A 239,019-nucleotide genomic window follows, 5' to 3' on the forward strand; every position below is an offset into this window, starting at 1 on the left:
GTGGCTATAAATCAGAAAAATATGGCCGTAGCTGCCAGTCTATCACAAACTGATGCGCTGTATGCTGCAGGAGGTGAGAAAACAAATCTGCTCCTTGCACTCTAGTTTGATAAATGTGGCACTTTAATGCCTTCATTTCTATGGGCTTCTCAAATATTAAACCTTTTCTTTAGTGATTTATCTCACATAATGTTACTTTTGGCTACTCCTGTACATACCATGCTAAAAGTGCATAGAATTAAAGAGAGCAAAATAAGAGTATTTTAATCAGCAGGCGCAGAGTCCAGCAATGTCCTCAGTAGCTGAGATCCATGCTGATCAGCTGTTAATGTCTACTATCAACAGTTAATGTAATCAATTAGAAATATGTTTAAAAAAAAATAAAAGGTGGACTTTGCCAGTTGTAAATGAAGAGCAGTTTCCTTTATGTGAAAAATTGTTAAAGGACAATTCCGGCGCAAAACGAACCTAGGGTTTAATAACAGATGTGTACCCACCCGATCGCTCTCTGGGACATGTTTTCATGCTAATCGAATGTATTTGTAGCTTGAAAGAAGTTAGCGCAGACCGCTGATTAGCTTACAACAGTAGTATTCGGGGCACAGGGAAAGTAAAAACAAACTGCCATTTTGTACCACTAAAAAGGCTCAAAATATCACCAAACTTCAATGGTAGCATAATTAGGGTCCCTAAATGTTAACCGAAGCATTGAGAACTTTGTAAGTGTACAGACAGTTTATTGAACGAAGAGCTGCGGGAGCTCCATGAAAGGGCTACGAGAGAGAGAGAGAGCTACCGGTAGTCAATGCCGCAACACAGCCTCATACTTCGGGAAACTGGTGGTGTATGTGCGGACATTGTGAAGTTATGGCCACCGAACAGGAGTGTCTGTGTTGCACGGAGTGGGACCTGTTGCGTCGCGACATCCAAGAGACGCAGTGTTTTGTACAGTCTGAAGATTTCCCCTCTCTGATAATCAGGGTTGTAGGCTACTTGAAACTTTTTTCCATGTCCCGAAAATAGATTGGAGACGGCGACCCAGACCGGAGGGACCTGATGGACAATTACCCACCGAGTAAGTACACTAGACAAGTTATGTTTTACATCGGTACGATTATTTCAGATATATTGAGCACATTGCTTTTGATTTTAGTTTGCATCACCAGCTGTAAGTCATGACTGGTTTTCAAGACAGCGGCCGCATGTAAACATGAACGCGAGTGTCTTCATAATCTATCTTTTCAATAAACTGTCTGTACACTTACAAAGTTCTCAATGCTTAGGTAATGGTTAGGGTTAAGGTTAGGGTTAAGTGCCTTGAAGTCGACAGTCGCAGCACTGCCTTGAAGTCAAGTTGGGGGCTTAAAACACCATTGAGTGCAAGAATGCAAATTCCAAATGTCTAAACCCGTTTTCTAATATGAACTCTGGACACTGTCCGATATTTGTGTTCTCACGTACAGCTCCTCTGGGTAATAGCTACATAAGTTCAGGGTTGCAATGCATGTGTAAAAGGGACTTAACTATCACATAAATGTCCACTCCTTGAGAAAAATGTTGCTAATATAAAGTGTATTGTTTTGATACCATATGGATGATGTGACAAACTGGGATGTAGATAATATACTGTAAGTCTTTCACATGATGAGGAAATGAGCCATATATTTTGACGGTGATGGTCATGGATAGGAATAGCTTAAGGAATAACTTTGCTATAATTGGTCAAGGTCAAACACCAGAAAAATGTCACACAACAAAAACAAAATCACAAAATATCTAGGGACCACACTGTTTGTTCATAGTCTTTATTTAAAATACTGAGCTAAGATTTGAACCAAGCCAACATTAATCCAATGAATGAATGATTTACTATGAATACTTTTACCCTGAGCCTTTTGATTATTAAAAACAAGAGGAAATCCTTCACAGACAGGAAGGTTTCCCTTTTGTGTAATAAATATCCAAAATATTGTGGCAAAAACAATCTGATGTGGTAAACAATGTAGGGGAACAAACGGCTGCATGATAGATGTGCAATTACCAGGATCTGGCATGGCTGGACAGTTGATCATAGCAGCGTCATGTAAACCCAAGGGAGCTATGGCCTTAGTTTAGCACTTACAGGGTGTGATACAAGCATGATGGTATCCAGGTTGCGTTGTGATAAATGCCTCTTTGGGAAAACACAAGCGGTCAGACATACTTAAGAGTATTACACATTTGTTCTAAAAAGCTGCATACACCTTCCTATATATTGTTAATGACTAATGAGTCAGAGAAAAGCAGCCAAAATCTTTATAAACACAGGAAATTGTATTGAATATAAAAGCAAAATCACTCGGGCAGGAAAGGAGTCGAGGTCAATGCAATATTGTTGATCATAGGAAGCTCGTCTTGGTTATTAACAATGACAAAAACAAACAGAGGTGGGTCTGTAGTTGGCCGTTTTGGAGCAGGACAGCAACAAGTAGAAGTGGGGTTTTCCTACAGTGGAGCAGGGCTCTCCAGGGCCCTTCAAGACATAAAAGAAGCCCTCTGGGCAGCCAGAATCTCTTTCAATACACAGAGGTTTTTGCAGAGGGAAAAAACTCCAATCTAGGACCTTTGTTCCTTTGTTCATGTTCTCAAGTGTTCTTTTGGGAGCACATAGGTGAACTGAGGGTGTTCTATATCTAGGGTGTGACTGCAACCACACAATAAGATCCAGATCAATCCCTATCTGCTTGACGTTTCAGGCTGAGTAGATGTATAGATTACCAGAACAGAGTAATACAAACAGCGAGTCATAGGAAGACAAACCATTCAAAATATGACATGTTAGTAAACCATACAGTTCCCATGCATTGTCAGTTGGTGCCAGAGCAGGATGTGTGTTTATTGCATCCGTGCGAATGTCGTGATATAACTTAAAGTGGTAATAAATGATGAGGGTTAACAGTTATAGATGGAAGTGGTTGCTGCAGATATTGTTACTCCACATAATATTCATATATCAGGCAAAGGGAGCAAAACAGCTACTGGCTGGATAATAATCACCAGTGCAACTTATAAAATGAGCGAATAGCCCACTGCTCCATCTGCATTGATGCTACTGACACTCTGCCCAGCTGCAAAATAAAATTGTATGAGCATTACATGGAGTCTAGTGACATCTGGCGGTCAAACCAATAGACTACAGTCCAGAGTGTGGTGATGAGTGGGGGAAAAATTTAGCTCCAGGCAGATCAGTAGTTTTTGTTTTTCTTAAACCAATGAAAGAATAAACGGAAATGCCATTTCTGTCTTGAACTGAAGAATAAAGAAACACATGAATGAAGACACATGACCCGTGCTCTGCTTCATTTCTTACCTTGAAATATATTTTAGTAAAAGGAATGCCACTGTACTTCTGTCATTCATTGTTTTAAGAGGCAACACGACTATTTCTGCTTGGAAAACAATAGGACAACCTCATTTGTACCGAGAAGACTGTGATTTTATTGAACTTTTTTCTGCTTCACACATTACGACACTAGTTACCAGACAGACGTAATCTGAGTACTCATAACATATTACTGCCAACAATGGTCACTTAGCACGTTTTCTACTCTGAAGGCCAGAGTCCTGTAAAGGGCCGGCTAATATACATCCCTACTTTTCAATCCCAAGCTTCACTAAACAAATAATTAGCTCGTTATTCACGGTGGACACATCAGCCCGATAACAGCAAACATATTTTAGTCACAGATTATATCAGAGACAGTCTTCCATTGTAAGGCCTAATCTTATTTTTCACAGAGAACTAAATCTTCTCATGATAACAAGTTATATTTTGAACATAAGAATTAGAAGAATTCACAATGCCGGTCCCCAATACATATACATTTTGAACAAACAAAACTACTATATTTATGTTCCAAACACCTTCTCAAAACCCTGTTTGTCCACCACGCGTCCAAAATTAATGGAGAAATACAATGTCTCTGGAGAGCTGTATCTCTTTAGTTTCAATATCGTCTCGTTTACAGAGTCTCCTGTATCCCCAATGGTCATAACATCTGACACAGGCAGGTAGATGTCATGGCGCCTGCCCCAGAAAGTGAGGTGGGACACTTTGAGCGTGGTCTGGTACGGGTCCAGGTACATCATCCCCACAACCCTCCTGAAGAAGTGACTGGCAGTGTACAGCATGACACCAGCGAACAGCGCTATCCCTGTTGTGTAGCTGACAAGAAAGAAGGGGATGTCTCCTTGGAAGTAGAGGAAGTACACTGGGGGCAAGATGACCACGGTGATTGCAGTTTGGAGCAGTTTGAGCCTGGACAACGCTCTGAGGAGCTTAATGTGTGGCAGGTTGTAAATCATGGTGTACTTCTGTGTGGACAAGTCAGAGTACCTGACCAGGGCTGTGGTTTTAGGTATAAGGGGTCCATGGAAGCTCTGCTGGATGGGTGTGTGACCTAGTGAATGAGGGTGCACACCATCGGGTATCCGACCTGTAAGTAGACACGATCCTCTAGTACAGGACAGGATGTGGGAGGTTAACCTGCGCAGCAGCACTGACCTGATCTGTAATAAAACAACAGATACGTGTGACACTTCACTAGAGCCAAAACAATGTGCATTAATGAATTGGTCGATCGAAATGTATCTGGAAAAACTTCATTGTTAATTGTTGTCATTTTTTAAGCAAAAATGCATTACATCCCAGGTTTCAGTATGTCAAATATGAACATTTGCTGTTTTTCTTAATCTTCTATGACAGTAAACTAGGGATGAAAATCCAATATCACAATATTTTTGACCAAATACCTCGATATTGATATTGCGACGATATTGTAGGGTTGACAATGAGATTTGTGATAAATAATCATCACTAATGTTAACTAAGTGGGTAAAGGCAAATAAAGAAGAGTTAGAACAGTCTGGTAAGGTCAGAAAATTACATAACTTAACTGTAATGTAGCTTGTAAAACCAGGAAAAGACTAAACTTTTGTCATATTACTCTTTTTTAAAAAAAAAAAAAAAAAAAAAAATATTTTCTGACTTTTTTTGAAGAACAGCTGATTAAGCAAAAAAAATATCAGCAGATGAATTAATAGTGAAAGTAAGTTAAAACTTCACACTTAGTTATACAAAGTAATGCAATATAGCAACAAAATGTACATAAATAGCAGGACTATTGGATTGGGTTGCATTACATGTATACAGATGTTCCTGTTATTTTGTTATTGTTGTTATTTTATACACCCTATGTATAATAAGCATCATCATGGCTGCAGTTGCACTTTGTGTGATGCTGTTGTGTAACAGTTTTTCAATTCAGGTTCAGTACCCTCCTTGCAGCCAGTTGAATAAAAAAGTATGAGCAATTTAAATGAGCAATAAAGCATATGCACACAGCAGACAGAACTAACAAAGAACAACTAGTGTGGGAGCATAACCAGAGTTGAACAAATTAGATAAACACTCTGAGCTGTCAAAGTCAAAGCAGCAGTTAGCTTCTAGGCGAAAATTGAACATCCACATTATTTTCTCGTGTCTTGCAAAACATTGAAAGCAACATAAAGAGTTTGAGAGAGAAAGAGACTCACCATGATTGACGACCGGCTAAATAGAAAACAAAGAAACACGAATCTCTTTTTTTAGAAATAAGAGACATGCCAAAGGCAACACTTTAAGAAATGACGTACCCACTCTGACCCGGATATACTCACCAACCGTGTTTTGTGTTTATGTTTTGTTTGCTCGTGTGTGCCCCCTTGCGGGAAAGTCATAAATTGTCACTTTAGAAACATTTAAAATCTCACCTGAACCTAAACCTACATTTTTTTTATTCAAATCACACAAATAAGAGTACAGTGTGATATAATATATATTCTACAAAATAACTCAAGACATTAGTGTTATCTATCTTTGATTTATTGTACAGGTAAAATATTCTGATTCTGATCCACACACTCCATACCAGTTGGTGGCGGTTATGCACCAAATCGTTGTTTGCCAACCGCCAATACATCTCATGGAAGAAGAAAAATGAAGAACTGAAAATAGACAGCTTGTTGTTTCTCGTCAACTGTAAAACCAGTTACAGGTTTTTATCTTTTAAGTGTTTTATTGAGCGGTTTAAGTAGCTAATGTTGCGACTTAGCTAGCTTGAGGGAGAATGACCTTATCTCAGATAAGGCGTCTGAAGAAAGTAAACTTAGAACGGGTAGCTAACGTTAGCTAACGTTAAACTAACAGGCGGCGGCGCTTTTGCTGACGTTAGCAGGTTAACGTTACCAGGACAACAATGCTGCAGATGGGAGATGAAGTCACCCTGTACTCGGTCGTCTTCGTGGTCGTCCTGCTGGGGACCCGGAGCCCGATTTGGACAACCGTCCTCACCGCCTCCCTATACCTCTTTCTGGCCATGTTCCGGTTCCCCCAGGTACCGACCAGCCGAGCCCGGCAGGTGCTGCACCCAGCCAAGGGCGTGTCGGTGGTCGCTCACCGGGGCGGTGGGCACGACGCACCGGAGAACACGATAGTCGCCATTCGGGAGGTGAGAGGAGAGGGAGGGGGTTTGAGGGCTAGAGTTAAAATCCCAGGCTGGGATGGGACAGCGTGTGTTACCAATGGTAAAAACGAGCACACCTCGTACCATATCTTCATCCCTGACTGAATTTTAAAATATTGCCAATTTGCCATTATAGCTCTGTAAGATGGCAGGCAGTAACATTTGTACTATGAATGGGGAAGAAAATATCAGGGGGATCAGGATTTACCCCACCATCAGGACATAATGTCCCATTTAACAACTGGTGACCAACATTGTTTCATCAGAATTCAGCAGCCCTACAGATGCATTATAGCTGCATACATTATCCACACTGCTTTTCATTCAACTGTTGTATCCATAGCAGGCAAGTAGTGTATGTGACGTGTTTCACATAGCCTCTATGGTCTGACCTTATTTTTAAGGCCTCTGAAATTACTTTCAAATAATGTGTACTGAACACGTGTCTATGCTCTCCAGTGAAAAACTACATAATGGATGTTATTTTTTAATTGTTCCTTGTTCCTTATAGGACCGCATACACCAGTATAAACCCAGTATATCTATATATGTTTAATATAAAGTCAAAGTCTGTGAGGTTAAAGCTAGGGTTTAGTCTGAGTTTTAACTTTTTAAATTAAGATTTTGACAGATTTCTGGCCATGACCAGAAGAAGAAGAAGAACCCTTCTGAAATATTTGGCTTTAAACCCATCTGTCCTGCTTTAGGCCAGTAAGAATGGGGCGACAGGCGTGGAGTTGGACCTGGAATTCTCAGCAGACGGCGTTCCAATATTGATGCACGATGAGACTGTGGACCGGACCACTAACGGTTCGGGACCACTCAGTCAGATGACACTGTCCGATTTGGGGAGACTGGATGCAGCTGCTAAACATCGACTCAAGTAAGAAATGGGTGCATAGGTAGGTCACCTGGTAGAGTGTGCACCTCTTGTACATAGGCGTAGCCCATCGACGCAGCGGCCCCAGGTTCAATTCCAACCTGTGGCCCTTTGCTGCATGTCATTCCCCATCTCTCTCCCCCTCATGTCTAAGCTGTCCTATCAAATAAAGGCCTAAAATCTCAAGAAATAATGAAGGACATAGCTAGGAATGCATATACAGTACAATCATGCAGACAGATGGGCAGACATTGAACATTTTCTTTTTAGGGATTTGTTTTGCAGCTGATGCTTTCGATTTAGGATGACACAGGTTTTTAGAGTGTGCATGTACAGTTGAAACGCCGCTCAAATAAGAGGCTCTATGCAATATCAGAGGTGTGCTGTCTGTAAATACATGTAAGACAAATAACCCACAGGTTTCTAAACGCAAATGCAAAACAGTCTCTTTAACTTACACTTTCAGAATGGCAATTAGTTTTACAGCAAAGCATAAAATACATGAAAAAACATAGACATACAGTACAGTAAGGGGGAGCCGTCCTGAATACAAGTGGGCTAGAAGTCCAACAACAGTAGACCTTATCACCTGACAAATGATAATATGGATATCACAGGACATTTTACATGGGATGAGAAATCTTTGTAATTTGTCTTAAAAATTACAGGAGGGAGGATATTTTGTTACCTCAAGAAAGTGAGGTTCCATGAGTCATGCGTAGCACCGAAGCATGATGTAATATTATGACAATAACGATACCAGAGTAATAAACTACACATAACTATAAGCTTTATAGATGTTGGCTACTGTAGACAATTTACTTAATGCTCCTAAGTTATGTAAATACTTTTACTATTTAATGACACAGGAGCATGAAGTCTGTACAAATGTTTTACATGTATGATTTGTAATATTATTACATAGGGGCCCTTGTAGTTATTATATTACCCAGCCTTAAAGATGAAACATGTGTCCTATCTAGATATAGTGTCAGACAGATGCTAGGAGCCTTTACATAGAGATTCATGAACATTATCACATGCATTTTATCATAATCCAGGCATGGAAAAGTTAGGTGTATCTCTGATCAAAGTTGAGTGTAATGTGTCCTCTGTAAACAGTAAATTAGTTTTAAAAAAAGCATGATATGCACGTGAGCCTGAGATCGCACTTAAACATTTGTGTCCTTCATCACCAGGGACAAGTTTGCTGGAGAGAAGATCCCAACTCTTGACGAGGCGGTGGAGGAATGTATCAAGCTGCAGCTCACCATCTATTTTGATGTCAAAGGTCATCCAGATGAGGTGCAACCAACAAAACTAACAAACAAAACAAGAGTTAATGATGTGCAATCTGTCTGTCATACTTGTTGATTTAATTGATTTGTACCTAGTCAATCAGCATTGCATGATGAAGAGAACATGTTATTGTGAATATGATGGTCCAAAGCTAGCTTTTACTGTGCCCCTAGTCCATCGGAGTACTTTCCAATACTCAGCACATTTTTCGATGAGTAAGAAATGCAGAGCTGCAGTTGTCGTCGTTGTCTTAGGCCGTAAAATTCTTGAGTTTCACAGCAGTGCATCTACACATACACAGCTGCTAGTTACCACCAAATGGTTGGACAGGAACACACACAATGATTTTAAGCCTCACATACACACACACACAACTCTTAACAGTTGACTGTCCTACAATAACCACGTGTTTCTCCTCTCCTCCCAGGCAGCTGCAGCCCTCAAAGAATTGTATAAAAAACATCCAGTCCTCTACAACAGCAGCATTGTCTGCTCTTTCGAGCCCAGAGTTATCTACAAGGTAAGAGGGCTCTTTGAAGTTTGTTGGAAGTGAGTGTTTGGTAGTATACTGTACCTGAACAAAGTCAGATTTGCGGTGTTTGACTGTCAAACTGCTGTGGAACAAAAGGGGACAGTTATTAAATGAGACTGTGGACATTTTAATTGGGGAACCAGCCTGCACACATTGCTGCAAACAAGTCCAAATGAAATGGTTTGTTCTGGTCCAATCCCTCCCATGTTGCCTGCATAAACACTATATTATAGCAGGGCTCAAACACTTTGATCAAAAGCAAAATTTCCATGTTTTCAGTGATTGAGCAAAAAAACGTAAATTACATATATATTTTATACAGTTGGTATAAACATGTTTATCGTGTTATAACCATATTTAAAAAAAGAGAGAGAAAAAGTATTTGGAACAGAACAGGCTGGCGTTTTGTGTCACTTTTCTCTCCCAACTGTCTCATAGTTAACATACTGGTACTGATTAAATAAGCAAAAATATTGGCTTACATCCCTGTCTTGTATTGCATTGTCGTTGTATCTATCACATTGCTAACATTCACCATTATTTAATCTATGTCTCGGATCCACTCTGGCCCAGATGAGGCAGAGCGACCCAGAAGTGGTCACAGCGTTGACCCACCGGCCATGGAGCCTGAGTCGGTTAGGAGATGGCACCCCGCGTTTCTCATCGCTATGGAAACACAATTGGATGACACTAATGGACATGGTGTTTGACTGGGCGCACCATCACATGCTGTGGAAGCTGTGTGGCATCTCAGCCTTCCTTATCCAGAAGAACTTTGTCTCAGTGTGAGTTGAGACCATACAGTCATATTCTCTCATCATAAGAAGACACTAATTTTTTTGGATCACAGGGTGTTTGCTTAACAAACTGAAATTCCTGTTTGGAACCGCTCAGGAAGAACATTACTAATTACTTAAATAAGAGTAACTGAATAACTGTGTTTGCGTGTGCTGTCTGCAGGGACTATGTGCAGTACTGGGCCCAGAGGGGGGTGGAAGTGGTAGCCTGGACAGTCAACACAAAAGTGGAGAAAGAGTACTACCAGGAGCTGCTGCAAGTCAACTACATCACAGACAGCCTTGTGGAAGACTGTGAACCCCATTACTGAGACACACGTGAACCCAGCACAGGATGTGTTCCCACATATAGTCATTAAAAAGATCAAATCCATATGAAAGGCCTTTTCACTGTCTACTTGTCACCCACAATGTGGCCTCAGGTAAGAGAACACATGCCACTCTTATTCCCATGCACTATGCATTATTGTGAATGTGTGTACGATTATTTGAGGCAGTCAAACTGATCAGACTGGTTGCCATATTTAATAACAAGAGGCATGACATGCCATTTCTAGACATTTTGGCAATAAGTGTTTATAATAGACCTTAATCAAATGTACTGTATTCACCAACTCAGGACTGCAGTTATGTTTGTTTTCTTTATAATTGTGTCTGTCTTACTGTCTTACAAGACCTACAATATATGTATATTGTATCATACTGTCTGCTTTTTACTCAGTAAAGGTGATTAGGTCTGGCATAAACCACCTAGAAAGGATTTTGGTCACTCATAAAAAAACTAATATGAATACGGTAAACATTTTATATATTTGACAAACGTGCATATGGAACTGAAATGTAGAGTAGAATAAGATAAGATGGATACAGATACAGTGCATCAGGTGCTAATGTATTGTTCTTTAGGTTCTGAAAAGAAGCTATGGCTGCTCGAAGTACAGTCCACCGAATCAACTAATAACATGAAATAAACTAATAACACTAACAATGTCTCTGTTGCATTTAGGTGTGGAAGCCAGTGAGCCAGCATCTGCAATATCAGATGAACTGGACTGGAAAACCTAAATAAAATGCAGCCATTGTTGTTAATTACTGGTATCTGTGTTTGACCAAAGGTAAATTCAACATCAGAAAGGTTTTCAGACTCGACAGTGCTCTGAAATATATAGATAAGACCGCTAGATTCATTCAATTTATAAACTCTTTGACTCAGATATTAACCTCATCTGCATTTGGTCTTTGTTTAATTTAATCTAAGCAGAGTTAACAATTTAAGAATCATTGAAAATGATTTTGAAAGGAAAAAGTAGAAGGCTTATTTCACTGTTAGTCTTAAAAGCGGAAAGAATCAAATCATGAAGATTTGATTTTATATAATTGAATATGTTTTGTGGTGATGCAGAGTAGGCGGTAGAGTGGACATACTGTATGTGTAAAATGCTGTGGGTTGGGCGTCCGGGTAGCTCAGTTGGTTGAACTCGCGCCCATAACTAGAGGTTTACTCCTCAACGCAGCGGCCGCAGGTTCGACTCCGACCTGCGGCCCTTTGCTGCATGTCGTTCCCTCTCTCCCCTTTCTGTCTTCAGCTGTCCTGTCAAAATAAAGGCCTAAAATGCCAAAAAATAAATAAATGCTGGGGGTCACCAAATGGGTCCTTAAAGACCAGTTGTTTCAGCTGACATTCTGCAGCTATGCAGGACTGAAATTCAGGCCTGTTGCCAGGGGGTTCAAAGTGTACAGTTGACCAAGGTCCAGGGGCAGTCCATGCAAAGGTCTATGGTGTTGGAGAGCGTGGAGGAGGGGCCCAATTTGGAAAATTGTGTCCCACTGTCTATAATTTCTGACGGTGGGACACTAAAACTAATTCTGTTAGGAGCATTCATAACGTGTCAGAAATCCAGACACTTCTGTGACACTTCTGACCTGTGCTGTTAATTCAGTTTTGTTCATCTTAATTGTCAGAGTGTCAAGTGCTAAGCCTATGTAGTGTGGGCTGTTGATGATTAGCCTCGTGGCCTGGAGTCTCAGGTGATTGACCCAGATAGTACAGATGAATGGGGGGTGAGTGGGAGATGTAGTGTTGAATATCACCCTGGATAAGCCTGTCTGAGCTGCTTCTTGTCCCGGCTGATCTTCAGTTACTAAACACGGACTGTCAGCTCACATCGTGGACTCACTCAGGTGATTTTCACTTGAAAGACAAAGGTTGCCTGTGAAAAAAAGAATACTTTTATTATAAGTTGTTGTGTCACACCATGCATGCTGTCAGTCTTTAGAAATATATGTTAAATGGTACATTCTCATCAGCCTCTCTTGGTTATTATTGATTCATTATGCAATTTACAATCTGCAAAAAGGTGCAGTTTTATTTAACTTTTTGTCATTACTGTCAACACTTTTATCTATCTGCGCGTTCGGATTAATAGGTGAAAGGTGATCGCTCCCGCACGAGGGGCGTGCAGTGACGTCACAGAGGGGGGTTGCCCCGCTCCGTAAAGCAGTCCCACCACAGATTAACAGAAACGACAAGAGCGGAAATAAAGAGACTCTAACTTCAAAGTAAAAGCCACAAAAAGTAGGCTATTCTAAATAACTTTAACTTTAAGATCCTAGTAAAATACTGTCGTTTTGCATGGTTACATTGTAACTGTGCCTTATAAATAAGTACATTTGATGTCACACTTCACATTTACCCAAAACACACACACAAGAATATACTGTATGTCCTATCTCATTAATAAGCCATACAGAAAGCGTTGGTTTCATTTGCACAGGTCTTGGAACATCTAACCCTAATATAATGATAAATAAAATGTTGTCAATCATTGAAAAAAATCACTCTAGATACTTCATGTTTTGATTGTACCTACTGCCTGCTGAACAAATAAAAAAAACTAATTTATTAAAATATAACATCAACCAAAACATCCATAGTGAAAGCTGAAACAATGTAAAATATTCATAATCACAATGAATAGTAAACAATAAAATATAGCACTAACTCACTTCCTTTCCTACTCCCTATTGATTTTTAAAGAAAATCCCAACTTTTCCAGTTCATGTGCACTGTATACAGGATGTCAAATAGCACATACATGAATCCCAGTGTTCTCAATGATAATAGCACAATGTGCGTTATAATATTGAACATTACGAGTCCTCTAAAGACTGGACGCACTCGATGTTTTAAGTGGTGCTTGGTGATTCATTTGTAATCTCAACGATCATCAAAATAGAAGTTGTCAACAACATTTTATCTTGAAAACTTTGACCGGAAATATTGCTCCTTATTGTCGCTTGCTTGACGGTGGGCCAAGCATTGTAGCTTTCCAGCTTTCCGTACTAATGAAAATAGCAAAGTGTGCACTGTGCAGTGTCCTTGTGTTCTGTGAGAGAGCAGAGGTGTCGCAGTCAGTAGCCTACCGGAGAGAGGGTAAAGTGCCCGGCTTTGAGTGTCACTGTCATCGGACGTCAGGAACCAGAAAGTCCCGTACCTCTGACTGACTGAACCCCGGCTTGTGGAGCCGCTTTCTCCTTGGATGACCTACACGCAACCTCTCACAGGAGCAGCGGCCGTCGGTTCGTACAGCTGAACACCTGCTGGTTAGGAGGTGCAGCGGGTTGCGTGTTAATATACAACTCACAACAAGGCAAAGCGAGTCTCTTGCAAGCGTCAGGCCGACTCTGGAGCAGCTGATCTGGGGAACAAAATAAGACACGTCGCGAATTTCTTTTCCACATCGTGGCTGCGTCAGGAGGAGCGGACAGCGGACTAAAAGTTGGAGTTGACAGTCAATGTGCGCACCTGATACATAAGAAGACAAGACAGGTCGTTAAACACAGACACTACAGAATACCTTGGCGTTCACATGATGTACACAATCACCAGAGGTCCCAGCAAACTTGTTACACAACGGAGGACAGGTCAGTGAATGGATCTCGTTATCTAAAGCATGATGTAATATCACATCAGATCGCTTTTGGTCCGTGAGGGAGGTTTTGGGGCACTGCAACAGTTAACATGGTTCAGAGTTCACACGCAGCGTTTAAAGGTAACCTGTGCAGAGCATGGAAACAATTAAACTTGACTTTTGTCTCAAAAGGTCCCACGCAACAAATCGAGAGCAAATTCAGCGACTTGAAGCTCAAGCCGACGTCTTGGCTCTCATCAAAGTAAGTATAGCTACTCGAAGTCTTGTTTTAGAGTATTTGTCTTGCAAGAATGTTTATGCCGGCTGTTTGAGCTACTTGGCCCGAAGTATTCAACACGTGCCCCGTGAGTGCGGTCATGTAACACTTGGGTGACTTGGGTAACGTCTCTGCATCCATTATCGGACACTTAACCAGCCTTCATGTGCTGCTGGGAAAAACCAGGCAGCAACACCCCCGAAAGAAGCGCTCGCTTGCCATTTAATAAGTGCACCTATCTAAAACCGATTAAGTCTATTACAGCAGCTCTACTTCACTATGGAATGAGTTGGACAAATGATTAGAAACACCTCTCAGTGTAGCCTAATGCAGTACAATTCAACAGCACCACAAACGGCATCCTCCAAAATAAACATAACGTTGAATCAACGCCTCTTAAACAGTTTCTAACAGGTTTGCTTAGTGTACCTAAAACACTGGCAACTAAGTGCATTTCCAGTACAGTAGCTACTTCAGGTGAATTTGACAGCAGGAAAAGTATCAACTGCTTTTTCTAACTTAAGCAGTAAACTTAACTGTCAGGCGTTTTTTTTTTCAGACTTTATATCCGCATCAACATTGAATATGTGGCTTTGCAGGATGAAATCCATTCTAGAAGAAGAAAAGGCATATTGCATTGTAACGACAAGGTGTAGGCTATTGCATTCTGAGTAAAGGTTGCAAGTCTTGCTTTTTCTCCACTGTTACAAACTCTTGTGGTCCTACTATTGCATATTGCAAATTGGAGTTCTAGATTGACATTCTGGGATAAAGAAAGTAGCATCTGGTCACTTAAGCACAAATGAAACAAAGTGAAAACTTAGCAATGTCTTTCTGTAATCAAATCAGTGTTTTTGAACTCCCAGCTGATGATAAAGACTGTGAGATACGAAAAAGCTTTAAGTAATGTTTGTTAATACCAAGAATGTAGGCCTATCTTTAATGGACGTCTAGACGCTAAATCTGAGGTTTAAAACATCACTTATTGGTGTCAACACAAAGCATCCTGTAGGTCAACCATGACGTTTTAAATGAACTGGCAACCAGCATAATATTTTCCATCACTATGAGATTTAACTTGTGTTTTGTTATGATGCAGGCTGCCCTAGTCCCCAAGCTGACATATTTCTTTATTTATCTCGGTCTGATCTCTGCAGCTCTCCGCCCCCGAAGATCGTGTTCAATCGTCTGAACGGGAAGCGCTACCACGGTGCAGCCACACAGAAGACCGCCAGCCCGGCAGAGGGATTCACTCCTGCACATGAAGAGAACGTCCGATTTGTGTATGAAGGTGAGGGCCGCAGGATCAGTAGACGAGTGGATGTGGGTCACAGTGCGAGGGCTGACCTCCAGGGCCCAGGGGCGATTCCAGGATTTTTATTAAGTGGGCTGGCACAGTGGGGACCAATCAGTCAGGGGGGGATTTTATCAGAATACAGCCTAGAAAATCTGCTTAGAAATATATGAAATATTGGATCGGATAGAACAACACATTGTAATTTTGCTAAATAAAACACATTGCATTCATTATTAATTTTACTTGTTTTTATTTGCAACAAATTGTGTATCTAAATACAATACACATTTTCTATTGGCTCTTAAGGCAAGAATTTGGACAGTCATCATGGAAATGTTAATTGGTCATGTGACAAGGGCTGGGATCAATACACAATAGATTATATAAAAAGAAACCCTTGCTGTACACAGTTTTCAGATAAAAGGAAACAACAGAAATAAAGTGCAATACACAATTTATTTCTTACAGCAACAAGTGCTCTACAGTGAGTTCAATATGTTTCTATTATCTATTCTATTTTGCACGGCTACATGTAACCCGTGAATATTAGTGGAATTTTCACTTTCTTTAGCCATGTAAACAGCTTAGTCGGAATATTGTCTTTTTCAGAATAAGGGCAAAAACCGGAATATTATGTGCATGTAAACGTATTCATTGTAGATGGCAGATAATCTCCTGCATCTCCTCTCTAAATTTTTTTTTTATTATTTTTTTTTTACTCCTTTACAACAACGTCCTGACTGAGAAGCTGCATTGTAACAAGGGTGGTTGGTAACTTTGGGAAATTGTGCAGCTGAAATAGACCAACAAATTGAGGGGGTGTGTTTGGTAAAGATACGGGGAGTGAGACACGTCACGTGTGTGTGTACAGCAGTGCAGCTCGAGTTGGCTGCCTGAACTAGCTCGCAGGCGTCGCACCATTTAGCATATAAGACTATTTTTGAGTTTTTGACTGTTGGTCGAACAAAATAAACAATTATAGAAAAAATATGAATCGATTAACAAATGCATTGATTATTATTTATTGATAATAAAAAGAATTGTTAGTTGCAGCCCTATTTTTCAATTTTCAGCGGCCGTAGTTCAGTTTCTCAGTAATTTTACAGGATATGTCAGTATAAAATAAAACAGAAGCAGTGCATTACGATACAGCCAGTCAGTCAGATGTGTTGTGAAAAATAGAAGATGGCTAGTAACACTTTACACTGAGGTACCCACAATTTTGAGTAGTTACTAGTAGCTAGCACTGTGTTCTTATCTTCACATTATCTACTGTATATTATTTGATATCTTTTGAACCACTTGTTAATTGTTAATGTACATTCATTAGTTTCTTACTAAGTCCTTGGTATCTTCCTAAGAAGTCAGAAGTTTTGCAGTAACTCCAAAACCACGTTTTGTTTACAGCCACACATGAACTCACAGTTTACATCGTCACAGCTCCTCAGCAGTTACAAATGAGGCTGAATATATACCGGCACACTTTGAACAACGGCCTCACAAAAGAAATGAAATGTGGCACGATTGCAAGAATTCCACAAACTGTCAACAGACAGTACTTCATTAAAACCCAACAATGATTAAAAATCCCGGCTGTGCACCACTCAGCCCGTCTTTAAATTTATCCCAGCATGCCTCAGTGCTGGCCAATACTTCATGCCCTGGTGGAAATGAATGACTTTCAGAGCTGAATCAGCATGAACTAGTTATCTGTGTTACTATTGGACCGCTGCCAGTACAGACTGCTTTGTGGCGTCCTTTTGTGACCTTTTTGTGCCGTTCGCACCTAACGAAAAAACCCTCGGGCACATTCTGTCGAGTTGTTTTAAGATGGAAAACCTGATGGGTCTCACTCCAGCTGAACATGACGACCCCTTAAACCCCTTACACAGAGCCGAAACCTTGAGGCTTATCGCAGGGTGAAGCTGGAAAACCTTCACCTGCAGCAAATAAAACACACGCCACAGACCAGTTTAACCTTCTCACAACTATTTACATTATCTTAAAAATGGGCAGAGTCAAAATCAGCTGCTATGCAGTGGAAGCTTTCTTTAGTGATGTCCTGGAAATGTTTGAGTGTCAGGGCTAAGTTCAGAAATGTTGTAGAAAATAAGAACATTTAATTAGTTTTTATACCCGTTTAAAATCATATTCCTGTTGAAGTATGCATTGCAGTTAATTCAGCGTATATATATATATTTTGTGTGTGTGTGTTTGTTTGCATGCAGCGTGGCAGGAGGTGGAGCAGAAGATGGAAGATGGGGAAGGTGGGGAGTCAACTGCCAGCCAGGGGCCCGTTCAGTACACTGAGAAGACTCCCAGTGCTGCGATGAAGAGTAAGTACCTGTTATCTCCACTTCTACACAGGGATCGCTTTGTTTAGAGTGCAATTCCCATCCATTCACCTGCTGAAAGTAAGTCTTCAAAGAACACGACAATGAAGTAAATCCGCCTAGGGCTGGGCGATATGGAGAAAATCAGATATCACGATATTCTTGACCAAATACCTCGATATCGATATTGTTGCGATATTCTAGGGTTGACAATTGGTGCTTCAGCAAAATATCTTCACACTTAGATTTCAGATAAATTATCATCAGTAATGTGGACATAATGTCTAAGTGGGGAAAAGGCAAATAATAGAACAGCTAGAACAGTCTGGTAAGTTCAGAAAATGACATCACTTTACTGTAATGCAGCCTTTAAAACCAGGAAAAGACAACACTTATGCCATATTACGATATCCAAAATCTAAGACGATATCTAGTCTCATATCACGATATCGATATAATTTAAAAATCCTCAAATTTCATCTCACTACTCCGTTTTATGGCATCCAAACAGATTACCTCCTTCCTGCTTTCTATAACCCCCTGAACTTTTAACCAGTAATCCTGCCAAGTTTTCATCCTTTCTGGTTATTGAAAGACCAGAGGAAAAAATGAATGGCTGCTTTCATCTCTCCGCACAAATCACATGCAGTGTTTTTTTGGCTCAACTTTATCCGTAGCCACAGCCAGAGGTTGACTGTTGTAATAGTCCACTTTAATTTTTAACTCTTATTATGGTTATTGAGAACCTGGCTGTTCCAGATAAACCAGGCCTGACTGCTGATGGTAGCGTGTCTCGTCTTTCCTCACACACACCTGTCTGCTCCGGTTCCTTCTGTGGCTCGCTTGCCCTCAAAGGTTATGACAGATTTGATGTGAGGATTTGAGGCACTTCAATTTTCATAAAAGGTAGTTACAATATGAGTAATGAAACATCTAAAATATATGTGTATCTTGATTTTTCATAAACGGTACTTTGGATCATCCTTTTTTAGCCACGCTCGCGTTGTGGTTCTATGGATGGCTCTGTCAGTTGGATCAAGACTGAAATATTGCAATAACATTTGCATGGATGAAATGGCCTCAACATTTTGTACAGACATTCATGATCCCCAGGGAATGATGTCTACCTCCAGTGCCACCATGAGGTTGAAAATTGTGGCCGTGGTTTTGAGTGAAATGTCTCCACAACTAGTTGATGGTTTGCCATTAAATTTGGTACAGACATGCATGTTCTCCTCCCAAAGAATTCTAATAACTTTGATGATCCTTTTGATCAATGTAGCGTCATCTGGTTATAATTTCAGTTTGTACAATACTTTGGTCAATGACTAAATACCTGCAAAATGAATGCTTCTCCCATCAGCTGTCCTTTTTTTTAGTGCTAATTAGCAAATGTTGGCATGCTAACACGCTAAACTCAATTTGTAAACATTGTACCTGCTAAACATCAGCATGTTAGCATCATAATTGCGAGCATGTTAGCATGCTGACTTTAGCATTTAGCTCAAACCCCTGCCTAACAGAGCCGCTAGCATAGCTGTAGACCAGGGGTGTCAACTTCACTAAGGGCCACACTGGAAAAGGAGAATCGCATCAAGGGCCAGACATTTAGAGTTTATTTTCATGCTTTCATTTTGAAAAAGTCAAATATTTTTGACTGTATTATTCCATGTCTCATATAGTCTTCTCACTTACAGTTTGGTCCACATAAAGCCCTAAAAAAGGCAGCAAATAGTTCCTTAGAAATCTTTAGAATTTAGCAAATCACGCAAAACAAAGATTACATTTTAAAAGTCGACTCACAGCAACCTGTCTCCCAGCTTTAATTTAGAAAACTCTGCTTCTGTGGGAATTTCTGGGAGTGCCAAAGTCGGCAAATCTACCAAATTCTGCTCCAAGTGTTTCCTGTCTTTTTGTTTTGGTGGGCCAACATTTATTGTGAACATAAATTGATATGCGGGCCGGATCAAAACCTGCCAGGGGCCGGGTTCGGTCCACGGGCCTTGAGTTTGACACATGTTCTGTAGACTGTCTTGGTTAAATTAATATAAATGTCCAGGTTTTTTTTTTTTGGATGAGATGAAACACAGAATAAAAACAATAGTAACAGTTGTAATAAGTAACTCAGTATAGGAATTCACTTCCATACTTGGTTGCACAGATCATCCCTTGTTTCTTTTTAAAACTAATTTGACTTTGGTATCCATGTGACAAAATTAATAATTAATGAACAAAATGAATCAATCATAGAACATGGATTATGCTTTAATTTCGTGTCCCCTCTATCTTTGTTTCTGTACAGACTTTGTGCCCATTGACCTGGAGGAGTGGTGGGCTCAGCGCTTCCTTGCCAACATTGCCAACCTGTCCTGACTGGCTGAGGCTTTGAGGCGGGACAGGAAGCTCGGCGTTGATGCTCCGTCGTGAGGGCATCACGAGGGCGGAGAGGAGGCGAGGCGAGCAAATCTCCGGTATCTGCGGTGCAAAAGGGTCGTGCGTAATTAGGAATCTGATTTGATGCCCTGTGCGTCATGCTGCTGTAGATGCAACAGCGACCTAACTGAACTGTGACAGCGCTGACTAGAGGTTGTGCTGTTGTGAAGGACCCGTCTCCCTCTACGTGAATGACATGTCGGATAGAAGTTGGGAGAACCCTGCGTTCTTTCTCAAGTGTTCTCGGCTGATCTTTGGATATAAATCTATTGAAGAGCAAAAAAAGTAAAATGTTTTTCAAAAAAAAAATTTTGTGATGGAATTTGTTATTAATTAGGCCATATTTTTACTGAAAGTTGTTCCATGAAACCTGACTTGATTGAAGCGTATTTAGTATTATTCTGTTCATTCAATAGGATTATTTTTATACACAAGGTGACAGAGCGTGTGTAAAATCTATTTTACACATCAAGACAAGACTGAAATTATTTTTTAATCAAAAAGAACTAATTGTAAACATGGACCACAGCAACATTTACCTTTTTTAATTTTCACAGAAGGTTCATAATGCAACATTTAAAACAACACTTAAATTACAAAACCTGTCCTGAAGAAACATTTGTATTGTACATAGTTTAAAACATGTTCAAACCTAAAGTCTACTCGAGTGCCAGCTGTCCAAGAACAACCACAAATGTTCTACTGGCCTCTTCAGACAAATGTTCAAAGCACATTAAAACCTGCCACCTGTCATCACAGTTTCTACATTAACCTTTTTGTTTTAAATCATGGCTGTAACAGCTCTTTTCCTGCCCACTCCTCTGTCCCGTGCTGCTTTTGTCCCCTTGGCTGTCCTCTTGCCCCGCCTGCGGCTGGATGCCGATTGGCCCGGTTTGGCCGTGGTGAAGGTGATGCACTGAGAGTCCAGGTAGTCCACCAGTTTGGCGGCACCCAGGCGGATCCCTGCTGCTTTGAGTCGCTCCTGGAGCTGGGACAAGACCAGAGGCTGGTACTGGAGGATCTGACTGTACAGTCGGGAGTCAGACAGGATCAAGGAGCGCACCGCCCGGAGGCGGTCCTGGAGGCGGTTCACTGCCTGGGAGGCAGAGATGCCGCCATCGCTGTCTGAGTCGGAGGAGAGGCACAGCTCTGGGTTGGACCTACAAGGAGAGGGAAGTGCTTAGATGCACATACCGTATTTATGGAAGTCTTTTTCAAAATACCATATTTATGCGACAACACATCGTCACATTACCCCAATTAGTAATGAAGCTAGAAGGAGTGTTTCTCTCATTAAATGTCATAAATGTGCCCTACAAAATAGACTAGAAACACACAAGAGACAAATTGAGACTTGATTCCAAATACAAACTATTTCATAATCATAAATGAGTGCTGCAAACTACAGCTTTATCCAACAATTGTTTTCTTATAACCATTATTATTTTGTTTGACCAACAGACCAAAACCCAATTTTTAAATTTACAATTATATACAACCGAGAAAATCAGAAAATACTCAAATTTAGAGGTAAGATTTAGAGACTATTATGGTATTATCAAAATATTTGTCAAAGTTTCCATTATGTATATTTCTATATATCTTAACCTATGTATTTTAAAGCATCACAGACCACCCTGGTAGCTTGAGCACACCCTGGGCAGTTATGTGACAGGATTTCTAGTGATGGTGTCATTTTGAGTGTGTACAAAATATTGATTGAGCCCTCTGAAAATGCGTAACGCAACAAAACGCATGCGCGATGCCTGAAGAAGTGTGCAGTTACGAAACACCTGAGATGATCCACACACTGGAGTAGACATAATACCTTTCAGATTCTTCACTGGCAGCAGTGGAAGAGGTGTTGGAGCCCTGCGAGGCAGACAGCAGCTCTGCCTCCTCCTCTCGGTGGGGTTTCAGAGGGGAGACGGCAGCGGGCGCTCTGGGCTCTTTAAAAGTCACTCTCTGGGCGCAGGAGGCCGGCCTGTTGCCAGGAACCTCCGAACTGGTGTGCGGGTGCTTCGTCCGAGCTGTGCAGCCCGCCGAGGGTGCCTCTCCCTCAGAGTCGGAGCTGACCAGCTGGTGGGTGTACTGGTGAATCTCCTTCAGTTTGAGGATCATCTGGCGCTTCGGTAAAGGCCGAACACCAAACCTGCACAGAGATGAAAGTAAGGAAGGAAGGACAGACGTACAAACAGATGGACGGGAGACAAACAGCCTGAGATAGAGAGCCGAGCCCAGACAGACTAAGTTGACAGCGACGCCATGGGAGGTAATCGGATAGCCTCCTCAGTTAATAGCCTTGGTTAGAAAAAAAACGTGGGGCCCTTCTTCAACCTCTCTTTAACCTCAGGAGTAGGAGTTAACCGACTGACCTGGTGAGCTTGTTCTTGAGCTCTGGTGTGTCCATGTCGGAGTAGTGGGGCAGGGGGGTGATGGCCACCAAGGTGCGACGCCTTTTATTGTGCGATGATGCTGATGAGACAAACAGGAAGACATTGTTCAAGACCACAGAAATGTGCATATTAATGGAGGAAATGTGACTCCATTAAAGCAGCTACAATTTTACTCTAATGCTTTAGGATATGGAAATCATTACAGTCTTTTGTGAAGGCATGTTGACATTCATTAGCGTATGTCTGCATGTTTTGGGCTGAAAAATAAATAAATAATATAACTTAGTAGGATGTCGTTTTACAAAACTTCAGATTCTGCATTCTAGTAAATTACAGAAAAGTACTGCGGCGACAGACTCCTTACTAGGGCTGTGTATTGGCAAGAATCTGGCGATACGACACGTATCACGATTCAATATATTGCAATTAGGGCTGTCAGCATTTTTACAAGTATAATTTTAGAAAAACTAATATTTAAAAAAAGACATGATGTTCATAAAAGTCAAAGAAGTTTACTTTAGGTAAACAATTCAGTACACAGAAAATCAAACTGCCAGTTTGGGAATGTGGTTCACAGGTTCTTAGTGAGCTAATTTTTATATGCTAAAATAAGGCCAAAGTTTAGCCATAGCTACATTGTTAGCTTCTAGCAAAAAGTCAGGCAATGCTAGGCACTGTTAGGCAAGGACACTAGTGGTGTGTCTCAGCATAGCCTTCTAGCGGTAGGGGGTTTAAACACAACATAAACGTCAACCACTGTCTTACATGAATATTTTTGAATGTTTAAAACCTTTTTTAAACAATAATTAAAAAAAAAAAAAAAAAAATCGATATTGCCTTTTTGAAAATCGATACAGTATTGCAAAATAAAATATCGCGATACTCATGTGTATTGATTTTTTCTTACACCCCTACTCCTTACCTGGTGTTTTGAGCTGGGCGGCAGGGTTCACCCTCTGAGAGAGAGGAAGAGCCTCCTCTTCCTCCTCCTCCTCCTCCTCCCAGCTGTCCCATATTTTGGAGTCCAGGAGGCTGTGGATCCTCTCTGGCGTGGTGTGGGTGGGGGGGTCAGGTGGTGGAGGAGGGAAGGAAAGGCCTGTATGAGCCTGTACACTGGCGGGGGGTGGTGTACTGTGGCCTTTGGGTGGAGAGGAGGCCTCCACACCGCCGTGGCTGTTCAATGGACGGACACCGGGACGGGATGGGGAAGGTTGGCGGCCGGTAGAGGAGGATGACCTGGCCGGATCTCCTTGTCCCAGGCTGCGCTCGCCTTGCTGGCTGGACGCGCCGCTGTCCTCCAGCCTCAGGCTGAAGCAGCCTGGGTTGGCCTCCACGTCTACACAGCCGTCGAAACCCCACGAGTCGTTGAAAGCTATGGGAGGCTCGTCCGTGGCCGTGAAGCTCTGCTGGAAACTGGATTCAGCAACGTCTGCCTCTCCAGCTTCCGCTTTATCCCTCCCTCCTTCATCACCCGTGGCTTTATTTTCGCACTCAATCTCTCCTACCTTCTCATTTCTTATCCCCCTTCTCTTGAGCTCAGGCCCTGTGTTGTTGTGACTGCTGGACTCAACCGAGCGGGGGCTCTGTGAACTTTGAAGAACTTCATGAGAGGAAGACAAGGGTGGATCTGAAGGTTCAGACATGGGGGAAAGATAAAAGCTCCCTAGCTCTGTCTTCTCCGGGCTTTCAGATGGCGCCCCATCCCTTCCTGGATGTGTCCAGCTCTTATCGAGGTTGCTGTGGAGCAGGGAGCTGGCAGGAAGAAGGGGGGCCTTGTGGAGCTCTGTGTGCAGAGGAGTGCTGCTGTAAGGATGGGGCTGCATGTGGACAGGTGTATCCTGCTTTGAGACGTTAGGTTGGCACGGGGCAAAAGCAGAAACTCCTCTTTCTTTACTCACATCACAACTACTTGTTCTTTTAGAACAAAAGTTGAGATCCAAGCTGGAGCTATGGGTCTCGTCCAGGTTTAACTTGGGAACGCTGTCCTCCGCTGGGCCAACGCGGGCAGAAACTCTGGTTGGACTGTTGGAGGTTTGCAGTCTGTTGTTCAACGGTAAAGCAGGAGAAGAGAAAACAGAGGGTGACGGCGAGGAAGTACGCCCTTTAGGGAACAGCTGTGTCCTGCACATGCTGCTTTTAGTCTGAGTGGAGCTGGTCGTCGTGGTGCTTCTTCCGGGCTGGAGCGGTGTGGATGGGATCAACCAGGACACTTCTGGAGAACAGTCTGCTGGATCCTGCTCACACCAGGGACCCTGAGGACTGTCAACCGGCGCTGCAGATGGATCATCAGGACTCAACTCTAAGCTACTGGACTGTTTATTCTCCAGCGTGGGTTCATTAGGTCTCAGGGTTGGCCGAGGTTTGACCTGGGTGTAGCTCTGCAGTTTCTGGACGGCGCGAGAACGGGAATGTGGCTCCTCCTCCTCCTCCTCGCTCGAGTCGGACAAAACTATGAGCTCGGGTTCCTTCTTTTCCCGAGGCGATTCGGGAGAAAGAGGGACACAAACACGTTGAGGTCCTTGGCTGTCTCGCTTCAAAGCCAGACCATCTGTTCCCTTGTCTCCACCGCCGCTCCAGTCACCCAGCTGACCAGGGGACTGACCCGGGAGAGGGAGGTTGGACGCACTGGGTGGAGGGCTGAGAGAAAGCTCGTCAACTGCGCTCGCTGAAGACTGAAGCAAAGTTCTGCCAGACAGTTTAGAGGCGGGTTTATCAGGGGACTGGTGTTGTTGGGATTGAGGGGTGTGTGTCTTAGCCGGGCGGGAAGTTGAAGGTAAGGAGGAAGGACCTTCTTCCTCGTAGACCCCCCAGGAGTCGGAGAAGAGGCGACTGTAGCTGCGGTCCAGGCTGGGGTCCGGCTGCAGGTTTTTTCCGCTGAAGCCGGTTGAGCTTCTTTTGGGTTTTGTCAACTTTTCTTCTCCATCTTCATCCCTGTCTACCTTCTCCTCCTCCTCCTCCTTGCTGTCTTCCTCCTCCTCTCTCTTTCTCTGCGTGGCGGCAAACTCGTAGATCTCCTCCAGCTCTTCCTCGTTCACTTTCTCCTCAAGGATCTCCCCGTCACCTGACGCGAGGCCATCGGCTTGATGATCTTCTTCCAGTTCTCCCTCTTCGTCCCTTCCTCCATCCGTATCCACGCCCTCGCCGTCTTCGTCCTCTTCGTCCCACATGGAGCGGAGCAGTTCCGTGAGGGCCTGCTGCGTTTGGTTGTTCACGTTCTCCTCCTGGTTCGCGTAATCTTCCTCGTCTTCCCGAGTCGCTGCATCGTCCCGGCGGAGCTCGCAAAGCCGCTGTAGCTCCTGCAAGTCAAACCTTAAACACAAAAAAAGGAGCGTATATGTTCAATCTTTCTTACCGACAAACAATGTAGACTTGAGAATGTTTGAACAATTTTTATATACATATCTGGAACTTGAGCTATTGTGAACTATTAAGTAGGGCTGGGGAAATTTTCATACCAGTACCGATACAAATACCGGTTCCCGACCAATCGATGCCAATTTTATAAAATCTTATTTATTTTCAGAAACTATGTGAGCCCCGTCTCTGTGCGTAACGTAGAGTTTTCTCTGCCTGCGTCCACGACGTGTAACGTTAGACAGCCAATCGCCAGCATTGTAAGATCTTGGTAGACGCATGCTGCATGCTAAATGGCGCACTGATGCTAATGAGATTTACTTCTTAGGTATTAAAATTTGGTATTGAATGACGAGGCATTTTTCGATTTTGATACTATAGAGCAGAGATCTTCAACAAGGGGTCCGGGACCCCTAGGGGATCCTCAGAGTTACTGCAGGGGGGCCACCAAATTATTGTTCTTTTATCTTTTTTTTCCCCCAAGAAAATTAAAATATCTTAATATGAATCCAACATATTATTTGCAATCTTATTAGCAAATACAAATCAGCTTCACAATTCACAAAAAAAAACACCACTGATAAGAGGCTTACTGGCCCATAAGTAAGTCACTAAGTTCCACGGGTACAGTTAATCCTAAGGAGTTACTGTGCCACATGTATGTTTTACATTAAAACATGATTTATAAAATCATGCCAACAATTATTATTTGAATAGCTTAGTATTCTATGCACTAAAAAGGTATGTAGAAAGGGCCATACGTTATTGTAGGCCCAGTTTAATATGCAACTTCATTTTATACAATATATGTAGTAGGGGGTCCCTGCTCCATGTCTTTCAGTGAAGGGGTCCTTGGCTTAAAACACCTTGAAGACCCCTGCTATAGAGGCAATGTACTGTATGTGGTGGAATATGCTGCTCTTTGTGTTATTTAATTGCCCCCTGGGGATGAATAAAGTCATTTGAATTGAATTGAATTCGGTCAGTGCCTAAAAAGTACCGAATTCAGTGCCCAGCCCTACTGTTAAGTAATAGCTGAGTGGACTTTCTTTACTGTGAAAGTCAGACAGCAGAAACAAGTACACAGAATCACAGCAAAGCAGCTCTGATTTCTCTACAATATCAATACATTCTGCTGCTCAACATACGATACAACACATCAGTACAGAAAACTGAAGGTCAGCAAATTAGCTTGACCCAGAGGTGGACCAAATTTGTTTTTAATTCTAAAAGACTAAAATGTATAAATGTCCTGGCTCGTATACTGCGTACGAACCTGGACGCGAGCTCCAGTACGTGAGGCCGAAGTGATGCGGGGATGGAGCAGCGGGCGGTGTAGAGGTACTGCAGTAAAGCAAACACCGCCTGTCCCGGGACGTCATTCATCAGCACCCTCTGGGCTGCAGGCACGCCTGCCTCCTGCACCCCAAACCCACTTTCATGAACCTGTGAGAGGAGCAGGGGAAGAAGGGAAAAAAGATGTTGATGATGTAGACCTTGTAAAAATGTTGTTAAGATTGACTGAGTATTTAAAACTATGATTTAGAAAAAAGATTCTTGTCCATTACAAAGTGTTCTGAGTAAGTAAAAAAAAAAAAAACACACACATTACACATTCCTTCTCAAAAAAACAATGACACCCTTGTATGAAGACTAACAATCACTGCTAAGATCCTTTCGACTAAACTGGAAAGCCACAAATCCACTGGAAAGCCTCTGCTCGGCTTAATTAGAGAAGCTGAAACTACTGGCTGTCCAGTATTGTGAAAGATTTTAGATTCTTTATATCCCTTTAAAACGTTCCAGTTATACTACATCTATTATTTAAAAGTCAACTATGAAAATAGATGTCTACATACAGTAAAGTATGCAGTCCTGGTTCTTATATTATCAGGGCTGTGCTTAGCAAGACGCACAGTAATACATTTTACCATTTCTGCCAGCAGGGGGCATCGAGCATACACCATGAAGGAATGAGCAAAGTAGATCTCTCCACTGTCCACCTGGAGCTGCAGGTCACTGAGCTGAGCGTTGTTCACCATGCTGCTCAGCTCTGATGCCAGTCTGGATAGTGCCACCTACAGAGGAAACACTGGGCTCAGTGCACTGCAGAATGAATACGTAAAAGGCACAAGACAAGACATACTATACTGCATATGTCATCTCAGTTTGGAAAATCTCTTTGTTGCAGTCCTGAGAAAAAAATTGAAAAAAAAAATTCCACACACAGAACACAAAAGGACTAAAGCCCCTGACACACTAACCCGACGGCTGACTGTTGGCAGAAAAGGCAGTCGGACTGATCAGTCGGCTCCCCGAGGTCCAAAAAGTGCCTCAGCACACACCGAAGCGACGCCAACTTGAGCGTGTAATACGTCTCCATAACAGCAGGCGGCGCTAATCTGTATTGTCACCCAAAAAATGAAAACCAGCAGCTGGTTGGAAGAACGTGTCACGTGGGTTCTCTTAATACATCCATTGTCTGGCTGCTCCCGGATTTTTCAACCGGGCATAATGACGGCTCGTTCAGAATACGATCTCATATTTTACGAAGATAGTTCACCGAAACGTGTTTCTGAAAACATTTTAAGCGAGAAATAGGCCATGCAGTTGCTGAATCTGTCTTCATTTCAGATTGACAAAGGTCAGTTTAAAAGATTTTCGTCAGATTTTGAGAGCTGTTAGTCACGCTCATCCCGCTCGTCATTTCCGGGTTAGCACTCTACCAATCAGATTGTTCATTGAGTCCGACTGCCCGCCCTCCGACGCAACAAGGTCTGCCAAAATGAAGGCCGACAGCTCCTCGGACGGACGACAGTACGGAACTCACCGAACAGACTCGAGTCACTGACCTCGCCAGACTGTCCGACAGCCGATTATCGGGTTGGTGTGTCACTGCCTTAAGAAAGACAAGAGTTACTCTACAGAAATGCAACTGATAAGATAAAAAAAAGAAATAAAAGATGAGACATCGGGATCCAGGTTGAAAGAATAAGTGTGGTAACGAGTGCTCTTACTGATCGGAGGCTGCTTCGCTCTTTGTCTGCCCCTGGCTGATCCACCGTCCTCGTCGCTCGGCTGCGAGCGGCCTCTGAATGTGTCGTTTCTGGCAGGAAGCCGCTCGCACAGAGGTCAGCCTGCTCCTCCGACTCCTCCACCACGAAGCCGCTCAGACGAACGTTTGTGATCTGACTGGCACGCTTGTCTGTGGGAACAAAGACGATCAGGACCCGAACTGATGACAAATTCAGTCACTACTTAACTACTTGGATTGGTGAGTTTCTCCCATGGGTTGCAGTGTGGCAGTATATCTGAATTCAAAAGTTGAAATTTAACAAATACATTATTTTAGAAGGGATATATAATCAAGGTTTGCTGTTTTACACAGACTTCTTAACCAGAACAGTTGATTTTCTCCCCACACTTCCAAAGGTTTTTTGTGTTTTCAGCCAGTAGAAGACTGAGAAATGTAATCCTCTTGTGTCAAGTACAGCTCAGAAAATGCTTCTGGTAATACAAAGTGAAAAGAAAAAAAAGGTTTTCACATATTCAAAATAAACACTGAATCACAATATTCAGAGGGTACAACTATAAACAAACAAAAATGAACACTAGATGTATTGTATATAAAAGAATACATCACTTTTAGGAACAAAAATATTTCGGTGGACTTTGCACAAGATTATCTGAAACCTAACTGACTGTGCTCGTGAGAGGCTACGGCACGAAAACAAGCCCATAGTAAACATTTCTTAATGCATAGTTAAGGGTTTACAACCACAGCAAAAGGACATAAAAACATTGCAGATTAAATCAGTTCGCAAATGTAGGTCTGTGCATTTAAATATATTGTATATATTATAGATATATTTGTACAGATTTTTTTGTGTAACCTTTGTCAGGGCCCGAAGCAGTGTGACCATACTGGGTGAGGGTCACACCGTCTTCAGCCAGCTCCATCAGGTCCATCAGGAGCTGCCCAGTCCCCGGGGTGGAGGGAGCCGTCTGAGAGGAGGAGGAGGGCAGCGTGGAGGCCCTGGTCCCTGGGACAGGAGTTCCTTCACCCACAGGTTGGACAGAAGACGCAGGCTTGTTGATGGTGCTGGAGGTGGCTGCATCAGTCTAGAAGTGGAGGAGAACAGTATCGATGTAACACGACTTATGGGATTTGATCCACCGGCAGCTGTTACTGATACATTATCTCCCTTTCAGAGTTTCACACATGTTAACCCCAGGGATGCAAACTCATCCGGGGTAAAAAAAAAAAAAGGTGACAAAGATGCCCCCCACCCCCACCTAGGATAGGACAGAACTACCAGACAGCGTGTGGTTCTCTATCTTGAGTGGCGTAAGTAAAACAAAGTATGCAAACATGTCTTTGGTCCCTCTTACCGTTGCTGATTCCCAAGGCGTGATGAACTCTCTGAGCGCTGGAGTGTAGAAATCAGACAGACAGGTGGAGGCTCGGCCCTGTAGTGTGCTCTTTTGCCAGAGGGGGGCAGCACCGCTCCAGCCAGGCAGACTGCTGGGGCAGCGGGTCGGGGTGGGGGGAGAGGGGGGCCGACTGCGTAGGAGGAGAGCAGAAACGCGTTCCTGCAGCCTCGCCAGAGCCACCTCGGCATCCTGAACGAGGAGGAGCGGAGGAGGACGAGGGATGGCGCCCTTTTTCCTCTTTCCGCGCCCCTTACCTGCACCAAGATGAGCAGAGGAGAGAGAGGGGGTCAGATGATGTACCTGCAGACCTGCACAGAGAAGTATAATCCTAAAATTCTTTGTCTAATAAATATATATGGATTTAGGTAAAAAAGCAATACTTTCAATAGTTTGCGCCTTTCATTTTGTGTTGTGGTGTATACACTGCTTCAGGCCTTGCCACAGGTAACACACATGCAGACACACAGATAATATAGGGATGTTAGTGTACCTGTGTCTGGCCTCCACTTCAACGCTGGATTCATGGAGATGTGAGAGGCAGCCATCTTTGTTTGCGAGTGCCTCTCCGACTCCCTCTCGCTCTGCTGCTCCTGTTCCAGCAGGGAGGAGGATAGAGCCAAGGCCACCATGGTGTCTTCGTCCAGGGGTGCAGTCTTCTTCCTGGGCTTCTTCCTCACTGGTAGGCCTGGCTTGGATGGGCATTTTCTTTTAGTGCCACCAGTCTGTGTGCTGAAGAGGAAAAAAATAGACAAAGGCTAGAAAGAGGTGTGATTAAGCCCTGTAAGTACACATACTGACGTTAGGTAATAGGCAAGCTATTCTTTTTATGGGAAAAGATTGGCAAGAAATGAAACATGATCAGGTTAAGCTCAACATTCTCTCTTTGTTAATCATAGGCAACCTTTAGACCCGGGCTATCGGAGAAACTCGGAGCCTGTGTGGATCATCATCATCATCAACAGCCGAATTTTGATCCTAAAAATGTTCATAGAGCAGGTGCATCAACTGTTGCCACTGACAGTAAACTCAGAGCTATATTAAGGTACTTTGCTGCGGCCGGACTGAAGCACCGAGGCTGACTCACAGTGTGTTAGCAGTGGGGACATTGTGGGTCTCCTCAGTCTGTCTCTGCAGAGCCTGCAGCAGCACAACCGGAGCGACACCCATGTCTGCGGAACAGCGCTTCAGGTGGGCCGAGCGACTCTTCTGGGACTTGAACTTCTTGCCACAGATGGGACAGTCAGGCACACCAGGAGGCGGAGGAGGGGGGGCTGGGGCACTCTCTTCACTCTCATCCAAACACCTGCAAAGAGGCATCATTCTCACTTTCAGTGTGTCCACTTGTTTGCCACTTGTCAATTACTTGCAGTCAAGAAGTGTAAGTTAATTTGTCTGTTGGAAATCACTCTGGGTAAAAGCATCATTCAAAGGCCTACAATGTAAATTGTCCAAACCTGTTGAGATGCTGTGTTCGCCCCTCAGGTGTCATATGTGACAGATCTCTGTGGCAGATCTGACAGAAGAAGAGGCCTCCGTCCTCCAGGTCCACCGTCTGGGCCTCTGCTGCCTCCCTGTCCAGCTCCTGCTGCAGCCGCAGGGCCAGAGCTTCATCGCTGTCCAGGGATTCAGGGTGGAGATCTGGGCTGAAAGACTCTGGAGTATGTAGGTACAGACGAGAGTTGTCACATACGGATACAAGGATGTGCTAAGCTTACGTTTGAACTGGATATTAGAACTAGGCTTGATGATATATTAATCAAATATTGTGACTTTAATGTACTAATATCATGATCCAATTATGTCTTTTCTTAGTCTTAAGAGCTACAATACAGTCTGAAATGATTACACTTTTCTATTTGAATGAATTAAACATTGGATGTTTTTATCTGCTTGGCATATTATCCATATTCTTTTCTCACATTCTCGGTGTTAGTAAATGTCTTCTAAAAAGCACTGATAGATAGCCATCATCAGAAAAATGTAGCAGTATTGGATTACAATGTTGAGATTCACTCAATATCAGCTACCTCTACTGTATGCATCAAAGAGATGTGAAAAGACAAAGCAGCTTGTATTAACTCAACCATGGATGATAATGACATATTTTAAAAGGCTTGAAAAAGCAGAGAAAGAAAACCACATCTGTATTCCCTCTGTTCACATGGCAACAGTGCTGCATACTAACAACCTGTGCTAAGAGCATCATCACCTTGTCTATGAGTCACAGGTGGAGGAGGGACACAGCCGTTCTCATGTTTTGCTGGCCTGCTCTTGTCATTGTGTACCATCCTCTGTGGACTGGCTCTCTTGAACTGTTGCATTCTGTGCAGTACTTTGTCTTTCGCCGCCAAACCTCTCTCAGTACTCGGTTCTGCTGCTGCTGCTGCTGGCACAGCCGACGACTCGGCATCTCCTGAATCATGTCCAGTCCCTCCACAGACCACATGATCATCTGCATCTGCACCAGTACAAACAGGCTGGGTCCCAGCACACGCAGACCCAGAGTCTGCAGCTCTCTTGTTTTTTCTTCTGTCTCCACCGCTTGCCTGACTGGAGGGCTGATGCTCTGCTTTCCGTGCCTGTCTGGACTCACTTGGTTTCTTGCGGACTCGTTTTAGCAGCTTTGAGCAGAGATCTACAAAATCCTGGTCCGAGTCATCCATGATGGTGCACGTCGTCTCACATTAAAAGGCCAAGCATGTCCCAGCATGTCCCCAGCTGTAACGACCAGCCTGCAAAGAGAGCTGGTTCAAGTTGGAGCAATTGGTGTCCAAAGTTGGTTCTTAGGGACCAGTAAGAGTCCCTGTGACAGATGAACAGTTGAATGACAAATTATGTTGTATTCGGGATAATTTCCTGACAAATAATGTTTGAAAGCGTAGCTATGTTTGTAGTGGAAATAACTGTTAAGAGAGACAGCAGTTAACGTTAGCTAGCTAACGTTAGCTGGTCATGCTAACACTTTATCCTCACCCAGGTTTGATGAATTCAGCTTTTAGCTTTCCGCCTCATCGTTGCTCATTCACGACTCTGTCACAATGGCGAGTCTCGTTGATTTTAAAATACACGCAGCATTATACATCAATTATATGGTTAATAAAACAGCCAGAAGGCCAGCGGGGTTTGTTATCATTTCAAAAGCATTCTTCTTCTTCTTCTTCTTCTCTTGGTTTTATGGCGGGTTGAAACCGTTACTTCTAAGGTGCATACCGCCACCTACAGCCCGGAGTATATAATATAACATGCACGATATAATATCCCTGCATTTCTTTACATCATTGATGTCATAGCGTGATAAAAAACGGTAAATGAAGTAATATTTAAATGATATACGGAAATACCCTGATATTGTTCAAAGAATCATTTCTAAATGCCTTTAGAGACGATAGGACCATGTTAATTCATGACACTACTTCCACTACTTATTTGCAGCTGTATCATACAAATAAATAGTTAAAAAATCATACATTGTGATTTCTGGATTTTTTTTTTTTTAGATTATGTCTCTCACAGTGGACATGCACCTACGATGACAATTTCAGACCCCTCCATGATTTCTAAGTGGGAGAACTTGCAAAATAGCAGGGTGTTCAAATACGTATTTTCCTCACTGTATATTTTAGCTTCTGTGAGAAATGTTTGTGACTCAGACACCTGCCACATAGTGTGTATTTAACCCACAATAATCCATATTTTTTCTGATGGACAGCTCTGGTGTCTTTACCCTGTACATGTTTATAAAAAGTACTAAATTATAGTCCCTTTATGACCTGAGAGGTTGTAAATATTAGGTCCTCTGAGAACAGACAAGCCATTAGAGTGGCTCACACCATCTCAAGATATGTAGGAACAGAGTGCCTGCTAACTTTACTCAGACTCTTTAAACATATTTCGTATATTTCCCAATTTTAGGGTATTGGCAATGTCTGACTAAACCGAGATTAATACAGCTAGGAGTATATAGATACACACACCCACAAACTTCAATCCTTCTTCCATCCTTACTTTAACTATTGTCTAAATGTTTTTATAAGCCTGAAATCCAGACAGGACTTGAGTAATACATATTTCTCATAAAAACAGTGCTTTTATCCCACTTACAAGTCCCTTGAACTTATTTCCATTACACTTTGATAACCGGAAAATGTAGACATTTTTAGAATTTAGCGTATTATAAGTGAATGTTTTCCAATCAATTATAATTACTTTCGAAGGCTCAAGATAGTGTGTTTAAAATCAGTTTTTCCATTGCTACCAGTCATTTGGTCTACCTTGACTGGGTTATAGGCCTTTACTTGAGACTGAAGCACCAACAGAAGTGGGTGACTATCAAATAAAAGTGAGGTAACAGTTAAGATGTTTACCCTCCACCACATCATTGCTAATAAAATGGTTACCAGTAACCTTTTTCAGTTTCTGAATTGTGAGCTCTTTATGAAAATTGCTACATCACTAGTCCTACACTATACTAAAAACTCCTGTAACTGTGATCATGCACTCTGATCTGAAACTATGACACTTCACTGAAACCTGACAACACTTCAAACTCACCCACTTTTTCAATCTGTAGAAATTTAGATGCAGAATAAAGGAATATAGTTTCATTAAAAATAAATGTCATTTTACGGCAAAAAAAGAGAGAAAAAGACAGGGCTTCAACCAGTCATACGGTCACTTTTCTGACCACTATCGCTTATTTTTTAAATACAAAATTAATAGTGACTGGAAAATGAAACCCTGCTGAGCTTAAATATAATTAACACAAAGTAGTACACAGGAGTGATGCCTCATTATTTAGTCAACAGAGTACTGGAGTTCTTCTGCTGCACAGTTTATTTAACAATATGGTATATAAGTAAGAAATGAGTCTTTTAACCAGTTTATACAGTGATGTCATTCTCTCTTCCTTATATTTATAGTATTTTGCTTAATAACTTGATTTACAATAGGATAAAAAGTAAATCCCTCCCAAATTCAAGTTTTTGTGACAGAGGAATGAGGGTTGATAACATTTAGTTTTCCTCAGGGTGAATCTCAAATGTGGCCTTCATCCCTAGATAGCACACAGCTTAGTGTAAAATTTAGAGGATGGGGCGTCATCAGAGATGCGGCTTACAAACAACCGGTGATCATTCCACCTCAGCTTAGGGGGCTGGTCTCTTTCTCACACTCTCTTTACACTTTACAACATTTGTATGACAAAAAAGTATGACAAATTATTTTTAATGTCAAAGCAACAATGTTCTACACCTGCAAGATGAATTTTCCAAATTCCAGGCCACAGAGATGTAGGTCGCAGTCCTTGGTGTCTGTGTTGTGAAACCAGTCGGAGCTGTAATTACTTAAGTGACTGTGAGGGTTTGTGTCAGTGTCTTCATGTGTGCCTGTATACATGCCTGTGTATACACAACTGCCGCAGTTCATTTCCTATTTTCAATACAACTGAGTGCTCTTCATACACACAAAGAGGAGGGGAACAGTCCCTGAACGCATCGTCTTGGGAGTAATAGTACAACCAGTACAACACTAGATTACAATGACAGCCAGGAATGACAGCTTCAGAAGAGAACGAAAACCTGGCCCAATTCCCACACAAATTATTTTACAGTTTCAACACAAAATGCTTTAAGTTTCTTTTCCAAAGGTACAAAATAAAAAGATATGAATAATATAATGCAATTGTACATTTTCTTTGAGAAAAAAAAAAAGAACGAAAAAGGCATGAACCCATTCCAAAAACAAACCAAAAATAAATTGAGTATTGAACACATTTGGTCTCAACCAAAAAATATATTCTTTGTGATTTAAATTTCATTTACGAAGCAACTTTTAGGAAACAATTACAATCCCTATAAGTGTTGACTTTTTTGTTTTAGTTTTTTTCAACCAGTTTCTTTTTTCTTTTTACAACAGTTGAAACTTTTTACATGTCGGTACAAAAAACAAAAGAACAAACAGAGCCCTCTAACGGGATAAAGACTCCGAGGGGAAACTGGGAGGAAGAGAGGTGGGAGGATGGGTCCCTGGGAGAGAGATTGTGTTCTTTAGTTCCAAGCAGAAATGCTACAATCTTTCCACAAACTTCTCCAGAGTGTCCCCTGTAGCATCTCCCACCATCCCCAAGTCACTGTTCAGCCCCCCTCTGTTGGGCGTGTTAAGCTGCGGTAGCATGGCGCTTTGTTCTGGTGTCCCCAAATGTCCCTGCTCCATGGACCCTGACAGCGGGCCCCCGAGTCCCAGGTGGGGGGAACCCGAGTGGGGTGGGTGTGGGTGCTGCGGCGAGGGCTGGGGCTGGTTTTGGACCTGCGGCGAGGGACTGGAATGTGGTCGCTGCTGCTGGGGCTGCTGTTGCGAGGGCAGACAGGGGGACTGGACTGGCGCAGGGGAACGGACCTGGTTGCTGAGGGCATTTGCTAGTGTGGGCTGGCCGGGGAGGTGGGCTCCACCCTGGGGCTGGCCGGCCAGCAGGTGGGCCTGGGGGCTCATGGGGCTGGGCTGGGCAGGAGAGCCCATCTGCTGCTTGAGGACGGCCTGCTGCTGCTGGGGAAGCTGCTGCTGCTGCTGGAGCATTCGTTGATGCAGTAAGTTCTTGGTGGAGTCCATCCCCATGCCGGGCTGGGCCATCTGAGCCATGGGTGGGAGCTGGCCCATGGGTCCCCCAGCGGCTCCTGAACCTGCCTGCATGGCTATCTGCTGCTGCTGTTGCTGCATGCGAAGCTGGGAGTACGTTGCTGCTGTACCCTGTGCCTGAGCAGGGAACTGGGCAGGATGGCCCTGAGGCATCACCCCCTGCTGCTGCTGCTGCTGCTGTTGTTGTTGTTGTTGTTGTTGTTGTTGTTGTTGTTGTTGTTGTTGCTGCTGCTGCTGCTGCTGCTGCTGTTGCTGCTGCTGTTGTTGTTGCTGTCTTAAGAGCTGCCGACGGTAGAGCTCCTGGATCTGGGGGTTGGTGTTGTGTGCTGCGTTTATCAGCTGCCCTTGAGCCCCTAATGCAGCCATGCCCTGCACAGGCGGCTGCTGAGGCTGCTGTGGGGGCATCCCCGGCCTCTGCACCGCACCTCCTGGCATGGACATGGCCTGCATCGTTGGCATGCCGGGTTGCGGTTGCTGACCTGCTTGCTGCGGCTGGTTGGCATGGTACTTGGCTGTTCGCTGTTTGATGAAAGCAGCCATTAGCTGAGGGTTTGATTTGAGGATGTTGAGGACTTGCTGCTGCTGCTGGGGCGAGCTGGGAGATTTGAGGGTGCGGAGGAGGTCCTGCAGAGCGTTGGGTGCAATAGCCCCAGGTCTCTGGGGTGTTTGTGGCCGGGCACCAGGCTGTTGTGGAATCAGCAGCCTCTGGCCCTGCTGAGGTTGCTGCCCTGGGGCCATCATGGCTCGCTGCATGGTCATGGCTTGCTGGGGGGTCTGGCCTGGGACAATGCCTGGTTGTTGAGTCTGAGCTGCCAGCATCGGCCCTGCAGCTCCAGACCACTGACCTGGGGGCATGCCCGGTTGCATGACCTGTGGTCCCCGGGGCCCTGGCACCATCTGCATGGGTGGCTGCATTGGTCCGGTCATACGCTGCTGTGGCTGCTGGGGGTTCATGGGTAAGCCGTTCATGTTCACCCGGTAGTTCTGCTGGTTCTGCTGGGCCTGTGCCATCATCTCGATGTGCCGTGCCATCTTGACTGCAGCAAGGGGAGGCTGCTGCTGTAGCTGCTGAGGTGGCTGGGGCGGCTGGGGGAGAGGGGACTGCTGCTGGTGTAGAGGGGAAGCCTGGGGCCCGGGCTTGCCCTGGGACACTGGTGTTTGAGGCTGGCCATTGCGAGGTGCGTTGGGAAAAGAGGGGGACATGACGCCTGCTGAGTTGGGGGTCTGCGGCTGGTTGGAGAGCGGCAGCTGGGGCGTCTGAGGAGTGTTAGGCTGGGCATGAGAAGTGGGAGTGCTGGGAGCAGCTGAGGGCGGTGGGGACGGTAGCGGCATGGTTCTGCCTTGCATGGTGGCCATTCTTCTCCTCATCAGCTGGGCCTGCTGGAGCCTGTGCTGCAGCTGCTGCTGGCGAAGCTTGTGCTTGATGTTCAGGCAGAATGGGACAGGACACTTGTTCTCCTGACAGTGCTTTGCGTGGTAACAGCATAAAGCGATAAGTTGCTTGCATACAGGGCAGCCACCGTTGGTTTTGCGCTTGCAGCCCTTGGTGTGCTGCACCACTCGCTTCATCTTCTGGCAGGACGGCAGAGAGCAGTTGGCATTGCGACACTGACAAGCGTGGACCAGGGACTGGATGCAGCGTTGGATACTTAAGCGCCGGCTCTCCTGTGGGCTCTTGGAGGCCTCTCCACTCTGGCCGTTGCTGTCATCGTCCAGGCCAAGGCCCCATTTCACCATCTGGTGCTCGTGGCCCTTCACGTTATAACAATTAATGCACAGATCAAAGTCCTGCAGAAAAGGGCAGATGGGGACACATAATTACCAAGTCTGGAAAATTGTTCTGTCAAAAGTTTCAAAAATGTACTCTTGCTGTTAAGAATATTAGTATTTGATGTAGTACATATATATTGTTATGATTTATCATCGTCTGTAATATAACACAGACAGACTTTCATTTTTATTTTCTTACACTGTGTGACTCTTACAGTTTCAGACACAGGAGTGATTCCAGTGTAAAAACCCAATAGCCTGGGTAACAGTAGTAACTTACCTCGCACACAGTGCAGTGCCAGCGTGTCTCCACATGGTGTTTGCACTCGTTGCAAGTGTAGACAAAGCGGTCCTGTCCCTGGTTGTGCAGCTCAACCAGCATGCACATGGTGCTCCACTTGCACCTCCTGAGGGAGCTGAACTCCCAGTGTTTGTCCCTGGCCAGAGTCAGGAAGGCATCGCGGCCATCCATCAGGTCACAGGAGAGCATGGGGTCAGGGTCAACGATAGGCGGCAGGGTGTTGGCCATGGGACCGGAGTGGAGGTGGATCACAAAGAACACCTTCAGCAGACAGAGACAAACACACAGAAATGAGAATTAGAGAAGCAAAAGCAAAACGGAAACTGGTATTAAAACATATTTACGTTCTAAATTACTACATTTAGAGGGGAAGTATCATTAAGTCAAATAGTAAGAACATACATTTTAGTCACTATCCAATACACAAATGTTCATTAAATGCCTGCTTATCATTAAAACTGCTTAATATCGAATAGAAAAATAAAAACGGGGTTCATACGCATTTTAACCAATACTTTTCGGCAAATTTCCATGACTATGTGTTCCTGAAAATGTCAGTCGGCATTATTCAATAAGAATAAAAAGCTGTGTTAAAGTTTACCCTCAGAGGTTTAACAATAAAATGAATGACAATTGATGTGGTTCATAGTGGGATTTGTAATATCGCGCCCTGAATAGAACGGTGAGGTTAGGACGACATGAAATACATTTATTAATCACATATTATTATGCTGTGTTAAAGAAAAATTCCATGACTTTTCCAAAACTTTCTGGGTCTTTTTATGTTTCCAAAACCTTTCCAGGCCTGGAATTTGCATTTTTCAAATTCCATACATTTTTACAGTTTTTTTCAAAACGTATGAACCCTGTAAAAAGAACTCAACAAGTCTGACCTCTTTATGCTTCTCCATGGTGGCGTATAGCTTCTGGGACAGATCATTGGCTACATTCGGCATCCCAGGCTTCTTCTTATTGGCTCGGCTCACGCTGCTCTTGTTTTTACTGGTCTTCTTGTTGTTCTTCTTCTTAGCGTTTTTGCTGTCACCTGGTGTACCCTGTGGGAGATATGCAATGACAGAAAACTAAGCTTATTACATTTTTATATATTTTCACCATATTGACTTTTTGACAGAATCTCTCCCACCGTCCAGTTAGTACTCATAACAGTGAGGAATTTGGTATCATCAAAATGCCATGAGTACTTTAGTTACACTGTGTTACTCCTTGTTGTCACCTTAATTCAACTTCTAATTAAAAGATCATTAAAATTCATCAAATTCTATTTCAAATGTGTTAATAATGATATTCCAACGCTTAGAAAGTAGTGATATATGAAAGAACGTTAATCTATAGAAGCTTGAAATGCAAAATGGCTGTCAAAGGCAATTAAACATGACTACAAAGTGGAGTTGTATATCCATTAACTTTGCCAGTACCACACCACCAAACCATGAGACAATGTTCGCACCTCCGGAGTTTCAGAGGCAGCTGTGTTCTCCTCCTTCTTCCTCTCCTCCTCCTCCTGCTCCAGCTCCTTGATGCTCTCCTCCAGCACGTTGGGCCAGAAGTCGCCTTCAAAGTACGGCAGCTCATTAGCGCTGGTCAGACGGTCCTCTGTCGCCTGTTTGCAGATGTCCTGAGGAGGAGGACGAAAAACACAATTGATTCAAGCTAGATGTTTCTGACACATTTTCAGTAATCCAACATGATGAGCATTTACATGTTTAATGTGTTTGCCTGTTTATACCGACAAAGTAGCAGACGTGTTCAGACTACCAGCTATTTACATAGAATTCTACCAGGAAATGGGATCAGGATCACAGCCAATCAAAACCTAACTAGACAACTAGGGCTGCAGCTATCGATTATTTCAGTAATCGAGTATTATTCCATCGATTAATCGAGTAATCGGATAAGAAACACTTTTGTTTTATTGAAGAGCAATAATAAACAATAGTTTGGTTTAATTTTCGGAAAAAGCTACATTTTTATTGCCTACATTGCTTACAATATCATCTCTCAAAAACCTAAACTATTACTACTACTATATTAAGTGTATTTAAGTGCCATATTACATTGTTTTTAAAGAAAACTTTCTGAAATGCAATAACAACCTCAAACTAAGGCACACATTAAACATACATAAACATTACCTTAAGCTGTGCAACTTAACTTTCAGAACTACAACTTTCAACCTGAGACTGATTTGTATATAGGCCTATATGTGAATATTAGTTATACTCAACCTATTTTCATTTATATATTTGATTACAATGTCACACAGCTCTGTTACACTTATGCTAGTAGATCGTTGATCAGCTGTTTCTCCGTGAAGAGAGAGAGTGAGAGAAAATGGTGCGCAACAATCAGCTGTTTTTCCGAAGGGATAGTCAACACGTCGGCTCTTTAGATCAAATTGTGGTCACCACTACGTATTTTCTTGTCTTTGATTTTGGTAGTTGTTGTGTTTGGTGTAGTTTCGTCGTCCATACGACTCTGTGATTCACTTTTGTTGGGTCCGCTTCGTGGAATGGATGATTAAGTTAGACTCAATGTTTTCTGTTGAGATGCTGAAGCATTGACGTCGTGCTATTATTGTGTTAAGCTAGTTCGATTTTGCAGTAGAGACACTGTACAGAGTTTTCGTTTTAATTATGTTTGAACGGATTCCAAACTTTGGACACTTTCTCTCCTTTTCTCCAGCCTGTCTCTTCTCTTAGACCCTCACACAATATTCACTTTCTTCATTTTGTAAACTGCGCCGTCAGTTTCATGGCATGTGTCGGGTCGCCAGCAGCGTCAGACCGGTGTGTGACAGTAATAATCATCCGTGCGGAAACACCGTGAGCGATACGTTTGTAACACTGTTTAAACGAAGTTTCGAGGCAAATCATTTTTCATCGAGGATTTTTAGTAATCAAATTATTCAAGTTACTTGAGGAATCGTTTCAGCCCTATAGACAACACTAATCTCCCTTTACAAATCAATCAACTTTTTGCTTGCACATGTAAATGTGTCCTTTGTTAACCCTAAATATTACAGACTGCATATTGAGTTGTAAGCCTTGTGTCAGAAAATGTCTCCTTACCTTGTAGTCATGCAGAATCCTCTCGGCAAAGGCCTTGTCCAGCATCTTCCTGTACCACTCCTGCAGCCTCTTAGGCTTGGGGATCTTCTGGTCAGGAGGATGGCAGTGGAAGATGTAGTCGTCTCCTTCACTCGGCGGACACGCCCAGATGTGGCCCTGGGAATACCTGTGGGTATACACAGACCAGAAATAAGACCAAAGAGACAATATGTAAGTTAGGACATCTGCTTCCTTAGAATTAAATCCCACCACTAAGTTCACTCCAGAGACTCTCCCCTCTATCTTTCAAGAGGGGAGGCGGAGAACAAGTATTAGAGCAAGGCTTACCCAAGTTTCTTGACATATTCTAGATAGCCGATAAGGATCTCGTGGTACACTGCTGTTCGTAGAATCCGAGGTCTGAAGAAGTGAATACTGTCAAGGTATGATATGTAGACCCGTCTGCAGAGGTAGCGAGAGGGGAAATGGTCAATTTCACGCATACAAAGCACCTGAAGTGCCAGTCCTTTATTGCAATGTAGTACATACCTAGTGTTGGGGAATGCGCACTCAGAGCCGTACTCCTGCACGTGCATGCCAAAGAAGCACACGTCCACGCCATCAATCTCCTCAAAGGCAAAAAGTGCTTTGGTTCTGTAGGGAAAGGTCTCGGGCATTTCACCCGTGTCCACAAACCTGTGGTAAACAAGGAAAATCAGATATTAAAATGCGTAAACAACATAACGTGATCTCTAGTCTAGTAGTCTCTAGTCTAGTCTTGGGTTATTGCTGGCTGAAACATGTCATAATGTTGGGAGGGTCTGCTCCGAACACAACACTCTCAACACAAAGGTGCAGACTGTGTCGAGCTGTAAATTATATATGACCGTTTCTCTTATTTGCGCAGGGTGTAAAGGTATGTTGCCACTAAAACATCTTAAAACCTTAAAAGTATTCTATAGTTCCATAAGAATATAATACAGTGCATAAATGTTTCATATCAACAGTTTAAAAAGCCTTTTATTTTTTATTTTATTGTGACTATAAAGGCTTCTTGGAAAGAAGAGTCACGAGCTGCCCGAGAAATTGCCTTGTGTGCCGCTGCTTTTAGCGACACTCAAGATCATAATGGGACAATTCAAGTCAAGTGGCCTTGAGTCAATAAAACGCAAACAGCCTTAAATCAGTGAAATTGAAGATAACAGGTTGTTGGACAAGGGCCTCCTCCCTGCGTGGATGGGACAAGCAGACTTTGATCGTGTGTGATCAAACAGTGAACAAACTTCTGAGGTAGTCAGAGAGGGTGTGCACTCCATCTTGTCAAACATGCCGGTTCCACAATTCCTCTTGAGTGGGTATAAACGCTTTATAGAGGGCATTCAGCTTTGTGTTGCAGGGACAACATAACATATGCTCCAGACAAATATGAGCTGTGCCAGTGCATCTACAGGTTATTTGGTTGTCTACAACATTATGGCTTACCCTCATCTTGACTGTTGGCTCTTTGGTTGTTTATATATTTGATCAATTTTAGTTGATTTATGGAAAGTACCCCATGCCAATCTCTAGGTATGGTGAAGGCTATGTGATGATGTGAGGCTATTTTAATTCCAAAGGCCAAGGGAACTTTATCAGGGTGCATAGTATCCTGGATCCATTAAATAACTGGCCTTTAAAAATAAGAATCTGCCTGCCTCTATGGGAATTTAACATAGGGGTGTACTTACTTATGCTCCCTGTATTTTAAGGAAGAACATTTATTTATTTATGATACATTATTCATTCACAAAGAAAATTGGTGTCCTTAAAGGTTGGATCTTTCCTCATTTTTTTAATTAAGGCATTAAGATCAATTTCCAAAAGATGATTTTTTTTATTCCTCTTTTTAGTCAACTTTAGCATGGGTTCATAAACTTATGAGCACCACTGTATGGCTTTCCTAGGTATATTGATCATAAGGGAGTTTCAGAGCAGTTTCCAGAACATAAGTGCTCCCCATCCAATCGCCAAAAAAATGCAATTCTTGCAGTAATCTCCAACTGTCAAACGTTCTGATACCAAATCACAACATAGATTTTTCTATGGTGTTCTTCTCGATTTTTTATAGGTAAAAAAAAAAAAAAAAAAAAAAAAAAAAAAGGTTAACTTCCAAATCCAATCCAATTCCAAAACTTGCCAAATCTGTGTAACAAATGGTATCAACCCAAAAACTACTGCAACAACTTCTGCGACATAAGCGAGCACGAGAATGGCCTTCACATACTCGTATCATAATGCACAATTTAATTAATTAATATTTATTTCTGATTTATGACTAGAAAAACTTGACGTGGAAAATTAATCCTCCGGCTCCCCGCTTTCAAATTCTGTATACCCCTTCTATTTGGAATCTACTGTTGTCCTGCTACAACCCTCTAAACATCCCCCGTCCCCCACCCCTAGCCCTCTTGACAAAGGGGGCGAATGCTAAGGGGTTAACATACCAAAGCATACATTACATACACCCAGTTCTCCTGTCTTCCTGTCAGCGATGCTCTCACCTGGCTTTCATGCCTGGTTTTACTTCCACTGTTTTGTCGGAGCTCGCCACCACTCGCACAAACACCTCTCCGGCCTCTGGGTGGTTCTGTCTCTTCAAGTATTTATTCACACGGTCCTCTATGTACATTCCCAATCGTGTCGACTGCAGCCCTTCAGTGTACAAACACACAAGAGACATTTTTGAAAAATGGCAATTCTATTAACTTTCCAGGATAAAAGAAAAACAGGGGTTACACCTCGGGTACTTAAAGAACCTGCAAAATCTGTTAGCAACACATTCCATAAAAGGTCAGTATTGTTCTCCAGGGCTACAAACACCAAAGAAAACTATCGTGAGAAGAAAAAAAAAAAAAAAAAAAAAAAGGCTGCCACTGCAGGAAAGCTACAGAAACAGACATATGCAGCCCATGTGCATGGGGAGGTGGTTTGTATTATCTTTAGGGGTGTCAAATGATTGATTTTTTGTTTTATCACATGATTAAAATTCTATTATTTTGCATTTCAGAACTGTTTTTAAGTACATATTAACAATGGAAAGCAATTCTTACCATTGTATCTTGATTGGGAATCAAATGAATGCAAAGAGTGACTTTATGAACTTGACTTTAAGATTTGTATTTGTTTATTATTTATTTACTGTAAACAAAAGAAAAATGTGTGAATCTAGTCACACATTTGAATCTAGAGTCAATATAGTGTGCAGTAACTCCTAAATAATGTTGATTACTCACTGACGTCCAGTGATCACCGGTTAATGAGACAGCATTTCCACTTTGCAGCAGTTCCAGTTTGGCTACTTTCTCCATGTCCTACAGGCTGTGTATGCGTGAAACTACTGTCCCCCTCGACGGCAATGTATGAGACGGGTCAGAGCATGCCAACCGTAGTCTTTAAGACCCGAGTCTTCTACGATGCTGACAGGTCTGCAGTTAAGTTGCCACCAATTTCGCAAGAGCTGTAGTATTTTTTTGGGGATTTGGTTTCATCCATAAGTCGGCAAGTAGCACTCTCCAAAATAGTGCTTTGCCTGAGCCTGCTAGCATCAACCTGAGTCACGTTAACTGTACTACTATGCTTAGCTCGTAGGTGGTAGTTCAAGCTTGACGTGCTTCAGTGATATTTTAATTTGGCTTTACACAATGTGCATATGGCTTTCAACTTGTCTACTGAGCCGTCCGGGAGTTTTGGAAAATAAAAAGCGCCCTTCAGAATTGTGTTGCTGCTGTCTTTCTCCATCATGCCTGCAGCAGTAGGATGTGTTAGGAGGAAGTATGTCAGCTTGATGACAATTAAAGGTGTGGCAAAGGGTCAAAATAGTAGCTTGTTAGGCACGACACGAAGCCGAGTGAAGTGTAAAATAAATTAATAAATGGCGGCATGCGATTAAAAATATTAACGCGTTATGCTAGGCCCTTAATCGCATCGCGATTAACGCGTTAATGCTGACAGCCCTAATTATCTTCTGTCTTCAGTGCTTGTGAGACAAAACTGCAATAATCTGTTGACATTTTGAACACTCCACGAGACATGACATGGAAAGCTGATTCAAGGACCTGATATTTAAAACTCAAATGTAGAGAATTGAACTAACGTTTTGCAGAGAACTTGTTTTCCTTCCGTGTTTTTGCACTCTTCTTTAAACAATTGTCACAGATGAATCTGGAAAGAGAGAGATGTTATACTTTGTTACAATTAACAGACAAAATATGCAAAAACAATTATGTAAATCTACTAAAAGTACAATTTGACATCTCACCCAGATGGCCAAATGACCTCGTAGTGTAAGACGCATATCTGGTGCATCTTCCGTCCACAATCTTTACATTCAACAAACCTAAAGAAAAGTAAGCATACAGTCAGACATTTATGCATTTGAAATCAGCTAAAAAGATCACAGATCTCCACAGAAGTCTTTGTGTCACATGTCTCCTTTCAAGCTAAATAAGACATTTAACGCTACCTAGTCTCGCTTCGCCAGACCTTCCTCCACCGCGGCGCTGTGGAGGAGGGTCTGGCTAGTCCACACAGCCTTCCAGAATGGGAGAAAAACGTGCTTTGCTTTATTGGCATTTCTTTAAACCAATCACAATCGTCATGGGCGGTACTAGGCACCGGGAAAAGCCGCGGTGCCACTGCAAAATAGCCTCGGGAAGGAAGTTGTTTTGGTGGAGAATGTGTACATTTAAAAGTTGTTTTAGTCGTGCAACAGAAATCTCAGATTGGACAGATAGTCTAGCTATCTGTCTGGATTTACCCTGCAGAGATCTGAGAAAAGGTTAACCATAGTCCTCATAAATCGACCGGAGTTTAAAATGCACAAAGGAAGCCCAAGGCAACGGATATCTGGCCTAAATGAGCGAAATTCAGTGGAATTTCCGTCGGCAACGGAGCAATCCCAGAAGTGGAACATCAATAGCCTCTTTCTGACCAAGTAGTTACAGGAATGTAGTTATAGGAACAGTCCACTTCTAAACAGTTCTACTAACTACTCTCCCCCAAAACCAGTTTTGCCATTTGCATTCACACTGGCCAAGTGGCCATAGGGACTGACCTTTTGTTATTATAACACAGCCATCTAACCACCACTATGCGGAAAAGGGAAAAGACCCTGCCCTGAAGTAGAAGCTTAAAGAGTTACAGGAACTGTGGCCAGAGGAACTTAATAATCCCCAAATTGGTCCAGTCGGAACCGGAGAAAAAAAAAGGGTTCTAGGAACTGCAAAAATCCCTCTGGTCGGAAAGCGGCTATAGATATAGACTAAACGCTACCTGACTCACTCTGCTACATTAAGAGTGTTGGCCAAATGGTAAAAATGCTAAAACTAGCACTACTACGTCAACAGCACCTGCCAGTTACTGTTAATGTAGCACTTCTACATGTGCTCTGACATGGATGACTGATGCATTGGTTATTTAATGCAACTGAAAATGATCAAACACTGCCAATTCTCAAAACTGTCTGTTCCTGATAGCCATCATTTGTATACATGTTGATATCTTAACTGCTCAGACAGCAAGCAATTAATGCAACTGTGCCTTTGTGGGATGACATCCTATTATACACTAAGTCACAATGTGAAAGGCAATCGCTGCATATCAGAGAACTAGGAGCCTGCGTTCTCCGATGGAAAAACTGTCAATGAACAGGGAGTTTTGACAGTTCCACTCAGCAGGTGGCGCTGCTGAGTTGCCCTCAGGCCTCACTGAAGCTTAAGTAATTGATCAGAGAGCACAAAAACAAAGCCAGAATTGAGTGGCAGAAAATAACTTTTTTAAATCAGGAACACCTAAGTTGGAACAAGCAGTAAAATGATTGTTCAACACATATGAGACTAACTTCTGAAAAAGAAGTACAGTAAAAACATGCTTCTCTGTCAGTATTAGTCCTTCCCTCTGAGACGGTGTGGGGTTTGTGTCTACTTACGGTTCAGGGTCAAGTACATCGTTCTTCTTCCGTTCGAACTGGTCTTTTGATATCATCCTGAAGTGTCAAAGAAAAGAAAGGGAAAAGAGAAGAGGTAGTGAGAAAAACAAGACGCACACAAAAACACTGTTGTATTTCTCTGTTTCTGCGTTTCTTATTGCTGGCCGAGTCTATGGGGGGCCACGATAACAATTCTTTCATCCATACATAATAAGCATCTAAAAAACACTAAGGCTGGTAAAAAAAAAACAGGGGAAGTCTCCCCTCACTACAGGCGCAGAAAAGTTCTTATTTTGCACACAAAAATTGACAGGCCCACTATTTGCAATCGGCATACTGCTACACCGCCATTTCTCTATATAAGGAAATACATTTGCCGCATAGTGTATCATGAAGAAAGTGGTGAAGTTGTTGTTGTTGCTAGTAGTTGTAAGAGAAAAGTATGGCCCCCAAAGCAAGAAAGCAAAATAATAAAATAATAAAACAGTGAATGAGGCCTAATATTTTGTAAACATTTTTTTTTAATAGTGGGTTTATCAACAGGCATTTTACTTACGTCTGGGGCTGTGCAGGATCATCTCCTAACGTCACACTCTCCCCCTGGATCTCGTTGAAGCACTTCTCACAGAAATGATACCTGCAAAAATACACATTTAACATTCAGCACATTCAACATTCATTTAGTATTCAGCTATTGTGTGTCCAATACAATAGTGCACAAAATAACACTTGTCTTCTATGTTTTATAACAGAGTGAGGAATCCCTGAGCTCCCATTGAGAGTGTAAATGGCCTGCGCTGCAGGAGCCTCATGTTGTCTGTCAGGCTGTGCTGTATCACTACTGCTTCTGTGCCGCTCCGCTCTCAACGTGCCCGGTTTAAGTTGTAAAAAGGGCTGCAGTTAGCCGCTTATACAGCAGGGGCCGCAAATAATTTCATAATTTATACTTTTAAGGAACGTGCAGTCATCTGCTTGCTTTTAACTGAGAGGAAAGGGCACTGATCAGCAAACATTTTTGTGGCAAAACGCGATATATTTTCATCTGTCATACAGGAGCGAGGGCCCGCAACACTGAATTCACTCAGTCCCTCGATAGATGCTGAGCAAAACACAATCAACACACTGCTTTGTTGCTCTGTGTCTGACGCTCTTTTGGGTTTAGTCCTCAGCGTGTTTCCCTGTATGTGCAACACTGGAACTTGGCTGATAAGAAATGTTGTGGGCAAAACCATTATGTAGTCTCATGCCGTGCCAGGACCTGGAGGCAGAGCCATTAAAGCCGAAGCTGTCAGGATGACAGGACTGCCTGAATTACAGTGGTCCCTCTAGAGCTACAGAGGAACAGATCCCAGGCTGCAGGGGGTGGGTAATACAGTTCAAATGGCTGCATTTATTGCCCATCAAAACACTTAATGAACAACTGCGCATGCAAATGTGTAACACGCATAGAGACGATTCAGAGAGATTCAAATTCCAATTAGTGCAATATCATTTTTTATCCGATACATAGTGGAGTTTACAGACATCCATAACTGCAAATATATACACGGACAAACACTCAATAATGCATATACACACACACGTACCTGTTCTGGTAACTGTAGTATGTGCCTCCAGTAGGTATGGTGCAGAGCTGCTTGCCATAGCAACAGAGGGTTTGAGGGGAAAACTCGTACTGCAGACACAAGCAAGATGACAAAGGTGGTGAAAAAACTTTAAACAAATCCTTCGCCTCAGGAGCAGAAAAAGCATCAGCCAGAGTTATTATTTGAATTTTACTCTTTAGTATCTAAATTTGCCTCATCTTAGTGCTGGGCAATGAGGACCAAGCACTAAAATATTCACAATCGCATGGTGAAAAGTAAAATGCACGCTCATCCTACTGAGTCAACAGTTTTTGTGTGTTTTACCAAACAACGCTCATGAGTGAAAGGGGAAGTAAACATTGGATTTTTAGTAATTTGGCAGTCTTCAGCCTTCATCTCACCTTCCTCCCGCAGCAGTATCCCAGGCCCTGCATGACAGGGTCAATCTCTGACTCAAACACCTCGGCCAGCTTGGAGCAGTATTTGTAGACACGGGATGTCTTGCGGTTGTAGAGCCAGGCGTTGTTGAACATCAGCCAGACATCGTCAACGTATTGCCAGGGCTCTTGGTATTGGCCCGTGTCAAGCTTGCGCTTTATTGTGGACAGGTCTATTGGGTTCTTAACAATGTCAAAGTAGTCCTGGAGAGAGAAGGACAGATAAAAAGTTGTATTGTTACCTACAAAAGAGCTAAAATAGTGCAGCTAAAATCACAGTATGTGCAACCACCAAAATCAAACTATTAACGACATCGCAGGAGCAACACTTTTCATCATTTCCAAAAGGTTATGTGCATGTGTGCTACGTACAGGGATACCCAGAAGCATAGGGTCTACTGGTTGTCTGAAGGGCAGCGACTCGGGGTCCTGCCTGTAGAGCGACTCCAAAGTCGGCATCAGAGCCTGGCGCAACTCCTCGGGCTTAAAGACTGAAAAAAAATAACAACGGAAAAGGAAAGGTATTTGTAATTAATAAAGAAAAAGTAAATAAGAAAAGATGGGGCAAAGCAGGGTTTACTGTAGAGGAAAAAAAACCCTGAAACGTTACATTATATGACCTTCAAGTGGGTATCATGATTTGTCAGGTATATTCTAACAGCAGGTGCACAACCCATTCATTATTTGTGTAAAATGCTGCCAAGATCAAAGAAGGCTTTCAAGAGTCTGGGCATTGTTCAGAGTTGTCATAATAAGTTTAAATGAAACTCATAATAAGTCATGACTGTCTCACAGTTGGCAAAGATTGGGTGTATTAACATTAGTGGCAATGACAAAAACCCTCTTTGCTTACTGAGCGGATCAGTCACAGACTCTACAAAGATTTTATTCATCCCTTGGAATTAGACTTACTTTTCCTCCGTGACTGAGAGGGGGATGAGGAGGTTGTGCCGTTGGTTCCACCCTCTTCCTCTTCTTTGGGTTCCGCCTTCATTTCCGGCTTTTTCTCCTCCACCTCCATTGGCTCCGGCTTTTCCTCTGGCTCCTCCTTCTTCACCACCACCGCTGAAGCAAAGTCTTTCTCAGTCTACAGACAAAAAGTAAAATGACTCATTATACCACAGTCATGTTTTAAAACTTGACACTACAAAGAGTTGGATGACTGATGACTGAATTTATCTCTCATATGTAAAACCTTGATTTTCTGCAGGAAAACACGTTTCCCTTGTGGTTACTTTAGGTGCGAGTTTGTGGGTCACTGAGAAGTTTAAGTGTGCATTCCATGAAATTCTCATTTTGACAATCTAAAGTTCTCAAATAAGGGATAAAGGAGTGTAAAAGGTACAAAGCAGCATTAATGCCACAAAATGTATTAAATTAGGCAGTGTTTCAATCAAAGTTAAATCTTCACCTTTTGATAAACATGCATTCATATCGTTATTTGCCGATGTTTTTTTTTTTAATATATACATGATGAGCAAAACTGGACCGGTGATTATTTCCATCTAGCCGCGTTTTGTGTGTCAGGGCGGTGCTGGTGTATGGTCTGGATGTTTTTCACAGTGAAAAAAAGCATTATGCAATACTTGCAAGGCCGAAGTAATGCAAGAAGGATGCTGTGTCAAATCCTTCAACATCACCAATTCGATCACTCATATAAAGAATCGCAATGAAGTTCACAAACAATAGCAGGAGAAAACTACCAGCAAACAGCAAGAGGAGCAACTTTATAAGGACATTGACAATTAAAATGTATTTAATGTAGCCATAGCTTATACCCGATCCGCTTAAAAAGGTCTGTGTCAGGGACAAAGCAGATCTGATGTATCATAGCATCCCTACTCAAAATCACAAAATTCATTTCAACTCAACTTTCTTTTTCGACCGTAACAAAAACCGGCTGAGGGTGATACTCCTGTTATAATCTCCACAGATGAAAAGATAATTTCCTTTTGGCCTTGTTTAGGTTCAAGTCTACTTATTGTTTAGATCTATTTAACACTTTGGTAATGGAGTAAGAATTTTGTTAACAATGACAAAACCGAGGACTTCATATATCACACTTTTTTTTCAACTTCAATGTTTTATTTATTTAGGGTCTAATGGCAAATGATAAAATATATGAATTGATGAACAAATATATAGATGGATCATGCAAAATTAAGACTCAGCTAGTCAGGCTACATAAAACTTTATTTAAACTTTATTTTTGCCAACAAATGTAGGGAAGGGTGAATCATTGGAGAGAGAGAATGCACAAATTAGTTAAAAGCTGCATAAATTAACAAATGGATAGATGAATCAGTTGACGTGTATTTGTACATATCGCTTCAACCCACCTCCATCTTGGGCTCAGTTTTGCCACCAGCAGCCTCAAACTCTTGTTGGTCATGGTGTGCCTCTGCTTTGACCTCCTGAACAGGCAGGTCTGCTCCGACATGCTGCGAGTGCAGGTCAGCGCTGGCAGCTGAGGCCGGCGTGGGCACCCGGTTATCCAGACTCGCCCCTGGTTGAGACAGCTGAAACACGGGTCGGGGTGTAATAGAGGCAGAGACAGAGAAAACGAATATGAGGTATTGTCAACAGCTCAACTGCTTTTATACATGCAGGGCTGAAACCACGACACAGATGAACACCCCCCATGTTTATTTCATTGCTCCCTTAAGTTGAAAGATGTAACATTCCCATTGTGATGGATGCTTCAAACAGTGTTGAAGATGCAGTTATCAGACAGAAAGGTGGACGTGGATGAGACTGGTTGGTACATGGCAGTCAGAGGGATGGGAATTTGCAGGGAGGGGGGTCAGAATGGAGGGCATGCTGAGGGTGTCAGTCTCACCGGCGTGGTAGGGGGCTGAGGCAGGGGCTGAGTCTGTGCTGCTGCAGGGAGCTCCGCCTGGGATTGGGGCTGGGTGGGGCGGGGTGGGGTGGCACCCCGGGCAGGGACAGGGCCAGGGAGGGTGGGGGTGGAGCTGCGGCTGGAGGGCTGGGGATGCGGCAGGTTAGTGGCCCCCCCAGCCGTGGAAGCGGAGGAGGCAGCAGGCGGAGGCGTGGTGTGCAAGGGGGTTTGGGAGGAGGCTAGCTGAGGGCCCAGCGAGGGGCCAAGTGCATTCATGGGGAGGTTAGCGCTCTGCTGCTGCTGCTGCTGGAGAGAAGGACACACACAAAAGGGCAGGCGAACATACGCATACACACACAAGATTAGCAGACATACGTACAGTCATAAGGTCAACCAGACAAACAACACACAATTTGAGTTTAGAGAGCATCTTGTGATTGGTACGAGAACAATTTAAGAAAAATTAGTGTGTAGTATGATTGGTGGAAGTAAGAGTTTTAGTTCCGCAGCAGCTGGGTGGAATTAGCACACATATGTAGCAACTCTAAGGAGAGCATCACTGAAAACAGCCAAACCAATCAGTTATCCGACTTGATTTGCTACAGCTCCACACCCCTCGTCTCTCTTCATGTCTCACCTGGGTGACGGCAGCCTGGGCAGGGGGCTGGCCAATGCCAGGCCCCACGGTGACATTCATGGCACCTGTTGCAGCGCCTGCAGTTGATCCTGGAGGAAACTGGGTCTGAGCCAGAAACTGTCCCTGGCTGGCCGTCTGGCCTACCATGTTACCACCACCATGTCCGGCCATCATGCCCTGGGCCTGGGGCATCCTGGAGGGAGACATGCCCATCTACAAGGCAGGAAAAGCTGATGTTACTATGAGAAGAGTAACAGGAGTCTCCACTGACCAAACCAGAAGCACGAGCCATGGCAAAGATCAATCACATTAGTGGCATTCCAACTCTATAATAATGCAGTAATGGTTTACAATGAATTTCTTCCATCTACAATAAGACTGTATGAATGTGCTCGTAGCAGAGATTTTTTTTTTAGTGTGTCACTCGTCTAGATTTCGGTCTCTTTCACAGTCTTCCAGCTTCTAGTGTCTATAAGCCGCTTCCCGACCGGAGGGATTTTTGCAGTTCCTAGAACATAACGCTCCTAGAACCCTTTTTTTCTCGTGTTCCGACTGGACCAATTTGGGTATTTTTAAGTTCCTCTGGCTGCAGTTCCTGTAACTCTTTCAGCTCCTACTTCAGGGCAGGGTCTTTTCCTTTTTCCACATAAGGTGCTTTCCGACCGGATAGTACTTGTACTTTTTAGAGGAAAAGTACACTTCTAAGCAGTTCTAAGAACTACTCTCCCCCAAAATCTTTTTTTCTGTTTGCATTCCCACTGGCCAAGTGGCCATAGGGACTGGTAGGAGGGGTAAGGGAGTGACGCAAGCACGGCAACAGTCTTTATAGCATCGTCACTAGACCTTAGCGCCACATACAACAACAACAAAGCAGCATGGAGGAGGCCGTACACCTCCGCATCAGTCCACTTTTCCGAGTTCCGTCCATTCTCGTAGTAATTCACGTATATGTTTTGCTCAACTTTAGGAGCGCTACACAGTCTGACGAGAAAGCGGCAAACTCCATACCCAGTGAAACTCACCGTTTCTGGGTTATTGGACGACCGGGGCTCGGGGCTCGGCGGAGCTCCGGAGCCGGCTGGCTGCCAGCTGCCGGCATAACTTTCGTATATTTACAGTTTGAATTTCGTCACGTCACTTATAAAAACAGCTACCCCAAGGTCTTATAAAGCTAACTATGGTGTCCAATTTAAATTTAATGCATTTTTGTGAACATTAGGGGTCTCCTTAGGAGGAGCTGCTAGCTAGGCTATGTGTCCCATTTAATCCTATGGGAAAGATCGTTGCTACACTTTCGGCATAATTTTCGTATATTTACAGTTTGAATTTCGTCATGCCACTTATAGAACATTTACCCCCAAGGTCTATAAAGCTAACTATGGTGTCCGATTTCAATTTTATGCTTTTTTGTGAACATTAGGGGTTTTGTTTCAGAGGTCTAAGAGGAGGCTAGCTAGCTCTCATTGATAGAGCTCCATCCAGCCGCAGGCTCTGTCAATGAGACTCGCGGACAAGAGGCGTTTATTTCCCCGATCGTTTGTTTAAATAAATCAACACACATATCCATTATGAGATTAACTACGTAAGATTAACGGGCGTAACAAGCTCGCTGACCGCGCTCTCACTCACACACAGCGGCCATTTAGCAGGAAGAGGGGAACTGCAGGCCCTGGAGCTCTGTCAGGGCAGCGGCGTTTGGTAGTCCATTAACCCAAAAAACGGTAACTTTGCGCAGGTATGGAGTGCCGTGGGCTGCCAGCTGTGATGGAGCTCCATCTACCTCCCAGCAGGGGCTGTGAAGGAAGGCGGGCCGGGCGGCGAGGCAGCAACACAGGCAGCACCGGCCGCTGAACTCCCGACACACAGTCGGACAAAATTTGCAATTAGCCATCAATTTTCGTAAAATGGCCCATACTTGACCTCTACATAGTTGATTTCTCACCTAAAATGTTGTCAGAAGTGAATTTAATGATGAATAAAAATGTCCCGTTGTTGGTTGTTGTTCCGTCTGCAAGTTCCGAGATGGCAGTGGGCGTGACTTATAAGTTCGACCAATCAAGTACACCTAGGAAAAGGGAAAAGACCCTGCTCTGAAGTAGGAGCTAAAAAAGTACACTACTGAGGCCAGAGGAACTTAAAAATCCACAAATTTTCCCTGTCGGAACACGACAAAAAAAGTGTTCTAGGAACGTTTAGTTCTAAGAACTGCAAAAATCCCTCCAGTCAGAAAGCCCCTATAGTGGTGGTTAGATGGCTGTGTTATAAAAACAAAAGGTCAGTTCCTATGGCCACTTGGCCAGTGTGAATGCAAATGGAAAAACCGGTTTTGGGGGAGAGTAGTTAGTAGAAGTGTTTAGAAGTGGACTGTTCCTATAACTATGTTCCTGTAACTACTTGGTCAGAAAGAGGCTTATATTGTCTATAGTGCTGAAATAATAACGAGAGTAATCGATTCTTGTTTTTGTTATAAAAGAACACGTTAGTGCTTTCTTTAAAGTGCTCTGCATATTTCACCACATCTAATTTAGGTCGTCCAGGAAAGCCGGTAAAATCCTAACTGAAACTATGTTTTTTCATATAGGATTTAAAATATTAAATATATATAAATATAATGCTAATTTAATTATTACATATTTTCAATTATTAGTAATTAGTATTAGCTTTTAATGATTAAAACATTATCGTATGTATTAGAGCCTGACCAATATACATCAGCAAAGCTTATTCTTGGCTGATTTCAGCTCATCACAGATGAGCTTTAGATAGTATTCAGACCCCTTCACTCTTCGCACACTTTGAGTTGTAGCCACTTCTACACAGGATCAAAAATTCGCAATAATTGCCATGATAACCATGACATCTTATGTTCACTGCGCAAGAGGGCGTATTATGCTGTACTAAAAGGTCCATGTCTCTATCCCACACCTGGGTTCCCCAAAGCTCTGCTTGGCACAATCTGACTCAATGCTACACTGTGTAGAGCAATACACTCTTTTCTTTACAAGTTACCTGCTTCTAACAGCAGGTATTTTGCTTTTTTTGTTACATGTCCACCTGGTACAGTCACTCTTAAAATTCACCAGCTCATGACCTGATCAATCGACTACATTTTTAATAAGCCTGAGTTAGCTTGTGTGAATTTACCAGCGACTGGGTGTTAGCTCATGTTACTTATATGCCTGTGTGTGTGTGTGTGTGTGTGTGTGTGTGTGTGTGTGTGTGTGTGTGTGTGTGTGTGTGTGTGTGTGGCGCACTCTGTGATTTGCGTGCCCTCCCCCCTGCCCTCCTTACTGCTGGGACGGAGCTCATGTTAATTTGCTGTGGGTGGTTCATAGGTGAGGCAGCTCGGGCTCCCATTGGTGTCTGGGATATCTGGGCATTGGGCAGAGCCATGTGGTTAAACTGGTTGATTCCTGTAAAGAAGAGTGGACCAATGTTCAGCAATGGACAAACACATTGTGAAGAACTACGCAATACCAAGATAGTGTTAAAAGTTAACTTTTTTTTTTTTTTCTTCAGGTCTTTAATTAAACTATTGTCTCCTCCTGATGCTTTCTTGCCTTTTTAATGGCCTCAGTAAGCGTTCAGTGAATGTGTTCTGCTTCACTGTTTATTTATTCAGACGTCCAGATAATGTAGCTTAGTTTCTATCCTTTTATCTCAAAATCAAATAATCTTTTCTGTTCCTCTTTATTTGCACATCTTCCACATCTTTGTTTTCTTTGTATCTGAATCTGAAAATACCTAGACTGGGTAAACCCAGCCCGATCTGCCGGCGATTTGATTTCGCCCTGCAGCTCAGGCTGGAAACCTGTACGTTTATCTATCCTGCTACCGTTACTAATTTGCGGGAACCAATCACATACTGGCTTATCCACCTGGCGCGCTATTGGCGGGTTTAACACGATGACGATAGAGAAGCAACCAAGCAGCTTTTTGTTTACATTCAACAAGCCGGCCACCGAAGCGCAGCAACCTGTTGATGCCGCTGTTGATGCTACGTCACCCGGATCGTTGGTCTGATTGGTTGAAGGACTATCCAATTGCGTGAGTCATTTGAACTATGCCCGCTGATCACGCCTCTTGTGCAGTAGAAAACACAGAGCAGACTCCCCAGACTAATGTTCAATCTTAAAAGATTGAGCTTGGTCTGGTGATACCCAGACTAGAAAATATCATGAGCAACATGCAAAATCCAAGGCGTACCTTGAGAAACCTGCATGCGGTTCATGATCTGATTTGGCATGTTGGGCAGAGGAACAGGTCCATCTATAAAGAAAAAAAAAAAAAACACTGAACCAAAAGACAGCTTAAAGAACATAATCAGCTGTAATGAAAATAGCCAAATAACCACTTAACATAAACACCGCATGGTTTTCCATTTATGGGCAAAATATTCTCAACTTTATACAAGAATACAAAGAAATCTAACATGATAAATGGCTGGATATAGGGCAATTGTCTTTAATTAATTAAATTAAGAAACATAAGCATCATCTATAGATAAAATAACGGAATGGGAATGTTTTTTGTAAGTGAAAAAAGTAGCTGACAAATCAAGAAACCTTATCACAATGATATGCCTCATACAACCACAGACATTAAAAGGTATATCTACCGGAGTATAAAGGGTATAGCAAACTCTTCAGGTACACAAATCGTCTCACAGTATTTAACGGTATCAGTATGACCCAACCCGGCTGGGTAATATGTCAACTTGACCATACAGCTTTGCAGCCGAGGATAATTCTTTTTAGTATTCAAGATGGAAATATGTGAAACTGCATTCAATATCAGGTATATTAAGGACACACATAGTTTTCAAGTTCCAGGACAATTGCCCTGTTCCAACAATGTTTTCGAAGAAACTTTAAAAATATTTGAGCTTTTGCCTGAAATTCTGTAAGCCTTGTAAACACTGTACTCACTCTGTGGCCTTGGGCCAAAGGCACTGGGCTGGGGAAGGCCTGGCTGCTGGGTCGCCTGGGCAACCATAGGTGCCTGGTTGATGATCTGCTTCTGTAGCCTTGAGCGCCTCTTCTCCTCCAATTCCTTTTGGATTTTATAGATTTTCTCAGCCAGGAAGTGATAGTACTCATCCTGGGGAGGGGGTGGGTGGGTGGGTGGTGGGGGGGGGAGAGAAAAGAGGTAAGTGGAAGGCGACAGTAAAGTTGACAAAAACAATAAGCATACTGGGGTCCAAAAACCGGGGAATACAGTATACTTGTGGGGCCCAAAATGCTGGACCCCACAAGGTTAAGGGGCTGTTTCAGGGTTAAGACTTGGTTTTAGAATTAGGGTTAGAATTAGGTTATGGTGAGGGTTAAGGTTAGGCATTTAGTTGTGATGGTTAAGGTTAGGGTAAGGGGCTAGGGAATGCATTATGTTAACGCGACGGGTCCCCACAAAGATAGTGAAACAAATGTGTGTGTGTGTGTGTGTGTGTGTGTGTGTGTGTGTGTGTGTGTGTTTAACCCATCAAGGCCTCAACTATGTGTTAGCAATAAATTAATTGCAAAATGACATTTTCCAAAAAAATGGAAATTAATTATGAGTTAATTATAAACAGTAAAAAGCACTATGGTATAAAAGAAAAAAAATTGTAATATAGAAATGCCTCATTGTGAGGTGAATGTGCTTACTTTGCAATATGTGTAAAGTTTCAAGTGACATTGGAGTGTAATAACTCTGAAATCGGTATTTCCTGTGATATTGATGTGGTACTGGGTTCACATGCCTCAATATTTAACCTGAACTCTACTTTACCCCGTATGCTAGCGTACCCAGCATTCCCTATTCTGTTTTCCTTTTTTTGCAGCGAACGAGACCAGAGTCAGACCAACTGCAACTTCCGGGGCAGAAAAGTGAGGCCAATGTGAAAGTGTCTTAAACCTGCTTTCTATCTGCTTTCCAGCAGGTTACACGTGGCCTTGAAAAGGTGAGTTATTCCTAATTGAGGCCCGTTTCAGGAAACCTACCCGGCTGTTAGCTGACTCGTACATGTCCCCCTCCACCTTTCTGGCGTAGGCCACCAGGTTCTCCATTCGTCTGTCCTTCAAAGCTGCCGGGTCGGGGGTAGGGAATATGGCTTGTACTCTGCCACAGAAGAACAGAATTTGCAGCAATGAATCGCTCCAATTTCTACTACTGGACTTCAAAACTTTGCTTTTAAAATCAGGGTTTGAAACTGAAAGAGGGTGACTTAACAAGTAAGAAGACTAACGATCATTCTCAAACAGTTACAGTTCTCCAGCAGGGGTATGCACTTACAGTTTGTGTACGAGGTGATTGCGCAGGTCTTGAGTGACATGCTCATGCCACGCTTTCCTGGTGCCTGTGGCAGAGATGGGTGCTGCTGTGGGTAGGTTGCCCATTGAGCCCACAGCAGACCCGTCTGACAGCAGCTGACTGGAGGTGGAACAGAAGGACGGACAGAAGTTACAGCTTTTATTTCTGTGTTTTTAAATATAGTGTAATTTTTTTTCTCCAGGCAACTGCACTCAGCATCATATCAATTAAACCTGTATATTTTAAGTAGCTTCTTTTAAGTAGCTTCTTTCCTGCAATTAAAAAAAAAAGTGTAGGGTCAAGGAATGCAATGTAGTTATTGGCTGGGACTGACTTGTTAGTGTTGAGTGCGTTGGGTAGGGAGTCCGTGTGCAGGTTTGTCTGTTCTGAAGTAATCACGCCCAGTGTCGCACCTCCAAGAGCCATCTGGCGTTCTGTAAATAAAGAGCGCTGTGAGCAAAGCTCAGACTATACAATATGGCCACCATGTCTACAACTCAAGATTACTTTATACAATAACAAAAAAACATACTTAAAATAGCAGCTTGACAACAAACACTTGAATTAAAGTTTTTTTGAGTTTTTCTTTAAAAAAAAAAAAAAAAAAAAACTCTTTAGACACATTTCGCAAAGCCTTGCAGTTGAGTGTGCATTTACAAGTCAATCAATACATACATGCATACATACATTTGAGAGGGGACCCAATATCGTAAGGTTTCGAAAAGTGCACATAGAAAATATAGGAATAAAATCATACTGTTTGGCTTTACCAAGTGCATTGATGGGTCTCATCTGCTGTGGAAGCTGTTGCTGGGCCTGTGCGTTCTGTGCACCTGCAGTCTGTCCTGGGGCCCCCCGGGCCTGCCTAGTGGTCTGGCTGCTGTAGGGCAGCCCAAGTGCCTCGTAGGCTCGCTGCATGGAGCTGGGGTCTATGGGGGCTGAGGTATTGATGGTGGGAGCACTGGGCTGACCCACACCAACTGAGGACATAGGGTTCTGGAGGCCCGTATTGGGGGAGCTCAGCATGGCTGGGGTGAGAGACGGAGCAGTCAGTCCAAAACACTTAAAAACAATCATACTGAAAATGCTGTCAGCAGTTTGAACTGTTGACCATCTTGCTTACTCCAGCGAGAGTACGCAAACACAATGCAAGTGTTGATACTGTGCCAAGCCCAATAAATATTAAAAATAATCTGCTTTGGTGAAAACATGGCAAAGACGTAGAAAACTTAAGACAGGTAGTACCAAATGCACATGCGTTCACATTTAAACTTCTGGCAAACAAAGTCACATGGCAACATGATACAGTGAGAACATAATGTAAGGCTAAATGCTTTAAACAGCAGTGAACTGAATGCATGCATAAATCCCTTCAGGGGACAGAGCATTAGCATATTTTTCGGGGTTCAGGCTTTGGTCTGGTTAAAAAAGCTCCTAGTTTGTGCAAAGACAAAAATGGGAGGAGGCAGAACAAAGAAATACTGCGCTCTGCTTGTGTTGGCAGGAGAGACAAGCCTTGGCGTCACATTCTTTAACACGCAAGCTAAACAGGGACAGACCAACGCTGGAATGACTTAAGTGATGAAAGATGCTGAGCAGAGTGGTAAAGTAAAGAAAAAAAATGGGAACAAAAGTGTAAAGTAACTAATGTAAGTAATCTAGAGAACTAACAGAAACTATTCTAAGTAATGCAGAAAACAAATGGCGAACAGACTGTGAATCTGTGACAACAGCTACATGGGGAGAGTGAAAAACAAAACAGAAAAAAAAAACTGTTTTAGAATGAGGCAGAAAGAGTGTCAAACTCAGCTCTGTTCTAGTGGGGAGCAGCAGCAAACAGCTCAACAGCCAATGGCTCAGCGGGACAACTCTGTTTCCTCCCTCTTTCCCTCCATCACACTCCTATCCCTTGTGTGTGTCAGATTACAAGCCCAGTAGGTACACTCTTACTCATCGAGTGCTTTTTGTCATTGTGGAAAAGCACAAACCTAGAAATAAATTGACTGAATGGTAAAATACACAAACAGTCTACAAACAAACATCTTTGGCTGGTTTCAGGAAAGCCACAATTCACACAGCCACAGTTCTTCTAATTCTTTCTAAGGCTTCTTTTCTAAGACTACTAGAACTCAATTCTCTAACATAATCTCCCGTAATGCCTGAGATAAAGTCTGGGGCCTTTGTAAAACGAGCACAGAGCTTGCCATGTCTAGATGTCCTGCTTATTCAACATACTTAATGGAAGTAATTTAGCCTTGCGTTGTGGTGACGTTGAGCGACTCGACAATGGTCAAGCGACAGCGGGCCTGCTTCTTGTACTTACGCTGCTGGGTGCGCTTGTCGCTGGCGTTCTTCAGCGGCAGGCAGACAGGACAGTCGTGTCGTGTGCAATTTTTCCAGTGGGAGATGATCTGCCTGGACGACGCACAGTGAGCCACTGCAGAAAAAAAAGAGACAGAAAGAGAGCAACAGGGCTTAGTCTTGACACTGACAATTTTCCTTATTTGGTCACCACCGAGAAATAAACACTGGGAATTACGACTGCCACATTTACCCCGGAAATGATAAATGAAACAACTGCTGTTTTTTCGACTTTTCTCGTCTTATGTTTAGCTTTGTTTTGTTTTACATTAAAGTGTGTACACATGACCAACATGGTTGTTGTTTTTCTGCATCAGCTTTTCACCCATTCTTGCAACCCCAAGCAGCAGGTATATGTTTTCCCAGCCCGACTTAACACTGTATTTAAAAAACAAAAAAATGTATTAGTCATGAGTTTCCAAGGTAAGGGTTGTTTTTTTCTTAACCTGGCTGAAAATGGGTTATATGAAAACAGCATTGTACACAAAATGTGGATTTGCATTATGCTCAAATCTAGGAGAAAATATAACTTGCTATATAAAAATGATTTAAGGATGGGCCTAGTGGTCAGCTCACTAAACACATTTCCACTCTTGGAAGGCTGTTGGTTTGGCCCAGTGGAAAGGGAACTATACTGTATTTCCTGATGCGTGACTGAACAAACTGAGGTGCTCATTTCAATTGTGGCCAGGCTAATGTGCTAGCAATTATCTAACAAGAAATCACTAGCTGGCGAAAATCAGCCTTGCACTTTTTAATATTACCACATATACATGTACAATTACTACCTGGCTTTAAGCTCCAAAGCCTATGCACAAATAATCACAATTAAACTTCATTATCTTTGTAAGGACCCCAATACTACTGGCAAAGACTCAAACATAGCAGGACTATCATGTTGGTGGTTTTTGTACATTCAATGTGCAGTGATCAACAAAAGGAAAGAGCTCAGATTGAGGCCCACAGATTGTTATTCTGCAGACTCCAAAGTCCCTCAGGGGAAAATGAACTTAGCTAAGAGATCTAAAACCTTAGAGGTGATAACTATGTGTTAGGGAACAAAATCTCTCTCCACGGTTATTTCAGTGGCACAGAGAAGCCCAGATTCTGAGCTAGAGAAAATGAGCTGGCATGCAGGAAGCAGAGCCGTAGACTCCTTCACACATAACACACCTTGGCCTCTGAATATGTTTGGCTTGAAATTTAACTTTGCATTTGTGTCCAAAGCCAGGGCAAAGACATAGAGCCAAATTTAAATCAAGAGTAGCTTGTGGGGAATGTTTCATTGAAGCGTTGCTGATGCTGATATTAAAAGGAAAGCAGCAGGGGCCAGTGGTTTAACAGCAGACAGAAACACACCATACTGCCAATTGGTGGAAATTGGTGGAGGAAGGACAATGGACCTAGCCTAGTTGAGAACAGGTTCTCATTTGCAACGGCGACCTAGCCAAGAAAAGCATAAGCGTGCAGGACAACATACAGTTTCACATTCAATACAATAATACAGAATACAAAAGGCTACATAAAGTGCAGTTTAAGTAGGCATTGCAAAGTGAGGTGTAAGTAAGACGCAGGATATGCGAAAGTGAAATGTTAATTAGGCCGGTCACGATAGTCAATTAATCAATTAATCGCACGATAAAAAAAAAAATGAGCTTGATAATTTTTCCGGCCGCGATAATTTCCATTTGCATGCTTGTTTGTTTTCCTTGTCTCTCTCTCTACCAAAGAGACTGGAGGACCACTCTCGGCTCCTTAGCGTAACGAGGAGTGAACCCTCTTGTCAGTCGCATGGTCTTTGTGTGGGGGTGGGACTCCTGGCGGAGAGAGAGAGAGACAGAAAACGCTAGTTGAGAGTTGGAGCAGGGTTTCCCGCAGCACTTTGCAGTTAAGGCACCGTCAAAAAAAACCCCCCAAAAAAAACAGTATATGAGCGATATCTGCTGTGTTACTCAGCGTCCCGTTTTCTCCCTTTCATTCCAAACCACAGTTGACAACCTGCAGGTGGAGGCGGTGGAGACAGGCTTGGACATACACGCCGCTGTGGACTTGTCAGTCTCGCAAGCGGTTTCAGGAAAGTGGCTGCATGTGTCCGACAATGCACAGAACATTAACGGTACATGCCTACAGCTGTCCGCGGACACGGAGTGCGGAAAGTGTGTCAGAGTTGCGCCAGTGTGTGTGTGTGTGTGTGTGTGTGTGGGCCCGCCCCCACGAAGCTCCGACCTGCAGAGGAGCAGAAGCTGCACCTTCGCCAAAATGAACGACAATATTATCGTTTATCGCAATAATTTCTGGGACAATTTATCGTCCAGCTAAATTTGTTATTGTGACAGGCCTAATGGTAATAACACAATATACATGAATAGACAGTCTATAACACTGCTGAGATGTAGTGTAGAGCCAAACAAAACAAGAACAGTTATTGCAAATTATGATCTAGTTGGTGGTGTTGAATCAGTTGTAACGCAATATATATGAACAGGCAGTCTATGTAAATGCTGAAATGTAGTGAAGAGTCGATATACAGTTAGTGCAAATTGTGGTCCGGTTAGTGATATAGGTCAGTAATAACACAGTTAACCGGAATAGACAGTCTATGTAGATGTTGAATGTTATTAAATGTATTAGGCAGAAAGATATGACATAGTCATGGCTGGAATACTGACCTCTCTATGGAGACCAGGAGCGGATGTGAAAAAGTGCTGGCTACACAGATACAGTAATGAGGTAAAACTGAATAGGACTAAACAAAATCTTGCATCCAGCGATGGCAACAGCTTAGGTGCAGTGCCTAAGCGTTCTTGCACCGCGCTGTGAGGGGGAGCTTAATTTAACAATACTGCAAAAACAGTACATAATATCACAGATGAGAGTGAATCATCTACCAGTCATTCCGTTATACCAGGTCGGAACTGGTTGTTAATTAATGAGCGATGATGAGCACTGATAAAACGATGTTCATCACACTAATTGAGTGCCAAATAGCTCGGTAGTTCGTGAAAAGGTACAAGAAGACTGTCACTTAAAAGGTCCAGTGTGTAATGTGTTTAGTTGTTCATTATCAAAATCTGTGTTGCCCATTCACAAACTTCTCCTTTTTTTATGAATATTTACCACCACCATCAATTCCAAGTATTCCTTTTGGGATGAAATTTTACAATTGCATTCGCATGAACTGGGGTAGATGCTCCATATTCATGCTCCATCTTGAAATACGTTAGCCGGTAAGGGACATACAGGATATACTGCTCCGCCTTTCGCATTTTCGCTGACACATGATAAACTGACAGGTGCTGCTAATGGGTATCGTAGCTTCCCGGCCCCGGCAAGTTTGAAGAAGGAAATATGGAGGACCACACGTATTCAAAATCCAAATTTCAGGAACAGGAGTATTTTTCTTCGCCCAGAAAAAGAAAAAGGATATTGAAAAGAGCAAGAGACCGGCTTTTTGAAGCGTGAAGGCTACCATAGCTGTAATATGTACTTTGAACTGCGTGGTGTGAAAGAGTTGATTGTGATACATGATCTCAACGCTAGATGGGAGAAATTCCTACACATTGGACCTTTAAGTACTATGCCTGTGTTAAAATTGTCATTTTTTATACACTGTGAATCCACAACACGTGTTTTCCTGGTAGCCATTTGTTTATCAACATTTAATCTTAACTGCCCACTCCCAACTAGGAATGCAACAATTATACATTTTGTTGGTATGATTATAGTCTGAAAAATAATCACGGTTTCACGATTATCACGATTATTATGCATTAATTAATTTCACTGCTAATGTATGAAATTACATGAACCCTTTAGATGTTAATGTGTTATTTATTGCTGCCTTTTGAAACTGAAATAACACAGTAACAGTTTTGAAAATGAAATCAATCATCAACCTTCTTATTTAAATCCATCTTAAAAGATTAGAGAGTAGAAGTGAATCACCACAAACAAAGACAGTGCTGTCCTTCTTAAGAAGAATTTGGCCCTTTTTGGGCTACAAACGGCCCTGCTAGCTGGTGTCTAAAGTTGAAGGAGCTGCTAAGACAAGATGCATCTGTCACAGGGAGATGTGCAGCATGTTGCCAAGAAATAAATGCGATGGAGAGATGTCTTTGCAGCCCTATGTCCCACAGGGGATGTAGAAGAGTTACGTTAAGTAACGTTAAATAAGTACCGTTAAGTGGTAACGTCAGTGACATGATTGAGCTGTTGCATGTGGCGTTTTGAACTTGAACGTAACGCTACCGTCAGCTCACTCACTGTAAATGCAAACGCTGGCTACGAAAGGTAGTTGTGTGATCTATGAGACATCCCAAAATGTTGTCATTCCAATGTCTCTACTACTACTTGGTAATAGGGCTGGGCGATAAATCGATTTTATCGGTTAACTCGAATGTGTAGTTAACGTCGATTTGTTTAAATGAAAATCGATTTGCTTCTTAACATCCGCCGACGCTCCCCTCTGGGCTCCCGTAGCTCCGAACGGGCTCAGCCCTCCCCCCGCGCGTTTGCCATAGAGATACACAAACAACATGGCAGCGACAGGGACTAACATTAATTCTTTTCTTAACTAGTCGTTTCATTACTTACTTAACTGTAATCTCCGCCGCTGATACGACCGAGCTGTGACGGAGGTCTGTAGCGGCTTAAACAACTAGCAATCGCCGCTCTGTAGCACGGAGCTCCTCTTCGATGTTTGTTTTTACAGGTATGCTACATTCAAGAGACCATGGGATGTTAATGTACGTTACTCAGCAACAGGTGAAAATAGGGGCAAGGTTGCGCAATAACGTTAAAATGATTTGAACTTTTAGCGAGGAACGAGAAGTGAATTACCTGTATGTGTGAAAACAGCTTTATTCCCCCCCCCCAAAAAAAAAAAAAAAAAAAAAAAAAAAAACAATGGTAGGGAAAACACTCAAACCAATTTATATTTCCACAAAATTGGCATGAATAATCATAATGGTATACATGCCCCATGTGTGTGCGTGTGTGTATGACACACGTGTACACGTGTATGTCAAAATAAAATAAAGTTAAAACTTGTTTTGAACAATTTCTTTGTCATCTGCAGATTGATTTTAAGTAGGGGGAGAAAAAAATCGATTTAAATCTTAAATCGGATTTTTTTTTTTTTTTTAAATCGGGGATTTTATTTTTAGGCCATATCGCCCAGCCCTACTTGGTAACAAACAAAGCAGAATTTACACAAGATCCATTCTTCAAATGGTTTAGGACCAGAATGTATTTGTTTACTTTGTCAAGATTGCCATGAACATTGATTAACGTTCAGAAAGAACTGAGTCTTAAGCCATTTAATAATCTAACCCCACAGCAGCAAAGTCTCAATCAGTTAAAAGGAGGGTTGATTTATACAAACTTTTCAACCCCAGGAAATTATCAATTTGATTTCATTATAGGATACTATCAAATGCTCCAACTCACCCTGGCAGGACTTGCCGGCCTGGCAGTGGGTCATGTGGTTGAGGACGTTCTTCATGGTGCGGCAGTGAGGAAGGGCGCAGGCCCTCACCTCCCCGTTGGCCTGCTCCCGTCGCTGGCACTTGTGTGCGTGAAGCAGCAAGACCAGCTGCTGCTGGATCAGCTTGCGCTTCTCTGGGTCGGCTGTGGGGCCTGCTGAAGGCACAGCCACACCTCCGCCGCCGGCCAGTTGGAGCATTGCCGCCTGCTGCTGAGGCTGCTGCATGGTTGACAAAGAAAAACAAAGACAAATGTTGTAATGGGTTAAAACATTTTTTTGATTGCAGGCCTGTCAATACCACAGTTGTAGACAGGCAAATGACTTCTGTGTACTGTTACACCCTTTGCAGACAGCGCGTTGTTAGTGGTGGAATGTAACCAAGTACATTTACTCAAGTACTACACTTCCGGTCAAAAGTTTGGGGTCACTTAAAAATTTCCAGAATACCAGCTGATCTGAGTGGGTGGCTGATCTTTAATGCAATATCTACATTTTCCATTATCAGCAACCATTCATCCAATGTTCCAAAGGCACATTCTGTTTACTAATCTGATATCATTTTAAAAGGCTAACTGAGAAAACATTAGAGAACCCTTTTGCAATTATGTAAGCACATAATGTAATCTGAAAACTGCTGCCCTGGTTAAAAAAAGCAATGCAACTGATCTCAGCTGGTATTCTGTCTATAATGGAGTGGAATGGAAATTTCTAAGTGACCCCAAACTTTTGACCGGTAGTGTATATTTGTATTTTTTTTTTTTTTTTTTTTTAAGTATTTCCATTTTCTGCTACTTTATACTTCTACTTCTTCTATAGATTATCAGTGTGTTTCCTTGCCAGATTCAATCATGGAGAAAATAGACCAGAAACTAGATTGTGAGCCAAACGTGGAGCTCCGCACGGCTCTGAACAGTCCAACTGATTAACATTATAATTACATACAGTCTAGGGTTAACCTAGACACCAAAGGGAAGCTGCCTCCTGTCTCAACCCGGCAGCTGCCAAATTGGTCCCCGTAGCAAAACCAAAAAACACCGGTATTGTCACAAGTTTATTAATTGGTGGGAATCCCATGGCATCCCTATACTCAAATAGTACAGTTTACTGTTCATACCTCCACCCGATGTCAAAAACAAAACAAAATGTAACAGCGTAATATATAAGCATGTGACAAATGCCTGTGCTATATGTTTAAATAAATACGGCATTCTAATTAATATATGGTACAATAAAATTCAGGCATGCTATTGGCAAAAGACAAAAAAAAGCAAGAAATACACAGAGCGCAGAGCAATATTTTTAAATGGATTTAAAATATATATATATATATATATATATATATATATATATATATATATATATAATGCATGTGTATGGGATATGACTTAAGCAACTATTAAAAAATGATGCAGTAAAAAAAACTTAATCTCAATCATCACAGAAGTACTTGGGGACCTGTTATACAAGAAGATTGTGGAGTTTGCTGATAAGTTTTTTTTAAATAGAATTTTATGAATCTGTCTATGTAGATATTGTGGGATATTTATGCTATGATTTTAGCATATAATCATTAAAAATCGATCGAAAGAACAAGAAAATGATGACAGATGTATGTATTTCAACAAAGAAAAAGAAAATTAAACTTTGTAATTGTAAACAACCTTCAAAAACATCAAAAGTATAGATTTCAGAGTTTACGAGGTGGACCTGAATGAAACATTAGGTCCCTGTTGGCTCCCACGTTAGTGTGGGCGAGGTCTACCGATTTGACATATGATGCTGCCCACAGTAAAACATCCCAAAACCAGCTACAGTACTGTATATATCCACCACCGTAGCAGAAAAATGTGCATCATGATGTCTGACCTGACATCGCGATGACATCATCCATCAGACCAACTCTATCCCACACAATCAATTTTTAAGTAGAGATAGTGCATCCGCGGCTGTCCTAAGTGTAGTTGGTGTGACCGCAGTTCTAAAACGGTGGACAGAAATAAATTTGCCCATGAAGTAAGGAAGTTAAGTACTGTGAAGTAAGGACAGCACGGCAAATAAACACTAACGTGCATGCTCGCTTCGTTCACTTTACGGCAGTTGGCATCCGGCTTATAGGTGCATTACCGTCACCTTCTCTCAAAATGAGCGATACAGTGTTAGCATTCGCTGAGAGGTTTGTCAAGAAGCAAGTGGTTTGCTTCACTGGGAATTGCCGTATTGACTGAAATTCATGTGTTTAAATATTTGTCTAATAACATTTGTGTTATTATTTGTTTGGTAATGTCTCAATATGCATAACAAGCACTAACCATGTTTGGCACGCTAGTGACAGTGGCCCCTTTGAGCTCATTGGGGAAGGGTGACAGGCTGTTGGCAAGAGAAGCCTTGTTCTGGAGCTGCTGCTGAGGGTTTAGCTGCTGGCTGGGCCCCATGGCACCCTGACCGTAGGGCTGGGCCCCAAAAGGAGCCCCATTACTGCCCAGGCCCATCTGGAAAGACAGACATATGATAATAAAGTTAATATAATAATTTAGAAGCATTAGCTTCACAGACTGACAGCACACACTACTTAGGCCTATAGTGCCAAAAAAAGGATCCGCCTTCATTTCAATGCTAATATGTCACTACAAGACCCCCTCTGCAGATGCAGGCCCGATCATAGTTGTGCCAGGATCACTGTGCTTGGTTGGCCCTGCTTTGGCACCATAACCGCTCAGCATGGTACTAGCTATTGGCAGGAGGGACTTTTACAGCCCTCAACTACAGAAACAGTTCCAACCATTTCTCTTCCATCACCTCCGTCGCCTCCTTTTTCTTCTCAAGCTAGTCGGTAGTAGAGTTTAAAACCAATGGAACCATTAGAAACAACACAGTTAAAAACATTGCTAACATTGCAGTAGGTAGGTTACGGATAGAGGACGACCGATTAATCGGCCGATTTTTGGCAATTTTTTACATAATCGGCATCGGCCAATATCAAGCCGATTAATAAGCAGGCGCATATGCGGGCAGCCTAGTGTTAAAAACATGAATAGGCGACATTTTTTACAGCGCGCCCAGAAGAGCTGCCTCCAGCCCCTCCCCTCGTGAATTCTTGCGCAGTGTGTCTCACGCAGCCACTTCAGGTGCTACCGTTAGCAGTAGCATGTTGCTGGTGTTCTTGCCTTGGGATTAACTGTACTAATAAAACCGTACAAAACACCGCGGCCACACCGCTGTGGAAGCTCCCCGAATATCATTTATCAGAGTCTGGTTGTTACCCCTGTCCATGGCAGTCTCATCCACTCCTATAACGGAGCTAACTGGAGCTAACCGCTAACGGAGCTAATCGTTGCTAATCGTTGCTAACAGAGCCTTCAGTTCTCCGTGCCTGTATCCATTAACTGCATCTATGGACTCGAGCACGAATAAAACCCTTAATTTTATTAAATTGGCTGGATGAGTTTTAAATTACAACTAAGAGTTGTTTGAATGACAGAAATCTTCTCAGATAAGATCCTAATGAGTGCAACAGGACATGTAGGCTAACAGTAGGGTCCCCAAAACACAGAGAAAACACTTAAAATGAACAATGATCTAACAAACAAGGTGAACAGGAATTGACTTTAGATAGCCCTAGTCTTATGTGATTCAACAGGAGTTAGGAGGAAATAGTGTTGAGATTAATAATAACGTCACTTTCTGTGAAGCAGATTTGTATTCTCAGAAGTTTAATAAATGCTGATAAGTGCACTAAACTTTATTTTTTCATTGAAAGGTTTATTTGACAATGTTTATTTTGTTCTTACCTGTTTAGTTTATTTTATATATTTTTCACACATTATTTATACAATATAGGCTACAGTATGTTTTTACATTATACATTTTTAGATTGGTGAAGTGTTCAATAAATGTTTTTGTGAGAAATTCTGTACATATTAGTGTTACATTTTATCTTTCAAATAGAGGTTTAAAAACAAGCACATATCGGCCACATATCGGCCAAAATAAATCGGCAGCATTAATCGGCTGACCCTGATTTCTAAAGATCGGCATCGGCCAGAGAAAACCCATATTGGTCGACCTCTAGTTACGGAGCCACCAGATAAAAGACAGTGTTTTCCCTATAATTGTACAGGCCAAAAACATTTTTATTGCCAAAAGTAACGACAAATACCCATTGTGTTTCCCCTATATTTATTCAGTGTCGCACTGCCATGAACGGTAGCAACGCGCTGCCGCAAGTACATAATCGAGGCAACTGTCTCTGGTTAGTTCAGGTCTGTAAGAGCAGAACAGTCGAGTGCGTTATCCGAACTGTTAAAGTCAGTTGAACAGGTAAAGGGAAAATAAAGTTGTGGGTAACCTAACGGCTACAAACAGGCACGGTAATGAATAGTGGTGTCAACAATAATCGATTCGGCAATGCATCGCAATGCGGGGCATGCACGATTCAGCATTGATGCGGCAAAGTGCCATAATCGATTATGTCACTAAAACCTGCCACACTAAAATCAAGCACGTTGGCAATACAACTAACTTCATGAACCATGTTGATCGTTGGCATCCTGAATTGGCTTCAACAACAACAAATCATCACTCATTCTAAGCACTGAAAGCAGTGATTTATGTTTTCTTTTTCAGGTTTGAAAATGCCATATCCAATACCCTGTACCATTCAATTTTATTTTATTTAATGGCATTTATGTCAAAGATACAGGAGAGTGAAAATACACACATAGCAGCAAATAAAATCTGTTGTTCAATATCTGACTGCTTGTATTGCCTCATGACTGATGAAAAATTTGCCTTGTTGCGTGCAGTAGAATTTTGATGCATCGCAATGCATCGTAGAATCGAATTGAATCGAATCGTTACCTGGTGAATCGTAATCGAATCAAATTGTGAGGGCAGTGCCAATGCACACCCCTAGTAATGAACAACACCCTAAAGCTGCTTACACACCAACCGCCGGCAGAAAAGGCAGTTGGACTGATCAGTCTCCCCGAGTTTTGTCAGAACACACCAAAGAGATGAGACGCTAATACGTCTCCTTAACAGCAGGCGGTGCTAATCTGTATTGTCGCCCAAAAATGAAAACCGGCAGCTGATTGGACAAACCCGTCACGTGGGTCTTGTTTCTCCGGAAATTCAAAGCCAGACTGTCATGGCGGCTTGTTCAGCCTAGTTCACCGAAACGTGTTTCTGAAAACATTTTAAGTGAGAAATAGGCCATGCAGTTGCTGAATCTGTCTTCATTTCAGATCAACAAAGGTCAGTTTAAAAGATTTTCGTCAGATTTTGAGAGACTCTAGTCACGCTCATTTCGCTTCCCGTTTCCGGGTTAGCACTCCACCAATCAGATGGGTCATTTGAGTCCGACTGCCGGCAGTGCCCGCCCCGCCGATTATACATGTCAAATCCGTGAAAATGAAGGGACGACAGCCCCTCGGACGGACGACGGCACGGAACACACCGAACAGACTCGAGTCACTGACCTCGCCAGACTGTCCAATGGCCGATTATCATCTCTGTGTGTCCGGGCCTTAACATGTTGACGCATTCAGTGTTGTGTTTTTAGCTGAGCTGGACCAGAGAATATTTGGTTAAAACTTGAAGTGTTGTAATTAGGGGTGGTACGGTTCACAAAACCCACGGTTCGGTTCGTATCACGGTTTTAGGGTCACGGTTTTCGGTTCTTGTTATTTTTTCCTTTAATCTTTAACACTCCAGAAATATACTTCAGCATATGATGTATAGCTAAAATCAGCATATTGAATGCATGCTGCACAATACATGCACACAGTGGCAGTTCTATCTATTGTTTTATTTCCGCTGTCATCATAGGTAACATGAAATCCAAAATGTTCCCACACACCAGACTATATACGACGCTGGCGCATCCTCCAACTCCGGGCAGCCTTCCTCATCTCTCCCACTTGACATTTCTGCATGTGACGTGACCTGCAGCATGCCACACTTGAGGAGCGGTCGGCTCGGCGCCTCTCAAAATCTGACGAAAACCTTTTAAACTGACCTTTGTCGATAAAAAAAAACAGATTCAGCAACTGTATGGCCTATTTCTCGCTTAAAATGTTTTCAGAAACACTTTTCGGTGAACTATTTTCGTAAAATACGAGATCGTATTCAGAACGAGACGCCATTAGAGTCTGTTTTGAAATTCGGGAGCAGCAAGAACCACGTGACGCGTTCGTCCAATCAGCTGCCATGTGTTGCGTTGTCACGCTCATCCCCCTCGTTGTTTCCAGTAAGTGTTTTAACATAGGTGTTGAAAGTGGGCACTACGGCAGTAAGAGGTTAGTGCACATTAACAGTGAACTGACGAACCGTGCGACGCACACACGCTCTGAACCGAGACAAGCGAACCGAGCAATTCGGATGTTTTTTCATGAACCGTACCACCCCTAATGTTCAGACCATAGCGATGCAGAGCTTCGCGGTCGGCTAGCGATCTAGTTTCAAGCCAAGTTTGTTTGTCAGAAGAATTACAGAAAAACTACTGGCCCAATTTAAATGAAACTGGAAGGGTGTAGCATGGGACAGGGAAGAACCCATTACATTTTGAAGCAAATACACAAATTAATTCTCACTTTACTGATTCAAATTGAGATAGGGTATGGCTTTGGTGGAGGTCTGTGCTCTCAGAGTGCCCTTCTAGTTTTATCTACATATAGTTTCACAGTTGAATTTCTAGAAAATGTACTATAAAAATATATTAGGGGTATGAATCTTTGGTATCTCAAGATTTAATTCAATTCCGATTCTTGGGGTCATGATTCCCAAATCCAAATTGACTCTCGATTCAGTACATAGGGGTGCTAATTTCAGGATCTACTACTCTATAGAGGGTGTGTGGCAAACTATGGCATGAAAGCAGAGTCAAGTGTGTATATGATTATGTAGTTTTTATAATTTAACATTTTTTATCAACTGATTGCAATAATGTAAGAGAGCGGTTTTGCTAACTTTGATGTAGTCTTGCATTGCCAGACCTATCTCCACAGCGCTGCGGAGGAAGGTCTGGCTAGTCCCCACAACATTCCAGATAGGAGAAAAACTTGCTCTGGTTTATTGGCATTTCTTTAAACCAATCGCAATCGTCTTGGGCAGCTAAGCGCCGGATGCAAAATAGCCTCTGGAAGGACCTTGTTTTGGTGGAACATGTGCACATTATCCATGCCTATCTAGTCTCTGGGGGACAAAATGGATGAACTGACGTGGATCACCACTCGTAATTGGATTATGGACTGAAACATCACGATTTTCACGGAAACAACATTGTAAAAACGGCGGAGTTCCCGATAGCACCATTAAGCTAAATGGGCGCTACCGCCTTCGCTCTCATTCAGATCGAGTCTTCTTTTTCTTCTTCACAGGAGTTTTACAGCAGCCGACATCCACAATGTGGCATTGCTGTCACCTTCTGGAACAAGCCCATTACCTGTACAATGACAATTCAGTCTGATACAAGGCCAATATCTACGTTACTTTGTACGGGAAAAAAACATTTAAAAAAAATCTAATTTTGGAAGTTGTGAATCGATTCAGAATCTTAGAAGATAATAATCGCTAATTCTTACATGAAACTATTTTTTTCCAAACACCCCTAGAATTTATACATATCGATTTAGGGCTGCAACTAACGATTATTTTCATAGTCGATTAATCTGTTTGATTATTTTCTTGATTAGTTGTTTGGTCTATAAAATGTCAGAAAATGGTGAAAAATGTGGATCAGTGTTTCCCAAAAGCCCAAGATGACGTCCTCAAACGTCTCGTTTTGTCCACAACTCAAAGATCTTCAGTTTACTGTCAGAGGAGAGAAGAAACTAGAAATTATTCACATTTAAGAAGCTGGAATCAAAGAATTTTTACTTTTGTCTTAAAACAATACTCAAACCGACTAATCGATTATCAAAATAGTTGGCAATTAATTTAAGAGTTGACAACTAAATCGATTAATATTTGCAGCTCTATATCGATTTATGCGAGTGTACCCAAATCCACCACCCTGAACGATGACAGCATACATTAAGATGTGAGGCACCAGGGGGAATAAAATCCTCGTTAGTGCCATGCTTTACACACTGAACATGCTGCTGCTCTCTCATCCACAGAGCTGCTGGGAGACCAGACCAGACTCAGCCATGCCAAGCAAGGCTGTATCCCCTCAGGCTGTTGACACCGCTCCAACAGACCAGATAAAAAAGATCCAGCTGAGTCGACCAGACACTGGCAGCCTTTCAACACAGCTGAGCAGGCGGACACACACAGTTGCACATACATAAACGCACACCCCCTCTGCTTTGCTCTTCCTATTCAGTCCCCCGCTCTGACACACTCCACACATCGGCAGGCAGGAAAGCTGCCAAGTATCATCTCAATGCTCTGCTGCCAGGCCAGGCTATTCAGCTGAGCTGCCCTCCCTCCTTCTTCCTCATTGCACTCGCCCTCTGTCATTCTAACTGATTAAGTGGTTTACAATACCCATTTTTCACTACATGACTGACAGGGCACGCAGCCATACAATAAGCCATAGAAGCAAGAGGAGTGTTCAGGCATATAGAATAACAAAGGAGCATGGGGCGGGAAGGAGTGACAGCGGTCTCTAAACAACACAAATGCCCAGAAAGAGATTTACAACCTACGATTAAAGCACAATAGAGGAAGCCCCACACAAAGACTTGGTGTAGTGGTTTTCATCTCTAGAGCTGTTGACGGCTTGATAATCACAGGAGACCGGTTATGCTTACAACCCACATGCCTTTTCCTGCAAATGCTGACAGTCATGCTTCTATATTAGCTTTTAATCTTTCTTGAGGTTAAAGCATGTGTATATACTCTTATTTGAGATTGAATCTCAAAACACACACATTAACCATCTTTCCAAGTCTCTTCTCAGAAGCTTTCAGCATCTGTGTGTGTGTGTGTGTGTGTGTGTTGTGGTTACGTACCGCTTCAGTGTCTTGGCTCTAGGACAAAATAGATGGCTTCCTACTGATATCCTGTGAAACCACAATTGTGGCAAGCTAACAGATAAGCAGCCAATGATACCATGCATGCACGTGCACGAGCACACACCCACCCCCTCCCCTCCAATGGGGTTTATCAATTCAAGTTAAGTGTTTATCTAAAAAACCTACTGATGTATTTGCTATTAAATGTAGTTAAGAATCAAAACCTAAAAGTAAATGTAAAGGTGTTTTAAAACGTTTGGATGCTTAATCATTTTAATCAACTTAAACCTCATCGGACTCACTCATTCACTCTTTTTTGCCATCACCCACTTCTTTGCACGGTCCAAGTGTGGCTCTGTCCTGTTGCCACAGCAGTGTTTCCCATGCATTACACACTGACCGCCACATATTGATTTTCTTTTGTTTAGTATTTAAAATAGGTAAAATCTTAATTTATTGTAGAGGGCATTTCTTTGCTCAGCCCCTCCTTGCCCCACCCTTCTCTCTCCCACAAACACATAAACAATGGACCCATCTGTGAGTTAGTCTGTGTTGTAAGTTATTAGCAAGCATGGAGGAGCCTAGCAGGATAGATGTAAGTTAACGTGGTGCCAAGGCTACACAGTTATCCGCAGGCACCGGGCCCCCAGGAAGTGTGCCAGGCGTTAAAGGAAATTGAACATGCTAGAGCATGGAGTCTTACAAAAATCATCTTAGTCTCTTCTCTATAAATTGCACTCACACCACAATTTTTACTTGTCATACAGGATTTATATGTTACAACTAGAGATGCACCGATTACAACTTTCTAGGCCGATTCCGATTTTCATTGAGTTAGGCCAGCCGATACTGATTTTAGCCGATTCCGATTTCATTTTTTTCTAACCACTTTACAGCACACAAAATATTTATTTTCTATCTTTTCTTTAATAGAACATTTTGCATAGAACATTTTTTGAACAGATAATGGATCACTATAAAATAGAACTATATAAATTACTCCTGGTGTGGGAAATTCACACACATCTAAAGTGCAACGCAAATCTCTCGGGAGCGGGCGGCTAAAAAAAAAAACACTGCGGGATCGGGATGTAGCCTGGAACCCCCCCACGCCAGCAGAAACCATAGATATACATATATACTGACTGAGTATATACTGTATAGCCCATCTATGAGCAGACACCAGCGTGTTTGAGCCTCCCAGGACGGGGCAGCTCCGAGCCAAGGCTCCGTCCACCGTCCACCCGCTCCCTCATCCTCGGCTCCTTCCTCCCCCTCTCTCCCTCTCCCTCTGCTCCTTCCTCCCCGTCTAACAGCAGCAAGCACCTGCCTTCTTTGCCTGCATCTTCTCCCTATTAACCTATAAAATGACGTGTTTTCTCATGCGGGACGGGAGAAGACACAACATCAATGCATCTCTATTATTGTGCGGGCATAAATTCTCAGAGTTTTGCGGGTGCGGGCGGGAGTGGACATATACATTGTGGGAGCGGGCGGGAGTGTAACACACATGTTGCGGGTGCGGGCGGTAATGGTCAGAAATTCGCCGGGAGCGGGATGAAGAAGTGTGTGGCACCAAGATAAATGATGCTGGAACAACAACGTCGAACTTCATCAGGCATCTCAAAACACACCCAGATAGGTCAGTCACTTGCTAATGTGAAAGAGACGTTAATTAGGATATATCATTACAGGTAACAAGCTAACCATCGCAAAGTGTTGTGCTAATGCTGGGAACAGGCATATAGTAGTATCTTTATAGTTGTATCCATATGATGTGACAGACTTAGGTTAATATTTCACCAGGTCCGAGGGCTAGAGGGATGTGTTAATGTCCTAAATTGGAGACCCAATGTAAGTTCTGGATGTAAATAAATTAAGCTAGCTCCATTAAAGCATACGTGATATTTTTCCCGTCACAAGTTCACATCCACTCTTGGCTGCAATGCCCACATTTTATTTCAGAAAAAAAACATGATAGAAAAGTTAGTATTACTTTAGCTATTTCCCCCACAGAACACTACACATATGTGTATATGTCAGTTTTATGCAGATTTTATTAGTGGCAAGCAAAATAATTTCCCATACCAAAATGTTGAAAAATACAGTTATGAGTTCTTATTGCATTGCAGTAGACCCCATAAAGTTATCCTACAACTGATTTTGATACTGTACTGTATGGATGGTAGCTACAGGACATGCTTTGAATTCATAAGATTTAACAATAGTGTTAGGGACAGATCAGATGGCCAAAGACTTGACTTGGACTCGTGGCAAAAGACTTGAGACTCAACTTGGACTTCCAAAAAATGACTTGTGAACACACACACACACACACACACACACACACACACACACACACAGAGAGAGAGGGAGCGAGAGCGAGGAGAAGGATCACTTTGTGACCGGCGCAGAGAACTGAGCGTCTGGTATGAACAGCTAGGCGTACAGCCTACACATCGTATGAGTAAACAATTTTAATTTCAAAATGATTTTGTTGTTCAACTAGGTCTATACATTTGTTTTTCTAGCCCTAGCGCCCTTTAATAACAAGCCGTCACTGGCGCTAAGAAATTCTGTGTATGGAATGGGTTGAGAAATGGAAACGTTAGTGATATTCAAGAAAAAATACTGCTCCCTGTTTACTTGTTGCCATTAAAACAGACTTACGGCAGCTATGATTGGCCAGGCGTCCATGCTCACTCGAGATAACAGAACCGGATTTGTTCAGGTCCCCTGTTGTATCCCCTGACCAATCGGCTATCCTAACCTTAACTACTTGAGGTCAATTAACTCTAACTAACTAACTTCAACCAATCGGGCTGCTTCGTAGGGCGGGACTTGCCTAGAACTGCTCTGGGATCCATAATAACGCAAACCATGCACACTTATCTTGTGGGTTTTCCGAGGAAATCAAATTTCTGCTTAGTTGACGACGAATTGAGGCAGGGTCTCTCAACTGCCGACAAATTGCCACTGTGGTGCCGCAATGTGTTCGAAAATAAGAGCATGCAATATACAAACTAAATTCATCTAGGATTGACAAATAAGGCTCCACTTGAATTCAAAGTTGATGTGAGACAAAACAAGACCATTTGACTGACTAACATGTTCATCTTGATTTAGTCAAGCACTGAAGGAAGAGAGAGGACTCACAGCACCAGCACACTAAAACATTAAGAATAATTATCGAGCTTATTAAGTTTTTATGTCAAGAGTCTGCACCCTTCCAAAAGGCTCACATTCATTTGTGTCCAATGTTAAAATGGTTTCCGCCCACCATGCAGACATTCTATGAATGACAAGTTAATAATTCTGTGAGAACAATTAATCAGCCAGCAACATGTTCTATGCATGCCTTGATACATTATCGCCTCAAAATGCACATGCACAAAGGCCATACGTTAAAAATGGTGAAGAAAAAGTTTCTGACCTTGTTCATGTTTCCTGCCTGCTGGGCTGCACCAAGGGTGGTGTGAGTCCCCATCTGCTGCCCTCCCTGGGTGAATGTTTCCGCCAACGCACTCCCTGCTCCTCCTGGTCCTGGAGCAGCACCCTGCATTGTCGGTCCCTGGTACTGCATGCCCACCACCCCTGTTCCTCGTCCTCTCCCAGCTTCAGGTACAAGACCACCATTCATCACATGCCCAGGTTGGGACTGCCCTCCCTGGGCCAGGAGCCCAGCATGGCCCTGGCTATTGTTAATCATAGCCTGGTTGAAGCCTGTTGTTGCAGTATTATTGTTGTTGTTCTGTCCTGCTACTCCAGTTGGTGTTCCTGCTTTTTGGGCCTGGGGGGACGGGTGGTTGTTGGGGGAACCCTGGCCAAGGGGGCTCTTTCTGAGTGGTGTGCCCAGCTGAGGCCCCATCCCGCCTGGCTGAGGGCTAGCTGAGTTCAGCCCTGAGCCTGTGACACTGGAGGTGCTACCTGCTCGAAGGAGCTCTGAGAGCTGCTTGTGCTTAGCGGCTGCATCCGGTACAACAGGGGTGCCACCTGGCCCACCAGCTCCAGGTGCTGCACCAACGTTTGAAGGCATCCCACCCATCAGACTCAGATCTCCATTAGGGATCAACTCATCTGGAAGGTCATTCTCCAGATCATCCCAGGATAGTGACCCCAGATCTAGGAGAGAAGAAAGATGAAAGGAAAATAAGATTAATTTGATTAGATCAGATTTTAGAGATGCTTAAGAGTTTCAATTGTGCAACGTTGGATCACTTTGAAAATGTTGCCACGTATCTATACTTCAGTGTTTCTCTGTTATTTACATATCTGTAGCTGTGGCCTGCAGCACTGGGTCGAACCTGTGTAAAGGCAGCAACAGGAAGTTGCTGATCCGGTGGAAAATCAGGGCAGTCTGGGATCAGCAACCTTTCTGTTATCCATAACCCTTTCCCCCAGCTGCTGAAACTGCTGCTGTACTTGCATGTACCAACGTCAATTCAACACACAACTGTATGTGTCAAATCTAACAAGCAGTACTGCAGTTGCAGTATCCTCCGAAACATTACGAGGCTTACAACAAAACATTTTGTGAAGAAGCAAGATGTCAACGAGTGTTAAATAACGCCATACACCAAACATAGACCTAGAGCTGGGTGATATGGAGAAAATCAAATATCACGATATTTTTGACAAAATACATTGATATTGATACTGTAGGGTTGACTATTGGTGCTTTCACAAAGTATTTACACAATGCGATTTTTTATAAATAATCAATAATGTGGCTATAATGACTAAGTGGGTAACAGCTAATAATACAACAGCTACAGTCTAAAAAATATTTTTTTTTTAAAAAGTCTAAAATCCTAAGACATTAAAAGTAAAAAATGAATTCATTACTTCACACACTTCTTAATTTAGGTATATTTATTTTTAGTAATTTTAGCAGTATTTGTGGCAGTCATGTCTGAAAAGCCTGCGGGCCCGCAGTTGGACACCTAATTACAAAAGAGGGGCACGGCCAAACACTGGGGCAACTTGCGGATGACCATTTTTGGCGCACACGCCCTAGCACCGGGGACATGGCGAGCATAAACCTAGCTTTACTGGTCTGCTCAGTCCAAATGTTCACAAACAATTATGTGAATATTAATAATGAAAATGAAATTAACATGCTAACTAGTGCTGCACTGTGGCATTGTCCCTGCAGCACAAAACAAAGAAACAAGATGCAGCGCAATAATAAGAGCATGGCTACTGGCTGACAGTGTGACAAGAGAGAGAATCCAGCAGCACTCGGGGTTCCTGCTGGGCGGAGGAGGAATATTTATGTCACACCATCCAAAGGTGTGAGCATTATGCCGAGAGCCTGGGGAGCCATGATTTGTTTGAGATGAAATGATTAAGAAAAGGAAAAAGAAAAGGTGGGAAGTGTGTGCATTAGGGCGGTCCTCGACCCAAAAAGCATCTCTTTGACTTAAATGGGCTCGTCCAGTCTGGGGAAGTCACTGTTTGCATTTGGTTTGCAAGAGTATACTGGTTTAATGCCCCCCGTACGGTCTCAACCTTTAGTTCCCTTCAAGACTTGTATTCTGTGTGCAGTATGTTAGAGCTTTTGAGCATAAGCTTGTGAGTTTGTAGTGCTGGTGTTATTTTCAAAACTGAACTGCACTGTTGGCACAGCTGAAGGTAGTGAGAGCTGATGAATGTCTCTTTATCTTAAAGACATATCCAAATCAAAGCAAGCTCATCAGTTATTAATAGGAATGCACCGACTGCAAACTTCTCAGCCGATACCGATGTGTAGAATTTTCATTTGGCTGATGATTTGAACGATGCTTCGTTGTTTGTTTACATAAAATGTTGCCACACTGGTGACTTCAGGGAAGCAGGAGGATTTTCTGTTGTTTCTCTGCACACAGTCTATTGGCCTTTCCCAATTCCCAAATCTGTACCTCCTTGACTATTCATTCTCAGCGCGCCATGTTGAAGGATGTCCTAATTCCTAAAAGGCACATCCAGGAACGAGGATCAAGGAGGCTGCCCGGAAGAGCTACAATCAAGGATACACCGATGTATCCTCTGCGTAAGTCTTTTCACCTGTGGCATGTAAACAAAGAGGCGTGAGAGCGAGACAAGGAGAGACAGAGGAAAAAGGGGAGGGAGAGCGATAATAGAGTCATATCAGCAGCCCCGTGGTTAATCAAACGTTACGGATTGGGCCGGTGGGATAATACACATTAACATTCATATCTGGAACAAACTTACAGATAATTGTAGATCCAACTCTCAGCTCTTTCAAATCAAGGCTGAAGACTTATCTTTATGACGTTGCCTAATTCATTGTACTGCATTGCGAATTATGTTCCTGTATTCTGTTTTTAATTTTGTATTCATTTCTAACTGCTTTTAATGTTTTATGTAAAGCACTTTGAATTGCACGGTTGCTGAGATGCGCTATATAAATAAAATTGCCTTGCCTTACATGACAGCGTCAACAACGTTGCACTTTAGGCTCAGACGCTATCGTTAGTAGTAGCATGTTGCTGGTGGTCTTGCTGTCGGATTAACTGTACTAATAAAACCGTAGAAACACCGTGGACACACCGCTGTGAAAGCTCCCCGAACGTCATTTATGAGAGTTCGGTTGTTACCCCTATCTGTGGCAGTCTCCTCCACTCCATATCTTTATAACGGAGCTAACCAGAGCTGACTGGAGCTAAGTGCTAACTGGAGCTAATCGTTGCTAACAGAGCCTTCAGTTCTCTGTGCCTGTATCCATTGACTGCATCTATGGACTCAAGCGCGAATAAAACCTTTTATAAACCTTTTTTAAATTTTATTAAATTGGCTGGACGAGTTTTAAATTACAACTTGAATGACAAAAATCTGCTCAGATGAGATCTTAATGAGTGCAACAGGACATGTAGTAACAGTAGGCTATGTTTAGGATCCCCAAAACAGATAAAACACTTCAACAAATGAACAATGATCTAACAAACAAAGTGAACAACAATTGACTTTAGATAGCCCTAGTCTTATGTGATTCAACAGGAGTTAGGAGGAAACAGTGTTGAGATTAATAATAACATGTCACTTTCTGTATGGATTATACTATTGTTAGAATTGTTAATTTATTTTATTTATGAAAGTTTGCAGATTTGTTCTCAGAAGTTTGATAAATGCTGCTAAGTGCACTTAACTTTATTTTTTCATTGAAAAGTTTATTTGACAAAGTTTATTTTCTTCTTACCGGTTTAATATACATTAATTATACAATATATGTTTTTACATTATACATTTTTAATTTAAGTATACAAGTGCAGATTGGTGAAGTGTTCAATACATGTTTTTGTTGAGAAATGTTGTGTATCTTAAGTAATTATTAGTGTTACATTTTATCTTTCAAATAGAGGTTTAAAAACAAGCACATAATCGGCCAAAATAAATCGGCAGCATTTATCAGCCATCGGCTGACCCTGATTTCTAAAGATCGGCATCGGCCGGAGAAAAACCCATATCGGTCGACCTCTAATAGGAAACACTCATAGGTTACATTAATAGGCCTACAAAACATCATTTAAAAAAGCAACACACCTAGTCCACCTACGGGGACTGTAGCGGGGCAGTGAAGTGTCCATGTGGGTCCGTGAATCGGAGAAAATAATCCATTCAGGTAGGTGAAGGGTGGATGATTTTAAGCCTACAGGCAGATTCGGATGAAGAGCTGCTCCACACATTAATAATAGATTAAACAAGCATGAAAAGAAATACATAAACAAAAAATGTGCAATAGTTTTTTAAATAACTTAATATTTTACAAACCTAAAGCTATAGTCCGTAGTTTCTGTTGCCCCCATGAGAGTTCTAAGTAATGACAACAAAACTGTTCACGTATCCACATGACACAAGCCTTACGTGATCGCACACACGCCCCCACCCCTCCTCCACGCAGTTGCTAGTAGCCAAGGAGGACACGGAGGATAAAAAAAAAAACATGAACTCTTCAAAAGAGGTAATTATCTTCACTCGAGCTTCTGCGTGCGAAAGTGGCCGGACGACACAATCTTCTAACGTAGCGATAATGAGAAATACAGAGAGAGTTGAGTGGAGCTGATAGTCTTAATTAGCTTTGTAGCAACTCATTTGGCAATGGCTTGAATGTAACGGACGTTCATTAATATCAAAAAGTCACGCATTAAAGCTTTAAATAACAAAAGGCAATCTTTTAAAAATAGACATTTTGCTTTGCTCAACACTACAAATGAAATAAATAGAATAGACAAAAATACAAATTCTTATTAAAATAATACATTTTGTATGCCCTTTTAAACAATGAGATTTAAAAATGGTGTAATATAATAACTAGTGATTAAGTTTCAAAATATACTTTGTACAGCCTCTTCTTAAAGTTTGCATGCTCTGAACCACTCTACACCCGATACTCACATGACCATATGCTACACACGCGCTACTGCCTAAACAGACTGACTGGTCATATAGGGCAGATTCAACGTAGATTCAACACAAAAGAAGCATAAATCGAGAACAGCAGGTACTGATGAGTGATGTCAGTGCCTGAGTGGTGAAGCAAGAGAGGTGAGGGCCCGCTAGTGAGCGGTGTCAGACTTTAGCGTAGAGAGGAAAAAGAGATAGCAAAGATGATGTAAAGTGTGTTAACAGTAACTATAAAAACACCAAGCTTCTTATGACACGGTGGCTTCATCTGTTGTTACTACTGTCGGTGAAGTGAAGGGTGTTACAACGTGGAGTGCACACAACGCTACAGGATGGGTTGAGGACAGAACAGAGCAGATAGAGTAGGGCTGTGTATTGGCAAGAATCTGGCGATACGATACGTATCACGATACATGGTTCACGATTCAATATATTTCAATAAGGCGATATATTGGGATTTTGTTAAAGTATAATTTTAGAAATACTAATATTTAAAAAAAAAAGACATGATGTTCACAAAAATCAAAGACGTTTACTTTAGGTAAACAATTCAGTACACAGAAAATCAAACTGTCAATTTGGGATTGTGGTTCACAGGTTCTTAGTGAGTCTCAGAATAGCCTTCTAGCGGTAGGGGGTTTAAACACAACATAAACGTGAACCACTGTCTTACGTGAATATTTTTGAACTAAAAAAAAAAAAAAAAAAAAAAATGTAAAAATTTTTTAAATTCAAAAAATATATTGCCTTTTTGAAAATCGATACAGTATTGCAAAATAAAATATCGCTTTGCTCAAGTGTATTGATTTTTTTCTTACACCCCTAAGATAGAGTGAGGCATTCACCCTCCCATCTGCCGTCTGCTGCTGCTGAATATCTTCATTGGGATTCAGTAAGAATCCAGCCTTTAATGAGGGCACTTGGCCTACGTACTTGCTACTTAAGATCTGCCGTGCTGCCCGCTGTCTGTCCCTGGCATCAGGCAAGCAGGTGCTCCATGTGGAGGAAGCTTGTTTAAGGCTGAAGGGACCATCCGTCTTTCCCTCCCTAGCTCCTCTCAGCCCCTCCTCTCTAACCAGCAGCCACATGGATGTTCTCAGAGCAGCAGCATTTAACCACATGCGCTCAGACCTGGCCCTGCATTCATTTCTGAATGGGGACAGACACACACACTGTGTAACTTTGCCCCGGGGCTCCTTGGCTGGAGACCAAAAATGCAAAGCAATGTTTTGGTTAGGTAGCTCCACATGCAGTCAGGGGAGCCCCAACAATGAGAGGAGGGGAGACAGAAATGGAGTACTACTCTTCTCTTCTTACAGCCTTCTTTTTTTCACTTTCCTCGCTTCCATTTGTTTCCCATTACTCCCTCCTTCCAATGCCCTTTCACCGAATTATCCCCCCTTATTAACTGACTGTTCACAACGTTCTCTACTTTTTTTTATTATATCCCCTGTGGCTCCTGGGACCTACCCGGAGTTGGTGGCTATAAATACCTGCTAAAGCAGCCCCAGCAGTGGTCCAGACTGGGGATGTCTGTCATCTTGCCCTAGGGTCGAGTGTCTGGCCGAGTGTCTGGCCTATAGGTGTTGACACACCAACTGTGGCGTTGCCTCACATCTTTTCACGTTGTCTGCGTCTTAGCCAAAAAGTTGCACTTGAACACAACGCAAAGACTACATTTGACGGCCAACCAGCACATATGTTTTGCATTTGGGGTGGAGAGGAAACAACTCTCCATTCCAGCAGGCGGCGGTAATCTATTCGTCGGTCTGGCCGCTTCAGCCTGCTGGCTAGTTAGCTAGTTAGCTTATTCCACCCAACATACCTTCGTGCTACACTGGTTACAGAAAAAGAGCTGAACAAAGTTGGTACTCATCTGCCGATAGCAATGTGATTCCTACAACGTGACAAGAGTATGTGAATAAAAATATTTTAAATGTAACTAATTTAGTGGCCGGATTGAGTCTGTGTGCCCTCTCGACAGTCGTTTGCTTGCTTACCTCACTACCGTTTTTCTTCTTGTGCTCTAATTCGCTTAAGCTGAATAGTCAATCTCACCGATATCTCTGATTCAACATGTTGAATCGGCCGTAAAGAAAAACGACGAGGGTCGACCGTGGGCACACCATGCAAAAACTAAGGCGACGGAAGGCCCAACTTGGACCGGCTGCCGACGATCTTCTTGGCGTGTCAACACCTTTAGAGGGACAGGTGCAGGATGGCAGCCCGGCCTTTTTACTTGCTGTTTAGCATCACACTAGGAAGAGCAAGACAGCCACTTAGAGCTGGAAGGGTAATGTATTCTAAACTTTCTCAACAATACTTTAAGGATCCTTGGAGTGGGTCATAACATTTATCGTTGGAAGGAGGTGAAGGGAAAATATCAAATGAAATACTATTAAGTTATGGTTATATGGACTCAATTTGTCAGAGAATCATGAAGGATATCACTCAATAAAAACAGAATTGTCGTATTACCGTGGACTTTGTCAATTCTGCTTGCATCAGCTTCAGTGAGTGATGCAGGACTCACGTTGCTGGATTACTGCATCCATACGTAGATGTGTCAGCACTATCATGAGCCTCAGGAGAGGACAGAAATGAATACTGCTCATCAAAAACAATCACAAGTACAATGACTGAAATTTGTAAGTCAACCAATGCGTATGACTTATTAGTCAATTATTCGTTTTATGGGCTAAGCAACTTGTTTTTAAAGATACATTATAGATCTTAATATCATTTATGTACTTGTGTTGCTAACTATAAAGAAACGTATGTGTAGAAAGTGGAATTCGGAAATTTTGTTAAAAATGTGTCAGTGGGTGTTGCTGTTAAAGAGTAATTTTGCACAGTGCAAGTTTCTCACCTCCTGAAAAATTCAAGACACTGGTTTATGACGGGCAGAAAAGAGAGAAAAGTTAGGTCCAGCAAGTGAGGGGACAGGGTGTAGCATCTTTCTTCATCCTGAAGGTACCTGAAGGCTTCGCTTTTTAAAAATAAAAAACATCACTATGCGGATATATTTTTCAACTGGAAACCTCTGCTTACTGCAACAACTGGAGGGCAATTCAGCCAGGTTTGTCCATTTGTTTGAGTTTCTTATGTGATGCTTATCATGAGCTGATCACCACTTTCGTCACTCAAATATTTAAACAATTTGATTGCCAACCTTTTGTTTTTGTTGAATTTTGGGCATTTCTGCCTCCAATGGATAGGACAGCTGAGACATGAAAGGGGAGAGACATGCAGGAGACCGTCACAGGTCGGACCCGGTCTGGACCTTCTGCGTCGAGGAACAAACCTCTACATATGTGCTCGTGCTCTACCAACTGAGCCAACCCGGCCACAGCACTCGATTGCCAACTTTGAAACAGACATTAACGGTAGAGATGCACCGATTACAATTTTTAGGCCGATTCCGATTTTTCATCGAGTTTGACCAGCCGATACCGATTTTAGCCAATTCCGATTTCATTTTTTTCTAACCACTTTACAGCGCACACACAAATATTTATTTTCTATATTTTCTTTAATAGAACATTTACCATTTTTCATAGAACATAAAACATTTTTTGAATAGATAATCGATCACTATAAAATAGAACTATATAAGTGACTACTGGTGGGGGAAATTCACACACATCTAAAGCGCAATGTTATGGAAGAACCATTTCCTTCTTTTCACATCCAATATCCAACTAAAAAATTTTTTTATATATTTAGCAAACTAAACTTCTGTATGTATGAAAACAGGGAAAACAGGTAAGGGCAAGAAAATATATAAATAACAAATAAAAATAAAAATAGCCTTGCAGTATAAAGATATTTCTCAAAACACACACAGAGGCCTGTTTGAACGTCAACAGTAACGTTACCTGAAAACAGCGTGTAGTTCCTTTTTTAGCAAGTTTGCTTTATTTGTCATTTTGCATAAATATGAACACTACCGTTGCTGTCAACAGGCTTATCTGCTGCTAACATTAGCTAGCGGCGGTAGGTTTTTAATGTTGGTTTTGAGCGCTATACATCCCCACTAACCTGGAAAGCGTTTTAAACAGTAACGTTAATACAGCATGTCGGAGGAATACAGCGTCTTTTTTTTTTTTACACAGCGGTCAGCGGGGCGTTGTCAACGTTAGCTTCTTGTCTCAACTGGGGTCTGATAAACAGTAAATTCATCAAAGTCAGTGTGCCCAACGCTATTTTCCGATAAACTGTAGCTGTCATATTTCACGGGACCCGCATGAGTGCGGTTTTCATGTTCCAGTTGTTCAGCCTCAGAGGGGAGAGAGAGAGAGCGGCTGACTGTTCGCCTGAGATCAGTAGAGCAGACGGCTCTGCAGAGCCGTGTATAATTACGACTTTATGACATTTCATAAACAGATGATTGAGCGGCAGTGTGCTGCTGCTACATGCATACAGCGGAAACCCTGCATGTGCACGTGTGGTGCTGATGTTGCGCGATGTAAATCATGCGCCTTCCGGGTGAATTTGACCGGCATAAAATCGGCATATGTCAGACTGACCGGCAGGTTGCCGTTCATGGCCGATGACGTGAAAATCGGCCAATTCCGGTCACCAGCCGGTCAATCAGTGCATCTCTAATTAACGGTCCCCATTGATGATGCGCTGACTTTTCATTTTGTGCCACCACCATGTCCAACTTTGACCAAAGCGTTTCAGAATAAATTAATGATCAAAGACAGAAGGCACATACAGCTAAAAAATGCGAGTCACTCTGCCCCACAAAAGCAGCAAAAAAACAATTACAAAAAGCTGCCCCAGGCTGCTAAAATGCGCTAATGTATGTATGTCTGATCGGAGTATTAATCTTCTTTTCAACTTAATTTTTTGACTCCATTCTTGGTTAGTGCAAGCTAAATCCTAGTACCCACAGTTTAATTTTCGACTGGAGCAAAGTTAAAACTGCTCATTCCCGCCGGATCCTAATCCTAATGCAGTCCTCTAAAGCCGAGCGCTGCGCGCACACACACACACTGCCCCGCTGTCGCACATCAACGCAACCCATGGCTTTTAATAAAACACTGTCATTCTTAAAATATCAGTACTAATAAAAAAATCAAAACTAATAAAATGGTGGTATTGACCCTTTGCACGTGACGTCACGCCCCACTCGCGTGAATTATGAACGCCATGACGGACGGTGGAAGAGCTATGCTGTAGATGGACGGCAAGCTAAACTCGTACGTTTTCGTTCGTGTTTGTGTTCTCACATTCACAATGTGCAGAGTAATCCTCACCAACACAAGCATGTGTATGTATTGCCTTTCTGTTTCAAATGGAAATGAGTGATAAATAAAATGATCCTCAACCAGCTAGCTGCCGTGCTAACCAGCTAACAGGTCCAACCCGATGATGACCCACATAACTAGCTAACATCGGTTATTCACTGACCTAGCTACATATCCAAAAAAGAAAGCCGTTCCATTGATCATTTAACTTAACACACATACAAAAAATATCGGTTAAATTAAAGATGACATGGCACGGAAACTAGCTTCAAAAACGAGTTAAATGCGGGTCTGCGGAGCTCCTACCCCGGCTAGCTGACGAGCTAGCTGCAGCTAGCTTTGGACGGCTCGCTAGCTGCTGCCCATCGCGTTGTAATATCCACCGGTCAAATCTAAACATAGGCTACGCAGCGAATATAATCACAGATAAGAAGATGGCTAGATGTTACAATTATGTGTGGTTACTACTGATCATAGACACTCCGTGATTTACTGCATGGATTAACGTGTGATAGACAATTAATGACTGCATTCCAAGAGCTGGGATGTGTTCAGGCATCCATTAGCTAGGAAGTTGCATTGGCACACTCAGTGAACAACGGTATGGGTAGCCACGACCGACCATGTCCTCTAAAAACATGGGCTACGTGTTATATAAATCTTTACTTAAAGGAGAATTCCGGTCAATTTTTACGTTAGTCTTGATCGCTATGCTACGCGAGTACTTTCGATAGAAAAAACCCCGACCCGAATCAGTGCAGGTAACACGGAGAAGCTGCAGCTACGTACTACAAGCGTCCACTGAGCTAAAACGGCAGTGGTCGGGGCCTTTGTGCCTCTTAACAGACACAAAATGCAATTGATATGTCTGTGCCACATGAACAGGGCCCTTACGTGTCAACAAGATGCGTTTTCAACTCAGACATTGTTTAAATTCACTTACCCTGGTCCCTGTCTCGATCCTGCTGGTAGCTAGCTTGCCCTACTAGCTGATAGCCGTTAGCTGCCGTCCGGTGAGTGCCGTCCAGCTACTACCACACTACCGTTTTTTTTTTTAGGGGGGAATAAACTTCAAGACGTGACCTGTCCTCTGGAGGACATAGCCACACCACCGCCGCTCCGCGGATTATTATTGGGATGATTATCACAGAAGCCTGTCTGAATACACTCACCGGACGGCAGCTAGCAGCTAACGGCTATCAGCTAGCAGGGCAAGCTAGCTACCAGCAGGATCGAGACAGGGACCAGGGTAAGTGAATTTAAACATGTCTGAGTTGAAAACGCATCTTGTTGACACGTAAGGGCCCTGTTCATGTGGCACAGACATATTAATTGCATTTTGTGTCTGTTAAGAGGCACAAAGGCACTCTAAAACTTGCCCCGACCACTGCCGTTTTAGCTCAGTGGACGCTTGTAGTACGTAGCTGTAGCTTCTCCGTGTTACCTGCACTGATTCGGGTCGGGGTTTTTTCTATCGAAAGTACTCGTGTAGCTATAGCGATCAAGATTAACGTAAAAATTGCCCGGAATTCTCCTTTACGTAAAGATTAGATGTTAATACAAAATAAACCCTAGATTGATGTCTTATCTTTGCCATTATGAGGTACCTCCCCCCGCCGTTAGCGTAGCATCACGTACCTCTAACCCAGCCAGCTACAAAGAACTGGTTAGCATCCACACTTTTAAAAGCTTTGAGATCAGCACCAGTATATGGGGATACCCCGTTTACCACATAGTGGTACAGATCGTGTGGACTGAAGTCGGGCAGACTCTGTGATTTAATGAGGTCCGTGAAAACGGAGGGAGAACGAATTAAGGGTCGGTATCCAACCCTGCTATCTCCAACTTCTCCAAATACTGCTCTTTGTGAGCACCTACCAGATGCCTTACCTCGACCGATAACAGCACGACAACTTGTTGTTCAATAGAAGAAGCCATATAAAGCCACAAATACAGTTTATTTAGTGTTATGTATTTCAAACTCATTGAAACTATGAAACTTTCCGCTCGTCCACTACTGTTTAGCCTGTGCTTCCGCCGTCCATCATGGCGCCGTCACGTGGTCGTGTGACGTGTTTGCAAAGGGTCAATTGCAATTAGAGCCCTGCACGGGCCAAAAACTCCAGCCCTAACCCGGCCCTGGCCCGTGGTGTTCAAGCCCTACCCGACCCCAGCCCGACAACGCCTGCAATTTTTTCAGCCCGAACCCGACCCGAGACCAACATCAATCACTTTTAAGCTCTCTCTGACGCGCTCGCTCCTTGATGTGCTCTCTCTCTGACGTGCGCTCTTTGATGCGCGCTCTCTCTGACGCGCGCTCTCTGCTGCACGTATATTATGGGCACAATGAGGAGAGAAGCTAAAATAAGCCCAAGTCCGACCCGAGCCCGATCTGTAAAAAAAAAAAAAAAAAAAAAACGGCCCGGCCCGAATGGGCTTGCAGGGCTCTAATTGCAATACTATTATTGGTATACCGTGCAACACTACTGTCATTACAACCAAAAACTACACCAAATGATCAGTCTCGCCTCTCTGCTAGAAAGTCTGCTATTGAGTGAAATTAAGGTGGGCGCACAGACCTTTGTTTTTATCCAGCTCTTCTCACATTGCTCCGTGAAACATGCTGACATATCACTAAAACAGCAGGCTGCTGTGCACTTACTCGCGCCCAACTCTGTATTGGGAGACTTTCCAGTGTTTTGACAAAGCTCAGTTTTTGACAGATGACAGATTCAATTATTAGCATATTAAAGATATTTATCAATATTAATAAAGTTATGAATATGGTTATTAATAACTTTATCAAATCAACAAACAATCAAAACGGGGCACCACCCTGAAACTTCAGGGGCCAATATTGAACTGTGGAATAGTCTCATTAATGGTGTTCACTCTAAAATACAGATCTTAACTTGGTTAATCTATCTGATTCTTTAACGGAACAAAGGGGAAGGGTGAAGTTCGAGCACTGACCTGTGTCTAACCAGCAATTATTACAATAACTACACCAATGATCACAAACAACTGCTATTTAAAGTATAGTGGAGTTTATTAGCTTCAAAATCATCAATACTCTTTCACTTGTCACAGCTCTAGTTACTGGTTACAGTACCAGCAAACAAAACAGCACTCCAGCTTGTGTGTGTGTGTGTGTGTGTGTGTGTGTGTGTGTGTGTGTATGTGTTAGGAGAAACGGGGGGGGGGGGGGGAATCAGGAGTAGCCGGGCCACGTGGTCGACTACACACGCGAGATTCAAGATGGCGGTCGGAGGCGCCGTCTGCTTGTAGGCTCTTTGTAGTTTGTTACAAAGACCCGAAATGGCTACTCCCAACGCGGAAGTAGCGGGGAACCCCGCGATACTTCAGTCACGTTTTACAGACAAAGGGGACACACCGCGAAGTGTTATTCTAGCGCCAAAATGGCGACTGAAACTCCGTTATATCTCGCGCGTCTCTGGTATCGGCCGAGACCAGCTGTTAATACGGGCGCATGTGTGCGCTTGTGTGTATATAGGTGTGTATGTAGGAAGAGAGAGAAAAGGGTGGAAAACACGATTGATCGAAAGGAAAAATAAAACCTTGATCTCTGTGGTGGTGAGAATAACCGCTCTCTTTGTTTTACTCGAGATTCTAACTTAACGTGGCGTTACAGCAGAATCTGAGGTTTGTTTAACAATAGAGAGCGTTTATTATCCTACTTCTCTGCGAGCAAACAGCTGACTCCGCGATGCGATAGCCCCGCGTTCTGTCCCTCCACAGATAGCTATATGATACAATGTCTTTATATCATATCGCCGTGGTGGGTGATGAAAGCAGGGTTATGGCTTTGCTAGTACAGTAATTATTCCTCCTCGGCGGGAATTCAGTCAGTTACAGTTCAACACAACTTTTCAACAATATCTTGATCAGGGATATTCTTCACAGCAATACATAGGACACAGCGGTCCGATCACACATTAATGGTAAACAAATAGTAGCAATAACTTTTACTCATTAATAAAACACACTAGTTCTAAAGTCTGCCCAGAACTATGAAAGCCTCTGACTTTTTGGTGTGCAGTCCGTTAGTTTATCCGGCGGATTTTCCCTGGTGAACAGAACAGAGTTAACCTCTTGCCAGAGATTAACGACCCGTACCGTCCAGGGCAGTGGAGAGGGCACGCGGTCCAGTCGACTTGCAGGAAAAGAAACGCGTTGTCCTTTTTCCTTTAAACAGGGCAGATTTACCCTTTCTGCAGATTTGGTGAAATACTTGGCTTAGTATTTCCCTCGGATCCTTTTGTATCACGAAAGATACTGACGCCTCACTCGACCAGCGAATGATACGATGTTGATGCTCGAACAGCGCTGAACGATGTGTCTTCTACGGCAAGTTGATTACCACGAAGAACGCTGAGCGATGACTGATGGTGGCTTTTATCTTGCGTTCAGGGAGCCACGGCCAATCAGAGATCCTGATTATGGCCCAGGTGTGACAACTCATTTTTGCAGTTCTTAAACCCTCCACCAGTCTGCCGTTTCTTCCTCGTGTTTAAAAAGGTACTTTCGCCATTTTAGGAGAATCCCTTTGTTTAAGAGTTAATGGTTCAGGCTGCAGCTTCCCTTACAGGCCGCTTTTTGCCTATTGAGGTTTCTCTGTTCCCCAGGCTAGTGTCACCACAGCTGTTAGGTCCCAACACAAAGGATTATGAACTAACAGGGATGTACATAATTGATACGGGATGATCACAAAATGTTTTAATCCGACTGGCTCAGGAAATCTCTACTCCTGCCATCAGTGCACACTTCCCCTGTGTTTCCCAAATTGGAGACAACCTGGACCGTGACTCAGATGATGATCCACCAAGGGAGAGAAGGATTATTACTATCAAATTAGCGGGTGCAAATATCGGCAAAATACCTGCTGTAACATCACAAATTGGGGTGCTGTATTAAATGAGACATGCTTGAAAAATTCACTCTAAAGAATAAATTATGCTTTCCATCAATTCCATCAACTACCTATGTCCATGAGGGTAACCACAGACCATTTGCATGCAGTCCAAAATGTATGACAACAGACCGTATGTGCTGACACATCAGCCTATGCAGACGCCCAGTGTAGTACAAACGCACTTTAGTGATGCAGCGTCGGTTATTTTTCCTTGACACAACACTGACAAATGGAAAACAGTTGCTCATTGACACATCCAGCAGCAACATTAGCATTAATTTGTAGTCCCGTATCTGGCCACCTGGCAAATTCAAATAAGTCACTTTCTTTTACCTCCGTTTTTGGTCTCATCCAACTCCTGAGGGAAATATCTGGCTCTCCAGCTGCTAAATGCTCCACTATGTTCACGAGCTAGTCGCCATCTCTGTGGTAGCGTAAAGTGGGTGTCAAGAGCTTTTTTCGATGAAAACAGCTGCCTATGAAACGCTATGAGAGCAGTGAGAGTGAACCAAAACAATAAAGTTGTGGGCCGGACAGCTGAGCTAAGAGCTGAAACTTGCTATAAAGCTCTGTAAACCTAAACGGGAGCTGCATATTCTGGTGATAATTCTGTAGGTTCATTACTATGAGCAACCCTTTTACACTGTTTTACATTTTTACATTATTAAAAAAATATTGATTACAGCCGCTTTAACTTCGCTTTTCATAGAGCAAACACCACATGTGTGGTTAAGTCACCAGTGGAGCTCATAAATCACTGCTACTTCCTGTAGTGGATTTAATCAGTTTCCTATCTTGTTTTGGCCTCACCTGATCTATGCATTTCCATTTTAACTTCTTGAAAATCTAACTCTGTATCCTCAAAGCCTTCTCTTGCTTCTCAGCCTCACTAGGCTATACCCTTATATGCCTGCTTAATTACTGATTTAAAGTGACATATCACATTAGCTGAAATGATCTCTTCCAGTAAATATGTGAGGCGGTCCAGTCAAATGCAGCTGCAAGAGATTTAATGCATATGCAAATCTTCATTTAGCCAAGTGCTTTAGGACAAATTAGAATTACTCAAAGATGTATTGTTTTTCATATAATAAAAGAAATGTGTGGTGGAAAGTCTACGTATATCTGTAAAGTCAGCTTTCCTTCACAAAAATGTTTGCACAAACAAAAAGCTGAATTTTCTGTGTTGTCTACAAACGCACTCTCACACACAGACAGCTGCAAGTAGAATCAACAGAAATTGCAATACTGGCTAATGGAAACAGACTATTATTAACAAGGGAAAACAAGCCTAAATACATGCACAGACACAAGAATTAGCAATCAGCCGATCCTGCAAACAAAGCCAGCTAAAAAACAAGATGACGTCGTCATAAACCTTTTACACGAAAAGGGGTAGGTGGGTGGTGACACATCACCCTCCATCTTCCCTTGTCCGCTCTACTGCTCCCCCTTCTTTTTTTAGGGTTTTTCTGGTTGCCCGCAGTCAGAAGCATTAATGGCTCCATTAGCGACTGCGTCATGAGCTTACTGTCAGCCTGCTAGGCTTTAAAAGGTGCCATTTGCACAGTGGTACGTGGGACATTTGGGTGTTTGGGGTGTTTCACTGACGTAACTGTGACTGACACATGGAGCTGAACTAAGATCTCAGCAAAGCATGTATCAAATTAGGTTTTAGCACACTTGTGGCTTTGATCAGCAAAAAGACAAACCAGAGACTGACCCTACCTATACAATCCCTAACTTTGCCAGAGAAAAAGTACCATAAGCTGAAGACCATCAGCCATTCACAGACTATGATTCACATGTAATCTAGCATACATTTACACATTTTTAAACACCAATAACCATTGTCCCAATTTGAAATAAGTCACTACAATGTTAAGACATCTTAATAAAACCTATGCACACTACCAATACCAAATACCTTTTTTGTAGACAGAGGGGCAAGGGGAGCCCAGGGACCCTACAGTGTGACACATGGCCTGAATAGAGACAGGAGGCACAAAAAAAAAAAGGAACCTCCCCAAACAGACACAAAATTAAAGTACACACATGCTGCAAGCATGTATGCTTCACTACACACATCTAATTATGCAAAGACTCCCCATAAACATGAGCTAGATTACACCCCAAAAATGGGATGTGCAACTCAATCCAGGCACGCTGCAAAAGGCAAAGGCCAAATGTCAGGGAAGAGGCGTGCTGCTCACTAAGCTTCAGGCATGACAGTCATCAAAGAATGAAAGCAACCTCTTTATCCGCAGCAATTTACGGCTGACGACAATGTTGCCCAGTGCTGTCCCATGAGGTCCGTTAGGTCCCAATTGTAACTGGCGAAAACTATAAAGAGTAGGCAGGCCGGGTTTAATGATTGATCAATGCAGACATGTGGTGCCTCTGCCATGTGTGATGGGTGTAGTAATTCATCGTTGTTGTGTCAGCTGCATTTGTTTAAAAGGCTGTCCAATTTTTTTTTTTTTTATTGCAGACCTAACAAAATCAAACTCAATGAAGAACATGTGCCATTTGATAGACGTGACGCTGTCATGAAAGATTTGCCTAGCTACGAATACAGATCTACATCCCTACAACTCACATACAATTCCTACAACTTACATATGATTCCAAAACATACTTTGCTGGCCCAAATAAGACTTTTTTTTTTCCAAAAACCTGTTTGAAAACTGGGGGTCCTGTTCTATCTGAAGAATAAACCTTTGGGTATTCACAACAGCAGACCTAGTAAGTACCGGCATGTGTTCCAGTGTTACGTTAGAACTGCATTAATCCTTTTTTGTTTTCTTTTTTTTTTTTTAAACTGCACGGACCAGTGGCCCAGAGGTTGCGTTAACCGAATATTTTCCGCCATTGACTGAATTTGTTTTCAAATGACAGAAAAATCTGAAGGCCGTCCGTCACTTTTACAGATTGTAACACAAGGGCAATCTACCGTAACTTTAATTAATTCACACCCCGTCCAGTTGGTGGCGTGTGCATATGAATTAGCATTTTCCTAGTCTTGTCTTTGATCTCACGTGCATAACCTTGTTGCAGATGACTGGCGCCCGCTACCCTCCATACAGCCAGCGCCCGCAGCTCTTCGCTCACCCGGCGGCAAAAAGTCGGCCGGATAAAACGAAAACTGGCAAACTTTCACTTTAAAACACCCAATAATTGTGACAGCACAATGGCCACAGTGTTTTCAGTGGCCTCCGCTGTCACTGCGGGGGGAAAAAAATCATTGATCGGATTCATGTGGTGTTGACATGAAGAGTAACCGCACGGTCGGTGTCTCTGTTCATCTTTTCTCTCCACACCCGTATAAATGCATACTGCTGGCATATTATATTTTTTGGGTCATGCGTTAGAAAAAACATTGACTACTTACACATCCAGCAGAAAAAGTGTAACATGGATTCATGTTGGCCTTTTAGCAAACTTAGTTTGACAACTTTTGAGAAAACCCTTACTTGATCGATGTCTGGCTATCTTCCCCAATCACTTCTCTGTTGGACACAGTGTGTACAGTGGGTTTACCAGAGCCTTTTTGATGGAAACAGTTACCTACAGGGTTTGATGAGACCAGCTCACACTCAACCATACAGTAAACGTGCAGGCAGTAAAACCAGAACACTGAGCTCGTGGACACATGCAGCTACTTTCCTGGAACCACTCGCATGACCGTGCGTATGTCCAAGCCTGTCTCCACCGCATCTACCTGCGAGGTTGTCAGCTGTGTGTCTGCCTGGCATACTCTGTGTGTAGGCTGGCTTTTTTTTTTTTTTTTTTTAAAGAACTGTATTTCACATTTTAGGCCTTTATCCAAAAGGACAGCTTAGACATGAAAGGGGAGCGAGAGAGGGAATGACATGCAGCAACGGACCGGAGGTCGGAATAAATCCCGCGGCAGTGATGACTGAGCCTCTGTACGTGGGCGCTAGGGCTGCCACCTCTTAGTCGATTAGTCGACTAATCGGTCGTTTTGGTCTTAGTCAACTAAGATTTCTTTAGTTGATGATGCATTTTTTATGCTTATTCATGCTTAATTACTCATTTCCAAGAAACTTATGAGCACATTTCTGGTAAACACAAGATTTAAAGTGGTGCTTTTGCAGGATTAATTGTGGAGAAACTCAGTTTTACAGATGGTTCATTAACTACATTTATATTGTGCTTTTCTAGTCTTAACCACCTCTCAAAGAGCACAGCTCTGTCGATTACATCAACTAACCGATTTATCGACAAAATCATATAAGTGTTAGTCGACTAAGAATTTCTTTAGTCGAGGACAGCCCTAGTGGGCGCACGTTCTACCAGGTGAGCTACCCAGGCACCCTAAGCTGGCCGATTCAACCCGCCAGTCCTCATGAATATAGTGGCATGTGTCACGTAGCCCTCTGCTGTAAACAGCACCGCCCAGCAGAGAGTCTTAGCAGAAAAAAGGAATTAAAAAGCAACTTGCTAGCGAAAACTTTGCGCTAGCAAGTTAAATAGCAATTTACTCACTAAAAAGTAAATTGTATAACATATGTTTCTTTTCCAATGCAAAAAAAATTGTTTTAATAATATTTATTTTGTTTTTTATTATTGTGTTTAACTGATGGTATTAAAATCGGTCAAAATTCTTTTTGTCAGTTAATGGTTAATCATTAACATCCCGATCAAAAACATTGATTGATGCACGTTTAACTTATTGGTGTACTATGGGTTGTTTAAGCCTTAATTTTGCTAGGCTAGAACGTTTTTTTTACCCATCTGTCCTCCACCCATGTCTGCTATTGGAAATCAGTCCCAGCAGTGTCTAATAAACCCAGTTTAGCCTACAGGAGTTGTCTGCTGGCTAAGGTTACATGTTGTGCTGCCATTGAGGAAACATATTCCTAACAACCTTATTACCGCAGAAATGGATCAGAGTCAACTGTCAAGCGGCCAAGAAAGTCACAGAATATCACATCAGAAAATGACAAGCCCGGAGATACTACCCCTTTAGTTATAGAGGGTTTTCACGACACGTCATCAGACCCGAAGTCGCCATGTTGGAGGTACTCTGCATCACAACAAAGCACAGGTACTGAAGTAGATCCCGAACGGCGTCAAGGAAAATGGTTCATTATTGCCGTGTTTTATGTTGTACCAATAGGTCAGACCGAGAAAAACATTTGGAATATTATCGACTTCCAAAAGTTATTAAAAACCAGGGAGAGGAATGCCAGAAGTTATCAGAGGAAAGGAGGCGCTTGTGGTTGGCAAAGCTCAACCAGGATCTACGAGGGGAAAATCTGTCTTGTTCGGTCTTTGAAATGAAAAAAAAAAAAAACTATTGAGAGTCACTTGGCTACACCTTGAGTATCGCAATGATGTCATACAGTTTAGGTTAGGTTGATTAAAGACGTTATTGCATTACTTACTTTGGCCTTCACAACACATTGGTCGTTAATGATGTTGGTACTGCGTCTCCCTCACCCATCCACACACCATCTGGTTATAAGCCTCCAAACTTTTGTAGGATTTAAGGTCTTCCGCTGTGTATGGGCTCAGCGAGAAAACCAGGTAGTTGACTATATCGGGATATGCAACTGAAGGAAGAATCACCGGGTCGCCATGGATCCAAGAAGAGGGAGCCAAATTGTAGGGATCTGCACTGACAGTAAACTGTAATTTCTCAAAATATCGCGCCTTTTTTGTGTGGTCTAAGTCCTTCCATGCCTTTGCATCTTGGACGCGTTTTGAGGAGCTTTTCTGTTGTTTAGACAAAGTATTAAAGTATCCAAAGTCCACAATACTCCATTACTCCATTCAGTCGTTTACACCGAGTGCCTCCAACATGGCCGCGCATCCAGGTTACCGCCCAGAACGTGACGTCGGTGAAAACCCTCTATTGTTTTATTTAGTCTGCGTTTATTTAAATGGAACAACAAATGTAAAGGGTATTTAATACACTATGACGACAAAACCAAATCCAGTGAATACAATATTTACTGTACACTAACAGGCAGTCCAGTCACATCCTGATTGGTCTGTGGGCTCAAATGCTTGCTTAGGGGTGCCTTGGCCAAGAAGATAACGGTGTTTTTGTCCCTGCTAATTCATGTTTTATACTTGGTGACTGAATTGAGCCCCAGTATCAAACTGTTTGTCAGTCACCGTTTTTTTTTTCCTCACAACGGCAACAAACGCCTGATCATCATACCACACCGACCTGAACAATGAACGCAATAAATAAAATGAAATCTCTTTAAATGAATGAAACTGCTTTAAAAGATCCAGCATGGGAATTTGATAATCTATATAGATTTCAGATCAACAGTATGCCATGAATTGACGTGGCATCTGATCTTAGAATAGGTATGGACGTTGCATTTGAGCATTTAAGATAATCAGGGTCTAACTCTAATATATTACAGTCATCATGCCATCAGATCTATAATGAAATTATAACTAACATTAAAACTTCCTACACACAGGGTTTACTGCTGTATAGGAACAGAGTCAAACAGATTAAAAAAATGCCCTTCGCTAACATACACATAGAATCAGTTGTCAGTGTGATACAAGACATCCAACTTTACTATCTTCAACAATGTTCAGTTTTTGCTTTAATAACGGAGGTCCCTTTTGGAGACTCTAGATTGTAGTACTGTTGCATTGTAATGAGCTATACCCCATGGTGGGATTTATTGCAGGACTGTTATAAGAACTGTATTAGATTTCATTAGCACAAGGCAAGTGTACCTAATAAACTGCCAATCCAATTAACGTTACATGCTCACACTACCAAACCACAACACTGCAGTAAAACCAGAGTTAACGTTACTACTAACAGCACACCGAACTGACATGGTGACTTTCAACTGTGCTGCATGGGTAGTCGATACATTTACGAAACAAGAGCACACCGGAATTTAGTGTAAATCTTCATGACATTGGTGTTAAACGTTACATGTGCAGACGATGTTGAGGCCTTTACCTTCAGACGCTGACAGGGCAGGTGAATTCAGCTTCGGCCGCTTAGAGTTGGGAGGTCCGACGTCCAGCAGGTTATCAGCCATAGTTGTTCTCTTGTCCGGCTGATTGCTCAAAAGTTGATTATTATGATTATCTTATGGCAGGGAAGTTGTTTTATCAACCCGAACCTTGCCGGTTAACACATTAGCAAGCTGGCAGCTTGTTAACGTTAGCTAACTGGCTAATAGCTAGCTAATTGCCTGCTACCAGCTAAGTTAACTGTTAGCGTTAGCTATTCCTTACTGTGAGAGTTCGTGTCTTTCAAAAGAGATGCAATAGCGCCCCGCTTCGCCACCGCCATTCACCCCATGATAATCCAACACCCAACACCCACATTATTATCGTTAAATAACCCAAAATAAAATATTCCCCATGTAAAAATCGAACTTCAAAATGACAATCCAGTAAAATCAGGTGGACTGCTGCAGTCAGGGGAAAAGGTCGTAATTTCTAGGTGTTCGAAGTACCCATTTTGCGTGACGTCAAATTTCTTCATGCAAAAATCGCGCGAAGCTCCACAAAAATACGCAATTGCATAAAAATGCTGGATTTTTGCAAATCACCTCGAAAGTCACGATCTGGTCTCCGCTTGCCCACGGTAAACAACACTGCTCCTGAACGGCGTCAGGGGCTGAATCGCCGCACTCTGAAGGGGAAATCAGATATACGGAGCTTTTTTGCCCGACGACCACCGATCCAATTCCCGTTTTTTCGCACAAAATGTCTCCGAGGCGATGTTAAGATTTTGTTTTCGGGTGAAGGACGCTGTCATATCGCGGTAAGGATGCTCTTTTTTCTACGTAAAACCCAGTGTTGGACCGAAATCCTAATTCCGAGCCACGACAAGATGGCGGCTGTTGATTCCTTCGATACAAAAAAGTTTTTTTTTCCTTTTCCAGATCGTCTGTGGAGGGGGAGGGGCCGCGCAATCACGCCCTACGTGAGAACACTGCTTCTGTTAAACGCTGGGGGCGCTACAGCGCTGCCAGAGATACATACAAGCAGTTTAAGAGTCAGTGAGTTCATACATCTATAACTCATTTTTGTGAGTACATTATAGTTCATTTATGTATTTAATTTTAATAGAAAAATAACAGAAACATATCAATATTCAAAATAAAAATATTCAAAAATAATACATTAATTTTAGTTCTGTGTGGAATGCTATTTCATGAATTAAAATTACCAAAATGGCTGTAAATTATAACATCAGTTAGATATTAAATTCAATAAAGTTATGATACATTTAACAAGTAGAATGCTATAATGGTAGTAGGGCTACCTGTATTTTTATTTAAAAGGGGAAGAATTTAAAAAGGCATATTATAATCTACTCGCATTATGTATTCTTTAGTCAGAGGTAAACATCTCACAGGATCTGGGTTTTTAATAATGATAATGTGATTTTCTGCATCACAAAAGTAAAGCAGAGGTTTATGCATGTTAGTCCTCTCTGCAGATTAGCACAGAGATAACAAAACTACACAAAAAAACATTAATACTCAGTAGGTGGCCATATAGTTTACTGATTTACTTTTTAAACACATTTTACTCATCTCTTCTGTTGAACGTTTCCCACTTTGTGACCGGTCTTTTTCTTTTGCTTTGCTGCTAAAAGTGAATAACAGATTTCAAAATCAATTCATTACCTTTTACAGGTTCTGGCAGTGAATATTTTGTAAAATATGCTGAGGATACACACTGTATAAGCTGCATTTTAGTCATCCGCTGGCTGATCAAAAGAACTTTCACCTTATTGGCAGTGTTGGGACTATCTGAATGCTTTCCTTATACTTGGCCACATCTATGATTTACTCAGCAACTTCAAGACAAAATGGCAATTCAGTCTGATAATCAGGCTAATGTGCATCCATGGTTTGACATGAACTTATCTTCCCTTTATACCTCACAGTGCACTCAATTTTTTTCTGCATGGAGATTTATTTCTCTCATACTGAAATAAAAATAATAAAACACTCACTCAAACAGACACACATTAAATCAATTTGATAGTAAGTGTCGCTTTTTCATTGTTTTCTGGCAAAATCTGACACATGCACATGTATAAAAAAATCATATGTGACATAAAATAACTGCATATGTACAAACAGAGTGCTTTGTGCAAATGTGTACAGATTACGATCATGTGTTGATAAATGATACATGGGTAATGTGCACAAAACATACATAATAGACCTCTTTCATGAACATAAAACAAATACACAAAGATTTTAAATCAAACAACTCTGTCTAAGTTTTGTCCCAGTGTAATTAAAAACACATACGGGTTGAATTTATACTTTGTAATACAAAGATGTGTAGCTGTCACCATTTAAATTAGTGATTAGGCAATGCTATTTTTCTGTGATGATTTTAACAAGTGCTAATAGAACACTCTTTCCCCTATAAAACAGAATCACACTTCAACAAAAAAGTGATGACTGAATGCTTTAAACTTCTCCTCAATGCACTTGGCTGTTTTCTTAAATGCATTTTTTTTTTTTTTTACTGGAGCACTGGACCTCTAAGGACAGGTCTTTGCCTCTGCCAAAACTAAAACAGATCTTGTCATACACACATCATCTATCAATACACTGTCAGAGAAGAGTAACCTTAAATGAGCAAAGCTTAGTGATTTAAAGAATCCTGCGTGTTGGCAATACATGCTTAATGTTCAACATAATTGTAGAAAGAATGATATTGAAATTACATTTTTTTTTAAAGATGATAGCATGGTGCAGAATCAAACTAAAAATGTAGTGTATCTGGCAAAAAAGAAAACTGCTCATTCATTCCCATGCAAACAAGATTGCGCATACTTCTCCCCCCATGTATCACAGATCACAGAGCCAGCAGTGTTCACTTGAATATTTTATTTATACGTGTGTACAGATGTGCGCTACTGGAGTTGTGGTGTGCCCGTCAACCTGTGGAGCCCCACATCTCAAATCTACTATGGCTAGTTTCTGTTACTGGTGTGCATGCTAAGGCTACAGCGAGCGCCATTGCCAAAAAAAATCAATCACCAAGGATTATCTAAAAACATGAGGCAGAAGGGTAATTTGGAAAATGTAGGGGAAAAACTTTCCGTGAAAACTGATACCTGATATTGTAATCCGTTTTTATAACTTTGTGTGGTATGGTTTATTAGGTTTTGGCAAACCTGAGCATGTTGAGAATATGCACTACAAGCGTACGAGAGATGTGCCTGTTAGAAAATATTTTAAAAGCATATCCCTAATTCAAAATGCACTGGCTGTGTATGTTTGGAGTGTACAATGGTAGAGGTAAAGAAAGATGCATTTTATGCTACAGATGGAGACAGCTACATAAAAAGAGATGATTCCTTCTTTTTCATATCATCTCTGTAGCTATGTGTGTGGCCATAGCTTCTCTAGGCAAGATTCTTAAGCCCAAATGTTGACCGGTCTCTAAAATATGTGGCGGTTTGTATGTGTTTGCCGCATCATTACACAGATTTCAAACTTCAGGGCTTTCTTAAAGAATGCAGCTTTGTGCGTGTAATTCCACTACAGATAAGGCAGCAACAGCAAAATAAACAGTGGCCATGTAGTTGATTGATATCGTTTTGCATCATATTACAGTGATCTTTTCTATTTTATTGACTTGGAGTAGAAATTAAATATCTTTCTCTCACACATACACGCAAAGTACAAGGGGGAAACAAGTGCTTTAAAGAGTAAAGATAAAAGCATGAAGTGAATAAAGAACAAAGAGAACTACAGAGGTGCCAGCTATTCAATGAGAACACCACCACCACACTAGTCCAGGCTACCGGTTGATGACAGTATGAAAGAAATGGAAAAGAGCAAAAACAATTGATGGAATTTGTGAAAAACAATTGCAGCAAAACGTGCACAACGAGCATCATTTCTTCAAACATACAGTCATAATCTATCGTCATTATGAAAACAGCATGATAAAAAACTTTCTGAAAACCAAAATACTCAAAAAATACAGTCATACTTTTTAGGCACCACAAAACAATCAGCTAGTTTAGGTTGCACTGCACCTGTAGATCACTCAATTAAAGTGGCACAATTAATGTATATTGATACAGTAGAGGGCCTTCTCCGTATAAAGGCTGTGACAGGATAAAGTTAAAAGTCCCACCCCTTCAACAGCAAATCACAAAGCTAAAGGCAGACAATACTTAACTAGTGAATAAATCTATAGTGATGGACTGACCAATGTTTTTTCTTTTTTCCGGCGATGAAGGCATACATTGAGTGCGAGGTTTTAAACACAGCACCATAGAAACTGTTGAACTTGATCTGCGCTTTAACACTTTAACCAACAGCAATGTGGACTAACCCCTATCATCTATCAATAAGTAAAGACTGATTCTCCCTTACAGTCCCACTTCAAGTGATACTCCACTCAACATCTTTTGAGTATCAAACTCTCACCCCACTCTAGGCTTTAAAGGATAAGTCTGGTGTATTTTTCTTATAGTTAACAAATTCCATGAAAAGACCAAAACCATTGATCAATTGATCTTACTAAAAAGTATTGTCTGATATGTCTTATTCCTCTGTGCCTTAGAGCTCTGTTATTAAAAACAATAATAGCACATTAATGAGCCACAGGTGTTACACTGGTTCACATGTTCCTTCATTACGATGAACATGGGCTATGTAGTTTCATTTTGAGTCAATCTCACATACACCGTCCTGCTGCTGTAAATACTCACTAACATACCACATCAGCCACTGAATACAGTCCCCAACAAATGCACTATTTCCTCATATTTGATAAAAAAATTGCTAAAAACTATAGTGCCCAGGGTCACCATGCTGGCCAAGGGATTAATTGTTGCATGTCATTCTCTCTCTCTCTCTCTCTCTCTCTCTCTCTCTCTCGTTTCCTGTCATTACTTTACTGTCTGCTATAATATATACATACAATGCCCCCAAACATACTAAATACTTTTGGTTTTTTAATTTGTTTTTGTTTTTTATATGTTAACAACAAAAATAATTTAATAGAATATCTCTAGGTAAAGGTGGGTGCAACAAGTTTGTCGTTTGCCCTATTTCTCGTTTCTCTCTACGCAGCACAGCAGCTTTCAGTCTAGCCAATGAGTGAGCTCCAATGGAGTGGTTCTGACCAATGAAAAAGCAGAACGGGTCATACTCTGGACACATCTTGAGTGGAGTATCACTTTAAGTATATTTAAAGTGCCTTCCTGTGTTTGTGATTATCTCACTGTTTAAAACCACCCTTTCCTCCATATCTATATTCCCTTTTCTGATTAAAGTTTGTGCTTTTGATTGTACTTGTGACGGACAAGAACTCTGTTTCAACGTTCTTAAAATCTATTTCACGGTAATAACTACTAAATACAAGTGGTCGACAAAACACTGTGCAAGACCTGTGCTTAAAATGTGCATTTAGCTGCTACACAAACTAAAATTTATGCAGCCTGCTTTGTAGCATGTCCCCTTTTTACTGAGACTAGCACAAATTAATACTGTTTTAAGCCCTCATGTCAAAGCAGAATTACAAATTAACACTGCTTTATGTATTCCCTCATTCTTCCCATAGTTCCCTGCTCAGCCCATTATGCTGCACTGGCACTTATATAGAATCTAAAATAATTTTCCCTTAAGTAAGGTCTAGACTTTGATCAAGTTAAAAGAAATGATATGGCACAACAATAATGCTTTTTTTAAGAAATACTTCCATTGAAAATAAAAGCATGGAGTAAGAAACCACAGCATGTTCTGTAGTCTAAGATTGTTAAAACTTTGTTCAGTATTCATATTTGTTTGTTCACTGTTCTAGTCCTGAAGGCACTTAATAACAAAAATGAATAAGAAAAAACATCAAGAACAAAACCAACAAAACGTCCTTCCCTCTGAACCCCTTTCAGCCTTCTTCCCTATACACTGCTGTGCTCAACACAGGTTTAACCCACCCCAGCACTCAGGCAACATTACCATGAAAGACGGTAGTAGCCATTTTCATAGCCACTGTAGCCACTGTTTGTGTTGAAGTGAAAAACTCCCTCTTCTTCATCTGCCGAAGACACTTCACCCACGCCTAAAGGAAGGGACATCGTGCCCTGCACCTGCAATCGGTCCGGGATAGTCAGCAGCAGGGGGGCAGAAGACAGGGGACGAGAAGAGGAGGGATCAGAGACGGGCATAAAACTCCTCGTTGAGTATTGTTAGCTCGTTGGCCTCCACCTCTTCATCCTCCTCTTCTTGAAGTGCGAGAGGAGCAGGCTGCACCTGGGAGGGCACTTGTGCTGCACTAGGCTCTTGGCCCAGTTCAGAGTGTGGAGGGAGGTGAAGGTCTGTGGCAGGGGACTGCCCAGGGAGGTGTGGAGAGTCCCTATATCCCTCCTCCCTCACCTCTGTGGACTTAGCTTGGACAGGCTCAGGCCCTGCTCTTGAAGGCCTTATAGCGCTCTGTGGTTGAGGAGGGAGTGTGAAAAGAGAGGAGGAAGGGGGAGTGGAAGAAGAGGGGGGAAGAGCTGCTGCATGGGCAACAGATTCTGAAGTATTATTGGCTGTTGATGCCACGGACGAGGGTCCTACCCTGGTGCCCAGCTCCGTTCGATCTTGATATATACTTTCCCCACTTTTGGGGTACAGAAAAGTCCTCATTTGACCTTTGCCCTTAACATTCACTGTACCTCTATAGTCAAACTCTAAGCCCATGGCACTGAGCACAGCATGGCTCTCCTCGCTCACCTGCACCCGACACTCCACCCCAGTGGAGTCCATACGGCTGGCAATGTTGACCGTGTCTCCCCAAATGTCATAGAGCAGCTTAGTGGTGCCGATCACCCCCGCGGTCAGCGGCCCGTGGTTAAATCCAATACGGAGCTTGAAACCAAAACCCAGCATGTTCTTGTTAAAGTCGTCCAGGACGCCCATCATCTCCAGGGCAAAGTTGAAAAGTGCCCTGAGGTGAGCATGTAGAGAGTCATCATCATTCTCAGCCAACTCCCGGACATTCAGTCCGGACGCTGCCATGTAGGTGGCACCGATTGTTTTGATCTTTTCCACGCTTTTGAATTCAGGTTTACGAAGGAGCTCGTCAAAGTCTCCAATTAGCTCGTTGAGGACACGGTAGCACTCTTTTCCACCCTCGTAGCTCTCTTCATAGAACTCACTAAAGTTTACAATACTGGCAAAGATCACGCCCACACTGTCGTGATTCTTGGAGTAGCTCTGGGTCACCTTAGGGAAACAATGAAATGAAATTATTTGAACACTACAATGTGTATATATTTATGATGATTGTGATGATACAACAGTTAAGATTTTTATCTTTCATCTCCTTTATTCACGGAAAAAATAAGAAGGATGTATTTTTGGAATTCCTTAAAATAGTGCGTTCTGGATTACAAAACAAGTAAAAAAAAGTATATCTGTTAAGCATTGTTCTAATAACCATCATAATGAAGTATTATATTTTAGTTTCAACAACTACAAAAACCTTGAGATGGTCAGCGACATGGATGGGGATGATGTTGCCCAGTAACCACTCAGCCTGGTCTCGCATCGTCTGGATCTTGGAGCGGTGTTTGTCAGCCTCTACATTGCCATGGTAATGGAGACGGTAGCTGACCTCGAACTCACGGTTGAGGAACCAGACCAGGAGAAGCAGCAGAAAGAAAGCCAGGACAGCCTCTGGGATCAGAAGGTCAAGAGGTTGCGGGGGTGGTTCAGGGCCAAGAGTGTTTAATGCTGAACCACCATCACTGGATGTGGAGATGTTCAGTCTGAGCGGAGAAAGAAAAACAGAAGAAGAGTAAGACTGGTTCAAGCTGAACATAGGAATAGCGAACAAAGGCACAGCAGAACAGGACAATGATTAACAGGATTAAGAGGAGAGATGAAATGGAGACTGGAGAATCCACCACACACTTAAAGACTTAAAAACAAAACAGCTACAGGTGTCTCAACTGGCATTTTGTGGCACAATTTGTTGTCAGATGATAGGGGATATTTCCAGTGCAGCGTTAATACATTTGTGAGTTCCTCGAAATTAATGAGCTAGAGTGTAATTCTTGCAATTTTACTCCAATGTTCAACTTCATCAGGCAGATTCATCCACTTGCCTCAATAAATCACACCCAAAACTCATGAGTCATTTCCACCACTAGTGACATTTACCAGCCATTACCACTGGTGCACAAAGGGAGAGACAGAGGAAGAGAGAGCGGAGGACAGGTGAAAGAGCAGGAAAAGCATGAGACTGAGTAAAAGCCACAGAGAGCTGTAGTTATGAAAAATATAAAAGAGAGCTGTCGCCCCTGTTGACCCTTCAAATGTCACTCATACATCAAACCCTGCTGTTTCCACGGAGACACTCACCCATGAACTGGCGAGCTGTTATTACCGGAGCTGAAAGACAACAAGATTGGTGTCAGTCAGGAGAAAGGGCCAGTCACATGCACACACACATGCAATAACACACACAACACACACACACATGAGCGAACATATACAAGACAGATAATTTTAAATCCTCTTTACTTGCTGAGATCAGGTAAATATATAGGTATGTAGTACCAAAACAACTAGGTTAGTTAAAATGTTTGAGAATAATTATCTATTTGTATAAATAAAACTTGAGGCTATCAAGGACAGAGGTGGATGAGGATTGTATACAGTATATATATATACATAACATGTTTTATATACACAAAACACAAAGTTGTAAATTAGTGTTTTCACATTGTGGTCCTAATTCCTAGCTTTCACTTACATGCTGCTTATAAATTACTACTTTGGCCTACAATGATTTCATAGACACTCATGCATTGTATACTACTGCACCATGATCAGTGACTGCATATTTCACTTTAATTAAATTAATAGAGCTCAGACTGGATTACAAGTCTTTCAATTGAATTAAATGTGAGATGCCACATTAAGTGCATACTGTGGATAGTGTAACTATGCGGTCTGGGTATATATACAGCACGTGTATCTGTTGACTTGCATGTGTGTACCATATATTTGCATTTTGGTATTTGTGTATGTGTGCAAATAACAAATGCTCACCTGTACCTGTGCAAGGGGCTGTACAGCAACAGCAGCAGGGCAACCCCTGTTGCAGTGGCCAGGACTGAGCGCATCCAAAAACTTAGCTGACAGAAGTTACAATACTGGATGATGGCCAGGATGGTGGCACAGCACAAGAACATGGTCACCTGGGGAAAAGGGGCTAGTCATTAAAGTGACTTAAGAAAGCAACTGAGGATTTTTATTTATTTTTTACTCCTTTTGCTTGATTTTAGTGGTTGTGTTGTGCAATTCAATTTGTACAGTACTTTGGTACTTTTGTTGGTTGTTTTAAATGTGCTATATAAATAAACTTGACTTGACTATAGTGTGGAAACAAAACAGAACAAACACAATACAGTTCAGCTTGTGAGGCACCTGTGTGTGTTAAGTAGGAGAGGTAATAAATAAATAAATGAAGGGTTATGGTAATTAGTCTCTACTGGCTAACACTTTTTCACCTGAATTAAAGAAAAAAAAAAGTTGAGTTTATGATCCAACTGTGGTGTGGTGGTGTAGTATTGGTACATTGTTGAAACTTTAGCTGGCATCAACAGTGTTGGTGGTGGCCGTGTCTTTACCTGAATGTTTTTTTTAACCACTTGTGGTTTAGCAAAATGTAAAACTTGTGTTAAACAATATGTTTGAAATAATAGTTGTACTAAGGAACAGCCATTTTCCACTGCGGACGATTGTGCTGCGTTCCGGTTTTGTCCTCCGCCACGCGCCATACCACACCGGGAGCGTCTCAGAATCGGAGCGTCTTGCTGCCTGACTCACAGATTTTATTGTCTCTACAAGTACTTTACAGAACAATCACGTGTTTATTAAGCTAGTATCTACCTTCTACTCCAAGCACTCCTGTAATTAAACTCCATGCCTTCTCTTCTTTTGGCGTTGTCCTGATAAAAAGGATCTGTGATGTCGTATTATGTTTTTCCACCTCCAAGATGAATCTCTCGTTGTCTGTGGTGTTGTAGAGGAGACGTATACGATATTGGGGTGTGCGTTTTGGTAAATTGACTGGATATTCTCGCTGTTTCACTTGCCTGCCTGGCTGTCTGAATGCCCCGCGGCTCGCGTGAAAATAGACCTGGCACGTATCTTTAGCGGAGCAGAGCAGCGAGCCGCTTCACGCACGCTTCTGGGACGCGCCATGGCGCAGCTGGTGGAATTTCAAGCATTGACTTGAATGGCAGCGATTGCTCACGCCCGGAACGCAGCGCAGACGCACCCGGTGGAAATTGTCGGTAAGATAATCTCCAATTAGTTCTTTTTCTTCTAGTAAAATACCACGTTTGCTTTTTTTTAAGATAATTTTTTTGAGCTTTTCCGCCTTTATTTGATAGGACAGCTAGGTGAGAAAGGGGAGAGAGAGGGAGAAGACATGCAGGAAATCATCACAGGTCGGATTCGAACCCTGGACCTCTGCGTCGAGGCATTAACCTCTCAGTATATGAGATATATATATATAAAAATAGACCTAAGCTAAGCTCCTGTCGATTCGGGAAACATCCTCCGAGCTAGAACCAACAATCAAATTATACTTATCTTTTTTTTAAGGGAAATCCTTATCACACACTCAACAGCCATTTCATTTCCAGAACTCGCCTCCCTAAGTACACATGTTCCACCAAAAAAACTTCCTTCCCGAGGCTATTTTGCAGCGGCACCGTACCTGCGTCCGCCGCTTAGCACCACCCCAAGACGATTGTGATTGGTTTAAAGAAATGCCAATAAACCAGAGCATGTTTTTCTCCCATCCCGGAATGCTGCGTGGACTAGCCAGACCCTCCTCTGCAGCACTGTGGAGGAAGGTCTGGCAATGTGAGACTAGTATTTTGGTGACATTCACAGGTTGTTAATGATTACATTGACACGATAACATCTTTTATTTTCTACACCCCCCTCCCCCACAAACACTGTATATCTTCAAAGGCATGAAGGTCCAGAAAACTGCATGTCTAATTAACAACCCTCCCTGAGACTACAGCTTTGATCTGCATGCCCCGAAGAGATGTAGCGAGTGGAAGGAAAGACAGAGCAGGGTGAAGAAAACATGGATAGAGAAATGGGGTGTTGAAAATCCTTGGAAAAACAAGATATCAAAATGCAAAACATCTTGCAAGCAGTCGTTGGCTCAAAGCTGGAAAAAGAGAGCTGGATTTGGCCTTGACTTAAAACAGCACAAAAACGCTGCAAAGTATGGCAGCTCTCAACCTTGGATGGACCTCTCAACCTCACATGGACTCAGAGAAGAAGAAATGTCTGGTGCATTTCTGGTGCCAAGGTCCACAGGCGAAGCCACCTGAAGCCCCCTAGCAAGTTTTCCTTTCACAGTTCCTATCAGAGCTAATGACACCTAATGGCTCTGCTGGTCTCCAAGGATCTCTGGATTCAGACCACCATGGGCAAGTTTTCAAACCGCCCGACTCCTCTCTGCTTATTATGGCTTAGAGATATCAGTGAGGGCAAACCATTGTAGCTTAAAAATCGCTCGTCGTAATCGTAACCGCCGTAGCCCCGGTATAATCAGCTGCAGTGCGCGTACTAATGGTGCCCGTGATTGTAGCCTGAGTAATAGTGCTGGCAGCAGCGGGAGCAGCAATATTGGTAAATACAAGTAAAAAGCAGTGACAGATGTAGTGCAGCACCAGCAGTGCTGTGAGTGCCCACTTACGGGACAGTGTATTTTCTTCACACACACGTTTTCCAGTTTTTATCCTACCAACCCACCAACAGACATGTTTACCTGCAGGGGCAATTGGACGCTGCAGGTGAGGTGGGACAAGACAGAGATGGCAGGGAGGGAGACTAACACAGCCCCAATCACGTGACGGGGGACCCATCCAGAGACCACCAGGAGCAGGGAGCGGGTACAGTTCATCACCTCCTCCAAATAGAAGGCCATTCTGCAGGAGAGGAGAGGAGAGGAGAGGAGAGCAAAGGTTGTTAGGAAGAGACGTTTCTAGCAGCAGAGCTCCAAAGAAAATCAGTTCATTCTAAATTACAGCGAAATCAGCATCCACAAAAACATGACTGAACAAAATCCAAACGGAAAAAATAAATACTCTCCCCTTATTACTCTCTCTCTCTCTCCATCGTCAGGGAAAAACTGAAGCAGACTTTCATCACTCATTATTAAGACACATTATTAAAACACAACTGTGCGGTCCAAGTCCCAGCTAAAAGATGAAGATGTATTGCCCATTTTCGAATTTACTGAAAAGAAAATAATTTCCAAATGTTCTCCACAGAGATGCATCCATACACCCAAAAAAAACACACCACAAGATACATGAAACACATCTTAAGCACTTTAAAGACTGGGAACTCCAAGTAGACATGTGTGTTTTGGTTTGGAACTCTACCTGGTACCAGGATGTCATTGTGCCAATTTCTGAGCCAATACTGGTCCTTCACAAAACAATTAACATGAGCCAGACATATCTGACCTGGGAAGTTAATCCATTGTGGTGTGGGAGCCAACCACCACATAATAGCATTTGTTTTAGTTTCAGTGGAGAGTTGTGGTGCTGTGGGATGGTCTATCGGTGATGTTTGATTCTGTGCCACTGAGGCCCAAGAGATGCAGGCTTTTAATCCAACAAAGCACTACAGCAGTCAATTTGTAAACAAACACTTAGATATTATAGGGCCCTGATGGCACAGCACTGACAACAACAGCCTAAATGACATTTCAGAGGCTTTTCCATCCTGCCAGGAAAAAAGAATATCTGAGGAAAACACAGACTCCATGTCATTTTGTATTACAAAAATGGTCAAGGTCTGGGGCCATGAATGTATTATCTTATGTAATGTGTTTTCATTGTTCTTAAACACACAGCCTCCTTACCGTATGGACAGTACCAGGGAGGCCAGCTCCAACAGGCCAGCCAGGGGAGCCAGGGCCAGGGCAGCAGGAGCTGGAGGGCCCACGGTGGCCGGGCTCACCAGAGGTGGAAGGAAGCAGGCCAGTGTCAGGGCCAAGAAGACAAAACAGCTGAGGAGAACATCCAGGAAGGAGCTGAAGGTGGAGCTCGCAAATGTCTGCACTTGCACCTGGTTCTTCACCTGGAGGGGAACAGGGATGTGGAAGTAAGAAGAAGCAGTGGCTCAAATGTTTTAGAGAAATCATGCCTGCACCTTACACTGCACATACACAGGTTTTGTACCATTATTTGAGTGTCTACCTAAGAGATAACTGCTTAATTTAAAAACAGCTTTCATTGCTTAAATACTGAATATTATAAATGTCCAATCCTAGTGTGTATACTGCTTTTGAAAGAGTAAAGTATTACATTAAGTTATAATGCTACCATAGTAAAGAACTGATGAAAGGTGGCTGTATAAAACAAGTGTTATTTCAGTGTGTAGCATAAAAATTCAAGGTGGAGGGAGGGGGAGTGGCCTTGACCAACTGCCACTTTGGTTGTTTGCAAGCCATAATGTCTCTCTTTCTCATGGGTGGGCCAAATTCTCTTGGCGGCCAAAGCAGAGAAAGGGGAGGTAACCTTCCTCCTTATGATCTCATAAGAGAGAAGACACATCAGCCCGATAATCGGGCGTCGGGCCGTCTGGCGAGGTCAGTGACTCGAGTCTGTTCGGTGTGTCCCGTGCCGTCGGCCGCCTGAGGAGCCGTCGGCCTTCATTTGGGCCGACCTGACATGTTCAGTCGGGGACAGGGCAGTCGGGACTCACCCGGAAATGGGGAGCGGATGAGCCGCTCAAAATCTGACGAAAATCTTTTAAACTGACCTTTGTCAATCTGAAATGAAGACAGATTCACGGCCTATTTCTCGCTTAAAATGTTTTCAGAAACACGTTTCGGTGAACTATTTTAGTACAATATGAGATCGTATTCTGAACAAGCCGCCATGACAGTCTGGCTGTGAATTTCCAGAGACGCGTTCGTCCAATCAGCTGCCGGTTTTCATTTTCTGGTAAATAATCAGACTGTTAATGGAAACAATACAGAGCAGCGCCGCCTGCTGCTATGGAGACGTATTACATTTTGCGCACGCGCAGAGCGTACGCTCAAGTCGGCGTCGCCTCAGTGTGTTCTGAGGCATTTTTTGAACCTCGGGACCCGACTGATCAGTCCGACTGGCTTTTCTGCCGATGGTCGGCCCGTCTGGTTGGTGTGTCAGGGCCTTAAGGAGCAAGATTACAGATCGGCCCATCTGAGCTTTCATTTTCTCAAAGGCAGAGCAGGATACCCAAGGCTCGGTTTACACCTATCGCCATTTCTAGCCACTGGGGGACCATAGGCAGGCTAGGGGAACTCATATGAATGTTAAAAAACCTCATAAAGTGAAATTTGCATGCATGGGACCTTTAAAATATAAACAGAAATTTTGAAACAATTGCAAAGCTACTCATTATCAAGAGTTTTCATTTCACAGCTTAGCCAGAAAGCCACAGCCAGTACAAGTACAAAGACTAATCATCAATGAGTATCACTGTAGATTTGCATGAAATTAACTTAGAGGCTGAATGTCAGTGTTTTTTAAGCTCTGTAGTAACACTGGTGTAACAGCAGGGGGCTGCAAGGCTGAGAGGTCAATGCAGGCCAAGTGGAACTAGTCCTTTTGTTTTGTTTGTGTGTGTGTGTGTGTGTGTGTGTGTGTGTGTGTGTGTGTGTGTGTGTGTGTGTGTGTGTGTGTGTGTGTGTGTGTGTGTGTGGTCTGAAAAGACAAATTGAGTGATTTTGTTATTGAGTAACCAGCAATGTCTCTCTGCCAAGATGGAAGTATTATATAGTATAGTATATAACAATGTGGTAACAATGAAGGGAGGGCAGGTGTCACAACGGGATGCTAATTTTGCTATCATGTTTTGGGATATTGGGACTAAGGTTTACACACATTCAGTAATGAGATACTAATCACTTGTTTACATACTGCAAAAAAGGTACAGGCATCAAACTTCAGTATTTTTTTGGTACTGGGCAAAATCTGTCCGTAGCGCAGAGTATCGACATTTCAAATCCGAAGTTGTCTTGTTTACTTATTCTTTGATGTTTCTGGAGTTTAATTACCATTTTGCCAGTTTAGAAAGTCCTGGAGCTTTTGATCATTTCACAGTATCTTCATCAGCAAACTGTTCACCCAATTGCAGATGTTCAAATCTCTTTATTTTCTTTGAGCACTTAAGTCCTTTGCTGTGTGCTTGTGTGTTTGTGTGTGTGTGTGTGTGTGTGTGTGTGTGTGTGTGTGTGTGTGTGTGTGTACCTCCTCCTTGTAGCTGCTGCGATAGGCCTTTTCCAGAGGTCTCTCTAGGAAATTGAGGCTGATCTTGTTGATGGGTGGCTTGAAAAAGTAGTCCTTCATCAGACTGTGAACCACAGAGAAACCAAACCATATATAAAGTCATATGTTTTTCCTTTGAAAATGAAATATTTCTGAAAAAACTAAACATTTGACAACAAAACACACCAAAATTGCCAATGTATTTACTTCTGAATTTAGTTTTCCCATCTACTCTACTTTGAGTAGATGTTAACATTTTGCAGACTGGATCCTCTCCATCAGGGATTTTTCAACCTTTTGTGTATTGTGACCTTGTTTTTAAGGCGTTTTTAACCCTGCGTTGCCCGTCTGTATGGGCAGATCTGAACACAGCAATCATTCTGGTGGAGCCTATTCTATGGCCTCTGAATGTAGAGTTATCAAGTTATCTTATGACAATAACTGTGGCAAACGTTTGTATTCTACTTTTAAGAGCATACTGAGTCCTTTCTACTGTATGTGGAGTTTGCGTGGTTGTCACTGTGTTCATGTGTGTTTCCTGACACACTCTGAAGACATGTAAAATGCTGTTTTATCCTTGTGATAGACTAGCAACTGGTGTCGATAGATACATACCTTGAAAGGATGAAAATTATGTAAAGAGGTTTATAGTCATATAATGAATGCTTACTTATTTAGAAAGTTAAAATATATAAACATGAGATTCATGAACAAATGGATTCCTTCACCATTACTCACTCTATCACACTATCAGTTCATAAGTTCTACCTTCAACCTCTTACCTGTCCTCCCTGATAACATCCACAAAGTGGACGTCGCTCTTTTCTCTGAAGTTCTTGGCACGCAGCTGGATCAGGGCGGAGTGGTCCATTCCCGTGCCTGATGCCCCTGTGCCTCCAGCCATGCCTAGACTGGTGCCGGTCCCCGTGCTAGTGCTCGTCTTCTTCTCTTTCTCCTGGAGCATGTCGCACAGGGAGCTCTGGCTGGCTCGCACCGGGTCCTCCAGCGGAGGACTCAGGAGACCATTGGCTGCTCTGGGGCTGTGACCTGGGATGAACTGGATCAGGAGGAAGAGGTGAAGAAGACAAAGAAGAAGAGTGGGACAAGATTCAGAAGAACAAAGAAAAGGTCACAAAGAGGGAGGGTCACAGAGCATGACTGTGTGAAATGCAAGGGGAGCTTGACAAATGTACTTTATGAACAGCTTGCTCTAAACTCTAAAACAGACCTTGAATTGTGAAGGAAAGGCTTGACATAATAGACATTGAAAAATTGTAGTTTTCCGACCGACACACTGCACAGAAGGTTAATGTGGCTGAGTGTCAACTACTACTAGACAAAAGCTGCCAGTGCATAACAGAGCTAATCCTTCACTTCTGAGTTTGTGCAGTCAAAGTCGTTGAAACACACTAGTCTCTTAAGTGTGTATGTGTGTGTGTGTGTGTGTGTGTGTGTGTGTGTGTGTGTGTGTGTGTGTGTGTGTGTGTGTGTGTGTGTGTGTACCTTGGCACTGCTGGTCTTGTGCTCCTCCTGGCAGCCGTTCAGCACGGCCACATCATCACCCTGCTCTGTCCCCGGAGACAAGACCACACTACGGGACACACAAGGAGGCTAGAGAGACAAAAGGACAGTGGAGAGGTTGACAAATTAAAACATACCACACAGAAGCAATTTGAGATACAACAACACTTAAACATGGGATAAACCCACTGCAGCTGTCGAGCGCCAGTGTGACGTCATGGGAGCGCCGTAACTGCCGCAACACTAGTTGCAGTCTTCTTCTGAACAGAGGTGGCGCTAATGAAGAAAGGCTACCGACTTTGCTATTTCTACAGACTAGAAGAAGAAGAAAAAGGCAAACAACGGCAGAACTGGCAGCAGCATTGACGTCAATGCTTCGATTTGATTCGATTACCTACTTTGTCGGATCAAGCCTTTCATTCACCATAAAAGAACTCCTCTTAACCTAGTAAGTTTACAAGAGAGACTTGCAGTCACTCTGAGAGTCCTGGCATTCGGTAAACCTCAAGCTCGTTCATGCTTCCCGTTTCCACTTTGTCGCGCGCCGCTGAAAAAAATAGAGTGGTGCGCGCCCTCTTGACACGCACTCAAAATCCTGGCGCGCCAGCGAGATCTACGTCATTTTGACGTCACATTGGCACGCGCCAGCTCAGCTGAGGCGACTGTAAAATGGCCTTTAGATAGGAGTGAGTTGGAGTGTGGACACTGTGGCCACTGTGATATTGTTTCCTCATAAGTAAGACTCATTTACTCTTTCGCTGTAAATTATTATTAATCCGATTTTTAGCCAAAATACCTTGGTGTGTAGTTATGCAAAAGGTGCAAACAGAAAAAGTGAACACTAATTTAAAATATATAGCTGTGTTTTCCGCCACAAAGTGTGAAATAATGCAACAGTTATCTTTTTTTTGGGAAATAGAAACCATCACAGAATTAACAGTAGAGGTATCCATCTCTTAAGTTCCACCCTCAACTTTTTGTTTTTTTTCTGACTTACCCTGATCCTGTCTGAAGGTTGGTGAGGCAGCAGGGGCTCAGCAGCCTGTGCTCCCCCCGAGATGAGGTCCGGTGTGCGGGGCTGAGGACAGGAGGACAGGCTGACCCCAACAAAATCTCCGCCTGGCAGTCCCACCTGAGAACAGCCACACTGCACATCATGCTCCAACTTCCTTCCTGAGATCAGGTAGGTTTTCAGCCCTGAGGAAAAGCACAAACAAACAAAAATACACTCTGTTTAGAACTTTATGATCATGATTTTCATAATTTTTTTTTGGTTTGACTTTAAGTGACGGGGAAAAAAGAAAAGAATTGCAGCACACAAAAAAGACGGTCATATATTCCTAAAAAGCATCATTATTGATGGTAACACTGAGAACGCAATGCTTTTAACAACACAAGAGGCTGGACCACCACAAAGTAATGAGTAATGTGTCTATACCAAACATTCACTGGGCAACAAATCCTGTAATGTGATGATTGCTCCATGTTACATCTGCATAAACTAATCCGATGCTGAAACAATAAGTCAATCTACAGGACAATTGATTGTGTGATTGTAATTTTGTTATGTTATTTAAGTAAATTATCAAGTACAGATACCTAACATGCTGGTTATAGCTTCAAAGATGCTAACATTAGCTTGTGTTTCTTTATTTTATATCATTATGAAATAGTTGGATGCTGATGTGACTAAAATACAGTCACAGTGCCACTCATAACTTCTGAGTTACAGGCATTCGTGATTTTTTTTATCTTTTGAGAAAAGATTTTTCACTTGTGAAAAATAGGGGCTAGTTGCAGACATGCCCTCATCAGCCGATCATCATCCACTCCTTGTTGATGTACATATACTGACAAGCAAGTGGTAATGCAATACTGGGTGTTTCACAAACTATGTTTGCACGTCAGGCCAAAGCTCTGGCCATGTTCACACTAGTGTAGGGCCAACAAGGAAATCTACAAACAGTGGATTAGCGTAGTGGCCCACAGCCAGCCGCTATCAGCCTGTCCAAACACACAGAAACTTGGCTAGCTGGCCTCTTTGTTCAAACAGCTAAAGGTGCTAACCATGTTAGCATGGTGATGACTGGAGGAGCAACTGTAGGCCATAAAGTAACCTGGTACTTTCTTTTTATCCTTTAAAATAGTTGATGGTGCCCCTCTCTGAAGAACATCTAACTTTGCAGTATTAGGGGCTGGTATGTACTGGTATGTGTTGAAGGGGAGTGCAAGGGGGGTGTCCGGCTGATTGTGGTGGGCTGGTCTGGGTCTCAAAAGTCCAGGGCTGATTTTTTTACCCCAGTCCAGCCCTGGATTAAGATATAATAAGAACTTGCCTTAAAAAAAGTCAAATTGATCATTATTGGCAGAACTAAAGCTACAATAATTTCTATGATATGAACCATAGGGCTTTTCCACGACCAACATTTTTACTTAAAAAGCACAGGTGTTAGTAATAACAATAAATATGTCTCTGTTCTATTCAAGTGTCCCAGTAAGCCACGGCAGTGTGACAGTGATCCAGCATTAACAATACCAGGACCCTGAAACTGACACAGCTAAATGGAATTCAGACATCATTCATTTTATTAATTACACCTGTGTATTTCCTATAGTGACATGTCAAAATGTCTTCTGTGAAAAAAAGGCCGATTAGGAGGATATTAAAGTTTACACAAAAGTAAAACCTCCCACAGAAGCAAAGGTACAAAATCTATGAAGCACAGCCCAGGCCACTGACAACACTTAATGTAAAGAGTCCTTGGTGAATACAAAACCCACTCTCAGTGATCTGCACAGCCAGCACCTTCTATCATAACATAAAAATCTTACAGTGTGCAGTTGGCTGAGATCGGCTGCTAAAGTGACAGAAGAACCTCAAATGATGTACTGTATTGAATTAAAAAAAAAATTATTCAGTAATGTTTTTGACTTTCATGTCAGTAAAAGGCCAGAAAATCCTCTAGCTGAAGACGTAGAGGCGTACAATGACTACAGACACTCATTACAGCAAAATGCTTATGAGTTAGAGACACAGACACATAGGATATACGTAAAGCAGAGTGGCAAACGGCGAAGAGATGGCGAGGGGGAGGAAGAGACCCAGAGTACTTTGAAGATCACTGAGTTTAGCATGCCTCGCATAACCCACATTCCTTGTCTACTTCCATTTCAGCTTTCTAACTTTATCAACAGGTTGCTCTAAACTCTAAAACAGACCTTGACTTGTGAAGGAAAGGATTGACATAATAGACACTGAAAATTGTAGTTTTCCGACTGACACTGCACAGCAAGTTAATGTGTGTGTGCCTGAGTGTCAGCTACTTTCTAGACAATAAAGTGCCACTGCATAACAGAGCTAATCCTTCACTACAGAGTTTGTGCAGCCAAAATCATTGAAACACACTAGTCTCTTGTGTGTGTGTGTGTGTGTGTGTGTGTGTGTATCTGCACGTGTACTTTTGTGTGTGTGTGTGTGTGTGTGTGTGTGTGTGTGTGTGTGTGTGTGTGTGTGTGTGTGTGTGTGTGCGAGTGCGTGCATGTGTGTGTGTGTGTGTGTGTGTGTGTGTGTGTGTGTATTGATCTCCTCTAGGCACTGTAAAGGCAGCACTCTGGGAAAGAAACTGACACTAGCACTCTAAAGTCTCAATGCAGCTCAATGGTTTTTATTGATTTATTCATACCAGCTGGCTTGAGCAGCGAGGGTTCAGCTGAGGACTGCTACTACAACAACTAGAATACATACAGACACACAACAAACACACACACACAAAGACAAAGACAAAGAAATACCCATACAGTATGTATGTACACCTATTCAAATATTATCTGGCAGACTTGTGGAGCCAACACAACCTAAACTATATGTAACAACATGAGCAAAGCATGGAAATTACTAACTTAGAGGTGTGGCTTCATCATCTTAAAGTTTGTGCCTGTTCCAGAGTAAGCCAGCTCCAGTGATTTTCTTATACATTTTTTATACTGTTACACTCTATACATGCATTGCTGCCACAGAAAGTGCTGTGGTAGGCACTTTATTTTTGGCATTGTTAGGAAAATATTCCATAGTAATCTTTCAGCAAATTGTAATTCAAGTGGTCTGAGAGAAAACTGGACTTCTGAACCTACTCTTGGCTTCAGAAAATCTAGCCGTCACGGGAGACTTTGGTCAATCATAGGTCATTTCAGAGAACAAGAGCGTTCCTATTGGCTGTTATGTGCATGCATTGCCTGTGCAACAAAGATGGGAGAGGGAGAGCTGCAGGAAGAGGTCTCATTCTAATTCAAATTCTGGCGTTTTTTTGCATTCTACCCACAGCAGCTCTAAATGACTAAAAAACAGTAGACCTTTAAAGCTGAATAAGAGAATAATGTTTTGATCACTTGTTCTAAGGTTGGTTCCATTCAAGTCTAATTTCTTCAAGGTCCAGTTGTTTTTTGGGTCAAGATACAAATTTCAGCCCTCTACTCCACATTTACTGAACACAAACAGAGACACCTGTAGGTGTACACACTCTGATTTAATGTGTGCTAATCAGTACAATGAGCCCAGTCCAGAATCGGCCACAGGTGTTAAATTGGTTGATATCTGGTGACTGCGAAGGCCTTAGCAAATGATACACATCATTTTCATACTAATGAGACAACTCAGTGAGCCCCATGTCAAAGCATCTACATTCACATTTGCATTTGTTATCATTAGTTAATTAGTCATTTAATTTGTCACCCAGGCATCAATAAGTGCATTAGGCAACAACTACAGTAATCTGTAGAATATTAAAAAAACAAGTGTGTCCATTGTTAATGTCTCTATTTATTGTGTTTATTTGAAGAGTTGCATACACTTCCAAGTGCACAACAACTGTACAATGTTGAGATTAATTTGGTTGTTCATGTGTGTGTGTGTGTGTGTGTGTGTGTAGGTATGTAGAGTGCACATACAACCCACACCCTCAAAGAGGACATAGCCCTTTATACACAATGAATGCACCCTTTCTTGGAAATATGCAGCATCTGCCTGTCTGAGACATATTGGATGGTGATATATCTGAATGAACACACACACACACACACACACACACACACACACACACACACACACACACACACACACACACACACACACACACACACACACACACACCTTTCCTGCGAATATGACTCATCCAAGGTAGTGCACTGCAGTGTGATCCCCTTTGCCCTTTATTGAAATTGCCAACAACATGCAAACACATACACAGCACATGCACTAGTCACTTCCACGAGTCCAAATGTAAAGGGTGTATACACGACATGTGAATGAATGAATGAATAAATGAATGAATGAATAGAAGGATGAATGGAGAGGAAGCGTAGTTGAGTCGTCACATTCCACATGTACACCCGAAGACCATACACACCATAGACACACACACATCAGAAAATGACTCTCCTATGAACACACTCCTAACTCACTACCACAGCCATGCATACAGATTCAAACACATTGCACTACTGAAGCATCTGGTAAATTAATCAAACTACAGAAAATTATCCTTAACCAATTTTGATAATTATTGACCATAAACATTTAAATCATTTCCCAAGTCATCTCTTTGTTGCTTCCAGGTTCTCAAATGCAGGGATTTGCTGCTTTCCTCTAGCCTATATCATATTATTGTAAAAAGCATATTTTTTCAGATAAAATAATCTATCTAAAGATGGGAGATGGGAGATGGGAGATTGCGATTGGGTCTGTGATGGGTCAAACACCAACCTGAATATTCTTGAGGGTTGGGACTCAAAAAGGTTGAGAACCACTGCTCTAAACAACTTGTGTGCAAACACACATTTTTAAATTAAAAAACGCACGTCCACACACACACACACACACACACACACATATGCCCCAGGTTCTGCTCAGCAGTCCCCCTGTGAGAGTGTCTGGGTGAATATTTTAGACTAAAGCAATCAGACAATCCCCACAGGGCTGTCCCAATCCGGACTCTACCCTTCCTGACAAATGACCTTTGACTTTATGGCGGCTTCCAAGCGCATGATCAAAACCTTCCCTAGTGACCCAAAGGTTGTCAGTTCCCCTCTGGTCCCACACACAGAAAGGGGAAAATGTGCGTGAAATTGAGAGACAGAGAGTTAAAGAGAGACACTTAACACACATTTATCTATACATTTCAGGAATGTCTGTCTGTCTGTCTGTCTGTCTGTTGGTGTGTGTGTTATGCGCATATCTCTTGAACCGTTAGTCCAATGGATTTCAAACTTGACATGTGTCTTGCTACGGGCACGAGTAGGTGCGGTGCCAAGTTTGACATTGTTTGAAATGCAAAAGATATCGTTAAACATATATCGGTAAAAGAAGCACACATTGGCTTTTACTGCTCTAGCCGCTGGCCACTCCCCCTCTCACACTGCACGCTGAGTGAGCACAGCGGAGGACCAGACACAGAGAGGAGGTGTTACCGCTTTTTACTCTTTTCCTGCTTCCGAAATAGCTACATGATTGCTGGATATACAAAACTTACTTTTCTTCACTTTCCTGGAGCACAAGCGGATAGCTGAAAGGAACATCGCGACTGTTGTGTGGAATAAGATTGGCGAAAAAAAGGCGCTACGCTTTTCCGTGTCTATTTTTTCGCTAAGAAGAAACTCAACAAAAAGCCATTTGCCATCACTAAATATCAAACAAAAGCCAGACACTATATAGTATTAGGTTGCTGTGAGCTGTAGCCTACATTCACCACTTCTAACCAGAGGCAGAACATAACCTAATCTTGATTATTCCTTCACAGCGCTATGCAATGCGAGAAAATCTCAGAGCTGAACCGGGCAGACACAGCACTTTTCATCAGACTCACCCCGGGTTAATTAAGTATACTGCTAACTAATAACATTACCATCGCCAAAATACCCCCGCGAATGAAATCCCCTACTTCACCGTTAACTGTCAAGCCACTAAACCTGTATGGAATTTAACACCTCTGCTGAAATGTTAAATTTGTTAACGATCATACGACACAAGACAACACCATGTCTCTCTCTCTCTCTCTCTCTCTCTCTCTCTCTCTCTCTCTCTCTGCGCGCGCACACACACACACACACACACACACACACACACACACACAGTCCGGTTCTGGTGGTTGATTAACGCAGATCTGCAACGTTCTCTGTCAGGTAAATCAGTAAGTTAGTAGTAGGGTATACAGGGGAGTTGCATATTAAGTGGTTTGGGTTCTGTAAGTCATTTTGGGGTACAATTTGGTTTTGAAGAATTCTACAAGCAGCAATACCACAGGCCAAGCAATCAGCCCGTTCCAAACAGGCACATTCTCAACGGGCACTGCACTAGTTTACTAAAGCATCAAAGCAACTTAGGTCAACTTCAAAACTGAAAAATTAATGAAGGCGGTGGCTTAACTTCCCCTTAGCGTTTTGAGCTTCATCTAACCTCTCTCATTCTTCACTTTCATCTTGCTACTTGGAACAGTCAGACAATAAACAACTCCTGCACTAAAAAAATAGACTTTAACTTGTTTTCCCTTTTCGCAGATTTGGCCTTCCCAGTGTCCAACTTCTACTCAACTATCGCTCGATCTTTTTCTCTTTTGTCTTGCCAAACCTTAGATCTCAGGCAGCCTCTCACTACCTATCTTTTTATCTAGCTAGTCTGTCTTATCTCTGTTGTCACATTCTCTCATTTTTCAGCCATCTTCCTTTCACTTAAACCTTCTCTCACCGGTCTTTCTTTTTTTTTTCTACACCCCCCCCCCCCACCCCCACCCCCTCCCTTCCCTTCCCTTCAGTTTTCTCCCTGGTCAGTGGCGGGTCTTGAGAACAGGCCTAGTGCAATAGCAGATGCTTCCATATTTGGACACGCTGATGGAACCGAGGGATGAGACTCTCGCACGATCCTCCTTCAAATACGCTCCCATTCCTCCCTCCAATCTATGCATCCCTCCTCCCTTCCCTCTTTTGGGCAATCATTTTAGTCCAGGGAGTTCCTCACTCACTCCCTCTTCTTCCTCCCTTTCGTCTTTTCTCTCCATCTCCTTTATCTCTTTTTTAAAACCATACTCTGGGGATTTAATAAATCCTCTATAAGCAGCCTAAGGGGTTCAGACTTCCTAGGTTTGGGTCAAGCACAAGACCTTTGTCACATCATCCCTTGGGTAGAGTAGGGTATCCAGAACTTGCTCTAACTGGAACCAGTTACAAAAGACTTAGAGTCTAGCCTGACAAGCCAGACCCACATCAAGATGTTGGGTCTGGGAACTCACCATTGGCCAGGCTCAATCCGAGGGGCGGGATAAACTGTTGTCTTTCAAATTCCCTCTGCACGCAATAGGATAGCTCTACAACCAACCGGAGCAACGCTAGTTGATAGATTAAACTTTTGCCGTATCCGGTCGGCAAAACTCCGAACACATCTTCCTTTTTTAAGAATGACTTCAGTGCTGTTCTTTGTTCTTTTCTCAAAGAAAAGCTTAACTCCAAGTCTTCCAGAGTCGCGGCCAAAGCCGATTCGAAAGAACGCTGTTCGCCAGCAGCAGCAGCCATCTTCGTTTTCAAGTAGCAGGGAATTCATGCGGAATCGTCGTAACTCTGCCGTCCTTATGTTAAGCCCGCCCACCGCCTTTCCAGCTCGCAAGCCAACGGAGAGTTGCTAGACCCCCTGGCTGCAAATTACGTTTGCTGCCGATAGGGTGCGTCTAGATTTCTAGGCTACTAAGAGTCTGGAACGCAATGAGAATCAATATCACTTACAGATTTCTCAAGTTTCTTTTTGTGCTCAAAAAACATGACAACAATTGGAACGAGGATTCAAAAACAGATTGATAAGCTGAATTGGAATGAGAATGGACAAAATGTCAATGATACCCAAACCATAGTCACCCCCTCTCTCTTCCTGTTGTTTTTTACTAACATTACATCTGACTAATAAAGGCAAAATGGTGTGTGTGTGTGTGTGTGTGTGTGTGTCTTCACAGAGGCTCTGAGTTTCTCTCTAGGGGAGGCTGTCGCTCACCAGCAGAGGACAGTCCTTGAGCAAGAAATGACCAACCTTGGTCCTCTGCAAAAGGGGAGGCCGATGATGACTGACACGTCACTCTGTTACATGCGTGTGCCACACTTAGCCACATATCAACTTGAAGCACGCTGGTAGGTTAACAGTGCATGGTATTAAAATACACATATGCAGCGGGGTTTATTATACTTATGAACAGGGGCGTACCACAAAATTCTGGGACCTGTAGAAAGGCATTTTCTATGGGCCCCTCCCCGCATCCACAGCTATTCATTCTAGCATCTTTTTGGGCCCTCCTCACATGAGGGCCCTGGGTACTCAGTCCCCTTTTAGCCCCCAGTCCGACGCCCCTGCTTACGAAGTCTTCTCTTCATATAACATAAAAAAGGGGAGCACAAACGCACTTGAATTGTATGCTCTCATTTGAGTCATACCATGGTGTGATTCATTCTGCTGTATGACATGGATTTGTCACACACACACACACACACACACACACACACACACACACACACAGCTAGACTGTGGGAAATCCTTGGGAAAGGGTCATGACCTGAAAACATGCTCCTTCTGCCTTCTTCTTCTTCTCCCTCCCTCCCTCCCTCCCTCTTCTGTTCTTCCCTCTGTCACACAACTCTCCCTTTCCACAGACAACCAGGGAACAGTGCTTTACATGCTGTTTATAGTTGGACTTGACTGATACAGGTTTTTGAAGGCCAGTACTTACATTTTTAGACAGACATCTCAGATGTTTTGTGGCAAATGCTACATTTAAAAACATCACTAATTTGCAGTTTTTTATCTGACATTCACAGTGGGCATAATAGTGCAATTGCAATTTTGTCTGTCAGTGCTATCTTTTTTTTCTTTCAAAAACCCAAGCACAACATTAAGAGCTTCAGGTCTTTAAATAAATTGTGTGTGTGTGTGTGTGTGTGTGTGTGTGTGTGTGTGTGTGTGTGCGCGTTCACGCGCGCATGCTCAGCTGAGAGGTTGTGACCTGCAGTCGTCGTCAGTGTTTGACAAATATTAGCAAAATAATTGATGACAAAACACATTAAGTGTTACATTGATTGCACAGGCATCAATGCACATTTTTACGTTGTGCTTTTTACAGCGGAGCCATCCATAGACGCAATGCAAACACACACTAAAACAGGCAATGCTGTCGAAGTAACAGGCCTATGTCATATGAGGAAAATGTAGGCTAAGGCTATGCCTCTGCCTCATACTTTAATTTTACAGTTTAAAATGTCCTAGAACGCTTTTGTATTTTTTGCCATTGACCAATTATGCAAACTAATGTCAGATTCCCCAAATCATGTTTTAAAAATAAAATATGATGTAACGGAACTTCCTGCACTAATACATATGATCAAGTATATATGTTTTTTGTACGATTCAGTAGATTCACATGCTTTGTTATTTTAGAGTTATTTTTGGCATAGGTTTATTTAAATAATTTAATTTAAAACCAATAAATAGGCTAGATAAGACATGGGATTAAAACATGTTCCGCTTTAAAATAAACATGTTTACTTTTGTTGAATAAGAAAACAATACAATAACTATCATAGTAGCATGTCTTGATAAATCCTACAGTGAAGGTGTAAAAAATTATAAATAAGGTTGAATGATTCTTAAAGTTCTGATCAGTCAGGAATAGGCATGGTTTGCCTAATTCTCCTTTACAATAATTGACTACATGTTTACAATTGGGAAGGCAAACTCATTAAAATATCAGTGTATATGACAGATGGAATAGTGGCATTAGAATGTGTCAGAGTCCACCAAATGTGGGCTTTTACAGACATTTTGTTTTTGTGCCCTGTACTACCACCATCCACCATAAGTGGACTTGTGTGTTTGTCTTGCTTTCTTTTTTTCGCTCTTTTCTTTGTGATTTCCCAAATCTCATCCTTACTTTCCCCCCACATTATGGCTATAACTCTCTTGCTCACTCTTATATGCTCTTTAGCTATATAAACCAGTGCAAAGGAAGCTCATGGATTTTTTAACAGGCTTGAGGCCGCACTCTGTATCTATTATTCAGAACAGCCGTTTAACACAGCACCACTCCAGCATTCTTGAGTTGGCACACACACATGCACAAACACACAGGGCAGTAGAGACAACCAGCCGCTGTTGCCACACTGGCACAAACAGCTGTCGCAAACATGGAATTTTAAACAGTTGTCATATTACACACATGCACACCAAATACAGAATAACTAGCAGGTAAATGGGAGATATTAATGTGGCCCCATGTGTGCAAACCCAAAATTAAGTTTATAGTAAGTCACACACAGACACTTTTGTCATTTGATTGTCTGACACTCATACATACATATCCAGCATTTGATGGTCAGCAATGTGCATGACATTTTCCCAAAGTAACAGCATTGAGAAATTAAAAAAAACGGTGGCCTGCTGGTCAAAACCGCAATGTCTGGGGTTCTAATCTGGCCAAAGACCTTTGTTAAACGTCATTCATTCTCTCTCTCTCTCTCTCTCTCTCTCTCCTTAATATCTACTTGTGTGTATGTATACGTTGAAATATTTGCTGGTTATTTTAAGATACACATTTCATTGCCAGGGCAAAAACTACTGCATGGTGGCACCAGTAAAGAAAATGCAAGTCATCTTGTGAGTAATAAATGAGACCAGGTAGTGAGTGATTCCACCTGTAACAAGTCACATTCCAATTATTCATTCAATGGCTTTATTTGATTGTGAGATAATACTTTAGTGTCTGTTAAATACAAGCAATGCATGTGTAAAGACAATGTAATTTGTCACACTGTTGTATAATTCTTCATTGAATGACTGAGAACTCACAAACAAGAATAAGCATGTGCAACCTTTGGTCTCTATCACACATACCGGAAAGACTGGACAGACCTGTCAAAAAGATGAAATACAATACACGCAGGTGACTCGTTTGTTTGGGATTAATATAATACAGTATAATGTATTCAGACTTATTCTAAAAATAGCAAGGTGTATTACATGGACAGCAAACTGCCAGAAAAGACTAGTTAAAGATTAAGTGTGCGTGTTTGTGTGCGTGCACACTACACATGCAATCAGGCTAGGACAGGGTTGGGCACGCTTATCAACGCTGAACACACACAAACACATTTGACTCAACACATTTTTGAGCAATAGGAATGACAAACTTCTCAAGCAATATGTGGGGGTGGATGAACAAAAGAAAGCTGATTAGACAAATGTGTGCAAGAGAGAATAAGTGTTTGACACTAGAGATCCTCTAATGGAGGGAGATGCAGAGGATCCCAGTAAGTGTTATTACAGGTCTATAAGGATAGAGGGTGAGCGATGCAGAAAAGAAGTAGGAGAGAGAGAAGAAAGAAGACTATCTGTAGAAAGCTCCTGCTATCAGTGCTTCTGCCGGTTCTTTGGCTACTGGCTGTCACTGTTAAATTGTGATTTAGTGTCAGATCTACACCGTCCTTTCTCTCTCTCTGGAACACACACACACACACACACACACACACACACACACACACACACATTACAATAATGATAATGGAATAAGGATGTACCTAATATGATATTGTAGAAGGGCATTATGTAAGTAATTGTAGGTCCACTCCTGTATTTGTGCATGCATGCGTGTGTGTGTGTGTGTGTGTGTGTGTGTGTGTGTGTGTGTGTGTGTGCTTGCGCAGTGCTTAGGAGTGTTTTTTAATTATATTTGCCTTTTTAACTGTATTTTTGCTTGTTTTAACTGTAAGGTGTCCTTGAGTGCTATGAAAGGCACCCATACTTAAAATATATTATTATCATATATTATATATACCATATACCATCATACCCTGGTTTAGGAGTCACGGCAATTTCGAGTGGTGTGCCACGCTACCAGTGGCGCTTCCTCCGAGTTGTCTCCACCGCTAACCCCATAGAAAAACAATGGCACAGCCAGCGCGGAGCGATTTTACCGCAGATCATGTGTAAGCTGCTTTAGGCAGGATTAGTGAGTGATAAAACATGGACTCTGTTCTTTTTTAATTGCCTGCCACGAAGATGACTGTCACACCTAGGGTAAAGTCATAAGTTGTAGTAAAGATGTTGCTAAAACAAAAGAAACAGCAATCTAGCTGATTACCACTGCAACAATCACAATGTATGATCCCACATTGAAAGTCCCATTTTTATCTAATTTCCTCTCTCTCCTTTCCCAGTAAATTCCTGCTTGGTCTCAGTCTCTCTCTCAGCCAGACGCAGACATGTTTGCGAGACCACCTAGTCAAGTGATTACAGTTGGCCTTTGAACCTTGTAGTGGCAGCGTTGCTGAAAACAAATGAGGTACAAGTAGCAGGGCCGAAACAACACCATGTTGGGTCACAGGCTTTAGGGCAACTGTCTCCTCTCAACTTTATACAGAGCATTGCTTTCACACAAACGCACATATACTTGTACTAGCATACAAAGAAACAGAGGACAGACTGAAGGTGGTGTGTGTGTGTGTGTGTGTGTGTGTGTGTGTGTGTGTGTGTGTGTGTGTGTGTGTGTGTGTGTGTGTGTGTGTGTGTGTGTATGAGACTGTGCAGGAGAAGGACATTAAAAAAGTAGAGGATGAGAGAGAGAAAAAGGAAAAGACAGAACAATGCACACACAGGGAGTTTACTCTACAAAGACAACATTTAAAGCCCTAAATTAGTTTCTACTCTGTGCACATCTATAAGTGATAAATCTCTGTGTGTATACATGTTGGTCTGTGTATCTAAGGCAAAAATACTTTGATCTGTCATTTTATGTCCTGGATATCTTATCTTTATCATAAAACACACACACACACACACACACACACACACACACACACACTTTGTTTGATAGGCCAATGCAGCGCTGTGGCTCTTATCAAAAGGTGAAGATCTGAGGAGGAGAAACAATTATAATGCAGCACAGACGTAACGACCTTGCTGCCGTCTCTCTCTGCTCAAACTCTTTACTGCTCACCTCTCCCATGCTCTGTAATAAAATCTAAATCTACTGAAAACAGCTGAGAAACTTTGGCTGCAGAAAGTAAACATGAAATCTGCTCTACTTTCTCTGTTGAATTCACGCGTATGCCAGTAAGCCATGACAGTGTGATAGTTAGCCAGCATGCACAATACCAGGACCATGAAACAGAAACAGCTAAATGTAATTCAGCCATCATTTATTTCATTATTTACACCTGTGTTTTTTCTACCGGGACATGTTAAAATGTCTTCTTTTTATATTGTCTTATGTGTCTTTTATATCTCATATTTGCCGTGTTGTTAAAAGGTGCTATACAAATAAATTACAAAATCTTGCCTTCTGTGGAAAAGGCCAGCTATGTACAACATAAAGGGGGGCAGTGCCTGAATAAAAATTGTAAACATTACATGGCATCAATGATCCCGGAAAACTTCACCATCAGATAAGTTTGTCTTAACCTCTCAGCAGAATTTCACTTTCACCTTCCCACCTTTCATCATGAATGTATTTCCATGAAATTTGGCACTGAGATCGGCCTTGGGTTAATGAACTACTAATGGTGTATTATGGTGATCTACATGCGGAATTTCCATGACTCCAGAGGAGGAAACAAGATGAAAAGTGGGATTTTAACCGAGCTCAACCTGCAGAGTAGGAATTGCTAATCAAGAGAACTCTTGACAAGTCCATGACAAAGCATATGTCCTCTTATAATGGAAAGCACATTTTTCACAACAAAAATATTCAACTAGCTATAGAGCAACAGAAATTGTGATGGAGGTGGTATGGAAGTGAGATACTTCCCTATGAGATAGCTAAAATGTTACTTTTACCAGAAAACAGTGGATAAAGCCAGGGTGTAGATTAGCAAAGTCCATGACCCACTGGGGCTGGCCTGGTTATAGTTAAGGATCTGCCATTTGCTGCTCCATGTTTAGGTGACATGTTTGATGTAGCACAGACTAACCTGCCTGAGGGCATGGACTTCCAACTGCACGAAGAATAGGCATGTTTATACACATGGGTGTATGTGCACAGACACATAAAAAAAGACAGAACAAGGAACTATTTGTGCATGCAAACACAAAAATGTGCACACACACACACACACACACACACACAGACAGTACCTCCAGACTCACACAAACTGAAACTGACAAAGTGCCACCCCATGATACCATTAGAACAGTTCAAGGTCTAAACCTTGAGTCTGCAGATATACAACATGCTGCTATTCTGCACTGTAACTAAACATGTGGAGGTCTAACTAATGCACACACACACACACACACACACACACACACACACACACACACACACACACACACACACTACAATAATGATAATGGAATAAGGATGTACCTAATATGTAGAAGGGCATTATGTAAGTAATTGTAGGTCCACTCCTGTATTTGTGTGTGTGTGTGTGTGTGTGTGTGTGTGTGTGTGTGTGTGTGTGTGTGTGCTTGCGCAGCACTTAGGAGATACAGGCAGATACAGGCATGACATAAAGACCAGCTAAACAGGGCAGAAAACTGCAGGTCTCACCACCTACAGTTAATGCTAGTGTGCTACAAACAGAAAAAGACAGGGCAGAACTGGATAGGAAAGCACAGAGGAGACATGAGCAGTCGAGCACAGGGGACTAGGAGCAACCGATGATAAGAGTGAGATTGAGGTACAAGGCAAAGCAGGAACATGGAGGGTGTAAATACCATAGTATCTCACTGGATATAAATAAGTAAGTAAGTAAGTAACTAATATGTGAAAAAAAGGTACACAATAAACAACTAAATGAAAACTGAGAATGACATTCTCGTGAGACAAACATAGTTAGACAGGGAAGAAATACTGTGCACAGATGTGGGAGAAACTTAGAGGTCCTGATGTGCTTGAATAATAAGACCTCTTAAAACCCACCAACCTACACACAAACACACACACACAGATTGCCAAAATAGAGAGGATGAAGGAAGAACAATAGTGGAATGTGACAATCACTGGGTTACCATCTAAAGATTTAAGAGAGTGACTGGCCTGAGAGAGTGAGTGTCCATTGCTGAGTTAGGGACTGTTTGTTATTTAATTAAGGGGCCATTGGAAGAGTTTTGGGACCTCTAGGCTAAAAAGATGTGACCCTCCCCTCACCAGTAATAATCTTTCCAGGGCCCTCCAACATGATTTGAAAAAAAGGCATGGCCCTCCCCTTGCGTGCAAGTTTGCACTTAACATAGAAGTACAGATGTCATTTGATTTTTTACAACCATGATGTACATGAGTTAACCTCTGCATTCTCATCTTACACATCACACTCCTCTGTTATGGTGTGGTGGCCATTTCAGTAGATTTACTCACTAACATAGTTGTGGAAACACAATAAGCATGGAAACTAAATGCACACTTCATGCATTACTGCATTACTTCAACTACTAAGTTCCTCCTCTAGTAAACTAGTATTCATATGAAATAAAACAATAAAACATTGAGACCATTCAGCAAAGGACACTGGGAAATAACCAATTCAACACTGGTTGCTATGGACTTAGTCAGTCATTGTATATTTTAGCACCTAGGTAAAGGTGCCGAAGCTGAACATTATATTCCAAAACACATCTGTTTATTTTTAAAGCAGATTTTAAATTACATTTTAACAATTTAACAATTCGCCCTTATGAAATCCAATCGCGGCACGGCTATCTTGGAACGCAATAGACAGACGGTGGCGGGATGCCCCGACACTTAAATTCAACTAAAATGTAACAGTGAATAATCAGTGTTGGACCTACAGTCTGTTGAGATGCCTCTCCAAATGCAGAAACAAAGCACAGTCACACCATAAAACGTTAAGACACGTTGAGAAAAAAGATAAGTATTTTGCCGTAATCCAATGATACGGAAAAAAAGTAATCCACAGCGATCAGTAGATCCACAAACAGAGTCACGGTGTATCCAGCAAGGCCTATACGAGCATCACATTCACCAGCCAGCTCCAAACAGGTGAACGAGGCCTCTCCACTTCGCCATTTAAACAAAGTGGAATAAACGTATAAAAGTCCAAATCTACACAAAAACCGCAATCAAGCTGACATCACATTTATATACATGGCATTTAGGAAACCAAAGTTGGGTGACACCCCCCCAAAGTGACCCAATGATCACCTAAGTGATTGTGTATTAGGTGACTTTTATGACCCCAAGTGATTTTAACAAATCCAGTGAACAAAAGGGGCACATTTGAAACCAACCCAATTTGCCAAATTGTTTCAATAGATTTTGTTACTTTTAAAACTGCTGTGTTGACTGTCATTTTTAATTTGTGTATAACCTTTTCACATTTAAGAGCAATTGTATTGTAATCTTTTAAACTTTGAGGTTTTTCCAATGATCAAATGCCACACCGATGTAAATGCAGGTTTTGCACGACTCTCTTATTTCTGGCAGCTTTGTTTTGTCCTCTCTCTTCTTTCACAGTCTTCACTCGCTTTGCATATTTGGTAATATAGGCCGTGCCTGAATAGGTAACGTTTGCTTCGCCTGATCCGCAATCGTCAGTCACACTGTAGCTCTGCTGTAAGAGCCATGTACGCGCAGAGAGGACCTCCTCTTTGTAGCGCTCTCTCTCCTGATTGGATAAAGTAGGAATGGGAAACCAAAAATTCATTCTTTGTTCACTGAACCACAGAGGGACTTGAAGGCCCATGTTGATGATCAAACACTATTTCAAGGATGACTGAATGTAGGGCCACTGTACACTGTAAATAAACCTTACTGTCCTTTTAATTTTATGAAACAGCTTCACACTATTAAGGTGGATATAATACACACTGCATACCCTACTGTATACACTGTACGTGCACTTTTTGAAAATGGTGCACAGTTCAAACTTAACTAGTCTCAACTTCTTATCTTCCTTTGATGTTCTCGCCACATACCTGCATAGTTAATGCATTTGTCAACAGAGGTATGACTCATCCCTGCATCTTTCATTAAATACATTAAGCAGATGTTTGAGATTTGGCAGTTAATATAGTCTTGACAAAATGTACATTCCATGTACTGCATCGTGATGGGAGATTGTTTGCCTCTGCGACATCCCTCACAATCATTACATATATCCCTTAGATTCAGTCCATTTCTAATGCAACTACTTAAAAACTACAGTATCTTACCAACTGGCTGCATTCATGGTCAAACAAAGCTGTGTTTGCTTAGTTGTTGTTGTTTAAAGGAGAGTGGGGTGATGGGTATTTAGGGACTAAATAACAGAGAATGGTTGAAAGCACGCTATCTGAGGCAAATCACTCTGCATGCTGGGCGATCTATAGCAAAGACTTGACCAAAGACAGCCCGACAGCCATAAAGCAGTGTTACACAACAGACCACATGTACAGGCCTGGGAGACAGGTGAGAGACTGAGGCAATGAATGTGATAACACAACAAGGATGAAGACAAAGCAGAGGGAGAGATGTGGAGCATGGAAGGAAAGGAGACGGAGAAAGCGGAGAAAGCAAAGGACAGAAAGACAGAAGAGCTAACAGCTAAGAGTGTTGTCAAGTGGCGTGGAATCCAAAAATAATTCACCTACATTTTGTAACATGTAATTTAACTTAGGGACAGATGTCTTATAAAACTCAAAGTATTCTGAGTGTGTGACAAACCTCTGGCAAATGGCAAATTCAAGAGGATTAAACTATTATTAACACCCTTAAAAACTGATCTGTTCATTGATTTTGAGTGTTCACTCTGTAAATCGCTTACAAAGCAGTAGTATGTGATTCTGACAATGTACTCCTCTCAGCAAAAAGTGATTTCTCTCAATGTCCATTTTTCTCTCTCACTGCTAGAGAAGCAAACTGTTAAGGTCATCTCTTTCTGTGAGCAGGAAATTGTGGGTCTCTGTTTCAGCAAGAAACTAGATGCCATTCTCTCCTATTCACTCCCTCAACAAAAGCTGCATGTCAATATCTCACTCTGTCACTGTTCGCCAGTCTGGAAATAGAGAGTGATGGCACCATTTAGAGCCAAGTGTGAATACACTCTGACACAAGGCCTGACAATAGAACAGACAGTCTCTGTTCGTGAGAGACCTAAGATTAGACGGTCCACAAGGAATCCCCTGCTGGAGAGATTAGTTCCATTGATGCTGCTCTCCACGGATTATTGACACAGAGTGTGTCTGTGTGTGTGTGTGTGTGTGTGTGTGTGTGTGTGTGTGTGTGTGTGTACTTAATATGAGCAGTGAGTGTTGAACAAGTTGCAGACAGCCAAGTAAAATGTATTTCCATATCTTTCACCCTCTGTCTGGTGTCTGTCTAGTCTCTGCACCCTTGCACCATTTTCTAGTCTTATGTAGTGAACATATAAGAAAGTTAGAGTTGAACAGCCACTTACCCTTCAGTTTCTCCACCACACTCTGCCCGGCTCTCTCCGCCACCTGCCCGTCCTCTCTTTGGTAATGGTCATCCAGGAATCGGGCAGTAGCTTCTGACAGGTGGACCTTGCCCGCCACGCCCAGCTGCTCCATCAAGTTAGCCAGATTGACATCATTTGACCACACATCAAACTTGAAGCGCTTCATTCCCAGGATCCCACACAGGACAGTGCCCGTATGGACGCCGACACGCATGCTGACGGTCTCACATGTCTCCTGGCAGAACTGCTCTATGGCCTGGATCATGCCCAAGCCCATCTCTACACAGCAGTAGGCGTGGTCTGGCCTAGGCTCAGGGCAGCCAGCTACACAATAGTAGCAATCTCCCAGAGTGCTGATCTTCTCACAACAGGTTAGTTCACAGAGCCGGTCAAAACGTCCAAACAGATCATTGAGAAGGCCTACCAAGGCTGGTGCTGACTTATTGGCAGACATTCTAGTGAAACCCACAATGTCCGCAAAGAGAATGCTGACAGGCTCCATGCGTTTCATATTGAAAGGCCGGAAGATTATCTGTCCACGGGGGATGGAGGTCTTCTTGCGTTTGTGATTGTTATAAGGGTAATTCTTGCCGCTTGTGGCAATTTGGGCTTGTGAAACTCCACCGCTTCCTCCACCACCCACTGAGACGGCGGAGGCAGAGCAGGCGCCAGAGGAATAACGCTTGCCAGAGTTCTCACCACCGCCCTCATCATCACCTTGCTTCATCAACTCATCTGCAACTCGCCGCGGCATGACAGAGTGGATCATACGCTCCTTCAAGAACTTCTCCACTTCCAAGTCTTTGCCGTGCATGATAGCCTGGCCCACTTTGAGGAAGGTGCTGCGGGAACGCACCTCCGACATGATGAACAGGTGGATACCAATGACATGGGCACACAAGTGGAGCAGAGCTTTGGCCGGGCCCAGCCAGCGGAGGGTGTCTCCTCCCCAATCAGAACCTGAACCCACTAACCCTGTCCCCCATCCAGTAGTGTCATAACTCTTTTGAAGCAAGGGCAGCCATTCTAATGCTTCAAATAATATAGAATACAGGAGCCCTAGCATCACTGAGGCATACAGACGGACATGAAGGACACTGTATAATAACAACAGAACCTCCATGCACAGGGAAAAGGTGCCCACGGGGGAGATGCAAGGGGCTAGAGATGGAGCTACTTTGTCTGGTGAGGGATATGAGGCATTGCCACCGCCAGCCCACTTCAGCTCAGTGTAGCCAGCAGTCTGTATCTGTGGAGCTAAGGTGATGGCGAAGGTGACCGCGATCAGGAGCAAGGATGTTTGGTTGTACAGCCACGTGTAGGGTTGGGTTAAGGTGAATAAAAAGAGCAGCACTAGGATGACTAAAAAGGAGGCTGTGGGGACTAGGAAGGCCATGGGGTTGCAGCGGTCACTATTGACCGCAAAGTACACCCCCCAAAGCACAGCTGCCACTGCCAGGTAAAACAGGACATAACGGAAGCGCCGCTGTGTTTGAGGAAAGCATCTCTCTTGGCACGCTTCTTCCAGGATGGGGGAGTCAAACTTGGGGTCCCAGCACTGAGCAGCAGAGCGCTCGAACAGTGGCGGTGCCTTCCTACGCACCCTGGAAGTGGTGGTCCCAGCCGGTCTGGAGTCTGAGCTGCAGCTGGAGGAAATACTGTATTTGTGGAGGTTAGGGTTAATTTTACTCACAGCCCCAAAGCCTCCGGCTCCTGCTCCACTGCTGGCAGCCCTGAGCGGCTCATGTTGATGCACGTGTGGCGCGCTGTTGGTAATCCGCACGGTCACAGCGCCATCCCCGCTGGAGTCGCAGCTCACTTCCGTGCCATGCATGAGAAGCTGTCGGTGATGTTGCAGAGTGGCCATATTGACTGTTGTGACGAGAAAAAGAGGGGCGCGGGGAGGTGTTAAATATTAATAATATCTTCTGATGGCCCTCAGGCAATTAGACGTGGTGCGTGGACACCGTGTGCACATGTGGCACGGAGAGGAGGGAGGAGGCGGCGGCGAGAGAGTGACAGGCGGGCAGACAGAGGGAGAGGGAGAAAGAGAGAGCAAAGGTGTTTGTTGGAATAATCACAGTGCATGAATGGTGAGCACGGCACAGACGTCTTTGCTACGCACACAGCAGCCTGCACACTCACTCACACAAGACGCGCCGTTCCAGTTTCTTGAGCAGTTCATTATCCGAACCCGGGTTTGCGTCAGTACTCACGTTACATGTATCCTTCTCCAAAGAGGCTCTGGGTTTGAGCCCGGCTTTCTCTTCAGCTGCGGTAAAAACACTGTCATCACTCTTTCTGCCTCCTGAATTGAACATCCTTCTCGGAAAGGACTGGTTAGTGATACAACGATGTTATGCCTTCATCAAGTCGGTGCTGACGTTACATGACTGAAAATGACCTCATCTGGATGTGCGCAATATTTCGATACTGCTGACATTACAGAATCAGACAGCGTCAGGAAAAGATATCCAGATTGTTCTTCATTCCGAAATAACGTTGATTGCGTGGTTAGGTCCAGGGCTTCATCGTATGAGCAGATACAGACTGTCAACAGTTGGCGTTGTGCAAAGCAAGTGGCTACAAAAGTTACACTGTCCCTTTTATCTCCACAACATGCGCGACAAATGGTCAATTTACATTCCCTCTCCCCTCTTAAAACACCCCCCTTCAAAAAATAATGCGTGGACTGTATACATTTTCCACTATGAAGCATCAAACTGTAAGAAAAATATTTTCAAAAAAAGAATTCCTCACTTAAAAGGCTATTCTCGTTTCACATAAAGTAGTTTACTTTATATGCTTCGAATGTTTTACGTTAATAATACCGTCTTAACATGTGGGCAAACTTAATATTGTTGATTAAAAAGTAGGTGATCTGTAATTGAGGCGGCTTTACCTTCCACTACATCCCTTTTCATACATGTCCAAAGGATTTGCATTTCTTATTCCCATGCATTCTCCTTCCATCTTTATTTAAGCGGGCCCATGAAAATAGTCCAGACTGAGATATTTGGGAGCCCTGTCCAGTCCAAGATCCAGAGCATAAGAGGCCTGACAGGCAGGCCTATTCCCACGGATCCAGCCCCGTCCTTTCCTGAACTCCCTCTCCGGATCTCCAACGATTATTCCCCCTCTGCCTTCCAAAGAGGGGATCGGGAGGGGTATACGATATTCAAAGACTCTTAATTCAAAAAGAGAAGCGCAGAAAATACCATCCGCTGGCCCACATTAGTGTAAGTTTGCCTCTGCTGGGAGTGTCTGCAACTTGTTGCGCGCAGTTGGCAAAATATACTGCTATGAGGAACAGCCTCGGTCGGAGCAGGCTGGTCTATAAATAGTGATGATCAAAACTCTTGCAATAACAACACCAACGGTGTGTAACACTTAAACTGCTTGTCATAAACTTTATCTGTGGAACAACACAGGAGCTTAATACATAAAAACGTAGTAGGCTACTTAAAAATCACGTCGTACAACGCGTGCAAAACGTCAGCGATAGGCCCCCCTCTCGTTTCCAAAAGCTCCCAAACTTTTTTTTTCCCAGGCCGTATTTCCTGCGTTTGGAGAGGAGACCCAGTTAGGAGTCTCTTGTTATTTGGAGCAGAGGCTGGGTTTCCTCCCCTCGCATTCCCCCAGAGCAAAAAAGTAGAAAATCCCCAGATCAATGAAGGAAACCCCTTGGATACATCCTCGGTGAGATTATCAAAAAGCGCCCCACAAACGGCACTATATCTCCTTATATCAACCGATTCCTTAGGTCTGGATAGCACTAGTTTTTGCTGGCATGCTTGTGTCCAACAAACACAACACTGTGCGCTCTGGCTGTGGCGCGTCCTCTTCCGTCCGCCGCTGGTTGCCTCCCTTTTCCCCCTGATATAGCTCTCTGCTGGATTTTGGGGCTAAATAAAAACAGCCCTACAGCGGGAGTTTTGCTGATGTTTTTCCGTCTTATCCGGGCGAACGTATTATCTCCACTCCTGTAGCTGCCACCATCTTCGCTGTGACTGGGTCGGAAATCCTCCCCCAGCTGTTGTGGCGGTGCGGGTTGGTGCCTGTCAAGCAAACCACAGTTTATAAAATAAAAATGAAATAAAAAAAATTCACGGTTTCCGGTCTTTCAAGACTGCCAATAGATAATTAAATATTTCACATTGGCTTAGCTTTCAAAAGCTACAGAATACAGGAAGGCTCAGAAAGGATCTAATAATGTTGTTGGTTAAAGAAGCATCATTTAAAGACAGGAAAAAGCATGAGGCAATAGGCCTACAATAAAACATTATTAAAAGGTAGCCTATAGCCTACCTTTTAATATTATACATAGGCTAATGAATTATAAACAACAACGTTGGCCTACTTAATAACATTAGCTTACACATCGTTGGCCTAATATGATTATTACTTTACATTTGTTTTTATTGAAAGTGTAACTCGGGAATGTTAGGCCCCAACTCAGTGCACTTTCCTGTAGCCTATCTGTGTCAGGTGGGCAACTGCCACGCCTCTTTAGGAGACATAGCGACAGGTTCTGAGCATACGGTCTATTCTTTCGCCCCATAGCCATCTAAGTAAATATTGGACCCATTTTTCATGAGCCACATATCGCCCGAAAATTCTGACACTAAAATGGCATTTACAAACGGGCAAATTTGGAGGAAATTAACTTTGTTTGAGACCTGTTTCTGTCTCAGCAACAAACTATCGCGAGATCTGGAGACAGTAGGCAAACCTAATCAAGTAAACTAACGTTCGCAAACGCCAAAGGTAACTCATTTTCGTAATGCTAAATATGGCTTTTAGCTATTTAAATATCAGGTAAATATCTAACATTATCAATGTTAGATTTGTATCCATCTACCCAACGTACAACACTTACAAACGCCACGCCCTAGGAGACAGGAGTGCAGGCCTACAATTTAATACTTTTGGCGCGGCTTGGAATCAAATGCGCTATCTCTAGTTATAGAGTATCTTTGACTGAACTAAGATAGGTAGGCTGCAAAGTAGTAACGTTACCTAAGTGAAACACAAACAATTTCACGCCTTTAATTTGAAGGCAGACTCTGACCTCCGGTATCTCCCTGATTGTCTCTGCCTCACTTGACGGTTGGTGTTGTGCTGGATGTCGTTCTTATAATTCATCCAGAGATGTCCAGAGTGGAGCTACGTTCAAATCGCATGTAGGCCTAGTAATTGTCATTGTCTCCGTCAGGACTGATGTGTTATGTCGGATTTCTGCGTTGCTACTGCTAAATTATTATCAACCCCCTATTACAATCATAAACATTATTAATTACATTGCTAATCACAGGCTAGAAATAGCCTACAGGTGTCCTGTCATGACAGCTACAGAAGGTGCTATCACCATGGTGTGTTGATGTTTTGACTCATTCCTTGAACCTGTATTATCATTACACACTCGAGTTATGTAGGTTATGTTTTCAAGTGGCCTACTGCCTAAAATTTGAGATTAATATTTTTTTCAAGGTATTCGTTCATATAGTAGTCTTTCCTATTTTCTGTAATGTAGCATGACACAGGCTACACAATGATTGGAAGGGGTGTGTTAATTGGCTAAGTTTGGTGTATTACGTAACTAACCCATACCATACTTATAAGCAGTGTGGACCTGGTAAGGCATTATTTTTTTATGCTATTTCATTATAGTAGGCTATTATAATTTGCTTTACAGAGATGCATTCAGAATCAGAAAATTATTTATTGCCAAGTAACACTTACAAGGAACTTGCCTTGTTGGATGGTGTATTCACAAACATATTATTAGGAAATAAACAATGAGAAACAAATACAATATAACTGTTTAACATTAAGAAGAAAAGAGGCTCAGGTGTTTCTCATAGTATCTCATAGGGGAATTGTTTTTGAGGGGACTCAAAATTACACAGACATTTCCACAACCCAAGTAGATTACATAATGTAGAAAATAAAGAGGTATGAAAGGAACTTGTCAGTTTGGCAACAGTTTAATCTCCGAGGCCAACTGTATTGAATAAGGAAATACCACGAGGAAGAAAGGAGGAGGGTTTACTGTGCAGTGGCCTATTACACAATACGAGTTCTTAAGGGGAAATTGTGCAGAGGAAACACAAATGTATTGTTATTTATATCTAAGGAACGTTGGCTATCACATATCCGAGGTGATATGTGCTTCATCAGCGTGAATGGACACAATACTGGATTTTGTATAGACCACGCTGTACTTTCAGCTGGAGATAGTGAAGTGATGGGATTGTGAACATCAGGTGAATAAAAAGAAGATAAAGGTAACAAACAGTTACAGTATAGTACAGTTTCAGTGTGTGTGTGTGTGTGTGTGTGTGTGTGTGTGTGTGTGTGCGTGCGTGTGTGCGTGTGTGCGTGCGTGTGTGCGTGCGTGCGTGCGTGTGTGTGTGTGTGTGTGTGTGTGTACGTGATATGTAGGTGGTGTGTGCATGTGTGTGTGCTTATGGTCGAGAGCTGTGTGTCCTTTGAGAAAGCCATAATGTTTAAACTTTGAATCCAATAAAGCAAGTAAGCCACTATGCATTGTTAAAGTGTGTTTGTGTGCGTGTGTGTATCTGTGTAAGTGGTACGTGGGTGGCGTGTGCATGTGTGCGTGCTTATGGTAGAGAGCTTACAAGAGGCCTGTTTGAAGAGTTGATAAAGCTGCACTGATAAGTCTTTGTTAACATTGTGCCTTAAACCGGGAGCACGGCCTGTCTGCTAAGCAAACACAAATTATACATAGAATATGAGCTCCATATTTACAGCATTTACTACATATGCGCATGTATGTTCATGACTTGTGTCGCGTGTGTCATCCTGGTGTGGTTGATGATGTGATATTTTATTGGCCACTGTGGGGAAATTAACTCCTTGCCTTAGAGCTTAGGGTCAGCTGCAGGACAGCTGCAGATTTTCTTCCAAGTATTTAAGAAGCACCAGAGAGAGACATGCTGCCAAAGGATATGGTGACAAATAGGCTTAACTCTGCTCATATTAAATGGTGAGTTTTTTTTCTTGAATGTGTTCTACTTTTGAAAGCCCATGTGCAGTATTACCAGCAGCATTTTTTTTTTTGCCATGCTAGCATCATGGCTATACGTATGGCAAGTCGGTCAGTTATTCCACTACTTTGGTCTTGACTGAAATCTCTCAACAGCTATGGGATGGATTTCAACGAAATTTTGTACAGGGGTCAAAGACGAATAAGGATTTAAAATTTGAAAATAAATGAAAGTGTCAAAAAATGCCAACTCAAGCAATTTCTATTTTCATTAGAGTGTTCTATATACATCTCAACAACAGGAATTTAATTTAGAAATGCAATTTAATTTTTTTTGATGAATCATGTGATTTATTCCATGAAAAATGTCCTTCCTGGGTAACGGGAATGGATTTAAAAAATATTTAAATGTCTACCTTTTTAGCATATAAATGTTTAGGCATATCCATAGTTACAGCTAATCAAACGCACACTGTTCAAAAAAACTAAGTTTTTAACACAATTAATATGATATATTTGGGTATTTATAATTAAATGGGCTCATCGTTTGATTTTGGTCACACAATATTCCATGCCAAAAACAGAAAAATGATGAAAGAAGTCTTAAAATGCTTTACAGTAAAGGTTATCAGGTTATTATTGTATACTCAACTGAGGAAAACATGATTGTGTAATATACCATGAAAATCTGAGTTTAAACAGTTGACTGTGTCATTGTTACTCGGGATGACATCCTGTTAGCCAGGAATGACATAATGCAAAAATGCCATAAAAGATTAAAGAAATACATATTATTTTATTAATATAATCTAACATTATCAACACAATGCTTGAAACGTGATAAATACTAATAAAAAAACTATTTTCATTAACATGTCCAATCTGGATAACAGAGGACATGTCTTGGGTAACAGAAGATCTTCGTTATCCAGGAAGGACAAACTGTTATCCAGGAAGGACAAAAACATGATTTTCCCACCAAAACTCTGTCAAACATGGCATACTCAGCTAAAATATATCTTAGCCTTTAAAACATTAATGCCATATTTCACATGAAATAGGCATTTTTTTAAATATCAAAACATCAAATATGTTTTATTAGCGTTATCCAGAAAGACACATGATTTTTGGACATAGTTCACCAGTGACTGAAAAAACATTTTAAATAAGGGTAGGATTGTTACTATATTTGTAGGTATCACTGCAAACATCGACACAATTATGCCAAAGTAGATAATTAATGCTCTTATTATTATTTTTGACATTTTTGTCACATTTTTATACTTAGATTTTAAGCCCGGACGTTACCCAGGAGGGACAGTTTGGTACTTCTGAGCTCAATAGCTCTTTGAATTTTATTTTTTTGCAATAAATACCTATTAAAGTGAGTAAAGAGGGGAGAGTTGAGTATTATAATGTAGTTTTTTAAAATTAATATTTATCTTTTGCATTATGAATATGCTTTGGACACCATAATTGACATGCCACGTCTTTGACCCACAGACTTTCGTGGTGCCCAGAGGATGAATCCTAATGACTATGGTGATCCCCTGACTTTTGCTCTAGCGCCCCCATGAGGTTGACAATTTTGGGTTGGAGTGAGATGTGTGAGATATGTCTCCAATACTTAGTTTCACAACCAATTACTATACCTGCAAAACTAATGACATTCCCATCAGCCTCAGCTGCATTTAGTGTTTAGTCCTATTTAGTAAATATTAGCTAACAGGCTAAACTGGTGTAGCCCCTGGTAGCATGACTCAGCTACAGGCTAAAGGTCATGGATTCCATGAGACATTTATACATGACTTTTGTGTGGTTTATTTTATTGTAAAATAATGGTATTTAAAAATCACCAATCCATTAGTTGAATCTAATCAGTAAAAATTACAGACTGTCCTATACCTTCAAATCCACAGGCAACCGACATATTGTGGCCTCCAAGTGCCCAACCAAATGTTACACTCTTAACTAAAACGGTAAAACAGACCATCCACCTAATATTTAAAACCCACTAAGGGAAAATGAATGACTGGAAAGAGACAGGGTGTCAGAAAATATATGATTATTTCTGATATTATTTATGTCAGAATATTTATGTCACTTAGGAAGGGGTTTCCATATAATGTACACGTGGATCAATTTGTTTCAGCCAAGTTAGTTTTAATTACTGTTCAATAAAAAACAAATAGGACGCTGGAATGAATAAGCACAGTTGAAGGAAGTTAGTCAGAGACACAAATGCAACAACAGACAGATGTCATCACCACTGGGATTCATATTCTGCTCGACAAAAACATTTGTCGTGGTGGTGTGCCAAATTGTTGTTCTAATGTTGTGTTACTGTAAGCATTTATAACAAATTGCTGCTATCAAATACAGCTTTAGATGTTATCTATATTGACATTTATAATTTAATTTGTTTATACAGTCTACAGAATGCCCTGGACTGTCTGATGCTCTGTATTTTCATTTAATAGTAATTTAGTTTGAGTATATATTGTGAAACTTATATGACATTGTAAAAATGTGACCAAAACAAAATCCTGTACATTTAAATGTGATTTTAAAGTAGACTTGAGTGAGTCATTGTCACAGTTCAGTTTGCTCTGTTGGGTAGATGGTTAATGTGGGATCAGTCCAAAGAGTGTTTATGGTAGCAACACCAAACTAACTTCAGACTGACCACTTGTGTCAAAACACATACACTCTTCTTGGTATACAGAAATAATTCACTGCTTTGAATGAACTCACACCTAACTTAATAATACAGAAAGTGTAACAATATTTTATCATGGCAAACTATCAGCGAGAAAAGTATAAGAATATGCATATGTGTGTATGGATTATCACTAAATGCATTAAGACAGAACTCTTTTTTTTAATAAAAGTACGGTATAGTTGTTAAAACCCTTGAAGCAAAAGTGAAGATGTTTTCTCCGTGTTTTTCTAACAGGATATTGTCTGATGTTGTCTCCTTTTTATTTGCATTACAAATAAAACTGACAGAAAGAAATAAAGCTTATTTCTACCATGCCAACTGCTATGTCGTTAGTCTGACTCATAACACAATGAATTGAGGCGCCTCCTGGTGGCTGTTTTCAGTCACTGCAGGGGATCATTTGTCAACAGCTATCAAAAAGCAGCATTTCTATTTTATTGCTAATGGGCTTTTGGGCTGATGTGTGCTCACCCAGCTGTTACAATTTTAATCATGTTTCTAAATCATACAGTACTGTTATGTATGAACAAAAAAGTCTGCATAATGTTATTCTGAAGGTGCAGTTTTCTGTATGTTGTGAGGGTGAGAGCTGCTGCTTTTAGCTTGCATTTGGCCCATATTTTCCAAACGCCCCTTTCACTGCATTTTGCAGCAAAACATCCAATCATGATATGAATTATATATTTTTTTAGTTGAGATTTCATCTATAATGTCTTTTTAACCTTAAAAATGAAACCAAGCCTGCCGTGTTTTTTATATTGTTGTTTACTCAAAAGAAATCACTCAAAAGAATGACAATTACAAACAGACCTAAAAGAACAAGGAAAAGATGACAATTTAAAGGAAATCCCCCTGTGGTACGCAGCCGTGTTGGGGTAAAAAACTAGCAACAGTTCAACAGAGGACTGAAAAGGCCGCAGTGGCAATAAATGGAACCATTACATGACGTTTTGTGGAGAACACCATGGTTGTGTTCAGTCAATTCAGTCCCAATGCAGCACTAACAAATGTTAAAATAAAACTTGTTTCTGTAAAGAACGTAGTATAGTACAATAGAGAAAAAAATGACAGTACAGTATACAGTAGTGCGGTAACAGTACAGTGACTAAACATGGTTGAATCCATGATCGATAAAACACTATGAGAGCACCCTTCTTTCTATTTTATTGTCCCACTAAAAATAAACTTTGACACTGTAATGACCTACACTGGTTTAACTGTAAAAACACAGCACAGCAGTTTGAATCTCAATCTTCAGACTTTGCAAACAACAAAGAAGACAAAAGAGGAGTAAAAGCGCTGCCAACCTCTTTCTCTGAAGAAAAAAAAACTTGAATAAATAATGTACAAACTTAAAAACAGTGAGAAAACAAACAAACAAAAAAAACATTCATTTTCAGATTTCATAAATATGGAAGGTTACATAGACGTCTTGGATTTTTTTTTTTTTTTTCTGTTATCATGTTTTGGAAGTTTGTTTCTCCTGCAGACATTTATCACATTTTGCAGACACATAGCTTCAGATGGAAAGTTGACTTCAAGCCTCTTTTTCTAACCAAACCATAGTCAAAGTTTCACTTTTTAACGAAAGTTTTAACCTACCTAAACACCAGAAGGGTGTCATACAGGACAAGGTGTACCAGAGAGTTGTTATATACAGTCAGAGAAAAGTATTTGAAAATCAATTGGGTATATATATTATATATATAGTTATATACTTCTGTCAATTACAGTAAAAAACATCCATTTGGTACTCCACGCAGGTAAAAACAAGCACTAAGAAGCATTCTGACTCAGGTCTGCTTAGCAAATCTTTTCTATTATTTCCCTGCTCAGTCTCCACATACCCAGTTCTGAAAATCACAGCAGTGAGGATTATACCAGGAAACCCTCTGGCTGCTGCTGCCATCTGCTCCCCCCTGTTCCTTCTCCTGCACCGCGCTCCTCCATCTCAATGCTTCCTCCAGCGATTCTTGGGTTTCTCCTCACACCCGGGACCCTCACAGGTGCCAGGGAGTGGAGGCGGAGGCGTGGGCGCAGCCTTCGCTGGGGCAGGCGTGTCTGCGGCCTTGCTGACACTGCTGAGCAGAGCCGGGAGATCATTTGAGATGGCCCTCTCTATCTTCTCCAGCAGGCAGCCGCCGGTCCAGCTGCAGTGGGAGGAGAGCTGCTTGAAGCTGGAAACCGGGTTCACGCCAAAGAAGTCTTGGTAGGCCTCCTTGTTGGGCAGGTCGAACTTACTGACGTTGGTTTTGGCCAGAATGGATTTGAAGATGTAGTACTTGTCAGGGTCGTTGACAATGTCTTGGAACACCTCGTAGGGGTCGCTGAACCAGCCCAGCTTGTCGTAGTAGGTCTGGAGGTAGCGGTCCACCAGCAGGGCGTGGATGCGCACACGGATGCCATGCTGGCGGATGAAAGCGATCTTGTTCTCCATCTGATTCTCAATCACCTTCCGGGGAGGAGAGAGAGAAAATATAAATCATAGACTTGATGTGTACTGCAAGTGTTTTGTGACTTTTCTTTTTTTTTATTTAGTATTGAAAATAACTTAATATATCTCAGAGACCTCATGAGTGAACTCTTGAAAAACAGAATCAGAAAGATTCAAAGATCAGAGATTGCCTCAGTAGTTACCATACGTGGAATTTGCCTTGGTGATTGGTGCATATATACAAACAAACATATTAAACATTAATAAGAATAAACAATAAATACAGAGGAAAAAAATATACAAAATAGCTGTTCAAGTAGTTTAAGCACTGTGTGTAATGTATATTACAGGATGGAGGTTGGTGCAAAGTGTAGTGACTGGGGGGGTTGAGTGTCAGTCACAGTGGGACCGGGGCCTTGTTGGTGAGGCTGACTGCAGAGGGTTGGTTAGAATGCATGTAGCTGTTTTAAAAGATATTTTTAGGGCTTTTTCCTTTATTTAGAACAGCTGAAGAGAGACCGGAAATGGGGAAGAGAGAGTGGTGATGACATGCAGCAAAGGGCCTCAGGTCGGACTCAAACCCGGGCTGCTGGCAAGGACTGAGTCTGCATGGGGCGTGAGCTCTGCTAGGTGAGCTAGAGCAGTGTCTCTCAAATGGGGGTACGTGTACCCCTAGGGGTACTTTGGAGGACTGCAGGGGGTACGTAAGATTTTCTGCAAAATGTTTTTTAGTTACAAGGCTGTAGTTACTTCTACTGTCTTTTTTTCCAAGTTTGTCACTTTTTCCAAGTTTTTGTCGCTGTTTTTGAAGTTTGTCACCTTTTTTTTGAAGGTTTTGTCGCTTATTATGACATATTCTTGCCTTTCTTCCTTACTTTTTTCTACTGTCTTTTTTTCTTCGAAGATTTTGTCTCATTTTTCAAAGTTTGTCACGTTTTGGAATTTTTTGTCACTTTTGTCGCCCTATTGTTGCCTTCCTTCTTTCTACTGTGTTTTTTTCCAAGTTTTTATTGCATTTTTTAAGTTTGTATCTCTTTTTTCAAAGATTTTGTTACTATTTTCGACCTATTCTTGCCTTACTTCCTTCTTTCTACCGTCTTTTTCCAAGTTTTTGTCTCCTTTTCTCATTAGCATTTAAATGTTTTCTAGGTACAAGGCTGTTGTTTAGTAAATCTATTGCTGACATCGCTGTATTGATATCTTTATTTTATCTTTTTCTACCAAACATTATTCGCGCAGGTTGGTACATGGCTTAAAAAAAAAGTCGAAAGGGGGTACATTGTTGAAAAAAGCTTGAGAACCACTGAGCTAGAGGCTGCCCCAGAATGCATGTAGCTGTTTAATGAAGCAGTTACCAAAATCTCTTACCGTGCATCGAAACTCAAAGAATTATACCGTCAACAAAAACAAGTCAAGAAGTGATCGCATATACCTGGTTGAGGTCCTCCAGCAGAGAGGTCTCCTCCTTCATGAAGAGCTCTCGGCTGGTGTCTGCGGCGTAGTCCTGAGGCCAGAAGGAGCTGACGTACACCCGGGGAGGCTCTGTGACGTTGATCAGGGGCGCCATGCTCCAGAACAAGGCACCGTAGACCCTCATCAGGTTCTGGGTGGAAAGACTGTCGGCCTTGTTGAGGATGAGGCGAATCTGGGACTCACGGCCCTTCATCTGCTTGAAGAGCATCTCTAGCTCGGCACCCACGTCCAGCTTGGTGGGATCAAACACCTGGAAGATCAGATCGGCTCGATCGATGAACCACTGGCACACCTCGTTGTAGGGGTAACCTGAGGAAGAGGAGGGAGGAGACACAATAGATGAAAAAAAAAATACATGTTTTAGCTGTGTGAAAAGTCCCAAAGCAGCATGATTGACACATTGGACATTTCATATATGAAATGTTTTGGTTTTTTTTGGTAACAGAAACAGAGTGCAGCTCTGCTGAGAAGGTGATTAGCTACAATCTGCCATCTCTCTCCTCTTTTCCTATGTAAAGCTATTTTTATATATATATATATATATATATATATATGTATATGTTTCTATATTTATTGTTTATTTCATATTAATGTTCAATATGTTTGTTTATGTATGCACCAACTGCCAAGGCAAATTGCTTGTAAGTAAACCCTTTTCTGATTCTGATTCTGAGGTAAAACTCATGTTGTTAAAATAGAAGATATACTGTCTCTCACATCACATAAATTATGAACAAACAGGTAAGTAAGTGGTCTTGAAGAGGATTTTTTTTCTGTCTCTGTATTGACTGTCTCTCATGTGGACTCGGTCTTGACTTGGACTTGAACCTCGACTAGTCCTGGTCTTGGACTTGTCTTGGACTCGACAAAGGTGGACTTGACTAACAGCCCTGCTGTGGGTCATGGTTAACACTGTCTAATGTCGGATTGATTTCCAGATACTGTTGTAGTAAGTCTACCTACAGATAAAGAACATCGGTTATTAGTAATGCTCACCTCTCTCCTGCTGCTTGCGGTTTTCAATGATGCCCGGTGTGTCGACGAAGGTGACCCTCTCCAGCAGCTTGTGGGGCATCTCGACGCCCACCAGCCGCTCCAGGAAGCCTTGGCCGAACTTCTCCAGAGGCGAGAAGGACCGTGAGCTGTCTGCTGCCATGACGATGCCCTCTATGGACCGAAACTTCTCACCGTGCATTATGACGGTGTACTCTGAGGTGGTGGGCTCAGCACCTGGTGGAGGGATGGAGGGGGAATGATTCAACACACACTTTGTGTCAGGGGTTCGTTGGTTTAATTTTAACCTGATACGTGTTAGTACAAATACACTGTTCTTTTATAAAATAACGGTTAATTATCTGATAATTTTGCCTAAACTAAGCATGTATTACTGCTGGCTTTGGTAATGCCAAATTACTAGATAATTAAGCATTAATTGACACGATAACACCTTTTACATTTCCTTAGTTCTAACAACAGAGGTTTAGTTCATGTTTAATGACTATCGTAACATTAATTTAGCTTATAATTAAATACATATTTTTACAGATTGATAAAGATAGAATTCATTCATTCATAATGATCAATAAAACACATTCCTCAATTCCATATACATATTTTGTTGCTACAGTCTTGTCTGGTATGAGCAGTAGCTTAAGGCAGTTAACGTTAGGTAATGTTAGCTCACTTTGGATAGATATTGCTGTGTAACTGACATAACTGCATCACTTAGCTGACTTTAAGACTCCTCTCTTGTGTGTTACCATTACACAAATGTTTAGCATATCATAGATAACATTTTAAAACTAAAACAAGAAGCTAACACAGTCGACCTCATGCACCAGGAGACATGCTTATTGTTTCCTATTTGTGGTCCCTCGCTTTCAGTCAGTTCACCTGATGATACTGTCTTTAAAGTAGGCTAACTGACTCATGGAGATATTGGAAATGTGCAATTGCCACTTATGTTCATAGTAGCCGGCAGCTGTTCATCAAACGTTACATAGTTTCACTTGGAATTACAATACATGGTGGGTCTTGGATGAATAATAATAAGTGAATAACTTAGGTAATCTTATACTTGTAATATATTCATATAATTCTGAATCTTCATTACTCTGTTGTTCTAATATGGCAATAGCTGTGTCACAAACAATCAGGTTGAAACAATGTGTGAACCTGTGTAGAGTTCCAGTGAGGTGCCGTGAAGGCCCAGCAGGTAGTTGATCATGGAGGACTTGCCGACACTCCACGGTCCCAGGAACAAAACCATGGGCTTAGAGGTGATCTCACCATCTGCAGAGTTTGTGACAAAGACATGCATTGAAAAAAAAAAGGTTTGAGAGATAAAGAATGAACATAGGAAATTCGCTTTAGGAAAAAAAAAAGGGTGCAGTATCATAAAGCTTTTTTTTCAGGTTGCCATGTTGAACTACAATAATACCTTGGATCATATTGTTGAATACAAGGTTCCTAATTCAACTACAGCTTATCTCAGGACTGGCCAGAATACTATTTTGTGATCCTCCCTGATTTTGTCTTGTGTCATCTCTCCACTAGTACACAGGAAATAACCAAATCAAACAGGCAGACTGAAATGAAATTCCCTGAACACAATCATGCTCCCCTGTCACGCTGTACATGTCTTTCCATTCTACACCACAAGGGGTCTCCGAGTCACATGTCACAGTTTGAAGACTTCATCCTGCTCCTTAGCATAAATAATGCTTACTCCTTGCCCTCAAGTGCAATGGAACAAAGTTGTAGGGAGTCTGGCCCACACAACGTTCCTTTTAATTTTCAGCAGACAGAGTCCTTATTGTGCTTCACTGTGCGCTGCCTGGTTTGAATAATGTCAGTTCCTGGCTCTATTTCTTTTTAATTATGACTTGTTTTGTGCTTCACTATTTCTGTGCAACTCCAGTTTAGTAAACTATGTGTTGTGTGCTGTGTTAGAGGAGCTGTGAGGGGACTTGTTTTGGTGGATCATCTGTTGGATAGTAATGTTGGCTACGTTACATTTTCAAATGACAGTTAACTGTTAGAAAATTGTGAATAAACAAGTATCAGCTTACTTATTTACCATTATGTAGAATGATACTATCTTCATATTTTACAGGGCTTGTTTTCTTTGACTTGGTGCCAGAGACAGCATAATGTCTCAAGGAAGGATTCAAAGTTCAAAAATTGGTTGCTTATGTGGGCCTGTAAAGCCTTTTGAGACATTGTTCGCCCCTATAAAAACAAACTACTGTTAATGCTATGCTGTATTTAAATCTAGGTGTAATCTCCAACAGGAAGCTGAGTTACCTGTGACTTCATGCTGCCTGAGCTCGTTGTACTTGTAGGCTTGTTCCATTGGCTTGATGGCAGTGTGGTAGATGTTCAACAGCTTCTTCATAGCAGCTAAAGAGAGAGTGAGAGAAAGAGGGATGAAATAATTGGGCTGTTTGTATGTTTATTAAGATCCCCATTAACTTCTGTCTGTCTTAAACGGAAGCTACTCGTCCTGGGGTCTCTATTATTTCATAGGAATATTAAATAAGCTGGAATACATACACCCATAACATTCATACTCACAGTACATCAAAAGAAAAACAAAACATAAAAACGTTCATCAGACATAAACTTATATACATAACATTCATACTCACAACATAACAAAAAAATAAACAATACATCAGACAACATTCCACACAAGCCAAAAAACATCTAGTACATACAGTTGCCCACATTATCATTTATGTCTTCAACAGGCTAGTTCATAATAGAAAGACAGTACCTAGTGAATCATCCAGGTCATAAAAAAGAGAAAAAAGAAAATGGATAGATAGCTCAAAGTTCATTTCCAAAGTTAATTTCAAATCTTCATGATCATTCAATAAATCTACTTCCACTTCTTATACACTACACAAATACAATTTTAACTTTTTATGAAAACATAATTTTATCACTTTCTAAAATCAAAAAACTTAGTTATAAATTCCGTGCCACCATTGCTCGATAATTCACGGTCCTCTGTATAAACTAGTTCTACAGGGAGACAACAGAAAACGACTCTCTGATGACTGTCCAGTACAGTATTGATGGCTATCTAAAAAAATTATTTTGAGAGTTTTGGCTACAGCAATGTTTTTAATAAAACTTACTGAGGAATAATGGAACCTACTTTTCACACTTAACCAAACCAACTATTATTCATTGATCTTTCTCTCAATGGTGAGAAGACATTTTGGACAAGAGTATTATTAAGGCTCTTGCTAAAATTACTGATTACAACAGTTCCTTTAGCAGTGGATGATGAATGCCCTCGTAAAGTTTATTGAAATCGAGCTGAGGTGATTAGAAGACCGGCTCTGCTGCAGCACTTGGGCCTCTCTGAAACGAGCCAATCTGGTTTAGGAGAACAGAGAGGCTTTCATGGTGAGTTACACATTTGCACTGATTAATCACCTGCCTCAAGATGTGTCTGCACGCTCACACGCATACACACATGCATACAGTACACTCGCTCACACATAACAGCCCCAGGACCTAGACATCATGAAGCAATTTTCAGAATAGTTTCTGCCGAAAATCCCCCCAAAATTCTTTTCAAACTTCCTTTCATTCACAAACACATCTGTTTTTTTTTTTCATTGACAAAGTTGCTTTAAACATTCTTCGTTTCAATGCAGAACTTTAAGCATTTCCACACAGCAAACGTCTGAAAGACATTGGAAACTGTAGGCAGCAATGTTATCATTGAACATCCTATTTTTGATCAGTAAGATGTGGGTATGTGTGTATGTATGAGTGTGTGGGTGTATAATGTGTGATTGTTGGACTGAGGTGCTCTGGGTCCTTTCATTGCATTTCAAGCAGAGAAATTCGGAACCACATATTGCCTTACGTCAATATTTTTAAGATGTCTTTGTTCCTCACCTGAGAACTCTGCTGAGGGTTCAGTAGTAGCCAATCGCAGCGTGTCCTCAATGTGGGCGCGGTCCCTCAGTTTGGGGCCTGCTGCCTCATCTTTCTTATGTTCTGATTTGGAGGATCAGACTGTCGGTCAACTGTTAAGGTCAGAAGCCCTGACATGCATTTACCTGTGACTGCAGGAAAGTAGCAATGCTTAATCTAACAAAGATGGCCTGGAACACAAGTTTGTAGTTTTCTATGGCACACACAGGTAATGACAATGTATCTGTGAAATGAATCACGTGCTCGTATCCAGTTAGTAAAAACTCAGCTGACATTACAAAATAGATGTGCTCGCCCAGGTCAAAGGTTTCCTGAGTTGTGAGTGACCAGACCATCTGGGCCGAGTACAGGCCCAACTATTATATCATGCTGTTGTCCATCTAACTGTCTATTCCTTTCCTCTGCTATTTTGGTTTGTTTATTTCTGTACCAGAGGTTGTTGCTAATTCCCCTTTAGCTACACACAGTGTCATATTCAGGGGGCTCTGCATGCCAGGGAGAGAAGGATAGATACATTTGCTGTCATTTCGTGGCCCATCTCAGTTAAATGTCCAGTAAAACACAAATCGTAATTTGCTACCACTTTATAATAAGGCATACTTTATATATAGCTATATACATGCTTATGTTTGAACAATGTATAGGTCAGTAATGAGCCATTTTGTGTTAACAGGTTGTAAAGAATCCCTTTGGCTGGTGATAATCCTCCTCTGAATAAGTTAATGATAAATAAATTTTGGTCGGGATGCCCCACAGCTCATTTCCAAAACTTAAGATCATCAGAGGGGTCCTCAATGTGAAATAATTTGCTAGCTTAAAGGACATAGCAAGTTATGCTACCCAGCTGCAAAGGTTTGTACAATGTTTTATTGCTCTATAAAACACGTCTGACTGATTTATCAACCATTAATAAAGCCATTAATTACAACTTAGAAACCCATAATAAAGTGTGCCTTATTGGAGAGTAATTACAAATCCATAAACAACAGATATGTTCATGTAAAGTTTCCAAATTCTTCTAGAATTCATGATTTATTTAAAAAGTAGATGTTTTCCTGTCTCTGTTGTCTAAGATTGTTTTTCTCTCTTTTTGTGCTCCTCTGTTTCTCTCCTTCCTGTACAAAGAGGTATTATCCTTGCTTTTTTTTAAAGTAAAAAATTGTATTAGCATTGTATTACATGTGTCTTACTTGCCTCTTTAGGATTAAGATTGCTAATTTCTGGCTTTTTTATCCCATCTCTTGTGTCTCTGTGTACACGATTTCTTGATATGTATATTCTTCATTCACAGGTTAATAACTAATTCACAACATTACAGTTTCAAATATATATTTTTTCGTCATCTCTAATTCAAACTCTGTGGATAGAGTGACGAAATATAAAAGAATATGATCAATTACTGTGGATATCCAAAGTATTTTTAACAACCACATTAAAAAAGATAACACACATCACATTGAACAACCTCAAATGACACTCAAGTGTAATAAATAAAGTGTTGAAGTGAGATCAGAGTAAGAGATGGGAAACTCTTTAACGACTCAGCCATTACAGAAGCGCCGACTGGATGGAGACAGATATACTGTAACAGGATCCCTGCTGCTCTTATCGCTGCTCGGACTGTCTGACAGAATGAATGCAAGACGTTAGCCTCTGGTGTCAGTGAAAAGATTGAAGTTACCTTCTGCTACAGCTTTATCTTGTGAGATGACAGGAGAGGAACTTAAATTCTACAAAAAAGTTGAACTTATGACACATAAACCCGGATGATGTTGACTCTGTGTACCTTTGGTTTGAGACTGCGCAGGCTCCTCTGCAGTCACCTCCTCCACTGTCACCTCCTCGACATCAACAGGTGCCTCCTCCACCACAGGAGCCTCCTCAACAACATCTACCGATGCCTCCTCCACTGGTTCCCCTTCCACAGCCACATCCTCTACAGATTCTGGTGTGACCTCCTCCACAACAGGCTCTGCCTCCACTTCTGGTTCTGGTTCAGGCTCTGGAATTGCCTCCGGCTCTGAAATGACTTCAGGCTCTGCAACCACTTTGATCTCAGGTTCTGGTTCAGGCTCCGTAGTCACCTCTGGTTCTGGTTCAGGTTCTGTAGTCACCTCTGGTTCTGGTTCAGGTTCTGTAGTCACCTCTGGTTCTGGTTCAGGTTCTGTTGTCACCTCTGGTTCTGGCTCCGTAATCACCTCTGGTTCTGGTTCAGGCTCTGTAGTCACCTCTGGTTCTGGTTCTGGCTCCGTAGTCACCTCTGGTTCTGGTTCAGGCTCCGTAGTCACCTCTGGTTCTGGTTCAGGCTCTGTAGTCACCTCTGGTTCAGGCTCTGTAGTCACCTCTGGTTCTGGTTCAGGCTCTGTAGTCACCTCTGGTTCTGGTTCAAGCTCTGCAATCACCTCTGGTTCTGGTTCAACCTCAGATTCCGCCATCACTTCTGGTTCTGTTTCCTCGGGTTCAGAGTCTGTTTGAGGAAGTTCAACTGGTTCTTCTTCTGGTTCAGATTCAGCCACTGCAACCTCTTTCTCAGCTGCGTCCTCGGCAGCTTCCTCCTCTACAGCCTCATGTATGAACGTTTCCACACTTTCCTCCTCAGCGGCTGCCTCTGTATCCTCCTGTGTGTCTTCACCTTCTGGTTCCTCAACTGCTTCTTCTTCAGCAGCAGCAGCAGCAGCAGCTCCTTCCTCTTCTTCCTGAGGTTCACTCACCTCCTCTTCCTTGTGGGGTAAATCCTCCTCCGCTTCTCCCTCACCTTCCTCGATTTTCTCTTCCTCAACCTCAGCTACCCCCTCTTCCTTTTCAGGAGATGATACCTCCTCAGCTACTTCTTCCTCCTTCTCCACACTTTGATCCTCAGCCTCCTCCTCAGGTGTCGCCTCCTCTTCTTCTACCTCTTCTTGGGAAGCTGCCTCCTCCTGTGCTTCTTCTCCATCACTTGTTACCTCCTCAGTGGAAGCATCCTCCTCCACAGGAGCTGCCTCCGCCTCCTCCTCTTCATGCTCTGAGGTTAAAGCCGGCTCTTCTACAGCTGATGGGGGTTTGCAGGGCTGGCACATGGCCCTCTCCGGGGCCGGGGTGTCATTGGAGGAGCTCTGGCTCGTGTGCTCCTCTGTTGTGTCACATCCACAGGAGAAGAAGTCTCCCTCTGGCTGCTGGAGCTGCAGACGCACCAGAGGCTCCTCATCGTGGATGGAGGATCCTGCCAGGAGATCCAAGAGGAGGAAATATGTGATTAGACAAGACTCTCTGTGCTTATGTCTCTTTCCAAAAACATTTTGAATGTATGGGAGTATTTGATCCGCACCAAGACAAATAAGATCTTGGGTGTAAAAATGTTAAAAAAAAAAAAACATTACTGTTCAGAACACAGACCATGATTAGCTCTTTAAAGGAAAATGTTCAGAAATAAACTGACCAATCAGACTGCACGGTGCCAACTAGCTAGATCTCTGCAGACCAGTCACCTTTGTCTGTTATGTCAGTGCTTGACAAGTGCTCAGTCACTGTGCAAGAACAGAGCAGATCAAATGTTCAGCACCTCACAGATTTAGGACTCCCATTTCAGCTCCTTGAATGGTGACACTAAAGAGTGGACTATTTGAAGCAGACAGTTGTGATGAGAATCTAAAGGAAGACAGCTGAGTGGACAGGTTGGCTTGGAATAGAATAATGTATACATGTATAACTAGTTTTAATCTAGTTCATACATAGGAATTACCATGAAAAAGGTCATCCAAAAGGAGACATTTCTATACCGCATAAACAGGTCACATTGCTGCTTTTTTACTGACACCAAAAACACTGGTCAATCAATAGATTTGGGCTTAATGCAAGCTTAGTCCCCTCTTTATTCTCTATGTAAAATATTTCAATGTTTCAAAACTTGAATGTATGTCCGTTTGGAATGTTTTCAAGCTGTAACAACACACACAACTAAACTCAAACTAAAAAGATATAACAATGCTACTAGCAATAATTCTAATATACTGTATATACAATGTGCATGTTATAATGTCTAGACATAAAGTTTCTGCAAAAGCAAAGCCAAAGATGGGTTCCTTCTTTCTCTCAGGTCAATAAAATACAGAACGAGACGTTGACAAGCTGCTCGCACACAGTCCAAATCACATGCAGGTGAACAGACATCACCATCCATCAGCATCATAGATTATAGTTACTATGGCTTCAAAACAATCACGGCTAAAACAGGGGACTCTATTACACACCGCATGCATACATGTAGGCTACATTAGATACTCTTCACAACCACTGTGTACATAGTGACCTCTAATTCTAACTGCCAGCCAGTCTCAAGACCGAGGATAATGTAGTGGTACACAGTGTGATATAAGGCAGCTAAATGTATGTCTACAGTTCATGTTACAAGATGGGGTCATTGTGTGGGATGAAGACTAATAGCTGTAGGCAGCTGTCACGGGTTTTACACGTTCGTAAGGCTTCTGGATCAATGCCCATCGTGAGCTAATGCTAAGGAAGATCTTAACACATGATAACTTTAGATACTCTTATACTGTAAAACCTGCAATAACTGATTTTTTGGGCGACCTGGGGGCAAGCGCGGAGTTGTGAACAAATCATTGACATTTTATCATACTTGTTAGCAATTGTGGGTGGCAGTGAAGGTCAGGGGCCTCGACGGACCAGACCCGGGCAGCAGACGCTGGCTCTGGGGACGTGGAATGTCACCTCTCTGTGGGGGAAGGAGCCGGAACTGGTGCGGGAGGTGGAGCGCTACCGGTTAGATCTGGTGGGGCTTACCTCTACGCACAGTCTCGGTTCTGGAACCATACTCCTGGATAGGGGTTGGACTCTTTTCTTCTCCGGAGTTGCCCAGGGTGTGAGGCGCCGGTCGGGTGTGGGGATACTCACAAGCCCCCGGCTGAGCGCCGCTACGTTGGAGTTTACCCCGGTGGACGAGAGGGTCGCCTCCCTACGCCTGCGGGTTGTGGGGGGGAAAACTCTGACTGTTGTTTGTGCATATGCACCAAACAAGAGTTCGGAGTATTCGGCCTTCTTGGAGACCTTGAGTGGAGTCCTATATGGGGCTCCAGTGGGGGACTCCATAGTTCTGCTGGGGGACTTCAACGCGCACGTGGGCAATGATGGAGACACATGGAGAGGCGTGATTGGGAGGAACGGCCTCCCTGATCTAAACCAGAGTGGTTGTTTGTTGTTGGACTTCTGTGCTAGTCATGGATTGTCTATAACGAACACCATGTTCGAACATAGGGATGCTCATAAGTGTACTTGGTACCAGAGCACCCTAGGCCAAAGGTCAATGATCGATTTTATAATCGTTTCATCTGATCTGAGGCCGTATGTTTTGGACACTCGGGTGAAGAGAGGGGCAGAGCTGTCAACCGATCACCATCTGGTGGTGAGTTGGGTCAGGGGGTGGGGGAAGACTCTGGACAGACCTGGTAAGCCCAAACGGGTAGTACGGGTAAATTGGGAACGTCTGGAGGTGGCCCCTGTCCGACAGACTTTCAACTCACACCTCCGGTGGAGCTTTTCGTGCATCCCTGTGGAGGCTGGGGGCATTGAACCCGAGTGGACAATGTTCAAAGTTTCCATTGCTGAAGCTGCGGCGAGGAGCTGTGGTCTTAGGGTCTTAGGTGCCTCAAGGGGCGGTAACCCACGAACACCGTGGTGGACACCGGTGGTCAGGGAAGCCGTCCGACTGAAGAAGGAGTCTTTCCGGGATATGTTATCCCAGAGGACTCCGGAGGCAGTGGCAAGGTACCGAAGGGCCCGAAGGGCTGCAGCCTCTGCCGTGAAAGAGGCAAAGCAGCGGGTGTGGGAGAAGTTCGGAGAAGACATGGAGAAGGACTTTCGGTCGGCACCAAGGTGCTTCTGGAAAACCGTTCGCCACCTCAGGAGGGGGAAGCGGGGAACCATCCAAGCTGTGTACAGTAAGGATGGGACGCTGTTGACCTCAACTGAGGAGGTAATAGGGCGGTGGAAGGAGCACTTTGAGGAACTCCTAAATCTGACTAATACGCCCTCTATGGTAGAGGCAGAGCTGGAGGATGATGGGGGATTGTCGTCAATTTCCCTGGTGGAAGTTGCTGAGGTAGTTAAACAACTCCACAGTGGCAAAGCCCCAGGGATTGATGAGATCCGTCCAGAAATGCTTAAAGCTCTGGGTGTGGAGGGGTTGTCTTGGTTGACACGCCTCTTCAACATTGCGTGTCTGGGACGGTGCCTAAGGAGTGGCAGACCGGGGTGGTGGTTCCCCTTTTCAAAAAGGGGGACCAGAGGGTGTGTGCCAATTATAGGGGTATCACACTTCTCAGCCTCCCTGGTAAAGTCTTCTCCAAGGTGCTGGAAAGGAGGGTTCGGTCGATAGTCGAACCTCAGGTTGAAGAGGAACAATGCGGATTCCGTCCTGGTCGTGGAACAACGGACCAGATCTTTACTCTCGCAAGGATCCTGGAGGGAGCCTGGGAGTATGCCCAACCGGTCTACATGTGCTTTGTGGATCTGGAGAAGGCCTATGACCGGGTCCCCCGGGAGATACTGTGGGAGGTGCTGCGGGAGTATGGGGTGAGGGGGTCCCTTCTCAGGGCCATCCAATCTCTGTACAACCAAAGCGAGAGCTGTGTCCGGGTTCTCGGCAGTAAGTCGGACTCGTTTCAGGTGAGAGTTGGCCTCCGCCAGGGCTGCGCTTTGTCACCAATCCTGTTTGTAGTATTTATGGACAGGATATCGAGGCGTAGTCGGGGTGGAGAGGGGTTGCAGTTCGGTGGGCTGGGGATCTCATCGCTGCTTTTTGCAGATGATGTGGTCCTGATGGCATCATCGGCCTGTGACCTTCAGCACTCACTGGATCGGTTCGCAGCCGAGTGTGAAGCGGCTGGGATGAGGATCAGCACCTCTAAATCGGAGGCCATGGTTCTCAGCAGGAAACCGATGGAGTGCCTTCTTCAGGTAGGGAATGAGTCCTTACCCCAAGTGAAGGAGTTCAAGTACCTTGGAGTCTTGTTCGCGAGTGAGGAAACAATGGAGCGGGAGATTGGTCGGAGAATCGGCGCAGCGGGTGCGGTATTACATTCAATTTATCGCACCTTTGTGACGAAAAAAGAGCTGAGCCAGAAGGCAAAGCTCTCGATCTACCGGTCAGTTTTCGTTCCTACCCTCACCTATGGTCATGAAGTTTGGGTCATGACCGAAAGAATGAGATCCAGGGTACAAGCGGCCGAAATGGGTTTCCTCAGGAGGGTGGCTGATGTCTCCCTTAGAGATAGGGTGAGAAGCTCAGTCATCCGTGAGGAGCTCGGAGTAGAGCCGCTGCTCCTTCGCGTCGAAAGGAGCCAGTTGAGGTGGTTCAGGCATCTGGTAAGGATGCCCCCTGGGCGCCTCCCTAGGGAGGTGTTCCAGGCACGTCCAGCTGGGAGGAGGCCTCGGGGAAGACCCAGGACTAGGTGGAGGGATTATATCTCCAACCTGGCCTGGGAACGCCTTGGGATCCCCCAGTCGGAGCTGGTTAATGTGGCTCGGGAAAGGGAAGTTTGGGGTCCCCTGCTGGAGCTGCTACCCCCGTGACCCGAGACCGGATAAGCGGACGAAGATGGATGGATGGATTGTTAGCAATTGATTATTTGCACATCCAGCAGTTACAGAGCAACATTATAATTTATCATTGTTTTCAGGTCACCTGATGAATGCAAGTCCAATATTCTGTCTGATTCACCAGCTCTTGGGGGAAACATCTGGCTCTTAAGCTGCAAAATGCTCCACTATGTTCCCCAGCTAGTTGCTAACTGTGTCTCTCTGTTGTTTGGTGCTGGACAGGTAGTGTACAGTGGGTTTTTAGAGCTTTTTCACCAAAAAAGACGCTCTAACTAATTAGTCAGGTTGAAAATGGGTGGAGCTATAGCCTACTGGATATTAGGGATGACACGAGTGAAAAAATTCTGTTTTGGCAACCATTTTGTCATGTTGTAGCAAAGAAAAGCACTGGCAAAATTAATATAACATATATGGCTCGTTTCCATTAACGTGTTCCAGTTCCAGGGTCTGGGTATTGTGCATGCTGCTTCACTGACAAGGTGAAGTGCATAAATGGAACAGAGACCTCATTAGTGTCATTAGTTACACCTGTGCTTTTCCCGCTATCACATTTAAAAATGTCCACTGTGAAAATGCCTACAGCAATAGCATTAGTGTTAATTCATTCTAATTATTAGACTTGTATCATGACAACTTTGATTTTAGGGGATGCTACACCACAATCTGAAACTATAAATGAGCAAATAATATGCTTACATGACATGTCAAGGTGCATTACTAATGGTTTTGTCTATGGATGTTATGGATGTTGCACGAACAGTAGTATGGCTATCAGCCGCGTTCTGTTTTAAAAGTGGATGTGAAAGTACTAGTGTAAATCCTTGAAGCTGAGCCCACCAAACCATGATCGTCTGCTTCTGAGTCAGGATACATTAGGCTAGATGGAAGGCTTAATGCTCATCTAGCTATCCTAAATTATGCCAGCAGGATTCCATGTATTCTCCTTGTCATGAGATCTTCCATGGCGGCTCTTTTTTGCTCTATTTTAAGGCCCTGAATCACACATCAAACAATTTTGTTCTCATGATGTCGCTTGTCACTTCTTGTATGACAAAGCTTTGTTAGCTTATCACCTCCTGAGGGGATTGTCAGCGTAAGTGACCAGAGAACATGAAGTTTATATTCCCAAAGCATGCACGCTGCACGCCAATTGTGAAGATGACCCAGTCAAACCCTGCAAGTGAAACCAATGTTTCCGATGCTGAAAGTTCATGTCCTGAAAAATGAAATCATCCAAGAGATAGAGAATAAAATCCAGCACACGAAAAAGCTCCACAGACATTTGGGGTGAAAAGGTCTACTGATCATAAGAGGCAGTCATATATTCATATTCATGTACTCCCTCACTGCTGCTGGCAAAGGTCGCGATGTGAGCCTGTTCGGCCTTCGCTGTTTGAATGCTGTCCAAAGACGTAGTGCTACAGCATAGTCTGCATTATACTATGACCAGCAGCCAAGATCCTGAAGTGTGTTGGTGAAGATGGGTTGCCAACATTAAGTGACATTAGGTCAGTCCCTAATGGCCATTTACTGGTTACATTTAATAAAGTAAGTATGCTAAAGGTTCTGTGATTTAGTTCTCTGACTTTGATCAATTAATTGCCTGCACATTGATGTGATGATTTAGGATAAGAGCATAAAACATCAAATGTATAACAACTGATAAATACTGTAAAGTAAACATGAGGCCTTTGCAATCTTATGAGCTGCATTTAGTCTGCTGGTTTTCTCTGCACTGCATGCCTTAAGATAATTGTGACGATATAGTGGAGAGATCATTTTCTGCTGTGGTAGTGATGGCAAAATTGAATTAAAGTTAACATAGTTAGAAAGAGTGGGTGAGGAAATGTGAGACAGAATACAAGTGAAAATAAAAGTGGGATGTTTTAGACGTGTTTTGTTCAGTTTAACATTATAAAATAATATCTATCTCAACATCCACTGGAAGGATTGGCACAAACGTTTGTTCAGACATTCACGTCCCTGTCAGGTTGAATTTTAATAACTTTGGTTATGCCTTAACGTTTCATTTAGCACCACCATCAGGTTGACATTTCAATTTGTCCAATACTTTGGTTTATGACCAAACACTTGGTGAACATTGCAAACATAAAATCTGGTAAACGTCAGCATGTTAGCATTGTCTTTGGTAGCATATTAGCATGCTGACATTTGCATCACAGAGCATGGCTGTAGACATATAAAGCTTATTTTCCCATGGCCCTGCATAGTAATCAAACTGTGGTCCTGTCACTCAGATCGTCAGATGGGATGGCCACAGTTACATATTCCTGAATGTGCATTCATTGAGGAATCAGGCTACTGTGAGCTACAACAGAGCAAGCCACTGAGTTTGAAATGGCAAATGTTCACAGTTGCTCATTTTTGCAACATAAGCATTGATTTTGGAGTTTGGTTATTTTCCACCTGATGAATGTTAGTCTAATTTTGACTCATCTTTTTGCTCTGTTTTGATCTCCACCAAATCAAAACCAAAGATGTACTGTAGCTCTTTAGCTGCTAAATGCTCCACTAAATTCACCAGCTAGTCTCCAACTTTGTTTGTCTGTCTGTTGTTTGACACTGGGCAGGTAGCGTAAAATTCTTTTTTTGTTGCTGCTGAAAACAGCTGCATGGTACACCTGTCAAACAAAAACAATGAGCTAAAAGACACTAAAGTGCATTGTCGAGTTGAAGGGAAACTGCAGAGTCTAGTGATAATTTTCTGTGGGTTAATCGCTATGAATGTGCTCTCTCACATTCAATCATTTAATCTATTGCTAATAACAATTTCGATAAGTGTAGTTTTAAAAATGAATATAATATAAATCCTGTGCAATTATTTATGTGCAACTAACTTGGTCCTGAACATTGTGGGAGTATCAAAGTCAGAGTGTGTGCCTCTCTGGAGGTTCCTCACCCTGCTGTTGCGGCAGTGAGGTCTAGGCAGAGCACAGTGTCACAGGGAGTGGAGCGGGACAGGTGTCTGGGTGCTGCCTGATGGTACATCTCAGAGACAGAAATAGTCCCACAACGAGTCAGAGGGTGAAAAGAAGGAGGGATAATTCCACTTCTATTTTCAGGGAGTGTGGCGCTCTTCTCCGCCCTGTGATTGTCATGAGGCTGGCCTCCAACTCTGCTGCACTATTGCTCACATTCCCTGCAACAGTGTGCGGCTGTGCATGACTCAGTATCTCTTTAAAGAGCAACAGCTGATAAAAATTCACCCTGCATGCTGTGTAACTCGAGCATAGCCTTGATGAATGATACATTAATATGCTCAAACACATCAGTGCCTAAAGCAGGAATGCACAGGAACACAAACATGCAGCCAACAGTAGTTTTGCATTTCTGGCTCGTTTAAAAAAAATCAGCATCCACCTATGCATTTATACTTATTGATTAAGGCTACACACTCTTTCTCTCTCGCTTATAAACATGTAACGCTCACCTATTTATCTCTTCATCGTGTTTGCCATTTTTGTCAAATCTCACACTTTCTGAGACATGCCCACACACTTACACAAATCTAAATGCATTGTGTGGAGGGGGGTTGTCACTTCAGCTCTGTCACTACTTCAACTTATTTCCATTTACTTTTACCTTTTGAATAGTACTTGATTATCCAGTTATGTAACTTTAAACAGTCTAACTGTTGGGCTACTGAACTCTGGTCCTACATGGCGTTTGCTGTGCTCTCTTATGCCTGTTTTAGCTGGGACATCCCCTGGACATGGACCCTGCTGACTGGAATGACAGATTAGCAGCTCTGCAGACAGAGCAGAGCGGGAGTGATGGATGAGCCATCTAATGCAGCACTGACTTTTGCTGTAGACATGAAGTGTAGTTTGAACTCATGTATGATTTTATGATTGCTTGTAATTTCAAGCATGTGCAGCTCTTTTTGTGCATATGAACATGATATAGATGTGTGTGAATTCCTGAGAGTCTTAGAGATGTGTATCAATGTGGTGACCACAGTATCTGGTGACTTTGTCTGAGTGACGCCTGACACCGGACTATGGCAACTTGCACAGGCCAAAATGAACCAGTGGAAGGACAGACAAGGGTATTCTCTGCCTCAGTTTTAATAACTAAACATGACAAGTTATTTTCCTTAAGCATATGCCAACAAGCAGAGCAACAGTTGGGATGTATAAACCTCTATAGTTGAATTATGTATCACTAGTGTCATAGCTGTAATTTCCGATTTGCTCAGTTTAAAAATGTATTTGTTTATCTGTTGTGGAATGAAAGGTAAGCCTGTAAGCCCTCAAACAACTGTAAAGTGCCAAACTCTTCACTTGAGCACTGACTGAGTTGCACACATGAATGCAACTGCTGTGAGAAGAGAGGCAAGCCGAAATAGATCCAGTGGGAAAACTAATAATTTCTGCCAGCTTTTGCTTTTGCTGCAGCAGAGAGCGTCTCTTTGTAGTGAGTCCAAGTCACTCTGTCAGTGCCGTCACTGTGTTCCTCTCCAGGGCAGAGAGAATAAGCAGCAGCAGACTGATAGGACAGTTTCCGTCAGCTGGTGTAACTTAAAAACTCAACCACAAAGCTTCACACTGCACCATGATAACATACAGTACACTCTTCCTGCCCAATCAGCTGAGATTACGTAAACTGTGGTACGTATAGACGCTGGTCAACATTTGAAACAGATTCCAACCCAACTCAGGTCAACTGGCAGGGAGCAAAATGATCAATCCATATGTACAGAATGGAACTTGTTTAGTTGCATATTTATACCTAAACTCAATAAAAATAAGATAATGATCTCTAAAATCATTGTCCACAGCCAACTCTCAGCAAGACATACACAGCTCTGATACGTTCATAGACACAGACCGACCAAACATATGTAGATATCCAACTGCAGTGGATCAGCATTTCCATTTAACATACCACACCTTAATAAAAAACTCCCTTAAATGCACCCCACAACACTAAAACCCTGAAATATTAATAAACATAGTATAAACCCAAGCCCTCCACCATACCTGCATCAGACAGGGATAGCAGAGACAGCAAGCAGCACACAGACAGCAGAGACTTCATTTTGGCTGCGAGGGGCCTTCCCCTCTTCTCCTCCGGCTATATATACTGCTCTGGCTGAAGGTTAGAGGGCATGCCAGTGGAGGTGGTGCTCAGAAACTGCAACCATATCAGCCATTGTGTGTCAGAGCAGATGCATGGCCCTATCAGGAATGTTGAGAGCAGAGAGAAGCAGGAAAAAAACGGGCTTGTATTTTTAAATCACTAATTGTGTATAGTCGTTTTTAATGAGTTTATATATGCAGTTTTAAACTTCTAACTTATACTATCCAGTATAGTGTATTCATTGCTTTCTACACCAACGTTCAATGACAAAAAAGGTATTTTTCTTTCAAATATGCACATTTCTCAGTTGTAGATCTCTTGTAACTGTATTTATCCTAAAATGATGAAGGAGGCCTGTGTGCCACCTGTGTTTAATGTGAACTCAAGGTTCGGCTTCTCTCTGCTGTTGCCGAAAGAGTCGCTTAATGTCGCCTCCTGGTGGACAAAATGGGTAAGTTCATGCATAATTCAAGTAATGCAGAAGAAGCAGAGGGGTGTAATAAAAAAAGTACAAATTTTTATTTTTTTTTTCATCTTTACAAAGGCCTGTTTACCCAAGTTTTTATAAACAAAATATAACAGCTTCTCATCGACCTGGACTGATGGGAAAAACAAAAATCACAAAATATAAAAAAATGCTTGTCACCAAAAAATGGAAAGCCGGACAAGAAAGACAGATGAAAAGACAGAAAAGCAGAACGCAATAAAAAGCTGTTGACTTGTGTCACAGCAGAGTTTACAAAAAATAAATGGCAAAAAAAGTCTTCCTCATCATTGATTCAGGCAGTACAGAACAGCAAGTGCTTCATATCAAATATCTAAAATTCCACCAAAAGACAGCAGTGCTGCATAACAACGTACAATAACATTGGCGGGTAGGTGTTTAGCTGACCAATCACAAACCTCAGCGTAAACTCAGCCTGTGGCTTACAATTTATCAGCAAAACACCAAACCCTTGAAAAAAAGTTTCACAAAGTAAACATGAGAATGTCCCACCACGTTTGGCATGAGAAATACTAGCTACTCTAACCAGATATACAACTGATCTCAGTGAGTGAAGTGTCCAAACATCTCACACATGACGGTTTCACACTGAACGCATCAGTCACGTGTTCATGAGAAAAAAAAAAAAAAAAAAAGGAAACCTGCAACAAAAAAAAAGTCAAAAACCAAAGCCTGCTTTAGACAAGAGAAAACAGCAATTAGTATCATGCATTCAATTGGCAACAGAACATATAAGAGATCAAAAGACAGATACAAATCCAAATAAAAGGAATGTTTACAGCATCAAGTCAGCATATCAAATCGAGTGTGACAGGAGGGAGGCTCGAAGCAAGGATTTCCAGTCAAATTCCAGAGAAATATAAGCAACTTAACATGAGGTGGACAGACTTGAGGACTTAGGGAGAGATCTGCATTTCAGTTCAGTGTTTTTCATTAGTTTTGCACTATTTGCGGCATCTGATGCACTGAAAACATATATTGAACTACACTACGGTACAGTATGTGCTTAGTTTTCCAACTAAAGCTGCTGATCTTTGTAAGTTCTCTTCTTGAATTTCTTATCCAAAGTGATGCTTTTTAGGATCGAGTCCCCCCCCCCCCCCATTTATGTGATCACATATCACAATGAGATAACATTTGTAAGCAGACACAACTCCTCCCTGCTCCCCTACTCTCTAAGCAATTCCAAGATGTGGAGATGATGCAGACACTTAATAAACGTGATCAAGTGTCAAGTTACATGACGGGTTTGGGCCTCGGCTCGCTGGTCAGCAGAGCACCAGGTTGACAAAACAGCACCTTGCAAGCAGATACTACATTCTTTGATACAAGCATGTTTAAGTTTCATACATATACTGTAGGTGTAATGAACACAACTATCAACGGTGCATAGATAACTTCCTCATGTATTATTGACACCAACAAATGGACTGAAAATGGAATTGCATAAATGCCGAAAAACTAGTGCATAGTCACTGAAATCAACAAACCAAGAGCAGAAGATAGACTGGAAGTCTTTGGAGAAAAACCGGAAGCCTTCACGCAAACAGTGCATGTGAACCGCGTCAATTTGTTTCAGATTTTCTCATCAACCCAACTTTTCACATTTGCATATGCAAGGACAAAGTTTGATTCAGTCAAATTGTCTGAGATTGATTGAGAATTAACACCAGCCACTAAAATGCTGTTTCTTTCCTGGTAATGAACCAACATTTGGTTCTTTTCTTTATTTTTTTACAAATTTTTTTTTTTAAGTCAGAGGTGCAACAATCACCACAAGTAGAGACGAAATGGGGCTGCTGACTTGGGTGGGCTTCAAATTTCAATCAGACTTTCAGAATTCATCTCAAGGCCTCCAGTTCTCAGTGAAAACCTGACAAACTTTTAAGTTGTTAATATCAATATAACAAAATGTTCACCTTCGACATTCAGTAACCCTGACAGAAAGAAAATGTTAACAAAAACATGAAAAATATTAAAACCAAAAGACAATCAATGTATATTGTTCAACAGCTTATTTTTTTAAGGGCTTATTTAGATATCAGAAACACAACCTTCTTTCAAGTAAATCAGACATAATTTTATTTAACATCTATCCTCAAATTAATTTAGCAATTAAGTTTGAATTTGTCCCTAACTTTTAGTTAATTTAGAAATGCTTTCGGTTGTAGTTTAAGTTAGGTTTCGTGGTGACTGGCGCCAGAATATCACCTAGCTAACCAGGAAACAAAGAAAAACAAACTAATTAAGACTGGGGAAGAAATAACAACTCCATATCCCCTTTCAGAATTAAGAGCTGCTTGCTTATTGTGTCGTTACATTCAACTCTCCACTGTACTGGCTTTATCGATTTGTAGCACAAATAATACTGTCAGCAAGCCAGTGACAACAGTGTGTGATACTGTGACTGTATATAGCACACATAACACACATGGACGGACTGATGCTGATAGCTTTTTACACGAGGAGACCCTCAAGTTTTCAAGTAGCCACAGACCGGCTCTGACATTGAAAACAGCCTCTAGAAATCCTCCCCTGCACGCTGACCATCCTATGTTTTTAATCTTCAGAGATTTTACAGTACAAGACTGACACAGAGCTTAACCACTGGATTTAGGAGTTTGGATAATGCCAAAGAAAGATTTTTTTTTTGTTTTTTTAAAAAGTAGTCGCGCTCCTGGAGGGAATCTTACAGTGAGTAGGTATTTTAAGTGTTTGTGTGTGTTTGTGAGTTCATGGGGTGGGGATCAGTTCATTGCGCAGTCTTCGGCCTCCGTGTCAGTGTCTGTGTCCGAGCAGGCCGTATCCATGGCGACGTGGGCGGGGCTGACGATGACTGCTCGTCTCTGCTCCTCCTCTGCGCTTGCTCTCCTCTCCTGTGCACGTTCAATGTGCTGGATGGCCTAAAAGCAGAAGGTAAAAAAACTCTAAAGGCTGCAGAAAACATTCAGTCCACTGAAAGACAATTCTAAGTGTTGAAACAAATAGTTTCACTATGAAATGGTAACTTAAGACTAAGATTACTTAGACCTGAGGCCTGTACTACGAAGCAAGATTTGGCGTTAACGAGCTAACTTCAGGCTCAACCCAGGGTTTTCTGTCCTACGAAGGTGGATCACTTGTGATCGGGTTCAATCGCCGTGGTAACTTATGCTGAACGCCTAACCTGGTCGGGAGCAGGTTAAGTTGGAAATCAGAGATCAACCGGTATAAAAGCACCACCCCCGACAACCCCGTTAACATTCCCTGATGGGTATCTTTATGAAAGATAGATTTTCAGCGGAGGGAATTACTTATAGGCTATTTGTTGGCTTCTTTAGCCGTGTGTTGCCAATGCGCACATCGGTTTAAATTATGTTTTTATGTTTTTTTTTTGTTTTTCTCTCACGATCGCGTACCACTGCTGGGGTTGCAACTGAAATAAAAGCCTAAAGCAACGACAGTTTATAGAAAGCAAAAGTGTAATTATGGTCAGATCTTGTGCCTGACTGATGGGGAAGTGACCAGTTTAGTCTAATGTATTGTAGTGGGTGTACTGTACTGTATATTGGCCAGAATCTGCCTTTGGGGGAGGAGGGGGGCATATCATAGTGGGGGGTCTGGATGTCCTCCCCCAGGGAAGTTTTTAGCATCAACGACTTAATTTCCTGCATTCCGATACACTTTTATGCACCAATTTATGGTGAAATACCTACATTGAGCCTATGTGAAGAATAAAGCACAGATGACAATTCAAAATATATCAAACATATAATGGAAAGTATGTTGTTACGTGTCATTGGGCATTTTTAAGTGAGTATATGGAAATCCTGGAGCTTACTATCACGTAGACTACACCACTGGATATTGATAAGCTAAACGTTGTGATTTACGCATAACAGCTTAGGCTTTTTTGCCAGCTTTCCTTCCTGCGTTTTGCCTGTAAAACCGTGTCTGTGTTCTTCATATTAATGTAGAATTATAGTTTGTTCTTCTTGTTTAAAAGATGCAGCTCTGGTAGATGTTTGCCATTGGTCGTGGTGCGCAAACACCGCCTCTTTTATGTGAACGCGCGCGTCTCTAGATTGGAAAAACCTGGGTTGACTGAACTAGTTGATAACCAGCGTCGTGATACAGGTTATGCGGGACCGCAGTTGTTAGGTTAGGTGAAGCCGGATCACTGAAAGAAATCCAAGACATGTTGATCTTGATTCGTAGTACAGGCCTCTGGCTCAACAACAATTCTTTACACAAAGTGAAACAAACTCCTACCTGCACAATAGTGTCCAGGTTCTGTCTGGACGTGGACACAGTGCTCGTGTGGACAGATGGGCTCATGGTCACCACGGTGACGTGATGGTGGGGGTGCTGGGTTAGTGTTGGGGCTGGAACGATGACCGTGGGGTGGTGGGTTGGGGCAGGGGGAGTGGGAGGAGCCAGTACCTGCAGGACAGACAAAAGAGAAACTTAAATATTACTACATCTGAGACCGTTTTTAAAGATTTAAAAGGACCAGAAGAATACCTCACTTCAGAAGGCATTTGCGCAAACCGCAGCGTCTTAAGGTTAGGAAATTGCAACACAGGTGCCTAGCACGTTTTTAAGCCGGGGTGTGTGTCACTGACCTGTGGACTGTGTGGTTGTCTGTCAGCCGCGTGGATCTGCTGCAGCCGTAACAGCGTCTGGCTCTGGATGAGCGCCTGCTCCTCCTCCACCTGCTGAGTGATTACCTTCAGACGCTCTGGCTGCAGCTGAGTGTCCAGAGATCGCACCTGCACATAAACACACAGTCCACGGGTTAATTACATTAAGAACAATTTCAGCAACAATTTAAAGATGCAGTAGGTAAGACTTATAAAACTAACTTTGTCATATTTGCTGAAACTGACCCTGTGTTCGATATGTTGGGACTTTATAAATTATAGTGTGGTCTAGACCTACTATATCTGTAAAGTGTCTCGAGATAACTCTTGTTATCTTGGGGGGTGTGTGTGTCTAACTGCGTGTCAATCACTGCTCATGCACACGCATTCATTCTCTCTTGTGGGGAAAGGGGCTTAGGAGACCGTTTTGGGCTTTAGCAGAAAGGGGGGAGGGACTGAGAAGTTGTTGATCTTCGCAATCCTACCTACAGCACCTTTAAGGGCAACTCGAAACATATCCAAGGCATATCCAATGAATGCTAATGTGTATAATTCACATTAAACAATAAAACTAACATACTGATACAATTGAAGTTACGTTAATAAATAACTTTTTTTAAAAGATTTTTTGGGGCTTTTATTGCCTTTATTTATAGGACAGATGAAGTCAGGAAAGTGGGAGAGAGAGAGGGGGATGACATGCAGCAAAGGGCCGCAGGTCGGAACCGAACCTGCGGCCACTGTGACAAAGACTGAGCCTCTGTACATGGGGCGCACGCTCAACCAGGTGAGCTACCCAGGCGAGCTACCCAGGCGCCCCATTTAATAAATAACATTAACGTATGGTAACAAAAGTAGTATAGTCAAGGTGTTATTTGTTTGGTTGAGAGAGGTATTTTTTGCATGTTTTGCTATTCAATTGTACTCTATTGTTCAGTATTGCGTTAATTTTAAAAGTCATTAAACAAAAATACTGAATTACTGCCCAGCTCAATTTTCACCACATCTCCCCTACTGTTCACATTTCTCTTTCACTACCTGTTTATGTGTCTGTTTGTCTTCACCAACTGTTCAATTCCCTTTGTCTTAACCTGCTGTTGCGGTAGAGCCAGGAAGTGAGCTTATCAGGAATTGGCTGGTGTATTGGTAGATGTGTCAACATCACCCATCTCACCTTGTTGAGGTGGTTGATGATCCCAAAGAGGACTCCGATACGAATAAGAAGTTGAAATGGCTGGTCAAAATCAATAATTGGTCTGGTTGACCATTTCATAGGAGATGTGGAGAATGTTTCTTATCCACATTGTCTTTGTAGATGAACGCCCTGTCAACTACTTTCATCTTTATTTTGAGTTAAATGTATTGCTCTAAAAGGTTTATGCTTGCAATATTGGTGAAGTTTTCAAACATCAAAACATTAATGTGGAAAGCACTTGCAGAATTCATTTTAGTCATGGTAGATCCCTTTATGTACGTCTGCGTGTGACATTTAGTTCAGCTAGCGCAGACACAGAAACAGCGTCACAACAGCATAGAATACATGGCATTAAATGCCTGAGAATCAAACAATTGCTGTTGTTAAAACCAAAATCAAATTACTCCTGCACTACTGAAATAAGAACTTTTTAAGAGAAATTACAACAGATTAAAGATAAGATAAAAGGATGTGATTCATGAAGAACCTTTGCAACTGGGGTTCCCTACTTTAGTCTCACCTGTTCCTCCAGCTGCATACGAGCCGAGCGTTCCTTGTCCAGTTGCTGTCGCAGCTCTAACATCTCCCTCCTCACCTCCTCGACTTTCTCCTCCTCTAATGTGTCTGGAGACCCAATCCCTTCATCCTTTTCCTCTGCTCGCCTCCTTTTGGGTGATGAGCCGCTAAACTCCTGGAGTGACACAGAGACCATATAAGGATATATGTAAAATAGACATTAAATTAAATATAACATATTTAAACTTAGTATGTGAATGGGGGTGCTCCAAATCCAAGGCGCCAGTATGCACAGAATCTGATTATTTTCCACTCAATTAAAAAACGACACATGCTACTTGTGCTGAGCTGAACAAATGGCCGGTTTGGCATGAAAACAACATGCCAGGTGAATCAACATGGTAAACAAATGAAACAGGTTGGTAAACACCTATTTTCCACATGGCTGCATACAGATTGAGAAAGTACTATACTGTCTTTGCCAACACCCACAAGCTGTCCTAATGTGTTATTAAAGTTTGGCTGAATAATTCTTGCATAGGTTGCAATCATCACACAGATACTGTATATTTATGTGCTTCTGGTAGACGAGTGTTTTCCCTAGGTTGACTGCTTTAGCCTAGTGGAGGGGTGTGTTACCACCACACTTTAAAGTAAAAAAATATCAGTTACTTTTTGAAATCCACATGAATCGCTCTTCACATCGGCATAAATTGGATCAACCGCACAGCACTCATGAAAATACGTCACTTTTAACGCTGGTTCGACTGTTACTCCCGTTATTTCCTTACAAGCAATGTAGCATTTATTTTAAAACAAAGTCCGGCGCAGTGCTCAATCCACATAAAACGCTACATTACAACGCGTTCAGCAAACTTCACAGAGAACAAAGGCAAAACAGCATCACTGATCTGTTTTAACTGAATATTATCTGGTCCAGCTCAGCTGAGCTATACTACTGAGTCGATATGAGGTCTGGTCGATATGAGGACTATGGTTAACCTGTTTTTCAGATCTCTGCAGGGTAAATCCAGACAGCTAGCTAGACTATCTGTCCAAGCTGAGTTTTCTGTTGCATGACTAAAACAACTTTAAAACATACACGTTCCACCAAAACAAGTTCCTTCCGAGGCCATTTTGCGGCAGCCTGCAAGGCCTGTACGATTATAGGAGAAACACTGTAGACCTTGAGAACTCAATCTCAACAAGAAGCCTCGTCACAGCATCTAACACACTATCTGGTCACGTTTGATCATCAGCTGACAGAGATGCAACATCACACCTCCCACCTGCACCACATGTTAACGTTACCCTACATAACATGCCACACACTGGCAAGGTCTAGTGAAGCACAGCCTGCAGAGGACAGAGCTACAGACTTTCTTCTTTTATGCATCTCAAAACAATTGCTTGTGACAGAGCCATCACAACACACGTCTTTTTTCGCAATCCATGTAATAGAATACATTTAGCAGGCAACATTAAGTGTTATGAAGTTTCAAGTCTTTGCGGGCTATTTTTATACTGTACTTAAAAGGAGGAGAAACCTATGGCAGCCTAAAAGATAGGAAACCTTACAGCTTGATGTAGTGGACTGTTAGTGGTAATGTGAGGTATACAAGACCTGTACAAAGTGAGTTAGACACAATTATGATAAAAAACAATGGCACAGGATGTTACCTGGATGAAACGTTTGAGCTGGTTGTTCTGGGCCAGAAGCTGTGTCTTTTCCTGCTCCAAGGCAAAGATGTAGTCCGATGTCTGCTGCAAGATGGCCGCCTGGCAGGGATGGACCAAAAAAAGTGAGTGTGAGAACAGTGCGTGGACAAATAATAAAGTAACATTCTTACAAAACTGTTGTACACCGGGATGCTAGAAATGGTATTTTCTGCCATAAAATTAAAAAAAATGGATCCCGATCCTTTAAAGCTTCAGAATACTGTCATGATCATGATGAGGTGTGAATGTTTTCTGCACCTTGCTGAGTTTCTCTCCATCCGTGTGGGGCAGGAGTGTTTTGAGGGACTGGAAACCTGCGTTGATGCTCTGCATGCGCCGGCGTTCATTGCTGTTGGCAATCTCACGGCGGATTCGTCTCTCCTGGTCCTGGGCCGTCTCCGGACTGAGGGGGATGTTGGCCAGGCTGAGGGAGCAAGGTCAGAGGAGAGAGAAAGTCATTATTCTGTCCACAAGGGCTTTGTGTCCAAGGAGAAGACTCTAGCTCCTCACAAACGCACAGCTCATCCTTCTTCTTATTCGGGTTTTGGGTAAAAGGATAGGAGTTTCCCCTTTCTAATTATTTTAACAAGCTGTTATCACAAGCAATGCCACTAAAAGAAAAGGCAAACAACACACACCTCTGAAACAAATCTGCTTTTCTTGGTGAAATAAGTAAACAGCAACAATACAATTAACAATGAGCTGATCTCTGACACACTGACTTAAACCTTTAACCTGGAACCTTCCCATCAGGCTTCACTACATTCCTCAGTCTAGCTGCCTGGAGATCTTTGAGTTTGGCTGAACTCAGTGCCCCCGGGCTCACACACCAGAACACCACCCCACGAGGTTGGATGTCATGTTGGTAATACCTTCTCTGTCATATTTACTCAAGGGGAAAAATACATGAACCATAAAGCCTAAAGATAACCGGGTGGCAAGAAGACCACAAATCTAAAGGGCCCGACAGAGGACACATCGCTGGCGGCTCTAAATAGTCACTTTCTACAAAAGATGAGTGTGTGGGTGTGCAACTATACTCTAATGTTCAGAGCTCATTTTAGTCTGATTTGATTTTAAACTGCACGTTTATAAGCCAGTACTGCCAACTTAACTAAAAGGCTGCGAAACAGATACCTTAATATCATGGTGTATGCACACTCCCTATAAAATAAGCTCTGGGTCCTTAAATTGCTTAATTTCGTGCCTCAGTTTTATTTAGAAAATCTTTTTATTTTTATTTTTGGAGCAGACTGATCTCATTAAATGGCGTATGTATAACATGCCAATTCGTATGCCATTTTGGCACGTTATCAAGACGCATAATTGCTTTTTAGCATGTTTATCAACGCCGTTTGGCCTCCATTGACCTACATTAGGTGTGAATTATCGCCGTAGCGAGTAGTATGAAAGGATGGAAGTCCGTAGAGGGAGGTTGGTTGAGGTGGTGGATGGGTAAAACACAGGACTTTCACACAGGAGAGCCGGGATCGCGTCCTGTGTATGGCATTTATCAACCGTTTTTTTTTAACAAAGCCAATAAATAATAAATAAACCCAATGTTCTTTTCCTAAACTAAACTCAACCGTTTATTGTTTTCCTAAGCATGTGACGTTGGTCACCGTCGTGTTTTTGTCGTTATTTTGGTGTAAACCCAACCTTGCAATAGCACGGCACGTTCTCGCGATAACACGCCACGTGGTGTATATGTTTACATCCGCTGTATACAGCGTAGACATACATGTGGAAAGCTCAAAATGCGTACAGATAAGACGCCATCTGGCTTTAGGAAAGTGGCGTGTATGTTTACGCAAAGTCATGATGCCATGTTGTTTGGGAGCATTTTTGGCCTTTATTTTTGACAGGACAGCTGAAGACATGAAAGGGGAGAGAGGGGGGGAATGACACGCAGCAAAGGGCCGCAGGTCAGAGTTGAACCCGGGCCCGCTGCGTCGAGGAGTAAACCTCCATATATGGCCGCCCACTCTACCAACTGACCTATCCAGACGCCCTTGAAAATCTCTTAAATATATCTCAATCTACTGGTTAACCCCTATATAATGAACGTGGGGAAGACTGAGGAGCATAACATTGGGGCTTAATTTTTTATGTTCATCCCTCAAACGTTATTGTACATATGCTTAATGTGAGATGTTCAAGAGGGCTTTAAAAAAATATACTGAGAGAATGTAGACCCCTGGTGCTGTCTAATGTAAAAACCATGTGTGTGAAGTGTGGTGAAACAATTAAGAATAAAAGTAGTCTTGTAAATGTCCAAGACCAACTTCAGTCCATCATCATCATCATGAAAATTATATATGTGCTTGTTACAATATTATCTAACTTAATGCATATTAGGGCTGTCCTCGACTAAAGAAATTCTTAGTCGACTAACACTTATGATTTTGTCGATTAATCGATTAGTTGATGTAATCGACAGAGCTGTGCTCTTTGAGAGGTGGTTAAGACTAGAAAAGCACAATATAAATGTAGTTAATGAACCATCTGTAAAACTGACTTTCTCCACAATTAATCCTGCAAAAGCACCACTTTAAATCTTGTGTTCACCAGAAATGTGCTCATAAGTTTCTTGGAAATGAGTAATTAAGCATGAATAAGCATAAAAAATGACTCATCAACTAAAGAAATCTTAGTTGACTAAGACCAAAATGACCGATTAGTCGACTAATCAACTAAGAGGTGGCAGCCCTAATGCATATATAGGCCTAGTATATTCATACTACACATTTATATATAATCATGTACATTTAAAATTATAGGCACAAATATATACGTGTCAGGGTTTTTACAGGGTACCCTCAGGATTCTTCAAGTTAAATATAAGACTTTTTAAGACCTTTTTAATATCACCTAGGATGAAATTTAATGCCAACTTCACAGCCATATAATGGAAAATCAGTGTGGATTTTAGGCCTGAGAAAAGAATGATTTACCAGGTAATGTCACCTGAATTTAATAAAACATTTTATTATAATACTCAACAATCAAATTTAGTTCACAATAGCTTTGAAAAGGCGTGTTTGTACTCTAATAACACAAGCTAATAAAGTATTTGTTGCATGAATCGCTCTTATACTATGAAACTTAAAAACACAAAATAAATAGGATGATAAAAAATAAAACGTGCATTTTGAGGTGTCACAATTAGTTCCTCCATGGCTAGATAAGATAATATATAATGTAATATAATATGCCAATGTAAATGCCAATTGCTTCAGTGATTGTTTCATCCCATTCTGCTTTTGCGTCTAAAGGCTGCTTGTAATCAGCTGGAATAAAGAGTTGGGCTCTGTTTTTTTCTTTCTCATCCCGGTGATCGGCACATCTGGGTGATGCGGTCAAATGTGCGTTAGCGTGTTGGCTGCGTTTCAAACATACCCTACCAAAGGTGGAGCACAGCCGACACCGTCACTGTCTTATACACAACCCTCTCGCTGTTGCTAGCTGATCAGGAACCCGCAGATGGGTCTTCTCACCATGTCTATGGATTTATGATAAAACACCATGTTGCGCCGGTGTTATTGTTATAGCCTACACCCATGTGTCGCGCACCCCGCGTCCGCGCACACTCCACGGTCAAGAGCGTAAAGAAAAACACTGACGTAAATAGTACATGTACTGTCGTATTACAGTACATCCCTGTCACTCGGAGTAAATTGTAAAGTCACACACACAAAGCATTTATTTAGGACGTTACAGTATTTATTTCATCCTACGAAAAGACAAGAAATAATTGAAGACCTTTGTAAACAAAACGTAATACTTTGTGCAGGGCTCAAAAATTTAGGAGCGCATAAAGAATTTTAGGGGCGCAATGGAAATGTATCAGATAATGTGTTTTTCTTTCATAAAAAGGAATACGAGGAGACATTTGCAAGCAAAGGGATTTCATGTATTTGAATAGAACAAATATCCTAAACTAGGTTTTTGATTAGGTCCGCTTCAAACTGTACATGGTTCAGGGTTCATTTATTGTCATTGTACAACAAATGTCCCACTAAATCCAGACAGACCTTTGGAGAATTCACTCCAGTCAGCTAGAGTGACTTACATAAGGTAACTGCTATTACTGTTGGTGGACTGTGATACATTTTTTACAACACGTGTTATAAATACAAAATGTTATGAAGTGTAATTTTTCTATTTTCAAATACATTTTCTACTGATCAGTACACTGAATATATAGTAGTGGTCTAACCACTGACCACTCCCACGGTTCGGCATGCATGTGAAATGTAAAATACATGTTAAATACAGTTTCACAGTCGCTGTGAAACCGCCTACACATGATCAGAGTAAAAACTGTGAGGTAGGGCACAGAGACAAACTGTGGCGCAGTTATACGTTGTTGCTTCTGGTTTTAGTTGCAGCTTGAAAAATCAGCGGCTACGATTTTAGAGTTGAAATAATGAGCTTTAAACGCAGGCATTGCTTGGCAGCAATTCCGAGCGGTGCGTGACGCCAAGGGCAGCGCTTCCTCTGTCTCCAATGCTCCCCCTGTAGAAAAGGCAACGGCACAGCCAGCGCAGAGTGGTTCACCGCGGATCATGTGTAGGCGGCTTTACCTGTACAGGGGACAGCAGAGCGATGTCGCCTCTGTAACACGCTCTGCTACTTGTTCAGTTAAACAGGGATAGCAATGCTAATAAAGCGGTCGCAACTGTGATTACTTTTCAAAATGCCAGACAGGCAATGCTCGCTGCAACATAATATGACGAGCTGAGAGCAGCCGCTCTGAGACACGCTGAATGTGCTCTAGTAAAAACAGAAAGACAACCATGTAAAACTAAATGAAGAGAGAAGTTCATGGGAGCTACTGGCAGCCACATCTGCAAAAAACCTCAAGTATGAAAATACCCTAACGTTTGGTGATTCGCACATGTGCTCCTAAATACATTTTACAGTTCGCACACATCTATTTTTAATGAAACGGTCGCACTGTAGAGCCCTGACTTTGTGAACGAAGTTTAAGACTTTTAAGGCCTTATTTTTAGAATATTGAATTTAAGACTTTTTTAAGAACCCGCGGGAACCCTGTTTTAAAAGTCCCCATATTGGAGGAAAAAAAAAAGAAGTGAGATTTCCATGTATTTTTTTTAATCATTAAGCAGGCCGGTGTGCCTTTAAAACAAGCCACCAGGACTACTGTAAGGTTGGGATGTCACAACTGTTCTATACTATATATGAAAGTGCTGCTACAATGCAATGACGGTGCAGAGAAGCGCAGATGTGGAAGACCCGAAAGACTGACCAATCAGAGCACACTGGACTTAAAGGGCTTAAAGAGACAGGCGCTTAAACAGAGCGTTTTAGATACGAGGGTGAATGCAGGTATATATAGACAGAGAGCAAAAGAAGAAGAATGTGTTTTTGAACATTAAAGCATGTTAACGTGTTCTAGTTGAAATCCATTATATAAGTATGAACCTGAAAATTAGCATAGTATGGGTCCTTTAAAGATAACAGATGAAATCAGCTGTTGTCAGGAGCTGCGGATCTCCAACATGGCCGGCGGAGGGCGCGTCGGGCAGTCTGGACGGTAGCAGCAGTGAAATGTGACTCCGCCAGGAGCAGCTGCAGCAGGCCCCCTGGCATCATCGAGAACAATGCTTTCTACCGTTAGCACTAGCTAAGCTAACAGTTACTCATTGGTCTGCAGCTAAATAACGCAGATGAATAGCCGCCGTTCCACTTATAAGACGACATGTTTCGGTTAAGCAAGCTAGTACACATGAGTAAAACGAGTCCGTACACACAAAACACTGTTAGAAACGAGTGCGTTGCGATAGCTAACCAACTAGCCAAGCTAGGCTAATTTTAGCACACGACACAACCATGGCTGCTGCACGGAGCATTATTTAACTACGCACATGGCATAGCCGAACCCCAAAAACCACGTAGTCGTATTAAATATACATACAAATAAATGATACAAACAAGTTATTCGGTGATTAGGGGGTGTAAGAAACGATGTCGTATACAAAAAAATGGGATTTGGTGTATAGCAGCGAAGCGGCGGGGAACACGATTACTACCACGTGGTTGGTGTTCAACTGGAAGCAAATGTATCGATTTCATGTCGCTTATTTACATATTTCTGACCCGAATGACTGCAAACATGCCCTTTAGGCTATTACATGTAATAATGTCAGCCAATGTTATAACACCAGTTAAAAGATCTTCTATTTCTTCACCGCCAGCGGCAGCAGCTGGCCAACGAGCTGCTAATTTCTACAACCATGCTCCTGCTGCCAAGATATCGCAGCGAAGCTAACACCTAGCATGCTAACTAAAGTCCGGCTGCATCACACACATGCACACTACAGCGACACGAGGGATGAATTGCGCAGGCAGTTTCATAATCAACAAAGAAATAGCTAGCTACACACCTGCAGAGACCTCCAATAACATCCTTCTCCGTCTTCTTGAAATGCTGTAAGGACGGTAGCTTCTCTGTCGGCATCATGAAATATTCCATGCTTTCAAAGCCACCTTCTGTAGTCCGTGTTTTCTGTTTTTTTCTTCTTCCTCCACTGCTGTCCCTGTTAAAATATAATGATGTACGTTTTGGCACAGAGCTCTCGCTGTACTCCTCAATGGCGCATATCTAAAATACCGCTTCAAAATATGGCAATCTGAAAATAGACTTAGAAAAATAAAAGTAAGTTCAAGCTGTGTTGCTTCCCACAGCTGATGGGGTTCCCTCCAATGTGTGTGTGTGGCTTCTTGCCTCCGCCTACTACGTGTGTGCGTGTGTGTGTGTGTGTGTGCCTCTGCTGCCTCCGCCTACTACGTGTGTGTGTGTGTGTGTGTGTGTGTGTGTGTGTGTGTGTGCGTGTGCGCAGCTGATCTGTGTGAGGCGGGAAACAGCTGGTTGGAATCAGAGCCCGTTTACCGGAAAGCAGAACAAACAGACCAGCAAGAGAGTAACTGCAGTGCTGCAAATCTGTGTAATAGCAGTACGTTTCATCAAGAGGAATACACTACTACAACTAATACACATCAGTGCGTTAGATAAATTACAAAAGTGATAATACAAAGTGCATTTGTGTATTGTACTGTAGCCTACTGTATTGTATTGTGTTGTGACTGTTTATAAAACACCTTAATCGCCTGGGGATTAATAAAGTCATCTATCTATCTATCTATCTATCTATCTATCTATCTATCTATCTATCTATCTATCTATTTATCTATCTATCTATCTATCTATCTGCTAACATTATGTCTGTCGGACAGTTCACTTAAATTACAGATGTTCCCATCATAGTGAATTATTTCTTATTACCCCATGTCCCCCAGCTGCTCTTATAAATTCTGGTTATTATTGACCAGAATTAAGATTTGAAGACCCCTTCTGTCAGTTTCTGTCATTTTAACAAATTCAAAAAGACTAACTAACTAAGACTCTTTTTTTAATATGTTAGACAAAGCACTAAGACATCAAAAAAATAAAATATATTTCTGTAAGCAGGGTTCAAAATTAATTTTTTCTTCCAAATGGCTAGTGAATGTTCAAATTTTACCAGCCACTTAATAGATTACTATTGATTTTTTTTTGGCTGGTGAATGAAGCAAATCTACCAGCCAGTTGGATATTTTACCAGCATTGGTAAATGGTGCTAATTTTAAACCCTGTCTGTAAGTAAGATAATACTATAATATAACCAAGTATCAAAATTGACGAACTCTTGTGTTAAATTACTTACACAATATATGCTGTACATCACTGAAGAGTGACTTTGAATACACAGTAGTGCTAAATATATGTAGTCGATTAATAACTTACAAATTGAATTACTACAGACCATGGGGAAATTAAACACTCTTTTAAAGTAATTTGAATACAATGTATGTTGAGTCACTCATTCCCTGTATTTTTTCAATAAATGAAATCCCTGTGGAGTATCTGAGTGGTTAAAACAAGCAATTTTAGGGCATCACTTTGGAGTTTGGTCTCTTAAAAAAATACAAAAGTTATAAACTTAAAAATAAATAATTTACAAAAAATATGAAAGATTTCACCTGCCAGGTTGTATAACCATTTACTATGCAGGGAGACACCCCGATGTAAAAGGTAATGTGTACATAACATATCCAGCATAAATAGCCCAACACAGTACAGCAGGTGGCAGTAATGCACTATAACGTTTGTTTCCAGCTAACGTTGAAAAAGCAGAATACTGCATTTACATGTAAAATATTACTGTCAAAATGGTAAAACGCTGTGAACATGTAGAACTGTAGGAGTGAAGTTGTTTTCAATAGATGCATAATCACCTGAGGGTGAAATAAAATGTAATGTTGCATTTTACATTGTCGTATCTTTAGTTTCAGTGCTGCGTTGCCGATGTGTGGATCTTGATTATAAAAAGGTTTATTACATCAAAGATTTCAGCATCAATTTACAGACTCCGTGGAAATATGGAGAGACGACAGACCTGATCTTCCAAAAAGTGGCTCTCTCGTTCTGCTGTTAAAGCATGGTATTTATCTGTGCATTTATGTAACTTAAGGTGGGGGTGTGAGTTGAGACGGACAACCAATGGGTGCCCCACATATGGACTAGGAGAAACAGAGTCACCTCTGTTTTAGGGCCCCTCTGCTAATGTTAAACTTAAGTCAAAGTTGTAAATCTTCAGATACTACAACATAATGGAAATTAAGAGAATGGATTCAGAATTGATAATAAAATCATAATTTTCAGTTAACCCTGAATTGACAGAAATCCTTATTTATTAAATCATGTTCATTCATTGTGAATGAAGAGACTCAACCACTAATGCCAAGTTATTTAAATCAACATTGATAAACAAATCGGAGTGTTAAATCTGCAAGACAAGATTTGTCACTCAGACTACTGATTTGAATCCAAGAATAGCTTGGAGAATCAAAGCAGGCAGAATGAATAAACCACTTTCTCTGTTTAGCATGTGGTAATGTGCATACAGTCACAGTAAAATGACTCTATTGTACGCATTTTAAAATTTCAATCTGATTTCTGGGGCAGTTGTTTTTTTTGTGACTGGTAGGTTGTCAGTTCAATCCCCAGACCGACAGGATAAAATCTGGGTGGGGAAAGTGAAAGAGCATGTCCCTCCCTCATTACCACCACTGAGGTGCCCTTGAGCAAGACCCTTAACCTCCAACCGCTCCAGTGGAGCTGCTCAGTGGCCAGCAGATCAGACTGTGGTTGTACTGGGCAGCTTCCAGGTATGAATGTGGAACTGTGTGAATGTGACAGGTCGTCGTTGCAAATGAGAATTTGTTCTCAATCGACTTACCTGGATAAATAAAGGTTAAATAAAAAATAAAAAAAGAAATGTGCCTTAAGTTCAGAGTGGTGTGGTACTGTATGTAAACAACACACCTGAAGTCGTGTTTCTTAGATTTTTATTTTTCCATGCAATAAAGTTTTTATACAGACCATGAAAACAACAAAACATAACTTTATATTTTGTACAAAGACACGATAAATATTTGGTCCTTATTCTACCTGACAGTTAAAAAACAAACAGATTCTATCCCCTTTGTCCCCACATATCTTGTGTAAGTAAGACTAACAGAGCTAAATATACAACCTTTCTCCATTCACATTAAAATAGGATATATTACTTTTGGAATAATAAAAACCTGTGGTTGTAGGCTACTCTTCATACAAGAAATGCACTATATCCTATTTTTAGATATACAAGTGTATCTAGTGAGGTCACCTAAACTTCAAAGTTCATCCACCAATGCTCAATATTACAGCTCTGCTTAAGAAATTCATAATGATTAAAATGATTAAAAGATGTGTAGCACTCAAGGGTATCAGGTAACATACAACAGAGCAAGTAGTATACATCTTCAATGGCTAGTGCGTCTTCGTGATATAATAGAGCATTTTAGCATACAATTAGTCTACATTTTGACCAGTGTGTAGGATTTAGTGTCTTATCTAGGTGAGGTTGCAACCAACAGAATACCCATCCCCTCTCCCCTACCTTTACAAGCTTGTAGTAGAACTTACGTTGGCCTTCTCTAGAGCCAGTGTTTGGTTTGTCTGTTCTGGGCTACTGTAGAAACACGGCAGTGCAACATGGCTGGCTCCCTATGTAGATATGAAGGGCTCAATCTAAACTAACAGAAACACAACACTTTTTTTTAGGTGATTATAGACTAATGAGAACATAATTATAAATATATTATTTTCCATTTCTTCCAATAGATCCTCCTAAATCCTACACACTGCTCCATTAATGCTGAAGATGAGTAGTCCCAAATAGAAGATACTCTACAGTTTTGTATATTCATTACATCTTTATCCCTGTAATGCCTAAAAGTATGATTCCATTCCAACAGGCCTTTCCTTTGATAAGCACAAACTTTAATCCTTGAAGAGGGTAATGGGGTATAGACCTGACATAATAGACAAATAAAAAGGAATGTGAGGGAAAAGTGTGGCATTACAACCAAACTGCCAAACTCTCTTAAGTATGATTGTCAGTCCCAAGTAGAACTAAGGGTAGTGCCCATAAATGACCTTTTAACTAACCGTAACTCATTTCCACTTAAAGCCTCATATTATAAGCCTACAGTGTACACGTAGGCGTGATCATCCTTCATCTGTACCATGATGCGAGATGCTGAACACCTTCTGACGCAGCAAAACACACAAGTCTAATATTGTTGCTTTGTCAAAGTTTAAAAGATCACTGAGCTGATGGGGCACTTCCTGTTGGCACTGATGGTCTGGTCCTCTTGGCAGCAGATTCCTCCACAGCAAAAGTGTAGTTATACTGAAAAGAAAAAAAAAAAAAAAAGTGAGTATATTCTTTGTTCTTTTATGTTCCTAATTTAAGAATCCCAGGGCTAAAATTGAGTCAGATATGACCCTACCTCATTTTCAATGTCTTGAAAAGACTTTATACGAATGTTGTTCAATTGAGAGTTCAGTTGAAGCGCCTTAGAGAGAGAGATATGGCAAAGAAAAATAAATGTGAACACACGTTTATATAGAGGCTTGGGGTGAAAAGGACAAAACAAAAGATAAAATGAGGCAAAAAAAAACAGCAAGGAAATCCATCACTTTAGTATTGTTGAAAATGTCAAACATACTGTGCCGTTTGCCTGGACATCAAACTTTGGGTGAAGGCTAAAGGGAACTCCATCCAGAGCTGCAGAGAGAGGGAAGGTAGGTAATAGTTAAGTAAGTTGCCTACAGTGAGAAATACTAATACATTTTCTGTGTACGAGAAGAGACTTTGAGTACCTGTGATTCCCTGGCTACTGCAGTCAGGAGTTTTGTCCACGTTGTCCTGGTTTTGAAGGGTGTGGCGCCTCTGACTCAGTTTATTATTTGGCAGCTGAGGAAGGGGGTTGCTGCGGAGACAAATAGATAGATATTTACGCCAAGAGTAAAACATATCCACAATAAAAAACTGTTCTATACTGTGGAGTTATAAAACCACATTCATTGTTTTTTTAAATACAAATTATAATACAATAATACAATTTAAAATGTGTACCAGAAGAGCCACAACATTTCCCTGAATAAACAATGACAAGTACTAATTTTTCTCTTTATTAGACCTTGAAAAAGTACTGTACCTGGGTCTAAGGGGCAGAGGAGCAGACAGCTGCTCAAACGAAAGTCTGTGGAGGTCCAGGCTGACACTGCGGGGCTTGGCTTGGGGCTTGGGACTGGAAAAATGTCCCTTTCTGCACCACAACACGTAGCCATGGATATCTCTGGGGAAAAGGCCCATTTAAATCACACCTTAAAAGTGTACTTACCAAATAAGTACTGAATGCACAGTTGAAAGCAAGTGGTCTTTAAGGGGCTGTACTCAAAATACTGAAAAAACTAAACAGGGATTGCCTCCACACGGCTCTCACAGACTGTTGCCATTGTGAAATACCTAGGACCAGCTATCAAAACAAAGAACAGAGAAGCTCGGAGTACACACAGATGGAGTGTGACTTAATTCTCTGCTCAGGATGTCATTACTCCACTATATCTTTCATCGCAAAAAGTTGTTTGCTGCTACTATATTGATGTTCTGAATATCGAGCACAGCCCCTTTAAACCCCCTGATTTCTGAATACAGACCCCTGTCTGCATTGATTGAACAGGTCAAATGTTTGTATATTTGAATGCTACCAACCCCACATATGTGTAGTGCTGCAACATCATTTTGCTTTTGGCTGTCACTTTGATATCCAACACAGCTGTGTCCACACTGCCCACTGGGACGATGCGTACACACACGCGTTTCTTCTTCCCCACAGAGGCCTCTGGTGACACACGCACATGCACAGCAAAGTAAATCAGCAGTGAATAACTATTGTAGTGAGGACATTTGTGCATTGTGGGGACATTTTGGCCATCTCACACTACTTCTAAGGATGTTTGAAGGTTAAGACTTGCTTTTAAGGTTAGGATTAGGTGCTAGGGAATGCATTCTGTTAATGAAGTATAGAAAGACAATAATGTAAATGTGTATGTACTTACTTGCTTCGAGGTGCTCTGCTATATAGCAATAACCATGAGGAATAGAGTCCTTGTCTGAAATAAGCTGAATGTCTGACACTACCATACCACCTGTCAAGTCCTACAGAGAGAGAGAGAGAGAGAGAGAGAGAGAGAGAGAGAGAGAGAGACTATTTATGGAAGACAGGATGGATAAGTGCAGAGAACAAAGGGCTGGTGCAAGATGTATTGTGGCAATGTGAATATCCATGTAATGTGGTTATTATATCATTATTGAAAGTATGGAAGTGTATCTCTGATCTGATCTCTGTCTGTTACCTTGCTGTAACAGAGGTAATATCCAGACTTGATCGCAAAGCTGCGTGTAAAGTTCGCTGCCGCTCCGTCTTCTGTGATGCTGATCTGCAGAGGGACAGAGACATTTGAGAAGAACAGAATAAAAGTGTGGTTGTACAGTTCCTGAGTATGTAGCTACTTTTTAGAAGCAGGCAGTGCTTAAGAAAAAGAAATGCGTTTGGTCCACTTGAAGACAAGATGACAGATTTCAGTGTTAGCTGGTTCAAACATTGAGTTCAAATTCACAACCAATGGGTACAATTATAAATATATTCTGAGTGTTTTGGTGATATATATACCCCCAAAACACTCAGAACCGTCCTACTAAACATTTCCAACAATATTTGATTGAACTCTGATGCTGAAGGTTGTGCCATTTTCTAAGTATTTGATCCTGCTGACATATTGTTATCGACCTATGTCTATAAAAATCTATATCTAGTATAAAAAGCATATATACCAGAGTGAAATCTTTGGGGCAGGTGCTGGAGTTGGAGGTCCACGCCACTGCTGTAACTGGCCAGACTACCCCATGCTCCATCAAAGACATCTGAGGAAGAGAAAAAGAAAAAAGTACTATTTTGTGTTTTAATGGTGAAAGCAAACATGTTACAATTTCTCGGTCCTCTCATTTGACAGAGGTTTAAAAAATAATAATAATAATAAGTACACTACTGTGGTAGCAGAGATTGTCATCTGTAATTTATTGTGTGTAAGAATGTTCTCTGCGACAGATTGGTATTGTGAACCAATTTTCTGTGTCCATGTGACCAAGTCTAAGAATTCTCGCTATCCCTAAGCTACATTGTCTAGGACAGAAAGATCCCAATTAGTCTAAACAGTCATGTTATCTCTATATCCAAGGACAGATAGAAACCATTCAAGAATTCATCCCCAACCACAGCAGTGAAGTGGCAGTTCATCTGGAGAAGTTTTGCATTTCCTTTTTTATGAGACGCTTTTAGATTTAAATGTTCTTTTACTAAGCGCCCCTATTCTGGTACAAATAGGGATGATTCATATGGATAAAATCCTCTATCAATGTATATGTAATTGTGTATAAAAAAATATTCATAGTAATACAAAACTGTTGCTGACATTCTGTAAAATAAACAGACAAGAGTAAGAAAATGACCAGAGAAATTAAAGTAGCCTACTAAATCGCATTTAGGTAGAAATCATATGAAAATCTAAAGCATTTCTTCTTACTGATTTGTAACATTGCCCACAATGGTCTAATACATAAAGGGATAGCTACCACAGAATTCACGGATATGGCAAAATCCGACTCTGATGGACCTGGTAGACAAATGAATGTCATCTCTTGGTATATCATCACCTCTAGTAAAAGTGGTTGCTGTAGCAGTGGCCCTTGACCCTTTATGCTTAAATTTGGCATGATTATCAAATGCACAGAAACTGTTTTCAAAGAAAAGAAATCCAGGTTGAAGCTAAAACTAGAAATTATGATTTTATATGAACACAATGTTCAAACGCCAGAAACTAATGCATTTTAACCTTTTTAAGTGTGACATGTAAAGTGATGACAGATGTTTGGAAGCTTATTGATTTACTTTCTTACCCATAGCCTACTTACTTACCTAAGACGTATTGTTATTGTTTGAACTCTATTTTGGTATCAGGGTGGGAAATCAATACCAGGTAGCGAGATGCAGGTATAGCATATCGGCGGATGAGCTTTGACAGTTCCCAGCAACTTTGACATATTCGCGTTATCACACTTCTATCTTTCCTAACAAATTGACTTGTATTGTAACGGAGTAATTTATAAGAAAACCCGAGGAAATTATAAACAAAGACTGGTTCTGAGTAATTTTCCAAGAACTTTGCGTTACATGACACGCCGAGCTTACCTCAATAGTAGCGACTGTTCCATTGACAAAACTTCGTTGCTTCTTTTACAAAATGAGCTTAGTTGCCTTTGTTTCGTCAGTCGACTAATACAATAATTAAAAAGACATACTTACTCTGTCTTATTCACTTCTGCCTCTTCGAGGTGAGACTGTTGGCAGGCGAACAACTTTTCAGTCAACAGCCGGAATATCTTGGTGTTCCTCGTTAAAGCAGGAAGTAGGCTACAGAATCCTTTCTGACTCCGACTCCCATCAAACCACGGGGCAAGACGTCAGCATTACATGCCGACTGGAGTCTGAACGCAAGATGGCAGCATTGCAACAGCCAGACAAACGGTCTGTTGTCCAATTTAACACCATACATTAAAATGCTTTTTTCATTGTTAAATGTGTACACAAACGGTTATATTTGATATTCTTGGTTTTTTGGGGGTGTGTGTTCGTGTACCCAAAAACTAAAAGGAAGAAATAAACATTTAGCCTATTTTAGCTCGCTCACAAACGTAGGCTAGGCCCACTGCAGATTGGCCTATAACAAGGTGTGGACAGAGGGGTGCTGAGAGAAGGATCGATTCTCATTTACATGAAAATGAGGGTGAGCAGGGCAGACTCAGGTGGAGGAGAGGAGAGAGGGGAGGGTAATGAAAAAGGGTGACAGGAGGTCGGTAACAGGGAATGAGAGATAAAGAAGGGATGAATAAGTTAACAGTGGGATTTTAAAGGGGCAAGGAGAAGATGTGAGGCAAGACTGGTAATGAAAACTATCGGTATGCACGCACACACTTCTGGTTACCCATGAAAAGACCAAAACCAACAATTAATCGATCCTACTAACAATTACAGTGTTGCATGTGAAGCCAAAGCCTATTAAAACATATCAATGAGCCACAGTAATGCACTGACATGCTCCTTCATTGACATTAACATGGGCACTGCAGAGAGGCTATTTTGAATCCATCCCACAGAAACCGTCCTGCTGCAATACTCACTAAAGCAAATGTGTTGAAAATGGTCTCCAACCAATGCACTATTTACTGCTGACTGATTAGTTGTTGCTGTTTTATGAATTGGCTTAGCATTTTAAATCAAATACTTGGGCCTCTTTTAATGTTCCACTGGGTATTGAGCTGAGTGCCACAGTCTGGAAAGGGAGACAGAAAGCATTAAGGACATTGTTTGCACACACACACACACACACACACACACACACACACACACACACACACACATACACATTAGGAAGAAGGCCCTTTGATAACTACAAACAGTACACACTCATAACAGACAGACACTCATGTTAACCAACTCTAATGTTGTGTATACATGTGTGAAATCTAAGAAAAAGACAATCGAGTAGAGCATCCAGAGGTGCTCAGGTCCCTGTTGGCATGGCAACATGCAGAGCAGACCACAGGGGGTGGTTGTAGGGGGGAGGGCTGGAGCGGGTGGACTGTTCCATCTCGGTAAAAAAATAGAAATCAGTGTTTATTGGGAGCATTTAGCTTTATTAGCTGATTGGCCAATTAATGTGAATGAGCCAGCTGTAATCTACTGGGACTAAAACAAAAGGGAGAAGAGGCAAATTGCTAGTGATTGCGTCTGTGCGTGTCTGAATGCCTGCACGTCTGTGTCTGCTTGTTGGGGGTGCATGCAGCTGCCTGTGTGTGAGTGGTAGTAAATATGAGAGTGATAGACTGAGTAAGAGAGAGCAGGTCCAGACGCTCAGGTACTTCCCACTATGCTGGGAGATTCATTCATCTTTTTCACCAAGTCAGCCTCCTATCTAGAGTGACAGCAGTTGACACACATGCATTAGGCTCATGTGCAAACAATCATATACTGCAGTCTCAATCACACTGAATTGAGCAGAAAAAAACACTATATATCCTGGCCATCACCACACACAGGGCTTACCCAAAGCTTGATATGTGTAGCCTACTGAGGTAGTTGGGGGGGGGGGGGGAGGATGAAATATATAGCGTCTTACAGAAATATAATTTAATTATAGACAATACTATACAGTACGATGAGCTCACTGCACCAATATGCCTTCTCTACTGGGAACAGGGTACCTTTAGGTAGGCTATAGGACGTCCTAACACACACACACACACAAACATACGCGCGCGCGCGCGCGCGCACACACACACACACACACACACACACACACACACACACACACACACACACACACACACACACACACACACACACTTAGTATTGGTGGCATCAACATCAACAACAACATTGTTTCCATGGTGAAATTATGGCCTCCTCGCGGTTTCAAATCAAACTGCAGAATTCCCCAGAGCCCGCCGACATACTGATGGAGAGCTGCGTCAAGGGAACCAGAAAAAGCCAGAAAGAGGCCGGAATTTAATCACAGTTTCTTTCAAAATAAAAGTACTAAAACGTTTTAATCTGACTAGCCATTTTAAAACCACGTTTTCATTTCTGTGTAGGTTAACTGATTTTGCAAGGTTGCAAACATCATTCTAGATAATGCTTCATAAATCTGAGTTTTATAAATGTTCTGCAGCTCTATGGATTTCAGTGACCATGTTATTCAGGCACACATTAAAATGATGTTCACCTCCAGGACAAGTCTGTGGAAGACTCCACACACCTCCTGTCTTTTAGAGGCTCTGCTCTATCAGACACATTTCACATTATACAACATATATAGGCCTAACATTTTCACAATACAGATGAGAAGGCTATTGAATAAGATAAGAAATGTAATACATGTCCAGATAAATAAAATTACCCGGCACAAGATGCAGTCTAAATGGATCAATGGATGATATTATTACGACATAGTAATTTTGCCATTGTCAGGTGCTAACCAGTAGAAAAAAAGGCCATAGATCAAGAGGGAGACTGGCACCAAATGTAAAACATAGGCCTATAACAATGCTACCAGTCCCTTCAGAAGGACAAACTGCATTTTTACAAGGCTATACGCAAGCTGGTAGGCTGTCTGTCATCTGTTCCAAAAACACAGTACAGCATCACTGATTGGACATGTGTGTGTTTTGGCATTTTGCATTGACGTATAGGCCTGTGCTGTAAAACAATTTTGGATGGATATAAAACATGGCTTGACTATTGATTTAATAGTCGTCATATACGCCTTTAATCGGGTTATCTATGTTAAAGTGTATTAGTCTGAAATGTTTGAGCGGAAGTAGTCTTTTCTCATCCTGTGTATTTTGATATAGGACGGCATTGCTCAGTCCGTGCCGTGGTGTTTTTCTGGGAGGAGTGGGACAACAGCCGTACGCGGAAAGAAAACAGCAATAAGCAAAAACTAAAGGGTACAAATCTGGCTGTGTGGGCCGTGGACGGAACCAGATAGATTAAGTCCCTCGGGAATATCTTTCCTGGACCGTCTTTTCGGTGACCGTGTTGGTTCTCACTTTTAATTACCGAGCAGTAGCCTATAACGTTACGGGGACTCATGGATAAGAGGAGAGCAGGCGGAGACGACGACATCAAAGGGGCTCCCGGGTCATTAGATATAGCTATAGCACAGATCAGACCATTATTTAACACGCAAGAGCAGAACAGCCTCTTAAAAACGGAACGCGCTTAGTAACAAGCCAGTTTTGGTAATTGTCTGGAGTCTTTCTGGCGTCTTTTTAGGGGAAGAAAAGACGTAGTATGCGCGTCAGGCTACTCATAAAAAAACAACAGTAGGCTATCTTACTAAAGGGTGATATTTTGTGAGGCGTACCCTCCCATGCCAAAGAAGAACCACAGTTTCTAGAGCACTAGTTTTGTAGCGTTTTTTCATTTTCTTCAGATAAGTAGCTTAAGTGCTAAGGCTGCTGCACTTCTTTCTCTTTTCCTTTGTTACTCAGACCAAGACAAGCAGGCAGCTCCGGCGGGGGCAACATTTCTCCCAGTTTTGAGCCCTGTATGTTTTTTATGGGAAACTTTTCAACCTCTCGTTTTTCAAAGTGCTGAAAGTTGGAGAAGGAAACCCCTTTTGTAGTGATCCTCCTCCTCCCATCTCTCCCTCCACAATAAGAGCCACATTGTAGATATGGAGGACCAGGCCCGCATGATGTTGGGTCATATTGGACTAACTGGACTGTCTCATGAGGATGTGGGTGATCCTGACAACATAAGGAAACATCACAACCTCGGCCAGCCGCAGCAGCAGGACATTGGTGACATCCTCCAGCAGATCATGGTCATCACAGATGAGAGTCTGGATGAGGCCCAGGCCAGGTAATAACATGACGAGATAAGGCCTGATAGAAGGCAGAACATGTTTAAGAGTTGGATTTGGGTCTGCACAGGGGGAAATCATCAACACAGTATCCCCTCAAGCGTGCATGGTCTTACACACACATAACACACTGTAATACACTGTAATAACACCCCCCACATGCACAATACTGCTGGAATGTTGGTGCCCCCTCTCCAGCTGTGCATCACCACCTTTCACCCCACAGGCCTTATCAACAGCACTCAATATAAAGCTGAGCCGGTACTGATGGCACTCCATACTAGGGCTTGAAATCACACAGTAACTCATAGGGCTGGGTAATTATTCAGTATTATTCAATGTTTATCATGTTAGCATCCCACAAAGTAGAATTAACAAAATGAGTCGTACATATGAAGATTTTGGATTAAAGTAAAGTTTAACAGTGGAATGCAGTTCGCTGGTTTTAGCATCACTTGGATTATTGTATATGTGATTTTCCTACATTTGCAATATCGCTATACACACTGATAGGGGAAAGTTTTCTTATTAATATTGTGATAATTTCAATCATATCGCCCAACTCTTGTAACTCACCATACGATACTACCGTATTACACACCGGCATTACTGCAATACACAGTAAAACCAAATAAAATCACTTTATCTGTGCTACAAAAAAAATCCAGGTTAGGATTTGTGTTACCCCTGATAATGTTATTATTATACCCTTTAAAAGGAGAACAGACAGATAAGCATAGTTTATATTAGTCCAGCCACATTTGTTTGTCCTTTGTTCATCTAATGCTTATTATTACTATAATGCATTGTCTGTCTTTCTTCCTCTCCTGATCTTGTGCTAAGTGTTTCACATTAGTGTTACATACAGAGTTTTATAACAAGCTGAGATAAAACATCCCATACCAAGTTGCACTGAGGTTTAACAAGCAACATGGACGTGTGAAAAGATCTACAAATTCAAATGGTCATAAACTGGCCAAAAAAACTGCCAGACAACAGCACATTTCAGATCAAATGTATGCAGGAAAAGAATTACATATCCATGCCCCAGTAATGTAACAAAAAGTGTCACAATACTGGTGTCAGGTTATCAATATTGCATCGTAGAAAACAGTGTGACATTATATTGCAATATTGTGCCATCCCTATTGCATGTGGACACCAGACTTCCTCCATTTGAAGTTTTCAAAGTTTCTGCATGATTGTGCATTCAATCTGTTATCTTGTTTTCTTCACTAAGGTGAGTAAGTCCAGGTGAGTTAGACAGCTACAGGATGTGATCAGGCTGGTTTTCAGTCAAAGGCTTGAACAGGTCTGGTTGCATACTCACTCATCTGAATCCAGTCCTTTTCAGCACTAACATGCAATGTGTCTACATGATCATGGTTGATGGATGTCAGTGCATAACGTCTACTAAAGAATGGTTTGTAATTCACAATCTCTGTCTCTCTGTCTTTCATTTTCCATAAAAGGAAGCATGCTTTGAACTGCCACAGAATGAAGCCCGCCCTCTTCAGTGTCCTGTGTGAGATCAAAGAAAGGACAGGTAAGTTGTCCATTTGCTTCCTCGTCTTTATTCACATCAGCCAGCGAAGAAAAAAACTTTGCATGCTGATAAAGATACGCATTTGTTTACTCTTTCAGTGATTCCATGTTTGTAGTTCAGGATAACCCTACAGTTCACATACATTATTTTGAACTTCAGGCTTGTAGCATTTTCATCATCATTCGTCTAATTGAGAATATGAAGATAAGGGCTTTTAAGGAGAAAGGATTATGATAACGCATCTGCAGCAGCGTTTCTGTTTTGAAGTATCGCATTAGATTAGCTAGATGGAAATAGCAAAATTTGATAAATCGCCTTTGCCGAATAACTTCTGACATAGCGAACTTTTAACTCTGACTGATCAGCTGTCACTGCTGTCGGCATCTTCCCGGATATTCCCATACCGTCCGGACTCACAGACTTTGGTGCGCGTTCTCGCAAAATTCGTAAGGGCTTAGGGTTGTCCCAATGTCAAACTTCAAAGAGCGTGAGGGTTTGAGTACACACTTACCGAGCCCTTTCCGTGAGTCTGCATCGATGCAGACTTCACCAAAGGGAATTACCCACAGTTCAAAGCGTTGTGACGTTTACCGCGGAGACCATAGGGAAATCCGGAAATTACAAAGGTAAACAACAGCACGACACACGACCACGGAACACAGACCAACCTGTTGTCCAGCTTGTAAAACAAGAATTTGAAAAAATTTAGAATCAGGCAGCCGTCTCCTGTGCCTTGGCCGTGTGGAAAGCAACAAACTTAAAATGAAAATTCCCAAACCGGCAAGTGTCAGCAACATCTTTGTTATTAAACGTCGCCAAGGTAACATGTGATCTCGTGAAGTGCTGTCCCAATCCCATTTATACTTATCTGAGCCCATGTGGCCTCACACACTCACTCACTTAGCACCTGAGATCAATTAAGTCTGTGAGTCTTTAGTCCTTAAAGGTGTGGACACACAGAGCCGACGGCCAAACGTCGGCAGAAAAGGCAGTTGGGCTGATCAGTCTCCCCAAATTGGTCAAAAAAATGCCTCAGAACACACCAAAGCGATGAGACGTAATACATCTCCATAACAGCAGGCGGCGCTAATCTGTATTGTTGCCCAAAAATGAAAACCGGCAGCTGATTGGACGAATGCGTCACATGTGTCTTGTTTCTCCGGAAATTCAAAGACAGACTGTCATGGCGGCTTGTTCAGAATACGATCTCATATTGTACGAAAATAGTTCACCGAAACGTGTTTCTGAAAACATTTTAAGTGAGAAATAGGTCATGCAGTTACTGAATCTGTCTTCATTTCAGATCAACAAAGGTCAGTTTAAGAGATTTTCGTCAGATTTTGAGAGACTCTAATCACGCTCATTTCGCTCCCCATTTCCGGGTTAGCAGTTTAGTCCTCAGGGCTCACTTTGGGATTGAGCCTTTGTCTCTGGACAGCATGAAACACTGCCAATACTAGCTAACATGGAAGAACAATTACAACTTGCTAAATTGAATCAAATTCCTAAAGACCTCTCTCCTTTTTTTGTCTCGTAGATGGATTAAATGCGGTTAGATGGCCAAGGCGACTTGTTTTGTTAAGTTTTCGGTTAGCAACCTCTACTACTTCTACTCGGTTTACTGGCAGATTACAACCATGTGTAGCCTATAGCGCCTACATCTGATGAAACTACGCTGTAGTCCAGTTTATCCCAGTAGTCTGGGCCACATAAACTGAATAATAAAGGGGGGTTGTTACAAAGATTTTATACCTAACTATTCGATCCTGACATTCAATCCCACCCCACTGATGCAGTATTTGAATTTACAGTAAAGGGCCCAAATTTGTGTTTTACCTGGAAGGAAACCATGTTTCCTTGGCTTTTGAGTGGAGAACTCTTTCACACACAAAACAGAGAGAAGTGTGAGCTACAAAGCAGTCCTTGTTATTACCTCATTTCATTCACACAGCTTGGAAACGGGAACCCTGAGGTTGGCAGCAGGACCCCTCCTGCTATAGAGTTTCCAAGGCAACTACTTGTCTCACCTACTCACTGTCATTCAGCTTTTTCAAACTCTAAAAGCCCGAATTTACAGAATCAATCACTGAGTTGCATTTGCTAGCCTTTTTAGCTCAGTTGTATATTTCTCAAACCACAGCTTTGACTCAGAAAGAGCCGATCTTTGACTTTGGTGTGAATGGGACGCGGGCAATGTGCTCTGATCTTGGTTTCATGCATTTCAGTCAGTGCTTAGCTTTGTTATGAAGGTGGGAAAGTTGACTGCTAACCCTCTTAGCCAGAAATCTCCCTTTTCTTAATAGATGATCAAAAGATAAGGCTGGTATTGTTCTATAGCTTTTACTGTCAACAAATCCCATGAAAACTTCAAAACCAGCAATGTTTCAGTGTCAGTACTTTCTGATTTCTCTCTGTGGCATTCAGCCCCAAGCCCATTTGTTCCTACTGAAGACATGCATCTTTAAAAACAGGTCACAAACATAGTTTCAAATTTTTTTTTTTATCTCAGTAATTTCCCTAAACAGCTGGGCACTGTAGTTTTTGCCAAAAGTTACTCAAACACGTGAATAGTGCATTTGTGGCGCACTATTTTCAGCTTGGATTAATACACATTTGGTGCTCTAGTGAGTATTTACAGCAGCATGTAGGATTGACTCAAAATAAATGTATAGTAAATAAAGTCATGGTAATGAAGAAACTAACAAAAATGTTACATAGTTTGCGTAAAGTGCATCATCGTACTCAATATCGTAATAGCACGTTGCACAATATTATATCGAAAGTGTCACGATAAGTATGCAATATGTAGTTTATATCATGGAGCGCTGCGTCCCGTCCGTTGGCTGTGTGGCTTAGTTGTGTTTGATTTAGAGCTCTCTTGAAACACTATAATGATCATGTTTCATTGGCCAGTTACCGTGCCACTTGCACATGTTAGTGCACGTCAGCGCACGGGTCCACTACGTGACAAACCCTATGGAGCGTACCACGTGTGTGCATATTTTGAGAGAGTGACAGTGTAAGTGAAGAAATAGATAGAGACAACAAAACGTAACGAATCAGAGAAGCGAAAGAAAAGTTGTGTCCTGTTCTCTTTATTTATTTATTTGATACTGTACAACCAGTAAAACATGTCCTGTTCTGTAGACATGGTCGTTATTTATTTATTCATGTTGTACCAGTCCAATATGACAGTCAGTTGAAATAAACCGTGTGTTGTATTTGTTATGAATCTATTTTGATGTGTTTTCCCGTCATTTTTGCAAATTTGACATATGTTTAAAAATATCGAAATTAATATCGATATCGCAATATTCATAATCAATATCGCAATATCACATTTTGTCAATATCGTGCAACCCTAATATGAGATAAACGGTTGTGATTGGCCTGGCCAGGGCCTGGTCGGTTGGAAATCTGTCTGAACGAGAGGTGGCCCAGAGCCAGTAAAACATGAGCCGATTTGTCTAGTTCCCAGGCTAACTTTAAGCAATAATCTGGTATAAATGGCCAAATGCGTTTTGAATCTTTGGTCAGTATCTTGATTTATTTTTCAATACAGTTTCCATTGGTGTGTTGTTGCTCCTTCACACTGATTTGGGGCTTCCAGACAGTCTCCATATCTAAATTATTGTGGAATTTTAGAACATAAATTATTCCTCTCTCTCTCTCTCTCTCTCTCTCTCTCTCTCTCTCTTTTTGCCTCGACCAAACGCGTGCTGCCTCCCTCTTTCTGCTGTCAGTGTCTCGTTCTCTTCATCTCCTTCCCAAGTAAGAACCATTAAAAATAACTCCTCATGTGACCGCAAACAGTTCAAAGCACTGCTGTTTTATTATGCTATGGGCTCCCTGCCATATATTTAAAACAGTTTTGTATCTATGCTCCCTGCATCCTTCTCTGGATATGTCTGCCCACTTCTTTGCTATCCAGATTTTTTTGGGAATTTTTAAGAGCATTACAATGCACAAAATAGTACAGAGGCAAAGTAAGAAGTAAGAAAACATAACAAATGACAAGAGCAAGGGAGGGACAGATTGATGGATGAGTTGGAGGGAGAGGCAGTAATGGGTGTGTTTCATGGATTGGCAGACAGTTGATAATCTCCAGACCCTGGAGTCCTGTCAGCCTTCACTACAAACAGATTCTCAGTGGGGGACAGTTTGCCACCCAACTGGGCTCACAAAGCTGGATTTACTCGCTCTGGTCCACAAGGCGTCATGGACTGCAGCTCATCTCTTTATCCTGTGAATTGTGTGTGAGCGTGTGTGTTAGTCACTGGGCAATCTGGAAGGCTGGCCCAAACTCTGGACTAATTATCAAGTAATTAACAGTAATGAGGCCCTTCCCTCTTTGAATATAGTTGTCTTTGCTTTTCTCTCATCCACTCTGCTGCTGTCTGTCCCGCTTTTACTATTTTCTTATACACTCAGTTGCCATTTTGTCAGGTACATCCAATTTAAACCGAGGCAGTCTAAAACAACCGTCCTGCAGTCGATCCTACCGTCATGAAGTCATGTAATAATGTTCAGTTTTCGTTGAAACTGTTTTAGAGGTGTGGATTCAACTGAATGGTCCTTTTGTTGGCTGTAGTTTGGTGCTGTTGAATTTAGTTTCATTATACTGAGGGGTGTGGCCTCTACCCTGATAAAAATGGGATGGGCAAAATAAACATCTCTCAGTACACCTAATAAACCGAATGTAAATGTTACTTTTACAGTAAATGAAATTCCCTTTTTGACCTTGTTGTTTCTCACATGTAGGTTTCTTTCAACCCCCTTTTTGCCTATGTTTTTTTTAAGATTATTTTTTGGGCTTTTCCGCCCTTTAATTTGACAGGACAGCTTAAGTGAGAAAGGGGAGAGAGAGGGGGAAGACATGCAGGAAATCGTCACAGGTCGGATTCGAACCCTGGACCTCTGCGTCGAGGCATAAACCTCTCAGGATATGTGTGCCTGCTCTACCCACTGAACCAACCCGGCCACCTTTTTTCCAACTTTAATTGTCCTTACATTTTCTCTCTGATTTTCCACTTTACACAAATATGTTATCTCAGAATGTGTTTTAGCATGAAACAAGATGACTTTCCAGAGAAGTAAAAAAGAGAAACTGAAATTAGGGAAAGATGAGACCGCAAAAGAGAGGGGTTGGGTTGTTGGATGTATAAACGAAGAAAGATAGCAAAAGGGGAATGCAGGTGTGGAGAAGTGATTCTCTGTAAACTGGTAATCATCCCTATTTGTCCTTACTTCTGAGAAACAGGCAGATCTTCTTTATAGTGTGTGATCCGTCGTCATGGAAGACACTCACCCAGGTGCACCTGAGCATGTATGACTTTGTGAGTTGTTGGATTATACCGTAATCCGGTTAATCTGGCACATCAGTGTGTTAGGTGCAGTATACTCATATTTGGATGTAAAATGACATCCATATTTCACATAATAACCATATTACAGTTCTCTAATATGGTTTGGGAAACGACTAGTAAATCTTGGCAAAATTCGAGGCCATCACAGATTGTTAGTGTTTATGGATGTGTGTGTCTGTCTGGATTTTGTTAGCCAGATGCACAGGCTGTCATCGCCCTCGTTGCGAGATTATGAATGTGATCTCTGGAACTACCTTGTAATTGCCACCTAATTTGCATAGCTGTGCAAATTAACGACCTCTCAAATGAGCCCTAATTTTTCACTGGGTCTTTAGTCGCTCCTTAAGAGCTGGCGTTAATTAACAGCTGTGTGTGTGTGTGTGTGTGTGTGTGTGTGTGTGTGTGTGTACAAGGAAGCTTGTGGTATGTGTGGCTCGTTTTCCTTGGCATGGGGATGCCAAGAAAAGCTGGCATCACTACCATAGCAACATCTACTGTTTTTCCTTTTGAAAACATCCCTCCTGGCAGTGTTTTTTGATGTGTCTCTCTGCCGCTGCCTCTTCTTTTTCTCTCGCACTCCAATTGCCCCAGTGTACAGACACCACTTAAGACCTGATTTCCTCACTGTCTCCAACAAAGGTCTTCTGTCATCCAGTATGTATATTGCCAACTCTTCCCGGGCTATTAAACAATGGCTTCTCTGAAGTTTTCTAAAGTTCGGCTGTGCTGTATATTTGATTTGATGTGGGAAAACTTGATTCTTTTAAAGGTTGAGTTTCACTATCATTACCACCTTAAGGCCATTAGCCAGCTGTTGCTACATGAGACAAACCAATTGTCTAGGACATACAAGATTAAAAACGTTGGCTTGTTTCTTGAGCGCCTAGCAGATCATTGATACTTTTATGGAAAATTATTTTCAACCTTGTGTTAGGACATGCTATTATTGGACATTTCAGACAAAAATTTGAGTAAGGAGCTAAATAAAAGAATCTGAATTTAGAGTGGAAAGTTTGTTGTGGATCTTGTATTGTGAGCTAGTGCTCTCTGCTGGCTGTGAAGGGAACCATAGTTGTGCTTAAAAAAACACACACACACACACACACACACACACACACACACACACACACAAATATGCGTAATGTTTTACATAAAAGAAAAGAGAAAAAACTAAAAAAGAAACCATGTTTTTCTAGCAACACCTTGTTTTCTGTGATTCTTTCATTTCTTTATCACAGATTGGATTCACAGCATGTTTGTGCTTCAAATCGTAATGTAGCATTTATTCAAATGTAAAAAAAAAAAAAAAAAAAAAAAAAATGAAGATATCTGTTAGGAAATTTGAGTTTGACATACTGAAACAGGCTGCTGATCGGAAAGAAGTACAATATTTGGAAGCAGCTTAAAAGTGTGACTGAATGTCGATGTCATGTAGTCGTTCCAACTTATGCGTGTGCATCCTGTTTTTCTAGTTCTACATAGCTGAGCCAGATATTCTGAATTTACATTTCAGTGTTACATAAGCAGGATATACAAAGGTATTATTGTGCATTCCATTTTCCTCAGCTCTTTTCACTCTTTGTCTCTGTTCTTTCCCAATGCCACGGTTTAAAAGATGCTCCACATTTTTAACATATAAAACATTAAACTCTGAATTTAAATGATAATAGTTTTCAGTATATGATGGCAGTATATTCAAAATTGTAATGCTGTCAGCAATACGAATTAAGTACAGCAGTAGGTGAGTATGTTAAATAAAAATCACACCTGATGTGTTTGTGACTGTTTCTATTCACACAGCCCTGAGCATCCGAGGCGTCCAAGAAGAAGACAGCCCAGACCCTCAATTCCTGCGACTGGACAACATGCTGTTAGCGGAGGGGGTTGCGGGTCCAGAGAGGAGCGGGGCCTCTGCAGCGGCGGCAGTGGTTGCCGCGGCTGCCGGAGGGTCACCTAGTGAGGGGAACGTAGAACACAGCGAGTACAAAGAGAAGCTTGCTCAAATACGACGGATGTACCACGCTGAGCTGGAGAAATACCAACAGGTGTGATATTTGTTAACAGTAGGAAGTGCTGGACAATTTTCCGCAAAGCTACTGTGACAAAAAAAAAAAAATGGTTTATTGTAATAATTACATATTGCAATTAAGCGTCACGAAACGATACTTCACTCATCATGTCATAGATTTGTTACTTTATGACGGCTTTCTATATGATTGAGCCACTCAGGACTGAGTACTGGAAGGTTTTTCTAAATATATTTTGGTTTTGGGCTGCCAGAGAAGCAAAGTTATGGATCCCGCCAGCGTTTTGGCCAGAGGTGCAGTTAGTGGGATGTAAAACCAGAAGGTTATGATAAGCTTAAGTGGATTTGAGTTTGTTTGAATTCTTTCTTTGTCCCTCTCTACTCACCCCTCCTCCCATACAGGCATGCAATGAATTCACCGACCACGTGATGAACCTGCTGAGGGAACAGTCCCGTACACGGCCCATCTCACCGAAAGAGATTGAGCGAATGGTGGGAATCATCCACCGCAAGTTCAGCACTATCCAGATGCAACTAAAGCAGAGCACATGTGAAGCTGTCATGATCCTACGCTCCAGGTTCCTGGATGCCAGGTGGGTTTTGCACTGGTTTATTTTGATGGCTCCTCTTAACTGTCAGTGTCTTCCAGCGTGTGTGACAGTGTACTGTACTTACAACATTGTGAGTATTTGCTCACGGTTAATTGTTGAAATCGCTCTTTTTCTGTCAGGCGGAAACGAAGAAACTTCAGCAAGCAGGCGGCCGAAATTTTGAATACATATTTTTACTCCCATCTGGCAAACCCATACCCCAGTGAGGAGGCCAAGGAGGACCTGGCCAGGAAGTGTTCTATCACTGTTTCTCAGGTCAGAATGTGACGCACTAGGAAAAAAGGAATTTGGAACATGAAGAAATTGATAAAGCACACATGTATACTGTAGTACTTGGACATAGTTTAGTATAATGAAGCCAGCTGAATTTGCTGGCTTGCTTCTGTTTTTACCTGTAATTCTCCCAGGTGGCCAACTGGTTTGGAAACAAGAGGATTCGGTATAAGAGGAACGTTGCAAAGTTGCAGGAGGAAGCTAACCGGTACGCTGTGAAGACAGCTGTGGACGCTGCCAGTGTATCTTCACAGGCAAGCCAAGCCAACTCCCCAGCCACACCAAACTCAGGTACACACACACACACACACACACACACACACACACACACACACACACACACACACACACCTCCCGTGGCCAACATAAATCCTGTTTTTTTTCCAATTCCTTTCATGTGTCTAAAAGAAGGAGAAGATGACTTTAAAGATAACTCTGACTTTAACGTATCTGTTTAATCTTAGACATAAGAATGTTGTGGATGAAATAACTTTTGGAAGGGTTAAAGAAAGTCCGAGCATCCACTGATGGTGAGCGGTAGTAGATTGCTCACCACAAGAACCAAACATCATGTTCCCCAACACAAGGCCAAGAGACCACATGTCAATGGCCTCAGTGAAGGGGAGTTCTAATAAAGGTTCTGGAGCCCTGAATGTGGAAGAAAACATTACACTTAATGAAGAAAAGTGTCATAATTTAAAGAATAAAAGGACAACTTGGCACATAACAGAAATATTCTACAAATTGAAATATCAAAACAAGATAGCCGTTTGAATTCATGATATGAATGTGAGCTTTAGCCATCATGAAACGGTTCCCATATAGAGTCAGTCCGCAGACACCTCTCCAAATCAGATGAATAATGCAGGACGACCATCAGGTTTATTTAACAATGAAATGTGTGCATAGCAATACATTGGACTGACTTTTAAAAGTACATTGGATGACTGAAAAAAAATTATAATAACAATTCTTCCTACTCTTTGGTGCCCATAGCTCATACATGCCTAAAAGCAGCCCTGTCTGCAGGGCAGCATGTTGGTTGAAGTATTAAAATGTGTGTTCCCTGTATGCCAACAGGAGGATACCCAGCCCCGTGTTACACTCCTGACGGGAGGTTATGAGGACCTGCCTGCAGGAACTGTCTTCCTTCCTCTCTGTGTCCATGTAAGTAATTATGGTTACACACTGTTGCTATAGTTACACACTGTCCATCTGAGTAGTCATGGTAATAACCTTTACGTGTGTTAGCGTGTGGTTCTGTGTGACACGTTTTGTAGACCCTATTAATGTAGTTCCCCTTACATATGCTGCACTACATCCCCAGCTGGAAACTGGACACTAGATTGTTGACTATGCACCTTCCTTTCTTAGTTGTTGGTGTCTTTGTAGCTATTTTTGTGTGTGTGTGTGTGTGTGTGTGTGGGGGGGGGTTAATAGCATAATGTGTTGAATATCTAGAACTGTAAGAAAGGATCAAGAACCAAAGTGTTAATTCATAGACTTAATTTGCAAAATACAGAGAAATTCAGACCAAACCTTCCAACAGGATGGATGTTGGTCCATGTTTTTCTGTTGGTAGTGAATGTGTTAGTAGGTAAAGGTTTGCCACTATCCTCACCATAAAAACATATACATTGCTATGCTGTTATGAGACATAAAGGATTTTTCTCATTTATATGACGATCCAGAATTCAGGATACCGTAGAATTCTTTGAATAATCAGATTATCAAAGCAAATACAAATCCAGTGAAAGTGGATATAACAAAATAGGCAGGGTCAGTGGATCTGAGGGTACATTTGTTCCTTTACAGCTAACACCCCGTACATCCCACTCTGAATGTCTGTTTCTGTAGGGTGATGATGGCTGGCAGGACAGCAGTGATTCCTCGTCCCATCTCCCCCCACCCAGAGCAACAGGAAGCAAACACTACATAACCTGCAGATGATGCTCCACCTTCCCATCCTGCTCTTCCGACTAATACAACCCAGACTGTAGACCTCCAGCCAAACGGAGCATTACCAAAACTGCAACTTTCTTTTGTTTTGCTTTGTGATGCTGATCCTTTCTAACATCTCTCCCACACATTCTTTTTAACCCCTCCACTTTACGAATGTGTTGACACCTATTTCTTTTTTTTTTGTTTCTTTTTACTATTACTCACACCATTTTTTGTTTTTTTAAAAGATAAATAAATGACAGAAAGAACCTTTTTTAATGTACTGCTTCACCTACAGTGAATCGTGTATCACTGTATAAAGGTTTAGGGCCTGTATGTGGCCTTGAATCTGATTCATCATTTTATTTCAAAGAATTAAAAAAAAAGAAGAAAAAAATGACAAAAAGAAAGCATGTAGTAATTTTTAGATGTTAAACTACAATTTTATTATGTATTTTTTCTTTTAACTTTAAATAATGACCAAAAATGAATAAAAAAAACATGTCACTTATTAAATTTTTCTTTGCTTCAGACAAGAACTGGTTTGAGCTTGTTTCTATTTATATGAATGTAAATGCAAAATTGCTTTAACAGGTAATTATGTTTCTTAAATGCTTTTGAAACAACCGTACTAAAGAGGCTTTCACCCAGGAGATCAGATTCAGTGCGTTGTGCTCATGTGCACACATGAAGTTATATGTTCCGTTTTAGATCATACTGTACCAATGCAATGTGTGTTTTTATTTATCTGTGCCCTCTAGTGTTGACCAGTGCAACTGCATCTGAAACCGTTTTTCCTGCCAAACCAGGCTTGTATTCCCTTCCTGTAGTTATTATTCAATGGTAAATGTCAACAAATCTTGAGACCAGATAAACAGAGACAAGATTCGATCTAAATGTATTTATCATGTATCTGCAGGAGGAGCTGCTGAGGTGGAGTATCTGGTAATGTAATGAGTGCCACACAATGTAATAGCTATAAAATAATAATAATTTATTTGATATAGCACCTTTTACAGACAGTCACAGAGTGCTTCACACAATAAACATTTGTTAAAATACAGTAGGATCCAAAACAGAAAATATGAAAGCAAAAACAAATACTATACCAATGAAGGTAAAAGACTAAAAACCCCAAATTACAAACGAGACAAAAGCGAGTTGAAACAAGTGTGTTTTCAGCTGCTTTCTAAAAGCGTCAACAGAGACTGCAGAACGTAAGTTAATAGGAAGGGCGTTCCAAAGAGTCGGAGCTACCTCTGCAAAGGAACGGTCACCATTAGTTTTCAAACGAGTGCGTGGGACCACCAGTTGTAGTCCCTGGTTAGAAGACCTGAAGGACCTGTTAGTAGTGTACAGATGGAGCAGGTCAGAGATATAAACAGGCACCTCACCGTGCAATGCTTTATATGTAAGAACAAGAACTTTAAATTGGATCCTGAACTTGATTGAAAGCCAATGTAACAAGGATAAAACGAGTGATGTGCGACATCCTGCTGGACCTGGTCAACAGCCTTGCAGCAGAGTTCTGGACCAGTTGTAGACGGTCCTGGGACGACTTGCTGAGACAGGTGAAAATGGAGTTGCAGTAATCAAGCCGGGATGATATAAAACCATGAATGATCATCTCAAGTTAACATTGCGAAACCACAGCTCTAAGTTTAGCAATGTTTTTCAGTTGAAAGAAACGTGCGTTAGTGATTTGATATGTTGGTCAAGAAACATATGATCAAATATAACACCAAGATTTAGGAGTTTGGACTGTACAGCTGAAGAAAGGGACCCCAAAAGCTGAACAACCTTGGAGGCTGCAGTATCCGGAGCAACAATAAGGACTTCGGTCTTATCTTCATTAAGCTGCAAGAAATTGTTCGCCATCCAGTCCTTAATGGAAGACAAACATTTGAGCGGTACTGACACTTTGTTAGTCTCTTCCGGATTAAACATGATGATGATCACCTGGATGTCATCAGCGTAGAAATGATAACGTATATCTCCAAATTGCCTAATTATATAGCCTTGGGGAAGCATATACAACGTCAATAAAATCGGACCTAACACAGAGCCCTGAGGCACCCCACAAGAAAGGGCAGCAGTTTCAGAGAAATAGGGACCAAGTGACACAAAAAAACTTCTATCTGAAAGATAAGAGGAGAACCAGTCCAGGGCGCTCCCAGAGATACCAACCCAGTGCTTAAGTCTTTCAAGCAAGATGGTGTGATCCACAGTATCGAAAGCTGCGCTAAGGTCCAGCAGCACCAAAACAGAACATTTACCCGCATCAGAAGACATCATTAAATCACTGGACACTCTAAGAAGAGCCGTTTCTGTAGAGTGTTTCTTACGGAAGCCAGATTGAAATTTGTCTAGAATGTTGTGTGTGGCCAAGAGCTGTTTGGCAACAACTTTTTCAAAAATTTTGGAAATAAAAGGCATCTTGGAGATAGGCCTATAGTTTGCGGGAGTTGATGGATCCAGATTGGTTTTCTTCAATAGTAGCTGAACAACTGCATGTTTAAAATACGATGGGACACAACCAGTTTGCAGAGAGCTGTTGATTATAGAGAGCACACAAGTACTCGCAGACCCAAAGACATTTTTAAATAAGGAAGTTGGTATAACATCTACCGGGCTCTCCGGAAGATTTCATACTGCTCACCAAGTCAGTGAGTTCTTGCAGTGAAATAGGAGCAAAACGATTCAAAATTGATGGCCGAGTGGAATGAACAGAACGTGCAGTAGCAGAAGGGATGATGATATTCCTGACATCTCTGATCTTATTTTTAAAGAAAAATAGAAAGTCACTGCAGTCCTCATTTGAAAACACTGGCACTTCAGGAGGAGCATGATTGCCAATGTTGTTGACAGTGTCAAAAAGGAATTTGGGGTTACGCTTGCTGGAAGAAATAAGGTTAGAAAAGTAAGATGTACTCGCCTCCTTAACCATATTATTATATTCAGATAACAGTTCTTTGTAATAGCTCCGGTGAACATGAAGCTTGGTGGCTTTCCGCTGTCGTTCAGCCCTCCGACATATACGCCGAAAACAGCGAGTGGAGTCATTTAACCATGGGGATGAGTTGACAAAGGGAACAAGTCACCCCTCCATTGGTCAAAAATGTAAAAAGTAAAAACACAACTTCAAATAAAAGTGGTTATGAATTGACAGGATGCAATGTACATATATGATGACGTAACAATAATTACATAATATGTCTTAGCGGCCTGTTATTGAATTAGTTAAAACCACATTCCATTACATTAACAGATTTAATTACTTGTGCAGTCCATTAAGACTTTTTATTGCATTTTGTTAGACTGCAAAAAAATTACAGTCAATTCTTACCTATCAGTTAGGGCTAATAATCAGTGTTTTGTATTAAAATAAAGATACAAACTATGATGATAAATTATAGGGATTTCTCTCTCTTCAGTGATTTCTGATAGTTCTTTGGCGTTTTGATCAAATTCTCTACATTTGGATGTTTTAAAGCATTATTTCTGAATATTCTCTAGCTTAACTTCAGGTTACTCACCAACATCCCAAATTCAGTGACAAGAAAACAGGACAAAAACATGAACAGTTGTACTTTAAGAGTCCTTTGAATTCTGTTTCATCAGCTACTTATCACTGTCGGCTCACTGGTCAGTACAGACACATGGAGGAGTGTCAGACTGGAGAGAAATAATTTTCCTGGAAAGCAGAATAATATTCTGAAGACCAAAGTAATTAATGTCTCCATGTACTGGAGTTTAACACTTAAATTATTGCAAAGTCACAAAGTCCAGCCCCAGCGCACCCCCCCCCCCCCCCGGGGATCAATACAGTATTTCTAAAAACTTCTGTCCATGCAATATTAGTGACCGAGTTATTTGTTAGCATTATTCATATAACTATGAAATGTCACCGGATATCATTCAGGCACACCAGCCAATTTTGGAATAAAAAATTAGAATGCAAAATAACAATATGCCAGTGTAACGTTTCATACGTGACTAGCACTTGTGGACAATGTTTGAATAGGATAAGGGGTAACTGGTAAGATAGGGGTTAAAGGTTGAAAGTGATTGTATGAAAAAGAGACAGACCTGGTGGAAGAGTTTGTTCACTGGGGAGAGAGTGGGACTGTTCTCTGTTCATCATGGATTTCTCACCTGGGGTTCTGATCCTGTGTTCTCTGTTGTGTTCAGGTATGAATCAGATTTACTTTGAACAGTGTAACAGCTTTTCTGTTAATTTGCTTGACATCTGTTAGAGATATATATTATTTTTATACTTTCTAAAAAGGGTCACACAAACTTGCTCACACAGCAAAATGAAAAATGTATAGACTTCAACAGCAGTGTCCTTTTAGAAGCGGTGCCCAGATTACTATGGATCATCTACGGACCTCATTGTCTGTTTCTACTTAAGAAATAGAAGTTGGAAGCTGTTAAAAGCATGTTCTGTTGAGTCTACTTAAGAAATAGAAGTTGGAAGTTGTTAAAAGCACGTTCTGTTGATTATCCAGACTAATGTAGACATTTCTGAAAAGACACATTGCTGTTTTTTTAATGTCATTTTTCAATGCTGTGAGCACCACAAACAAGGTAGTAATCTCAACATCAGGGCAAAGCAAAACAAAATAATCTGCATGGCTACCATATTTTTAGTAATTTGGGTAAACCAGCCCTTTTACATAGTAATATAAAAGTAATACTATAATATAAAAGTAAAATCTTAATATTCCTCTCTGACACAATGTCTATGAGATCATTTTATTTAATTTCTGTGCATTATTCTTTTTTGCTTTGTCATCAATAAGCACTTCTGTTTAATCTGTGTATTTGCTCAGCGTGTTTGCTTTGGGGCTGTGTGTGTTTACACTGTATTTTACCCAGACCCGTCTAAAGGTTCACTGAGTTGCATTGTACTCTACATGCATGTGTTGTTGCATGTGTGTGTGTGTGTGTGTGTGTGTGTGTGGTACCACCAGTGATCTCTTTCTGTGCAGTGGCTGGTCAGGCTCCTGTCATCTCAGTGGAGCCCCGGGCTGCTACTGTGCGCCAAGGGGAGTCTGCCAGCTTTAGATGCCAGGTGGCAAGAGGTGCACAGCCAATCCAACTGGAGTGGAGGAGAGCCAATAACCAAGCATTACCAGGTCAGGATAACATGTAATCATTGTTCATATACAGTATCACCATCTGTGAAGTTTCACTGAATTCTTTTGTTTCCTTCTAGACAATGCTAAGACTGGTCCAGATGGCTCTGTGCTGACTGTTGCTAACGCCCGACCTGAAAACCAGGGCCAGTATCGCTGCGTGGCAGCCAACTCTGCAGGCCGCAGCACTGCCGCGACTGTGCTGAACGTCAAACGTGAGCTTGTGTTCACAATTTAGTTCAGACCGCAACTTTACTGTTCACGCTCACCCTCACCAATCTTATAGCTAACTTTCCAGTAGCAATAGGCAGCTGTTTTCAGAGTAATTTATTAAGCTGTATGTATCCTAAACTAACGTTACCCGCCCAGCACCAAACTATAGTGACTATAGCTGGTGAACATAGTGAAGCATTTAGCTTTAATAGTTGATAGAGACCAAAAACGGAGCCAAAAGAGAGTGAAAGCATAAACATGCTCTTTGTAAATCTTTACAAGCATTACCCGAAAGAACCAAGCAGGCCTGCAATGTTGCATGATGATGAGTTTGAGAACGGCAACAAACAGTGGGCGGGAGGTGAGGAGCAAAGCCTGACATCTTGGCGCGTAGCGGGCTTTATCCTGGAAAACGTTTAATTCGATTTTGTTGATACATCTGTTGACTATTGCAGGTTTAATGTGTCACTCTGTGTGTCCTCTCTGTCAGATGCTCCTAAAGTACACCTGACACCAGCCGGGCCCCTGCGGGTCAGGATGGGTTCCCCTGTGTCAGTGGAGTGTCGTGCCACAGGTAGGCCACGCCCCACGTTGACCTGGAAACGCCAAGGCTCCACCCTGCAGCTGGTTACCAAGGAGACGAATGATGTCAACACAATACAGGTGAAATATGAACACATGCACTAGGCACAAGTACTAGGCCTCCTTTCATTTATTTCCACAATTTAAGATAACATATAGAACATAATTGCCTTCTTCTTTCTCAGTGGCCTGCAGTGCATCCAGAGGACTCAGGAGTTTATATTTGCCAGGCTGAAAACAATGAGGGGGTGACAGAAGTCAAAGTTGAGGTTATTGTTGAGGGGCAGCCGGGAGCACCGGTGGCTTCAGTGGGCGCTACAGAAATGACAGTGGTGGAGGGACGTACAATCACAATGGAGTGTCAGGCCAGTGGTAAGATGTTTGTATGCTAGTGTGTGTGTGTGTGTGTGTCAATATCTCTCAGTTCTGCTCTCACTTCTTGTTTTTCACTTTATCCTCTCTTTCTCTTCCTCCTTCCAGGTTCCCCTCTTCCTGTCATCACCTGGTCCAAGCTGCGAGCACCACTGCCATGGAAACACACAGTGGTCGGTGGAGTTTTGACACTGACCAGCGTGGGGCGCCAAGATTCAGGACAATACATCTGTAACGCTACCAACATTCATGGCTACAGTGAAGCATACACGCAAATGGAGGTGGAGAGTGAGTCGACAACGTAGATGATAAACACATACTGTACATCCAGATTGTCACTGCTCATAATAACAGTAATTGTCTTCTCCTTCATGCAGGTCCCCCGTACGCCACCTGCCTGCCCGACCAGGTTAGGCTCCAGCCCGGAGATACCCTGCGCCTGCAGTGCCTTGCCCACGGCACTCATCCCATTCACTTTGAATGGAGCCGGGGGGGCAGGGTGAGCCTGCCTCCAGGAGCAGAGACCACAAAGGATGGTAAGCTGCTGATAGCCCACGTTAAACTGAGCGACAGTGGAACGTACAAATGTGTGGCCTCCAACCATATCGGCAACAGTGAGGCACTGGCCAAAGTCATCATAAAAGGTGAGCTGGTGTTTGGGTTGAGGCAATTCAAAGTCCATCAAAACAACTGATATGACTTTCTGCTCTATCTTTTACTCTTTAATGGTGTTTCTTTCCCTTTGCTTATTTTTTTACAGCTTAATCCATTGCGGCCACACTGTGTCTGATTGACAAACCATCTATGCAGCGCTTACAACTTCTTCAAGCCAGATGGCTAATACTGAGAAAACAGAGAAAATAATATTTAATAGATTCTTATATTCTGATGTTGAAAGTGAAAGATATCACTGCTGTTTAAACTTTTGATTTTATTGCACATACTGTATGGGGTTAACTTTGTACTTTTATAGAAAACTGATACTGTCACCATTGTTGCTCCTGTCTCATATTGCCCGTTGAAAAGCTTTTCCCTGGAGCTCAGTGTGGACTGACGTGTGTGGGAGTTTGTTCTGCTGGAATGCCTCTGCACCCTGTCTGCCTTCCTTCCTGTCATCTGCACAGTCCACACTGTTGCACTTCCAAAATTGAAAGGAGGACACAAAACAAAGAAAAAAACTGATCTAATATAAAACCCCTCATTATGCCAATACATATCAAAACAATAAAGACAAAATAAAAACAATTTCAATGAAATATTATGTTGTCATGAAAAATGTGTGTGACTGTGTGTGTGTGTGTGTGTGTGTGTGTGTGTGTGTGTGTGTGTGTGTGTGACGGCAGGACACGCTTGTGGAGTTTAACTCCGTAAAGACAGTTAACCACAGGTTCCCGTTAATCTTATGATGGACATGTGTTGTGATATTTAAGCAAACGAACCGTCAACGGCAAAATAAAAGCCTCTTATTTACGAGAGCGGTCTGAGAGACCTCTAGCTTACAGCGAGGTGTCTAAGCAAGACTGGCCGAGCGACGAGCTAGAGGCCGGGGCAGGCGCTTGCTGGCTGTCGCCTCATTTGATGGAGCTTCTGAACTCCGAAAACTTTTAAGCAAATTGTCAATTCGGCATCAATTTTCGCAAGACTGCCTATATTCGAAAACAGTTAATTTCTCGCCTAAAACGTTATCAGAAGTGAATTTAATGATGAATAAGATGGTGAAAATTGTTAAAAATGTCCCGTTGTTGGTTGTTGCAAGTTCCGAGTTGGCAGTGGGCGTGACTTATAAGTTTGACCAATCAAGTACACCTAGGAAAAGGGAAAAGGGAAAAGACCCTGCTCTGAAGTAGGAGCTAAAAAAGTATGCTACTGAGGCCAGAGGAACTTAAAAATCCCCACATTTTTTTCTGTCGGAACGCGATGAAAAAAGTGTTCTAGGAACATTTAGTTCTAAGAACTGCAAAAATCCCTCTGGTTGGAAAGCCCCTTTTGATGTGGAGTTCCCCTCTAGGCTAACAGGATGCCCAACTATGTCAGTTCTGAGAAATACAAAATGTACTTGAATCTTTTAATTAATGAGTGATTAGTGAATGCACAGTGGTAGCTATTTTTTCATTTAGATAGTACAGTAAAGTGTGTTGTACCAGTGCAACACTGTTATATTATTTTTAGACATTAGAGGGGAGGGTTTTTTTTCCAGTCCAGCAAGGGTTCAGCCCACTTCCCCATTTCAGTAACTTTCATACAGTCTCTTAATGTTTAACATTTGAGAGATGCTTCACAAAGTAATTTCTTTAACCACATGGTGGCAATATGTAGCTTTAAAGGCAGACACCCATTGCCTTCAGGCCAAGAGCAATTTGAGCCTTCACACCCTCAACAACTGTAGGAACAGATGGAGTGCACAGTCAAGCTACTGTTTTCCAAATGACTACATTTCATCCTTAAGTTTAAAACATACAAATACACTTGGCTGATGATTGCAGCTTTCTGTGTAAATATGGACTGTGAACTCCTCTTGTACAGGCAAAGTTCAGTTTGATCAGACAAACCTGTTGCAAAATGAAACACTGACTGCCGTGTTGTCAGAGAGGATTGAAAGCAGCTTCGACTAAATGAGGTGTTAGCTCGACATTTAGGGTTTGTGGCTGCAGCCGAAGGTTGGAAAGAGAGCTACCATTTCCAAAGCTGCTGCCAGGACAGAGAGCCTGTATCTGCTGTTTGTGATTGTGGCCTCCCTCGTAAAAACGCCCAACCTCCACGGAGAGACAGGCTTTACCCTTTCCACTATTCCTCCCCTCCATCTTTACAAGCATCTTCAAAGCTGGGGAGGAAACATCTGCCCTCTGTCACCTCACTCCACCCCCTCACTTCACAGACAGACTGAGGGAGGGAGGATGAAGGAGACAAAATAAATGCACTACAGAGGATATTAGAGGAGGGACATCTAAATACATTTTTTTAATTTAGAATGATAAAGAGCTATTGAGCTGGAACAAAATGGAACATGTATCAGAGACAGAGAGGGAACTCTAATTCATTAAATGCGATCCCTCTCTCTCTCTGTGCATGCCTTTGTATACATGGACATATGGTCTCTAATGGAGTCTGATATAAACAGTGAGGTTCATAAGAGTCCAGATGACATCCCAGAAAAAGGATGTGTACACTCACTCGCAGTGTAGACAGTATGTCACAGTTTCAGAAGCATCGCATTAGTTTATATTACAGTAGGACTACACAACTTTGTTATGTTTACTCTGGACCACACATTGCTTGTGTTAGCCTTAAGCAGCGAGGAAAGAAAAAAGAAACAGGCAATCAGTCTTGTAGCTGTGTCAGCACACGATTGGAGCAAAATACTCCCAAATATGTATTTTCCTCTACTCCGCCATAGATTCAAATAATATTTAAAAGCTCTTTCTGTTTTGGTTAAAGTCCAGCGGGATGTCCCTGCAGTAATAATATGGGAAAACCAGATCATTCAGGAAGGAACCGATGAGGTGAGAGTTTTCTCAGGAAGTGATAGGTGTAAGGGGGGCGCCTGTCAAGTCTGTTGCTATGGTTTCCACCTGGTGAACTCGGATAAGCTGTGGCGGGGCAGCGGTTTAAACAACAGATTATTCAGTATGTAGGAAGGCAAGCTGATGGGGTGATAGGGAGTGGAATTCCTGTATTGTGTTAGCTGCAGAGCCAAGTTAACCACCAGAGTGCATAACTTCACACATGCCATAAATCTAATCTCACACTGTGTCAGTGAATGTTTTGAATGTTTTGAACTATTGCAACAGGAAGCTACATTAACAAATAGCATTTGCCCATGATACTGAGCTTAACAAATAGTTTCAGATTAATCAGCTGAAATGTTGTAATGCACAGAAAGAGGAAGAGTTAGTAAAAACTCTGTTGAAATGCTGACAGGAAGGGATCTGCCCACAGGTCACTCCAGGAGAAAATACTGTATATGCAGCATAATATTCCATTAAATGTATATGATCTGGATGAATAATATATGAAGGTGCTTAAAAGCCCAGCCTTGACATATGACACAACAATCAGGCAATCAAGCTAATATTCCCCTAAAAAAGTGGTTCTCAACCTGGGGGTCAAAACCCCTTAGGTGGACCAAGATAAATATATTATTTGGGATAATGGGATGAGATAAGAAAAATAAATCTGTTGGTTATGGTGTATCTCTATTTTGCCTTACATCTTCATGCCTCTAAAATTCCTTAAAGCTGCGCAAATCAATATTTTTACATCAATGATGAAGGGAAAAATTACTATGTGTAGTATAAATGAGTTGCTCGCAGTGACCAACCGCAGCTGTTGTCAAACGAAAAGGTACCAAATAGCAGACAAAGTTAGCAACTAGCTGGTGAACATAGTGAAGCATTAAGCAGCTTAAAGGTCAGATATTTCCTGCAGGAGTTTGTGGAGACTAAAAACAGAGCAAAAAGAAGAGAGAATTTAAGACTTACACTTCAAATGAATACAAATGTTGCTCCTGCTAGATGTGTAACTGTTTTTGCAACACATTCTTGCTTGGTCAGGACCCCTTGGCGTCACTTTTTAACGCTCTGTGTACTCCATTTGGTGCAGTTTATCAACACACTTGGTCAGGACCCCTTGGCGTCACTTTTTAACGCTCTGGATCGGGACCCTTTGGCGTCATATTTCAACATGAAGTGTAAAACCACATTTCAACATGAAGTGTAAAACCACTTAGGGTTAGAAAAAGACTGTGGTGGGGTTAAAAGATGTACATTTAAGTGACACACGAGGCAACAACGGGACACAAACCCCAGTCTCCTGGCTGAAAGTCCTGTGGTGTTTGACCCATTCAACAACCCAACCTACCTCCTTACGCGGATTTTTGGTCTTTAATAATACTCCTAGTGGTCGAAAATGAATGTTGAAATCTGTATTTTTAATTTGATTAGTTATTAGTTTTATTAACCTAACGTTTCACTAGTAGGATACCCTGATGAAGGCTGATATAAGGAAGTGTTGTATTTAGTTATTATAGTTATAGTGTATAGTATAATAGTGTATTAGATATTATAGTTTGCATCAGAGCTTGAGTGCAACTGTGAACATCTGCACTTTGGTACGTGTGCTATTCCTGCTCTCTGCTCTAAAGTTGCACATTTTCACACCTTTCACCACAGAGATGCAACTTGGTTCGACGCAGCACTGGCAAGAGCTACTGGCTTTTTAATAGTTTTAACAGTGAAGCAAAAGGCAAAGAGGGGCTGTTAAAGCATTTAACAGGGGTTTGTGAAATCCCAGGACCGTGATGTGGTTCCATGATATTCATAACAAACTGAAGAATACTTTATAATTCAGTCATCTGCAAATAATACAGTATACCGAATGGCATTTCACTATCCTGGGACAAACTCTGTGAAGACCTTTCAGAATCCTTTCATAACAAAGTTATCTAAGGTTTCGACTGAAGAGTAGTCACTGACTGAGGCAGAGGTGCCACACCACACATTGACTTCAGCAGACCCCATACATTACAAACTTAAAGATGTTTGTCTCAGTTTGATGTATTTTGTAAATACATTTTGATTCTCTTTAAAGCATGTTTTTTCTGATTCTATTTGTTTAACAGATTTAATAGTAGGTTGGATGTAGGTGGGGATAACACATAATGACAGCCCTGTTAGTGGCATCCAGTGGTGGTTGACATTAAAAACACAGCCAGCTCCATCTGGCTGTAGAGACACTGCTGCTGCTTGTTGCTGAGCTTAAAAAAACCCCAGTGCTAGTACATCCTCTGATCACAACTTTCTCCTCTTCACTTGAAACTCAAAGCACATTGTAGGTCATCTTAATTACACCAGAGACGGTGTAGAACCGAGATGCCTCAGCTTATTTCCTGTACCTGTGTCACAATGGTTTCACAACTGCTATGCGTCTTTAGGAGACTAGTGGCAGGTCCTGCATGCATTGATTCCATTAGGAGAAGTAACCAAAGTCAATATTGGACCCATTTTTCAAAAGCCACATATCGCCCGAACATTCTGACACTTGACAATGGCATTATTCAGACGGGCAAATCTGGAGAAAATCAAATTTGTCTGAGACCTATTTGTGTTTCAGGAACAGACTCTCGTGAGATCTGGCAATACAGATTGGCAACTGGGACAACCTGGCATCCGCCGGAGAGCCTTTCTCATCAGCAGTAAAGTTAACCGTTCAGACTGGGACGCAGGCGTTATCAACAGTGTTGGGCAAGTTAGCCTACTTCCAAAATGTAATACATTATAGATTACTAGTTACTGTCATTTGAGAGTAATTAGTCATATTCCAATATTACTGTCTCTGAATTGTAATGCGGTACACTACTTTTGCATTACTTTTGATTTACTTTCACCAAAATAATAGCAGAAGTTTGACTTGGCAGGTAGCTTGTGAACTTCACTACCGGATCAATAAAGTCTCCTCTTTATCCACTTACATCATAGATTATTCATAATATTTTGTATAATTAATATGAATATGCAAAGTAACTAAAGCTATTAAAATAGAGAAGTAAAACGTACAGTAGGAGAAAATGAAAATATTAAATTAAAAGTACCTTACCGTTGTATTGAAGTACGGCATAGTTACTTTCCACAGCTGATAAAATGCAATGGTATTTACGTGTAGCGAGCCTAAACATTAATTCCCGACATATTTCTATCTGTCAGCAGCTCGGACACACTGCTGTCCGCAAAAAGGAATACATTACTCTAATTGCGTTACTTTTGTAACGCGTTGCTCCCAACACTGGTTATCAACAGGTAACCTCTGTATGAGTAGCATGGTAACAAGCCATGGAATAAGTGGGATAATGTAGAGCGAGCCGGTCATTATTGTGAATTACAACCCAGACAGACTGATGCAGGTCTTGAATCAGCCTGAAGGGGTCGCCCCTGTGAGTGAGCTAAACATGAAGCTAACTAATACTCTGTTTGCAGCGTTGCCATTAGCACTGTTAGCGATCCCCGTTTCCTCCACCCTCTCTCTCCATTTGTGATCCGCTAACAAGCGGTATGAGCTCCGTATCATACAAATATTGATTTAAAAACAATTCTATTGATTGAAAATGGTCTGCCAGAGTCTATGATCAGAACTCCATGGAATAAAATACAGAGTAACTGAAAAAAATGTGCAGACCGTAGAAGGCTGTGATTGACCAATCAGAATCAAGTATTCAACAAGGCTTGATGGTGTTATAATTCGCAATAAGGACAGGCTCGCTCTATATTCCTGCATTGCAAAAGCTGTTACTTTACTTATCTTTTTAGGCCATGACGATAGGTCATCTTTCAGAATATCAACCACAATTGAGTGTGTGTGTGTGTGTGTGTGTGTGTGTGTGTGTGTGTGTGTGTGTGTGTACCTTGTCTTCTGACAGTATGCTACTGGTGGCTGTGTCAGAAGGAAACCACTTGAGGTTTGGGTTAAAAATATGGGGTATAAAAGCAGAAGAACGAGGGAGGCGCAATCTGATCGAAAGCCACAGACACGAGTTTATACATAAATACGTACAGTACACCACATGTTGTTATGCTTCCATTTGTTAAACCCAACAACATATAGGTTTTGCTTTACACAATCCATGTATTCTGTAATTGTGTTGATAAACCAACAATAGATGAAAACTAAAATAAGAACTGAATGACATCAGTAATTGTCTTTACAATTATAGTTCTTTGCTATTATTGGGATATAAATGATTAAACAAATGGTTTTACAGTGACCAACCATTGATACTAAGAATTACACATGAAAACATATTTGCTCATAACAGACCACTTACAGTAATTAAACTAGAAAAAGAAAAACGAGTGATGCTGAGTCAATTCTGTACTTTTCCACTATGAGCAATAACCCGCACACACCGTCTGCTAACTGTAATCTACAATATTTTGGATACAGTTATTCTCCCTACTCTAATTTCATGAAGTTGTTTTTTGTTTGTTAGGAGTTATTTACAAAATAGAGCTTAAACATATGAGACCAACGAGAAGTGATGACACCCGAAAAAAAAGTGAGTAGAAGAGTAAGAAGAAAAGAGGTATGAGGTGAGAGGGGAAAGAAAAGGATGTGGTAACTTAGAGAAATATAATCTCTTTAGTCTTCTGCGTTTAAGTGTCCTCCTGGACTGGTGGAAAATAACATAATATGATGCTAGATTTGGTGATAAACCAATGAAAAGCTCTTTTCCAAAGCTTCTGTTTGTCCTTCTCTGTGCCTGACTGAGGATGTAAACAGCAACTGCAACTGTGTGATTATGATCCATTTACTGTTTCTGTTTCCATGTGGTAAGATCCATGTGGAAAGATCCTTCGTAAGTTTGTGTGTGTGTGTGTGTGTGTGTGTGTGTGTGTGTGTGTGTGTCAGCAGATCTCGGCACTGACATTTAGTCATATGTCAGTATTATAAAGTTTTATTCCACATTTGTAACATTACACAGAAACTTTCCATACTACTGAGATGCAACATGAAGCAATTTTTAAATAAAGTATGACAATGACTTTAAAGTAACACTTAATTTGTGGGCAGCTGGGGTATTGGAAGAAATCTGTCTGTAGTTGACAACAGCTGATTAATATTTCATTTATTGACGTCCCCTTGGGGATCCTTTCAAACTTTCCCACGACACAACACTTATTTTGAAAAACAATGATTTAAAATACTGTTCTCTTTGATGGTAAAGCACACCCATTTTTTGTATCTTCTAATCTGTCAGATTTCTCTGAGGAAACAAACAGGCTGTTACAGAGCACAAGATCTAAATTGAAGTTAATCTGCAATTATGTCAGAAATTGTGACAATTATGACAATTTAGCTCAGAAATGTATATGCTTATGAGTTTAAAAAAAATAATTAAATCTGCTTCTCTGGTGCTGATTTATTTTTCTTTCACACACACACACACACACACACACACACACACACACACACACACACACACACACACACACACACACACCTATCTAGTGTATGTGTTTAGTAGCTGTTGTTGAAATGATATCAAAGTTTGAGGTACTATATTTAATCCATCACTGTGATCATTGTGTCTGCTCTTTATCAAAGTGATGCAATTGTAAAGCATGAAAGTTCATTTATGATTAGTGTCGCTTTGCCAGACCCTCCTCCAAAGCGTGCTGAAGGATGGTCTGGCTACTCCACATAACATTCGGGGATGGGAGGAAAACATGCTCTGGTTTAATGACATTTCTTCAAACCAATCAGAATCGTCATGGGCGGCGCTAAGATCCACACAGAGTTGCTGCAAAATAGTCGTGCGAGAGAAAACTCAGATTGAACAGATAGTCTAGCTAACTGTTTCAATTTACCATGCTGAGATCTGAGGAGCAGTTAACCATAGTCCTCATAAATCCACAGAATTTAAAATTCCAATACAAAAAAGCAGAAGGAAATGGAAAATACATGCATACGGCGGAATTTCCTGCAGCACCGGAGCAATCCCGGAACTGGAACGCGAAGGATATAGACTAATCCTTGATCGTGGATTATTTTGACAAGACAATCCCAACTCAAGGTCTACTAACCAGCTTTTTGTGAAGCTTTCAACCGTAGCACACTGTCTTCATCAGTGGATGGACATTCAGTCGTTCAGTTGTCATGGAGATGGATCTGTTGACAGCTCAGTTGATATAATTTTATCCTTAGTGTACTCCATCCCCAGATGAAGACCATGCAATACAGTACAGAAAGCTAGAGAAATATGTCTGCAGATGCACATGACAACTACAGTATGAAGGCATAATCGATCATTGTGATTGACTGTCATCACCCAAGTTTCAATCCTGTGCTAATTGATTTTCAAACCATATAGAAATACGTGGAAAGCAGTGGCTGCCTGAGAAATATGAAAACACAAAAATGACTATCTATGTTGGCTATAGAGACAGCAATGTCAGTCTGTCCAGCACTTTGATCCAGACTAAAATATCTCAACAACTAGCAGGTTGACATGTTTGGCCTTTAGTGAAATACAAATATTGGGTAACACTTTACAATAAGGTACACAAAAAGTAGGTAGTTAATGATTAACGAATGAGGAACGAATGAGGAATGAATGAGGAATGAATGAGGAACAAATGGTTAGTTAATGAGTAGTTACTGATTGACTGTGATTCAAGCACTAATGATTAGTTACTGTTAAACAGACTGGTAGTTACTGTTAAATAAATGAATATCATTATTCGAATCCTCCTGTATCACGTCTATTATTTTTATTACTAAGAATCCCATGAACAGAGTAACTGATTTCCTAATGATTCATTAATACAGTAACACAGTTTATCAGTAAGTCAGTCTGTCATTCAGTAACTAATCATTAACTAACCAGTAGTTCCTCATTCGTTCCTCATTCATTTAACAGTAACTACCAGTCTGTTTATCAGTAACTAATAATTAGTGCTTGAATCACAATCAGTAACTACTTTCAAGATTCAAGATTCAAAATTCTTTATTAATCCCACAATGGGAAAATGCACACTGTTGCATCAGCAAGGGATAGGAGGAAAAGTAGAAGACACAGATAAACAAAGAATAAATAAATATAAGTAAAGAGAATAAATATTAAAATAGTAATATGTATTTACAGTATTGCACAGTCACATTTTTTATTGCACGGTTTATCAGTCCTGGTGTGTGTGTGTTTTGTCCATGTGGTCTACTGGGAGCAGTGCTGATTGTAGAGTCTGACAGCAGCAGGCTGAATACCTGCAAAACATTCCCATCAGCCTCAGCTGTACTTTTTCATTCAAATTAGCACGTTAGCATGCTAGAGAAAGTATGACTTTACATTCCTGGTTTTGGTCAAGCTACTTAATACATTACACAACTGTTTTCATAGGCTGAGTAGGAGTAAGCTGAACCCTATGTGTAAAGTTCATCTTACAGTATAAGTAAGAAGTGTGTGAAACTGTTTACCTGTAACCTCGCCCATACTAGCATCACAGTGTAACCTAGTTTGATTTCAGTGATGAAGACACACAAAAACACACAAGTACAAATGTAAGAATCGTAAAAACATATGTAGTTTTTACCGCATGTACTGCATGGACTCACACACATCATACAGGTGTTTTTTTAAGTTTAGGTCAGGACAGAGGAAGTCTAGAAAAAGCCTCCAGTTATGTCATGTTTCTCAAAGACAATTCTGCATGTGTTAGATGATGTGGTGTTGCAGGTAGTTGCCTACAGATGAATACATTTAGATTACTGGTGATGTGTATGTTTACATTTTGTATGGCCTTTGGGTGTGTTTATTAAATAGGTTTCTACCACACCCTCACATGTATTTTATATTTCTTCAATGTAATTTGTATGTATGTTTGAAACAACTAAGCAAACTAGTTACAGTAGCACCCGATCAGCCATTTTGTGTACTTGCATACATACTGCACTGCCAGTGTGGAAAGCGTTTCAGTTCAGCTATTTCAATCAAGTGAAAAAAGTCTGTCACACATTCATTCTCTCTCTGACAGATTACATTTTTCCCATGTTGTTTCTCCTTTTGGATGACTAATGGGCAGACGTCCATTTTATGCATGTGGGATAACTGTAATGTTCACTTGCTGCCAACATGAGCGTGCACACACACTCACGTGCACTCACACACACACACACACACACACACACACACACACACACACACACACACACACACACGTTAGCAAGATGCATCTGCTTTTGTTAAGCCTTTTGTTTACTAGAGATGCTGAGGGGACATTAACTTGCATTCTCTCATCCTCTTCATGGCTACATGTGCGGGTGATTTGTCTGTCTCCATGTGTCTGCTCATTTGTCTCCATATGTCTGGTCCTCTGTCTGCGTGCATATGATGAAAAATGATGACAGAGAGTAAAGATGATGCTTAAAGTACTCATATTATGCTCATTTTCAGCTTCATAATTGTATTTAGAGGTTATATCAGAATGTGTTTACATGGTTTAATTTTCAAAAAACACCATATTTTTGTTGTACTGCACATTGCTGCAGCTCCTCTTTTCACCCTGTGTGTTGAGCTCTGTTTTAGCTACCGAGTGAGGCATCTCACTTCTGTTCCATCTTTGTTGGGAGTCGCACATGAGCAGTAAGGTCTAGGTAAGGACTACTACCCAGTCAGAAACAGAGTATGAGGTGCCATGCTAGCAGTTAGGTGAGCATTATAACGTGTTACAAAATGACGCACGTTCGTCACAGAAGTAAATACGGTGGCAAACACACTGCAACTTAACGAAACACACGCAAATAGACAAAACACAAGCAAATTAAGAAAACATCTTTATTAATTTGACAACACACACAAACCTGCTGCAGAAACGATGCAAAAGGAAAAGCACACAAGCGAGAGCGAGAGAGAGAGAGAGAGAGAGAGAGAGAGAGAGAGAGAGAGAGAGAGAGCGCGAGAGAGAGAGAGTGTGAAACGGTGTGCAACTGCTCGTTTGGTGGGTGTGTCTCTAGTTCATTGGCTCAGGTCATAGGTGATACTCAATCAGCAGAGACGTGTCTGTAAACTCGTGGTAATAAAAAGGCAGAGTGCTCTCTCCCCGTGGGGTCGAAAGTTTCACTTAGCGCTCCCCTAGATGCCTGGAGAACTTCCGTTCTGTAATATGCAGCGTTTTTGTTGTTGCATTTCTTTTTGGGGATTGTGTGCTTTTCTTTTGCATCGTGGTTGTGTTGTGTGTATTTGCAGCACATTTGCTAAATGCTGCGCATGTGTTGTCAAATTTATGAAGATGTTTTCTTAATTTGCTTGTGTTTTGTCTATTTGCGTGTTTCATTAAGTTGCAGTGCGTTTGTCCCTGTCGGCCACCGTAAGTAAAGGCTGGACTACAATAGAGCTGTTTGGAGCAATTTGTGAACAGTGTTTTCTGTTGGAGATGGTAAGTGCCTTTGGGGTGGACTTTGGGCTTTTTCACTTTGTAAACCTATAACATGCACAAAAAAAACATCTGGCAGAAGCGAGAGAAGGAAACGCTATACCTGTTGCCGGTCTCATCATTTTCCAGTTCTTTTCAGGTTAGTCGCTAGCAAAAATACACATATGTGGTGAAACTAATCTCAGTACAATGTATGAATGCTTTTCCGTGTTTTATACTGGATGAAGATTGTAGTTAGAAGTTATTTAGAGGAACACAGAGTAACGTGGTCGGAATGCTACAGCTAAAGCCGAGCAAGCTAGCTTCACTTACAGAACGTGTGTGTCACGTCGGGTATATTGTCCTATTTTGAGGCCCCTATGTGATTTTATTTCATAAAGCCCTGTCATGTTAAATGCTGTTTAAGCAAGTGTATGTTTGAAATACTGTTAAGATGTATAGAGTTAACTTTTGCTTGTGTAATGTCTCACGCCAGCTGTACTATTTTGTTAATAGAATTAACAGCATTCTGCTAATATGTTAGCATTCAGCCTGTGCGTCTGGAATCTTATTTCTAACGAGTAACGTTGCAGTTATTAGTTATTAGTACCGTTATTAAAGCTGTAAGCAGCAGACCAAAGAAGTTTGGGAAAAAGTGTATTTTACTTTCATTTGGATATGAAGACAAACAGCACACATGGATTCTGAAAATTATGTTTATTTGGGAAACTGAATTCAAGTGGTGATTATGGTGTTTGATAATTTGATAATGTTCTTATGAGAAGGAATGTATATGAACATATTTAAAGTACATGTTTATGTGTAAAATAAAGTCTTGCAGAAGCGAGAGAAGGAAACGCAATACCTGTTGCCAGTCTCATCATTTTCCTGTTCTTTTCAGAACGACATTTTAATCTGACCACAGGCCTCACGCCCGGGGCCTGTTACAGATTCTTGGGGGCTCGTCCATGCTGGGAGACGCTGATGCTAAAATCGTGACTGAGACGCTGAGCTGGTGGTGTAGTGCCTAGTGCTGGAGGTGAGCAGCTGCTGTCCATGAGAGATGCGACCCACTGGGAGGAGGTGTAGCTGAAACTGGTGCTGAGGGACCTGCTGTAAAAGACTGGAGAGGACGTTGCGATGGCCGACAAGGAGAGGAAGAGCCTGGTGTGGGACATCAGGAAGAGCCTGCTTTTACTGTCGCCTAGTGAACTTTTCCAGATTGCTACTAATGTGGGCCCAGTTCCAGACAAGGATCCATCAGAGCTCTCTAGTGAGGACGCAGAAGGGTGCTTTGAATACATCCATGCTCGAATGTACAGTAAGAACCTTTTAGACACTGAGGACAGTGGGATGGGGGAATTGTTAGCACTAAAAGATGTTGTTGACGAGATTGTACAGTCTTGTGGTGTTACCTGTTACTCCTGTCGAGTTAGCCCATCCAGCCACAGCTAATGAACCAGTGACTGAAGCGGTAAGTGTAACCACTACTGCCATTGACACAACCGATGCTGCTACACTTAGCAATGCTAATGTTTTACCAGAAAATGTACAGCAAATGCTTTTGAACTATGATGATTTGAGTAAGAAGCTCCTCCAGTTTGTGAACATGCCCACATCACAGGCCACAGCACATCCTACACTTGTACAATCTACTCCAGTGAACAGTGCCCCACTACACAGTAGCACACAGCCAGATGCTGCCACATGCCAGGCACCAGTAAAGGTGTTTCATCTAGCGCTGTGAATTTAAGGTGCAGGGAGACCAAATCGGGGATCCCTCATCTGATATTAGTTACAACAGTGTGTGTAGGCAGATGGAAGAGGGAGTTAAAGATAATTTCACTGATTCAGAGGTGGTAAGAGGTGTGCTTAGGATAAAAAAACCCAGGAGATTTCAAGGACATGCTTGTTAATAAGGAAGATATGACCGTAGCTGAGCTCGGGATTTTTGCAGTCACACTTAGTGGAAAGAAATGGCACAGAAGTATTTCAAGAGCTAATGTGCGCAAAACAAAGTGAGCATGAGACCCCTCAACAATTTCTCTATCGTGTTATCGGACTGAAGCAAAGAATCCTGTTCTCATCGAAACAATCGGAAGCTGGGATTAAGTACAGCCCAGACACAGTCCAAGGTGTCTTCCTGCACACCGTATATCAAGGGATAGGGCACAAACATAATGACATCCGCAGGGAGTTGAAACCCTTACTTTCAGACCACACAGTGACAGATGAGACAATCTTGAAAATCACAAATGATGAGAGTGAGCGACAGCGTAGGTTGGGTTCAACACAACGTCCGAAGCACACCTCTGCACACAGTGCTCAAATTGAGGCTGAAAACTTGGAACAGCCACACACAAAGAAAGGGACTGTTGAGCAGAAAGCCAAAACAGATACTGTACAGCAGCTCACAGAGAAGATAGATGTGCTCACCAAGTTAGTTGACTCCCTTGCAGAAAAAGTACAAAAAGACCAAACGTGTCACTGTGCTCCTACAAAAGTTCAAATGACCAAAAAAGAGAGACCCTATGGTTGTCCAAAGTGTGTAGAGCAGGGCTTGCGGGACTGTAGACACTGCTTTGTTTGTGGTGAAGAGGGCCACAGAGCTAGAGGCTGTCTAAAACACCCTAAGCATCAGGGAATTGCCAACCGGTTGCTGAGGGGGGACAGACAGTAACCGGAGCCCTTCCTATGTCCCACCTTACAGGTGCAGAAACTGTGTTAAACGTCAGCCAGTGTATCAGCACTAATAAGCAAGACACAATCACTGAGACAGCTAATGTAAACAAAAAACGTAACAGTAAGAAAACCACTGTTACGCCTGTGCAAGACCCCACAGCTTCCAGCAATGTACAAATCGCCAAACTAATAGGCAGAAAAGCATTAACTAAGTGTATCCTTAATGGCCTAGCAGTTAATGTGCTCCTAGACACCGGAGCGCAAGTCAGCATAATAGATAGGCCCTGGAAGGACAAATACTTACCTGACCTTGACATGTGCCCGCTTTCTGAGCTCATCGACCTATTGAAAGATTGAAAGTGTATGCAGTGAATGGAGAAGTCGTTCCCTTTGATGGTTGGGTCATTATCACTGTGAACTTGCCTGGTAATGAAGACTGTGACTTATCAATCAATGTACCCTTTCTTGTGAGTTCATTACCCCTTGAAATGCCACTGATAGGGTTTAATGTGGTGGAAGTGGTAATCCAGGGAAAGCCTGAGAAACTAGGCCCCACCTTAGCCCGACTGCTAGGCGGAGCCATGTCCAATCCTGATGAGACGGCACAGACTATTGTACTTTGTACAAACCAGAAAAACAGTTGCACAACAGGGACGCTTGAGAATAGGACAGAGAGAGAGAGTAATCCCTGCGGATAGTGTAACCTGGATGAAGTGTAGAGTGCCCCCTCAGCTTGACCCCTCTGACTCATTAGTATTGTTTGAACCAGAGGAAAGTTGTGTGCAGCTACAGCAGCTAGACATAGGTGAGGGCTTGCTTGAGATTCAGAATGAGAGGAACCCCTGTCTCTAGGGAACCCTACGAAACATGACATCATGCTGCCTACAAAATCCCCACTTGGCAGTATTCAGCCAATCAAAAACATAGTTGAAACTGACTCACCTGATAAAGACGAAGTGATGGTTCAAGGTATCACGACTCCCCCATCTGACTCAGCCAGAAAGCCTACTCCTCTATTCCAAAACCACTGTTTGCGGAAGTAAAGGAGTACATCCAAGATCTCTTAGCAAAAGGATGGATCATCAAGTCGAAGTCCCCTTATGCAGCCCCTGTCGTGTGTGTCCGCAAAAAGGATGGCTCACTACGCCTTTGTATTGATTATCGGTTACTGAACCAGAAAACCATACCTGACAGGCACCCACTACCTCGGATCCAAGATCTGACCGACACTCTTGGAGGACACTCTTGGTTCAGTATCCTTGATCAAGGTAAGGCATATCACCAAGGGTTCATGGCAGAAGGCTCAAGACACGTCACAGCATTTGTAACTCCCTGGGGGTTATATGAGTGGGTCCGGATACCCTTTGGCCTCTCCAATGCCCCTGCAGCTTTCCAAAGGAGTATGGAAGAGATGCTGGACTCACTCAGAGACGAATGCTGTATCCCCTATTTGGATGACATCCTGTGTTATTCAAAAACCTCCGAGGAGCATGTTGAGGGAGTCCTGAGAGCACTTCAAAAACATGGCGTAAAGTTAAGACCTGAAAAATGTGAACTGTTTTGCAGACAAGTGAGATATGTTGGTCGCCTTGTATCTGCAGAAGGGGTGCACATCGACCCAAGGGACTTGGAAGCGGTGCAGTTGCTCAAGGTAAAAAAAACAGAGTCAGTTGGTGATATGAGACGACTTTTGGGCTTTCTCAGCTACTATCGCAGTTACATCCAGGATTTCTCACGCATTGCGCAACCTAGGTATGAGCTGCTCAAAGTTCAAAGTAGTGCATCAACAAGGCAGCCCCACCAAGTAAAGACCAAGGGCCCTCAGCTGTCCTCCAAGGGCCCTGTGGAGTGGAGGGAGTACTGGAGCACCTCATTGACAGGCTCACCAATCCTCCAGTTTTGGCTTACCCAGACTTCAGCCTACCATTCCTGCTCCACACAGACACCTCTGAAAAGGTCTTGGTGCTGTACTCTATCAGCACCAAGATGGTAAACTGAAAGTCATAGGTTATGGTTCCAGAACGCTGACCCCGGCTGAAAAGAACTATCGTCTGCACAGTGGGAAATTGGAATTTTTGGCACTTAAATGGGCAGTGTGTGACTGTTTAGAGACTATTTGTTCTACGCCCCACACTTTACCATCTGCACCGACAATAATCCACTAACCTATGTCATGAGCACTGCCAAGCTCAATGCAGTCAGACATTGGTGGGTTGGAGAGTTATCTGACTTCAGGTTCGAGATAAAGTACAGACCTGGAAAGACGAATACTGATGCTGACACGTTGTCTTGTGTGCCCCTCAACATCAACAAGTATGTGGTAGAATGTACTGAAGAGTTGTCACAGGAAGTAGTGGAAGCCACCTGGAATGGAACTAGAGCAGCTCAGGAACAGGATGTAGCGTGGGTTGCTGCACTTTCTCTCACCACAAACGTCAACCAAGAACCTTCTGCACCTCTTCCAGCTATCAGTAGTGAGGAGTTGGCAAAGCTCAAAGGGAAGATCAAGCAGTCGGAGAGATCATTAGACTAAAGGAGACAAACGCAGTGCTAACAAGTGATACACGACAAACCGTGAACAGAGCAGCAAGGAAACTCCTTCATGAATAGAGCAAATTGCACTTGAGAGAGGGACTTCTTTACAGACAGACCAGTGAAAGACAACAAGTAGTCCTCCCGGCCAAATACAAACCCACACATTGGTACAGAGAGAGCACTGTCCCTAGCTAGAGAAGGTTTTACTGGCTGTATATGAAGAAGGAAGTGGAGGAATACGTCACGAGAAAATGTCCGTGCGTAAAACAAAAGAAACCTACAGTACATGTTCGCGCTCCAATGGGCACAATCACTTCAAACTCACCATTGGATCTTGTATGCATAGACTACCTGCACTTGGAACCCAGACGAGGTGGATATGAGTATATCCTTGTCGTAGTGGATCATTTTACAAGGTTTGCGCAAGTGTATCCGACGAAAAACAAATCTGGACGGACAGCAGCTGACCACATCTTTGAAGAATTCATCCCATGGTTTGGATATCCCGGAAAGTTACATCACGACCAGGGTCGTGAGTTTGAAAACAAACTTTTAAGGACTCTGTGGGAGAAATCCGGGGTTGGACACTCACGAACAACGCCTTATCACCCGCAAGGGAATCCGGCAGAAAGGTTCAATAGAACTCTCTTGCAGATGCTCAGGACACTTGCTGACAAAGAAAAAGAGTGGTGGAAAGATCATCTCCAAGGAATTGTGCATGCTTATAACTGTACGCGGCACAAGTCGACAGGATACTCCCCCTATTTTCTGCTGTACGGACACAATCCCCATCTCCCTGTAGACTTATTGTTTGGTCTATTGGCTGAGGAAACCACAATATCACACAACATTTATGCAGAAAAATGGGCTGAGAGGATGACTGAGGTGTACAGGATAGCCAGTGAGAACAGTAGACTTTCAAGTGCGCGAGGCAAGTCCTATTACGACAAGAAACTAAAGGGTGTGGTTTTGCATCCCGGAGACAGAGTACTTGTTAGGAATCTCAGTGAGCGAGGGGGTCCGGGGAAACTCAGATCATACTGGGAAAGGAACATCTATGTAGTCAAAGAGCAGGTAGCAGACAACCCCGTGTATGTAGTCTACCCTGAGATGGGAGAAGAACGTAAGACCAGAGTCCTTCACCGTAACTTACTGCTACTAGTTAATGACCTACCTGTTGAAGCCCCGCCACAAAGATTTGAACATGTACCAAAGAGACAAACGATACAGAGGCATAACCAGTTGAGTAACAAAACCTTGAGAAAACACCCAGATGACACAAGTGATACAGAATCACATGAAAGACTTACCATTATTTACCACAGGGGCGAACCCTCACTACAACTGCGCCCCACTGTCAATACAGTCGCCACACTCACCTCACCCTACATACCTGCATGGCCAACACCTTATCATTCATCACAGCTAACAGGTGTTGCACCTTACATCACCTTATATGCCCCACACATACACCACACCATGTTGGTATTGAACTGTTAGATTCTATGTTGAGTTTTTTAGAACATAGAGGTTTCAAATGTCAGGAGCCATTTCTATTTTTGTCAGGGAGCGTGTGACGCCCAGCAATGTGTGGTCACATTATGTGGTTTAATAATGTATATTTTGAATAGTTGGCATATGTGTATTGCTTTATAAGGGCCTCATTTCTTTAATTTGGTGCTGTATTCCAAATTTCCACCACAAGGGGTCTTCACCTCCCAGTGAGACGGCATATTGTGGCTGTGGCCGGCATATTGTGGCTGTGGCCGACTCTCGTCTTTAGTCTGGCAGAAGCGAGAGAAGGAAACGCTATACCTGTTGCCGGTCTCATCATTTTCCTGTACTTTTCAGGTTAGTTGCTAGCAAAAACACACATGCTTTTTCGTGTTTTATACTGGATGAAGATTGTAGTTAGAAGTTATTTAGAGGAACACAGAGTAACGTCGTCGGAATACTACAGCTAAAGCTGAGCAAGCTAGCTTCACTTACAGAACGTGTGTGTCACGTCGGGTATATTGTCCTATTTTGAGGCCCCTATGTGATTTTATTTCGTAAAGCCCTGTCATGTTAAATGCTGTTTAAGCAAGTGTGTGTTTGAAATACTGTTAAAGATGTATAGAGTTAACTTTTGCTTGTGTAATGTCTCACGCCAGCTGTACTATTTTGTTAATAGAATTAACAGCATTCTGCTAATATGTTAGCATTTAGCCTGTGCGTCTGGAATCTTATTTGTAATGAGTAACGTTACAGTTATTAGTTATTAGTACAGGAAAAAGTGTATTTTACTTTCATTTGGATATGAAGACAAGCAGCACACATGGATTCTGAAAACGGTGTTTATTTGGTAAACTGAATTCAAGTTATGTGGTGATTATGGTAATTTGATGATGTTCTTATGAGAAGGAATGTATATGAACATATTTAAAGTACATGTTTATGTGTAAAATAAAGTCTGGCAGAAGCGAGAGAAGGAAACGCAATACCTGTTGCTGGTCTCATCAATTTCCTGTTCTTTTCAGAATTACATTTTAATCTGACCACACCTCACGCCCGGGGCCTCTTACATATAACAAAACAAATTGAAAGGCAAAAAGCCAAAAAGCATAATATGAGCACTTTAAGAAAACCAAGATAGAGAGTGACAATGAAAGACTGATGGGAGTAAAAGAGGACATATCAGCTAGCTTTTCTGTCCCTGTGAAAGAGCTAAAAGAGTCTGAGAATACACAACCTGCTTGTTATGGAAACGGCTGACACTGTGCAACAGCTAGAGTGTGTTTTGCAACATTTGTCTAGGCTGTTTTTTGCTTACTGGAAACAAAAGAGAGTTGTTGACCACTTGCTTCATATCCACCATCACCGGGTACAAGATGCACAGATAACCTATTTACACCTATCATATGTATCACACGCTTATGAGTTTGACATAAATTGAAAATATGTGGTGGACTTTGTTGTTGTATGCTGCATGGTAACCATGACTACTTATGTGCAATAAACCACCAAAAAACTGGAAGTGCAAGAACCTCATGTACTGTATATAGTGCCACTTCATTGTGTTTATTTATCTTGATTTTTCTATTGTATTATTAATGTTTCTGTGTGGTTTATTTTAACTTTTACTATTTCAATTTTATATTTCTGTTTGTCTGTAATTTAAACTGTCATATTGAGAGCTGCTATACTGTGTTTCGTTGTTAAAAAACAATGATGTGGCATTTAGGCCTTATTAGTGACAGCTTAGACATGAAAGGGGGAATGACATGCAGGACGAAACCCGTGACCTCTGCGTTGAGGACTGAGCCTCTGTATATGGGTGCTCGCTCTACCACTAGGCCACCCAGGGACCAAATAAAGATCTATTCTGTTCTATTCCACAATAATCTCACACATCTGTAAAACATATATAAACATGTGTATATATATAAAATATGTTATGTTTTGATACTATCCACCACTCACTTTCGTTTGCCCCCCTCCCGCTTTGGCTTCTGTCATCTCCTTCACAGCTGCTGTGATTCCCATCTCTGTTTTCGTGTCTTTTTTGCATCAGAAGTGGAGTAAAATTCAACTGACCGTTTGCTAAACCCCTCTGCTAAAGATAAATCATTTAATCATAGCTCATTAACCCTAACCTACCACATGGTAGGCTTGTCAAGCAAGCAAGAATTTCTCCACGTGTAGACGCAGTGTGTATGTGGCTGTAGTAAAAGCAATACTTCACAATTAAAGAGTTGGGACGGTTGTGTCTATTTTTAGTGTTTTCAGAACCAAAACCACAAGATCAAAAGTGTATGAAATGAACTAAACAGACTGTTTAACTGCTCTAACTAGCTAACTAGTTCACTACCACTTACTAACTCCATTAGTTTGTAGGGTTACCTAAAAAACAACAACCGATTCACGACACGCACATCCTTTGAAAACATTGGCTCTGTCCTGCTCTATCTGATTTAGGGTGGTTTACTCTACTACAACCACAGTCAGCCATTAACCATTGTTACATCATGTCTACACAGACAGAAGTCGTAGCGTGAGCAGCAAAATAGCAGAGCAGCAGCAGCAGCTTTGGTCCTCCGCAGCGCTCAGAATCCAACACACAATCCCCGTAGTTACGCACGTAAAATGGAACAAAATAGACTTTTGCCTTGAAAATAAAGACTGTGCCTCAGTCTTGTATGTATTTCAACCAACATTAGCTAAATTAGCTACATAGGTAGCTGGTAAAATCTGCCAGCAATAGTTTTAATTTTACAAACAAAATTACACACTAGAAATGAGAAAAATTGTTTGTTTTTGTCCCATTGTTTATGAAATTACCCAGAATTCCATGTGGTAAACCTGCCACAGTTATCACTGTAAACTGCATAGACTCTTTTACAGCCGATATCATCAAAAATATGCATGCACCTGTTGCCAACGGAAGTGACGTTTTGCCCTAGCCAACCAGACGAATAATCAAGCTTTAAACATTGAATTACCAGCATCAAAATGTTCGGTGGTAAGAAGTGATATTCCGACAGGATCACAAAGGTTTCAGAGCAACCAGCTGTCTAAACGTGTTGACTACCACTGGACTGAGGACATGGAAAAAAATGTAGTGTGTTTGTATGTTTGTTTGTTCCATTTTGAAACTCTTAAACATAAAACTGTCATGGTATTTGGCATTTTGTGCATGACCACAGATAACATAGTCGTAAGTATCTAGTGACTACATACTTGTAATTTCTCAACCAAATATGTATATCTATTTGACTACTGAATATTGGGCCACTTTCTAATGTCCCTTTACCCACTCAATAATAACCCACGGTTCTGGAAGTCGATCAGCAATCACTATTTTTGGTGGTTAATGCCCTTGCATAGCTTGGGAAGCTATTGTACTCCTCCTCTGCCATACTTGCATTGCCAAACTGTATTGGTGCTTGTCAGATGTAGCAACAGTAACCGAGTGGGATAGGGCGTAGGGGTTCAAGTTGAAGCTGCTGCTATGCGTTTTTGTTTCCATGTAGTTAGACTCACCCAGCACTCGTCAAACCAAAGTAACCAAACACTTTAACCAAAGTGCCCTCACATATTTTGTAATATTATTCATTGAATAGTTTGTACTAGTTGGTTCATTATGGGCCTGTAGTGATAAAATAGGTTATACTTTAATGCGTGTGGATTGTTTTAGCTATGTCATTAGATGATAGAGTTCTACTTTATAGCACCCCTCTGTGAACTACACCATTGTGGTCTTGTGGAGGATTTCACTGTAATAGAGATCATTCTGCATCCGTCTTGCTGTCTGGGGGATTGAGAACACACAGAAGGTTTGTCACTGGAATTGGGTGAAGGGCTGAAGATTTGAAGGGGGGAAAGGAGGAAAAGTAGGAGGAGAT

The 239,019-nt window shown here is 42.0% G+C and overlaps 11 protein-coding genes across 25 annotated transcripts; 4 read left to right on the forward strand and 7 right to left on the reverse strand.

The window, feature by feature from the left end:
* Positions 1–3,453: 3,453 nt before the first annotated feature.
* Positions 3,454–5,793, reverse strand: tmem186 (transmembrane protein 186). The gene is made up of 2 exons (XM_031289517.2): positions 5,575–5,793; positions 3,454–4,548 (listed from the first exon to the last, which is right to left on the reverse strand). Exons 1-2 carry the CDS (start codon positions 5,575–5,577, stop codon positions 3,889–3,891), a joined length of 663 nt encoding a protein of 220 aa, XP_031145377.1. The 5' UTR covers positions 5,578–5,793; the 3' UTR covers positions 3,454–3,888.
* A 152-nt stretch (positions 5,794–5,945) lies between these two features.
* gde1 (glycerophosphodiester phosphodiesterase 1) lies at positions 5,946–11,331 on the forward strand. Of its 2 annotated transcripts, XM_036000423.1 has the most exons (7): positions 5,946–6,167; positions 6,260–6,527; positions 7,250–7,425; positions 8,622–8,727; positions 9,149–9,241; positions 9,827–10,038; positions 10,214–10,423. In XM_036000423.1, the coding sequence occupies exons 2-7, from the start codon at positions 6,276–6,278 to the stop codon at positions 10,359–10,361; spliced, it is 987 nt and encodes a 328-aa protein (XP_035856316.1). In that variant the 5' UTR covers positions 5,946–6,167; positions 6,260–6,275; the 3' UTR covers positions 10,362–10,423. The 2 variants fall into 2 exon arrangements, with proteins under 2 accessions (XP_035856316.1, XP_031145329.1); XM_031289469.2 differs by having other exon boundaries at positions 5,965–6,527; positions 10,214–11,331.
* Positions 11,332–13,347: 2,016 nt separating this feature from the next.
* Positions 13,348–20,433, forward strand: mcrip2 (MAPK regulated corepressor interacting protein 2). Its single transcript, XM_031288980.1, has 5 exons — positions 13,348–13,974; positions 14,154–14,223; positions 15,396–15,529; positions 17,764–17,871; positions 20,171–20,433. Exons 1-5 carry the CDS (start codon positions 13,920–13,922, stop codon positions 20,239–20,241), a joined length of 438 nt encoding a protein of 145 aa, XP_031144840.1. The 5' UTR covers positions 13,348–13,919; the 3' UTR covers positions 20,242–20,433.
* Positions 20,434–20,780: 347 nt separating this feature from the next.
* Positions 20,781–33,693, reverse strand: slx4 (SLX4 structure-specific endonuclease subunit homolog (S. cerevisiae)). Of its 3 annotated transcripts, none has more exons than XM_031288979.2 (14): positions 33,459–33,693; positions 32,695–33,217; positions 31,940–32,138; positions 31,570–31,788; positions 30,976–31,214; positions 30,444–30,739; positions 29,945–30,173; positions 29,069–29,256; positions 27,983–28,129; positions 27,328–27,497; positions 23,620–26,006; positions 22,677–22,776; positions 22,130–22,453; positions 20,781–21,461 (listed from the first exon to the last, which is right to left on the reverse strand). In XM_031288979.2, exons 2-14 carry the CDS (start codon positions 33,146–33,148, stop codon positions 21,083–21,085), a joined length of 5,331 nt encoding a protein of 1,776 aa, XP_031144839.2. In that variant the 5' UTR covers positions 33,149–33,217; positions 33,459–33,693; the 3' UTR covers positions 20,781–21,082. The 3 variants fall into 3 exon arrangements, with proteins under 3 accessions (XP_031144839.2, XP_031144835.2, XP_031144837.2); XM_031288975.2 differs by having other exon boundaries at positions 30,444–30,793; XM_031288977.2 differs by having other exon boundaries at positions 30,444–30,793; positions 32,695–33,288; positions 33,459–33,662.
* Positions 33,694–35,272: 1,579 nt separating this feature from the next.
* Positions 35,273–103,298, reverse strand: crebbpa (CREB binding protein a). Of its 7 annotated transcripts, none has more exons than XM_036000399.1 (32): positions 102,371–103,298; positions 80,243–80,931; positions 70,162–70,341; positions 67,816–68,071; positions 62,330–62,443; positions 60,777–61,034; positions 60,341–60,440; positions 59,989–60,126; positions 59,697–59,814; positions 58,647–58,818; positions 57,925–57,987; positions 57,010–57,131; positions 53,719–53,931; positions 53,082–53,384; positions 52,582–52,761; positions 51,155–51,329; positions 50,615–50,733; positions 50,207–50,446; positions 49,806–49,894; positions 48,776–48,856; positions 48,220–48,276; positions 46,552–46,629; positions 46,387–46,454; positions 44,795–44,945; positions 42,804–42,950; positions 42,603–42,716; positions 42,276–42,441; positions 40,655–40,822; positions 40,080–40,241; positions 39,166–39,447; positions 37,389–38,903; positions 35,273–37,355 (listed from the first exon to the last, which is right to left on the reverse strand). In XM_036000399.1, exons 1-32 carry the CDS (start codon positions 102,450–102,452, stop codon positions 36,549–36,551), a joined length of 7,407 nt encoding a protein of 2,468 aa, XP_035856292.1. In that variant the 5' UTR covers positions 102,453–103,298; the 3' UTR covers positions 35,273–36,548. The 7 variants fall into 7 exon arrangements, with proteins under 7 accessions (XP_035856292.1, XP_035856293.1, XP_035856291.1 ...); XM_036000400.1 differs by having other exon boundaries at positions 35,273–37,322; positions 37,371–38,903; XM_036000403.1 differs by having other exon boundaries at positions 37,134–37,277; positions 37,345–38,903.
* A 1,111-nt stretch (positions 103,299–104,409) lies between these two features.
* adcy9 (adenylate cyclase 9) lies at positions 104,410–142,720 on the reverse strand. 2 transcript variants are annotated; one of them, XM_031289172.2, is made up of 11 exons: positions 138,635–142,720; positions 120,225–120,424; positions 119,210–119,317; positions 118,489–118,763; positions 117,689–117,791; positions 115,312–115,529; positions 114,208–114,367; positions 111,462–111,604; positions 110,763–110,792; positions 109,882–110,167; positions 104,410–109,622 (listed from the first exon to the last, which is right to left on the reverse strand). In XM_031289172.2, the coding sequence occupies exons 1-11, from the start codon at positions 140,520–140,522 to the stop codon at positions 108,567–108,569; spliced, it is 4,467 nt and encodes a 1,488-aa protein (XP_031145032.1). In that variant the 5' UTR covers positions 140,523–142,720; the 3' UTR covers positions 104,410–108,566. The 2 variants fall into 2 exon arrangements, with proteins under 2 accessions (XP_031145032.1, XP_031145031.1); XM_031289171.2 differs by having other exon boundaries at positions 111,456–111,604.
* Positions 142,721–149,135: 6,415 nt separating this feature from the next.
* LOC116042793 (sarcalumenin-like) lies at positions 149,136–169,945 on the reverse strand. Of its 3 annotated transcripts, XM_036000410.1 has the most exons (10): positions 169,852–169,945; positions 159,427–160,454; positions 159,294–159,366; positions 159,039–159,257; positions 157,214–157,315; positions 155,600–155,695; positions 154,469–154,585; positions 153,290–153,523; positions 152,253–152,602; positions 149,136–150,838 (listed from the first exon to the last, which is right to left on the reverse strand). In XM_036000410.1, exons 1-10 carry the CDS (start codon positions 169,907–169,909, stop codon positions 150,338–150,340), a joined length of 2,778 nt encoding a protein of 925 aa, XP_035856303.1. In that variant the 5' UTR covers positions 169,910–169,945; the 3' UTR covers positions 149,136–150,337. The 3 variants fall into 3 exon arrangements, with proteins under 3 accessions (XP_035856303.1, XP_035856302.1, XP_035856301.1); XM_036000409.1 differs by having other exon boundaries at positions 159,294–160,454; XM_036000408.1 differs by having other exon boundaries at positions 159,039–160,454.
* Positions 169,946–170,446: 501 nt separating this feature from the next.
* On the reverse strand, positions 170,447–185,304 carry LOC116042816 (transcription factor AP-4-like). The gene is made up of 7 exons (XM_031289218.2): positions 184,919–185,304; positions 178,767–178,932; positions 178,470–178,568; positions 176,794–176,964; positions 175,061–175,207; positions 174,708–174,878; positions 170,447–173,359 (listed from the first exon to the last, which is right to left on the reverse strand). The coding sequence occupies exons 1-7, from the start codon at positions 185,005–185,007 to the stop codon at positions 173,204–173,206; spliced, it is 999 nt and encodes a 332-aa protein (XP_031145078.1). The 5' UTR covers positions 185,008–185,304; the 3' UTR covers positions 170,447–173,203.
* A 2,601-nt stretch (positions 185,305–187,905) lies between these two features.
* On the reverse strand, positions 187,906–193,481 carry mvb12a (multivesicular body subunit 12A). Its single transcript, XM_031289226.2, has 10 exons — positions 193,329–193,481; positions 191,801–191,890; positions 191,323–191,406; positions 191,026–191,125; positions 190,679–190,808; positions 190,122–190,262; positions 189,784–189,893; positions 189,630–189,688; positions 189,411–189,476; positions 187,906–189,310 (listed from the first exon to the last, which is right to left on the reverse strand). Exons 2-10 carry the CDS (start codon positions 191,888–191,890, stop codon positions 189,224–189,226), a joined length of 867 nt encoding a protein of 288 aa, XP_031145086.1. The 5' UTR covers positions 193,329–193,481; the 3' UTR covers positions 187,906–189,223.
* Positions 193,482–196,430: 2,949 nt separating this feature from the next.
* On the forward strand, positions 196,431–209,725 carry LOC116042815 (pre-B-cell leukemia transcription factor 1-like). 2 transcript variants are annotated; one of them, XM_031289217.2, is made up of 8 exons: positions 196,431–197,450; positions 198,924–198,997; positions 206,164–206,408; positions 206,792–206,982; positions 207,120–207,255; positions 207,408–207,564; positions 208,354–208,440; positions 209,103–209,725. In XM_031289217.2, exons 1-7 carry the CDS (start codon positions 197,263–197,265, stop codon positions 208,395–208,397), a joined length of 1,035 nt encoding a protein of 344 aa, XP_031145077.1. In that variant the 5' UTR covers positions 196,431–197,262; the 3' UTR covers positions 208,398–208,440; positions 209,103–209,725. The 2 variants fall into 2 exon arrangements, with proteins under 2 accessions (XP_031145077.1, XP_031145076.1); XM_031289216.2 differs by having other exon boundaries at positions 209,131–209,725.
* A 3,412-nt stretch (positions 209,726–213,137) lies between these two features.
* On the forward strand, positions 213,138–216,778 carry LOC116042808 (basement membrane-specific heparan sulfate proteoglycan core protein-like). 2 transcript variants are annotated; one of them, XM_031289205.2, is made up of 8 exons: positions 213,138–213,405; positions 214,209–214,355; positions 214,436–214,570; positions 215,059–215,231; positions 215,336–215,522; positions 215,631–215,810; positions 215,900–216,166; positions 216,283–216,778. In XM_031289205.2, the coding sequence occupies exons 1-8, from the start codon at positions 213,357–213,359 to the stop codon at positions 216,285–216,287; spliced, it is 1,143 nt and encodes a 380-aa protein (XP_031145065.1). In that variant the 5' UTR covers positions 213,138–213,356; the 3' UTR covers positions 216,288–216,778. The 2 variants fall into 2 exon arrangements, with proteins under 2 accessions (XP_031145065.1, XP_031145064.1); XM_031289204.1 differs by having other exon boundaries at positions 213,285–213,405; positions 214,191–214,355.
* Positions 216,779–239,019: the final 22,241 nt, after the last annotated feature.

The sequence above is a fragment of the Sander lucioperca genome, chromosome 4 (assembly GCF_008315115.2).
Source record: "Sander lucioperca isolate FBNREF2018 chromosome 4, SLUC_FBN_1.2, whole genome shotgun sequence".
Lineage (NCBI taxonomy): Eukaryota > Metazoa > Chordata > Actinopteri > Perciformes > Percidae > Sander > Sander lucioperca.

Excerpts from the sequence above, each read along its gene's own strand:
- gde1 (XM_036000423.1), top strand. The coding sequence starts at position 6,276 with ATGCTGCAGATGGGAGATGAAGTCACCCTGTACTCGGTCGTCTTCGTG. Across the intron at positions 7,426-8,621 it reads GCTGCTAAACATCGACTCAA|GGACAAGTTTGCTGGAGAGA; the intron begins GTAAGAAATGGG and ends CTTCATCACCAG. Across the intron at positions 8,728-9,148 it reads TCAAAGGTCATCCAGATGAG|GCAGCTGCAGCCCTCAAAGA; the intron begins GTGCAACCAACA and ends CTCTCCTCCCAG.
- mcrip2 (XM_031288980.1), top strand. The coding sequence starts at position 13,920 with ATGATGTACACAATCACCAGAGGTCCCAGCAAACTTGTTACACAACGG. Across the intron at positions 13,975-14,153 it reads TGTTACACAACGGAGGACAG|GTCCCACGCAACAAATCGAG; the intron begins GTCAGTGAATGG and ends TTGTCTCAAAAG. Across the intron at positions 15,530-17,763 it reads CGTCCGATTTGTGTATGAAG|CGTGGCAGGAGGTGGAGCAG; the intron begins GTGAGGGCCGCA and ends GTTTGCATGCAG.
- slx4 (XM_031288975.2), bottom strand. The coding sequence starts at position 33,148 with ATGGATGACTCGGACCAGGATTTTGTAGATCTCTGCTCAAAGCTGCTA. Across the intron at positions 29,257-29,944 it reads TGCTTCGGGCCCTGACAAAG|ACAAGCGTGCCAGTCAGATC; the intron begins GTTACACAAAAA and ends TTGTTCCCACAG. Across the intron at positions 27,498-27,982 it reads GCCCCCTGCTGGCAGAAATG|GTTCATGAAAGTGGGTTTGG; the intron begins GTAAAATGTATT and ends CTCCTCTCACAG.
- crebbpa (XM_036000397.1), bottom strand. The coding sequence starts at position 102,452 with ATGGCTGATAACCTGCTGGACGTCGGACCTCCCAACTCTAAGCGGCCG. Across the intron at positions 80,932-102,370 it reads TGCCCTGTCAGCGTCTGAAG|ATCTGGGGTCACTATCCTGG; the intron begins GTAAAGGCCTCA and ends CTTCTCTCCTAG. Across the intron at positions 60,127-60,340 it reads AACGCACTCAACACTAACAA|TCAGCTGCTGTCAGACGGGT; the intron begins GTCAGTCCCAGC and ends TTCCACCTCCAG.
- adcy9 (XM_031289171.2), bottom strand. The coding sequence starts at position 140,522 with ATGGCCACTCTGCAACATCACCGACAGCTTCTCATGCATGGCACGGAA. Across the intron at positions 120,425-138,634 it reads TGTGGTGGAGAAACTGAAGG|GGCTGAAAACCTACCTGATC; the intron begins GTAAGTGGCTGT and ends GCTTTTCCTCAG. Across the intron at positions 111,605-114,207 it reads GCGTCCAATTGCCCCTGCAG|GTGACCATGTTCTTGTGCTG; the intron begins GTAAACATGTCT and ends CCTTTTCCCCAG.
- LOC116042793 (XM_036000408.1), bottom strand. The coding sequence starts at position 169,909 with ATGAAGTCTCTGCTGTCTGTGTGCTGCTTGCTGTCTCTGCTATCCCTG. Across the intron at positions 155,696-157,213 it reads ACCCTCAGCAGAGTTCTCAG|CTGCTATGAAGAAGCTGTTG; the intron begins GTGAGGAACAAA and ends CTCTCTCTTTAG. Across the intron at positions 152,603-153,289 it reads CCGCAAGCAGCAGGAGAGAG|GTTACCCCTACAACGAGGTG; the intron begins GTGAGCATTACT and ends CCTCTTCCTCAG.
- LOC116042816 (XM_031289218.2), bottom strand. The coding sequence starts at position 185,007 with ATGGAATATTTCATGATGCCGACAGAGAAGCTACCGTCCTTACAGCAT. Across the intron at positions 176,965-178,469 it reads AGCTCAAACGTTTCATCCAG|GAGTTTAGCGGCTCATCACC; the intron begins GTAACATCCTGT and ends GTGTCACTCCAG. Across the intron at positions 175,208-176,793 it reads GTATGCAGCTGGAGGAACAG|GTGCGATCTCTGGACACTCA; the intron begins GTGAGACTAAAG and ends GTTTATGTGCAG.
- mvb12a (XM_031289226.2), bottom strand. The coding sequence starts at position 191,890 with ATGTCTTTGATGGAGCATGGGGTAGTCTGGCCAGTTACAGCAGTGGCG. Across the intron at positions 191,126-191,322 it reads ATTACCTCTGTTACAGCAAG|GACTTGACAGGTGGTATGGT; the intron begins GTAACAGACAGA and ends CTCTCTCTGTAG. Across the intron at positions 189,311-189,410 it reads TTCAAGACATTGAAAATGAG|TATAACTACACTTTTGCTGT; the intron begins GTAGGGTCATAT and ends TTTTCTTTTCAG.
- LOC116042815 (XM_031289217.2), top strand. The coding sequence starts at position 197,263 with ATGGAGGACCAGGCCCGCATGATGTTGGGTCATATTGGACTAACTGGA. Across the intron at positions 197,451-198,923 it reads CTGGATGAGGCCCAGGCCAG|GAAGCATGCTTTGAACTGCC; the intron begins GTAATAACATGA and ends TTTCCATAAAAG. Across the intron at positions 198,998-206,163 it reads TGAGATCAAAGAAAGGACAG|CCCTGAGCATCCGAGGCGTC; the intron begins GTAAGTTGTCCA and ends CTATTCACACAG.
- LOC116042808 (XM_031289204.1), top strand. The coding sequence starts at position 213,357 with ATGGATTTCTCACCTGGGGTTCTGATCCTGTGTTCTCTGTTGTGTTCA. Across the intron at positions 214,571-215,058 it reads GACTGTGCTGAACGTCAAAC|ATGCTCCTAAAGTACACCTG; the intron begins GTGAGCTTGTGT and ends CCTCTCTGTCAG. Across the intron at positions 215,232-215,335 it reads ATGATGTCAACACAATACAG|TGGCCTGCAGTGCATCCAGA; the intron begins GTGAAATATGAA and ends CTTCTTTCTCAG.